Source organism: Calliphora vicina, chromosome 5 (genome assembly GCF_958450345.1).
Source record: "Calliphora vicina chromosome 5, idCalVici1.1, whole genome shotgun sequence".
NCBI lineage: Eukaryota > Metazoa > Arthropoda > Insecta > Diptera > Calliphoridae > Calliphora > Calliphora vicina.
Window position 1 is genome coordinate 49,370,546 of NC_088784.1, and position 240,421 is coordinate 49,610,966.

The following is a 240,421-nucleotide window of genomic DNA, read 5'->3' on the forward strand; positions in this document are numbered from 1 at the left end:
CAATATCACGCCGCTTGAATTCGTCTATCAGCCTCTTCTGCAATTCTGCTTTGTTACCTGCTGTTGGTAGCTCCAACTTACTCAATTCTTTCTTGAGTTGTTCAACTTTTAGTTCCTCAAACTTCATGCTTATTAATTTTCAATCCCACTTCTGACACCAATTGTTACGTTTTAACCTTTTCAAAACACTGGTTTATTTCCTTTAAATAAACTGGATACTTTTGATTGCAAATAAAAGCCGTTTAGTAGTTTGAAAATTGTAACAACTCTTTATTTCTTTAAAATGTACAACCACAACAGAATTAAATAGCCACTCAATGTTTTTTATACACGTTTATAAATTCTCAGAATTACAGACACAATTTATAATGTACACGAATTTACTTGAAAAACACAACACACTTTAAGGCACTAAGTTGATGTTTATTCGAACAGCGTCTCTGATAAACTCACTAACGACTGCAACCTCTGCCACTATTTATAACACTGCATTACCATCCAGAAAGCTCCCCAACTGTCAAAGTTCGAACATTCTAGATCACACGCCATCTGTGGTGCACCCCCCACAATGCTCTCCAACTGATTATTCGAAATCGAATACAGCGTAGCCAACTTACAATCAAATCAACTGAAAGCTTTTATTTAACAATGCCCACAGATATGTTACAGTTTTACAGCACTGTTACCGTGTGGAGTTCTCAGTCTCCCATCGGACGAGTCCCAGGTGGCGGATAGGGGGAGCAACCTAGTCTAGTGATACAGGTCATTAGCCTTGACAACTGCTCAAGCGATGTCAATATCTTAAGATACATTTTTAACAAATGGTCTAAACTTCTTGACATAGCTAGGTTAGTAAACGGAACTGCGCTAGCCGACTATCATAATACTGTGATGCATTTTATAACAAATCGTCACAGTAGGATGTAATTGGTGTTAGGATAATGTTATTACTGGTGATACATTTTTTGACAAATGGTTGCCTAGTGCTAACACATTCTTTCTCTCTTCTCAGTGTTACAACCCGCTGACCAAAACTGTTCTTTCCTCTCTCTACTCTTTCTTTCCAAACCAAATCCGTCAGGGTATGCTGGGGGTATACTGGAAGATTCTCAAGGAGAATCCCGGTCCATCCCCGCAAAACGATGATGCTGGCTGGTACCAAGGCCATGTAAAACTGCTAGCGTGTACCAATGACCGCTCAGCTTTATTGCTAAAGTTAGCAATCGCGTCCCTAGGGGAATTGTGGCCCGGCGCGAAACTGGACGTGATACCGGTAAGTGAGATACCTCGCAGACCGAGATCACTCGCAGTTATACCGGCGGAACCACATGAACCTGAGGAGATCCTTGCGTACATTCAGAGCGGGAATCCTGACCTACCGACCCATAATTGGAAAGTGGTAAAGGTTTCCGCTCCTGAAGGTGCGGATAGGAAGGTGGTCGTGGTTCTGAATAAGGAATCATTGGCGCCACTACGGGAGAAGCAAAGCCGAATATACTACGGTTTCGATAGTATAAGGCTGCGCGTCTATCGTGGTGACGACAAGATCGACCCCGAAACTTCTGAGGTTAAATCAGAAGCTCCGCAGGAGATGGATGCGAAACCCGGGGTTGATGACCCCGCTAACCCAGATGACGAAATGGAGACCCAATCAAACTCCGGTATGGTTGGGGATCTATTCCGTTGTATGGGTGAAGTGGAGGACGCTCTTCTGGACTCTGATCCAGAAGACGTGGACGTAACCGTCATCTACGACCCCGATCATGGTGAAGGTGATCCAGGTGAACCTTCATCACTCTAAGGCAGCTTCTGCTGCACTACTCCTCCACATTACTGAAAATGGGGAGGACATCGCGTTGGTCCAGGAGCCTTGGATTTGCAATGGCGAAATCAAGGGACTCAACGCAGAAGGATACAAGCTTTTGTACAAAAAAGGCACAGGTAAAATTAGATCTTGCATATTGGCTAAAAACTATCTTAATATCTTCATTCTAAATGATTATAGCGATGAGGATACAGTAACCGCTGTATGTGAGACGAGGTCATATAAAATATGGCTTCTCTCATGCTACATGGCCCATGATCAGGTCGACCCACCACCTAACAACTTGGTGAGGAAAATGATGAGTGCTGCAAATCGCTCCCGGACTCCTGTGGTCATAGGGGCTGATGCCAATGCCCATCACACTATCTGGGGAAGCTCGGATACAAACGCTCGAGGTGAGTTTCTATTAGACTTTATATTGGATTATAATCTAGTGATAACCAATAGAGGTTCAGAACCTACTTTTGTAGTTGCAAATAGACAAGAGGTTCTTGATATCACGCTTGTCAGTGCAAGCCATTCTTACATGATCAGAGACTGGAAGGTTTCAAATGACTGTTCCTTCTCGGATCATCGTTATTTAGTTTTCTCCATCAATAGGAAACCAGATAGGGTTGAACCCTTTTTAAATAGGAGGAGGACAAGATGGGATGAGCATCGACGTATTCTATCTGAACTCCTACCCCAATCTCCCACAATTAACGATATTGAGGACATTGCAAGGGCTGTAGATACACTTACGAATTCCATTAATGAGGCTACTAAGCACACTTGTGCATCCTCTGTACAAAGAGGAAAAAAGCGACCACCATGGTGGTCACCAGAAATAGCGGACACCAGGACGAGATGTCGCAAACTCTTCAATGATGCTAAAAGATCAGGAGACTGGTCAACTTATAAATCATCACTGAATAAATTCAAAAATCTGGTCAGAAATGCAAAACGGAAGACATGGAGGGACTTTTGTAGCGGCGTCGAAAGCTCCTCTGAAACTAGCAGTTTGCAGAAACAGGACGGTAAATGGACCACCAGTGGACAAGAGACTCTTGAAGTACTCATGGACACTCACTTTCCGGGAAGCCTGCCATTTAGCATGGCATATGAATCCCCACACCATGATAGAATCTCATCTTCAATTGAGATTAACGAGGATAAGCTACTCTGGGCCATTCGGAGCTTTGATCCATACAAATCTCCGGGTCCTGATGGTATCATACCTGCTGACCTGCAAAACAATGCAGAATTAGTTACACCATGGCTGATTACGATATTTCAAGCCTGTCTCTCATGGTCCTACATACCTAATCAATGGACCGAATGCAATGTGACTTTTATACCTAAGGGTGGAAAGGCTTCACATACCAAGGCAAAGGACTTTAGGCCAATAAGTCTATCATCCTTTTTGCTTAAAACCCTGGAAAGAATTATTGACATTCATATAAGAATGTCAGTTGGCCAGGGATTATTATCTCCCTCTCAACACGCCTATACAAAGGGGAAATCGGTTGAGACGGCACTTCACTCACTAGTAGGGTATATCGAGAAATCTATCGAATTCCGCCATTATCCTTTCTGGATATAGAAGGGGCATTTAACAATGTGAAATCTGCAACCATAATATCAGCCCCGGATTCACTAGGACTTGAACAATCAGTAGTTAGGTTCGTTAGGTACCTTCTGAATTACAGGATCATCCGTTCTAAAATTGGAACGACCACGATATCCAGATCTGCCAAAAGAGGCACCCCCAGGGGGGTGTGCTATCTCCACTTCTGTGGAACTTGGCCTTAAACTGTTTGCTCGGAAAACTAGATTCCCTTAACTACAAGACTGTTGCCTATACGGATGATGTAGCGGTGGCGGTCTCAGGGTTTCATCTGGGCACGATATCACCAAGACGGCACTCGAAATTTTAAATCGATGGTGCATCGATAGTGGTTTGAGTGTAAATCCCAGTAAAACTGAACTTGTACTGTTCTCTTTACGGAATAAGATTCCTAACTTTACGCTACCCCGACTAAGCGGCACTGAACTGTCGCTCTCGGATAGTGCAAAATACCTGGGTATTATACTTGACAGGAAATTATCCTGGAAACTCAACGTAGAGGCAAGAGCAGCTAAGGCCATGACGGCTATGTATATCTGCAAAAAGGCCATAGGCACGAAATGGGGTATTAGACCCTGGAACATGAATTGGCTAGTCGATACGGTTACTAAACCAATACTATTTTATGGGGTCTCTGTCTGGTGGAAGGCATTGGATAAGGCCTCCAATCGCATACTCTTTGAAATTGAGACGTATGGCAATCCTGATAACAGGGGCATTGCGAACTACCGCGACAAAATCGTTTTTTACTCTACTCAATTGGATTCCAGTAGATCTAATGGCCAGGCAATTGACATTAAACACGGCCTTTAGGCTCAAGGCCTGCAACGCATGGAAATTCAGGTCCTATGGACATGCTTGCATAATAGGAAACTTACGAAATCTTCCTGATCTTATTGATTACTGTACCCCCAAACCCTTCCTCCTGAGGAATTTCGGTTTCTCTATCCCATCCAGTATGGAGATTGTTGATGGTCTCCCTGTCGATGAAAGGAGGCTATCGATCTATACGGATGGGTCCAAAAAGGGGGATAGAGTGGGCGGGGGCATATACATTCCTGAATTCGGAATAAGAATATCCTTTAGGCTCCCAAATGGATGCAGCATCCTTCAGGCTGAAATATCGGCCATTAGAAGAGCAAACTGGCTCAGATATTACAGTGTATCTGGTCGAGATATCCGTATATGTACTGATAGTAAATCCGCAATTAAATCCCTGGTAGGTGTTTACACAACATCGAATATGGTCCAGGAATGCCGGACACCCTTCAATGAGATGGCGAGACATTCGACAGTTGTACTCACATGGGTACGTGGACACAGGGACAATGAGGGCAATTGTATTGCCGATTACTTGGCGGGAAGAGGAGCCTTGATGTCAGACGACGAAATAGACTTCCTCTGTGGAATCCCGTTATCAACCTGCAAGGAATTGATACAAAACGCGTATTACGAACTTGCCCAAGCAAGGTGGGGTAATGAACCCACTTGTACCAATACGAGGATGATATGGCCTGCGTTGGACTGTAAACGCACATCGTATCTACTTCGATTACAACGAATACGTCTGAGCAACTTGGTGGCGATGATCACCGGTCACTGCACTTTCGGGACTCATGCCGCAAGACTTGGGTTACCTCATCATGACTTCTGTAGAAGTTGTCAGAACGAGGAAGAGGAAGAAACCATCGTACACTTCTTTTGTAACTGCCCGGCACTGGGTGATCTACGTGCTAGGCTCTTAGGTGAGAGATTCGTCAGTACCCTTTCCGGGTTATCTGTAAAGGAACTAAGGTGTATAGACGCCTTTATCAGGGAAAGCGGATGGTTGATAAGACCGGTCACGCAAATGTTACCTTCTATGGATCCAGCAACCATCCCATGATGGTCTGCGTTTTTCGAATTCTTTGAATTCCTAACTCCTCTCCTCCTCGTCTTTTTCTTTACACTCTACTCTTGTTAACTTCACTATGACTCAAACTATAGATTTCCCTTTTCTTCCTTTCTGTTTTTATTTCTCCTTTCAGGTATCACAAAGGGAACGTTTATTGGACCCAATTGAGCTGAACAATACCTAAGGTTTTGGACGGCTGCCTGAATACCATACCATACTTGAAAGCATTATGCTACTTTTAAATCAGCCGTTAAAATCGTTATATTTGAATTCAAGTACAATTTCGTAACAATATTATAAACAAATAAATAAAATATGAATATGAATTCGGTATCTTGGGAACTATTGCAGAAATTGTTACGAAATTTCACATGTTTTGAGCTGAGGTGTTTTCGAGTTTGTTCAGCTTCCTACCGTTTCTGGGGGCCAGTGCGTAGCCCCTCAAAGTTGGTCACCTCAGGTCTAAATTTTTTTAAGAAAATCGCCAAAAATCCATTTATGATCCGAATGAGCTGAAATGACGTTATTTACCGTGTGATAGTAAAAACACTTAGTAAGTATTTAAGAAACATGGGGTTATACAAATATGGAGCATTTTCGTGGATCGGTGCTTTGCCTTTTTAGAATTATTTACTCAAACCGGTTTTTTTTTTAAATTGGCCAAGTTTGTATAGATCTGGGGGGTGATATGTCCGCTAAAGTAAGCCAAACACGCTTTTGCATTAAGTTATCTTTTCGCATCATATAAAAATTCTATATAGTCTCGAAGAAAATTTTTTTCTACAAAAGAAAAAAATATTTGGGCTTTTTGGGAAATAACGTAAAAAATACGGCCCTTTTTACAAGTTCCAAATTTGGATGCGTATAACATTTTATGGGGAGGAGATAACTGTTAGCAAGTTGCTCTTATTTAGAATTTTATCGCGAATATAGCTGATATTTTAGAAATAAATTTCGACCCTCCGTAGGCCCGCCATATCTAAAAAAACATAAAAAGATCGAGCAAAATTAAAAAAAATAAATCAATACACTTTTGTAGAATTTTTAATTCATGATGAATTCATTTATATTTTAATTCAATTCATTGTTTTGGTAAAATGAATGCCATAATACATAACGGCATATTTTTTTTCTTTAAATAGATACACTAGCATTGGTACATTGCTTCAAAAACAAGTAATTGCTACTTTGTTAAAAAATTAATATCTCAAGCGACATTTAACAGTGCAAGTGAAATTGTCGTCAAAAAATAATAAGAACAATTTAAAAAAAATTTGTTGGTGTAATTAATATAACAAAGGTAAGAGTAAAAATCACTCTTTAAATTTTTCATAAAATATGTTTTGTGTACAATTGCAATTGTGTACATGTGTGTTTTAAATGTGAAATTTTTGTTCAATGTCCAAATTCTATTAGAATTTCAAATGGTAATTAAACAGAGTTAAGCTTTAGTTATTATGTTGTCGTCATCTATATATATATGTAGCTTTTTAATGTGTAAAAAATTAGCTGCCACTTTTTGCCTTAACGATTTTTATTTCATTTAGAGTTTAACATGTCAATTACAAGGAAGGAGCTGTATCTTTATTTTTAAGGTTGGCGTGGCATTTCGCCCACTTAAAATTTTTTAATGAATGGTATCCTTTAATTCCTTCCACACATAAAAAGCTTCAGTCATTTGCTCAACATCTGTATAGTACGAAAATATATTGTACCAGTTTGTATTGTTAAGGAGTTCATTCAACATGTTATAATTGGTACGATTGAACGAAAAAACCTATTTACTTTCATCAGGTGAAGTCAAGAGCGATTTATATATTATTGACGTTCTTAGCTCAATTGTAGGATGGTAGCAATCTTCTGGAGTTGTAATTGGGGATGAGCGATTGGTGAATGAATTAGTCACATCGTTTACGAATATTAGGTCCAACATTTTTGAATATTTATTTGTAATGCCATTAATTTGAAATAGACTTGAGTCATATAATATATTAAAAAACTCATCAAACTTCGAATTTTGCCTTGTTTGGACAAAATATTTATCATCTGGCAAATAATTCCAAGCTACTGATGGCAGATTAAAGTCTCCAAAGACAAAAATAGCGTCGTTATTATGAAGGGAGCGGGCAATAGAACTAATAATTTCAGCATGTTTGATGTATGTTATTTGTGGAGAAGATGGCGGAATGTAGGAACATGTAATAAATATTTTATATCCATTTACTTTTACTGATACTGATATAAATTCTATGTCTTGCGGAAATTCGAAATCTACAAGTTCAGATAAAAAATTAGAAGAAACTGCGATAAGGACACCACCACCTGTGTACTTGCTGCCACGATCACGACGAAAAATATTAAATTTGTTACAAAGTATTTTGGTATTTAAAAAATGTTCATTGAGCCATGTTTCTGTTAATACTAAAATATGATGATAGTTTTGTTCTCAAACCACGAACATTTTGATAAACGATAGACATGAAGTCATTAGTTGGAATTAGTTTTTTGGAGCAACAAATTCACGTTGTGGAAGTACCGCGATATTTTGTGGCCTAGGTCTGTAAATATATTCACGAACAAGTGTATTTATAGGCCAGAAATTCGGATCAACTAAGGTTTTAAAAATATCAATGGAAACAGTAATTTTAAATGATAAGATAGATCTGGGTTGGGGAAAGTTAAACTTTTGTATTGAAATATCAGCTTCATTTCCAATTATATTTTTCACGTAGTAGTCAACAGATTCAGTTGTAGTATCGTTTGCCAAGCGGGAAATAAATATTTTTTAGGAGGTATTGCTCGTAGAGGAATACGGACGTTTTCATTATTTAGCAGTTGTGGAGGATTGTAAGAAGTATTATTGTTTATATTAGCAGTATTTAAAACAGCATCTGCATAACTTAATTGTAAATTATTACAATTTAATTTGGGAGCATTCGAGGATGGGAAATTGCAATCAGTTGGTACAGATGGATCAGAATTACTAGGTACAGATGGATCAGAATTACTAGGCGATCCAGAAACAGAAGTAGAAGGTTGCTCATCACGTTTTTCCTTATTTGCGTTTCTTGCGGTTTTGCGGCGTTTAGGAGAAGATTGAGGCGGAGACTTAAGATTATCTAATGATTTATAATCATCAAACAAATTGCCATATTATGATATACGATCATTTAACTTATTAGCATCGTCTTGAAGTTCCATAAATTTCATCTTAGTATCTTGGAAAAAACGGTAATAATTCACACCAAGTTTCCTACAGCTTTCGCAACACCAGTGTAGCCCATTATTTTTCATAATAGCTTCAGCAACTAGGCCAGATAATCCACTACATTTAAAGTGGCAAAATTCATGGCAGAGCTAACACACAATCATTCTTTCTTCTTCACTTTTAATATTGCAATTTTTACTAAACAGGCCATACTCAAAAAATGATTTTATATTATTTATTTTGCACAGTGTAAAAAAATATATATATATCTGGCAACCTTTAATTTGAGAATAAGGATGACACTTGTTTATTAATCACATTGTTGTTGTATTTATGTTGATGAGTGTAAGTAAACGATAATGATATTTGTTCTTGTAAAATTTGTTTATGTTTGATTCTTTTCTTTATTGCTTTATTCTTATAAGAATTTATGTATTTTAATTAGATAAAGAGTTTATAAAATTAAACAGTTATTAATAATGTAACTGAGTAAATGAAAATATCGAGATGTAGCAAATTTAACACAGATTTTTTCAATAACAGTCACTGAATTTAATTGTTTATAAGATTAATTAGAAAATTACGGAGCAGTTTTATTATGCGGTATATACGGTTTGATAGCGAAACTATCAAAAATTGTACTGGCTAATTAACACACGGTCTGCTCTAGGCTTGGAATACAAAATGCTTTTGTACAAAACAATTATAAAACCGATATGGCTATACGGCATTCAGATATGAGGAACAGCCTCATACATGGTACATTCGCAATAGTAATATCCATAGGATTCTCAATGTCAATACGCGAGGAGATCAAACTATCCAGTTTAAAATACCTTTCAAAACTAATGGATCATCCAAATCCCCTTGCCGACTGATGCGATTGGAAACACTGGATCTGGCCAGATAATCATTTAACGAGCACTCATGTTGGACATTGCAGCAGCAATAACAACTTTAGTTTTAGTTTAGGTTAAGATTTTAATACTTATTGTAAATTTCTCAAAAGAAAGATTCAATAAAAAAAAAAGATAAATAATGAAAAAAAAACAATCTTTTAGTTCAATTTTGACGATTTTATACCAAAATTATCTGGCAACAGTTGTAGAAAACGGGGTAGGAAAAGTTGCAAATTTTAATTCCTACGTACTGGCCCCCATTAGCGCTAGGAAGCTGAGCAAACGTAAATCGACTCGAAAACACCTCAATCCATATGAAATTTCGTAACAATATCTGCCACATTTCCCAAGATACCGAATTAAAAAGTTTCTAAACCACTGTGCGCTGTTAGAGTTAACTGCAACTGTCTTGTACATTATAAAGTGTGTCTGTATTTCTGCGAATTTATAAACGTGTATAAAAACACTGAGTGACTATTTAATTCTGTTGTTGTTGTACATTTTAAATAAATAAAGAGTTGTTACAATTTTTAATCTACTAAACAGCTTTTATTTGAAATCAAAAGTATCCGGTTTATTTAAAGAAAATAATAGTTGTTACAATTTTTAATCTACTAAACAGCTTTTATTTGAAATCAAAAGTATCCGGTTTATTTAAAGAAAATAAACCCCCGTTTTTAAAAAGGTAAAAACGTTACAATATTTTGAGCATACAAGAATTTTTAATTCATGATGAATTCATTTATATTTTAATTCAATTCATTGTTTTGGTAAAATGATGAATATTTTATATTTTCATATTTTATTTATAATTGCAAAAATTAATTACTATTTTCAAGCTCTGATCAGTATCGATAAGTTTTTTATGGTCTGCACAAGGTTTTATCGAAATTAAGACATGCGGTTGGTGCTAAAGGGGCTCATGCAATAAGCATGTGTTGGTAAATTTTAAATTTTTGTTTAAGTATGCGACACACAGAAAATGCCGTATGAAAAATCAAAATAGTTTTGATAATGAATTGAATTCATATTGCTGACATTGTACAAATGAACAATAATATACATTTTTCTGAAATATTTTGTTTTAAATTTGACGTTTTAGTTATTGAAGAAAATAAAAGAAACATAAAATATTTTTTGAAAACAAGAAAAATTGTTTAATTATGATTGATAGGTGTGTAGTAAAATATCAATCACACACGTATACGAAGGGTTCATTATCGGCAGTAGCTGTCAGCAGTATGTGTCTATGGGCCCCTTAACGACGTAACGATGCGAAACGATCCAAAAACACGATGTTTTTTTTATTTATTTGTGTTTTTACTATATCGGTCAAAGCTAAGATCAATAAAATACAAATTCTTAAAAATACATTCAATTTTCATTTTATTAAATTTTGTAAGGTTATACATGTACAATTAACGCAGCATTTCTTATATAAGACCCCTCTTCTTTTTGTAGTCTTCCAAGTTTAATGACCTTTTAGTTGCAGTTTCCGCTATTTTTGGCACTGGCTTTGGAAGATTGTTGACCGTGTTTACTAAAAACATGAAATAAAAAATACAAAATATATATTATAATCTTTTAATAGTACTCAAAGAAAAACAATCTTTTAAAATACATTCGTATTAAATTACTTAAATATTAAATTAATTAAATTACTTTTCAAGTAGTTATACAGGAATAGAAAATTAATATTATAGTAAGAATTGTGCTAAGTTTCCCAATTATTGATAAATTCACTGACATTTATTGTTGGGGTCTAAGCTAGTTCCTATGCGCATTTCACTGGTTGCTTAGGACAGATCATCAGGAAACCTTTTCCCAAAAGGCTTTAGAAAAACTAAAGATATACAAATCAAACTATAGAGTGAATGATAATTACAGACACTCAAGCTTTATTTGTAAAAATATTAAAGCTTAAACAAAACACCAACAATAAACAGTGAGTTTATCTTTTCTTACATTCCCTCTACAATTGGTTGGTTTTTTTCCGACTCGAACATTAGTTGTAAGTGGGTAAAGAAAAAACAAAGCAAAACCAACTTGCTTTATTAAATAAAGAGAGTTTCCAACAATTTTCAAAACTTTGAAATCGTTTTTTCAATATTTAGCTTTTGTTGCTTGTCGAGTTACTACATCCTTCAATTGTACATAAACAACAAATAGATGAGCATTAGAGTGTCCCTTAGAATTAAATTTTTTGAAATGTTGAAACGGTACCCGCTGAAAACTTTCGTAATTACCTAAAATACCACCAAAAAAAATTTTTTTTCCAAAAATGCCGGAAAAAAGTCATTTTTTTAAATGTTTCGAAAGCAAATTTTTTGTATGGTAATATGTTGACAAGTGTCCATAATACATAACGGCATATTTTTTTCTTTAAATAGCTACACTAGCATTGGTACATTGCTGCAAAAACAAGTAATTGCTACTTTGTTAAAAAATTAATATCTCAAGCGACATTTAACAGTGCAAGTGAAATTGTCGTCAAAAAATAATAAGAACAATTTAAAAAAAATTTGTTGGTGTAATTAATATAACAAAGGTAAGAGTAAAAATCACTCTTTAAATTTTTCATAAAATATGTTTTGTGTACAATTGCAATTGTGTACATGTGTGTTTTAAATGTGAAATTTTTGTTCAATGTCCAAATTCTATTAGAATTTCAAATGGTAATTAAACAGAGTTAAGCTTTAGTTATTATGTTGTCGTCATCTATATATATATGTAGCTTTTTAATGTGTAAAAAATTAGCTGCCACTTTTTGCCTTAACGATTTTTATTTCATTTAGAGTTTAACATGTCAATTACAAGGAAGGAGCTGTATCTTTATTTTTAAGGTTGGCGTGGCATTTCGCCCACTTAAAATTTTTTAATGAATGGTATCCTTTAATTCCTTCCACACATACAGAAAGACGGTGTGAAAATTTCAGGAAAATCGGTCCAGCAGCTTCGCCGTTTATAGGCTTCAAACAAACCCACAAAGAAAAAATGTACATACAAAAACACACATTCATGCCCAAAAATTTTTTTTCTCAGATTGTTTATACTGATGAAATATATAAACGTACAAAGTTTTATGTCGATACGGCTTTTCAAAAGATTTTGGACCACTCTGCGGGTTGCCCTTCTTAGAACAAGCTAAAATTTTTGGTGGTATTTTAGGTCATTACGAAAGTTTTCAGCGGGACACTCTAATGCGCATACTGCTAAAAATCCACAAAATTATTATATTTATTACTCGAGGTTATTTGGCCGTATAAGCCTTTTTATAAAGGTATGCAGTTGCTAGCATAAAACATGCAACGCTATGCTATGTGATTTTCAACAGCACTGATTTTGCACAAAAAGGTATCCAATTGTCCACATATGCTGTTTTTATATTCTTATTGATCATAGGCAATTATTGTATGACATTTTGTCCAATATTTTTGTACGTAAGGATAATTATACAATTTTTAGTAAAAACAGTGGTAAAATAGTGCGAGCAAAACACATGCAACTCTACGGAAATTTACTAAATTTTTAAAATATTGAAATAAATATTTATAAAAAATTGCTAAAAACTGTAACAATGTTGCATTACTATTTACTATTAATAAAAACCAATTTAGGGACATCAAAATTCAAAAGGATAAACTTTTTATCCAAAAACGCCATGCTCCTATTCCGTTATAAAAATTTAGATATAATTAAGAATTGTGTTATGATTAGAGTGCCGAAATAATTTTGATGGTGTAGTGATATGTAAAATGGCAACTCTACAAACTTTTATGCCTTTGTCAGATGGAATGCAACCTTGCCTTTTTTGCACATCCTTTTGAAGATTATTATTGTAAGTCATTCTAATTTGAAAGCAAGCAAATAGAGTAAATATAAGCATCCTTTACAACATCAGGTGTGGGGTGCATCGTAGAAAATATAAAAACGGAAATATCAAAGAGGCTAAATAATGGATCTTAGACCTAGTCGCCAGACACTAACTGATGCATTAGATGCTGCCGGCATTGAATTCCCTTCTTCAGCTACGCTGAGCCAACTACGAGGCTTATATAAAGTTCTAATGAAGGAACAAAATAACCACGCTATAAAACCAGCAAGTGAAGAGCATGCAGTGGAAGACATGAACCAGTATGCCGTCCAAGTAATTGATGATGCTGCAGAAAATACTGTCAAGACAGATGTTGTCCCAAATCCTGCTGCACTACAACAAGCACGTGCTCTAGATCAGTACGCCGAAGAAGTCCACGTGCAGGACGCCGCTGAAACTGAAGACAATGCAACTGATGTCCTGAGGTCTGCTGTAGTTGAGGCCGCTGCCAGAATGCACACAGAAAAAAATTATGATTTTCTTCCAGATGCTGCGTCTGCTACAGGTTCCGAAGAAATAAAAAACCTACAACTTCGGTTACAGATGTTGCAATTACAGCAACAAATACATGCCCTAGGAGAGGGCTTATCACACCAATCTCCTGTACGTAGAATGGACTGGATGGAATTGGACGCTGCTGTTCTTATGTTTAGCGGTGACGACAACCAAGACATAACCCGCTGGTTCCTAGCATTTGAAGATTATGCAGGGATGTTTTCTCAGAAGGAAAAATGTGTAGTCGTGCGCCGACGTTTGGAAGGGACGGCCAAACAGTATGTTACAAACTTATACCTTATAAAAATGTTCAAAAGAACAGTTTCCCGGCAAGAGATATACAGGCAACTACAACAAAGAAATTTAAAGCAAGAGCTGGTTGACATAATAATTGATGGTGTCCCAAAGAATGACAACGCAGTCAATATGCTCTACGGCGCCAGGATAAGTATGATTGCCGCCCTCAACAACGCCGCATCCAATCAAAGACTGTTACTGCAACTAAACCGATGCCTTCTGAGATAACTGGTGATAAGTCGACTCGCAATTTGGGCACTACCAAAGTCAGTGCCAGAAGCCCAGACGTCCCCGAATTCATGTTTCGTGTGCGCAGAGGTGGGACATTTCCACAAAGACTGTCCGAAGAAGAAGACTGCAGTAGTTGGAGCCATAAATATTAAGGATATTGATGCATTCCAATTGGTAAGTGTTGCCTTCAGACAACAAAATAAGCGAACCGGTGTTATTATTTTTTTTTTCTTTGTTTGATACGGGTAGCCCAATTAGTTGTATAAGTGAATCACTAGTACCGTTAGCAATCCCTAATAAAACTTCATTTCTCGGAGTTGGAAACAAAATCATAAGGATGGTCGTGTTGAATGTGACATATTCTTTCAAAATAAAACAGTATTGTGTTATTTGTTCTACCGGATTCCGAAGCCATAGTGCCACTTTTCGGTTTCGGTTTGTACAGCTGTCGCTGAGTTGACAATCTTTGGCCGAATATGATTCGGGTCGTTCCGGAACGGAGATCCAATTGTCGTGGGAACGAGTGTCACTTTTAATCGGGCGTGATGTAATTAATAAACTGAATATTCACTTATACAGTAAAAAAAATTCTTATAATAAAAATGAATTGATGAAAATGAATTTAAAAAATAAAAATGTTGACGGAAAAATACATCGAGTGCTTGTGTTGTTTAAAATGTGTAGGGGTCCTGAACTTCCACATGCAGTAGAGAATTTATTCGATGAACTTCCGTTTGCAACGTGCAATAAGAATGATTTTATTGAATCTACTAAACTTAGGACAATTATTTTACCTGAAGTAAATCATCTAGGGAATCGTGATAAAATTGCTTCTGAAAATGTACCACACTCAGTTGAAAACGTTAAAGATTTACAAATTATTGGTGAAGATTAAGGCCCTAATTTTATAAAACGCAACGCCTCCATTTTCTTTGCGTTGCATTAAATTACAGTTTGCAAATCACTGCGTTCAAGCAAGTGACTGCTCGCGTTGTAACATCTGATTCTTACGTTATTGTGATTGCAGTTGTTTGAAATTGTACATTTTATACAACGCAACGCTTACTTTTTTTGTCACTTTGATTGTCAAATTTAACGCTTCAATTTTCTTGGCGTTAGTTTAAAAAGTGGTCAAATATTCTTAAAAAAATAACAAATATTTAAACATTTTTAAATATAATTGTTTCTGAAATAAACATACTTATGTAACTACTTTAGGTTTGGACTAGCATCAAATGTCTGCCCAGTACCGCAATTCTGTAAGTTTTTATATATTCCTACCGATGTCGTTAAGTAACGAAAAATATCGGTTGCTCTAACGAATTTAATATTCAGTATTTGAAGTTAACGATTTCTCTCGGTAATAAATATTAACGACGAATATAGTTTAAAATATAAATTTCAATATTTTTAAAATTAAAAAAATCATTTTTATTTATTAAAATGTTCACTGTATTTAAAATCAAACACCAGCTCCCCCAAATACATATATTCGCGAAACCTACTGAAAACAGAAGAACAAGAGTTTTTTTTTCTAAAAATCAAAGTAACCCAGTGTAATCCATATGTCTATGCCACCACAAGTGATCATTGATTCAGAATTTAGATTTTTGTTGTTTAAGGACCGTCGAAAAATTCGGATGAATTTCCTTCTAAGAAAACGGTCTTAAAAACGATTTTTTAGCTTTTATATAAGTTTATACTCGTATCACATCGCTAAATAAATTGCTCACTAGGAAATTTGAATATAGGGATAAACATTATACACTCCAGAAATGTGTTAAATAAGGATATTATTCCCCATATAAAAGTTGCTCTTAAAATTCGAATATTATTTTTTAAAAGCAAATCAGTCTGTATCAAACGAACACAAAAAGGTTGACCAATCGTACTTTCAAAGAACGGCTTATTTCAAATATTTATGTTACAAAACTAACTTCTTAACAATTATCGTTATGGCTTAACTAGAACATTTTATTTGTTGTTAACCTGACAAATGTCGTTATTTACCGACTAGTTTTAACAAAAATAATCCGTATAATTCAATTCGGAGTATCTCTTAACGATAGGTATTGTTAACTTGTGAATTTTGATAACTTAACGACAAAATTTTGTCGTTAAAAAGTTACAGAATTCCGGTACTGAGCCTCACAAGTATCGTTCTCTACTCCAGCAGAAAACTTCACTTTTATGTTTTTAATATTTATTTTGTTATATTTTTGTGTCTTCTTTGAACAAATATTTTATGGATTCAAAAGTAAATAAACGCCATACAGCTGTTTGGCTTACAGCATTGCCAACACGATATAAGTACATCTTTTTGTATGTTTTTATTTTAAATTTTAGTATCAACTTATACAATGGCAACCACGGCTACGTAGAGATTGTACAATAGAAGTGACATCGTAATATTTCGGCGTTGACTAAACGCAATGCCGTAGTGATTTATAAAATTTTATATTTTTTGTTACGCGTTCACAACAGCGTTGGTGAAGCGTTTAACGCAAGTGATTTACACAATTAGGTCCTAAGATTGTGAGGAAAATATGGAAATAATTTTCAACGTTGAGGATAATACGAATGTGGACATTGCACTATAGTTCAAAGTATCTCTTTTTCCGTGCTAAATTCAAATTTCGAAGTTGTTATTATTCATTATTTTTTGTTGTCAATCTGTTACTAAAACTCCAATGCAATCAAATTCAAATGTAAAATACAAAAAACTGCTTGACAGCACGCCTCCAAAGTCAAAGTTTCGATACATTTTAAAAAAAATTGTGAATAGTATCAATATTGTATTGTAACTTTTAACCGTTAATTGTGGAAAGTGTGTGAATAATTTAAATAATGTTTAAAATGGAAAACAACGACTTTATTTCATACTGCGCATTTTTGCGCTTTCTGAGTAATTTAATTCTTTCTAGGTTACTGTGCTATAAAAAATGCACTTTTTGAAATTTGGCAAAAAGAACGCCCAAAAGACACAAAGTATGATGCTATTATTAAATATATTGTGAAGCAAATTTGTGCTCCTGTTATTCCTCCATTTTGTCTACAATTACTTAAAAGTAAAATGTCAAAAATGCAGAAGAAAGGAAGATAATTTTCGAAATGAAAACACTATTTGTATCTTTGGTTACCAATGACATCCACCGTACACAAGGTATTAATACATTCGAAGACACAGACGAAGAAATAGGATCGTTTTAAAAATTGAACATACCCTAATACATATGCTAATATGGGAACCCCAGGCCGCACCCCTGGTGGGCTCATGCGGTCAAAATTTAAACTCGTCAACACTTCTTCTTTGCGCATGTCAAATTTTATTCAAATCTAACTAAGGACTAAGGATTTAGAAATTACAGATTTATTTCCCTTTTTTTCTATACCACTGTGCGAAGTTTTATCTGATACTTCAATTAATATGTATTAAATCAAATGTGTTTACAAAATGAATTACTGATTCAAATAATTTGACTGAAAACTAATATGAAATAAATTTTTTCTAATCAAAAGCAATGAATTTACTTTATTTTTCTCCTGATGGGTTAATGGTCGACAGAGGGTTAATTTTTTTCTTAAATTTGTTGAAAATATAAGTATTTCTACCTATGGTCCAATTTTGGTATCAAAAAGTAGAATACTTTAATAGTTATTAATTTCGCACGGAAAAAGTGATACTTTGAACTATAGTGCATTGATGAGGGACTAGATTTGTCGAGTGCGTGTACATTAAGGTCAATATTAGAGAGGCAGTATTTTGATAGATTGGGATCTCCTACAAAGAGTGTAGATTATTGTATGGAAATTAGGGTATCTAATAGGGTGATCGATTCTTCGACATTTTTTAGAAACCGGTTTTCAGTTTCTTCGAAAAATTGCAATTTAATATAAACTGGTTTCGGTTTTTTAATAATAACCGGTTTTTATAGAAAAATGTTAAAACGCATAGATATAAGGAACAAAAAAAATTGATTTATTAAAATAATAGTTATTAAAACAAAAACAGTTCATGGAAAAACATAACACAACAAAAATGAGATCATATAATAAAAAATAAGCCTTTTTTATTATTTATTTATAAACCTTCACAAGGTCTTCGGATCAAATTTGAGCCATGCTGAAATTAAAAGATAGGTTTTTAGAAACACAAATTGGTCAAAAAAAATATCACGATTTTTTATTTTGTTTTTATAAAGGTATACAGTGGTGGCCACCAATTTAAGACAAATACTTGCATTTTTTTCATCAACTGAATTTTAAGTGCGATAGAGCCAAAATAAAAGGAAATGAAATTTATTATTAAATGGTATGAAATTTATTATTAATGTTTCTAGTTTCTGAAAAATGTTTGGAGAAATCGGTAAAACATATATGGACAAAGATATGTGGAAATACGTTGACCCACCTCAGCGAACATCCGCTGTTAATAACATGATATGACCGAAACTAATGGAACTAAAAATACGAAATTTGGTCCGAATATTTTATAATAATAAAATTATAATGATATAAATGTGAGAAAATATGTTTATTTAAAAAAAAATCAAGTTGTAGAAAAATTGTATGTGTTCATGGTGAATATGTATGAATTGACTCAGTCGAATAAAACACACTGGTGTGTTAAAACAGTCCTCATGCATACATATTTGTGGAGATATTTGAAAAAATAATTGACAATTACATGGAATTTAGCAAACAATTTTTGTCTTAATTTCCTGGCCACCACTGTACATTGAAAATTATCTTTCTCAGTGTCGCTTGTGACATTTATATAAATAAAAAAGTCTTCGAAAATAGTTGGCGTATTTGTTTTAAAAAGGTTTTTTGGATTTACAACTCATAAATACACACTTTTAAAAAAACCGGCTATTCGAGGAGAAAAACCCGGTTTCTTCGATATTCGAAATCTGAGCTTTTCAAAAAAACCGAAACCGACTTAACCAAAAAAACCGGTTATTAAAAACCGGGCCGATCACCCTAGTAACTAATGATGTACCGATTTATAGTGGCCCAATACGGCTTTCATACCGGGAAAAGACTGAGGTTAAATTGAAATTGAATTAACTCTTACAGATTATGCCTCGGTTTTTTTTCGTAAGACGGAAAAACGGGCAATTGAGAATGTGTGTAGACTACAGGGCCCTGAATAAAATTACACTGAAGGATAATTATCACTTGCCCATAATCGAGGACTGTTTGTACTACTTAGGTAATACACACTTTTTTTCGACCCTTGATTTAGAAAATAGTTTTCATCAGGTACCTATGCATGAGGTTTGGATAAAATATACAGCTTTTGTCAACCCTTTAGGGCAATACGAATATTGTTATATGCCTTTCGGGCTGAAAAATGCTGGTGCTGTATTTCAGCGGTTTATTAATAAAGTTTAAAGAGATTTTATAGAGTCAGGTAAGATTGTAGTTTACTTAGATGACATAAGTAAACTACAAGATTTAAGATTTACCGAGAGTATGGAGGAACATGCAGAGTTATTGTCGGACGTAGTAGGTGTTTAAGTGAAGTAGGATTGAGACTTAATATGAATAAGTGTAAATTCGCATATCTGGAAATATATTATCTAGGTTATCTTGTGAACGAGATGGGTATTAGGCCTAATGAAGATCACATCAGGTCTATAAAAGAGTATCCTATACCTACAGATTGTGAAGGGGTGGAGTGTTGTTTAGGATTGTTTTCCTATTTTCCGAAGATTTGTACAAGACTTTTCTCGAATATCAAGGTCTCTGAATATGTTGAAAAAAATGGAATTTTTAATTGGACTGACGAATGTAAAAACGCTTTTTTGACTCTGAAGGATCGACTGACGAATGCTCGTGTGCTGGCAGTATACGATCAGCAACGTGAAACAGAATTGCACACAGATACTAGTACTAAAGGCTATGGCTCTGTCCTCCTACAAAAACTAGGAGATGGTCAATTTCACCCAATAGCTTACTACTCTAAGTAGTTCTCCGGCAGAATCTAGTTTTGAATAAGAAACAATGGCCATAATATATGCATTAAGAAGGTTTCGTATATATTTGGAAGGAATCCCATTCACTATTGTGACCGACTGTAACTCCCGTACACTAACATTGAGTAAGAAATTAATAAACCCTAGAATCGCCAGGTGGGCTTTAGAATTGGAAAATTATAATTATAGCATAAGGCATAGAAGGGAAGAATTGATGACTCACGTCGAATGAAGTTGACGTAAATATTCAGATTACTCAATCAAGGGATCCGAAGATACAGGACATTAGGATAGCGATTGAGCATGATGAAAAAAAGGGGTTTTTATTGGACAATAGTTTAGTATTTAGAATAGGTAGTCGGGGGCAAAGACAAATATACGTGCCGGAGGAATTAGAAGAAAACATAATGTGATTAGTGCATGAGAAGTATAGTCATTGGGAAATGTATGGACAGGATAAGCAAATATTATTGGTTTCCTTATATGAAGGATAAATTAAATAAATTCATAAGAAACTGTCTTAAATGTATTTATGTGTGTGAAGATAAATTTAAATTTATTTAGCACAGACCTAACCCACATATTTTAGCTCAGCCCATTTTGCAGTTAACAGAGCACTGTTAATCACTTAACAGTGCTCTGTTACTTGAATTATAATAAACAAATTTATACCTACAATATCTGAAATAATTTCAGAATAAGAAAATAATTGAAAAAATTAAAAAAAACTATCCATCTGAAATAATAGATGGATATTTGAACCCATCGTAATATCAGGATTGCAATAAATTTGACTTTTTGAAAAAATAAATCTGGAGAGGATTTTTGGCCATTATGGAAATTAGGAAAAGGGCTTGGCTATGACACTATATAGAATTGGTAGTCCTAGGGTCACTGAATGGAACTGTGGTAGTGGGATATCTGAAATAATTTTGGGATTCCAATAAATTTGACTTTTTTGAAAAAATAAATCTGGAGAGGATTTTTGGCCATTATGGAAATTAGGAAAAGGGCTCGGATATGACACTATATAGAAATGGTAGTCCTAGGGTCACTGAATGGAACTGTGGTAGTGGGATATCTGAAATAATTTTGGGATTCCAATAAATTTGACTTTTTTGAAAAAATAAATCTGGAGGGGATTTTTGGCCATTATGGAAATAAGTAGGTGGTAAATCTATTATGTCGTTTGACGCGTTTGGGGAAAATGCATTCTTTAGATGACTAACAAACAGGTTTCCTTTTTCAGTATCGTTTCTCGCCCAGCCTCCACTAGAATTACGTAGAGGAGGTCTGCTCATAACAGGTCTTTTTAATTTTTTTGTAGCTCGCCATAGAGAGTAATTTGAGTACTGGGTGGCATCTAAGTTCTCCAGATATTTATTAATTGAGTCAGTTTTGCGTTTGTGAAGAAGCATACTGAGGCGTTTGCCGCATTTTCTAAGCTCCGTTTTAAGTTGAGGGGATCTGTAGAGTTGCCACTCTCGACGAACTCTTCTTTTTTCAGCTAATAACTGTTCAATGTCTGCAGAATAGAGTCTATTGTATCTTATTTATAGAGTAACGAAGGTGGGTGAGTGATCCGAGGATAATTCTAATGAATATTTAACATACATTAGTTCCATTGGTAAATTTTTTGTAACTGCATAATCAATGACATCGGGTATTTAGCTTGGGTCAGTAGGCCAGTTTGTTGGTTCTCCGCTCGACAGCACATTCAAATTCAATTTAGAAATTGTATTAAACAAAGCGCGACCTTTCGGGGTTACAAGTCTTGATCCCCAGTGAGTATGCTTAGCATTATAATCGCCAGCTGCCAGGAATCGGGGTCCTAGTGATTCGTAAAAATGTTCATATTTATTTTCAGTAATCGAAAACCTTGGAGGTGAATATATCGACGAAATTAATAGGTTGTCACGGCTTGAAGATAATCTTCACAAATATCACACATTGAATGGTGTTTGATACGGGTTTTAATTAAAATTCCAGAGCCTCCACATGCTCTATCTCTTGGATCATTTGTGCCATAAAAAACATATACATTTATCTTAAATAAACTTCTAGACGTCAAATGGGTTTCCGAAACTAACATTATATCAACTTCATAACTTTTAAGAAAATACTCGAGTTCGTTTATACGTTGGCGAATGCCGTTAGCGTTCCAAAAACATATTCTTAGGCAGTTCATGGTCTGTTAAGCACAGCCTGCAATAACATTGATTGCATCTTAAGCATTTCTTGCATCATGTTACTCATTGAGTTTGTAAAGTTATTTACCGATTGCACAAGAGCTTCTATTGTAGATTAGAGTCTGGTAAAATTGAAAATTGGTGTTTGCTCTCTTACCTCTGGGTTCATATTTTGGTTTTGTGGTTGACGGACTTGCGTCTGAGTTTGGTTGTTTCTTATTAGATTTGCATATGTGTCTTTGTTGTCATATGTTTGTTGCAACGGGGGGTAGTTAAAATTTATGTTATATAATGGCTGAGCGGGGAAAATCTTCGGGTTATGGCTTTGTGATTTTTTAACAATTGAGTAGACAGTACAACCCCTGTAGTTCGATGTGTGGTTACCTCCGCAATTGCTGCATTTTTTCATTTTAGGATCATCCTTGGATTTGTTACATTGGGATGTGTTATGCAACTCTCCACAAATAACACATACGGGTGGCAATTTTCAATATGCCTTGATATGTCCATATTCTTGGCAATTCATACATTGCACGGCGCCAAATCGTTTATGTGGTTCTTCTACCGTAATTTTACGATGCAATAAATACTTCAGGTTATATATGGGATGTGTTTCATTTTTTTCAGATTTATGACACCGGGTTCAAGTTCAACACGGAAGAGTGGTTGGGTTTTTTTTCGCGATTTCTAATGTTTATCACATTTTTTGTCTTAAAACCTTTATCTTCTAAGCGTTGCTTTATTTCGATTGGTTCAACATTACAGTCAATACCCTTTATTACAACTTGTAGACCCTTGCTTCCTTTCAGCTGCTAAGTGTAAAAACTTTTCTTTTGAGTTTCAAAATCTGTTACAACCTTTCTATAATCGTTTTCACTATTGACTTGTATTTTGTTTCATGAATCGTGCCTTTCTTGATTGGGATAACGTAAAAAGAGTTTTCTCCTATTAATGAAATCAGGCTCTGAACCAGTGAATTTGAATTATTTTCTCTCAAGTAAATAGGGGGTGGTTTTGTAGAGTTAATTTTATTTACTGGTTCATCTGTTTCACATTCCAGAATAGAAAAACGATTTTCGTTGTTTAGTCTAGCAGGTTCACTATCCTTATATAATTTAGCCAAGGGTGCCGCTTTCGAAGACTTGGGACTTCGTGCCCGTTTTAATACTGTAACATACCGGTCCATTCCAACCTGTATTTGGGATTTATTATTTTTATGGGTTAATTTTAATTGTAGTCGGTGTAGTGGATTTCGTTTCTGAAGCTGATATTGCTAGCATACTTTCAGGCGTAAATAAAGTATTTGTATTTTTTGGTAACTCCAGATTAACAGCTGTTGGGTTTTCTTTTGTTTGACAATCATTAGTTGTTGACAATGCGGGGGAACAAGAACGAGCTCGGTTAACAGGCTTGGCGGTTAAAAACAAGCTGTCATCTATTCTTCTGTTTGTTTTGTTTATATTTTTTTCATCTGCATTAACTGTAACGTATGCATTTCTGCCGTTTACACTTAACCTTCGCTCACTGTTTTCGTTAAAGAGACTCATTAAAGAGTAGTTGTAAATACTTTAGTTAACACTCTTGATCTATATTTAATAGTTAATGCACAAGGTTCAAAGAAAAAAATAAAGAATTTTCACTTATTTGTCTTTGGGCCGTTTTCTCATTAGGTGATTATCTTTTTTCCCAACGAAAAACTGCAGATTAAAGAAATTTGGTTTTCTCAATGTCTCATTTGCTTCTATTCTGTCGCAAAGCTAACCCGACCTCATCTGCCAATCAGCGTTGCCGTTTTGGGCTTTTCCTACCAAATTTGGTAGGATTTTTTTCATTTGGTAGGATGGTAGTTTAAATTGATTTTTGGTAGGTTGGATCAAAAAGTATTTATTTAAAAAAGTTTAGCAAGTTAAATAAAACACGCAATTAAATGAACACACTAAAACCAAAACACAAACTTTTAGTACAAAAATAAAAATAATCATATTGAAGTTCAAACATTTTTTATAGGCATAAAAGCAGAAATGTATATTGAAAACAATCTTAGCTCGGATGAAATATTTGAAGTTAAACATAATAGGTCTGTTCATTTACTTTCCCAGTAAATACTTGCAACGAGAGAATAAAATCAAAATTTACAAAATTACTCTTTTAAATTCTCAATAATAGTAAAAAGTAAATGGACCTTTTCCAGTAACAATTGTTTTATACACACAATTTTCTTATTTTATTCCTTTAAAATGTATAAATACTCACATTTTCTTCAATTTTATTGATAATTCTTTTTTTTACATTTTTTCACCTCAAAAATAAAATTGTAAATAAATAAACAATAATACAAAACATTTGAAGTATAAGCTGCTAACTATTACGAGTTCCAAATAGAACTTGTAATAGTTTGCAACGAGAGAACACTCTCTAAAATTTATACCCTCTTGATTTTTTCTCTACTTGTTTTTTGAGTTAATGAACGCTTTTCCAGTAACAATTGTTACTAACTAGTAACAACTTTTAGTTATTGAACAGAGCTAATATATTAAAATTTTATATCAAATTATTAAACCAAATAATTTGACTTTAAACGTGAAGATATCAAACTTTTACAAATAATTACTCCATCGAAAGTACTCTCTAAAGAAGATTTCCAATATTGTCCCTTGTTTTAAAATCTTCTAATCTTATAGATTGTGATCCTGATATTATTATCTCTCAGTTTAACTTGTTAAGATTATCGGACATAAAACTTTCATCTGATTTAAATATAGATTTATTTTGGGATCAATTAAATTCAATGAAAAATGGTTTAAATGAGAGAACTTATGTTAATTTGGATAACTTTGTTTTCAATTTACTTTCGTTGCCACATAGTTCTGCAGATGCTTTCTTTAATAAAAACTAAATTAAGAAACAAATTAGAAACTAGTACAATCAATAGCATTACGCTTTGTAAGAAACTTGTAAAAAATAATGATTCCCGATATGGCTGGTCAGGAGATAGAGATTTTTATAAAAATTAAATACAACAACAAAATTAATGTTAAATTTTTACTGAAAATACTTGCGTGGCGTATAGAAACTGACATGTATTTTTTCAGTTTAAGAATATTATTAGAAATGAATTTTTATATACCTTTTTTGTTATATTGTTATGTTTTGTTGCTTATTAATCATGTACAATTATATGTAAATACTTTTTTAATAAAAAAGTCATATTTTTCTCTAAAAAAAAATATATATATATGGGGGATTTCATGTCAAGTGAACCAACTTTTGAAATCGATGTCTTCCGATCGGGATGAAATTTGCACCAAGGTTAGCTCTATTGGATAGTAACTCAGACACAATTTTTCAACAACATCGGTCGAGAACTCTCTGAGTTATAGGGGGTAAAATTTTGACAATTTGGTCAAACAGGGGTTTTTTCTTATCCATGTAACTTATTACCTATTGTTCTTAGCAAAATGTGTCCCAAATAGTATAGATAGCTATTTCTTCGATCTTTCGAAAAAAAATATTTAAAAAAAAAAATAAAAAATTTTTAATATTTTTTTTCCGAAATCAAAAACTTTTTTGACTTTTTTTTAAAATACGCCCTTTTTTTTTTTTTTTTTTTTTTTTTTTTCTTAAAATAAAGTTTAGATATTTTCCTTGAACACCTACTTGGTCGCTTAGTGGGATGCGAGTGGGATATCTATCAAAATAAATATTTTGTAACTCAAAACATAAAATTTTTGATTTTTTTTGCAAAATCAAAAACTTTGTTGACTTTTTTTTTTCAAAATGGACCCTTTTTTAATCTTTTTTTTTAGGTCAAACAAAAGCTTAGATATTATCCTTGAAGACCTTTTTGGTCGCTTAGTGGGATGCGAGTGGGATATCTATCAAAATAAATATTTTTTAACTCAAGACTTACAATTTTTGACTTTTTTTTTTGCAAATACGATTTTTTTCCCAAATGGGCCCTTTTCTTAAAATTGTTTTTGTAGTCAAAAGAAAGCTTAGGTCCATTCCTTTAAGATATTTTTAGTCCCTTAGTGGGATGCGAGTAGGATATCTATCAAAATAAATATTTTGTAACGCAAGACATACAATTTTTTAATTTTTTTTTGCAAAATCAAAATTTTTTTCCAATTGCATTGACCTTAATTTTCCATTTTTCCAAATCGCCGATGTGAGACTGGAGTTGTTCAGAAGCTATTGCGGGGTTTTCATGTGTACTTAAAAAAGTGGTATCATCCGCAAATGTAGATGAGTGCGCTCGTAGGCATATCTGCAGTATATAAAATATATAGGAACGGCCCTTGAATAATTCCCTGTGGTGCACCAGCGGATCTGATTTGGAAAGATCTTTCTTGTATGTAATTTTTAAGCAGTTTATGTACGTTCGCAGGTAGTAATCTAGTAATATGTCAATAAATAATGCGGAGCAATACTGCTTGCTCTCGAAGGTTTTCCGAATAAGTATAGTTATCCGATGTACCTGTTCGTTAGTACTATGTTTCCGTCTGAAACCAAATTGATGGTCAGGAATAATGCAATTTTCGTCAAGGTGCACTATAAGTCTCTCAAGTAACAACTTTTCAAAAAGTTTTGAGAATATTGACAATAGGCTAATGGGACGATATGATGTCACTTGAGTGACATCTTTTCCCGGTTTTGATATCACAACTATATCAGATATTTTCCATGAGGATGGGAAATATCCAATACGTAGTATTGAGTTAAATATGAACCAAATAATTCTCAGTGCCCGTGGTAGTAATTTTATCTATACCAGGTGATTTTCCTTTGATTGTCGTCTTCACGGTAGAGAACTGGAATTTTAGTGGGGCTGGCACTACATTATTTATGACATCATCTCTAATATATGAATTTGTATCATTTGGGGTAAATACATTCTCCAAGTAATTGGTAAATGCTTCGATTTTTTCTAAAAGACTCAATGTTTTTAGGACATTTTAAATGTCTGTAATTCCCCAGGGTGACTGGGGACGTGGACACTTTATCGGCGTTTGTTAAAATGTCTGTAAATATATCGACAGCGGATTGTATTTCATATTCATTTTTCAATGAGATGTTCTGTGGCAAGTGTGAGCTAACATACATTTTATACTTTAACCAGTTCGTTTTCTTGTTAGAGAAACAAGAGTAAAAGTTTTCCAATTTACTTGGAACTTCTAATAACGTTAAAACTGTAGGCGAGTTTTCTGACGAGAGGTCCAGCGAAGGGATCACTGAAATAAATTCTCGTACAATAAGTAGGTTGGCCACTAGATATGGCATCTAGTCTGTTAGACGATATTACTTCTGACAATTGCCTCCCTTTTTTTTTGGTTTTTAATAAAAATAGCTGATGGCAAAGCAAAACACAAAAAGCCAGGGTATCCCACACGAAGGAAAAAAAAACACGGGAAAACGTTGGGCATTGAAAAATGCCTACTTCCTCTAGTATACGCTGTTAGTGACTAACGGTTGATTATTTCCTAAAACTTAAAAACGATCTCGTATGTTAGCTTCCTTAATGAAACAAATTAACTGAGAGTATATACCGATGTCATGAGAATTTAATAAGTCAAAAAGGTTAGTAAATTTACGAAATAATTGGTGTTTAATTCTAAAATCATTGAATTCAGAACAGTGAAAGATAAGATGCTCAGAATTGTCGATCATGTTAAAAAATCACAAACATCAGACGATCTCTTACATATCATGTGAAGGTAAACGCCACTATAACAGTGGCCACATAAGAGCTTACTAATAATCTTGATGTCAATTGGATCCCACACAACACCCCTGTGCCAAGGTCTTACAGGTATTTCATTGAAAAGAGAGAAGAAGAATCGTCCAGACACTTGAGATCTGGTCCTGTAAAAATCAAGCCACTCTTGATTAAGAGAATTTCTTATCCTCACAAGAGCATCCCCATACGGAAGTCTTACCTCTAAGGGAGCGCCAAGAGAAACGGCCTGTTTGGCCAGGTAATCTACCCTCTAATTGAACCAAACTCCAATATGGGCAGGAACCCATACTATATGTACCTCAAGGATATGAGAATCAACTATAGAATTAATAATATCCGATACTATAAAGTTCCTCGAACTAGCACGTCCCAACAAAATACACGCATTTCTACTATCAGTGTAAATAACAAGACGCGAGTTATTATCCTCAATGGCTATATCAACAGCCCTTTTAATGGCAATTAACCTTTAACTTATGAGGTGGTGGTAAATTTTACACCCCCTCTTCATTTTTTAAAAGTTTTATCAAAAAGGCTTGCGAAATAAAGTGCCTCGATTTTTGTTTCAAATAATAATTTGCTTTCTTTTTTTAATTTTTATAAATTAAAATTGTTGTATCTTATTTTTGAAAAGCAAATATTAACGAAAAAATGTTTTTTAAAATAAAATCGAGTCAAAAATATCCTTGTATTTCCCGTAGACAAAAGAATAACTGTTCTTTAGATATGAGGGTGCCGCTCTAATCAAATCCATAAGAGACGGGTTATAACACGCAACCTTTAAAAGCTCCTTGGACGCAAGATAGACCGATCTAAGATGAGATGGCAGTTCGTTGGCCAATACATAAATGGCCTGTATCGGCGTGGAGGGACACAGTCCTAGACAACGTCTTAGACTTGAGTTCTGAAAGGTCTGAATCTTCCTGTCAACATAACTTGGGGCGTGGGCAGAAGTAGATCTCGCATACTCAATCTTACTCCTTATAACAGCACGATAAAATCTCAATATAATCTGAGGCCTTAGACCTCCTCTGATGCCCGATAACTTCTTGAGAAGATTGGTAGCTGAAGAGGATTCCCTCAAAACACGATCATAATGATCATTAACAGTCAAAGTATTTCTTATGGTCAGACCAAGAAACTTAAGCGAATTCACCTGGGTAATAGAACAACCATCCACAGTGAGTCCCATATCAAAATTAGCCCGTCTGCCAAAAAACATACATTTGGTCTTTGATGGATTAATACGCAAATTAAGGGAGGAACAGATCGATCGAAATTGACCGACTTTTAGAATCCGCATACTGAAAAACCAGGGTCCTATTATCCTCAAGAGAGTGAATACCAGCAGTGTATAGGTTAAAAAGTATCGGACTGAGGCAACTTCCCTGAGGAAGTCCATTAAAAACACTGACGGACATGTTACCCATACACAGCTCCCTTTCAGAGAGAAAACATGATATCCAATCAATCAAATCCAACGAAATAGCCTGAGTAGAATGTTTCTTAGTATGGAAACATTCACACAGTCGTAGGCATTGCTGATATCGATAGATGCCAACACAACTCTCAAACCCGTTGACTTGAGATATGACACCCTGAAAAGAAACTCATTCAAACACGTTGTCGTCGACATTTTCCCTCTGTAAGCAAAAGAACGAGCGGGTAAGACTCCCAAAGCATCAACAGTCGTAGTCAACCTTTTCTTTACCATCATATTCAACAACTTCAAAAAAACTGAGATGAGAGCAATCGGCATAAAGTTCCTAAAATCATCTAGTGAAACATGCGTCTTGGGAATGGGAACAACCTTAATCTTCCTCCAATGTGGATTCAAAATACAATCAAGAAACAAATTATTGAAAACGTGTAAAAGAGACACCTTAGATGCAACAGACAAGGATTTAACCATATCATAAGTGACTCGATTCAGACCCCCGAATAGGCTCGTTTCCTTGAGTCAAGAACATCAGAGAACTCCTTAAATGAGAAAGGTGTAATATTCATATCCGATGGCCTAGAAGTAGAGAAAACAAAATGATCCCTAGATGAAACTTGATCCGCCAAATGCCTCAAGAAAGAACCATTAGCATCATCGTCCCACATCGAGGATCCATTGGAGTTGTAATCCTTCAAACTATTGACAAAACACCATGCATCAGCAGTATTTGGTTGATTATTCACTTCCTCTATTCTTTTTTTGTAATCATCACTTCTAGCTTTCCGAGCCGCCAATTTCCAGGCTTCCGAAGCATTTACAGAATCCTCCGGATTCTCCTGTGTTGGATACTTAAGAGCCTTACTCCTTCCTGCAATAAGTTTCCTGAAGAGACATGAAAGACTACCATTCCACCAAGCCTTGGGCACAAATTTACCGGACTTGAATTTTGCATTAGAAATTTCATTCCTAAGGGAGTTTATAATACAATCCATATCTGGTTCCAGTTCTATTGTCGACAGATTCTGCAAGAGTGCATTTAGAAAGAAATTTGGTCGGTGAAACCGCAACAGCACCAATCTCAATAATAATAGGAAAATGATGGGAACCGCCAGACCACATGGGACAAGTTCGCCATTGGACTGACAGAGAAGATAGTCTAGCAAATGTCAAATCTAAAACAGTCCCTCAGTCGCTATCTAAATGAGGTAGAAAAGTGATGGAACCATCATTCAAACATACAAAATCTGATCGACTGAAAATATCTCTAAAACAACATCCTCGGGAAGAGTCCAGTCTGTCACCCCAAAGGGAATGACGAGCGTTGAAATCTGCTCCCATTATAACATTGCGCATGCCCTAAAGAAAAGACAATAAACGCGACAATTCAGCTGCATGATACAAAAGTAAAGTTTGGGTCCAAATTAAGGGTTTTTACAATAATCACATCCAGATTGGTTGAAAAACCTATCCTTCTGGCACGTATAGATTTCCTGACGCATATGGCACAACCGCCATAATTATCAGGACGAGGTTTGGAAAAAATATTGTAATTTAAAAGTTTACAGTTGGGATCTGAATCGTCAACTTTAAAAATCTCAGAAAATAAACAAACATCAACGTTATAATTGTTGATTTAAAACTCAATGGAAGACTTGTTTGATCTTAAACTCTGGACATTGTGCTGTAAAATCTTCATTATTAATTAGAAGGAGAAGACGAAAAAAAGATTTTCTCAAAATCCGAAACCTTAGCTTTATTCTCCTGTAAATCACCGGCATAGAAGGGTCTGGTAAGAATCCTATTATCTTCCTGATCCCTATCCTTCACAGGGGTAGACTTAGAAACCGGTAGGGATGGGAAATTCCCATCATATTCATTAAATATATCAAACCGATTAGTCGAATATGATTTTATCACCTCAGTTCTAGAGAGGCGTTTAATGGTCATAATTTTCAAAATATCATCCTCCTCGCGCCATTTGGGACACAATTTCCTATCTCTGCTGGAATGAGATAGACCTCCACACAAAAGACACTTCTTAATGCAATTGCCATCAAAAATCTCATTAGAACAATTCAAACATATTTTCTTGGAACGACAACCTTTAGATGTGTGACCAAGGCGACCACAATTGTGGCATTGTCTGAGTGGGGGATAGTAAATATTAACTTTAATATGTGAAAAATCTAAAATAATGTGATCCGGAATTGCCTGAGCGAAAACCAATCTTCACAGAGTACGTTGGCGTTTCCTTACCACTGTCCTTATCCTTCTTAACAAACCTCTTAGCAGACACAATATCAACGTCAGAAGTTGCAGACTCACAAATATAATCTTCCGACAACTCCAAAGGAATGCCATGAATCACCCCATAAGAATAAACAAAGGTATCTGGAATAAAAGCCTTCAAACCAATCTGACTCAAATCCTTACCAACAAATTCATTAGCATTAGCAGCAGAATCAAACTTAATGCGGTACAAAGTTCTACCTACAGGAGTGATAAGACGAATGCCATTAACTCTTACCTTTCTAATCTTCTGATATAGAAGAAGAGAATTACGAATCTTCTCATTGCCAGGGTCAGCATTAGTGGAATCAACCAAAACTAAGAAATCACCCTCATGATCCCCCGGGTAAAAATTTTGTCTAGAAATTATAGTGTCACCCTGAAATACCCCACATTGTCCATTGGGTACAACCTCAACTTCATTACATACCTCCGGAACTACATCCATTCCAGCGCATCTTGAAGCCGCCATTTTAGATCTCAAATTACTCAAAAACTGAGGTACAGTGTCATCTAAATCCGTCAGGGAAGAACTGAGATCAGATGGAATTGACGTATTTAATAAGGTTACCTTGTTGTTCTTGGCCAAAGGTGCCGAGACATCAGGATTAGAATTTGTCCTCTTCACATTACCACGCGACTTTCTAAAATCTGTAATCAAATTCGATTGAAAGAAATTTTCGAAATCCGGCTGTGATGATGTGTGAGCAACAGGGGACGCAGCGTCGTCCCCCATCCTCGAGATTTTTTTAACACGCAACTAAGATATTAATAATCACGTAAAAATTAGAAAAAAAACACCAATTCAAATCGAAATTACAGATCTTTATTATTTTGTAGGAAAATTCCACAGTAAAAAGTAACTGTAAACACTAACACGCTTTTTTATTTTTTTTTAATTCTCTTAAAAGTCAACCGTACGCCACAAGCGAATAGAGAGTAATAAGGCGAGAGCCCGAAAATGTATGTTTTGAATTGTAATCACCAGCTGCTATAAATCTTGGACCTAGAGTCCTAAAATATTCGAGAAACTGCTCTCGATTAATATTATACCTAGGAGGACAATATATTGAAGATATTGTAACTCTACCATCAGGTATATTTATAGATGTGGCCTGGATGTGATCCGTTTTATATTCTGGCATTGGGAAATGCCTAATATCCTTTCTCACTAATATAGCTGTTCCACCACACGCTCTACCACTTGGATGTTTTGTATCATAAGTATAGTATCCGTTAATTCTGAAACAGTTCTTTATGGTAAAGTGTGTTTCAGAAACGAGTAGTACATCAATTTCCTAAAAGAATGTTGTACTTCATTCTTATGTTGGCTAAGGCCGTTAGCATTTCAAAAACAAATTCTTAGATAATTCATTTTTTATTTAGCAGGATCTGCATGAGCATGCTTTGATTCTGCATCAATTGTTGAAACATATTTTGCATGTTCGTCATGAAACTGTTCATGGTTTGAATTAGATTCTCAATAGAGCTTTGAGAGTTAGTGTCGGGTACTGGCACACCCTCTTTAATGCATGTGCATATGAAAATAATGGGGTATTATTTCCATTGCTTCTTTTCATTTGGGTAACTGAACCCTCATTTGTCGTATTGGCATACGATTTGTTTTGATAATTATCATTTATGATGCCTCTATATTGAGCACTAGAATCACCAGTGTTTGTTTTCATTTGGGTAACTGAACCCTCATTTGTCGTATGGGCATACGATTTGTTTTGATTATTGTTTTTTATGATACTTCTATATTGAGCACTAGAAGCATCAGGAAGGCTTGGAAAGTTAGAAGCATTATATTGAGCATATAAAGGTCTTCTTGCCTTCGTTGATTCCTGTATGCGTAGGAATACTGGGCATCCCCGGTAGTTTGCTGTGTAATTTAGACCACAGTTACTACATTTTCTTATATTATCTGTTTTTGAGTGGGGACATTCTTCACTTTTATGAATATCTCTACATCTTACACATACAGAAGGTAATTTGCAGAATGTTCGGGTGTGACCGAACTCTTGGTGAGGTGGACCTTTGTGCTTAATTGGTTCTTCTACAATTATTTTACGATTAAGAAAATATCTTAAACCGTATATCGGATGAGTGTCACCCTTTTTCTTTAATTGAGAAGAGTTGAATGTAATTTCAACTCTAAAAATTGGTTGAGGAATTTTCTATGCCTTTGATGACTACTGTCAAACCTTTAGCATTTTTTAGTTGATATGTATAGTAGTTTCTTTTCTCGGAATCGAAATTATCTACTATTCTGAAGTTTTTTTTCCGAGTAGGTTTGTATCTTTGTCTCTTGTATATTTACTTTACGCAGAGAGACCACGTGGAAATTATCCTTACCTACAAGTTGGGACAATTTGTTCACCAAAACATTTGTAGAGGGTTCGCGCAAATATAGGGGAGATGGCTTATAGTCTGTTACAGACTTTGCGGGTGTTTTTTCACTTTCTTGATTGACAAGAATTGCAAAACGATTGTCTGTTTTGGATTTGGTTCCAATTTTGATGTCCTAGGACTGGACTTGTGTTTAGTTATAGTGATGTAACGGTCCATACCTGTTAGGATTTTTCCCGTGTTTTTCACTATACTTTGATTATTTTTTGGTATGGCACCAGTATTCTTTGGTAAGGCGCCAGTATTTCTCAGCATTGAACTTAATTGGTTTTCATCACCGGTTCTTATAGAGTTAATATTATCAATACTACTATTTGTGACATTTGTTGTTGTTCTTACACTTAAATAGTTGTTGTGATCTTTTGGATCATATGTATTTTTATTGTTGTATGGAGAGCTCACAACAATGTATGCATTTTTCCCATTGCTGTTGAGCCTCCTTTCATTTGATGGAGAGTAAGAGAAACTCATACACAATAACACAAACACTACACTCTTTATTTAAGATTTTATTTATGTTGTTGTTTTTTTGTAATACTTTTTGCTTTAGGTTTTTTTTGTGATTGTTAATATTTGCATTAACAAAACGACAATTTATTTTTGGATGTAAAAATTAATTTTAAGTATTTGATTAGCGTCCATTCGCTGTTACTTATCTTTGTATATATATATTTTTTGTATTTATATTCACAATGTTATTTCCTTGTGAGAGCGATTTAAAATACGTCTATCCACTATGACAGCTATGTAAAATTCCAAATCAGTAATAAAATCTATCTTTCTTTCTTTTTCTCTTACTAGGCGGTTTGGGATTCTTTTTTCTTCACAATCACTCTTCACTGAAAACATAACTATTGAAGGGAATCACAATGGACCTCAAGGTCTCCGAGTCAAAGTGCACACCCCTTCCAAACTAAACTAAACATCAGCACTAACCCAATATACCCACCCTACTATGGGTGGGTATATTTATAAAGAGAAATTATAAATACTCAAACTGATTATTTTTGTTTTTCTTTTCTAAATTTCTCTTATAAATCACTCTCTCAATGTTATAAAAAGGGCAATAAATAATTAAATACGTACATAAAGTAAAAATTAATTTTATTTCAATCAAACATTTTGTACTTTGTAACCTGACTTTCCAATATAAAAACGAAATGATCTTTATTTGTTATATAATACGTCAAAAACTAATATATTGTAAAAAAATAAAAAAGAATATATTTCATTACAAAAAAACTTGATAATTTGTATAAATTATTACTGGATGTTATGAGATTCCGCTCGTTTACTTTTAAACACTTGTAACGAGACACCAAGAGAATGTTAAAAGTGACAGTTAAAGATAATAAATATTGTAATTGTTCAAATGAATAAATGTAAAACAGTATAAAACAAACACTTAAAATATATTTATGTTACAATAATCCAGTATATATTTGTTTTTAAATGTCAACTAAGTGTTTTTATACATGTCAGATGTAATTTATAGTTTTAAACAAAAATTTAGTTTCAATTACTATTAAATGTTATTTCTACTGTTTGTATGCGTTTGTTGATCAAAAGTCATTACTGATCAAATTGAAATAATAAATATATAAATAAATAAACAAAAAAATGTTTACAAACAGAAACTTACAAGGTTTTACAAATTGTATTCATTTAAATTTATTATTCATCTCTTTTTTTTTTTTTTTTTGGTTTTCAATAAAAAGAGCAAAGCAATACACAAAAAGCCAGGGTATCCCACACGAAGGAAAAAAAACACTGGGGAAAACGTTGGGCGTTGAAAAATGCCTACTTCCTCTAGTATAACGCTTTTAGTGACTAACGGTTGATTATTTCCTAAAACTTAAAAACGATCTCGTATGTTAGCTTCCTTAATGAAACTAATTAACTGAGAGTATATACCGATGTCATGAGAATTTAATAATTCAAAATGATTAGTAAATTTACGAAATAATTGGTGTTTAATTCTAATATCATTGAATTCAGAACAGTGAAAGAAAGTCGATCATGTTAAAAAATCACAAACATCAGACGATCTCTTACATATCATGTGAAGGTAAACGCCACTATAACAGTGGCCACATAAGAGCTTACTAATAATCTTGATGTCAATTGGATCCCACACAACACCCCTGTGCCAAGGTCTTACAGGTATTTCATTGAAAAGAGAGAAGAAGAATCGTCCAGACACTTGAGATCTGGTCCTGTAAAAATCAAGCCACTCTTGATTAAGAGAATTTCTTATCCTCACAAGAGCATCCCCATACGGAAGTCTTACCTCTAAGGGAGCGCCAAGAGAAACGGCCTGTTTGGCCAGGTAATCTACCCTCTAATTGAACCAAACTCCAATATGGGCAGGAACCCATACTATATGTACCTCAAGGATATGAGAATCAACTATAGAATTAATAATATCCGATACTATAAAGTTCCTCGAACTAGCACGTCCCAACAAAATACACGCATTTCTACTATCAGTGTAAATAACAAGACGCGAGTTATTATCCTCAATGGCTATATCAACAGCCCTTTTAATGGCAATTAACCTTTAACTTATGAGGTGGTGGTAAATTTTACACCCCCTCTTCATTTTTTAAAAGTTTTATCAAAAAGGCTTGCGAAATAAAGTGCCTCGATTTTTGTTTCAAATAATAATTTGCTTTCTTTTTTTAATTTTTATAAATTAAAATTGTTGTATCTTATTTTTGAAAAGCAAATATTAACGAAAAAATGTTTTTTAAAATAAAATCGAGTCAAAAATATCCTTGTATTTCCCGTAGACAAAAGAATAACTGTTCTTTAGATATGAGGGTGCCGCTCTAATCAAATCCATAAGAGACGGGTTATAACACGCAACCTTTAAAAGCTCCTTGGACGCAAGATAGACCGATCTAAGATGAGATGGCAGTTCGTTGGCCAATACATAAATGGCCTGTATCGGCGTGGAGGGACACAGTCCTAGACAACGTCTTAGACTTGAGTTCTGAAAGGTCTGAATCTTCCTGTCAACATAACTTGGGGCGTGGGCAGAAGTAGATCTCGCATACTCAATCTTACTCCTTATAACAGCACGATAAAATCTCAATATAATCTGAGGCCTTAGACCTCCTCTGATGCCCGATAACTTCTTGAGAAGATTGGTAGCTGAAGAGGATTCCCTCAAAACACGATCATAATGATCATTAACAGTCAAAGTATTTCTTATGGTCAGACCAAGAAACTTAAGCGAATTCACCTGGGTAATAGAACAACCATCCACAGTGAGTCCCATATCAAAATTAGCCCGTCTGCCAAAAAACATACATTTGGTCTTTGATGGATTAATACGCAAATTAAGGGAGGAACAGATCGATCGAAATTGACCGACTTTAGAATCAAGGTTAGATACCGCCTGGTCAAAAAAGGAATCAAAGGAGAGAATCAGAAAATCATCCGCATACTGAAAAACCAGGGTCCTATTATCCTCAAGAGAGTGAATACCAGCAGTGTATAGGTTAAAAAGTATCGGACTGAGGCAACTTCCCTGAGGAAGTCCATTAAAAATACTAACTCTGTAAGCAAAGGAACGAGCGGGTAAGACTCCCAAAGCATCGACAGCCGTAGTCAACATTTTCTTTACCATCATATTCAACAACTTAAAAAAAACTGAGATGAGAGCAATCGGCCTAAAGTTCCTAAAATCATCTAGTGAAACATGACTCTTGGGAATGGGAACAATCTTCCTCCAATGTGGATGCAAAATACAATCAAGAAACAAATTATTGAAAACGTGTAAACGAGACTCCTTAGATGCAACAGACAAGGATTTAACCATATCATAAGTGACTCGATTCAGACCCCCGCAGAGGCTCGTTTCTTGAGTCAAGAACATCAGAGAACTCCTTAAATGAGAAAGGTGTAATATTCATATCCGATGGCCTAGAAGTAGAGAAAACAAAATGATCCCTAGATGAAACTTGATCCGCCAAATGTCTCAAGAAAGAACCATTAGCATCATCGTCCCACATCGAGGATCCATTGGAGTTGTAATCCTTCAAACACCATGCAGCAGCAGTATTTGGTTGATTATTCACTTCCTTTATTCTTTTTTTGTAATCATCACTTCTAGCTTTCCGAGCCGCCAATTTCCAGGCTTCCGAAGCATTTACAGAATCCTCCGGATTCTCCTGTGTTGGATTCTTAAGAGCCTTACTCCTTGCTGCAATAAGTTTCCTGAAGAGACATGAAAGACTACCATTCCACCAAGCCTTGGGCACAAATTTACCGGACTTGAATTTTGCATTAGAAATTTCATTCCTAAGGGAGTTTATAATACAATCCATATCTGGTTCCAGTTCTATTGTCGACAGATTCTGCAAGAGTCTGCGTTTAGAAAGAAATTTGGTCGGTGAAACCGCAACAGCACCAATCTTAATAATAATAGGAAAATGATGGGAACCGCCAGACCACATGGGACAAGTTCGCCATTGGACTGACAGAGAAGATAGTCTAGCAAAGGTCAAATCTAAAACAGTCTCTCAGTCGATATCTAAATGAGGTAGAAAAGTGATGGAACCATCATTCAAACATACAAAATCTGATCGACTGAAAATATCTCTAAAACAACATCCTCGGGAAGAGTCCAGTCTGTCTTTTATTTTTATAAGAACAGAAGTTTAGTTTTTTCTTTTTCTAATCCAACATTTGGCGACCGTGACAGGACGGTTAAAATTATAAGAAAAATTAAGTTTTCGTGTTTCAATATAAAAAATATAGAAAAGAAATAAATAAAAACACTTTTTTGAAATTTTGTAAAAATAAACTTAGCCAAAGTGCAAAAGAAAATATAAATAAAATATATTAAATTCTTTAAGAAAAGAACATAAAAAGAAACATCATCATAGTCATTGGTTTCTATAAAGGGCTGCAGTTAACATCATTATCATCGTTGTATTGAAAGTACTGCGTATACAATATCATTATTATCGATAAATGAAGTTGTGCATCAGCTCAGTCACAGCGTTTCTAGCCACTAAAGGCCCAACTATAATATGCATAAACAAGCTTAAGTCAGCTTAAGCAACTGTGCGAATACATATAAAATGTATGTGACAAACTATAATGTACTTAAGAGAGTTTCGTCAAGTTTCGTCAAATTTTATTTGCTTAAGCAAAGTGCGAAGCTGGTCGCACATTCCGTACGGAATCAGCTGTTTGTTTATTTTATACAAAGAAAATAGAGAAATAAATGAAAAGGATGAAGAAAATTAATTTATTTTGATAAAATAATAAGAAATACGTATTTTTTTAATTGCATGTTGCACATAAATGTGCAAATGGAGCTAAATTGTTTTGAATTCACGTAAGTACATTATGGTCATCTAAAAGTTTCTTCGGATTTCCTTAAGCATTTGACAGACTTTTCGTTCGGTTATGACATTACCTTAAGCTAGCTTATGCATATTATAGTTCGGCCTTAACTCTTTTCATCGCTCATCGGCAACATTCTTCGTCAACATAATCAAATACATCTTCAACTCTCTTCATCAACATAATAAACAAAATCATCTTCGTCGTCGCTCTTAAACAAAGTTATCTACTCAAGTAAGTAAGAGAAATATTACTCTTCTTTTCATCGCTCATCGGCAACTTTCTTCGTCAACACAATCAACTACATTGTCAACTCTCTTCGTCAACATAATCAACTTCATCGTCAACTGGAACGTAAATCGTCATCAACTACAACTATAGTTAAAAACAGAGTTTAAAATTACTACTATATTAGTCAAAAAATTGCAAAAAAAATAATTTTACATGAAAACTGCAACAAATATTTAACAAGATAATATTTCATTGAATACATACTAAAAATATAAATACTATTTACGAATTCCATATATGCACAAGCTTCATGGTAGAAATATTTGTCGCAGTTTTTCCAAAAATATTTTGCCTTACAAAATATTTTACGTTGCAGCTAGAAGTCAAAATGAAAATTTTTCATTTTTAAAACTTTTGCTGCCTAAATATATGTATATTTTTGGTTAGCAAAAACAAATGAAATTGCTTGTGTATAATATACAAAAAATTTACTACAAAAACATCATACATGTAAACAAATTGCAGCGTGAAAACCATAAACTGCAAACGATATGCGCAGTGAAAAATTCAAACAATGAAAATATGAAGATGCTAAAAGTAGACTGCCAAACCATACGAAGTTGAAAAATGTAAAATACGAAATTGTGCAAAGTTAAAAATGTTTATTTTTAAAATATTTCCGCCACATATATGGTTTTGTTTTGCCGCATATAGTCATTGAGTAGAAAAATGTGAAAAAAAACTATGAAGTTGATTTGGGTGTACAAAATAAAAAATTGTATTGAAATGTGTGTTAATAAAGAATTTTAGTGCAATAAAATAGAAGTTTTATTTTTTGAGGTATGTAATTGTATGTATTGTGAAAGATAGCAATGCAGTGAAAATTAAATAAGATTCTGGACAAAGGATAGCTAGCGGAGGATATTATTATTGAATTTTTTGATTGATTGTTGGCTTTTTTAATACGAATTCAAATGTATTCATGCATTTCAGATTGCACAAGTTGTTGTTGACTTTTTAATTTTCTACATTAACAGTAAAGAAACAACAAAATGCAATTAATTGCAACGGTACTCCACCACATGTCTAGAAATTCCTTTGCTTTGTATTTGTTCCTATTTTTTGAATGTGTTGTTGTTGCTTTATGCAGCTAGAGGACACACATACAACAGTTGTATTTCAAAATTACTTGAGGTAGTAGTTAAGTAGTTGTTGTTGTATTTCCTTTTTCTCCTGCTGCACTCGAGCCTATGTAAAAAATGTGTTGTGCCTTCGTTGCATAATTTGTTCTCTATTGCTTATTTGTTCTTTTGTTCTCCTGTTAGAAATACTACGAATGGATACATATGAATGAGCATTTAAAAACACAAAGTCGATCATTTACGCTCTCACTTGATATTTGTATACAGTAAAATTTTCTTCAACTTTTTCAGGAACTTTCTTAAATTTCGTATCTCCTGTTATTTATAACCTCTTTGTATTCATTTGTAGTGATATATTATTCTTGCTTTCATGCATGTGTCCTTCCATAATCTGGTTGTTGCATTTTCTATCCCTTTTTAACTCTTTTCCTTCCTTTTGTTGATGCTTACATTTTCTATCATTTCTCTTTATCCTTTTTTCTCCTGCTACAAAATCACTCACGATCACGATTGAATCTATTTATGTATTTGTTTATGATGTTTGCATAAATTGTTGTTGTATGTACACACATACAGTAATTTTATATCATAATTACCTAGTTGTGTGTATAAGTTGATGTTGTTGCAGTTAATTTCCTTTTGCTCCTGTTGTACTTATACCTGTGCCTTTTTTGCATTTACATATATCTTACACATAAAATTGTTCTTGCACAATTATTTTCTATGCTGCTTATTTTGTTCTCCTGTTACAAATTTTACGAAAGGAAACATTTGAATGTATTTATATATACTTTATGATAGATTTTATTCATAAAATGAATGATCCTGTTATTTATGGTATTTGGCTGTTGTTGTCACATTTTGTTGTTGCATTATATATCCTTTTTTAACCGCTTTACATACAAAATTATTTTTTTTCTTACTAATTTTTCTGGACTCCTATTACCACCAGCATGAATACATTTGAATTCATATTAAAAAAGCCAACAATCAAAAAATTCAATAATAATATCCTCCGCTAGCTATCCTTTGTCCAGAATCTTATTTAATTTAATTTTCACTGCATTGCTATCTTTCACAATACATACAATTACATACCTCAAAAAATAAAACTTCTATTTTATTGCACTAAAATTCTTTATTAACACACATTTCAATACAATTTTTTATTTTGTACACCCAAATCAACTTCATAGTTTTTTTTCACATTTTTCTACTCAATGACTATATGCGGCAAAACAAAACCATATATGTGGCGGAAATATTTTAAAAATAAACATTTTCGCTTTAAACATTTTTAACTTTGCACAATTTCGTATTTTACATTTTTCAACTACGTATGGTTTGGCAGTCTACTTTTAGCATCTTCATATTTTCATTGTTTGAATTTTTCACTGCGCATATCGTTTGCAGTTTATGGTTTTCACGCTGCAATTTGTTTGCATGTATGATGTTTTTGTAGTAAATTTATTGTATATTATACACAAGCAATTTCATTTGTTTTTGCTAACCAAAAATATAAATATATTTAGGCAGCAAAAGTTTTATATTGTAATATTGCAACGTAAAATATTTTGTAAGGCAAAATATTTTTGGAAAAACTGCGACAAATATTTCTACCATGAAGCTTGTGCATATATGGCATTGGTTTATAGTTTGTATATTTTCAGTATTTGTGCACATTAATATGAAAACGATTCATATTTATTGCGCAGTCGGTAGTCAAATGTAAAAAACGTTTAACTAATTTTAAACCCTGGTTAAAACAAAATCATTTTCGTCGTCGCTCTTAAACAAAAAGGCAAGTTATCTATTCAAGTAAGTAAGAGAAATATTAACCTTCTTTTTATCGCTCATCGTTATTTCTTTTGTTTCCAAGATAATTCTACAAGCAAACATATACACACATAAATACGTACTTAAATATTATATTGCTTTACATATTGTACACACAATTCAATATTGTTGGACTAATTTTGCAACTAACCAGTGTTGGGTGTTTTTCGGCTTTTTTGGTATTATATGTTAATCTGTTTGCTGTAGTTTTAAACTTTTTGGTACCTTCGACATTGTATTTTTGAATAACATTTTAATATAAAACAAAATGGTTAGCGACGATGAAAATCCAACTAAATCAAAGAACGAATTATCGTTATTAAAAACTCAAAGAAGTACAATGAAACGTACAATTACTAAATTGAAGGGAAAGGTTGAAAAAGAGGGCTCATCTAGTGATTACACTATAATTGAATGCCGTCTACAAATGCTGGAATCGTATTTTAAACAAGTGAATCACATTCAAACTCAAATTGAACGTTTAGAACCGTCGGACGAGGGACGAACAGACTTAGAGGAACTTTTTATTTCAAGTAAGAGTTTTATGGTCGACTTACTGAATAAAAAACGGCGTTCTAGTGATTTGGACCAAAGTTTTTTGAATACTTCAACATTTTCTCATCAAAATCGTCTACCAAAATTGAAATTACCAACATTCGATGGAAAATATTCTGAATATTCCCGATTTATCACAACGTTTAAAATGTTAGTTCATGATGAGGTCTGCATTCCTACTATTGACAAATTTATTATTTACTAAATTGCCTTAAAGGCCAAGCCTTAGCCGTAGTGGAATCATTTCAAGTTGTAGACGAAAATTACCAAATTGCTTTAGACTCTCTAAACAAACGATACGACAAACAAATCTTTGATTTTTATCGATAACGTAAATGCTTTGTTTTCAATTGCTCCTATAAATAGACCAAATGCTGCATCCTTACGTCCAATTGTAGACAATGTGGCAGCTCTTCGAAGTTCATTTTATCCTTAGATTCGGAACAAGATGTTATGAACGCTATAATAATACATATTGTATTATCAAAAATCGATTCTGAATCTAAAGCGGTTTACGATGAAAAACAGGATTTCAGTAAACTGCCATCGTTGGACGAATGTTACTCAATCCTTAATCGTCGTTGCCAATTTCTTGAAAGCCGATCGGCAGAAACTGAATCATTTCAAAACCATGAATTGAAATTCAAGCCTAAGGGTAAGCGTCCAGGTTTAACGCTCTTCACCTCTAACACTTTGTGTGAGTATTGCCAAAGTAAAGAACATTTTGTCGGAAGTTGTACCAGTTATTTATCATTGCCCGTACCTCGTCGTTTTGAATTTGTCAAGTCCTCCAGACTTTGCATCAATTGTCTTCGTAAAGGTCACATGGTTGCAAAATGCCAGTCGAGATCTCGTTGCCGAACTTGACAAATTTCCCATCACTCTTCGTTACATAATCCGATATCGCAATCATCATCGAATAAACAACATTCATCAAATCAACATCAATCATCGTCGAATTTATCGTCTTTTCAACAACCATCATCGTCCTTTTATCTTTTATCGTTATCATTGCAGTCTTCGTCGTCTAATAAACCAACGCCTTCGTCTTCGAGTCAGTCAAGTTTAAATCAGCAACCATCGACATCAAATTTAACAAACAGAGCATCTAATGTTCATTTAACAACAAGTTCAGCACTTATTACCCACAATCGTCGTCGAGTTTTACTTCCTACAGCCATCGTTTTTATCAAAGATATTTTTGGAACCTTACAGCCCATGAGAGCACTTTTGGATTCGTGCTCAGAAATCAATTTGATCACTCAGGAAGCTGCAAAACGTCTTCGACTTCAACAAATCAATCCAGGAAATAGCTGGCGTATCAGATATTCGTTCCCAACTTAAATACAGAGTTACTGCAACTGTCAGTACAATCTCGTCTATCAGATTACGAATTCACTTCAACATTTGCTTTAACAAAGTCTATATCGTCGCAACAACCATCAGAGAACATAGATATTAGGGTATTCGAATTATTCGATTTTTCTCTTGTTTGACTAAAACGAATAATTCGAATAAGACATTTTAACTTGTTCGAATAATTCGATCACACGTTTAAAATTAATCGAATTATTCGAATAATTAAACTTTTTTTAAAAAAGTAAAGAATGAAGTTTTGATGTCGGTTTTTTAATATTTTATTGTTAAAAAAAAAAATACGTTAAAGTTAACAATTCAAGTGTTGATAATGTTAAAAAACATTCGAAAACAAAGTCCATCATTAAATTTTCAACAGAAATATTCTGATCAGATTAACTCCCGAACAATCTACAAAACAATTGACTATCAAACCCTTTAGTTTCCGTTTTGGAGCTATGCTTTAAAACATTTGAGCTAGTTGGACAGGATCCTGAATTCAAATACAATATAAACGTATTAAGAACTTTTTTATGTCGTTCATTAATTCGGATTTTAAATTGAGTAACTAATTCTTTAGTAAATTAATTATTCACAATTTCTAAATTATTTATAACAAATTGTATTATACATCAAGCTCTATCAACGTTACCGAATCTTTGCTTAATAAAGTGGTCTTAGGGAATTACACAATAAAGGGAATCTGTCCAAAGTTTGCTATCATTGTCAGTGAACGTGGCTAATTTGAAGTCAGGCAGTGAATGATTGATGCATTTACAAATACGCAAAAAGTTTATTACCATGTTAGACAAAGATGTTCAACGATGTTCAAAATCATGTAGAATACGAACTCCATGCTTTTCTTGCAACAAAACAATATTGCAATATTTGTGTTTATCATTTGATTTATTAAATATTTTGCAACTCTTATGTACGCGGTTAATAACGTCAGTTATATATATTTTAAGATCATGGCCTTTATCGATTTCAATGTAATCATTATAACTGTCATCTCAATATCACTTTCGACGACCGTTTCAAAATCACATTCTCTATCACATTCAACTCCACTTTTATCTAAGTTAATATTTTGATTACTAATTGCGATTCTTCTAATTTTCGTCAGCTAAATAACAAATATTTTATTCCGTACCTTTTATTTTCATTGTTTCAAGTCCTAAGTTAAAAATTTTGAAAGATTTGTTTTTAGAATTGTAGCTTCTTGTAGTAATATTTATATATTTATAGAAGGAGCTATCGGAACACTCATCTACAGTGATCGAAAGTCCCTTTGTCTTTAGTTATTTGTCGAATTTCAGAAACAATACTATTTTTGTGAGTCATTGTTACTATTTAAATTTGAAATTATGAAAAATTTTAAGCAATTTAATAAATTTAAATATATATGAACATTTATTCGTTTTATTCGATTATTCTACATAAAATTGTTCGAATTATTCGTTATTCGAAAATGGCCATTTTTAAATTGTTCGAATAATTATTCGTAAGAAATTATTCGATTAATCGAACGATCATTAGTCGAATGAATACCCTAATAGATATAAACAATTGGAACTTTCCGGCTGGACTAGAACTTGCAGATCCAAACTTTTACATAACTCAACGCATTGATCTACTTCTTAGTTCAGAAATATTCTTCGATTTGTTACTAGATGGAAAGTTTTACCTTGGTGATGGGTTGCCCTGTTAATTAATACAACTCTTGGATGGGTAGTAGGAGGTAAAATTAATTCTCGCCCAAATGTCATTACTTATCAGGAACTAGACAATATGTTAAAAGCCTTTTGGGAGATTGAGGAATTTGCTCAACATAAAACAATTATGTCTGAAGAAGAGGAACGATGTGAACAACATTTCGTTGAAAATACTATTTTTGAACCAAGCGGAAGAATTAAGGTGAGATTACCATTTAAACACTCAGTAAATCAACTTGGTAGTTCCTTCGATTCATCTCGTCGTCGATTTATTTTTCTTGAAAAACGTTTTATGAAGAACGAAATATTAAAAAATATGTATATCGAATTCATGAAAGAATACATTAAACTTGGGCACATGACAATAGTAAACTATGAAACATTAAATAGACCCCATTATGTGATACCACATCATGCAGTTTGGCGCCTTCAAAGTTCGTCAACAAAATTAAGGGTGGTATTTGATGCTTCGGCTCGTACTTCAACAAATACATCTCTAAACGATTTATTAATGGTAGGTCCAACTATCCAAAAGGATTTAATCCTTATAATTCTTTGTTTTCGTTTTCACAAATTCGTGTTATCAGCCGATATTTGCAAAATGTATCGGCAGTTTCTGGTAAATGAAGAAGATCGCAATTTTCAACTCGTTCTTTGGAGAGATTATATAAATAGCCCTATAGATATATACCAACTGAACACCGTGACTTACGGTACTTCCGCTGCGCCTTTCCTCGCTATTCGAAGTGTTTTCTTAATCGCAGACACGTATAAAGAACGGTTTCCAATTGGCTCCCAGGTTCTAAAACAAGACCTCTACGTAGACGATCTTCTTACCGGAGCAGATAACATCAATGATCTATTGATTAAAAGAGTTGAAATTACACAAATTTTGGAAATTGCTGGTTTGAAATTATCGAAATGGAGCTCCAATTGTCCACAATTAACCAATTCAAAAGAAGAATTGCTATTTAAAACCAACAACGAAAATATGACCAAAGCTTTGGGAATGTCATGGAAACCTGATAAAGATGTTTTTGTTTTCGATTTGAATTCATAATTGTTGAAATTCCAACAAAGCGATCAATCATATCTGTAGTCGCTCGAATTTTTGACGTACTCGGATTATTAAGCCCCATTATAACTTCATGTAAAATCTTGATCCAAGAAATGTGGAAGCAGCAAATCGATTGGGATTCTCCATTAAACGAACAACTACTAAACCGCTGGTTTCAAATCGAGAAGAAACTACCTCAAATTAACCATATAGAAATTCCGAGATTTGTGGGAATAAATCCAGATATAAACTTCGACATTCATGGTTTTGCGGATGCATCACAGTTGGCTTACGGTTGCTGTATATACATTCGAGTTGCTGGGCCAAATGGCATTCAAGTAAGTTTACTTATTGCCAAATCAAAAGTAGCACCTGTGATTCAACAATCATTACCGAGATTGGAATTATGTGCCGCGTTATTATTGAGTCGTACGTGGTCAAAAATAAAGGATCAGTTTACAAACATTTATACACATCGTAACTTCTTCTGGACAGACTCCAAAATAGTTTTAAATTGGATAAAAAATCATTCCTCATCGTACGTATGTTTTGTCGCCAATCGTGTTTCTGAAATTCAGAATATTACTAATAATATACCTTGGCGACATGTACCCTCAAAACAGAATCCAGCAGACGTCGTATCTCGAGGATGTTTAGCTGATGAATTATGTTCTACAATTTGGTTTACAGGCCCAGATTTTCTCGTACAAAATGAAATATATTGGCCACAAAGTTCCATCTCTAACACTGATCCACCTGCATCAGAACTTAGAAAATCATCGTTTAAAACAATAGTTGTTGCTAACTCCATCATTTCTCAAATCATAAATAAACAATCATCATACTTTCGAATACTGCATATTATAGTTTATATTCATCGTTTAATTTACAAACAGAAACGAAATTCGTACATAACAGCTGAAGAATTGCAGTTGGCCTTTTGGAAAGTCATATACGATATCCAACAAACGTCATTCAACGAAGAAATATGTCGTCTTCAGAAAGGTAAACTTTTACAACCAACTTTACAGAAATTATCGCCATTTTTACAGGACATCACAAGTTACAAAAAGTCATTATCGATACTCAGAGTTGGTGGCAGGCTAGCTAATTCAACTTTACCATACGAAACAAAGTTCCCGGCACTTATTCCTAAAAATCATCGTTTTACACAGCTATACGTTAGATATTTACACCTGAAACATCTTCATGCAGGCCCAAAGGCACTTATCGGAATTATGCGTCAACAAGTTTGGGTTATTAACGCTAGAGATATTGCGAGGAAAGTTGTTCGAAGATGCGTCCATTGTTTTAAATATAAGCTTCGCCTTTTACAACAGATCATGGGTGATCTTCCAGCCGATCGACTCAAAGCTAATCGCCATTTTCTAATTTGTGGTGTAGATTTTTGTGGGCCGTTTTATACGTCCTACAGAATCAGAGGAAAACCACCATATAAGACAGACGCAGCCATTTTTGTTTGTTTTGCTTCAAAGGCTATTCACATTGAACTGGTTTCTGATCTGTCGAGTAATGCATTTATTTTATGCTTGAAAAGATTTATTGGTAGACGTGGAATACCATAACGTTTGTATTGTGACAACGCTACTAATTTTGTTAGTGCTCACTCAAGGCTTAATGAATTCAAGCAACGTTTTTTCGAAACTGATAATACTAAAGCTCTAATGGACTACAGTGAAATAACCGGATTTCAATTATCTTTTATTCCACCCCGATCGCCCCATTTCGGTGGTCTTTGGGAATCGGCAGTGAAATCCACAAAAACGCTTTTAATAAAAAATATGTCTAACGCTGGCGTTACATATGAAGAATTACAGACAATTCTAGTAGAAGTTGAAGCTATTTTGAACTCGCGACCTTTAGCACCAAGATCGGACGATCCCAACGACGGAGAAGCTTTGACTCCTGCCCATTTAATCATTGGTTCATCCCTGCTTGCTCTGCCTGATGAAAACTTAGAAAATTACAAAACTATCAACTCCTTGAAACGTTGGCAACTTATCACTTACTTAAAACAACAATTTTCGTTACAATGGGTACGGGATTATGTCCTTAGTCTCCAACAGAAATCAAAGTGGTTCAACACCAGTACCAATATTAAAGAAGGAATGTTAGTTGTGGTCATGAAGACAATTTACCTCCACAGCAATGGCTCCTCGCTCGTGTTGTGAAAGCAATTCCTGGTGGTGACGGCAAGGTACGAGTCGTAGATGTCCAAACAGCCAAAGGAACTTTTCGAAGATCCATCCATAAAATTGCTCCCTTACCAAGTGACGAAACAAATTGAAAGAAGCCTTTCAATGGGGCGGAGTATGTTCGGTCACAATTGTATTTTATATTAAATATATTTTGAATTCATACATTTAAATCTTATTATCTATTTTATGTACCTTTTAATGAATACATTCATTTAAGTCACATTATTTATCATACATTTGTCTCTCCTCATATTTGTTTTTCTTTTAATACATAACTGTTCTTACTACTTGCTAAAAACATTTAACTAAATCTGTAACAAAATTTTGTACAGCATTCATTCCTATTGCAACTATTAAAGAGATCAAAAGCAAACCACACGTCTTTTATTTTTATAAGAACAGAAGTTTAGTTTTTTCTTTTTCAAATCCAACAGTTATAGTTGTTGATTTAAAACTCAATGGAAGACTTGTTTGATCTTAAACTCTGGACATTGTGCTGTAAAATCTTCATTATTAATTAGAAGGAGAAGACGATGGATCACCAGGTGTAAGTTAATCAGAAAGAGCAATAGATATTATATTGTTGAAATCATTAAGTACACGAAGGTGGGAACCACTGCACTCCTTGGTAAAGAAATCCTTAACAAAAGCAGTGTTTAAAACACTAGACAAGTAGCAGTAGCAACGAAAAAACACAAGTAGTCTAGTTAAAAAATTAATAAAAACTCGGAGTCAATCAATTACTACTACTACTGCTACCTACACATTTTGGTAGCAGTAGTTGTAGTAGTACCAATAAAAGAAAAATTTAAAAGTAGCAGAGTTATTTATTTTCTATTGCTACCTTAATAAAGAAAAAGTTTTGATGTAGCAGAGTCATTAGATTTTTTATTAATTCAGCTTTTAAAATTAGGAGTAATAGAAGTAGCAGTTGAGGTAGTAGAAGAAGTAGCAGTTAAGTAGCAGATAAAGTAGCAGTTGAGGTAGCAATAAAATAAGTCAAAAATAAAAATCTTCAGCCAAAAAAGTATATTGTGTGTTGTTGTTGTGAATGTATATTTGTGTAAGTTGGTCGTGTTGTAAACAAAAGTTCGGCTTTTTTGTTATACACAACACAACACCACCTTTCTGTTAGCAACACGAACAACTGAGACGAATAAAAACGAATAATTCTTTCAAACACTCTCAAAACAAAAACAACATACAGTGTTTAAATCTGTCAATTTTGGTGTTATGACTGAAGATTTTCTTTTTTGACTACTTTTAGTAGCAGTAGTTTAAAAAAAAAAACAAGAAAACGAAAAAAGACAAATACTACTGCTACCGCTACATACACTTTTTTGAAGCAGTAGTTGTAGCAACAGTTAAACATTTGTTAGTTATCGTTGCTTTTTAAACACTGAACAAAAGAAGAGAATTCAGCAAAGATTTTCTCAAAATCCGAAATCTTAGCTTCATTCAATGTTTTTATTTAATGGTCATAATTTTCAAAATATCATACTCCTCGCGCCATTTGGGACACAATTTCCTATCTCTGCTGGAATGAGATAGACCTCCACACAAAAAACACTTCTTAATGCAATTACCATCACAAATCTTATTAGAACAATTCAAACATCTCTTCTTGGAACGACAACCTTTAGATGTGTGGCCAAGGCGACCACAATTGTGGCAATGTCTGAGTGGGAGATAGTAAATATTAACTTTAATATGATAAAAATCTAAAATAATGTGCTCCGGAATGTTGCCTGAGCGAAAACCAATCTTCACAGAGTACGTTGGCGTTTGCTTACCACTGTCCTTATCCTTCTTAAGAAACCTCTTAGCAGACACAATATCAACGTCAGAAGTTGCAGACTCCCAAATATAATCTTCCGACAACTCCAAAGGAATGCCATGAATCACCCCATAAGAATAAACAAAGGTATCTGGAATAAAAGCCTTCAAACCAATCTGACCCAAATCCTTAACAACAAATTCATTAGCATTAACAGCAGAATCAAACTTAATGCGGTACAAAGTTCTACCTACAGGAATCTTCTGATATAGAAAAAGAGAATTACGAATCTTCTCATTGTCATGGTCAGCATTAGAGGAATCAACCAAAACTAAGAAATCACCCTCATGATCCCCCGGGTAAAAATTTTGTCTAGAAATTATAGTGTCACCCTGAGATAACCCAGATTGTCCATTGGGTACAACCTCAACTTCATTACATACCACCGGAACTACATCCATTCCAGCGCATCTTGAAGCCGACATTTTAGATCTCAAATTACTCAAAAACTGAGGTACAGTGTCATCTAAATCCGTCAGGGATGAACTGAGATCAGATGGAATTGACGATTTGAGGTTACCTTGTTGTTCTTGGCCAAAGGTGCCGAGACATCAGGATTAGAATTTGTCCTCTTCACATTACCACGCGACTTTCTAAAATCAGTAATCAAATTCGATTGAAAGAAATTTTCGAAATCCGGCTGTGATTATGTGTGAGCAAAAGGGGACGCAGCATCGTCACCCATCCTCGAGATTTTTTTTTAACACGCAACTAAGATATTAATAATCACGTAAAAATTGGGAAAATAAACACCAATTCAAATCGAAATTACAGATCTTTATTATTTTGTAGGAAAATTCCACAGTAAAAAGTAACTGTAAACACTAACACGCTTTTTTTTCTTACAAATTTTTCCAAATTAAAGTTACTGGATATTTTTACTGGAAAGTACGCAAACAAACCTAATATATAATTTTTTAAATAAAATATATCAAAGTAATATTTTATTTAAAAAATTATTGTGGAACTCAGCAATATGTACAGCAAAAAAATTAATATTTTATCAGAAAATTTATAAAAAATTGGTTTGATCACAAAAAAACAATAAAGACCTATTAATATAATTAAAAAATCATAACATACCTGGTACTGTTACGTCCAAATCGATGTCAAAGTCATGCAGTGAGTATAGATTGTAATTTTTGTTGTCACTATTTTTGTTTATTTTTTCGATTTGTTGAAATTTTTGTTTATCTTGTGATCCAGATGATGTCGTATCAATTACTTCATCCAAATCTTTCTTATCATTTGACTGTTTAAATCCCATACGTGGTTGAGTAATTCTTCGTGTAAAAGGGTCCGATATTCGTAATCCTTTATTTGCTCGTGCTTCTTCTAAAATAGCCTTTTCAGCATCCTCAACGTTACGCTTCCTGTTTCGATCATTTATATAAGAAATTAAACTTATGCTGCTTGATCTTCTTTTATCTAACTCCGATGCTCGACACTCAAGTTGTTCTATTTGTTGACTTAAATCTTGTGAAACTTCATATTCTCCGCGTAACATAGCAGCATCTCTCTCTTTCATTAAACACGTTTTTTTCATCGCATAGTTTGTAGGTCTGTTTCGAAATCTATTTTTTTCTTCTATTATCTTATCCACATCTTCATCTTTGAATTCATAATTTAAAGCTTCTTTAATATCTGCTAATTTTTTTTCAATTAGACTTGATGATGGCATTTGAACATTTTGCTGTGAGCAAATTTCACGCCATTTAGAAAATTCACTCTCTGTGAATTCTTGATTAGAAATGAATTCAAGGCGAAATACACGCTCCTGATTTCCATGTTTCAAACGTAAACCCTTATTGGTACGGGTTTTACCTAAGTTATATATTTTTGCAGTTTCAACAACGCCAACAACTTCAGCAACACGGTATACAGGTTTTTGTCCATTGTTTCCAATACTAATACGAACAAAGCAGTTGAGCACAGTTCGTTCAAAAATTGGTAAATTTATAAACTTTTCCATTTTAAATCGCGATAAGCGTAGCTTGTTTAATTCATCCCTAGTGTTAATAAATCTAGTCTGATGTTCCTCTAATTCTTCGTCCTCTGATTCACTAGAATATTTACTACTGTTAGATGGGGTTCGTTTTACGGATGGTTTCTCATCATCTTCCCAGTCACTACTTCCTGAATCATCGGAATAAATTTCTGATGCTTTAAGTTTTACAGATGATTTTCCACCTGTAACGCTTTCTAACTCATCTTTTTCATCCTCTCGTTCTTTTTGGGCTTGGCGTTTAGCTTCTTCTTCCTCTAAAATAAGTTAAAAATTAAATCGAATTAACATAAATAAAAGCATTAATATTCACTAAAAGAAAACTAAAAAATAGCTTTCTTTGACCTCCAGGGTATATCTAAGTAGAAAATCGTCGAGTAAAACAACAAAGAGTTGAGTTCAAGAATATGGGAAGCTTATGGGAAGTTGTAATGAAGTCAGCTTTTCTGTTGTAGCAGCAGTGATTGTATATATATAAGTTTTGAATTGGGCTTATAACACCAAGGGTGCTCCTAGCCACAATGCCCCAAAGCACCTCGGGTATATCAAAAATTAAAAATAATGCCAAATTTTAAAACATTGCTTTAGCCTCTTATAGTTTACGAGTTATTCGCACATGAAAAGTAAAATTTTATGTTTTTTACCTACCTTGGTCTGATTTTTTGCTAATAACGGATCCAAGTATCTTTTTTTGAATTAACAACAAATTTATTAATAATCGTAAAAACTGTTTAAAAAACTTCAATGAGTCAAACGTTATGTGTATTCAAACTTAAAATAAAAAAGTGGTTTTCTCGCCATTTTTTTCAACAATCTTTATTGTCAAGGTCTATTGTAAATTTCATCTATTTAACTTACTATTATTAGGAATTAGAATATGGGAAGCCAAATTCATATTTATATTATTTGTAAATTAGACAAATTTAAATTATTTTTATTATTTATGTGTATTCTTATTATTACAAATTTTATTATTGATTAGTGTGCTTGTTGCTGTAGTCAACCTTTGGTTGACAATATCAGCTATGTATGTTTTTTGCGATTTTTCCTTCTTACTCCTTTTTGTTGATTCGTTGAATCAAACTGGAGATTGGAAAATGATTTTTAGTTTAGTCTTTACTGTGCCATGTGTATTTTATTAGATTTTTGATAATTATTCGAACTTTTTATTTTATATAAATTTTTTTTTTTCAGTATCTTTTTTCTTTATTGAATCTTTCTTTTTAGAAATTTACAAAAAGTATTCAAATCTTAACCTAAACTAAAACTAAAGTTGTTATTGCCGCTGCAATATCCAACATGAGTGCTCGTTAAATGATTATCTGGCCAGATCCAGTGTTTCCAATCGCCTCAGTCGTCTATGACCCTCAAATGACAGCAACTCCTTGGCGAGGGGGTTTGGATGATCCATTAGTTTTGAAATGTATTTTAGACTGGAGAGTTTGATTTCCTCGCGTATTATGGGGACATTGAGATCCCTATGGATATTACTATTGCGAATGTACCATGGGGCACCTGTTATTGTCCTTAACAGTGCTGACTGCTTTCTTTGCAATTTTTCAACGTTAGATGAGGAGGCTGTTCCCCATAGCTGAATGCCGTATAGCCATATCGGTTTTATAATTGTTTTGTACAAAAGCACTTTGTATTCCAAGTCTAGAGCAGACCGTGGCCCAATTAACCAGTACAGTTGGACTGTCTTTAATTTTATTTGCGTAACCTTGGCTTCAATATGGTGGGACCATGTTAAACGGCGATTAAGATGGATACCGAGATATCGCACATGGCTCTGTTCTGGGATTTTGATATTATTTATCTGTATGGAAGGGCAACTTTCTCGTCTTAAAGTAAATGTAACGTGAATACATTTTGTTGCATTGACCTTAATTTTCCATTTGTCCAGCCATTTTTCCAAATCGCCGATGTGAGACTGGAGTTGTTCAGAAGCTATTACGGGGTTTTCATGTGTACCTAAAAAAGCGGTATCATCCGCAAATGTAGATGTGTGAGTCAGTGCACTCGTGGGCATATCTGCAGTATATAAAATATATAGGAACGGCCCTAGAATACTTCCCTGTGGTACACCAGCGGATATTTTTCGACGTGTTGAGATCACATCCTTTGATCTGATTTGAAAAGATCTTTCTTGTATGTCATTTTTAAGCAGTTTATGTACGTTCGCAGGTAGTAATCTAGTAATTTTGTGTATTAGTCCATCGTGCCAGACTTTATCGAAGGCTTGAGATATGTCAATAAATAATGCGGAACAATACTGCTTGCTCTCGAAGGTTTTCCGAATAAGTGTAGTTATCCGATGTACCTGTTCGATAGTACTACGTTTCCTTCTGAAATCAAATTGATGGTCAGGAATAATGCAATTTTCGTCAAGGTGCTCTATAAGTCTCTCAAGTAACAACTTTTCAAAAAGTTTTGAGAATATTGACAATAGGCACTTGAGTGACATCTTTTCCCGGTTTCGGTATCATAACTATATCAGATATTTTCCATGAGGATGGGAAATATCCAATACGTAGTATTGAGTTAAATATGAACAAAATAATTATCAGTGCTGAGTTGGGCAGATTACTTATCATCGTGGTAGTAATTTTATCTATACCAGGTGATTTTCCAGCCTTAAGACCTTTGACCGTCGTCCTCACAGCAGAGAACCGGAATTTTAGTGGGGCTGGCACCACATTATTTATGACATTATCTCTAATATATGAATTTGTATCATTTGGGGTAAATACATTCTCCAAGTGATTGGCAAATGCTTCGATTTTTTCTGAAGTATTTTTTGCCCATTCTCCGTTCTGAAGGCGTATGGGCGACTCATATACAATAGGGCATTGCATATTTTTCACAGCTTTCCAGAGACTATATTCTGTGTTCTTAGTAGGGTCTAAGTTTCTAAGATAATTTCTCAGGTTAGATTCTTTATTAATCTTTAAGGCGACGTGAAGTCTTCTTTGGCACTGATTAAGTTTAGCCTCTACGTTCGGAGATCGCGATTGTTGCCATTGACGTCTGAGTGTTCTCTTTTCTTTGATAAGAGACTCAATGTTTTTAGGACATTTTGAATGTCTGTAATTCCCCAGGGTGACTGGGGGCGTGGACACTTTAACGGCGTTTGTTAAAATGTCTGTAAATATATCGACAGCGACCTCTACGATGGGTAGTCATCTTGACGCGATGTAGAGGCTTAAGTGCGATGATTCGCGTTGGCCATGCTGGAGGGGACAGTTTAACTTGAGTTGGCTGTCTCTGGCAGGGTCTCCCATTCCAGAAGGGCACGCGTTGAGCATGATACTAAGAACTACCCTCCCTTTGTCTGATAGCGTCTGTTCTCCTCTGGGGCGGCTATCAGATGTTATTTCCATCGAACCATTTTCCCCTCATTGAGAGGGGTGGTTAAGGTGGATAGTCCGGCTGGTCCGTAAGGACTCTTTAATGTCCGTCCGAAATCCACCAGCGTCTGTTTCCCATATTGGGCGGCTGGTGGTCTGCGTCTGTTTCTCCAATGGGGCGGCAGTTATCTCAACACCTGGCAGCAGGTATAAAATGCAAGTAATTGTCCATCAGGACTCAATGGAAGAGGATAAGTCATGCCCCATGTACCCGGTCGGGGGCTTCATAATCTCCGGGGACCCTACTCCCACAGCGATGGTTTCGGGCTGTGGTGAGTCGAATGCTACTGCAACTCAGGCTAGTCAGGTGATCACACCGGGCCAGACTAGTCTGCATGCTACTGGTGTCGCAAGAGGTCAATCTGGCATACCCAGATTGGCTGATTGTAAAAAATCCAAGGCAATAGGTGGTAGTGACCTAAGCGGCGAGGTACCTCTGGACTTCTCTCCAAGTACCTCCAAAGCCGCGAAAGCCCAAGTCGTCAAGGCGGCTAAATCCCCTGTTTCGGGTGCCTCTAAGGGGGAAGCGACTAAGTCGCCCCTCACGGATGCTTCCCATATGCCAATTGTGCGCTCAGGTCTTGTGAAGGAATCCTCCTGTCCTGAAGACGCATCACCCCTGGCCAATCCCGGCTCTGAAACTAACCCCAGGCATAAAAACCCTGCTAGAAGGGCTGCTACCACCAGGCGTTCCGCTTACCGCTTTGTTGAGGCACTTGGCTCGAAAAAAGTCGAGGACCTCACTAAGGAGCAACAAGCTTCGCTTTCCTGGGCGAAAGCCTATATTGCTGGTCTCAAGACCGCTCCTCCTTCTGCTGAATTACCAGCGGGGCCTAAACGGCAACGTTCAGAGGAGGATACAGCGACCAAGAGCCAGCAACCGGGACCTAAACGTCCCAAAGCGGCACAAAGGTCGTTAGCTAAATCCTTTAGCGAGATTGTCAAAGACAGTCTTGTTAGGGCGGTTATCGACCGGAGTGCGAATGACGGATCCATATCTCAATTGAATTGGGATATGGTGAAGCAAAAACTGGTAGGGGTGTTTTGGAAAGTTCTCAAAGAGAACCCAGGCACTCCTCCACAATGCGATGACGCTGGTTGGTACCAGGGTCACGTAAAACTTATGTCTTGTGTAGATGAACGCTCAGCGTTGCTACTAAAGACTGCCGTCGCATCACTGGGTGAGGTTTGGCCGGGGTCTAGGCTTGAGGTGGTATCTGTGAGTGAGATACCCCGAAAGCCTAGATCCATAGCTAAAATACCAGCTGAGCCATCTAGCCCGGAGGAGATCTTGGAGATCCTTCAGTGCTGTAACCCACAGCTTCCAACTCAAGACTGGAAAGTTGTTAAGGTTACGGACGCTGAGGGCTCTTCAAGGAAAGCGATCGTTGTCCTGAATAAGGACTCTTTGGGGCCGCTAAGGAAGGCACAAGGGAAGGTCTACTATGGATTTGGTACGATCATCCTGCGTGTCTACCGTAGCGACAACAAAGGCGATACATCCTCAGGTGATGTAAAGCCCATGCTCTCGGAAGAGGGCATGGATTGCAATGACGCCACTGATCCAGCCGACACTGAAGATACCAACTCAGTCTCCGAACTAGTTGGTACATTCTTTGAACGGATGGATGAGGTGGTGGACGAGGACGCCCTCCTGAATTCTGACCAGGAGGACGCCGACGTCACTATTGTAAAAATGGAGCATGGTGAGGGTGACCCAGATAAACCTTCACCACTCTAAAGCAGCATCAGCTGCACTGCTCCTCCGAATTGCTCAGAACGGGGAGGAGCTAGTCATGGTCCAGGAACCTTGGGTCCATCAGGACCGTATCTGTGGACTATGTTTGAAGGGCTATAAGCTCTACTTCGCTAAAGGCGCAGGTAAAATTAGATCCTGTATATTGGCTAAAAGCTCTTTGAAAATCTTCATTCTGTCTGATTACAGTAATGAAGATACAGTAGCAGTCTCATGGGAAACTAATGAAGGCTGTTTGTTATGGCTGATATCCAGCTACATGGCGCATGACCACGGGGAGCATCCACCAAACGATGATATCCGTAGTGCTGTGAAAAAGGCGAATGAGTCCAGGATACCATTGGTTATCTGTGCTGACGCTAACTCGCACCACATTGTATGGGGTAGCAGCGACACCAACACAAGAGGTGAGAGTCTTTTCAGTTTCATACTTAATAGTAGTTTGGAAGTAGTTAATAGAGGTTCAGAACCTACCTTCATTGTTTCAAACAGAAGTGAGGTACTAGACTTAACACTTGTGAGTGCTGAGCACCACAGTATGATTAACAATTGGGCTGTCTCCGACGACTGCTCTTTTTCTGATCATCTATATATTGATTTCAATATCAGTGTAACTTATAGGAATGATAATACCATTCTAAATAGGAGGAAGACCAATTGGGAGTTGCAGAGTGATGTACTCTCCCGGTCTCTACCAAACCCGCCCACTATTGAAAATAGGGACGATATTGAGGTAGCAGTTGAGGCACTTACAGAAGCGTTCCAATCAGCTACTAATTTGGCCTGTAAGCCGAATATCTGCAGGGGTAGGAATAAGCCACCATGGTGGAACCCTGAGATTGCACACGCAAGAAGGGCGTGTCGTAAATTGTTCAACGAGGCAAAGAGGCTGGGTAACTGGCCGGAATATAAGTCCTCAGTGAACCACTTTAAGAACCTTACGAGGAATGCGAAAAGGAAAGCCTGGAGGGACTTCTGTAGCGGCGTGGAAGGATCCTCTGAGACTAACCGATTACGTAAAATTCTATCAACTTCACCGGTTGTACCAAGCTATATCCAGAAACCCTGTGGTAGATGGACTCTGAATAGTAAGGAAACACTTGAGGTCCTATTAGATACTCATTTTCCAGGTTGCCTTCCAGTCGATGATGAGACTATGAATGGGGCTGCCGATTCTGTTGCTCCGGGTGATAACTCTGTTCCGATAAACAGGGATAGAATCCAATGGGCAATCAAAAGCTTCGACCCGTTTAAATCTCCTGGGCCGGATGGCATTATTCCTGCTGATCTTCAAAAGAACGAAGAAATAGTTGTACCATGGCTCATTAGCATATACACAGCGTGTATTAGATGGACCTATATCCCCACATGGTGGACGAGATGCAGAGTAGTCTTCATTCCTAAAGGTGGTAAGGCGACTCACACTAAACCAAAGGATTATAGGCCAATTAGCCTTGCATCCTTCCTGCTGAAAACCCTAGAAAGGGTGATTGACGTATATCTGAGAATGACCATTCCGTCGGAACTCATCTCTAAATCCCAACATGCCTACACCAAAGGCAGATCTGTGGAAACAGCTCTACATTCGTTAGTTGGCTCCATTGAGGAGTCGCTAATACATAAGGAGTATTCACTTGTTGCCTTTCTCGATATTGAAGGAGCTTTTAATAATGTCAGGCCCGATGCCATCCTATCTGCGATGGATGAACTGGGAATTGATCTATGTGTTCGCCGACTAGTCGAAAAGATACTCGGTTATAGAGTCATTTGTGCTACTTTAGGTGGTGTAAGTGTTTTAAAAGTGGCCAATCGTGGAACCCCGCAGGGGGGTGTTTTATCACCACTTCTGTGGAATTTGGCTATGAATTCCCTGTTGATCAGGATGGACAACAGAAGGATCAAGACAGTCGCATATGCTGACGATGTTGCAGTTTTTATATCTGGTAAATTTCTGGACACAATATCCAGTTGTATGGAATCAGCATTAAGTACACTGAGTGAGTGGAGTATTTCATGTGGACTTAGTGTGAACCCACAAAAAACGGAACTGGTTCTCTTCACTAGGAGGTATAAGATCGATGACTTCAGACCACCTAGACAGAATGGAATCAGTCTTGAGATTAGAGATAATGCGAAGTATCTTGGCATCATTCTAGATAAAAGATTGTCCTGGAATTTGAATATTCAAAACAGGATTAACAAGGCTTATGTAGCCATCTACTCCTGTAAGAAGGCAATTGGTACAAACTGGGGTATTATGCCGAAGGGTATCAGTTGGATCTTCAAAGCAGTTGTTAAACCCATCTTGTTCTATGGAGTGTTGGTGTGGTGGCACGCCTTGGATAATGCTACTCACCGTAAGGCTGTGGAACGAGTTCTCAGGACTATTGCGATACTGATTACAGGCGCTATAAGGACTACCCCCTCTAAGGCACTTTTTACTATCCTGAACTGGTTACCAGTTGATTTGATGGTGATACAAATGGCTCTCAACTCTGCTGTGAGACTAAATGCTGGATGTTCGTGGTATGGTAAAGATCATGGGCACTCTAAGATACTGAACTACTATGGGTACTTACATAGTAATGTCGATTACTGCATCGCAAAACCATTTTTCGATATGCATTTCCATATTAAGATCCCGAATAGGGATTCATGGCAGCGCGGACTCTTACCCCCTGATGATGTCATAAGGGTATTCACTGATGGCTCAAAGAGGGGCAATAGGGTCGGTGGTGGTTTCTTTATTGAGAACTATGGGATTAAATCCTATTTCAGGCTACCTAACTTCTGTACGGCTCTTCAGGCGGAAATTACGGCCATTAAACGTGCATCCAACTGGCTGAGGTTTTATCAAATATCTGGTGATATATGTATATTTACCGATAGCAAGGCTGCCGTTAAAGGAATAGCGGGTGTCTTTACGACATCTAGGTTAACCGAGGAATGCCGGGTATCCCTTAATGAGATAGCGAGACATTCTAGGATAACGCTTATATGGGTCCCTGGCCACGATGGTAATCAGGGTAATTGTATAGCTGACGAACTGGCCAAAATGGGGGCGATGATGGATGATGATGAGATCGACCCCTTTTCTGGTATTTCCCTTGCTATATGCAAGATGGCTGTTCAGCGGACACTATATGAATCTGCACAAAGCAGGTGGACCAATGAGTCTTCCTGTGTTACAACGAGGTCTACTTGGCCCGTATATGATGCCAGCAGGACGAATCTACTTATGGAATTTCGTCGTGAGCAAATAAGGCTAATTGTCTCCTTCATTACAGGACACTGTATAATTGGGACACATGCTAGGAGATTGGGCCTACGGTATAATGACTACTGTAGGAGCTGCCATAATGAAGAAGAGGATGAGACGGTGTCACACCTATTCTGTCAATGCCCGGCTCTGATAAATCTGAGGGAACGTATCTTCGGAACACCATTCCTATCATGCTTAGATGAGCTATCAAGGATAAGTCTTAGACGAATCTACTCTTTCATCAGAGAATCTGGTTGGTTTAGCCTGGAAACAACGGACGTATAATTAATACCAAGATGTTTACCCCTTGGGTATCACAATGGGATCAGTTTTGAATGGACCCAAGTGAGCTGCTTGAAGAGTGGCTACCCATGGAACCTAACCTAACCTATCGACAGCGGATTGTATCTCATACTCATTTTTCAATGAGATGTTTTGTGGCAAGTGTGAGCTAACATACATTTTATACTTTAACCAGTTCGTTTTCTTGTTAGGGAAACAACAGTAAGAGTTTTCCAATTTACTTGGAACTAGGGTATTCAATCGATTAACCGTTAATCGGTTAACCGATTAATTTTTGACGGTTAACTGTTCGAATAATTTAAAATTGCCTATTTTCAAATAACAAATAAACCGATTAATTTGTGTCGATTAACCGATTAACCGAAATTCCTTTTTTTTGCACTTTAACATATTTTTTGGATTTATTTTTCCATTTGAATTCAAATACAAATTTCAAATTAAAATTTTATATTTTTTCGAACATCCAAAAAAAATTTTTAGTGAGAATAACAATTGGCATATTTAATTTACATATGTATATTTGAAACTTTGTTTGCATTTATATGTACAGAACTTAACGAAACTAAACGAAAATATCAAAAGTATTCAATATCTAAAACAATCCAAAAAGGACACCAATGGTATAACGAAAGACTTGATAATCGTAGAAAAAACTAAAAAAACTGAGATATTGGATATTCTTTATCATGCTTTCGATTTCTCCAACATCTACAATCAGCGAGAGAGTTTTTTCCAAGTAGTTTTATTAAATCCAGTGATGTTAACTTTTTAATTTCGATTACCGTACAGCCCTAAAAAAATTACCGTTTTTTAAGTAAAATTACCGTATGCAAAGTTTTGTACAAAAAATAATAATATTTTCTTATTGAAACAGGTTTATTACTTGAGTTATTAAAATTCGGTATGCTACAATTATGATTTTAAAGCAACTACTGAATCTCAAATATAATTCAATGTGTATGTATGAAAATGATAAGATAGATTGCATTTTAGAATTAAATTATTTTGATTTCATTTATGCCATCTGTCAGTTTTTAATGTGATTTATTTAGATAACGGCTAATAATACAACATAAGATAAAAAACACTTTAAAAGTAGATACTTTTTAAGCAAACTCCAACTTTAACCATTAATTGTTATGCCATGGAAATTATATTTTCCAAAAACAAAAAGGTAAAATATTTCCATGGTAATTCATTTTTTTAAATGATTGAAAAATGTAAAATTCATGTTCAGCATTCAAAAATTAGTAAGAACACATGAATTGCAAGAAGAAATTATTCCAAAAAAAATATTTGAAAATTAATTATTTGAAAAGATAGAGACTTTTGCATTCGGAAAAAATTAATTGTATAACATAGAGAAATAACAAAAATGCAAATAAAATAGCAAAAAACAATATGCTTGTAATAAATTCACATCATAGATGAGGGGTGTTTTACTGAACATTTTACCATCAAAAAGTAATTTTCATGAATATCAAAGATAGAGGGTTTTGAATATAGGACCAAGTTTGTAAAACAGCAGAATGCCATTTTTATCAACATCTTTTATTTGCCTTATATGCATAAATTCCTTATCAATTTCATTAAATTCATCCATTTGAACATTTTCTGGGAAATGCAAAACTAAAGGATATTTTAATATTACAGAAATATTGGTATCGAACAATTGGGGATTTATTATGTCAACGTTTTTAATGATTGCATTTGATTTGATTCAAAAAAATGTTTGCAATCAGTTTTTAATACTAATTTGTTTGTATTTGTATCCATACTTGAAAGACTTGCGGTAGTTGGTTATCATCATCCTCAAAATTGTATTATTATTTTAATGAGAAATATGTATATCATATGTAGACACATTATGGAAATATAACTTTTACGATATAATTCTTAAAAATTTTAACTTTTTAAAATTACCGTACAAATGTAGAAATTACCTGCCTACCGTACGGAGGACTAAATTACCGTACAATACGGTAATTACCGTACGGTTAACATCACTAATTAAATCTAAAGAAAAAAATCGTTTAAAAGGAAAAAAATAAATTATATTCTTTTTTTAAATGATTATTTCAGAAGATCTCACTAAAATCAAATGTGTTTACAAAAGGGATCTCCATATTTGATATTATTTTTTGGTTGAATTTTTATGTGTTGTTTGTTTTTTATGTTTTTGTACACAAAATTTGTGGTTTTATTTTAAATTTAAAATTAAAATAGACATTATTCGGTTAATCGAATAATTTAAAATTAACCGATTATTAACCGAATAAATCTAAACCCCGATTAATTATTTGCTCGATTAACCGATTAAACCAGAAACCCGATTAATTGAATACCCTACTTGGAACTGCTAATAACGTTAAAACTGTAGGCGAGTGGTCCAGCGAAGGGATCACTGAAATAAATTCTCGTTTTATATTCTTGATTACAGCGAAGTCAATTAGATCGGGAATCTTATTGAGGTCTGTAGGCCAATAAGTAGGTTGGCCACTAGATATGGCATCTAGTCTGTTAGACGATATTGCTTCTAACAGTTGCCTCCCTCTAGGAGTAATAAGGCGAGAGCCCCAAAATGTATATATTTTGAAGATATTGAAGATATTGTAACTCTACCATCAGGTATATTTATAGATGTGGCCTGGATGTGATCCGTTTTATATTCTGGCATTGGGAAATGCCTAATATCCTTTCTCACTAATATAGCTGTTCCACCACAAGCTCTACCACTTGGATGTTTTGTATCATAAGTAAAGTGTGTTTCAGAAACGAGTAGTACATCAATTTCCTAAAGGTGGAGAAATTGTTGTACTTCATTCTTATGTTGGCTAAGGCCGTTAGCATTTCAAAAACAAATTCTTAGATAATTCATTTTTTATTTAGCAGGATCTGCATGAGCATGCTTTGATTCTGCATCAATTGTTGAAACATATTTTGCATGTTCGTCATGAAACTGTTCATGGTTTGAATTAGATTCTCAATAGAGCTTTGAGAGTTAGTGTCGGGTACTGGCACACCCTCTTTTAATGCATGTGCATATGAAAATAATGGGGTATTATTTCCATTGCTTCTTTTCATTTGGGTAACTGAACCCTCATTTGTCGTATTGGCATACGATTTGTTTTGATAATTATCATTTATGATGCCTCTATATTGAGCACTAGAAGCACCAGTGTTTGTTTTCATTTGGGTAACTGAACCCTCATTTGTCGTATGGGCATACGATTTGTTTTGATTATTGTTTTTTATGATACTTCTATATTGAGCACTAGAAGCATCAGGAAGGCTTGGAAAGTTAGAAGCCGTATATTGAGCATATAAAGGTCTTCTTGTCTTCGTTGATTCCTGTATGCGTAGGAATACTGGGCATCCACGGTAGTTTGCGGTGTGATTTTGACCACAGTTACTACATTTTCTTATATTATCTGTTTTTGAGTGGGGACATTCTTGACTTTTGTGAATATCTCCACATCTTACACATACAGAAGGTAATTTGCAGAATGTTCGGGTGTGACCGAACTCTTGGCAATTAAGGCACTGAGGTGGACCTTTGCGCTTAATTGGTTCTTCTACAATTATTTTACGATTAAGAAGATATCTTAAACCGTAAATTGGATGAGTGTCACCCTTTTTCTTTAATTGAGAAGAGTTGAAAGTGATTTCAACTCTAAAAATTGGTTGATGAATTTTATTCTTATTTATTATGTTGTGAATGAACTTCACTTCAAAGCCTTCAGACTCTAGCCCCTTTTTAATATCATCAGTTGGCTCAGAACTATCTATACCTTTGATGACTGCTGTCAAACCTTTTGCACTTTTCAGTTGATATGTATAATAGTTTCTTTTCTCGGAATCGAAATTATCAACAATCATTCTGAAATTTTTTTCCGAATAAGTTTGTACCTTTGTCTCTTGAATATTTCCTTTACGTAGAGAGACCACGTGGAAATTCTCCTTACCTACAAGTTGGGACAATTTGTTCACCAAAACATTTGTAGTAGGTTCGCGCAAATATAGGGGAGGTGGCTTATAGTCTTTTACAGGCTTTGCGGGTTTTTCTTTACTTTCTTGATTGTCAAGAATTGCGAAACGATTTTGACTTACCGGATTTTTCTTCGCCTGTTTTAAGCAAGTAGTCAATGTATCCCTTAAAGACAGTAATTGTCACAAATATCTTATCACTTGGCTGACACCATTTTCTATATTTGGTCATTTGACACGTGTGTGCACTTTGTAGTGCAGAGAGAAGACAATTGGTTACTTTATACATCCCAAGTAATCTAGCGTGAAGACAATTGACACTTAAGTGTCTCTAAGTAATCTGGAGTGTAGTCACTTTAAATGTTTTGTGAGTAATTCGTACAAACTGGTTTTTTACAAATTGTGTTGATATAATTCTCATACAGTTTATTTTTGCTTAAGTATACTGATATCACATGTAACATATCATGAAGTCAATAGTCACTTTAGTGTCTCTTAGTAACCTATGGTGAAGTCACTTCAAACTTTTTTTTGTACTGCACTTTATTTTACCCACCAGAAGCGTTGACTATTTTCGATCAGCTATCAGATAGTCCCATTGTTGCCTACTTTGGACCAGCTATTAGACAGTCCCATTGTAATCAAAAAGAGACAATTGACCGCCTGCCTAGGACATGCCCGTGTTAAAATGACTAGTCACGTGGCTGTCTCCTAGAACTGCTGGGATATGTATTATTATTGTTGTATGGAGAGCTCACAACAATGTATGCATTATTTCCATTGCTGCTGAGCCTCCTTCCACTTGTTGGAGAGTAAGTAGTGTTTATAAACCGGATAACCGGTTAACCGAAAAACCGGGTTTTCTTTGAAATCTCGGTTTTTTGCGAACCGGTTAATTTAAAATGTTGATTTTCGGTTAACCGGTTTATCCGGTTTTTATCACTCGGTTAACCGGTTTTTAAAATTTGGGACTTAAATTAATAAATCTAATGTTTTTGTGCATTTTTTATATTCATTGTGTACACATTATATCAAACATTCGGTCTGACTTGAAACCTATACTGCTGATTCAGTCGTGTGTTTTGTTCTTAAAATTTTAATTTATTAATCATTTCGTTAGCTTAGTGTACAAAGTCCTTTTCGGAAATATTGAAATCCATGATTTGAAATCTGATAATGGAGTTTTATTAGTTATTTGGTATGATTTATAATAACAAATAATAACAGCTAAGAAGAAGCGCGTTTGCATCTTATAGGTCCTTTTTTGGGACTTGTAACATTTTCTGTTTCATATCAAAAATTCGAGGTGATAATAAATTTCAAATTTATAATTAATTTTCAGTTTTTGGTTGAAATTTAATGAAAAAAACAATAATTAAAACAAGTATTATATATTTAGTAACATATTTATACTCAATTCCATTTGACTGAGATAATAATTTTGAAATTTTTACAAAATAGAATGGACTTTGCACTTTTGTATATTTATAGTTATTTAATATTAACCATTATTCCTGGCTACTAAAAACTAAAAATTTCAAAGTTGTGTATACTTTATTGGACATTTTATGTTTTCTACATATATATGACGGTTAACCGGTTTAATCGGTTTTTTCGATGTCGGTTAACCGAAAAACCGGTTTTCTAAAAAAGGCCAATTTTCGGTTAACCGACAAACCGGTTTTTTAAAAAGTCGGTTTTTTATAAACACTAAGAGTAAGAGAAATTCATACACAAACACTACACTCTTTATTTAGGGTTTTATTTATGTTGTTGTTTTTTTTTATTACTTTTGCTTTGTTTTTTTCTGATTGTTAATATTTGCATTAATAAACAGTTTTTTTTTTTGGCTGTTTAATTCAATATTTAAATATATTTATAAGTAATTAATAAGCGTCCATTCGCTGTTAATTATCTTTGTATATATTTTTTTTTTTTTGTATTTATCTTCACAATTATTTTATTTATTTATTTGTGAGAGCGATGTAAAACACGTCTATCCACTGTAAACGACCGTTTCAAAAATTTCATATAAATTGAAAGTAAATTTTAATTAGGCTTAAGTTCATTTTTATTATAATTTATTTGTAATAATTCAAAGAATATCACTGAATACAAAAATTTTAGACAATTGGCAAATTGGAATGCATTTTCTACCCTGCCAAGGTCGTCATCAACAATCTTTATTGTCAAGGTCTATTGTAATAATAAGAATACACATAAATAATAAAAATAATTTAAATTTCGTCTAATTTACAAATAATAAAAATATGAATTTGGCTTCCCATATTCTAATTCCTAATAATAGTAATTAATTTTGAATTTAAAAAATTACTTTTGCAATTTAATTTAAAAGAATTAAAATGTGTACGTACGTAATTGTCGTTCTAATTAGATATAAAAGACAAAAATTGGTTAAAAAATGTTAAAGTTATTAAAAATTCGCCAGGCCATTAATGTGACTCAGGCCACTAAAACAACTACAGTAAAGGTTTATTTAATTATACCCTACACCACCATAGTGGGGAGGGTATTATGCGTTTGTGCAGATGTGTGTAACGCCCAAAAATATTGGTCTAACACCCACCTTAAAGTATACCGATCGACTTAGAATCACTCTCTGAGTCGATTAAACGATGTCCGTCCGTCTGTCTGGCTGGTTGGCTGTCCATGTAAACCTTGTGCGAAGAGTACAGGTCGCAATTTTGAAGATATTTCAATAAAATTTGGTACATATAATTTTTTCGGCCCAAGGACGAAGCCTATTGAAACTGGCTGAAATCAGTCAATTACTTCACCTAGCCCCCATACAAATGTACTCTCGAAATTGGACTTTATCGGTCATAAATGTTTAATTTATATATGTATCTACACAAATTTCGCTCCAAATAAGTTTTATATATACAAAATCATGTCACCAAATTTTGTTACGATCGGTCCATAATTAGTCATAGCTCCCATATAGACCCGCTTCCGAAAATCACTGTAACGTGCTTAAATCACTTAAAAATTTTGGTGTATACACAAAATTCAACATAAATAACTTTCATATAGACATAAATAAACGACCTAATTTTATGGTGATGGGTCCATAATTGGTCATAACTCACATTTTTATTTTTACTCATTTGCTTGGTGTAGGGTATTATATGGTCGGGCTTGACCGACCATACTTTCTTACTTGTTTTTCTATTGAATTTAGGTCGAGGGATTGACTTGGCTACCTAAAAATTCTGAAGTTCTTCATCCAAAACCAAGCACTCCCCAAATTCGATGAGTCCTAATGCATTAAGCACATTGAAGACGGCAGGCTTCCAACTTCAATCTGTCAAAAATAGAATACACACGTTTCTATGAAGACGATTCTTTTGACAACAGTACAACTTCAGTACAGCAGCAGCAGTTTGCTGCTGCTGCCCAATTAGGCTAATTTCTATTTTTGTCAACTTCAAAACAGAAATAGTGTTGCTAATATAATAAAAAATGTAAATCAAATTAGTGCTTAAAAAAAATATATTTTTTTTACTTAATTAAGAGAAGTTTCTGATAACCATATTGAACTAAATTATTACCACATATAGATATTTACTCAAAATAATTGTTTAAATATTAATTACTTTGGAATTTTGTACGGTTATTTTTTATTAAAGTAAAAAATTAAACTGACATCACTGAATTATAAATCAGCTGTTTACTTTGAAGCTGTCGTCTTTAAAAGAATTCAGCGGCTGCCGCACGACTGCAACTTCAGCCACCAGCATTTGTGTTCGTGAAGTTGTTGTTGTAGCAGCAGTGTTTGCTGAGTTGACAGCCCTTGGCCGAGTGAACTCGGGTCATTCCGGTGCGTAGAACCGGCTGTCGTGGGAATAACTCACATGTTCGTGAAGCCTGCTGTCTTCAATGTGTTTAATGCATTACAGTCATTATTTTGCTGAAGTCTACATTATGGAGGCATATTTTTTTTACACTATGCTTCAATCGTCAAACCAAACTATTACCTCATATTAAAATTTGCGTGAATAAGCAGGATAATGGTTTTAGCTATTCCAATCGATAATTTTACTTCGAGGAATCTTTTTTGGGCAATTAGGAATGATATTACCTTCCTAGTTACATTTAAAATCCTTTTAGAGTACTTGCTATGTCCTCATTTAGTTAAAGGACTATATGAACGGCATCTGGAGAGCTGTTATTTTCTCCACAACTCATAAAGTTCAGTTTTAGTTAAAATGCCTTTGTAACAAAGCTTTTTTTACCATTCAAAGGATTTGGTAATAATATTTTAAGTTTTTTCTTGTTCCCAGTGCTGAAGAACTACACAATTTTTCATTGAAATTGAGAAAATTCCAATTGAAATTGAGAACACTTTTACCATTGAGTCCCTATTCACCAATGCTTAACCCTATTGAAATAATTTGGTCCAAAATCAAAAGTATTGTGAAGTCAAGGATGAATATACCAATCGTAAATCCTCCTAATGTAGGAGAGCAGAGGATTTCAAGAATTAATTAACTATTCCAAGTCCTGTATAACTACTGGAGATTGCAGTAGAGCTATACAACATTCCACTAAACCGCTTTGGAATTGCAAGATATGCCTGTTGGTCAATAAGACTGTGTACTAGGGTTATAACTATTGACAATTTTTGCAAATATGCAAATTGGCATAGCATAGTCGAATAGAGCATTAAAAAATATGAAAAACCACGTTATTATTTTTTCGCGTTTGTTAAAAAAATTTCACGCACCAAACGCAATAAAGTTTTTCATTAAATATTTTCAATTATTTCAAAATACAATATATTTTATTATAATAATAACTGCGGACATACTTCAAGGGATAATTTTTAAATAAGGGAAGTATCCCTAACACTTTTATTTATATAATTTTTCAGAGAAAAAAAATTTTGGTTTATTTTAGAAATTGGTGTTGGTGCGTGATGTTTTTGATTCCTAATGACCTAAAAAAATGATTTTCTTTACTTATACAATATTGGCCATCACGTGGTGGTATGCCAAAAATTTCGCCAAAATTATTTATATGCCAACTGTGTACATATGTTTTTTGTTTAATGTATATTATAATACTTATTTATGTAGAGTAAAATAAAATTTTCACAATTTCATTTGGAATTTTTTTAATTTAAAATGGAAATTCTCAATTTCATTTGGAATTTTCTCAATTTAAAATGGAAATTCTCAATTTCAATTGGAATTTTCTCAATTTGAAATGGAAATTCTCAATTTCATTTGGAATTTTCTCAATTTAAAATGGAAATTCTCAATTTCATTTGGAATTTTCTCAATATCATGTATAATGTTCTCAATTTCAATGAAAAATTGTGTAGTTGCCGATCCTTGCCACTAAAAAGATATCTCCTTCAATAGAGTTTTTAATAATAAATGTATGTGTTTTATAATTATAATGTGTATATAATAATATAAAAAGAAAATAAAGCTTTAGTTTTATGTATGAACATGTGTAGAAAAAGTTTTTATGAAGAGTTCACAAATGAGCATACACAGCCCCAGTCTTGTAAAATGTGCAAATTTATCTGCATTTTGCAGTTTTTCTAAGCATTTGAAGTTCTTTGTTTAAAATAATAAATTTTTATGTAAATTGAGCAAATTTTGTAGTTTTTACATTTAAATTTTTTACTCTCAATTTTGTTATCTTAATTCCAATTTTGAAGCCATGATGTTAAATCATTAGCAAATATTTACAACAATAATAAAATAAACTATAAAACAAACTTAATGGGGTTTGCTGCTTAATAGTCCCAAACGAGTTGAATTATTTTCAGAATTACAATTGTTGCTGAAATATATTGCACCCAGAAAAATATTGCACCCTTCCCAAACACGTGGTTTAAAAACGTTTTTTTTTTTTTTGGAAATAATTTGGTATCTCGGGAACTATTAGAGATATTGATATTGCATCCTAGTGCTAATGGGGGCCAGTGCGTAGCCTATCAAAGTTGGTAACCTCGGGTCTCAAATTTTTTAAAAAAAATCCCCAAAAATCCATTTATAATCCGAATGAGCTGAAACTATTTTATTATTAAATATAAGTAGTCCTTGAGAAGATCTTCAAAAAAACTATTACATGTGTAGGTTATCTCAATTAGTTTTGCTCGAAATTTGTTTTGCTCCCATTTATATTTATACATACAAGTTTTGGATTTGAAACAACAATTATATAATTTGTATACTAAAATTCAATTACGTTGAGATATAACGTATGTTAAAACTTAAATTATTAAAGGCATTCAAGTAACCATTTTTCACGATTGCGAAAATGATGACATGAAATACCTAATTATAATAAAATCATTAAATACCTCTTTTTGCTTTTCCTTCACGCTTAGCTTTCAAAAGTGCCATTGCATTACTGCGTTTATCATCAGTTCTATTCATTTCCACATTTTTTTTTCTTTCCTTTGATCTTTCTTTATGATCAAAATATTCAGCTGAAGCACTGATGTGATCATCACTTGAGACAGGTCTTGTCAATGATTCATTGAGTAATGTTGTGCCAGTAACAGGGGTAATAAATTCTAAGGATTCCAAAGAATTTTGAGGTTTAGGAATCTCAATTTCCTTTTCTGGAGATTTTTCTTTCTCTCCGGAAATAGAAGTTTTGTCCTCTTTTTTCTTGGATTTAACTTTTCTTTTATTTTCATCTTTTGGCTTTATTTTGGCCTTTTCACATTTTCTTGCTAACTTAAGTTTTTTTTCTATTTCCCAACGAGTTCGCATAATATCTCTTTGTTCAATTCTTTTAAAGATTTCTGTCTCTCGTTCTTTTTCTGAAAGACATGAAAGTCTTTTGCGATCCGCTTCATCGCCCATTAAGTTTTCGTCGTAACCATCATCAAATTCAGAATCGGAACTACTCTCAGATGATGAACATTCATTCGAATTATTATCAGATAATTCTGAATTGTCATTTTTTGCACAATCTTCCTCGGAGTCTGATACTTCTCCATCTTCATGATCATTTGTCTGAAATAACACACTATCTTCTTTATTATCAGCATTTTTATTTCTCTCTTTTTCAGATTCATCAACTTTTTCTAAATCTGTATCCGTTTCGGTCTCCGACCCTGACAATGCCGATAAGATTTGGGTATTACTTATTTTTCTTTTTCTCTTTTTAACCATTGTCAAAAGTTCCTGCAATTGTAATGATAATAAATTTTAATTTGTTTTAAAATAATTAATTAGATCAAAGCGAATTTATACAATGTGAATTCGTTTATTTTGTATATGAAACAAAGAATAACATGAAGTGAAACGCTGTCAAAAGTAATAAGTCTACTGTCTGAAAAACCTAACTTTAAGCCCCATTGCTCAATCTCTGGTTATCGTTGATCGTAACGATATACTTCCAATTAATATAATTTATGTATGAAAACTGTCAGCAAATCTTCACTATAAAAAAACAGATATTCAGAAAATGGTGCTAAGAATAATTGGTAGCTTATTTTGGGCTCCTTGGATTTTATATAAATGACATTTTGCGGACGTGGGCCATACTGGAGCACAGTAGAACATTATGGGATGAAATATGGATTTAATAATATTTTTTTTCTATGTTAAGCTTATTACAATTAAATTCAAAATTCACACAATTCTCAAATTATTGAATGTATATTTGACCTGGAAAGATTTTATAAAGGATTTTGTAAAAATAATATATTTAAAAACCAAGCTCGAAAAAAATTAAAAAAAAGATTACAATAGGTACTATGTATTATATATCGGTATATACACTCCCTGCCATATGAATAGAACCCCCCTTTGTTTGTACTTTGTGCAACTGCAATCCTCTCCGATATTTGCAAATAATTAATGGTGGTTTGTTTTGTGTTTCAAAGGTGTTTATGTTTACTTGCTCTGAGATCAAATTTGTGTTCTGGAACAGTCCCGTTTTAATTTTTTTTATATTTTATTTTGTGATTGACCAAAATTGTTTTCGATCATAGCGATCATAATATAAATAAATAATAATCAGCTGTGTTCGTAACTTCACCTTATTTATTTATTGATTTCAATACATAAAAGCCTTCATGGCCAATTATACATGTATTGTTAGATTAATAACCATGTTTTACAATAATAACATCATAAATTCAAATTAAAATATAACAAACTAAAAATAATAGTGTACAAATGGATCCCTAGCCACACAAACCTGAAAACCAGATTACAATATAATTATTTTCAAATATTAACAGAAGAAAGATATTGTAAAACTATTAATTTATATGTAGAAATGGAAAATGAGAACAATTTAAGATCCGATGGCAATTGATTCCATATACGAAAGATCCTTATTTTAAATGAATGTTCGAAAATTGAAAGATGAATCCGAGGTACTTCAATTTGAATATTCCGAGGAGAACGAATAAATGAAAATAAACCAACAAGATAATTTGGTTGACCCGTTTTCATAATCTTGTAAAAATTTAAGAGTATACGGAGATGTAAGTAATTTGTAAAATTACAACGAAGAAAAATGGGAATATAATAATAATGCCAAGGCATTTGATAGAGTCAACATTTTCAATAGTCCTGCCATCAATGTAAATTGTTGGATTTAAGTCATGATTTGGGGAATGAAAATTAATGGCTTTTGTTTTATTTAAATTTACACTTAGCTCATTAGAGTTTATCCAATTAATGATAAAGTTTAAATGATAATTTATTCTAATCTGAAAATTATTTTCCATTAAGCCCGCACTGAAAAGAAGAAAAATATCAGCTGCAAAAACAAAGGATTTGCACATATCATTATCCATTAATGAAATACAATCATTCAAATACATTAAAAATAGAATTGGACAAAGAACTGAGCCTTGAGGAACACCAGAAGTAACAGTTCCAATACTAGAATTAATACCAAGTAGTGAAACAAATTGCGATCGATCAGTTATGTAAGAATAAATTAATCTACTAGCAGACTTAGAGAATTTAAATTTATCTATAAGTTTTCTTATAAGAATCATATGACTTGATCAAATGCCTTTCATGTTTACATATTTATTTATTTAAATTCAAAACCAAGCCCATTGGGCCAAATATGGCTTATATTCTACTCAACAATAATACATTTAAAATTATAAAAATGATTTTAATTATGACAAAATAATATATAAATATTTATACCCTACACCACCATAGTGGGGAGGGTATTATGCGTTTGTGCAGATGTTTGTAACGTCCAAAAATATTAGTCTAGCACCCACCTTAAAGTATACCGATCGACTTAGAATCACTTTCTGAGTCGATTAAACGATGTCCGTCCGTCCGTCCGTCCGTCTGGTTGGCTGGCTGGCTGTCCATGTAAACCTTGTGCGCAAAGTACAGGTCGCAATTTTGAATATATTTCGATAAAATTTGGTACATATAATTTTTTCGGCCCAAGGACGAACTCTATTGAAACTGGCTGAAATCGGTCCATTATTTCATATAGCCCCCATACAAATGTCCTCCCGAAATTGGACTTTATCGGTCATAAATGTTTATTTATATATGTATCTACACAAATTTCGCTCCAAATAACTTTTATACATACGAAATTCATGTCACCAAATTTTATTACGATCGGTGCATAATTCGTCATAGCTCCCATATAAGACCCGCTTCCGAAAATCACTTTAACGTGCATAAATCGCTTAAAAATGTTGGTATACACACAAAATTCAACATAGTTAACTTTAATATAGACATAAATCACACGACCTAATTTTATGGTGATCGGTCCATAATTGGTCATAGCTCCCATATAAGGCCCACTTCCAAAAATCACTCAAAAATATAAATTATTGATATTTTAAAAGAAAAATATTTTTACTCAATTACTTGGTGTAGGGTATTATATGGTCGGGCTTGACCGACCATACTTTCTTACTTGTTTTAATATAAATTAATACAAAATAATAATAATACTTTAAAAATGTAGCGATAACAAAGTTGTTAATGGAAAAGAATATATTTAAGAATTGCATAGTTAAGAATTATGTTCTTTCAAATAATTAATTAGTTTTTTCAGAAAGTTTCATCAGAATAAGAAAAAGATTTTAATTCCCTAGGAAGCGTACCCTAGATACCCTCACTTGAAATGATCTTTCATATACAGAAGAGGCAATCTGAGAAAATATTATCTGCGGATTCCTCAATGATCTAGAAAATTTAAAGTTATCAGCGATGTATTTCGGACAATTTCTCCTGATAATCTTGTAAAATAATAACAAAATTCTTGAATGAATCAAGTTTCCAAATGTAAAGCCAATAAATTTTAAAACAAATTCTGATACATGCTCCCTAACCCGCAATCTGTATACATATCTAACAATACGATTAAACGTTAGATGTAAACGCTTTAGTATCACAGAGTTAGTTCCACTACATAGCTCCATACCATACAACAAAATCGACATTAATAGAGAACTAGCAATACGTTTCCTTATACTAGTTGGTAAGTATAGGTCCAGAAACCACAAACGTCTTAAAGTAAAATTTACACGCGCACATACATAATCTATGTGTCGTGAAAAATTCAACATTTCATCAATATAAACTCCTAAACACTTCATCTCAGAAACATAGTTAAGCCTAACACTACCCACATTTATATTTAACTCATCGGAGTCAAACCCAAAACAAATTAAAAGAGAAGTAGCACTATAATTCTGTCGAAAACCCGATTGATTAACATGAAGAAATTCATTACGATTGATATAATTCATCATCTGATCCTTAATAATATATTCGAAAATCTTTGAAAGTATCGGAATCACTGAAATTGGACGTAAATTTTCCAACAAACTAGAATTGCCCTCCTTTTTTATCGGTACTACACGGGCACATTTCCAAGCAGCGGGAAACTCAGAGGTCATAATTGAGGTATTAATGATATGTGTAAGTGGTGTACAAATATAAGGATATATAATTTTAATGAACTTCAAATTCATACCATCATATCCTGCTGCATTAGATTTGATTTTGTGAAATGCCAAGAATATCAGATTCTTCCACCGAATGAAAAGAAAATGAGTTCACCCCAGCAAAATTCAAACTATTGATGGAGAAAGATGTAGGTTCTTTTGATTGATTGGAAATAAAGAAGTTGTTAATTTCATTAGGATCTATATCATCAACATCCTCTTCAGTCCCAACACACCCATTTCTTCTTAAAATATTCCACATTTGTTTGGTATTAAGACTCTCTAAAAGGTTTGCATGTGCCTTTCTCTTCGCATTTCTCACAATTGTCTTTTTTCTATTCCTTATCCTACAATAGATTACCCAATTCTCTGGGGTGCGATCTTCCATAAATGCTTTATATGCCAAGTTTCTAAGTGAGATAGAATGCATAATTTCCCTAGAGTTAAACCACGAATTATCATTGAAATTACAAATCCTTCTCCGAATAGTTGGCACCAGCTCATGTAATGTATTTATCTTAGATATCAAATTCTCAAGTTGAACATTCACATTGTTTGTCCGAAATAAACTGGAGTAGTCGAATAAGGAAACTACATGATTTAGTGTCATCATATCAATCGCATTATAATCTCGATATTCAATATATCGTTCATATTCTGGCGACGGTAGCTCCAAGACAATATAAATAAAAGCATGTCTAGAAATTCCAGGGCACTGCATCTGGTTAGACAAATTAACATTAATTCCAGGACTGAGTAAAAAATAGTCTATCAATGAGGTGGTATTATTTCTAACATCATAGTGAGTGGGCAAAACATTATGTCTATAAGCTATATTGAGTCTATTGCATAAGCTCAATATAGATGCAGATTTGGACGAACAAAATAAGTTGTGATTGAAATCTCCCATAATCACTACATGTTTATATTTGACCACTACATCACCCAACGCTTCTTCAAGAGCAACAATATCCGCATTAGGTAAATAAATCTCACCAACAAGCACCTTATCAGTACCCAAGTCGATTTCTATAAAAATATACTCACATGTACTAGAATCCGTTGAACGAGAGACTATTCTATGCTTAAGGCCATGCGATAAAAGTATAGCAACGCCTCCACCGCGACGTACACCTGGTCTATCATTTCTCAGAATCTTGTACCCTGGTATATTTATAGTACTAGAAAAAATATTAGCTTTTAGCCATGTTTCGCTAATACCTATAACGTTCAAAATTTTATCATATAAAATATTTCTAATTTCATTCAATTTGAAAGAAGAATCCTTAATTTTAAAGCTTTGGCAATTAAAGTGTCCAACTTTGAGGCCACTACAATGTTCGCCTATGCATCTACTTAAAAAGTTGTTATCGCTACGTATGGGACCTAAATTATTTATGAGATTCATTGAATATTAGTTTACAAAGTTTTTTATCAAAGTTATTCATATATATAAAAATAATAATTGTAGAGAATATTAATTCTATTACACATTGAATTTTTCGTTAAGCAAAAATAGAGAAAAAAAATTAAAAAATTTAAATTTTTAATATTATAAGTTAGAACTACTACGTTATTATAGAAAAAACAAATATTTTCCAAACAGTTTCAATCCAACCATATCTCAGGTATTCAACTGCACAAAAATAAAACTTTTCTTTTAAAATTTAGTATTGAATCTTGATAATTGAAAACCCGCCATTGATCAAACTTTAATAAAAAATGTTATTGAAAATACAGTCTTCACAACATAATCACATTATGTTATTTTTTATGTTTCAACTACAAAGACTGTATTTGCTGCAACTTCATCTACCAAAATCAATCAACAACAAAATATCAAAATTCTTTACAAAATACAAGGTAATCAAAAAATTCTGCACAATCACACGACTACTTTATTAAGTCACTAAACAATTGAATGAAACCAGTCTAATATCCGAAATCTGTGGAATTGGAACCATTTAAAAAATATCTGTATTTAAAAAAAAAAAAATGTGTATCTTAGTTATTTATGAATACATGTTGAAGTGGCATTATATATTACTGAAAGACTTTTTTTACGTTATTATTATCCTACATAAATCTACATCACAATTGTCCAGTTCTTCGAACTGGTAGTAGAAATCAGATGATGAAAATGTCACTCCAATACATATCACAAAAAAAGTACAAAAGCAGTTTACTGTACAAAAAAAATATTAAATTAATTTAACAAACTTTAACAAATAGAAATAAAATGATAATGAATTAGTAGTAATTAACTGAAATTTATGTATCTACTTAAATGTGATGTAAAGATATTTCTTGGGCACTAGATGCACTTAACATTACGGGATCCCAACCAATGTCACTCTGAATTTCATAAGAATTTACAGGAGTAGCACGTAAAACGCTATTCATAGCTAAAGCTTCATTAAGCATTGTAGAACATTGTTGTGAATTTAAAGTTTTTATATTGTTGTCTGGTAGGGTAACTCGGACTTTAGGTATATCTGCATTTATGAATTTATATTTGAGAATTTTATTTTCTATACGCTAGTCTCTGCAAATAGAAATAAGATTAGCTGCAGCTGGTGTTAAATGGTCGCTAAGAAAGACTTTTGACGCAATATCGCCACCAATGATATCTTTTAATACTAGATACTGCTTTTTAGAAAAATTCATCATTAATTTATCTCGGTGTTGTACAGAATTTAATTTTATTACAACAGCTCTACCGTTGTTGATATAGGTACAATGCTGTATTCCATCGTGTGAGATGGGCAATCCACAAAGCGACGCAATTTTAAGAACGGGAACTCTTAAGTTCTTAATGTTTTTTGGTAGACCTTTTACAATTATGTCCGCTCTATTTAGCCTCCTTTGTAGAATATTATTATGAATTTCCAAATCGCTAAGACGTCTGTCAACTGCTGAATAATTCTGGTCTATTGTACCAATATTATTATTACAAGATCCATCATTACAAAATTTTTGAAAACTTTCACGCTGCTCTTTACAGAATCTATTAAATAATTCTGTCATTTTATTTTCAAGGGCTGCAATGCTCGCATAAACTTGTTTTTCAAATATTCTATTGTGCTCTTCGAATTTAACTCCAATTTCCGTAAACAGGTCATGCAACTCCTGTTGTATTTCATATGTAGTCTTTGATGAGTTGTCAGCATGATTTTCCTTTGGAGAAGAACCACAGACTTCACAAATAAAATGAAAAACTTTTTTGTTCTGACAGAATAATTTATGTTGATCTATAGTGACATTTACACATTCTATATGAAAGTATCGGCCACAAAGAAAGCATCCCACCAATGCGTATTTAACAAGGTGACAGCAGTGGCGTATTGAAATAAATACAGGCGAATTTATTTATTTTTTATATATAGAGTTTGACATACGGGCGTACGGGCGAATATTTTTTATATATGAAGTTTGACATTTGTGCGTGCTATTTCTATAATCGGCTGTGCTGCCGATGGCACCTTATTAAATGCACCTTGCATCCCACACTGTTATGAGATTTTGTTACATTTTTATTACAGGTACACGGGAAATATTCCTTCTTTTTCGTTGGCATTTTTTTTTTTTTTTTAAATAATAACATCAGTAGAATAAAGTTTTATTTTCGTAGCAATATTGTGTTAAAATTATAGCGAATAATCAGCCAAAAGAAAATTCAAAATTCTGTAATATTTTGAAACGAAAACATTCCTGGACTTTCAATAATATTATCAAAATCAAAATTACCAAAGTGATTAGGATTGAAGATATTCAAAAATCCAGTTGCAATCAACATCATATTCCAATAACTCAGGTCGTTCAGTGCCTACACAACCAATCTCACGCACATTACGCCACATCTGGGCGCTGTCTAAATCCTTAAAAGCACTAACACCATAATTTTTACGCATTTTTCTAATAACAGATTTTGCTCTGTTTCTCAGTTTACAACAATTTTGCCAGCTATCCACCGTACGATCTCTAAGGTGAGCTTTATATGCCATATCCCTTAAAGATCTAGCACGGATGACCTCCCTAGAATTCATGAAATTAACGTATGTAATTTGATTTACGTAGGAACTAAGCAATGATGATTTTCTATCAAATTATTAAGAGAAGAAACTTGTTCATTCACATCATTAGTAAGAAAATGGACGAATTATCAAATTGATTAATGGATTGTGCAAGCTCATCAAAATTTATGTGATTATAATCCTTAAGGTAAATGTCATTAGCTAGCAGTTGTGGGCAAAATCTGTAAGAAATGAAAATTAAACTATGATCAGATAATAAGAATGGGAATTGCATTTGACCACTATATTCTACTACTGGAATTATCAAATTGATTAATGGATTGTGCAAGCTCATCAAAATTTATGTGATTATAATCCTTAAGGTAAATGTCATTAGCTAGCAGTTGTGGGCAAAATCTGTAAGAAATGAAAATTAAACTATGATCAGATAATAAGAATGGGAATTGCATTTGACCACTATATTCTACTAATGATGGTTGACTTAATACAAAATAATCGATTAGCGACGTGCTATTATTAGGTACAAACAAGTGTGTTGGTAAGCAGTTGTGTAAACATGTTAATCCACAGCGGTAAGCTAAAGAACGAAAATTGTTACGACTTAGAAACATTAAATAGGTCATAGTTAAAATCTCCTACTACCATAATGTTACTAGGAGCTAGTTTCTTACTTGTTAGTTAAACTCAGCTTAACACGCTGTTATATTAATCCTGAAACATATTTTGCCGGGATTTAACCAATGATTGTTTTTCTCACTAGTGGATTAATTGTGTTAGCATTGCCATACTTTTCAGTCAATCACATGTTTATTCCTCAAAATTATTTATATAAATATGACAATACTTTTTTGTAAAAGAAAAAGTGACATTGAAGTATATAAAATGTATATTATTGTATTAATTATATTGATGTTAATAAAGCAAATCAAAACAAAGAGCTGCTGTGCTGAATTGTTTATTTTATTTTTCATCTTTTTGTGCTTTGGTATTTTATACTTAGGTTTAACTCACCAATGATGCTGAGTTAAACCTAGATTGTATAGTAAATAAACAATAAGTGAGAAACACAATTTTTAGTTTAATTTAGGTTTAAACGAAGAATTAATCTACATTCTTATCCCAGAAACTAGCTCTAAATCTATAAATCACTATGCATTTGCTCAAACACATCAATCTGTCCATTGGGGAGATAAATTACGCCTACAACCACAGATGATTCATTACCATACATATTTCCTCGAAAAACAGTTTTATAATGTAATCTTTCAGAAATATAAATACATACACCACCACCTCTAACACTATCAGGTCGATCATTCCTAACTAGATTATAACCGGGCAGTGCTACTGATTGGGAGAAAACATTCGACTTAAACCACGTTTCCGTTAAGGCAATAATATCAAGACCAGAATTTTTAAATAAGAACTCAAATTCTTCAAGTTTCACATTATAAGTTGAAGGACTTAAACTTTGGACATGAATATGACCATTATTTAAGTTACCAGGAAATGTAGAAAGTTTGGTTCGCAAAGAACCATCTCTGGACCAAGATTTAAATTATGGGACATTCCAAGAAAAGCTAAGTTTGTGTTTTAGGGGGAGCCAAAATTTCACTAATGATATAAACATGAAAAAAAAAAATTTATAAGTGAATAGGATTACAAATTTCAAATAATTCCTCATTGGCTGATAAATAATATATGTAGCTAACAAAAAAGAAAAAATATATAAAAAATAAATTTAGTTAAAGTGATAAACCGTTTTCCATTATAGCGAAAACAGTACACCAGTTAGGATCATACACTACTTTCACATGCACGTAATGTAATTTTACATTTTGGAACTTCACGATTTATAATGCTATATATTTTTTTTCTTTAGAAAGTTTCCAGCACATCCTTAAAAGCTAAGTTGCTAGAGGAGAATAGTTGTCATTTAGGAATATACGGGTTGCTGTAGAGCCAACCTGAACATCAGAACGCTTTAACGACTTAATTTTAAAGTATGAAGACATTTTATTATCTCGAATGCAAACATGACGAAATTTTACAAGAACTGCTGTTTTCTTCTAGATGTAAATAGCATTAATAACATCTTCCGAGGTAATTTCAACTTTCAGATATACACACAAGGCCACAATAGTTTCATTAAGGTTTATAAGGTCATCTGATAATATCAGATTATCAATATCAGATCTATTTTGCTGTAGCTGAAGTAAGTGATTTTGTAATTCCAGTTCATGAATTTTTTTGTTAATGCTTATTTTGTTTAAATCTATTTGGCTTTTTCCTTAGACACACCGGCGAAGTCTGTATGTATTAAATCTTTGATGTTATAAGGAGTGTTCGCGTACTTTCCAGTAAAAAATATCAAATAACTTTAATTTAGAGAATAAAAATAAATTACCCTCAATCTGAAAAATTACAAAAAAAGTAAGCGAACAACAATTTGTAAAAATAAGTTGTATTTTATTATAAATCAATTAAAAACGTTTGTATTGTGTTATTTTACATCTTTACTTTGCAAACTTGTAAATTGTATTAATTTTCAACTTTTTAGTTTTGTTTATATTTGCAACCATATGTTTTAAACATATTTTTATGTTGATATTTTTACTGGACAAAAAATGTCCAGTAAAAAATATCATGTTCTCTATCTATGAACTGTCACTTTTAACACTCTCTTGCTCTGTCGTTACAAGTTTTTAAAAGTAAACGAACAGAATCCAGTAACTTCCAGTGATAATTTGTACAAATTATTACAAATTATCAAGTACGCGAACACTACTATAATGTTTGTGTGTACATAACCAGCGTTACCGTTGTGTACCTTTCCTAAAATGAACCAAATCTGCCACTTTTTCAGCCTTTTTCACCTTTTTTGGTTTGTCTACAATAACAAAAATTTATTCAAACTATGAACAAATTAAATACAAATTTTCAAAGCGAATCATCGCAAATAATATATCTCGTTCATCTGGCATCTCCGACTCATACTGTAAACATCGTTTCACATTTTACTCTTACGTTTTCTTTCAATTTATTTAAAAAACTATTAAATAAATTATTTTTTTATTATTCCTGTAATGAAAAATAATAAAAGAACACTTTACTGGGGCAATTGCCCCAAATTCAAGATGCCTAAAACCTCTGATGAGGCTAGCACCAGCGCAAATAGATTTCATCTACTGACTGATGAAACAGAAGAAGAATTCTCTTTTAAAGAGAAAATCCCACCTATAATAGTGAATACTAATCACAGTTTCTCATCTGTATACGGTTGATTGGAGGTAATCATACGTTCAAGAAAATGTCGGTAAGAACAAAAATAATGTCAAAGACGTTGGCGCAATATGAAGAAGCTATCAAGGTACTTAAGGACAGGAAGTTTAATTTTTACACGCATGAGATTAAAGATTCAAAAAGCTTTAAAATGGTGCTATTTGGCCTTCCTCAGTTTTATATAGGTATCATTAATGATGAATTTAACAACTCACATAATATAAAACCTGTGTAGTGTACCACACATGTCTACCATACACACATATAGTAGTGTACCTCACATGTGCACTATGCACATACATTTGGGCAATCATAAATGAATGCAAGTATCGAACATAATTGGGTGGTGTCAAATATACAATGCATACTTGACACTGTATGACACATATAAAAATGCACTCAATTATGAGTGACTTATATTTGAGTAATATTAAATGATCTTGATACATTCTGATTGGCCAAATGAAATAAAGTAAAATAAAGTAAAACTATCCATGGAACCGAAAGAAAAGACCATATAATTGTAATAAGTTAGAATAAGTTAGAAGGGTTAAGATTTATTTTCATAATTAGTATATAAGCTCTTGTAAAAATAAAGACATTGATTCAGAATTCTAGATAAGCCAACACTGGTCTATTGTTATTCGGAATCAAACAAAAAGGGCATTTTAATGCTCGGTAGAATCGGCAGGAGTGCTCAGATAATACTCAAGCCCTATTATAAACATTACATGGCGATCCTGCCAGGAGTCGAACCTGGAATCTTCTGATGATGCACTTTATATGATCGAGTTCGACCGGCAACAGGTAACTAAAAGTGAAGTTTTAAAAATTAGATATTTTTGTAATGTAGCTGTACACTGGAAAAGACCACTTAAGGGTAGCAGAGGCCCAACTCAATGTTTAAAATGCTGAATGTATGGACATGGGGCTAATAATTGTAGCAGAGTAGCTGTATGCCCAGCATGTGCGGGTAATCATATTTATGCTGACTGCACTTTAAACAAAGGCAAGCATGACGAGAGTATAGTATACAAATGTTATAACTGCACGCAGAAAAATCTCAGAAATGTGAATCACAGAGCCGATGACCTTAAATGTCCTTGCAGACAAGGATATTTAGAAATTCGTCAACGGATTACAACCAAATCTAGAGAAACCAGTAATAGAACTAATTTTTCGTTCCTTAACGCAGATAATAGTAGTTTTCCACAACTACCAACTCGTGAACAACCATGTCCTTCAAGTGATATGAACTCAAATAATAAAAAATTGTTCTCAGAAGTAGCAAGAAACAATAGTCATACTATCAATGATGATGATATTTCTAACGATCAACTATTGGAAATATTTTTCAATGCTGTCGATGCTCTTCAAAGGTGTCAAAATAAATATGAGAAGCTAAAAGTCTTAGGTATGATGCTTAAACATGCCATATAATACTACAAATTTGCAAGATGTTCATGTTATGCACTGGAATGCTCAGGGCATAACGACTGAGCCAGCAGTTTCACAATTGGAACAAATTTTACACAACAAAAATATTGATATTCTTCTTCTTAATGAAATATTTTTAAAACCTTATCACAAATTGAAATTGGGTGGCTACAAGATATATAGAGAGGATAGTCCTACGCATGGTTGATGAGTACTCATCGCAATAAAAACCAACATAAGACATCATTACTTCCAAAGACTAATACGCGAGCAATAGAAAATATTTCCATTCAAGTATTGATTAATAGATGTCCAGTTATTTTTACTGCTGCCTATAATCCGTCTCACTCTATACATTTTAAATCGGATCTGGATTTACTAACTACGACTTCAAAGGACTTCTTCATGTTTGGGGATCTGAACGCACAACATATACATTGGAATTGTAGAACTAACAATGCAACTGGAAATGAACTTTACAATCATTGCATTCAATCGAATTACTATATATATTATACAAATACTTTCACCTGTTTTGGGCAAAACATATCCCCGGTCCAACCATCTACAGTGGATATTCTTCTGTCTAACTCGTGTCTTCAGTTCTCAACCCTAGAAACACTGCCAAACTTATTGCAGTCTGACCATGTCCCAATTTCTTGTTTTATCTTTGAACAAGTTGAAAATATAATACAAACGATTCCCCTGTATAATCATGTAGACTGGGAAACAATTAGAAATTGGGTGGAGGATGAAATTATTTCCCAAAACATTGATTTAACAGTAACCAATTCTGACAACCTTGATTTGTCTAATTAATAACTATTGTAAAGGAAGCTTTTAAAAAAATACCAGTTGCCAGAAAAAATGCATGGCATAGAGAAATATCGGATACGAGTAAAATGCTAATTACTCAGAGAAACAAATTTAGACGGAAAATGCAAAGGTGTTATGATCCGAACCATAGAATTCAAATAAGATGTATTTTAAAACAGTTAAATCGGTTAATCGATTTCCACCTAAACAAGGACAGAAATGATTATTGCTCCAAATTTATTTCTAAACTGCCTCCTGGCTCTAAAAAGTTTTGGAAATTAACCAAAGTCTTGAAGGGTAAAAACTCTACTATCTGTGATCTTCATGTAAATGGTAAGGTAATGAAAACTGCAGGGTTTAATATTCAGCACCAAAATAAATAGTCTCATGTAACGACTGAACTGAAAAAAGTTTAAGGGTCTAATTGTGTAAATCACTTGCGTTAAACGCTTCACCAACGCTGTTGTGAACGCGTAACAAAAAATATAAAATTTTATAAATCACTACGGCATTGCGTTTAGTCAACGCCGAAATATTACGATGTCTTCTATTGTCAAATCTCTACGTAGCCGTGGTTGCCATTGTATAAGTTGATACTAAAATTTAAAATAAAAACATACAAAAAGATGTACTTATATCGTGTTGGCAATGCTGTAAGCCAAACAGCTGTATGGATGGCGTTTATTTACTTTTGAATCCATAAAATATTTGTTCAAAGAAGACACAAAAATATAACAAAATAAATATTAAAAACATAAAAGTGAAGTTTTCTGCTGGGGTAGAGAACGATACTTGTGGAAGCTCAGTACCGGAATTCTGTAACTTTTTAACGACAAAATTTTGTCGTTAAGTTATCAAAATTCATATGTTAACAATACTTATCGTTAAGATATACTCCAAATTGAATTATACGGATTATTTTTGTTAAAAATAGTCTGTAAATAACGACATTTGTCAGGTTAACAACAAATAAAACGTTCTAGTTAAGCCATAACGATAATTGTTAAGAAGTTAGTTTTGTAACATAAATATTTGAAATAAGCAGTTATTTGAAAGTACGATTGTGTTCTTTGTGTTCGTTAGATACAGACTGATTTGAGTTTTAAATATACAAATTAACTTGCCTTAATCATCATTTGCTTTTAAAAAATAGTATTCGAATTTTAAGAGCAACTTTTATATGGGGCATAATATCCTTATTTAACACATTTCTGGAGTGTATAATGTTTATACCTATATTCAAATTTCCTAGTGAGCAATTTATTTAGCGATGTGATACGAGTATAAACTTATATAAAAGCTAAAAAATCGTTTTAAGACCGTTTTCTTAGAAGGAAATTCATCCGAATTTTTCGACGGTCCTTATAACAACAAATATCTAAATTCTGAATCAATGATCACTTGTGGTGGCATAGACATATGGATTACACTGGGTTACTTAGAATTTTAGAAAAAAAACTCTTGTTCTTCTGTTTTCAGTAGGTTTCGCGAATATATGTATTTGGGGGAGCTGGTGTTTGATTTTTAAATATAAATGCGATTATTTATTCACACGACTACAATTGTATCTACCAACACGAAAATACAGTGAACATTTTAATAAATAAAAATGATATTTTAAATTTTAAAAATATTGAAATTTATATTTTTAACTATATTCGTCGTTAATATGTATTACCGAGAGAAATCGTTAACTTCAAATACTGAATATTAAATTCGTTAGAGCAACCGATATTTTTCGTTACTTAACGACATCGGTAGGAATATATAAAAACTTACAGAATTGCGGTACTGGGCAGACATTTGATTAGTCCAAACCTAAAGTAGTTACATAAGTATGTTTATTTCAGAAACAATTATATTTAAAAAATTTTAAATATTTGTTATTTTTTAAGAATATTTGACCACTTTTTAAACTAACGCCAAGAAAATTGAAGCGTTAAATTTGACAATCAAAGTGACAAAAAAAGTAAGCGTTGCGTTGTATAAAATGTACAATTTCAAACAACTGCAATCACAATAACGTAAGAATCAGATGTTACAACGCGTGCAGTCACTTGTTTGAACGCAGTCAAGGCGAATTTATACAAGGTGGAGTCAGTCAAACAGCTGATAATTTTTTTTTTTTTTGGTTCTAACAGTTGTCAAAGCTAGTTTTTATATTTAAATATCTACATATTCTAATCGTATTAACAAAATATTTATTTTTTAAATAAAAAAGTAAAGCCCTCACTATACAATTATCTACACTACATTAAGTTTTAATACTTATTTGTTTAATTTTTCATTTTTGTTTTTTGACGTTTGTTTAGACCAATTGTTGTATTTGTAGAACTGATAGCACCTTGTATGAATTCGCCTTGAACGCAGTGATTTGCAAACTGTAATTTAATGCAACGCAAAGAAAATGGAGGCGTTGCGTTTTATAAAATTAGGGCCTAAGGTAGGATTACACGATTGCCGCAATGCACCAATTATTGGTGTACTTTATGCGCCAATCGTGTAATTTCACAATTTATTGGTTCATACGGCAACCATCGACAATATTTTTCTTATTTGCCCCAATCAAATGCAACCCTGGTACGGCAACCGTGTAACCACTCGATAGACAATAATGAGGCAATAAAATGTTTTAATTGCGCCAATATTTATTGGTTTCATGAGCGGCAATCAAAGTGGACAATAAGCGCCAATATTTATTTTTTCTTAAGTCGTGGAATAGTATATCTGTAAGTAAAATTAATTTTAACTGTAGTAAATATATTAATTATTATATACTTACACCCATACACAGAAAAAAGTTTCAACATAAATATTATGATTTGATTTCATTGATTTCAATTCATAACATTTATAAATAATTTCTTAAATAGTATGATTTATTTCATATCTTATATTTTCAAAAAAATCTAGAAGGCTTGAAAAATATTATTTCAATTTTATTTATATTTTTATGTTGTTCAAAAATGTTAGAAATTTTCCTTTAAAATTTTTTTATTTTTTTACAAAAATGAGAAAATATGCGCGAAATTAACTAAATTTTGTTAAAAGGGTGAAATGCTTTAATGTTTATTGATGTTTTATTATGATTAATGATAGTTTTTAAGTTTCAGATATTTATAATTCATCTTAATATATTGGAAAATATATGGTTATTATGCAAAAAATTTTGAAATAATTCATTAGATAATACAATTATAATGTAATTTATTATAAAATAGCATACTATTTATGTAAAAAAGCAAAAATTTCCGTCATGTACAATTTTATAATATTTATGAACATGTTCTTATTCTGAATGAAAATAGTTTGGGAAAAAAAAGTCAAGTTCGATTAATAATATTTATTACAAAATTCATTCCAATTATGAATTTCTTTTTTCTGTGTATGCATAAACAGTTTATAAATTTATCAAAGGTTTATAAAACAAAATTTCCATACAAAATCTGTTTCATAAACCTTTGATAAATTTATAAACTGTTTATGCATATGGGGGTTATAGTGTAAATATGGAGTTTGATGACTGCATAATAGAATTAAATGATTCACTGGACACGGAATTTGTTTACTCCCCCGACCAGCAATCACAAACTCCTTTGCCCAAAAGGAAAAAAACCAAGTGTTAGTTCATCTTGGGCCTACAATACCATAAATGATTTGATAATGGCTGTAGAAGAGCACCCATGTGTTTGGGAGTACTCTTGCTCACACTTTTTCTTTTTCTTTTGAGAAGAAATCATTTTCACTACAATTAATAAATTTTTTACAGATTTATAAGTATTTATTGTATTCTGTGGTATTTATGTTAGCAAAACAAAAAATCCAATTAAACACAACAGCTGTTTCTCAGTGTTGCCGCATTCAGTAACAATCGTGTAACTGGGAGACGGCAATTATTGCCCCTTAATCGTTGTGCGCCAATTTACGGCAACCAAATTTATGAAATTTGAGGCAATCGTGTAACTGCAGAGAATTTGATTGCGACAATCGTTTTATTGTCCTCCAAATTAGCACAATAAAAATTGGTACAAATTGGTGCATTGCGGCAATCGTGTAACCCTAGCTTAAGTCTTCAATTTCAACAATTTGCTTACTGAAAACAGTTGACTGTGCACACACATTACAACAGCAAGCAGCAATCGATTTTTTTTTCCAGCAGCCAAACGAATCAGCAGCCGCCATATTTCATTTTTCAACTCTACCGAACTGATTACACGCAGCAAAAACATTTCTGTGTGTGCTGCTTACGCATTGTCAGTTTCGAGTTTTGTTTTTCGTACTACGCAGCGTAACAAAAACTGCTAGCTCGACTGAATAGTACGACTGGCTAGTTTGGCTGGTTGTTTAAAATGTGTGTACAACAACACACACTTTATGAAGCTAGTTTGAATCGTATGATTTTTTGTGTTTACATATCACAGAGGAAATTTAAATGTTATTATTGTTAATAGAAATAAATAGGAAATTCTTATATTTATTATATCTTAATTAAAAATACTACTTATTAAAAAATATATTTAATAAAATTATTAATTAATAAATTTAGAATAAAAAATTATTGATATTTTTTTTTATTATATTTTGAATAATGATCACTTGCTTTATGATTTTTGGAATATATTTATTAATAAAATGAAATTTCTTAAACTTACATTAAAGTTAGCAAAAAAAAAATAATTTGCGAATTTGGGATTGCAAAAACATGTTCTAAAAAATATAAAGCCGCAATGTCTTCTTTTTTGGAGGGGAAAATTTGTATTTTTTCCGTTTTAGCAAACATTTCTTCATTAAATAAGTATGTTTTTATTTTAATGTAAAGTAATCGTAATGTAAACGCAATTTTCGTTCTAAAGAAATATAAAACACCAAACTCAATAAAATAAATTGTAAAGTTATTACATATTCCCTAGGCCACTTAAATAATAAAGGTAGGAACAAATTAACTTATTTTGTGAAATATTCTGGAACCGGTTAACCGTTTTTTTATCTATTTTAAAAACCTATCACTTTCAAATATATACATATTTTATATTTTCAATAATTCGACAGACCAACAAATAAAAACTTTTTCTAACCTTTGTTTACTTTTTAACAATATTTCCTTATTTTCGTATCAAAAAACTTTAGCGATGTACATTGGGTTCAAATGGTATCAAAGTGGCGTTTATTGAAATTTAGAAATAAAGTTTTTATAATAAATTTATAGGGTATATGGTAAAAGTAGATAAAATTCTGCATGCCTAGCTGTAAAAATCAATCAACTAAGTTGTTTACTTTCTTTACAGTGAGTAATTTTTTATACCCTACCCCACCATAGTGGGGAGGGTATTATGCGTTTGTGCAGATGTTTGTAACGCCCAAAAATATTAGTCTAACACCCAACTTAAAGTATACCGATAGACTTAGAATCACTTTCTGAGTCCGTCCGTCTGGCTGTCCATGCAATTTTGAAGATATTTCGATCAAATTTGGTACATATTATTTTTTCAAGGACCAAGCCTATTGAAACTGGCTGAATTCGGTCCATTATTTCACCTAGCCCCCATACAAATGTCCTTCCGAAATTGGACTTTATCGGTCATAAATGTTTAATTTATAAATGTATCTCCACAAATTGCACTCCAAATAAGTTTTATATATACAAAATTCATGTCACCAAATTTTGTTACGATCGGTCCATAATTAGTCATAACTCCCATATAGACCCGCTTCCGAAAATCACTTTAACGTGCATAAATCGCTTAAAAATGTTGGTATACTCACAAAATTCAACATAGTAAACTTTCATATAGTTTACTATGTTGATCGGTCCATAATTGGTCATAGCCCCCATATAAGGCCCACTTCCGAAAATCACTCAAAAATATAAATTATTGAAATTTTAAAAGAAAAATGTTTTTGCTCTTTTACTTAGTGTAGGGTATTATTTTACTTAGTGTAGGTATTATATTATGGTATATTTTTAATAATTTTCTTAAAAAAGGCCTAAAATTGGGATAATTTCCGCATTCAGTGGGCCACAAGTATTAAGTTAGTAAAAGTTGGAATTAGTTTTATGGATTTTAGAAAAGTATAGGATATCAACTTATATTTAAAAAAAAGTCCAGTCAATGCCCAGCCCTTTTTTATTTTAATTTTTGTGTAAAAACTGTGGTTGTCATTTATTGAACCAAACCAGTAAATGACAAAAACTAAAATATCAGAAAATAGTGGTAAATATTAATTCAAATAAAATCTCATTTTGTATCTAAAAATCATAAACCAATAAAAATTTGTGCAAGGAGACTTTAAGAAATTTATTAACGACATGTGGCGACATGAAAATATACATATCGATGGCTTAATATAAAAAGGTGTAACTAATTGTTTTTTTTTTTAAATATCAATGTAAAAAGGGTATATTTTAAATGAGAAATAAAATGTGAAGTCTCTTCTTATTCAAAATTGCATTAAAAGTTTTCTTGTGTCTAAAATTTTATGGATTTTATTAAGTATTTTCCTTCTCCAGTATGTAACAAAAAATCGAGTTACGCCTTTTTATATTAAGCCATCGATATGTATGTAATTTTATTAATTAATTTATTTTTATAATGAAAAATTATGAAATTTATAAATATAATGAAATCAAATTTAATGTTAATCGAATATATATATGTATATTAAATTTTTTTCTGAAAAAATAAGAATTTTTCATTTATCTCTATTAACAATAACAACACTTAAATTTTCTCTGTGAAATGTAAACACAAAAACCATACGATACAACTTAGCTTCACAAAGTGTGTAAACAACAAATTCTAACCAAACAGCCATACTAGCTAATCCCATTCCCACGACAGCCGGTTCTACGCACCGAAATGACCCGAGCTCACTCGGCCAAGGGCTGTCAACCCAGCAACAACAACTTTACAATTTTTAATCACGGAGCTGCACCTTCCGGCATTGCTGCTCCGCATCCTACTGGTCCGTGCCGGAATTGAAGTAAATCCCGGACCATGGTTCTGCACGGTTTGCCAGAACCGACTGCACCACATGTAAACACAATTAAGGTGCAACTCTTGTTTGGGCTGGTGTCACCTTAGGAATTGTTCCGGACTAAATCATGAAAGGGAGTGGTCGGAGAATTACGTTGCCCCATGCTGCCAGGGACGTAGTTCATCGGCGTCTTCGGCATCATCGTCGTCATCCTACGCCACACCTCCACCCTCCCCACCGCAATCACAACAACAGCAGCAAATACAACAACAGCAGCAGCAACAACCATCGCCGCTCACACCATCGATTGCAGTCCGTAGACCTGGGGTGATATCCATATTGCAGTTCAACTGCAATGGCCTCCAAGGGAAAATAACTGAGATAACCAGATTTATGCGCCAACACAACATCGTGGTCGCTGCGGTCCAGGAGACAAAACTTACGAGTAATTCCAGTCTGCAAAGTTGCAACGGATACAACGTTCTCCGAAAAGACCGCACCAGAGGCAACGGTGGAGGCATCGCGTTTATTATACACAATACCGTGCAGTATAGGGCTCTTTCTCTCGATCTGAATTCTAGAGACCAATATCTTGAAGTTCAGGGTATTGCGGTCAGATCGGGAGATACGGAGTTGGAGCTCTATAATGTCTACATTCCGCCAGTAGCCAGTTGTCCAACAGGCTACCATCCCGACATTAGGACCTTATTAGATGGTGATACTCGTTTGGTCCTAGGGGATTTTAACGCTCACCATCAGCTCTGGCACTCAAGTCTTGGGGAAGACCAGAGAGGAGCGTCACTGGCGGAACAGATTGACGAATCCACCTTCTGCACACTAAATGATGATGCCCCCACACGGATTATGGGTAATTGCGCAAGTTCGCCAGACATCACCATAGCGAGTCCTGGTCTGATTAACTGCACAACCTGGCGTGCAGTTATTTCTCTAGGATCAGACCATTTACCCATAATCGTTTGTCTGGATAGACCCAACGATTTCATCGTCTCTGAATGCCGAACTTACATCAACCAAAAGAAAGCAGACTGGCACGGCTTCAGAGAATTTACCGACCGCATCTTCAATGGTCTACCGATTCCCTCCAACGTACACAAAGCAGAGAGGAAGTTTCGCGAAACCATCACAGCAGCAGCCGCTCGCTTCATTCCCGCTGGTAGAATATCCGTAGTGCGACCGCACTTCCCAGCAGAAGCAGCGGGACTCGCAGATGAGCGTGATGACATCCGAAGTACCAACCCTGACGACCCTAGGATCGCCCAGCTGAACCGCGATATCAGCAGGTTGGTAAATGAGGACAAGCGAAACAAATGGTTGGATCATTTGAAGAACTGCAACTTAAGTTCTGGAGTTGGCAAGTTGTGGTCCACAGTTCGGTCTCTCTCCAATCCGACTAAGAAGGATGATAGGGTCGCGATTAAGTTTGCAGATACCACCATATCCGACCCTAAACGGTGCGCGCGAGCTTTTTGCCGACAATTCATTGAGCACCCCGAGAGAGACAAGGCGAAAAGAAGTATTGTCCGCAAACTACACGATCTTCCAGTCTCGGACACACCACAACTTTACACGCCAACTGAAGTTGCAGAAGCCATCAACACAGCTAAGCCTTCAAAGGCAATAGGACCTGATGGGATATCCATGCTGATGCTAAAACACCTAGGCGAGCGGGGAGTCGAGTACCTGACAATGGTTTTTAATCTGTCAGTGAGGAGCTTAACAATACCCGATGTCTGGAAAATGGGTCGAGTGATCCCATTGCTAAAACCTGGGAAAATCGCGAGTGAGGGACAATCGTACAGGCCGATTTCCCTCCTGTCACCTGTAGCGAAGACACTCGAAGCTCTTCTCCTCCCCCAGCTGACCCGTCAACTACCAGCTGCTCGTCACCAGCATGGATTCCGTAAAATGCACAGTACCACCACAGCATTATCCGCCATAGTCACTCAGATCTCACAGGGCTTAAACCAGCAGAGGCCTTGTGAACGAACTATCCTAGTGGCACTTGACCTGTCGAAAGCCTTCGACACTGTCAGTCACGCCACACTCTTCCAGGACATCCTGCAGTCCACAATGCCCAACAACACGAAGAGATGGATAGTGAACTATCTGAGTGGCAGGCAGTCGTTCGTGGAGTTTAGAGACAAATGCTCAAAACCCCGTAGAGTTAAACAGGAGTCCCTCAGGGCGGGGTCCTGTCGCCGCTCCTGTTTAACTTCTACCTCTCTAAACTCCCAGTGCCCCCACAGGGCGTAGAGATAATCTCGTATGCGGACGACTGCACTATATTGGCAACAGGTCACAACGTTGATGAGCTTTGCGGTATGGTAAATGGTTATCTCAATGAAATCCACAATTTCTTCACTGCACGTAACCTGCAGTTATCACCAACGAAGTCATCAGCAACACTCTTCACCACCTGGACGAAGGAGGTAAAACTGAATTTAGGCATCATGGTCGACGGCGTACAAATTCCGACAGTGAACCACCCGAAAATCTTGGGTGTCACTTTTGATAGCCTTTTTACCTCCTCAGCACACGCCACTGCAATCACGCATAAACTGCGAAATAGGAACAAGGTCCTCAAAGCACTAGCCGGCAGTACTTGGGGTATGGACAAAGAAACCTTGCTTGCTACCTACAAGACGATTGGCCGGTCAGTGGTCAACTATGCTGCTCCAGTGTGGTCGCCTTCGTTAAGTGATACTCAGTGGAGAAATATTCAAAGCTGTCAAAACGCAGCCTTAACGACCGTCACAGGCTGCCTTCAAATAACCTCCGAACACCACCTTCACGAGGAAACCAAGGTTCTACCGGTCAAGGAACACAATGTCATGTTGACGCAACAGTTCCTTCTGGGATGTCATCGGAGGAGTCATCCAAACTTCAACATCACACAGTTGGAATCTCCCCCGAGGCATGTCAGACAGGACCTTCGGAAATACGAGGAGAACATACAGAGGTATGTGCAGGATCCATTTGATCGCCGCTCGTATATGACAGCTTTGAACGACATTCACAGAGACGCCATCAATTCCGCGGTAGCAGGATACCGTATGAATGTCGTACTTGGAGGTCGCCCACCACCGATAGCAGACGCCGAGAAGATTCTGCCGCGTGGAACAAGAGTCGTTCTGGCACAACTTAGATCAGGATGGAGCAACAGGCTTAATGCCTTTTGGTCTCGCATAGACCGTGCCGTCCTTAACTTATGCCCAGCATGTGGTCAGGGTCCTCATGACACCCTCCACAGTCCAATGGATTTATGGACTCATCCTGTTGAAGTAGCTCAATTTCTTGGACTTGAACAACATGCAGAACCACCAGAACATCCAGATTGATTATTGTAAATTGTTCATGCTGCTACAACAACAACAACAACTAGCTAATCCTACTATTCAGTCGAGCTAGCATTTTTTGTTACGCTGCGTAGTACGAAAAACAAAACTCGAAACTGACAATGCGTAAGCAGCACACACAGAAATGTTTTTGCTGCTGAAGTCGTGTAATCAGTTCGGTAGAGTTGAAAACTGAAACATGGCGGCTGCTGATTTGTTTGACTGCTGAAAAAAAACAAAATCGATTGCTGCTTGTTGTTGTAATGTGTGTGCACAGTCAACTGTTTTCAGTAACCATGTGATCAAAAACTGAAACTAGTTACTTTTTTTTAAGCATGAGACTAAAAAGTTAACTATTCAGTAAAATGCGACTACAACAAAAAACAGACAAGTGGAAACGTTGAACAGCTGACATAAAAAATTAAAAAAAATCCAAAAAACGTAAACAATAAAAGTAACCGGGACCAGAGTACGGAAATAAACAAATCGAAACGTTTGCTATCGTTTTGTTTTGTTCTTTTCAGTGAGTAAAACAAAAACCAAACACATACAATGATAATGATTGTCCCATTATGTTTTGTATTGTTTTTGCTCATGAGCGCAAACAGTACATTAATATAAACGTACGCAACTAGAAAAGAAAAAAGTAAGAACAATATTGAAACATTATGATAAAAAACGTTTAACAAACGTTTGGTAATTGATTTACTCATTATATAGAGAACACAGTACAAAAAAAAACAAATCGAATAAAAAATACGTTTCTCTATATGTTTTGTACTCAAATGTACGATTGTAACGGTAAATTAAATAATGCAGATGAGTGAAAAGCTAATCGTTTCGTTTTCTCTCTTTGTCACTTGAAAAGTTTTTGTTTTTGCTCATGTACAATAAAATATAAAAATTTTGATTTGTTTTGTACATTTTGCAAACGTTTGCGAAATGTTTTGTTTGTTTTCATACTCTGACCCGGACATCTAAAGAAAGAAAGTTGTTTGTTGTGGAAAACTGGAAAAGATAAGATTAATATAATTACGATATTTTGGTACTAATTTTATTGATAACTGTTCAATAATTGCAAAATATCTACCAATATCTTGTAACTTAAACATTTTTTACTTTGTGACGAACTTTTTTACTCGGCGAAGAACAGCAGATGCTGTTGTTAAACGAGTTAAAAACAACTTCAGCTAGTTTTATATTTAGAGTCGACTTCAGCGTCTGAAGTATACTTTAACTTGTCTATGATAGACCTAAAGTCCACTCTTAAGTAAAGTCGAGTTTAATTCTCTTAAAATGTACTTTATTTTTGACTATGATTATGGTCCATTGTGTTTATATTAAAAACAAAAAAACATGAATATTTTTCAAATTAATTTCAGTTTCAAATTACACAAACATTTAAAAAATCTTCAAGTGTTTTTTTATTATTATACAATGTATTGATTTACTAATCTTATATATAAATAGGCCACACGTTTTTTTGTGGTACACTTTTAAGTATGTTATTGTCCACCAATATTGATGAAATATATATGGTTTAAAAGGTTTTTTTCTCTAGATGTGCACAATATAAAAAATATTTTAAAATTCTTTCCATAAAAGTGGAAAAAAGCGTTTAAAAAGTGATCGAGTTTCGGCCACCAGGCGATCCTAGTAACCATAAAACTAGCAATAGCCGACCACACAAAATCTCTGACAATTTTGTCTTAAGAAATTGCTTACAATGCATTTCTAATATTTTTTGTTTATATGTAAAGTTTTTGAACTTTCTTATAAAAATTATTGTTAAGTATGGTCATGGATAACATAAAAATATTTGCTTAACAAATTCTGTAAGTATGAATTCTTAAATTTCGATAATCTAATTCATTTCAAAAATGGAAGCTCAAAGCCTAAGTTGTGAGTTTTGTCAAAACATATCGAGACCTTAGCGCCAAATTATCGTAAGCGACATTTTTAAAATTTGGCATAATGGTCTAGTGTTCAAACTTAACAAATTCGGATTTCCAAAATACCTGCAGAAAATTATTAGAAGTTTTTTAAATAACCGCGCTTTTGTCGTATGTGTTGACAGCATGTACTCTAGAGAAAGACAAATTCCAGCCGGATTACCGCAAGGGTCCGTACTATCTCCTACCCTTTACTCAATTTACACCTCCGATATTACTATCCTTAGTAACTATGAAGCAGCGTTTTATGCTGATGACAGCGCTTTCATTTGTCGCGTCAAAGTCTCAAATGCAATAATAAAGAGAATGCATGATAACCTTAAAGTAACCCAAACATTGTTTGATAACTGGAAAATTAAAGTTAATAATAGTAAAACTCAAGCTATTATTTATTCGTATAACAAATCTCCAAAGCGTGTGCCTACAATAAATTTAAGTTCTAGAGGAATAGACATTCCTTTAAAAAACGAAATTAAGTACCTTGGAGTGATTCTAGATAAAAAGCTTACGTTTAAACAGCATATAAATTACACTTGTAAGAAAGCAATAAGATGCGGATGCGCTCTTTACCCCCTACTAAACAAAAGGTCGAAACTTAATCTGTCAAATCTGGTTTCATAAAGCTGCCAAAACTTACAACAATAAGCTACAGATTATTCAAAATAAAAACCTGAAGATAATTCATAACTTACCCCAAGATTTCCCACTGACCGGCTACATAAGAATTATAGATATAAGTTACTCAGTACACTCATCAAGGAACTGACTGTCATTTAACGAAAAATGCAGAGCTTCTAATTTTGAATCCATAAGAATTTTGTTAAACAATCACTAACTTATATTTCATAAAGAAAGATTTTGTTAGTGTTTGTTGCTAAAAATTCTTATAACTGCGTTAGATTGTTAAAGGGTTTTTTTGAACTACTTTCCCTAAATTCTGTGATATTTGTTATTAGTATCTTTATTCAATTATTTAGATTTTTAATTGTTGTATTACTCTTAAGTAAAATCTCATAACTCTGTACATAATAACTCAAATAGTATCATCATTAATAAATAGAAAAAAAATATATATCTCGTTTCTAGAACAAAAGAAAGAAATATTTAAAAACTTTGTAAAAATAAATATAGAAGAAAAACTACTAAAAATATATATTGGACATGAGGCAGAAACGGAGATACAGTTTGTCAACTAATTGTTTTCAAAACAAAAATATTGTAAAGCAGTTAATTTGAATGAAGACAAACACTAACAAATATTAAGTTTTTTTATTATTCATCTTAGTACGATTATTAATTTATTTATCTTAAGTATAAATATGCGAAAAAAAATAAATTATTATCAAAACGATGCAGTAAGAAAAAAGATATATAGGAAAAAACAATAATATGGTGTCAAACAATTGTTTTAAAATTTTTACACTGACAATTTTAATTAGAATTTTTTTTCTTATTTTGACAATACTGATTACGCCAGTTGACACACATTAACCTTGAACTACAGCAATCAATATAACGAAGTTTTGTAACAAAAAAAGAAAATATAAAGATGCGAACCTTTTTGAAAGCGAACCTTTTTGAAAATTATTCAATTAGTTTATTATTGATATTATAAGAAAAATCTCCTAAAAAAACTTTAGAAAATGTTTTATTTGTAACATTATAAACCGTGCTGGGAAGGAAGAATAATTGGATTTAAATAAATAAACTTGCAGAAAAAAGGCTCTTAGAAAACTAACTGAAAGAAAATAATAATAACTATTGAAACAAATCCACAAAGAGGCATGCAAAGGATCTTAAAAATGAATGTGGACTATCAGTTTCGCACGAAACAGTTCAAAAATGTCTAAATAAAACAAATGCTCGTCGCGAGTAACTATAAAGATGACGTTACTTTCGGGCAAAATGTAGATTAAAAACTACACTTTGCTATTGATCACATTTTTCTGTCAATAGAGTATTAGGATGACGTTAATTATTGCGATGAAACAAAAATAATGCTCTACAGCCCCGGTGGACCAAACATGGTTTAGAGAAAACCACTGACTGCCCTTGAAAACAAAAATATAATACCCACGATCAAATTTAGAAAATTGTCTGTAATGGTGTGGGGTTGTATTTCAAGTAAACAAGTGGGATAAATTAGAATTTTAGAAGACTTATGGTGTTTTCTTTTCTGGCATATATGATACATTTATGCTGCCTTTAACACTTCTTTGTGTTCTTTTCTGAAAAAAATGTAGTTTGGTCGTGTTCTTTTCTAATAATGTTACCCTAAAACCCTGAATATATGCTACATTAGGCATATAACTAATTTTGGCAAAATTTTTGGCATTCCACCACGTGATGGCCAATGTTGTATAAGTAATGAAAATCTTTTTTTTAGGTCATTTGGAATCAAAAACATCACGCACCAACACCAATTTCTAAAATAAACCAAACTTTTTTTTTTCTGAAAAATTATATAAATAATTTCATAATTTTTTTTGCAAGTGTGAGGGATACTTCCCTTATTTAAAAATTATCTTTTGAAGTATGTCCGCAGTTATTATTAAAATAAAATATATTGTATTTCAAAATAATTGAAAATATTTAATGCAAAACTTTATTGCGTTTGCTGCGTGAACTTTTTTAACAACAGCGAAAAAATAATACCGTGAATTTTTATATTTTTTAATGCTCTATTCGACTATGCTATGCCAATTTGCATATTTGCAAAAATTGTCAATAGTTATATCCCTAATGCTACATGTTTCACCCTCAATTTTATCAAAGGGTTAGAAATGCACCACTTTTTATGTAAGCAAAAGGTATAGTTTCATAATATTTTGAAGCTACATAAAAGAAAATTGCATAAATGGTAATGATTTTTGTTCTTTGTGATCGTTAAAAATGCAACACATTATGAGGGTATGGGTAACATTTAATAAATGGTACAAAATATATAGGCTACATTTTGTGTCAGAAAAGAAAACACCATTAATGACCATTAAAAGGTTTACTGACTATTAGTGCTCAAAAATTCGGTTTCTTTACCGTGAAAATTACGAAAAATTTAAATAAAAACTATTCCATGACAACGAACCAAAACATAAATCATATTTATGACGACCGTGGTTTCTTTATAACTGCAAAAAGGTTATTGATACACCTCCCCCAAGTACAGATTTTATTCCCAAACATGAAATTTTCTGAATAAAATGGTGGCAAAAAAGCCTTTGGAATAAAAATGAGTTAATTAGATTTATTAATGAAGAATGGTTAAAAATTTCCCTTGTATACGATATTCTAAAACTGATGCCGAGCAGATTGGCATCTGCGATGGTAAAGGTGTACGCACAAAATATTAGAAGATTACGTTACCAAATCGCTAAAAATATATATATAATTCCATAGTACTTTATTTTGAAAACAATTATTTGACACTCTTGAATACTGTCTTATTTTCTTTTTTTTAGTATTGATATAAAAACCAATATACCTATTAAATTGTTATCACAAACTCTGTAAATAAATAATTTCAAGGATTAAAATAAATAATAAAGACCTTTCAGTTTTAATTCATTCCAATAAGGAAATAAACTATATTGGATTGATTTCATTTATTTTTATTTAATCGAGCCCAAATGGGCCATATACGATTAATATAGTATAAATTGCAATATTCATGTAAATACAAATAAATTATAAATATAATACTATTTTGTAACTATGTATATAATAAATCTATTGTGGAAAAAATAGCTCATTGCTTAAAATTATCCAAAAATTTTCGTTTAATGACTGAAATAGTAAAACTGAAATTTCTCAATTCAATTGGAAGTGAGTTCCATAATCTGCACGTCCTTATTAAAAATGATCTCCCAAATGTCGAATTAGATATCCTGGGCAGCATTAAACAAGGATTCCGAGTAGAATGAAATAACCTAAATAAACTGAAAATACATGTTGGTGATCCAGTCCTCATTATACGATACATAACAATCAAATTATGAACACTTATGAAATCCCGAAAAGAACAAGATAAAAACTGTAATGAGTATCCGGATACATGATCCCTGAAATTTACATTAAACACATACAGTGAATGTCACTTAAAATCGTACACCATCGTAGTAAAATTCATTAGTTTTAGAAAGTTGATGTTTTGGAAATATTTTAAAATACTATTTTTATATTGTGTGTACTATTACATATCAGAAAATATGGTATAATTTTAATTGCCCTTATCTACAAATAAAAAAATTGGGTAACACCGTCAGTGCCCAGAATATTAACTCTTCACTTAAAATCGTACAGGCACTAAAAAATAGCAAAGGATACCCTACAAAGTATTAGGATTATTTAATATTAACATTTTTTTTAATTTTTAAAGTTTTAATTAAAATTTAATATAAGTGTTATATAAAATTTAATATAAGAAGTGAAATATGAATTTTGTGATATTTTTTAATTTTCATCAATATTTTTTTCAGGAATTGAGGTTTTGTTATATTTTTTGTTGAAATACATATTTTTTGTTCCAATTAAAAAAATTACTTTTAATTTTTTATATAATCACCTACTATTGCCTGTATAATTTCATAATATTTAAAAAAAATATGTTATACGATTTTGAGTGACATTGTTGTTGTTGTTGTAGCAGCATGAACAATTTACAATAATCAATCTGGATGTTCTGGTGGTTCTGCATGTTGTTCAAGTCCAAGAAATTGAGCTACTTCAACAGGATGAGTCCATAAATCCATTGGACTGAGTGAAGTAGGGTTGGCTGAACAGTTAAATATGTGGAGGGTGTCATGAGGACCCTGACCACATGCTGGGCATAAGTTAAGGACGGCACGGTCTATGCGGGACCAAAAGGCATTAAGCCTGTTGCTCCATCCTGATCTAAGTTGTGCCAGAACGACTCTTGTTCCACGCGGCAGAATCTTCTCGGCGTCTGCTATCGGTGGTGGGCGACCTCCAAGTACGACATTCATACGGTATCCTGCTACCGCGGAATTGATGGCGTCTCTGTGAATGTCGTTCAAAGCTGTCATATACGAGCGGCGATCAAATGGATCCTGCACATACCTCTGTATGTTCTCCTCGTATTTCCGAAGGTCCTGTCTGACATGCCTCGGGGGAGATTCCAACTGTGTGATGTTGAAGTTTGGATGACTCCTCCGATGACATCCCAGAAGGAACTGTTGCGTCAACATGACATTGTGTTCCTTGACCGGTAGAACCTTGGTTTCCTCGTGAAGGTGGTGTTCGGAGGTTATTTGAAGGCAGCCTGTGACGGTCGTTAAGGCTGCGTTTTGACAGCTTTGAATATTTCTCCACTGAGTATCACTTAACGAAGGCGACCACACTGGAGCAGCATAGTTGACCACTGACCGGCCAATCGTCTTGTAGGTAGCAAGCAAGGTTTCTTTGTCCATACCCCAAGTACTGCCGGCTAGTGCTTTGAGGACCTTGTTCCTATTTCGCAGTTTATGCGTGATTGCAGTGGCGTGTGCTGAGGAGGTAAAAAGGCTATCAAAAGTGACACCCAAGATTTTCGGGTGGTTCACTGTCGGAATTTGTACGCCGTCGACCATGATGCCTAAATTCAGTTTTACCTCCTTCGTCCAGGTGGTGAAGAGTGTTTCTGATGACTTCGTTGGTGATTACTGCAGGTTACGTGCAATGAAGAAATTGTGAATTTCATTGAGATAACCATTTACCATACCGCAAAGCTCATCAACGTTGTGACCTGTTGCCAATATAGTGCAGTCGTCCGCATACGAGATTATCTCTACGCCCTGTGGGGGCACTGGGAGTTTAGAGAGGTAGAAGTTAAACAGGAGCGGCGACAGGACCCCGCCCTGAGGGACTCCTGTTTAACTCTACGGGGTTTTGAGCATTTGTCTCTAAACTCCACGAACGACTGCCTGCCACTCAGATAGTTCACTATCCATCTCTTCGTGTTGTTGGGCATTGTGGACTGCAGGATGTCCTGGAAGAGTGTGGCGTGACTGACAGTGTCGAAGGCTTTCGACAGGTCAAGTGCCACTAGGATAGTTCGTTCACAAGGCATCGGCTGGTTTAAGCCCTGTGAGATCTGAGTGACTATGGCGGATAATGCTGTGGTGGTACTGTGCATTTTACGGAATCCATGCTGGTGACGAGCAGCTGGTAGTTGACGGGTCAGCTGGGGGAGGAGAAGAGCTTCGAGTGTCTTCGCTACAGGTGACAGGAGGGAAATCGGCCTGTACGATTGTCCCTCACTCGCGATTTTCCCAGGTTTTAGCAATGGGATCACTCGACCCATTTTCCAGACATCGGGTATTGTTAAGCTCCTCACTGACAGATTAAAAACTGTCGCTCGGCTAGGTGTTTTAGCATCAGCATGGATATCCCATCAGGTCCTATTGCCTTTGAAGGCTTAGCTGTGTTGATTGCTTCTGCAACTTCAGTTGGCGTGTAAAGTTGTGGTGTGTCCGAGACTGGAAGATCGAGTAGTTTGCGGACAATACTTCTTTTCGCCTTGTCTCTCTCGAGGTGCTCAATGAATTGTCGGCAAAAAGCTCGCGCGCACCGTTTAGGGTCGGATATGGTGGTATCTGCAAACTTAATCGCGACCCTATCATCCTTCTTAGTCGGATTGGAGAGAGACCGAACTGTGGACCACAACTTGCCAACTCCAGAACTTAAGTTGCAGTTCTTCAAATGATCCAACCATTTGTTTCGCTTGTCCTCATTTACCAACCTGCTGATATCGCGGTTCAGCTGGGCGATCCTAGGGTCGTCAGGGTTGGTACTTCGGATGTCATCACGCTCATCTGCGAGTCCCGCTGCTTCTGCTGGGAAGTGCGGTCGCACTACGGATATTCTACCAGCGGGAATGAAGCGAGCGGCTGCTGCTGTGATGGTTTCGCGAAACTTCCTCTCTGCTTTGTGTACGTTGGAGGGAATCGGTAGACCATTGAAGATGCGGTCGGTAAATTCTCTTAAGCCGTGCCAGTCTGCTTTCTTTTGGTTGATGTAAGTTCGGCATTCAGAGACGATGAAATCATTGGGTCTATCCAGACAAACGATTATGGGTAAATGGTCTGATCCTAGAGAAATAACTGCACGCCAGGTTGTGCAGTTAATCAGACCAGGACTCGCTATGGTGATGTCTGGCGAACTTGCGCAATTACCCATAATCCGTGTGGGGGCATCATCATTTAGTGTGCAGAAGGTGGATTCGTCAATCTGTTCCGCCAGTGACGCTCCTCTCTGGTCTTCCCCAAGACTTGAGTGCCAGAGCTGATGGTGAGCGTTAAAATCCCCTAGGACCAAACGAGTATCACCATCTAGTAAGGTCCTAATGTCGGGATGGTAGCCTGTTGGACAACTGGCTACTGGCGGAATGTAGACATTATAGAGCTCCAACTCCGTATCTCCCGATCTGACCGCAATACCCTGAACTTCAAGATATTGGTCTCTAGAATTCAGATCGAGAAAAAGAGCCCTATACTGCACGGTGTTGTGTATAATAAATGCGATGCCTCCACCGTTGCCTCTGGTGCGGTCTTTTCGGAGTGACATTCACTGTATCTGATTATTCTGTTGAATACTTAACGTAACCGCCTTAGTTGATTCCCCGTTGTTCCGCAGTATATCTCTAAACAGTACCGAATATGCGGCATCAAAAGTGAATGCGACAAGTTGATCCTTACCCTGAGCGGTAGGTAGCATCATAAATTGTACAAAGCTCAAAGTTTATAACACACTTTAGCCGAAATCTCAGATATATGCTGTCCAAAATTTAAACTCCCATCCAATGTTACTCCTAAGCAATTCAATTTGTCAACAAATTCTACGTTCACTCCATCAAAGGAAATACGTAAATTGTTTCGGTACCCATTACCCAATCCAAAAGTCAATGCCTTTGTCTTCCCCGGATTAAATTTAAGTTTATTAATGGTGGCCCAAATAACGGTCTGGTTAAATACATAATTAATTGTAAATCAATGAACTCCCTATCCCTACTAAACAATAAATTAATGTCGTCAGCGTACATGAATGTTCGACATCGGGATATACCTATAAATCTAGTATAATCATTGACATAAAATATAAATAACAAGCCTTGGGGTAAGCCACTAGTACATTCTAGAGATGATGATTCAGTTCCCTGTAGTCCAACGAATTGCTTCCTGTCAATAAGGTAAGAATACATGAGAAGACATGCGATGGAGGAAAATCCAAATTGTGAATGTAACTTACCTACCAGTATATTGTAATTAATAGTGTCAAATGCCCTACTCAAAGCGAACGTTCTCCGTCAGAGACAGCAATAGAGTGGAAGTACTACCACCAGCACGAAAACCAAAATGACTATCATCCAATAAATTCGTTGATTCAATATGATTTATAATTTGATTCTTGAGTATCGCCTCAAATACTTTTGATAGGGTATTTAAAATGATAATTGGTCTGAAGTTTTCCAATAAATTCGACCCTTTTTTTCTTAACAGGTACAATACGGGAAATCTTTCAATCTCGTGGATACGTTGAGGTTGTTAAAATAGTATTGAAGATAAAAATCAAATAACGTTCAATGAATGGATATATCTTTCTCAAAAATTTCAAAGGAATCTTATCGGGACCTACAGCGTTAGACTTTATAAGAGCAAAATTATATTGAAGTTCCTCCCTATCAATGCTTCTGAAAGAAAATCCAATATTCGAAAATGTCGAGAAATCTGGGGATGGATCAGTGCTATTTAAATATGATGTAAAGTAATTATTGAATGTATCAGGATCATAGTGATGTATTCTTCACCTTATTTCTGTACCTACAATAGGTCCTCCAAGAGTTTGAATTCAAGTTTTCCCTGTATGCTTTGTATGCCAGATCCCTCATATTCCTAGCATTCTTAACGTCCCATAAATTACAGAAATTTTTATCATCCCGAATCCTCTTCAGTCTAGTAGGAGCGACATCATGAACAGTATTTAGTAGTTCGTAGAATACCTCGAGCTGATCGTTAATATTATTAGTGCTATATATATCATTCCAAATATCCGATGACACAATATTTGAAATCCTTTCCAAATCCATAGCCTCGTAATCCCTATATTCTACAAAACTGTTACTAATCCCATTGTCCACATCCAAGCATAAGTATATGAAGGCATGGTCCGAAAGCGAGGTCATAAACTGGCCCGAGCTAATAACTGAATCCAAATTACTAATAAATGTAAAATCAATCAATGATGTCGTATTATACCGACTATTAAAATGAGTAGGTATCCGATTATGTAAATATGACATGTTGATGCCGTGACAAATGTCTCTAATCAAGTTAACTCTAGCTGTATTAAATAGATCATTATTGAAATCACCCAAAATAACGGAACTTTCATATCGACTACATAACTCACCCAAGATACCCTCCAAACCATCTAAATTTCTATGTGGCGAATAAACAACATCCTCAAGCACATCCATATTACCACACCTTACCTCTAAAAATAGACCTTCGAAACATTCAGGATCAGAAATCCGGTATACTTCCCTAACGTGCAAACCCACTTTAACATAGAAAGCTACGCCTCCACCTCTCACACTATCATCATTTCGGAATACAATGATATAATAAATGACAAATATACTAATTTGGAAGAATACACGAAGAATTTTTCACGGAAATTTCTAAAATAGGCTTAATAATAATTTAAATTAATTATATGCATTTGCTACGTACGTAGTGCATCCACTGAAAGAGTATTTTCAAAATTAACTTAATTAATTAAAAATTAACAAAATTAATGAAAAATAAATAGGCTAAAAGTGGACACATGTGAGTCCATGTTTCAGAACAAAATTTGTTGAATGAAGATTTGGAAAACTGGGTACCAAGTAGGGTTGCCAGCCTGGCTGGACTTGGCTGGATTGTCCAGATTTTTTATGCCTGTCCAGTTTCAAGCTAAATTTTCATTTGTCCAGCTAAATAGAAATTTTCGACAATAATATTTACAATGTAGATTCTACATATATTATTTATTACATCAAATTTACTTACTACTAAGAAGAAAGGAAAAAATAAATGCCAAAAAGTTTTAGGGGAATACGTGCTAAATAGAAATTTTCGACAATAATATTTACAATGTAGATTCTACATATATTATTTATTACATCAAATTTACTTACTACTAAAAAGAAAGGAAAAAATAAATGCCAAAAAGTTTTAGGGGAATAAAGTTTTAGGGGAATAAAAAATTACAAATTTTTTGGCACCAAAATTAACAGAATTTTGAAAAAAATTTCACCTAATGAACATAAAACTTTAAGTAGAAGACTTATTAAAACAGCGGTCAGCTATTTAGAAAATCGTTTTTTTTTTTAAATAGCATTTTTAAATATAAAAAAAACATAGGACCTAATTTTGTAAATCACGACACCAAAGTGAATTTGGAAAGCAAAAACAAAATTTCAAACATTTTAAAAATTTGTTTGTGTTTTATATACAAAATTTTCAAATTATGAAAGGCTAATCAACGCTTGAATTTTGGTGCGTTTGTTCTGTTAAGAATTTGTATATAAAACAAAAACAAATTTTTAAAATTTTTGAAATTTTGTTTTTGCTTTCCATATAAATATCACTTTGTGATGTGATTTACAAAATTAGGGCCATATTTTCTTGGGTACATTTACAAAAACTTCGGCAAAACCTTCAAATATCTGAAGAAATAGATAACGATAAACTATACATTTATTGATTACTGCAGCCTTCGTGAAGTTTATAAACAAATACCAAGAGATTTGTCAAATGATATGGTCCTATTTTTTACCAAAGGTGAAAGGAATGAATTCGTGATTTTAAGAAAAGTTGTATGTTTCGTATTTTCAATACCAGTAAGCAAAGCTTTTTGTGAAAGAGTTTTTACTATTTTAAACAATCTTTATACTAAAGAAATAAACCGAATGTCATTCGACCTGATTAGAGCTGAAATATTAATACGAACAAATTCAAAGGAAGTTTGTAAAGATTTTCAAAATGGTTTACAAAATCCGTAAGTTCAAAAACGAAATAAAGTGGCAATGTTTTTAGTATTTAATAATATAAATATGTATATGACGGACTGAACAAATTTAGGCATAGTTAAATAAACTTTAAGGAATGAAATGAAATGTGATTCTAAATTTTTAAATAACTGCTAAAAAACCATTTTTGTAAAAACTTGAAAAGCGACAAAGTAGGGGTTGTAGACCACCGTTTCAAAGATTTTGAAACGCCCTCAAAATTTTTAGTTATTTTGAAAAAACTGTTTTACGATAGGTCGTAGTTCTTTAGTACCTCAAACTCACACATTTTTAGAACGAAAAAAACAGTTATGGTTATGGAAAGGCAAAGATAAAGCTTTCATAAAATGTATGCATAAAATGTATTTTCTATGAAAACCTATTTTTTCTCACTGTAGCACCGTGTAATACAAATATATGTTGATTACAATGGATAAAAATACAGTGTAAGACAAAAATGTGTAAATGATGGTCATATATTTACACTTTGTGACACCATTTTTAAAGTGCAATGTTTATAAAGAAACGTTTTGTGTTTTTTTAAACAATATTTATTAAGGATATTTTAGGACTAAATAAATAAAATATTTCCTTAATTATACTCCAGTAATCTAAAAAAAATAACTGCAACCCATTTACACACTTTTGGCGCAGATTACTAAAGTAACTTTTTTAGTACTTCGAATAACCTGCTTTCGCGTCAATGGCAGCCTGAATTCTGGAGGGCATACTCTCCACCAGTTTGCGACACTCTTCTTGCATTATAGATCCCTAGATATCATGGGAGCGCTCCTAGAGCTGAGTTGTGTTTCTAAATGCATTTTGATAATTATAAACGCGACGTTTTAGAATTCGCACCAAATTCTCAATCGGATTTAAATTCTGAGATTGTGGGAGTCAATCTAGCAATGTAATTTTGGCGGTTTTTAAAAAATTAAGCGTCTTTTTAGACTTATGTTTGTTGTCGTTATCTTGTAGTATCACAGTGTTTTCAATTTGTCCACGCCAATCATTCAGACTATCCACATCTGTTGTCTTGATAATGTCTATATACATTTCTGCATTCATATTACTACCAATTTTATGGAGTTTTCCTACACCTTTCGCAGAAAAACAACCACAAAATGGCAATATTCCACCACCATATTTCATAGTCGTCATAAAATCACGGTCTTTTAATGGAGCATTTCGTTTTTGGTAGTCATATTTTGGTCCATCAGTTCTAAAATGGTTAATTTTCGATTCATCTGTACAGATAACTTTTTCCCAATCATCAAAGGTCCATTTCTTAAAAAAAATTACAAATGTTAGTCGAAGAGACTTGTGTCTTTCAGTTAAACGAGGTTTTTTAACAATCTTTATTACATAAAAACCACATCTTTTGATTTCTCTAAGAGATGCACGTTTTGAAATCTTAATTTGGTAGCATGAAGATAGTTTTGGTTGTACCTCACGGGGACTATTTTCTTCTCCTGATGCAACTAGACGTTATACAGTGAGACCATCTTTTAACAATAGAATTGAATTCCGTCCACAAATTGGTGCTGGAAAAGCCAAACCACATATATTCGCTATGTTCTCAACAGATTAAAAGAAATATTGAATTTGGTGGATATTTTTCGATGGGAGATACCATTTTTCAGCTGCTCGGTAACAGAATTTGCAACTTCGGTGATAATCTTCTTCATTTAAATTTAACTAACTGTCATTAATGAAATTGATTAAAATTGTTCTTTTTCTAAATAATAATAACAAGTTTATTTAACTTTAAAGAAAATGCGACAAAATTGTGTAATTCAGTTATTAACTTTTTGATATCCTGGTATTTAAATGCCATTACTTGAAATTAATTTTTTTGTATTGCTATACTTCACTAATCATGATCTTCATATTGTGTAAAAAATATTGTCAGATTGGTAAATGTTGAGCATAAAAATTCAAATTATAGATATTTCCTAATTTATTTACACATTTGTGTCTCGTACTGTATATTTTAATAAAAATTATTTACACAAAACCAAAATTAACATTTTCTCAGTAATTTTTTTAATGTCCAGTTTTTTTTTTTTGATTTGTCCAGCTTTTTAGACCCCAATGTCCAGCTTTTTGCAAATCTGAATCTGGCAACTCTATCTAGGATGTTTTTCTTCAAACAGAATTTATAGCTTTATCCATTATAAAGTAACTAAAGATTTATTGAAATGCTTTATATTGTTTTTTTTTTAATAAAGAAATTGAAAGGATTATTATTTACTTAATTTTCTTCTTCTAATATCAGAAATTAATTTTTCAAAAAATCTATTGGCGGACAATACTGTTCACATGTAACTTCGTTCAGATGTGATTCAAAAAACCTATAAAAGTTCCGTTAATTTCGGTGTGAATTACGAGATAATATTAAATAGAGTGCTTAACAATTAACAAAAGGAAAATATTATCAGACCAGTTATTATGTGTGAGGTTAGGTTAAAAAAATTGACAAAAGTTTGAGCTCAATCAGTTAAAAATTGGCGTGCCGCACGAGGGTAAAGTGCGTGGGAACATATACAGGGGGAAAAATGCTATTTTTCAAGTTTTTGTAAAAATGTTGCCATTAAATAATTACTTTTGCAATTTAATATAAAAGAATCGAAATGTGTACGTAATTGTCGTTGTAATGAGATATAAAATACAAAAATTAGTTATAATTTGTTATAGTTATTAAAAATTAACCAGACCATTAACGTTTCTCAGGCCACTACACCATTTCCAATTGTATTTCAGAAGTTTCTAATTGTATTTCAGAAATTTCCAATTGAATTTCAGAAATTTCTAATTATATTTCAGAAAATTCCAATTCAATTTCAGAAATTTCCATTTATATTTCAGAAATTTCCAATTTATTTCAGAAATTTCTAATTATATTTCAGAATTTTCCAATTATATTTCAGAATTTTCCATTTATATTTCAGAAATTTCTAATTGTATTTCAGAAATTTCCAATTGTATTTCAGAATTTTCCAATTGTATTTCAGAAATTTCCATTTGTATTTCAGAATTTTTATTTTATACTTAAAAAGTTTCCATTTGTATTTCAGAATTTTCCAATTGTATTTCAAAAATATCCATTTGTATTTCAGAAAATTCTAATAGCAATACCAATGGGTATTTCTGAAATTACAATTAGAAACATTTTAAATATAAATTAAAAATTCTGAAATACAAATGGAAATTTCTGAAATACAATTGGAAAATTCTGAAATACAATTAGAAAATTCTGAAATACAATTAGAAAGTTCTGAAATATAATTGGAATATTCTGAAATATAATTAGAAAATTCTGAAATATAATTAGAAATTTCTGAAATATAATTGGAAATTTCTGAAATATAAATGGAAATTTCTGAAATATAAATGGACATTTCAGAAATTGAATTGGAATTTTCTGAAATATAATTAGAAATTTCTGAAATTCAATTGGAAATTTCTGAAATACAATTAGAAACTTCTGAAATGCAATTAGAAATGGTGTAGAACAAGAAATGTAGGAACAAAATTAACATATTTTGAGAAATATTAAAGTAAAAGCTTTTTATACCCTTCACCATGAGTGGCAAGGGTATATATAAGTTTGTCATTCCGATTGTAATTTCTACATTTTTCATTTGCGACCCCACAAAGTATATATGTATATTCTGAATCGTTATAGATAGCGGAGTCGATATAGCCATGTCCGTCTGTGTGTTGAAATCAACTTTCTGAAGCCCCCAAATAACTTACATACACGAATGATACATCAATATCTCCGAAATTCTTCCGGCTCGGAAGAGAGATATAAAGAAAAAACCAAGGACCCATATCTGGATTACTAAATCATTAATATAGTCAATATGGATATCTAATGATAGATATTTCAAAGACCTGTGCAACGACGTATATAAGACCATAAGTTGGACCTACAATGGGTCAAAATCGGAAAAAATATTTTTTAACCCGAATTTTTTTGACCAAAATTTTTTTTCACTAAATATTAAAAAAAAAAATAAAAAAAAAATTTTAAAATTAAGAAAAAAAATTTTCAAATTTAAAAAAAAAAAATTTAAAAAACAATTTCGAAAAAACAACTGGAAAAAAAATTAAATTTTGTTTACCTAAAAATATTTAAAATTTTTATTTTAAAGTATAATTTGGTGAAGGGTTTATAAGATTCGGCACAGCTGAATATAGCTCTCTTACTTGTTTTACTTAAAATATATCCATAGTTACTTGTATATGATTGTTTGTCTTCGTAGGATAACCTTTACCTATTCACAGGTATGACCAAAAAATTAAATTTTTTTAACGGTTGTTTCAAAATTCCATTTTTTTGATCATCGCACAGGGATTTATTGAGAACATAATCTATATATCGATGGCTTAATATAAAAAAGGCGTAACTCGAATTTTTGTTACTTTACAAGAGAAGGAAAAAACTTAATAAAATCCATAAAATTTTAGACACAAAATAAGTTTTAATGCAATTTTTAATAAGAAAAGACATCATATTTTATTTCTCATTTAAAATTTATTTTTTATTTTAATGAAGTTATTTAATATCAGCCTTATTTCGTTGATATTTTTGAAAAAAAGAAAAATTAGTTACGCCTTTTTTATATTAAGCCAACGATATATAAAAATGAAATGGTCCATGTATGTAATGGCATCACGTGAGAACGGCTGGAGCGATTTGGCTGATTTTTTTTAATTCGATTCGAAATTTTCAGATGGTTTGTAAAAAAAAAACTAAAAATTCCGGGAAAAACTCGGTAATTTTTTTTTGACTCCAGTCAACTGTAATAAAAAAGGCCCCTAAAGTATGCAGTACAAATTTAGATATTTTATTTGCAAAATAAATAAGAACAGGCAGGTGTATGTGGGTTGGAGATTAACTCTTAAGAACACTTTGGGTCCAAAGGACCCTCAACTTTTAAAATCAGTCAAATTGAGGTTAATTTTGACCCCTACTACTCCTAAGGGTTAATCTCCATTTTTGCACTGTTATTGTAAATCTAAGACCATAATTAATATTTCATTAAAATCGGCACAAAAATCTGTAATATTCGCTATAGAATTAGCTGATCTATATTATTCTATATAGGTTTTATTTAAAATTCACAACAGTAAGGAAATTTGTATCATTCGCCAAAATACGACCAACAAAAATGTTTTTTTTTTGAAAATCGCAAAACTGTAGGAGGTATTGACATATTTTTTTCACATTTTTATTCCCTATTATACTCTCAATAAATCCCTGTGTGATGATCAAAAAATTATGATATTAACAAAATTTTTAAAAATTTTAAAATGGAATTTAAAAAAATTTATGAATGTCACAAAGTATTGCTTTGCCTTGTAATTGCTTTGCATTACTACGTTTATGAAACCGACCTTTATTTTAATACTAGTTGACCGCCCGGCTTCGCCCGGTAGCATTTACTAAGTTCGTTAGTTCGTCAAGTTTCTCCAACTCTTCCTGTTCTTATTTATTTGCAAATAAAATATCAAAATTTGTACTGCATACTTTAGGGGCTTTTTTATTATAGTTGACTGGACTCAAAAAAGCCAGTTTTAGCCGTATTTTTTTATTTTCTTTACAAACCATCTCCTGAAAATTTCGATACGAATAAAAAAAATCAGCCAAATCCCTCCAGCCTTTCTCACGTGATGACATTACATACATGGACCAGTACATTTCTTGTTCTAGTGACCTGAGACACGTTAATGGTCTGGGAAATTTTTAATAACTTCAACAATGAGGAAACGTAGCTACAGGGCTATACTCAATAAAGCTCAAAGGTGTACATGTCTGGGCATCACAGGTGCCTTAGGTAGCACCCCGCAGGCGGCCTTGGATATAATCCTAAACCTACTACCTATTGAGACTATGAGTGTGGCAGCAAGGAACCTACTCAGACTATCAGAGTCTTCTTTAGTAAAACCCTTGCGGATAGGTCACACTATGATATTGTATGAGGCAGGTCTTATTGGTCAGGACATTATTCCATCTGGAATCTCTGACTATAATATCGCGACATTTAGCTTCGGTGCATCACCCCCAGTAGAGTTCCCCACTAGGAATAAGTGGGTTGGATCCGATCAACTGTTTGATGGATGCGCAGTTTTCACTGACGGTTCCAAGATGGACTCTGGTACAGGGGCCGGGGTTTATTTGGTCGACTATGATCAAGCGCTTATATAGACTCTCTAACGAGTGTAGCGTCTTCCAGGCAGAGATCTTCGCGATCTGGAAAGCCACAGAGTTGATAAAGGCACACGTCAATAGAGGGGCTGCAGAGAGAATATACGTAGTCAGGCGGCACTAAAGGCTCTGAAGTGTCATCTAATACACTCCAACTTAGTAGAAGACTGTAGGAGAGCTCTAGAGGAGCTATTGGTACACTACTCAGTAAGATTGTGTTGGGTACCAGGGCACTGTGATATACAGGGAAATGAGGTAGCAGATGAACTGGCTAGACATGTTTCTGATCTGGATCATGATACTAGGGAACGGGATGTTAAACCACCCATTTGTTACTACTATAGGTTAATTTACGAAAGATTCCGCGACTATATAAATCAATCCTGGGCAGTAGGTCAGATTGCAAAGTGTCCAGGGTCTTATGGCCAAAACTGAATGCAAACGCGACTGGAACACTGATAGAGTTGGATAGGTATAATCTCAGGATTCTAGTAGGAGTGATAACCGGCCATTGATCAATTGGAGCCTTTAAGGGTAAATGGGATAATGGCACACAGGACTTCTGTAGAGTGTGTTAGGGATGCAGAGGAGGTAGAGACAGTAGAGCCCATTATTTGCAACTGCCCTAGGTTACAGGGTCAGAGACTTAGATGGCTAGGAAATAGATTTCTGGACGAACTTGGTAGTGTTGCTGGCTGCAAACTAAGTAACATACTAGGTTTCATTAAGGGTGGCTATTTAAGGGACGTTCTACAGAAGGGAATCACAATGGACCTCAAGGTCTCCGAGTGGAAGTGCACATAGTGTACACCCCTTCCTATCCTAACCTAATACATATAAACATTTCATGATTATGTACGTCCTTATAAAGCCGTGATAGGGTGAGAATCTGAATTTACATACATACAGTGCCGAACTTAAGTATTGGCACAGGATGCTCATTGTACTTTAAGGTCGATTTAAAGGCCATATTGTTGACATTTTTAATAAAAAAATATATTTATCAGATAGATTGATGAATTTCCTACAAAATACCACCAACTTTATTTCAACAATTTTGCAATATTATTTAAAAATAATAAAAAGACGAAAAATTACCCAATTCCGTCGAACAAAACTATTGGCACACTTAACCAGATTCTTCAAATTTTATCAATCTATCCACTTTTTGTTCATAGAAAATGCCATTTTATCTTCTTTTATTTAACAGTTTTCGTTTCTAAAACTGTTAATGTCAATTTGTAAAAAATTTGCACAATAATTATCAATTTTGCTGAAAATAGCTAACAAAAAAAAGGAAACAACAGAATCTGAGCGCAAAATCATTTTTCACTTGCACAATCAAGGAAAATCGTATGCTGAGATTGTAGAGATTATGGAAAGGAGCCGTTTTACAATTCGGAGTATCGTGCAACGTTTTAAGGGAGCATCAACAATTGAAAGTGCTAAACATACAAGTCGTCTAGATCCTTAAATGAGCGTAAATGCAGCCATATAATCAAAAAGGTCAAGTTATGTTCAAAAATATCTTTAGCAAAGGTTGCTGCAGAGATTAAAGAAGAGTTTGGGAAAGAAGTTCACGCAGCAATAGCCAGAAGAGTGCTATAGAAGACAAACTATAGTTGTCGTATTGCTAGACATAAACCATTTATTTCATCTGTGAACCAAAAGAAGCGTTTAGAATATGCCGTTTAGGAATTTACGTAAGCCACATGATTTTTAGCACCAAGTGCTACTCTCTGATGAAAGCAAAATTAATAATTTTCGCTCTGATGGCCGTCAAACAGTATGGAGAAAACCCAATAAAGAGCTGGAAAAACAAAATATTGCTTCAACAGTAAAACATGGTGCTGGAGAGGTAATTGTGTGGGGTTGTATGTCCGCTGCAGTGATTGGAGAGCTGGTGTTCATTGACGAAATAATGGACAAAGTGAAATATATGGAAACACCTCAGAAAAAGTGCAGAAATGTTAATTTTACCATTTTCTTTCACTTTTCAAAATGACAATGACCCCAAAAATTCGGCCTATACTGGACATATGTGGCTTTCATACAATATTTCGCATGACCTACCTCACCCTCCACAATCTCCGGATCTCAACCCAATGGAGCATCTGTGGGAAGAGCTAGATAAGCGAGTGAAAAAGGAATTAGTTGAAGAATGTCAAAGTATTGGGTCAGATATCACAAACAAGTTGGTGGATTCATGCCTAAGCTACTCGAGGCAGTTATAAAGCAAAAATCACTTGCAACTATATACTAAATTTTGCAATGTTGCTTCCTAAATCAAATGTTTTTTTTAGCTTTTAATGAAGTGTGCCAATAATTTTGTTCATTGAAATGAAGTATTTTTTATGTTGTTTTGTTATTAATAAATAGTGGTATTTAATTGTTGAAATGAATTTGGTTATATTTTATAGGAAATTCAACAGTCTATCCGGTAAATATATTTTTTTATTAAAAATCTCTACAATACTGCCTCTAAATAAACCTTAAAGTACAATGAGCATCCTGTGCCAATACTTAAGTTCGGCACTGTATGTAATAATGAAAATAGAAAAATATTATTTTATTCGTCCTGCTAATGTCACTTTAATTTTCTGTAATTAAGCAATTTTTTGCTTTATACTAACAATTCCGTTAACGACGTAACGGGTGAATTGGTAGTCTGAAATATCTGCTATTAGGTCATATTGCCATAATGTCCTAATATATTATGATAGTTTAATAAAATTTCTGTTGCGTTTCTATTTGCTATCACATTAATATCACTTTGGTGACGTGATATACAAAATTAGGCCCAATACTTTTTTGTTTGAAGAACAACAATTTGTTTAAACTATCATAATATATTAGAACATTATGACTTTATAGCAGACCGTTTGAATCCCCCAATTATTTAATTGTAAAAATATTATATTAATCGTATATGGCCCAATGGGCTCGATTATTTAAATAAATAATGAAATGAAATCGGTTTGAATTTTCAACCTTAAAAACAACTGCGATTTTACATATTTTCACACTTAACCTTAATGTCTGGATCCAAAAATTTATACATTAACATACAGCCAACATACCCGGATATGTCACATACATATTTTGAATGGTCTTACTTTTTATGTTGGTAATATTTTTATAGATAGATTATTTATAAAAACACATTCATACATGTGTTTTTAAGGAATGGAGAGTCTAAATCTGCTTCACATAAACATTTTTTCAGCAATAAACAGCCTTCGTCCGAAATATTTTAAAGATGCGAGTGGAAAATTCTTTTAATTGGGCGAGAACTAGAAAAATCTTCGCTGAGTAAAAGATTTCAATTTATATCAAATATTGTACATATTAAGACATTATTTGTAATATTCAGTAATGCTTCAATAAATGATGATTTTACAGTACACCACATTTTCAATTAATGTATTTTATTAATACATACAGATATAGAAAAACATATTCATTATAAAAGACATCAGCTTAAACATAAATACAAAAAAGTTATACATAACATTAACAAAATATATTCATACTGATTCTATATTTGATGTTGATTCACTTTCACTTGAATCCAAATCCACTAAAGCGTTTTTTCGCCTTTTACCCATTTTATATATTTTCTTTAATAAAATGGTTTAGACTTGTTAGTATTTCAACAATTATAAAACAACAATAAAAAAGACATGAAATTGAGTTGCCAATCAAAAGTATTGCGTGTAAAGAAAACAAATTTCCAAAAACTATTTTACGTTTATACATGATAAATTTTGTTGATGATATACTTCAAATTTGTTGCAAAGAAAAAAAATTATTAGCCACCCCGTCCAAACATACCATAAATTTGTTCACACAACGTACAATTTCTTGTCCCCACACATGAACAAAAACTTGACATTACAGTAATTAATGAACTGAATAACACGCATAACTAAACAAAAGCATTTTCTAGTTGTCAAAACTTCTCATACCCATACAATTTGTATGCAGCATACCGAAATAACGCGGAAAATCCGATTTTGACAGCGCGTTTAAAGTAAAGTTAGTTGCAAAACACAATAAATGTCAATTATAATGTACTTTATTGTTTAAATAATCCGGGTTGTTATATTTATTTTTTTGATAACTTTATTTTTGTTGTTTTACGTAGCGGTGACGCTTTTATTAAGGTATGACATTTCAGCGTTAAAGCTAAGCGGAAAAAAACGTTCCGCCTTAAGGCTCCATTAGTCTTTGCGTTCTGTAACGTTTCTGTTCTGTGCCGTTCTGAATGCTGTTATATTGTAGTTAGTTTTTCCGTAAGATCGTATCAGCTGTTTTTAAAATAATAACCAAAAACCCATCTTGGTGATTTTTAGTGTTTTTTGTATTTAGACCTTCAACATATTATTGTGAAAATTTTTATAAATACATACATATATTTTTTGTTAATGATTCAATTTAAACTAATTTTTTTTACATACATAGTACACACATTAAAAGAAATTTATACTTATTTTATTAAATTTCAATGTTTTTTGGAAAATATTATATTTGTTATTCTTTTGTTAATAATAAATATTTCCCTTTCAAAAATGTTGGCACAACTGCTTTCATATTTTGGCATTTTTGTGTATATATGATATCAGCTGTTTTAGCTGTCACTTAACGTTGCGGACAAAATTCTGTTTTCAACAGATTCATCCGCAACAGAACGGCAACGTTACAGAAAAACTAACGACATACACAACTTTCCCTATGCTAAAAACAAAACAGCTGATTCGGAACGGAACGTACAAACTAACTAGGCCTTTACGCTTTTGTTTAGGTAGGCCTGTAAGTTTTAATCATGTAAAACTGCGGAGAATAAAAACAACAACAACACCACAACTGATTTGATTTTGTTCTCTGAGATGAAAACAAAGCAACAAACACATGATCATTATAACACAACACACAAGTAAGCTTATAGTGTATCCCCCATTTTCTCTGGTTATTTTTTTTATCGTGACGATAAACTGACAGTTCTCATACAAAAAAAATGTTAAATGGAGGTCTATCGTTAAAAAACGATAACCAGATATTGAGAAAATGGGGTATGTGTATCAAAGTAACGTCAGCAGAATTTGCTTGACCTATCACGCGTGCTAGGGAATTGTGATATTGAGCGACACTGATTTAAAGGGATCAAGAAATCATTTCAATCACGTTTTAACTTTGCAACTTGTTACAGTTTTTTTGCCACAACGTGTAAGATTCTAGTATTTTTCTATTTGTTCTAAATTTTTATGTGATCATGTAAATTATTGATGTTAACATTAACAAATTTTAATTAGACTTTCCAACCGTCCAGTTTTTGTCGGGACAGATCAGTTTTAGAGTCGAATGTCCGTCCTGGTGATGCACTGAGCGGGACGCAATTTGTCCCATTTTGGAAAAAAAACATAACTTTTTCATTAATTACCATAACAAATACAAAACAAGTAAGAAAGTATGGTCGGTCAAGCCCGACCATATAATACCCTACACTAAGTAAAAGAGTAAAAAAACATTTTTCTTTTAAAATTTCAATAATTTGTATTTTTGAGTGATTTTCGGAAGTGGGGCTTATATGGGGGCTATGACCAGTTATGGACCGATCACCATGAAATTACTTCGTGTGATTTGTGTCTATGTAAAAGTTTACTATTGTTACGAAATTGTACTTGAATTCAAATATAACGATTTCAACGGTGATTTAAAAGTAGCATAATGCTTTCAAATAACAGTGCTGTAAAACTGTAACATATCTGTGGGCATTATTAAATAAAAGCTTTCAGTTGATTTGATCGTAAGTTGGCAACGCTGTATTCGATTTCGAATATTCAGTTAAAGAACATTGTAGAAAGTACACCACAGATGGCGTATGTATTAGAAACCTCTAGACCATTGGTAGACAAAGAGACATTTAATTTGTGTGCTCTTTTGGGTAAAAAACAACAACATCAAGAAACTGAATGAATTGTGTGTATTTTTACGCTCTATTACGCTATTTTGTTCACATTCGGGTTGTTTGACGAAAATCATCGTAACCTGAACAATATGAACGCCTACCAAGGCTCTAGACAGTTAAAGAGAAATCTAGAGTGCAGATGGCAGTGTTATAAATAGTAGCAGAGGTTGCAGTCATTAGTGAGTTGATCAGAGACGCTTTTCGAATAAACATCATCTGAGTGCCTTAAAGTGTGTTGTGTTTTTCAAGTAAATTCGTGTACATTATAAATTGTGTCTGTAATTCTTAGAATTTATAAACGTGTATAAATTCTATTTATTTCTGTTGTTGTACATTTTAAAGAAATAAAGAGTTGTTACAATTTTCAAACTACTAAACGGCTTTTATTTACAATCAAAAGTATCCGGTTTATTAAAGCGTAACACTATGTTGAATTTTGTGAGTATATCAACATTTTTAAGCGATTTATGCACGTTAAAGTGATTTTCGGAAGCGGGTCTATATGGGAGCTATGAGTAATTATGGACCGATCGTAACAAAATTTGGTGACATGAATTTTGTATATATAAAACTTATTTGGAGCTGAATTTGTGGAGATACATATATAAATTAAACATTTATGACCGATAAAGTCCAATTTCGGAAGGACATTTGTATGGGGGCTAGGTGAAATAATGGACCGATTTCAGCCAGTTTCAATAGGCTTGGTCCTTGTACCAAATTTGATCGAAATATCTTCAAATTTGCGACCTGTACTCTGCGCACAAGGTTTACATGGACAGCCAGCCAGCCGACCAGACGGACGGACGGACATCGACTCAGAAAGTGATTCTAAGTCGATCGGTATACTTTAAGGTGGTTGTTAGACTAATATTTTTGGGCGTTACAAACATCTGCACAAACGCATAATACCCTCCCCACTATGGTGGTGCAGGGTATAAAAATTGGAAATACCCAAATATAGACAACGATTTTCTGAAATATAGAATTTTCTCATAACTGAATATCGCTATTTAACAATTCCGAAAAAACTCATTCAATTATATATCAAGAAATTTTTACAGTATACTGTAAACATTTATTACTTCAAATAATGATTTAATAAAGCTGAAAAAAACTGATTAAAAATATAAATTTAAAATTAAGGACTGAATAATAAACGCTCTCCTCCAAAATTTGGTTTTTGTAACATACGATAATTTCGCGCAAAGGGGTCTATATGTCACGTCCATTTCGCGCAAAGGGGTCTATATGTCACGATACAATGATACCTAAGTAAATTCTGCGAAGCTTTACGGCTCTCACAGTTATAGTTCACCAGATATTCCATAATAACTTTTTACTTTGTATGGGAAGAGCGACGCCCACTTGAAATTTCAAAATAGCCTATTTGTCCATCCAGATATAGGGGAACATACAGAACAAAAAATACACTTACGGCCATTTTCACAATGTACGATTATTAAATTTTTAACGAAAAATTAACTGTCAGTTTGTTTAACGGGGACCATTTAACCAACGGTTACCGATTTACGTTTCACCATCATTTGATTACTTAACAATAGCATTCAGTAGAAAGTATGGCAATACTGCATGCATTGTTTACGAAAAATAGTGTAATGAAAGATTGAAATATAAAAATTTTATAAAAAGGCGGCATCAAAAAATAATAATTTGTTTTATTAGTTCTATAATAATAAAAAGCTTATAAAACTCAAAAATATAACTGTGAAATTTAAAGTATACATTTATAGCAAGAAACAAACTGAACAACAATTACTGAAAACCAACAAGGAAAAGTGCATATTTGTTGTTTGGTTTGTATTCTTTTCTGAAGTGCATTATCCGGGTGGTACCAGGATCACGCCGTACAAAATTTCTTTTTCTGCGCTTTACATTTTTAAAAATTATAAATATTACAAAAATATAAATGTTGTTTTCCATGTTCTTTTATTATATTTCTTACAATTAAGATGCTAACCGGCGAAATTTTTTCGGTTATATTTAACAGCAACTTTGTTGTTAAATAGTGTCAGTTAAGAATTAATCGTACATTGTGAAAATCAGATTAGCCTAACTTGTGGTTAAAGTTCACGTTAACTTTTAATCGTACATTTTGAAAATGGCCGGTAAATTTACAAACATAGAGAATTATACATAGAGACGAGACACTCCGAATTGTCAAACAAAAATACAACAAATCATATGTCTGATACAACAACAAAATACATTGACTAGCATGTATTTTGTTGTTGCCAGATATATGTTTTTGACAACAGACTTAGGTTTTTGATAATTACGTCTCGTCTCTTGTTACCCTATGGTTACAAACGTAAACAAAAATTAACAACAAACTAAATTTACACACATTTAAAATAAACAAAAAACATAAAAACTAATAAGTGCAATAAGAAACAACGTCAAACAAAATTTCAAAAAGTGCACGAACAAAATTTTTTAAATATTGTCAATAAATAAAAACAAAAACCATACACTAAATACCATCTTAAAATATAAAATAAACTATCCTAAAAGAAAATAAATTAAATTATCAAATTATAAAAACAATATACAAAATAAAATTGTAGACAAACAATAAAAGCACACAGAATATTTACAAAAACAAATTTTTACAAAATTAAAAAACATTGGCCGATAATCATAGTCAGAAATAAAGTATATTTTAAAAGAAATAAAGTCGTCTTTACTTAAGAGTGGACTTTAGGTCTACCATAGACAAGATAAAATATAATTTTGACGTTAAAGTTGACTATAAATAAAAAACCAGCTGAAGCTGTTTTTAACTCATTTAACAACACGCCCGTGAACAAAACAACCCGGAGAAAACAAACCGGAAACAGCTGATTGTTTTTTGTTGCTGTATATGTTGTACACACCATATTATTTGTTTTGATGCAGTGAATATAAAAAAATAAAATTTGTTATTGTAATAATTTGTTTAAATGTCAAAATGAATTTTGTTACATATGAACAAACCGCAAAATAACTTTAAAATAAAATAATCATTAGAAAAATTGCAATAACTTTGATATATACAGAAAAAAATTGCCAAATTTATATACAGTGAGCCGCAAAAGTGAGTATACACCAAAAATTATTGGATATTTTTTAAGATAATGAAAATTCTAAAATTTATCCATGATTAAAATTTTAAAGTTTCGGTTTGATAGAGATTGGCTTGAATAATATCTTTGGTTGTGAAAAATATAGATTTAAGTCGGACTATAATGATTTTCATGATCTTAAAAAATCAAAAAATTCGCTGCTGTTTACTCACTTTTGAGGCTCACTGTATATACGATGGGCATCATATCGGGAAACAGAAATGATAAGTGGACACTCATAGCAATCAAATAGCATACTAACTTCTTTTAGAAAAATTTCAACGTAGGGGGTAGGCCCATTCAAACTTTGATGCCATGAAACAATTTTTTAAATTGGAAAAAATATTGCCACAATTATATAAGGCCTTGGGCATCATATCTGCGAAAGGGAATGATAAGTGGACACTCATAGGAATCGAATGGCATATAAAATGGATATTAATGACGATGGAATGTAGTTAAATTTTTAATAGTGAAATATTCAATAAAAATTATGGTAATAAGAAATTACATAAAAAACTTTCATAACCTAAAAATCAGTGATTTTAACTTTTTATAAAAAAAAATAGTATATAACATATAATTTCAACCGATTTCAACCAACCAAAAACGCACAAAATTACAGTGATATTTTGTGCTTAGGAATCATCCATAACTTTCTGCTAGTTTTTGCTTATTTTTAAGAAGTCAATTTTTGTTTCAGGATACTTTTACTTCAAAAATTGTGATTTACTCAGAATTTGGCAGAGTGGAAGTAAAAAACAAAAAAAAATTAAATTATTAAAAACTTAAAAAAAATTATGTTTTTTGTTATTAATTGTATCATTTGTATGAATTTATGTATATAAGTGAATATTTTAGTTTTGGCCAAAAAAAGTGGGTCGCCAGACCTATGTGGGTTGGTTGGATGGTTTACGTGGTAGTTCACTACGTGCGAACAATCAAGTAGAGTCGAAGGGACCACGTTTTGATGAGACCACACCACTCGTCAGATGTAATGTTGTTTACATCGCAATGTAACTAAAATGTGATAGCTAGACCCAACCTGTAGCTGTGAGATATCTCAGTAGGTCATTGAGTTTAGACCCGGCTACCTCACCAAGGTTAGTCAATGTATAGTTGCCCATGAATTTATGTCTCTTGACACTCAGGGCATTCGCAGAGAATGTGGAAAATCGTTTCCTCTTTTTCCCTATCCTTACAACTACGACAGTGGTCGTTAAAAGAGAGTCCCAGGCGATTTGCGTGCTTGCCTAACGCCCAGTGTCCCGTTAATACTGGCACCAACCTTGATATATCCCTTCTATTTCGGGTTATCGTTGCATTGTACGTTTTTCGTTAAAAGATGGCCACATCAACTTGGGGACCCTACATGTGTCTAAATTATTCCATCTATTCTCAGCCTTTGTAAGAAAATGTCTGAAGATGATACCTTTGATAGTCCCAGCCTTTGTAAGAAAATGTCTGAAGATGATACCTTTGATAGTCCCCAGTGGAATTGCTACTGAGACCGCATTGGAGATATCTAAGGCAGATCCCATTCTGGCTAGTTCGTCTGCTTGTTCGTTACCGTAGTGGTCCCTGTGCGCAGGTAACCAAACCAAAGTAATGTCAGATAGACAACCTAGCCTTGACAGAGAGTTCCTACATTGCCTAACTAGTGAAGATGAAATTGTGTAGGCATTCAGTCAGAGAAGTGCCGCCTGACTGTCGACAAAAATACCTATATTGCCGCGGGTATTATGATCATGTAGTGTATTGCAAGCTGCCATGATTGCAAAAATTTCCGCCTGGAAAACACTACACTCATTCGGAAGACGATACGAAGAGCATACCTCAGGTTCGTCACAGATGACGCCAGAACCAATACCACAGCTCATTTTTGATCCGTCTGTATATATCCTAGTGTCATATTTGTACACGAGATTACCCCTACCCCACTCACTCCTGGAGGGAATTAAGACCTTGAATACCCTATCAAATTCTGTGTATGAAGTAATATAGTCAGATGGTTGGAGAACGATCGAAGGCAACTGGCTCAAGATCCCCGCGAGTAATGTTGATTAAACAACTGAGTTGTTTGGTTGGTTTTTAAAAACTGAGAAAACTTTATTTAAAATCTTAAAAATAACTTAAAGCTAAGAATTGCAGCTAATCTGCAATTCAGCATAAACTTATGTCTACATTATTATATGTATATTTATGTGTATGTAGAGCATTCCCACAGTACTGATATTGCGACTATCCACAATAACAAAACTATCAGGTTGCTCTGACATACAAACAAATAACGAAGTGTATGGTTGTATATATACAACCAGACAGTCTGTATATTTGGTTATATGTAACTCCTCCAACCTTTGTTTAAAAAAAAAAATTCTCCTGAATTTGGAGGCTTAACAGAAGTATGAAAAAACATTACTCATTTTCCCCATACCTCTGCATCACCTCCATTATCTGGGGAGGGGCTTCATTAATTTTAATTAAAATTCTATTTTTCCTTATTACAAATATAAGAAATGATAATGTAATCACAATTAGAACCATCATCGATACACTTATACCATAGGAACTATTTTTGTGCATTTTCAATTCTTTTATTTCATTTAAGTTGTGAAAACTATTATTTTTTAATCTCTTAAAGTTTAAAAATGTGCCTTCAGTAAAATTGTATGTATCATTATTATCGTATATAAACTTATCAACTAGAATTTCATTTTTGTTTATAAATAAATTATAATTTATTTCAATTTGGCAATCATAAAAAGACAGTAAATAATTACCATTCAACACGATTTCGCTGTCATCACAATTTTGAATAATTTTTTTATTTACCGCGTTTTTCACAACAACGGTTTCTTCATCAACGACTACAATGCCAAACACATCATTATGTCTCAGTTTGCAATTTAAATGTAGAGTACAGCTTGAGCTCCTCTCTAGATATTTTAATGATTTATTTTCCTCGAATTTATATGAGACATTATCAATAATTACAAAATATTCTCTATTTGAATCTATTTCTAAAAATTTTGAGTTAGGCATAGGTAGCGTTAGTCTCAAATCAGTTGTAAAAAAATTTAATGGTATTTTAATTGCAATAACTAGTAGATCATTCTTGTAGTATAAAACGTCTAATTTTGTTAATTGAAGTTTATGGAAATCGATATCATAATCGATAATTTCGTCTGATGTCAATATACTGGGGTGTAGTATGTGATTTTTTGCGGAGGCAATACTATCTTGAATCTGATTCACTCTGTCTTCAACAAATTTCAATTTGAATAGTATGTCAGAATAAAATAGTTGTCTTGCAATTTTACTGTTTTGCGATTTCAACTCCTGAAAAGCAATTTTAGTCACATTTCTGTCCGATCGAATAGTAGCTTTTAGTAAATTAATGCTGTCCTGAAAATGTTCGTTTACTACAATTTGTTTGTTTAAACCTTCGATAGCATTGTGACCATTTGCCGTTATTGTTTCTAGATGATTAAGAATGTCAACTCTATCTTCACTGTCCATTGTCCCAAATAGCCATTTTTGTGCAGAACCCACAATATTTAGTAAACCTCTTTTTTTTCTAAAATTTTTATTAGAAGGAATTATTGATTTAATTCGTGATTTTAGTATTTGGATTTGTTTTTCTATTAAACCGTTCGGGGGAATTTGCATTGTTCTCATATTTGACTCTATATCCGTTATAATATTGGTGAAATCGTTAGGGTTTATCATATGAAGTACGGTTATAGTTTGGTTCGCAATTCTAACAGGTCTTATTTTCATATTAATGAACCCGGTTTCACTAGTTATTGGGTTCGATAATAGCAGGCTCTGGGCTGGGGATATTTGTGATATGATCATCAATATTGTTATGAGAATCTGCAAATTTAAAAGGACGTTTGATGTTATTAGTATTTTTCAAATTTGGGCCGTTTCAATTTCTAAAGTGTCCTTTTAGATTTTCTAAGCGTTTGGACAAATATTCAAAATCAATATCATCCTCATCATTAATAGGATTCGTCTTAGTGTTGTCGATATTGGTATGAAGCCCTAAAAATTTAAAAGGTCTTTTAATATTAGACACATGGACATTTTCCAATTTTTGTTTTCTGAATTTTGGTTGTTCTTTATGTCGTACACTTCTATAATTTTTAATGTATCCCTCTTGTCTATGTTCTATATAATTTTCTGGGTTCTTATTTTGCTTTTCCAATGACCTACATTTCATAGCTTCAATGCGCTTTTTTATAGTATTGTGATCAACATGATGTTGTTCAACTTCGAAAGGAGTACATTTAATTGTAGAATGGAAAGTATTGTTGTAAAATTTAATGGCTTTAGCCATTTGGGTAATTATTGGCACGTTTTCTTCGAGGTTTAAGACTCTAATTTTTTCGGAAATTGTATTGTTCAATCTTTCAATATCCGAGTTGCCCGTATGGCTATTGGGCTTTGTGGCATGAAACTCTATGTTTTCTTCATTTAAAAATCTGCGAACATTTACGGTATTAAATTCATTATCAAAAACAAACTTATCTATTTTTCCTTTTATTGCTAAAAATTCTCTTAATTTCTGAATAACAGTTTGATTATTTCTATCAGGAAGGTGAAAGTGTATCGCATACTTGGAGAATTTATCTATAAAGATTATGAACGATTGTCGACTATTAACATATGTATCTACATGAATTATCTTATTTGTGGAAGATGGAGTTTCAGTATGATGAAATTTGGGTTTAATCGGATTTCTGTCATATTTTGCAGATGAACAAAAATCACAATTATTTACAATCCTATGAATTGCCGTTTTTAACTCAGGATTGTAAATTTTGTATTTGATTCCTTCATAAGTCGGAACAATTCCCGAATGACCTGTTTCGTTTTTATGATATAAAGCTGTTTGTCTATTCAATTCCTCCTGATCCACTATATCCTTCGCAAAATGAGAGCATTTTACAAACTTCAAATCAGGCCTGTTTTGAAAAGTTTCCATGATTGCATTCTGGAACTGATAATAAGTTCTTTCGTCAACCTCCGAGAAGATTGCTACTCGACCCCTTATTGAGTGATTATACAGTATATTACCGATATTTCGAGAATTCAAATCTGCCCTATCTATATATATTCTGTTTTTACCGAACAATTGTACCACTTCCTGAGTCTTATTGTCTGTTATTATTATCTGTGTTTTAAATCTATTAACAACTGTGTTCAAAATAGAGAAGTCATCACCCAAATCCTCCTCTTGAGAGTGTCTTGTCTCTACCGCCAATGAAGAAGAGTCGTCATCATGTGACAGATCTTCCCCTGCATTAACGCTTTCGGCGTCCCCAAAATTGTTTTCTTTTCCATTAACATCGATACGACTCAAAAAATCTGCGATATGATTTTCCTTGCCCTTAATGTATTCGATTTTAGCGTCATAATCCATTAAATGGACTAACCAACGCTGTAATCTTGGGCTAATATCCTTTCCATTATTCTTAGCTTGTAACCACTTAAGTGGTTGGTGATCTGTATTAAGATCAAATTCTATACCATAAAGGTAGGGTCTAAAGTATTTTACACCCCAGACTATAGCTAATAGTTCCTTTTCTATAGTCGAATAATTTTTCTCATGAACGTTGAGTGTCCTTGAGGCGTAGCATATGGGATGTCCATCCTGTGTCAAGACAGCACCAAGTGCAAAGTTACTGGCATCTGTTATTAGTTTAAACCTTTTATTAAAATTTAGGAATTTTAAAATAGGAGGATTTATCAGAATATCCTTTAATTTTTCAAAGGCCGCTATAAAATTTGGGTCATTCGTGTTGACCTTTGTATTCTTCTTCAAATATTTTGACATTGGGTATGCAATCTTTGCATAGTCCTTTATAAACTTCCTATAGAAACCAGTCATTCCTATAAATGATTTGATCTTCTTCTGTGTATTGGGATGTTTGAGGTTTTGGATAATTTCCACCTTTTTTGGATTGGGTTTGACACCCTCAGGTGTAAGAATGTGACCTAAAAAGTCGGTTTGTCTCTGTAAAAAGTTACATTTATTAATTTGGATTTTCAATTTTGTTTCTCGAAGTCGTTTCAAGATTTTCTCCAAATTTACCAAATGCTCATCTAATGATGTGCTAAAAATTAAGATATCGTCCAGATAAACGATACAAATCTTATTTATGTATTCCTTTAATATGGAATTCATAAGTCTTTGGAAGGTAGAGGGGGCATTTTTTAAGCCAAAGGGCATTCGAATGAATTCGTAATGCCCAAATGGGGTTGAAAAGGCCGTTTTCTCCCTGTCCTCTTCTTTTACCAAAATTTGATGGAATCCCTTTGCGAGGTCAAGGGTTGAAAAATATTGGGCTTTTCCCAGTTTATCCAAAATTCCTTCCATATTAGGAATTGGAAATTTATCAGCTCTAGTGAATTCATTAAGCTTCCTATAATCCACAACTAACCTCCATTTTTTAATACCAGAATTATCTATTGTTTTCGGTACAATACAGAGGGGACTATTATATGGAGAGTTACTCTCCTGAATTATATTCTGTTCAAGCATTTCGCTTATTTGTCTTTGTATTTCTTTTTCGTGAACTCGTGGATACCGATATATTTTCGAATATAATGGTCTATTGATAGATGTTGGAATTTCATGCTGTACTTCCCTTGTGGATGTTAGTTCATCGCCGTCCTTATAAAACAAGTCTTGAAATTTGTTTAGAATTTTTCTCAATCTTAAATCCTCATCGCGGTTTAAGTGATTTAAGTCAAATTGATTTATTTCTTCGAATTCAGTATCCTGAATAGTTTGAATTGTATTAATATGATAAGGGGACTCTTCTTCGAAAATAATTTTTCTTCCGAATATGTCCAAAAACCTATTTCCTAAATCTATCTTTGCTTTAAGCGGAACCAAAAAGTTTTGGCCAATAATAGCGTCGTAGTTACGTCCCCCGATACCAATAACTTTCCAGAAAAGTGTGCCCTGTATATTAAATTCCTTGGGTATTGGTGTAATTAGGCCCGTTTTTGTTGTATTTGTACCATTTAAGGTACGGAATCTAAAAGGTTTATTTAATACCGTTTCAAAAAATTCGCCCTCAAAAAGGTTAGGCCTTATTATACTAGTTTCCGCCCCGGTATCAATGAGACATTTTACTACTTTGCTCCCTATAGTTATCGCTATTAGGGGTAATCGCGACTTGAAGGAGCCCTGAGAAAATTTACTTCCTCATGTTCCGATTCGTTCTCCAAATTTCCAATATCCATAGGAACGGTTGTATCTTTAGACTGTGTTCTTGGAACATATTTAGTTTGAGCACTATTTGTGGAAAATTTATTAAAATTTTGTTTGTTGTTAAAATTGCTTGAATTCGGTTTATTGGTAAAATTATTTTGGCTTTCGACACTTTCGTTTCGTTTCCCATTAAATTTTTTATTAGTTTGTATTTTGTTGGTCTTCTTTCTGTGTCTAAAGTCTATTGCTCTGGTGTCGTCTAGTAGTTTCAATTGTAAAAATTTATTAAACAATGATTCAATATTAGGAGTTTGTTCCGTGATACAAGTTCTAAATTGTCCGTCGATTTTTGTAATTAGTATTTCAGTTAGATCCCTATCAACATTGTTTGGTGAGTATAATTCGGGTTTTTGTTCGTCATGTATATATATCTCATTAATTTCAAATTTAGATTCAATAAATACATTAAAAAGTTCTCTAAGATTACTTATTTTTACATTTCTGCAATTATTAAATACCTCGGGGTAGAATTTTCTTGGAGAGAAGTCCTTCTTGAGTTGTTGTTTTATCTCCGCCCAGCTACTATCATCTGGTAACATAGAGATTGATTTTGCTGCCTTTTCGATTAACTTCTCATTTTTAACTATTGTTATTCCATATTTAATGAGGTCTTGATTTTGGCCGCATAGGCTTAATGCATTTTCCACTGATTTGAGAAAGGAAGAGAGGTAATGACCTTTTCCAAAGGGTCTTAATTGATGGAACTGGTTGAGGACTTGATGTGGGCTTAGTCCTAAAGCATATTGCTGGTTTTGCTCTTGTTGAACCAGTTGCTGAATTTGCTGTTGTTGTTGATATTGATGCTGTTGTTGTTGATATTGATGCTGTTGTTGATGTATAACAGCTTCCGCTTGTTGGGATCTTTCTTGGATTTGTGCCATTTCGGTTTGGAGCAGCAACTGTTGTTGTTGTTGGTCCTTAATAATGGCCTCCTGCTTCAGGTCGAGGCATTCCAGCTGCTCGATCCTGTGCTGAATTTGCTCTGGATTCATATTTTTATTTAGGCTCGGTTCACAATATATCTTTAGATATATTGTCCAGTGACTGCGCCAGTAATGTTGATGAGTTGTTTGGTTGGTTTTTAAAAACTGAGAAAACTTTATTTAAAATCTTAAAAATAACTTAAAGCTAAGAATTGCAGCTAATCTGCAATTCAGCATAAACTTATGTCTACATTATTATATGTATATTTATGTGTATGTAGAGCATTCCCACAGTACTGATATTGCGACTATCCACAATAACAAAACTATCAGGTTGCTCTGACATACAAACAAATAACAAAGTGTATGGTTGTATATATACAACCAGACAGTCTGTATATTTGGTTATATGTAACTCGCGTGGCCATATGTTCTCGATCTCCAACAACCAGATGCTTGAAGCCTTGCTGCGCTATAGGCAGAGGTAGCCATTATGTGAAGGTCTATTGGCACAAGGTGCAATATAGTGTTCAGTGCCTCTGAAGGACTAGTTCTTAGTGCGCCGGTTATACCAATGCAGGCTGATCTCTGGACTTTGTATAGTTGGTCTACAACATACTTCCTTCTAGTTGCAATCCACCATACAAGGGATCCGTAAGTAAGAATTGGACGTACTATAGGCGTATACATCCATTTAACTATGCTGGGACTAAGTCCCCATTTTCTACCAAACATCTTACGACAGGTATAATATGCCACCGTAGCCTTTTTTACCCTATGTTGAGTATTTAGCTTCCATGACAATTTAGAGTCCAGTATAATACCTAGATATTTTTTCTTGTTGTCAAATTCAAACTATTTTGTAGTTTCTGCGAAATGAAACTAGTTTGAGAGCCTGGATCTATAACTGCCCTTGTCGAAAAAACATCACCACGAGATATGATATTGTTACGAAATTGTACTTGAATTCAAATATAACGATTTTAACGGCTGATTTAAAAGTAGCATAATGCTTTCAAGTAACAGTGCTGTAAAACTGTAACATATCTGTGGGCATTGTTAAATAAAAGCTTTCAGTTGATTTGATTGTAAGTTGGCAACGCTGTATTCGAGTTCGAATAATCAGTTAAAGAACATTGTAGAAAGTACACCACAGATGGCGTATGATCTAGAATATTCGAACTTTGACAGTTAAAGAGCTTTCTAGATGGTAATGCAATGTTATAAATAGTGGCAGAGGTTGCAGTCGTTAGTGAGTTTATCAGAGACGCTTTTCGAATAAACATCATCTGAGTGCCTTAAAGTGTGTTGTGTTTTCCAAGTAAATTCGTGTACATTATAAATTGTGTTTGTAATTCTGAGAATTGATAAACCTGTATAAAAAACATTGAGTGGCTATTTAATTCTGTGATTGTTGAACATTTTTAATAAACGGCTTTTATTTGCAATCAAAAGTATCCGGTTTATTTAAAGGAAATAAACCAGCGTTTTGAAAAGGTTAAAACGTAACAATTGGTGTCAGAAGTGGGATTGCAAATTAATAAGCATGAAGTTTGAAGAACTAAAAGTTGAACAACTCAAGAAAGAACTGAGTAAGTTGGAGTTACCAACAGCAGGTAATAAGGCGGAATTGCAGAAGAGGCTCATAGATGAATTTAAGCGCCGTGATATTGACATCGGTGCTTACGAATTCGAGTATAAGGAAGAAATGGAAGTTTCTACACGTTCAACAACAAGCAGCTTGGATTTAAGCACAATGTTCGCGGCTATGATGGAAAAAATGGAAACAGCCAACGAGAAACTTCTGTCTGAAGTTAAAGAAGTTCAAGAAACTTCTAAAGTAAACAACGAGAAACTTCTTGCCGACAATGAGAAACTTCGTGCTGAGGTTAAAGCTGAAGTCAAAGAAACTATCAAACACTTAGCTGAAATGGAAGCGAAACCTCTAGAGCTGCAGACGAAAAAAATTCAGGAAATGTCTGAGGTTATTAACAGCAGAGTGGATGTCGTTGACAAAAAGGTGTCCGAATTAGAGAGCGGCCTAGAAAAACAATCCCAAGATGTTGATAATAAATTTCTCGATCTGGAAATGAAAATTAATAATCTTCAATGCCAAGATGGACCGGTGCGAATTATTTCAGAAACATCGAGTAGAATAAAGGCTCCTAGTTTTGATGGCAGCACACCATTTAATGTTTTCAAGTTCCAGTTTGATACAGTTGCCAAGAGAAATGTATGGAGTAATGAAGAAAGAGCTATAGAATTGATTTTGGCCTTGAAAGGGAACGCAGCAATAGTTCTTGAAAGCGTACCAGTAAGTAACAGAAATAGCTATGATGACATAATGGATGCTCTACAACGTAAGTATGGTGGAGAACACATGAAAGAAATATACCGAATGGAATTGCGTGGTAGAGTACAAAAACCTAATGAGACGCTACAAGACTTTGCGGCAGAAATCGAACGTTTGATGCAGCTTACATATCCAGACGAAAACCATCCGTTATTGGACCATTTCAAGATTGAGGCATTTGTGAATGGGCTTCGTGACCCTGATGTAAAACATGCGGTTTATGCCACACGGAAGTCAACATTTGCGGAAACCGTTTCATTCGCGTTGGCACAAGAAACAGCAAAATTAATGTCTAAGCCGCAAATATGCAAGGTACGGAATATCGAGGTTATAGATGAAAATTAAAGAAATATAGGCAGTGAAATAAAAGAGGCAGTTTTAGAGGCTTTAAATGATAAGCAAGGTAAAGCTAAAATCAAATGCTATAACTGCGGAAAAACTGGTCATATTCAGCGAAACTGCAAAGCATCGAGAAAACGAGCCAGATCTGTTTCACCAAGAAACGAGCAGCAGGCGAATCGTAGTTCATCACAAGAGTCACCTTTAAACTAAAACGAGCTAGCGCTAGGGGGCAAAAACTATCTCCCACATCTGAGGGCCCCACAATCTCCATATCCGTAATTCAGCAGAAAAATAGCAACCTTACTGCTTGTGGGTACATAAACGGTCAGAAGCACGTTTTTACTATAGACACTGGGGCATCACAGTCTATCGTCAAGCCCGATTTAGTCAAAAACACAATTGAACCCTTACGTGGGGTAAGTCTGCGCACAGCTACTGGGGAGCCAGCCACTGTCTATGGTAAAGTAAATGTGAAAGTAACCATTGCCAATGTTAGCGTTAATCATGTATTTATTGTTGCCGATATTGTGGACGAAGTAATCATTGGTGCTGATTTCATGATTAGTCATGGCATTACTTTGGATATGGGACAAAAGGTTATGATTTGGCGAAATGTGGAAATACACCTTGACGTCGGATATGAAAATAGGACTCAAGTGAGAAGGCTAGTTACCGTCGATCATCAGAAACTGCCACCACAGTCAGAAACTTTAGTGTGGGCTCGTATGGAGGGAGATTGTGAGGACAACAGTTTGTGGGTGGTAGAACCAATGGAAATAAAATGTGATCATATAACAGCAAAAGCCCTCGTTAAGCCCTGCAACAACAGAATAGTTCCGGTAAGAGTGCTTAACCTGCCTAGCTCTGAAAAAGTCGTTAAGCCAAATTCCGAAATAGGTCGATGCACTTCAGCAGAGGCAGTAATCAATTGCGAGAAAACCCGGAACCTGCCAATAAATCCACCAAGGAACACGAGCTGTGGGGAAATAGGTAGGAGGATTAGCGCCGCCTGATAGAAATAAGGCCAAACAGCTTCTGAAGAAACATACCTCGGTCTTCTCCTTAAAAAGTCAAAGCCAAGGTAGAACGGCAATTGTAAAGCATCAAATAAATACTGGCGAAGCGAGGCCCATAAAGCAGGCACCCAGAAGCATTCCTCTAGCAAAACGAAGTGAGGTGAGGGAGTTGGTTAACGAAATCGAGCGGGATGGAGTAATCGAACCATCTTCAAGTCCTTGGAGCTCGCCTGTTGTGTTAGTTAAAAAGAAAGACGGCAGCACTAGGTTTTACGTCGATTATAGAAAGCTGAACGTCGTTACCAAAAAAGACAGCTACCCGCTACCAAGAATTGACGACACCCTGGACACATTAGCTGGAACAAAATGGTTCTCCACATTGGACTTGCAAAGTGGTTATTGGCAGGTAGAGATTGCAGAAAAAGACAAAGAGAAAACTGCGTTTAGTGCCAGTGATGGATTATGGCAGTTTAGTGTGATGCCCTTTGGACTCTGCAATGCTCCAGCCACATTCGAGCGTTTAATGGAACATGTGTTGAAAGGACTTCATTGGAAGACATGCTTGGTGTACCTCGATGACATAATTGTCATGGGGAAGTCTTTCGATGAACACTTGAAAAACCTTGAAGAAGTCCTTAAACGTATAGCAGCGGCTGCACTAAAACTTAGCGTAAAGAAATGTGCATTGTTCCAGAAAGAAGTTAAGTATTTAGGGCATCGCGTAACAGCAGACGGCATATTAACAGATGAGGATAAAATACGAGCCGTAAAGGACTGGCCTCGTCCGAGAAATCTTCACGAATTGCGCAGTTTTATAGGCCTTTGCACGTACTACCGACGATTTGTACCGAATTTTGCCAGTGTTGCCACAAGCCTACATGAGCTAACGCAGAAGTCGCGAGCGTTCCTGTGGAGTGAATCTCAAGAACAGGCATTCCTTCAGTTAAGGGAATTGTTGTGTACAGCACCAATTTTGGCATATCCCATCCCAGGGGCGAAGTTTGTGCTAGACAGCGATGCGAGTGGATACGGAATAGGCGGTGTGCTTTCGCAGGTGATCAACGGGACGGAAAATGTCATAGGCTACTACAGCCGAATACTTTCCAAGCCTGAGAGAAATTACTGCGTAACACGACGTGAACTCTTGGCAGTATTAGAGTGTGTGAAGCATTTCCACAAGTATTTGTATGGTCAGCACTTCCAACTGAGAACCGATCATTCTGCCCTCAGGTGGTTGTTACAATTTAAACAACCTGAAGGGCAACTGGCTCGTTGGATTGAGCGGCTTCAGAGCTATGACTTTAGCATCGAGCACCGGAAGGGTTTGAAACACGGCAATGCGGACGCGCTCTCAAGACGGCCTTGCAACGTGGAATGCAAGCATTGCGCAAAAGCCGAGAGAAAGGAATGTGTCATTGACGTTAGACTAATGCATATAGAGTCCAGTGCAGATTGGTCTGTATCGCAGAGAAATGACCCCATAATGTCAAAAATAATATCGGCAAAAGAAGAAGGCAGAAGGCCAGCCCGCAATGAAATATCGGCCGAAAGTCCTCTGATGAAATCATATTGGGCCCTATGGAATAGTTTACAATTGTTAAATGGCTGCTTATACTGCATATGGGAAAGTGCTGACGGTAAAACAGTGACAAATCTAATTGTTGTACCATCCTCTAAAATAAACGAAGTAATGAAAGAGTTTCATGACAAGACTAGTGGTGGTCATCTTGGTGTGACAAAAACCTTAGAGAAGCTAAAACAACGTTTTTATTGGGTGGGTTGTCAGCAAGCAGTAGCCGATAGGGTAGCCAATTGTCCACAATGCATAGCAGCGAAGGGCCCAGTAAGAAGAAGTCGTGGACAACTTCAGCAGTATAACTCAGGTGCGCCATTCGAGCGGATTGCAATGGATGTAGCAGGCCCTTTCCCTGTCAGTGATGCTGGAAACCGTTATGTTTTAGTGGTTTTGGATTATTTCAGCAAATGGCCAGAGGTACTATATATGCAATATCCAATCAGGAAGCTAAAACGGTTATAAGCGTATTTGTGAACAACTGGGTGTGTCGCTATGGTGTTCCACAGGAGTTGCACTCGGATCAGGGTAGAAATTTTGAATCCGCCGTATTCAAGGAAATGTGCGATTTATACGGAATAAGAAAAACCAGGACAACGCCACTGCATCCTCAATCTGATGGCGTGGTCGAAAGATTCAATCGCACCCTGGAGGAATATTTAAGAAAAGTGGTCAGTGCACCCCAGAAGGACTGGGATGAACACATACCAAAATTTCTATTGGCATACAGGTCAGCTGTTCATGACTCGACCTCTCGAACACCTGCAAAAATTGTCTTCGGGACAGAACTCAAGTTGCCTGGTGATTTAGAATTCGGTATTAAGCCCTCATCAAATAATGAAAACACTTCCCAAGAGCAAGGTGACCTTTACGAAATTCACGAATTCGTACGCAGACGAATAAAAATGACCAGCGACAAAATGAAAGCCAGATACGATCGAGCAGCGAATTCTGAGGGATTTAATGAAGGCCAACTTGTACTGCTGTATAACCCACAACGCAAGAAAGGACTGTCTCCCAAACTACAAACCCAATGGGATGGACCATACAAGGTGATTAAGAAATTAAATGACGTGGTGTACAGAATACAGAAAGAAAAGAGCCTGAGATCTAAAATGAAGGTCGTACATCTAGAACGACTAGCTGCATATGGGAGAAGTGAATCTATGCCTATTCGGGACGAACAGACTTAAGCGGGGGGCAGTGTTACGAAATTGTACTTGAATTCAAATATAACGATTTTAACGGCTGATTTAAAAGTAGCATAATGCTTTCAAGTAACAGTGCTGTAAAACTGTAACATATCTGTGGGCATTGTTAAATAAAAGCTTTCAGTTGATTTGATTGTAAGTTGGCAACGCTGTATTCGAGTTCGAATAATCAGTTAAAGAACATTGTAGAAAGTACACCACAGATGGCGTATGATCTAGAATATTCGAACTTTGACAGTTAAAGAGCTTTCTAGATGGTAATGCAGTGTTATAAATAGTGGCAGAGGTTGCAGTCGTTAGTGAGTTTATCAGAGACGCTTTTCGAATAAACATCATCTGAGTGCCTTAAAGTGTGTTGTGTTTTCCAAGTAAATTTGTGTACATTATAAATTGTGTTTGTAATTCTGAGAATTGATAAACCTGTATAAAAAAACATTGAGTGGCTATTTAATTCTGTGATTGTTGAACATTTTTAATAAATAAAGAGTTGTTACAATTTTTAAACTACTAAACGGCTTTTATTTGCAATCAAAAGTATCCGGTTTATTTAAAGGAAATAAACCAGCGTTTTGAAAAGGTTAAAACGTAACAATATTTATCATAGCAGTACCCAACAATATATTTTTTGAAGTCGTAGCAAAACAACTTTGTACCGTAGTTTTATTCCCTGATACAGAAGGAATATCATCATTATTTCTATTGGTGATTTCTGGTACAGATGTATTAACTTCCTTGTGAAGAAGAGTATGGTGTTTAAGATAACACTTTGAACAACTAGAATTACTCTTACACTCACTCAACATATGGCCTTCATTCAAGCAGTTAATGCAAAGTTTTCGGGTTTTAACAAATAAAAATCTTCCTGTCTGGTCCTTATTCAGAAACTTTCGACAATTAGTTAAAATATGATTTTTCGAACAAATCGGGCAAGATTTTTCGGATGCTTGGATTTGGTAAACTCTAACAGCTGTATTCCTTTTTATAGAAGAATTCTCAGAATTCACCAAATCTGTCTTTATTTGACCACCATTTCTTATGTCTTAAAGACAGTTTCCAAAGACTGAAATCGAGAAGTCAACAAATTTTCTAAGTCACACCATTTGGGAATATCCTTCTTATTTTGCACGCTCTGTTCCCACAACGACAAAGTTAATACGGGCAAATTAATAGAGCAAAGGTATACAAAAATAGGATCCCATGTAGATATATCGATCTCATGTAATTTCAATACAGAAATGCAATTATTGATGTCCCTTTGAAGCCTTTTTATATCCTTAGCTGATTCAGTTTTAACGGGGGAAAGGTTGAATAAAATCTTAAGTTGGCTGTTGACCTTTTATTTTCATAAGCCTCACTTAGATTATTCCAGGCATTTTGAAATCCTTGATTTGTCAAAGGCGAATCCTTAACAATTTCCAAAGCATCGTCAGATGTGAATTGTCTTAAATAAAACAATTTCTCAACTCCCGACAAATCATCACAGTTAATATAAACGGCTGTGAACATATCGCAAAAAGAGGGCCAAGATCCATAATCGCCCTTAAATATTTCCATCGTGCAAGGTGGCAACTTCATGTGATGGCTAGAAGTGCGATTCACCACAGTAGCTGAGTCTCCACTGTTCCCAGATGCACAATAAGTTGAACTCAAAACTGGCTTGTTTATAAAAGATTGAGACAGTTCACCCATTCAATCCTCATCTGAATCCTCAACGTGGTTGCTAGTAACAAAAGTCTCGTAACTTGCCTTAACCTTTTCCCACAAATCTTTAAATTCATCTTTTTGAAGGTCAATGCTAAACGAATTTTGACTTTCTTGTGTCATTTCATTATAATCATTTTCAAATTCAAGAAATAAAGCTGCCAGCTTTTCAAATTTTACTAAAATGTCCGATTTCATCTTAGCTGCCGAAATGAGAAATAAAAATTCGAAAATGTAACTGGCAGAAAATTTTTAAACGACCGAAGCAAATACTAATATCCTCAAACTTATAGATTTGAAGCACTATAAATAATATAAAAAACTTGAAAATTGCCAGATGAATTCAAATAAACTAAAAATCTTAAAATTCGAAAAATGCCAAATGTTATTAAAACCAATAAAAGGTCTCAAAATTAAAAAAAAGTTTGTCCAACAGAAACTCGATTGTTTCTCAAAAATACCAAAAAACGTAAAATGAAACACTATTGTTTCATCAAAGATCCAAAAATTTTTGAAATTTATAGAAAGTTATACTAAATTCAAAAAACAAAAGAAATTTTAATAGAAAAAAGTAAAATTCTTAAAGTTTCACAATAAGTCTTAAAACTCGATAAATCGTAGTGAAAACACAAAAAGTTTCACACGAACAAAAAACAAGGTTTAAAAAACGAAATTTCCAAAAAAAAGCTTATAAATGTATTCAAGGTAAATTCCCAAAAAATCTACTTTATAAATAAAAATATCAACCAGTTTCAAAACAATCTAAAAAGGCTCGTGAAAATCCAATTAGTTTCACAACAATATCAAAAAATAAAAGCTGCAGTTTCACAAAATGTTCAAATATCTACTAAATACTTGTTATCCAAAAATTACGTTGTAACTTGCTAAAACTAATTGAAAAACTCAAGAAAACTGAATCAATATTCCTATCACACCAAGAAAAAACACTTGTAATTTTACAATGTTATGAAACAAATTCGGAGGAGTATGAAACAAATTCAAATATTGTTATATTGGAACTTATTTCCCTGCGTAGTTAAAATTATGTTTAGTAATTGCAATAGTATTATATATTATTCCGAATTTATAAAAATATATCTTTAAAGTCCCTTTTTGCAAGAAAAAGGCAAAAAGAATGCTTCAAATTCGGTTCAACTTTAAATTCGAACACTTAAAACTTGTGTATTAAATGTATTTTAAGCTATTAAACTTTTATAAATTAACTTAACTGAATATTCGAATTCAAACAGCGTTGCCAACTTACGATCAATGGTCAACTGAAAGCTTTTATTTAATAATGCCCACAGATATGTTACAGTTTACTATTACAGCACTGTTATTTGAAAGCATTATGCTACTTTTAAATCAGCCCTTAAAATCGTTATATTTGAATTCATGTACAATTTCGTAACACTGCCCCCCGCTTAAGCCTGTTCGTCCCGAATAGGCATAGATTCACTTCTCTCATAGGCAGCTAGTCGTTCTAGATGTTCAACCTTAATTCCCGATATCGGTCTTCCACATTTCCGTATTCTATAAACCATGTCGTCCAATTTCTTAACTACCCTATGTGGTCCTTTGCAGTGATTCGTTAATTTGGATGACAAACCCTTATTACGTTGTGAGCTATATATGGTTTTCATTTGGTCATTTTAATTCGTCTCCGAACGAGTTCATGCATTTCTTTTTCTGCTGAAGCACCTTCACCCTTCTTTTCTCTGCGGGACAGACCTAGCACTCCAACATGAACCATTCTGTCGTTGCACTGTTCAACGAGGGCCTCCATTGTTATATGGCCATTTCTCACATCCGCTGGTTCCAATTTGAATTCAAGTACAATTTCGTAACAATATTATTCTTTCTACTAGTTTCAGTTACGAAAAACTGGTAATTCAATCGGTTGTCCATTCAACACAGAAAACAATTCAAAGCAACAATATATAAGTCTCAATATGTAGTGTTTACTGGTAGATAATTTATATGTACATGCTCTACTTTCTAATCTAACGTTATGCAGAGTTCACAAATTTCATGCAAATCATTAAAATAAATTAAAAACAAAATAAATTCTTACCCAGCTACTACCATGAAAGACAAAACATGTCGTTTTGCAAGGCAACCACCACAAAAATAAATTGCGAGTGTCTATGTTTCTTTAAAACACACTGGATGCAAATATGTACACTCCACAAATCTTTATCTGCTCAATCTCCTCTTTATTTGCACAATTTTTATTCTTTTAAGTATTAATTTGCATCTGCAACTGGGTGTCTCACTGCAGAACAATTATTAGGCCTTGTTGTTTCCTCAGTTTGTCTTCCAATATACTGTACGAACTTGCCACAGAACTGCACACACGAATTATATGATTTTAATTATCTTAATAATTTGACAGATCACTCGCAATATAGAAAATTGTTATAAATAACAATTAAAATGAAAATTTTTCTTATTATTTGTTTGTTTGTTGAGTTTTAAGTTACTCTGCAAAAAAACAGAATTATTTGGCCGAAAAGAAAACGCCAACACCAATTATGGACAACTTCTTGTCCCATGTTCAAGGTTTAACCGTCAATATATGATGAAAATGATGATGATTGAGTGATGAATTTGATGGATGAATAATGCTTTGATTGAAGAATAATGAATTGATTGATGAATAAAAAGTCAATATAGTTTGCCATCAATGGATTTAATAAAATCAGTTAATATGAAAATTTTCTCAATTTTGCCGTCCTCTAGGAAATTTTCCAACGAGTTAAAATCAAGTTTTCCAACGAGTTAAAATCAAATAATATTCTTGGTATTATATACGCAGCACAATTAAAAATTATATGTGATATGTCCTCCATCTCATCACATACTTCACATAGATTTGATTGAATAATGTTCATCTTGGCAAGTGTTTCACCACAAAAAGCATGCCCGGACAAAATTCGATTAGCAAGTTTCAAATTAGCCAGTCCAATCTTGTCCAAGTCAATGTCCATAAACCAAGGCGATTTCCGTATTAAAGGAAACAGCCGCCCATACCCAATACCCTTAGTCCTTCGTACAATGTCATATTCATTCTGCCAGTCCACTCTAAGCATTGACCCAATAACACATATAGCGTCCGTGTACGTCCACTCCACCGTCACGCACGAACCATCCCGCAGTGCCTTTGGCCTTCCGATCAACTAATTCATTGCCGGCAATGCCAACATGACCAGGTATAAAATGGAATTTCACAAAAGAAATGCCGGAGTCTCGAATTCTCTAGCGAATATTCGATGCAATATAATTTGAGTTATCCGTGTCAGCAATTGAAAATAGAGCAGCCTTAGAATCGGTCATAATACACTAATCTTCTAAGGACATCGTTTATATATACACTAGTCTTATGTAAAGCCTTCTTAGATAGATTAGAAAAGGACGAAACTGCATATTCAATTTTTGATCTTACATAAACTTTATATAATTGTAGCTCCCTTGCAGGAGAGATACCAAAACGACAACTGCTCAGGATGTTAATAAAACTGCAAGATCTCTTAGTGCTGTTAATAATGTGGCCCGCATGTTCAACTGAGGAATTATTGGCAGCAATAATTCTGCCCAAATACTTAATTGATGAAACCTCCGGAATTAAAACACCATTTAACGACATATTCAATGTTCTTGGTCTCCTGTTGATGTGAATCGCATTGGTCTTCTCCGGGTTGAAAAACAGCTTGATATCCTTGCACATATTAAAGAGACAAGTAAGATTGTCCAGAAGAAATTTCCTGCCCTATCAAAATCAGGGTCCGCACATATAAGAAAGAAATCATCAGCGAATTGAAATAGGAATAGATTATCAGATGCAATCTTATGTAACTCCGCAGTAAACACATTAAATAGCAGTGGTGACAGAGAACTGCCCTGAGCCAATCCATTACTAGTGGCTACCGACTGATCTCCCATTACCAGGGTCCTGTCAGCCAAAAATGAGTCCAACCAGCGTACCACGTGCCCATTGAGGCCAATCCTCGAGAGTAGTTGACACAAAATAACTCGATCAGTCCTATCATACGCCTTCTCGATATCAAGGCACACACCAACAGTTTGATACCCCTTCTTCTTCATAAATTGCACCGTGTTGATTACATCATTTATACAGTGAGTCGTTGATCGCTTTTTTCTAAATGCATAGGATCTGTTGGGTAGTAGCCCTATCTGATTAATATACTCCTCGATATTCATTTTAACCAAATACTCCAAAGCCTTGAGCGTCACCGACATAAGACAAATAGGTCTGTGATTAATGAGCAAAACGGGATCCTTATTTTTCTTAGGAACAGGACAAACTCGAATATCAGGAAAAAAAGATTGTTCAAAACAATTGACAATAAAATCAAAAACTAATCTTAGATTATGAACCGATAAGTTCAATAAAATTCGATAAGACATGCCATCAGGACCAGCTGCAGAATCTGGATTCCTAGATCTCAGGAACTTAACAAAATCATCGTATTCCAAAACTGGTTTATCGTCATTATGGGCTTGAATCGATTGAGTATCAGTGTCCGAATTTGCTTGATCCGAATTAGACGTAATTACAAGATCGTGCAGGAAACATTTGATTTCATCAGGATTCCAAGCATTATTAAATTTCTTGTCACACTTATATTTCTTAATATTAGCCATCTTTTTCCATAGCGATTTCATATCTGTTGGTCTGGATATATCCTGCAGCAATGGATTAAACGATTGTTTCCTTTTCCCCGCAATATGTGACCTTAAATCATCATCAGCCCTCATAAAAATCTCACAATCGGATATCCTCTTAGTAAAATAATATTTTTTCCTAGCAGCATTACGTAGTCGAAAAAGTCTCGAAAATTCAGCATCCCACCAATGTTTAGCATTATATTTATTCATATCGTCAGTTAAAATTGCGTTCCTCCTACGGGTTTCTTTTATTCGCTCATTAAGATCATTTAGGTTACATCCCACATTAAGATTATAATTCTCGTCATAAAATTTATTCTTGGCCAACAGCTTCCTGCGACCCTTAGCATCAAACGACCCCTTTAGGGATATCACTATCGGGCGATGGTTACTGTTAGTGATCCTAGTGTCAATCGCTGACCAAGTGTAATCACACTGGAGGTTCTTGGCAAAGGTGACATCCAAAGTCGATGGTGTACATTATGCCGTTGAAAAAGTAGGGCTCCATCATTTAGACACAGCAGACCATGATCATTTATAGTGGATTCAAGAATCATACCTTTAGGGTTCTCCATTCCAATCCGCCACAGAGGCGATTTGGCATTAAAATCTCCACAAACAATCGTTAGTCCTCCCAATTGACTTATGTAAGAAAAAAGCTTACCCATCTCACCATTAAAATCTTCATCTGTCATATTTGGAAGGCAATAAACAGCAAAAATCCTAACGTTCTGTTTGAGGTTCAAAGTTGCAATGGCCAAAATATCATTTGATGTCGAGTAATTCAATATGTTGTATTTAATCTCCTTGTTGATGTAAAACCCAACTCCATTGAAATTTGCCAGGCTAGTAGAAGAATTGTCTACCAGCCAGGTTTCCATCAGAGCCGCAATCTTAATATTGTTGTTTATGAGAAAAACCCTAATAATTCCTTATTTCCTTGATGCCTCAGGCTTTGAATATTATACTGAAGGATATCCATTTTGATTCACGTAAGATTAGTATTGGCTGCCCATAAAAGGCATCCTATTTATCTTGTCCGCATCCAAATAATTCATACTGCTGTTAACCTTTTCCCTTAAAGAGTATAAAAACTTTTTAACTGAATTCATATTCAGTTCGTCGTTAGATTTGTCTGTTAGAAAAGCCGTAGCTTCCTGAGATGTTCTTAGTAAAAAATCCATGGCCATGTTATGGTTGTCAGAATTACCATAATGCAAGGTAGAATCCTGCGAACCCTGATTAATATTTAATTCGCCCAATTTAGGGAAGTTATAGGACATGGAAAACTCGTGGTCCCTTAATATCTCTCGGTGTTTAAGATTTTGCTGACGTGCCTTAAAATTCTCCCTCTCTATATTAACATTAGCTTTTACTACCTTTGAATAAGGTAAAACTTTGTGTATATCCCTTACCGCATCTTGGTTGTTATCACGCGTTCTCGCCTCAGAATTCCTATTTAATGGTGGAAGTTGTTCCCCCTCATCATCCAATATAGAGAATCTGTTGCTGAAGGTGCTGGCGAAAATGTTTCACCGGAATCTTGATATAACCATACAGGATTTCCCTTGGTATTTCTGTTCCTTTAAAAATCACCTTCATATTTCTCGTGTTTACCGTGGTTTCCTGGTTATCCGCATCCATAGTTCTTCTCGTCATTCTGATGCATCTTATTATCTCGATTGGCGAGGTTACGTCCCTTAGGAATTCCTCCTCACCTAACTCACTTGATATATCGAAAATAATTGCCACCTTTGAAACGAAATGAGCGAATATTTTTGACACAAGACCGTTTTCTCGTATCCTCAAATCATCAGCGAACACATTCGCTGCCTTAAAGTTCTTAAACGTAACTTTGCTCCGACCAAAACCAATTTTAACAACCTCCAATACGTCCCTAACCTCCAATTTATTCAACAAATGACAGACAGTGATTCCATTTAGATACCTGCGGATACCAGAATAGTCCATCGCATCAATGTACACCATAAACGGGCTCTTGTGGTTCCCGTCGTATCTATAAATCGAATAGACCGCACGCGAACGGTCATTGTTCACCTGAACTACGTCATTACCCTTAGGCGTCATGTTAGGCTGATTTGACTTACCTTGCGATGCATCCGTCTCCATCACCAGACTCTCGACAATCTTTACCTTCTTTGGTTTCTTAGCTCCAGGATTATCACGGTTCCGTGCCGGAGGTCATCCACCTCCGGCATCATCCATCTTCCTTTTATTCACAAAAGCACACTTCTTAAACTTCAGCACTGGTATCCAATTTACCCCGTTCTTATCCAAAAATTGCTTAAATTCCAATTGTCACGCTTGAATTTCGTAGAATATTGTTAGTTGTAATCATCCAGTTGTATTGTAACAAAAATTTTACAATTCCATATAGGAATTTTACAAAAGCACGTTTTTACACAAAACGGCGGTTACAAAATGGCTCACAACACAAAAAACGCACAAAACATACAGAAAATTGCGACTGCACTCCACAAAAGACGACAATCGTGTGGTGTTTCTTATTATTAAAAACAAATGTCCAAATCAGAGATCAGCAATGAATCACTTTTTTGGTATTCATACGCACTTATGAAATTATAAGTATAGAGTAACTTCAGGTAATGTGGACTACCGTTTTGTTTCTTCTAAATTTTGGCCACAATATATATGGATATTAAAAAAGTTGTGAAGCAATATATTAGCTGATATATTCCCTAATTGTTTTTGCAGTTGAACATTTTTTCCGTCAAAGGATAAAAAAATTATGTGAAAATATTGTAAGGAACCCAAAAACCAGCATTAAAAAAATTGGAGGGTAATATGGACCACTATATGAGGGTAATGTGGACTAATATTTAATACATAAAATTCATGAACCAGCTAATCATGAATGATTAAAAAATTTAATTTCAATATATTTTTATTAATACAAACTAAAAAGTCGCGTTCTTGGCTTAGATAGATTGCTTACAAAGTACATAGTTATTGTCGGGTAATATGGACCAGTAGTACATAATCAAGTAATTTAAGTGTTCCACATTACACGAACTTGGGTTACAGTGGTAAAAAAATATTTTTACCTAATAATCTAAATGTGCTTAAATTCTTATCAAATATATGCTACGTGTCCACTTTAACTATATAAAACAACCAAACATTAAATTCTACAAAGTAACTGTACCAAATTTTGTTTCTTACTTGAGCAGAAAAAAATGTTGAGCACGCGCATTAATTTCAATACAAGAATAAATAGCCAACATATCAATTACTCATGAAAGCAAATGTGCAATTGTGGTTTCAAACAAATTGTAAAATGTACGACAAATCAGTTTTATCACACCTTCAATAGTTTCTGAAAAAAGACACTGGTCCACATTAGACGCATAGTCCACAATACCCGAAGTTACTCTAAGTGAGTAGACTTCATTGAAATTAAACTACTCTGACGTACTCATACTCACAATAAAATTGATTTATAAGTATGCGTAGCATTGAATATGAATCCGACGTCGACATCATACTCATACGAACTCATATCTGTTTGATTCATAAATAACCTCAGTCTGACTTATAATTTTTTGGAAAATACTCATAATACTTACTTTGATTTAGCTCATTCGAATCATTCATGTGTGATTTTAGTATTTATAAAGGTTGCAAACAGTGCTACCATAACTCTTGAAAATAAAGAAAAATATCATTTCAACTCATTCATGTATTTTTAAAAGTTTAGTCATTAAACAGTTTGCAACTAGTATAAACTGTATAGAAATATACAAAAGCATAAAATTATAAATTTATACAGAAACATTTCGGGTAAATCTTGGCAGTATCAACCAGGTACAATTTTTAGGGAGAGTTATCAATATTTACATCTACAACGTCAAACTCTGGATGTTATCACTTTATGTTTTCGTTTGATTTGTGCGCGTTTTTAGAAAATTTTTGCGTTAAACTTTAATTTTTCACATTTTTATTTCGTAAAATTAATTTTTTTCAGAAATAAACTTTTCAAATGTATTTTTTTTCAACGAAACTGGAATTAATTTTTTTAGACATTTTATTTTGATATTTTTAATTTTCTTTTGTTTGACATTTTAGGGAAATTATAATTGAGAACATACTTTCTAATAATTGTCCTGCTCATTTTTATGAGCAGGTTGTGAAATGTATAGCAATAGTGAGATTGAGGAAAAAATAAATAGCGGAGTTTTTCAATTAGTGCAAAAACAAGGGTAAAAGCGCAAAAAGGAAATGTTTGCTCAAATTCTAAAGGATTTGGAAATAATTCTAGACGGGTTTGTACGCTGCCGCTCATGTAAACATATATTTAAGTATAATGGACGGAAGTCATCCAATCTGAATCGTCATAAATGACACATTTTGATTTCAAAAAAGTGAGTAAAATATGAACAAAAAGAAGAAACCTGTAGCTGGCTCTGTGTGCTGAGAAAATAAATTGGAAACAATCTAAAAAGCTAATTAAGACAAAAAATCTATTTGAATAATGTATTTTCAAGTCACTTAAATCTTCCTAAGCACTGGAATGATCCATTTTTTTATGTTTTCCTACACACCTTTTTATCAGCTATTTGTACTTTCCGATTTACTGCAGATATTAATCCGCAAATATTGGACACTTAAACTGGCAAATAAAAAAAAATAATCATTCTAGTCAGAACCCCGCATGAGGCCACCATAATTACATTATGCCATTTGCAAATAAGTTTATAGCACATGACGCAGTATGTTTCAATTAAATTACCACTACTTTTTAACAAATTGTATAAAAAATTTTGTCAAAAAGAGATATAAATTCGGTTTATTTTGTGAATAGTAGTTTTGGAACTATTGAACCCATTTTGGCACAATTTATACATCAATTTGGCACTAAATATAAATGTTCAAATCCCACCACTGCCTCGTAATGAGTATTTTAATGTTCGTAATTTGGCAACACTGATCAAAAGCAAAGATGTTGACTTAAACAATATGGTATTGCCAACAACAATTTCACATAATTGGTTTATGTATCAACTAAATTTATCAACTTCACACACCTTTCATTCACAATATCGATCTATTGTGAGAAATTTGTACTAAGACCGATAATACAGTGTGTATTAATACTTATCTAATTCACAAAACAAAATTTTGTACAAGACAAATAAATAAAATTACAATAAAACAAATTTCACCTTTTACCAAAAGAAAAAAACAAAATACGCAAGGCAATGAAACCAACACACAACCAAACATACGTTTAGTTGCATAAAAAAACAACAACGACAAAAGAAACAAAACACAAACAAAAACAAAATACGCAAAGCAATGAACCAATACACATCCAAACATATTGTTACGAAATTGTACTTGAATTCAAATATAACGATTTTAAGGGCTGATTTAAAAGTAGCATAATGCTTTCAAATAACAGTGCTGTAATGGCAGACTGTAACATATCTGTGGGCATTGTTAAATAAAAGCTTTCAGTTTATTTGATCGTAAGTTGGCAACGCTGTATTCGAATATTCAGTTAAAGAACATTGTAGAAAGTACACCACAGATTGCGTATGATCTAGAATATTCGAACTTTGACAGTTAAAGAGCTTTCTAGATGGTAATGCAGTGTTATAAATAGTGGCAGAGGTTGCAGTCGTGAGTGAGTTTATCAGAGACGCTTTTCGAATAAACATCATCTGAGTGCCTTAAAGTGTGTTGTGTTTTTCCAGTTTTGTTGCTTTTTTGTCAAAGCATGCAATAAATTGTGCTTTTTTTGATGAAATTTTCAGAGGTTGTCTCGGATTTTTGCTCATATCTCCGTTATTTATGGACGGATTTTGCTGATTTTAAATAGCAAAATTCTCGAAAGCAGAATTGTCTGACAGAATTATTGAATATTTGGATCCCGGAGATATCTGATTTCAACAGACAGACAGACGGACATGGCTTAATCGACTCCGCTATCTATGAGGATCCAGAATATATATACTTTACCATCAAACTTTTACAATAACATATATAAAAAATTTTTGTCAACACTGCGGTTTTTTAAAAACCAGCATACTTTTACAATAACAAATATAGTGTAGCATAAACCATATGTCAACTATACCGACAGAATATTGAAATGCAAAAGATTAATATCATATTACAGAAACGACAAAACAGTAAACACTTTGTGTGTTGTACTAATCGTTACTTAATTTTTATGTGATTCTTGCGTTCAATGTTCTGTCCAACTGCTACATTCTCCACTTTAGGTTAAAATGCAATGTAAGCATTAATTTAGTATATAATCAATAAAATTTTAATAAATGGACACACTTTGCATTACCAACTCTGAGCTGTAATTTAGCTCGAGCAAAGTGGTATAAAAATAAAACAACTTTTGATTTTCTTCTCTTATATGGCGATCCTGCCAGTCTTTTGGAGTGCTAGAAAATAAAAAAAGCACCCAAAAGCATATTGGCATATTTTTGATCCTGCCTGTCCTTGCTCTAATATTAAGCACACCTAATATTAGAGCACCCAAGGAAAAATATTGTTTACAAATTGTAATATTTTATTTACACCAGTCTTTTGGAGTGCTTAACAAACAAAAAAAAAGAGCACCCAAAAGTAATCTTGTGGTTCCTGGCGGACAGCCAAGTCTCTGCCAGAGGTTCTGTACGGCCAAAGTACAGAATGAGATCGCCTGGCCCAAAGGCGATCACTATAGAAGAAGTCCTAAACCAAAGGAAGATCCTGCCATGTGGTTAAAAATCGACCGGATCGATATCCTTCTAAAAGCCTCATCAAAATAAAATGTATATAAAAAGAAATATAGAAAAAAATATGTATATAATAAATTTAAAAAAAAAACTACTGTGCATCCATTTGCACGTATAGGGTCAGTAGGCGTTAACCGCCATTTGACAAAAATTTAACCATAAAAATATAGAAAAAATAAAATGTAAACTATAATATATAATAAATAATTTTTAAGAAATAGAAATTAATTACATAGTTCTTATTAAGTCTAATTAAGTAAAAAAAAAAAATTTTTAAGGTCCTTTGAAATAGATTAGAAAGGATAAAAAAATGCATATTTGCACAGAAATAGTAAATCTTACAAGATCATTAGAAAATGCATACATATCGGACGGTTTGTCATGCGAATTGGCAAGTAAATATTCTACACAGGTTGCCGTAAAGGCACTTGCTAAAAACTGCACCATTGATAAAGTTAAACTTATCATGGAAGCAGGACAGTTTAACAGCATGAATGAAGCTGTCAGTAAGTTTGTAAATAGCTGTACCGAGGCAACAGGTCAGCAGAATGCCATACTATACTATGGCCAAAGACAGAATAATTATGATAGGAGAAGAGACTATAACAGAAATAACAATAACTTTTATGCCAACAATGACTTTAAAAATCCGAATAGAAACGGAAATAATACTAATAACAGCAACAGAAATAGATGGCGACGTGGTAACAGCAGCGGAAGTTATGTAAGAGCAGCCAATCTATCTGATAGCGATTCGGAAAACCCGAACGCTCCCTAGGATCAGAATAGTGTACAATCTTAACCTCAACTTTAGCATTTTCATAAGACTACAGATTAATCAAACTAAAGAATTATTAACATTGCTAGTGCAGACATATCCTTGCTAAAACACCAATATGACTTTAAAAAATTAAATACTAAATATATAACAAAATTAAGTGGAATAGGTGAAGGCAAAATTAGATCTCTGGTACGATGTTTTTTTTTTATCTAAGATACAAGTAGTTTTTAATACCTCATAACTTTCACGTTGTGAGAGATGAATTCACCATACCATGCGACGATATTATAGAAATGGATTTCATTAAAAAATATAACTGCGTTCTTGAATTCAGCCAAGACCAGGATGTTTTATTTTAAGACCTGAAAATTTTCCACAGCAGATAGAAGTACCAATTATAAGTGCTTACAGCGGTATTACGTTGCCTGCCAGAGCAAAGGTGATTCGTCAAGTAAGATTCACTCATGCTGAACAAGAAATAAATTGTTCCAAATCAGGAGCCCCAAGAAGGTGTATTTAAAGCTAACACGTTGGTTAAATCTGACAAAGCCTTTATTAGGATTTTAAATACCAATGAAAAGATAATTATGTTGCTGATGCTTTATCACGTATATCCATAAATGACTTGAAAAAAATAAACAATGAAAATAACAATATATACAAAATAAACACACGATCAATGGCAAAAGAGTCACTTAAAAAGTCTCCAGTTACAATAGACAAACGGCATTTAGAAAATGAAAATGAGAAGCCCAATATATTTGTACCAATTATGAATTCTGACGTCAGAAAATTTTGTAAGCTAAAGATTACCCCACAAAAGTTTTATATTAAACGTGGCAAATCTACATTAGCATGTATACAAATGAATGAATTGTTTATTAATGGGAAATTTGACTTTGGACAATTTTTCCCAAGGCTCGAAGAAGTGGCCGGTAAACTAAACATTAATAAATTACAAGTGGCACCTAGTGAGAAAATTTTCGAATTTATCTCTATTAATGAATTTAAAGAAATGGGCAATAAATTATTAAAATTATTAAAAGTAGCGCTACTTAATGAGGTGATTCACGTAACAAGTGCCAAATTAATAACAGAGATAATGAAACGTTACCACGATGATCCAGCAGAAGGAGGACATTCTGGTGTTTCAAGAACTCTTAATAAAATAAAAAGATATTATTTCTGGAAGAATATGACTCGTGATATTACGAAATATGTTAAAATGTGTCAAAAATGCCAGTCGGCTAAAATTACAAAACACACAAAAATGCCATTGACTTTGACAAACACACCGACTAAACCATTTGATACGGTAATAGTGGATACTATAGGTCCACTACCAAAATCTTATAACGGAAATTCTTATGCTGTCACAATAATATGTGACATGACAAAATATCTTGTAACGGTACCCATACAAGATAAAAGCGCAAAATCAGTTGCGAAAGCTATATTTGAACATTTTATTCTTACTTATGGTCCGATGAAGACGTTCATTACGGACATGGGTACAGAGTACAAAAACTCAGTACTTAATGAATTGTGTAACCTTTTAAAAATAGAGAATATTACATCGACTGCTTATCATCATCAGACACTAGGAACTGGAAAGAAGTCATAGAACCTTCAACGAATATGTAAGATCATACATATCCGTTGACAAAAGCGATTGGGATGAATGGCTCAAGTATTTCACTTATTGTTTTAATACTACGCCATCTACGGTACATGACTACTGCCCTTATGAGTTAGTTTTTGGTAAGCTTCCTAATGGGTTTCAACAATTTAATGAGATTCAATCAATAGCTCCTGTATATAATGTAGAAGATTATGCTAAGGAAGTTAGATATAGATTAGAAGTGGCACATAAGAGGGCCCGAGAACTAATTGATAGGTATAAGTTAAAACAGAAATTAAATTATGATAAGACATTGTTAGATTATACATTTAAAATAGGAGATTTAGTTTTAGTTAAAAATGAAGCAGGTCATAAATTAGATCCACAATATAAAGGACCTTTTGAAATTAAAAATATAGATTTAAGAAATAATGTAACAATAATAGATAAGAAAAATAACAAAGAGCAAATAGTTCATAAGAATAGACTTAAGATTTTTAACAATGAATAGAATTAAAATTTTCCATTATAAAGTCTACGTAGACATATTTTAAATTACTTATAAGATATATATTTTGTAATAAAATTTAATATTAAGGTTATTGTAATCATTTGTTAAAGAATGTCCATACACTTAAAAACTGTATGAACATTCTTCCGTAAAAGGGAGGTGTAGCATAAACCATATGTCAACTATACCGACAGAATATTGAAATGCAAAAGATTAATATCATATTACAGAAACGACAAAACAGTAAACACTTTGTGTGTTGTACTAATCGTTACTTAATTTTTATGTGATTCTTGCGTTCAATGTTCTGTCCAACTGCTACATTCTCCACTTTAGGTTAAAATGCAATGTAAGCATTAATTTAGTATATAATCAATAAAATTTTAATAAATGGACACACTTTGCATTACCAACTCTGAGCTGTAATTTAGCTCGAGCAAAGTGGTATAAAAATAAAACAACTTTTGATTTTCTTCTCTTATAATAGAGTGTTATATTCACCACACAACAAATAAAGTTGTTGTGTACAACATCAACAACATACGTATAATCAGCTGTTTCCGGTTTGTTTTCTTTTACTTCCATATTGTTTTGTTCACGCCGATATTAACAACAGCATCAGCTGTTCTTCACCAAGTATAAAAGTTCGACAAAAAGTAAAAATGTTTATTTTATAAGATATTAGCAGAGATTTTGCAATTATTGAACAGTTATCAATAAAATTAGAACCAAAATATCCTAATTATGATATTAATCTTATTTTTTCCATTTTCCACCACAATTTGCTTTTTTCTTTAGATTTCGCTGTTACTTTTATTGTTTACCTTTTTTTTAAATCTTTATGTCAGCTGTACAGCAGTGCCATTTGTCTATATTTTGTTTTATGAAAACATTTTCTACATTTGAGGTGGCACCCAGTTAAAGCAGGGACCGTAACAATTATGACATTTATAATAAATATCACAACATAATTGTTATTTTCTGAGTTTTATTTTTTTGTCAGAAATAATTGTTATTTTCAGATTTTTATTTTTTTTTCTCAGAAATAATTGTTATTTTTGATTTTTATTTTTTCTTTTGTCAGGCTGTATGTTGAAATCAAAGTTGATTTCAACATACATCCTGACAAAAAAAAATAACTTACAAACATGATTGATACACCAATATATCGGGAATTCTTCCGGCTCGGTTGCCATTTAAAATCGAGAAAATCGTCCCACAAATGGCTGAGATAACGGGACAACCTCGATCTTTGGCATATTTTTGATCTATATCTGGATAACTAAGACATTAATATAGGCATTATGGATAGCTAATGATAGATATTTCAAAGTCCATTAAAAATAAGTTTTTTCCAAAATTTGTTGAAAAAAATGTATGACAAAAAAAAAATTTTAATGAAAAAAAAATTCAGGTTAAAAATATTTTTCGCGATTTTGACCCATTGTAGGTCAAATCGTTGTAATGGACTTTGAAATATCTATCATTAGATATCCATAATGCCTATATTAATGACTTAGTTATCCAGATATAGATCAAAAATAAGCCAAAGATCGAGGTTGTCCCGTTATCTCAGCCATTTGTGGGCCGATTTTCTCGATTTTAAATGGCAACCGAGCCGGAAGAATTCCCGATATATTGATGTATCAATCATGTTTGTAAGTAATTTGGGGGCTACGGAAAGTTGATTTCAACATACAGCCGAATAGACGGACAGATGGACATGGCTTAATCGACTTCGCTATCTATAACGATCCAGAATATATTTACTTTGTGGGGTCGCAAATGAAAAATATAGAAATTACAAACGGAATGACAAACTTATATATATCCTTGCTAAAAATAAAAATCAAAAAATAACAATTAATTCTGAAATTTTAATTTTATGAAAATATTGTTGAAAACAATCAAAATGGTATGCTTGACTTGACTCTCCGATATTATCCTGTGATGGCTTTTTTCCTTAGAAATTTCAAGAATAATTATTATTTTTGGTCCCTGAGTAAAAGCCTGTTCAATTTAAAACAGACTTTAATTTTGACTATAGTTGCAAACTAATTAAAAGCAGGGTTTTTTTTAAAGTTGTTTCTAAAAAGAACCGACTTTAGTGTTTGACTATGATTATGGGCCATTATTACACAAAAATAAACGAAAACTAGTAAGAAAGTATGGTCCGTCAAGCCCGACCATATAATATCCAACACCAAGTAAATGAGTAAAAATATTCTTTTAAAATATCAATAACTTATATTCGTGAGTGATTTTCGGAAATTTGTGTAGATACATATATAAATTAAACATTTATGACCGATAAAGTCCAATTTCGAGAGGTCATTTGTATGGGGGCTAGGTGAAATAATGGACCGATTTCTGCCAGTTTCAATAGGCTTCGTCCAAATTTTATCGAAATATCTTCAAAATTGCGACATGTACTCTGCGCACAAGGTTTACATGGACAGCCAACCAGCCAGCCAGACGGACATCGTTTAAACGACTCAGAAAGTGATTAGACCAATATTTTTGGGCGTTACACACATCTGCACAAACGCATAATACCCTCTCCACTATGGTGGTGAAGGGTATATGTTGAACGGAGTTCAACCACTCATGAATACCATTATTGGTTCATTTGATATATTTGATTTTTTTTATTCTTTTATATATAACGAACTTAAAATTGATTTTGTCTCTTATATTTGAATATTTTTTTTTTGGTTTATCACTCTATCTCTCTCTCTCAATAATGTAAATATATTCCGCTAGAATTTCAATTTTTATACATAATTGTTTGTTAGTTTTAAGTTTTTTCATAATAAGTTTTTAATAAATAGCCAAAGAAGGCAGTTCGTTTTTGTTTAATCGGAATATCAACGTAGTTTTATTTTAAACCCAACTTCCTTCGAGGAGTCCTGGACGTATCCTGGACTGGATAGAATCATAGATCACATAAGCAGGTGGTCTTTTGAAAATACTGGCAGTAATAATCCCTATTAACTCCACTTATAACAAACATCAGACATAGGGTCTGAATAATTTTTTTTAACTACACAAGTTATTATTCCGAACGAAGTAATAATATCAAGAAGATGCTGATGAGCATCCCGTGCTTTTGCAGCTATCATATCATTTGTGGTCAAATAGTGATCATCGTATTAAAAAAAAAAGTTGTGCCGCAACAAAATCTACAAAGTCAAGGCAACCACTTGAAGGTATATGAAGAGGAAAAAGTCTGGTGTGTATTGTGATTTATAGTATTTTTTGTGGCAATTTAATTTAAAAAAAAAACGAAGAAATATAGAAAAGGTAAAAGTTACCAACATTGTAAAACCCGAATATTGCATAATAATTTACATAGAAAAAAAACAACAATCAACTGCATCTACTTTTGATCAAAAAATTCGCAAAAAAAAATTAAACCAAAATCGAAGAACTATAAAATAAGAAGAAAAATAAAAATTCCCCTAGAAATCTCAAACGGGAACAATTTGCAAAACAGCAATAACAACATTTATTTAAAGTTCTTTATACACATAGTGGTGGTCAAAAAGCAAAAACAAAATAATTGGAAGTTATTGTATAGGCAGCCGAGTAATATATTTTGGTAATCGAATTTTAAGTCGATAATTTCATTCGAATATAATCAACACTTTTTTGGGAAAGGTGTTCACAGCGAGTAGATCGTTCATTCGAATATAATCAACACTTTTTTGGAAAAGGTGTTCACAGCGAGTAGATCGTTAAACTATTTTATTCAAAACAAGGTTTTACAATATTCCTGAAAAATTAAAAATCTAGTGGATTATTTAATTTGTTACGCAGAAGTTTTATTCCATTTTAATAGTCATAAGGATTAAGTTTCAGTGGGTAGAAAATGTTAAAAAATAAATGTAAATTTTATATAAACCATATGACTGGGTTTTGTAAATCTTTTGAAAAAATGAATGCAGAGAATCTTACTGAGACTTTACTAGAGGTAAAACAAAATGAAATAGAACGTCGATGTTTTAAGCTGGTTGAATCATTTGAACAGTATATAGCAGAAAATGAAAGCTTTCAAGAGGAAGACTACAAAGATGATATTTCACTAAAATATGAAGCTAGCGAAGTTTATCAAAATACAAAAGCGAGAATTATTAGCAAATTAAAGCCTCTCAAGAGATAATCAGCATACATTAATGGAATCATCAATGGTACAAAACCATGCCCCGGCTCCGTTTAAAGTGTCCCCATGCGATACACCTATTTTTGAGGGAGGGTATTCGAAATGGCCAGCCTTTTAAGCAGTTATTATAAATTATCCTAATCTGTCCTCGACACAGAAACTTTATCATTTGCGAAGCAAAACAAGGGGGAGGCATACCATATCGTTACACGGTTCGATTTGATTGACGATAATTTTGCTCTAGCTTGGGAAGCACTAAAAAGTAGATATGAAAATCCTAGAATCGTTGCTCATCAGCAAATGAAAACTATGTTTGGTCTTCATGCAGTTCAACATGAAACATCAAAGTCTATACGGCAAATTCAGATTATTCTCAACGAAAGTCTTCAGATTTTCGATTCTTTGGATTTAACCAAATCGTGGGATTCAATCCTAATTAATCTCTGCACAACAAGGCTTCCAGAGGAAACCACGCGTGCATGGGAAGATCAACTAAAAAACCACAAGCAATGGCCCACTTGGCAACAATTAAATGAGTTTCTGTCAAATAGAATTGAAATGTTAGAAACAGTAGCCGATCTTCGAAAACCTTTTGGAAAGGAAAATCAAAACATGAAAAGTCAATCATTTCATACTCAGGCTTCATTCGAAAAAAATAAATTTTCTTGCAAGCAATGCAAACAGAATCACCCATTAAGGACATGCAAATATTTCAAAGCTTTACCTGTCAGGGATAGGATTAAATATGTCTTCTCCAACAAGTATTGTGTAAATTGTTTATCACCAAATCACTTCAAATCTAAATGTGAAAGTACCCATCTTTGCACCCGATGCAATCAAAAACATCATACTATGGTACACTTGGAAGAAGGAGATAAATATAAAAGCAATGCAAATATAATTGAAAATAATAAGCAACAATCACTTGATGATGAAACCCCTTCAACATCTGGTGTTAAGTCCAATAATACAACACTCGTCAATTTAACAACATCCAATGACAATAGTACTGAAAAAGTCAATTCGTATCTAACACAAAATTATAAAGCAGCAACCATTTTGCCTACGGAACTTGTTTATATCGAGAAGGGAGGAGAATTATTCAGTATAAGAGCCCTACTAGTTACTTGCTCAGAAAAATCATTACCGATGAAAAGTTGTAATTCTCAAATTTCTGGCTTAGAGGGAGCTATAGTTAGTACTTCAAAGGGTTGGAGTTCTGTCCCATTGAAATCTAAAAAATCAAACTTTCGAATATGTATAAATGCTTTTGTGGTCAAAAAACTTACTAATCTTTTACCTTCCCGATCTATACAGAAATATAACGTTGATGAACTTAAAAAGTTCGATCTGGCAGATCCGCATTTCTACAAGCCTGGTAATATTGACATTATCATTGGTAGCAACTATTTGCCTTCGATAAATCTAAAGGGAGTCGAACTCAATGTCCTAGGTAGTTTAGAGGCCCGAGAATCAAAATTTGGTTGGTATTTGTATGGTCCTGAACTTGTTGACAATATACAAGTTTTCTCCACTAGAGTCTCAATTTCGGAAGATTTTTCACTCAGCGAACAAATTTTTCGCTGATCGAATTTTATCTGAAAATGATGTTAAATGCGAAGATTTTTACCAAAAAACCACAGAAAGACAATCTGATGGTAGATATATTGTACGATTGCCTTTCAAAGAAGAATTTCCAAACGACATATTTTTGGGTCCATCTAGAAAATCAGCTCAGGCGCAATGTTATCGAATGGAACAGACGCTTAATAAATCCCCTGATTTAAAACATGAATACATAGAAGTTCTTCAAGAATATATAAAAATAAATCACATGGAACCTATTTTCCACATATAAGATAAAAGCGAAAAACAGTTCTCGTTCTATTTGACGCATCATGCGGTCGTTAGGCCTGAAAGCAAATCAAAAAAAGTGAGAGTAGTTTTTAACGCCTCAAAAAAAGTGGAAGTGGATTTTCGTTAAACGATGTTTTGCGTCAAGCGCCAACTCTCCAGTCAGATTTAATACAAGTTCTTTTGGGTTGGAGAAAATACAAATATGTATTCACAGGCGACATTGAGAAGATGTACCGCCAAATATTAATTCATGAAGAAGACCGTTCTTATCAGTACATTTTGTTTCGCAGTGAGGAAGACGAACCCTTAAAAACATACCAACTTAAAACTGTCACGTTTGGCATGAATTGCGCCCCCTACTTGGCGATAAGAATTCTCCAAGAATTAAGTAAAGATTGTAAAAACACGTTTCCACTAGCTTCAGATATTTTAAAATATGAAATTTATGTAGATGATATTTTGTCTGGCGGACATTCTCTAGAAGAGACTAAAATTACTTGATGCATTAAAATCAGCAAGTTTTCCTATGAAAAATATAACTGCCAATGTGCCCCGGGAAGATCTTCTTGATGAAGAATTTTTGAAAATCGATACCTCCAGTACAATAAAAACATTAGGAATGCAATGACGGACACATTATACTATGTTGTAAATCCCATAAAAACTTCAACATCCACTACCAAAAGGCAAATTTTGTAAATAATTGCTAAATTATTTGATCCCATAGCCTGGTTGGGACCAATTGTTATAATGGCAAAACTTTTAATGCAAGAGTTGTGGGAAGACAAAGTAGATTGGGATGAAGAGGTAGTACCGCATTTATTAATACGATGGAATACTTTTCTGAAAAATCTTCCAGATATTGCATTAATAAACATACCAAGATTGATAAATTTTTCTCCGCAATACTTGATACAACTTCACGGATTTTGTGATTCATCTGAAAAGGCATACTGTGGCTCCGTATATATGCGTACGATATCACTCAATGAACAAATTTATTGTAATTTGCTAGTGGCAAAAACAAAAGTCGCTCCGCTCAAAAAAATAACCATCCCCAAGTTGGAATTATGTGGAGCAGTGTTATTGATAAAAATATTTAAAAATCTTATCGCTAACTTTTAATTTGAGTATGAAATATTCATGTGGACTGATTCTTCGATTGTTATTGGCTGGCTTCAAAAATCACCGGAAACTTTAAAAACATTTGTCTCTAATCGTGTAAAGGAAATTGTATGCACAGTCAGTCCCATGCATTGGAAGCACATCAAATCTGAGGAAAATCCTGCAGACCTTGGTAGTCGCGGTTTCTCCCCCCAGGAACTAATCGATAGCAAATTGTGGTGGCACGGTCCATCTTGGCTAATTCAGCCTATCGAAAACTGGCCCAAACCTAGAACTTACGGTCCAACTAATGATGAAGTAAAAAAAGGCTTCATATCTCACCTAGAAAATAGTAAAAGAAACACACAATCTGAAGTAACTGCAAATTTTCATTTGCAGGAGAATCAAGAGGAATCAAAACAAAACCATACTAATAAATCAGATTTACTGCCAGTAGATATTCTAGAAGAATTTTCAACATTAGATAAAGCTGTACCAGTTATTAGCTATCGATTTCGTTTTATAAACCGAATTTTAAAACGACCATTCTGCACCGAGAACTTCATTACTGCACCAGAAATAAGCTTTGTAAAGGTCAGATTGATTTTGATAGCACAAAAAATACACTTTCCAAAAGAATATGTACATCTGCAAGAAAATATACCGCTAAATCGGAAAAGTAGACTTCTCACACTTAACCCTTTTTATTGACCAAAAAGGCTTACTACGTGTCGGAGGTAGATTAGCCAATGCAGAGTTAAGCTATGACGAAAAGCATCCTATCATAATACCGGATAAATCTAGATTTGCGAATATTTTTGTTGAATATTCTCATCGCATTCTGCTCCATGCTGAACATCACATAATGCTGCGTGCTGTAAGGCAAGGCTTTCACATACCAAGGGTCTCAAATTATACGTAAATGTATTAGAAATTGTAAAACTTGCACCATCTATAAACACAAGACACAACAACAAATTATGGCTTCTCTTCCCCCAGAACGAGTTAAATTTTCGTTGCCATTTACATACACTGGTGTGGACTTCGCGGGTCCTTTCTTAATAAAATCATCTATTTTGCGCAATGCGAAACTCATAAAAGGATATGCTGCGGTATTCATATGTTTCTCCACCAGAGCAGTTCATTTGGAAACATGTTCCGACCTCTCAACAGAAGCGTTTCTGGCATGTTTCGCTAGATTTTTTAAAAATATAGCATACATGGATTTAACTGGTCATTTATTCCACCATATGCACCCCACATGGGTGGGCTCTGGGAGGCCGCAGTTAAAAGCATGAAAAGCCATTTAAAAAAGCTCGCAAGTAACCTCAATTTCACTTTTGAAGAATTTACAACACTTCTAGTCTAAATAGAAGCCATTTTGAATTCAAGACCCATGTCACCAATGACTCAAAATCCCACTGAACTGCTCCCTTTGACTCCAGCACACTTTCTTCGTGCCGCATCACTCATCGCTCCTCCAGAGGTACTGGAAGAACTACCGCTAAAAAATATAAACCAGATAAAGCACTGGGAGCGTTTGAAATTTGTCCAGCACATGTTTGCACGTAGATGGAAAAATGAATTCATCACTTAATGATTTTGTCGTCGTGAAAGATGATATGTTACCACCCACCGAGTGGCGTCTTGGTCGAATTATCGAATTAATTTATGGAAGTGACAATAAAGAACCGTTCAATAATAAAATTATGCGTATTACCAATACCAAATCATCAACGCGACTCAATACCAACAACAAATCCACAATCATCTACCAGATTAAGAAAAACCCAAAAAATAACTTTGCCACAATAAATGCTGATTTCACTTTACATATATCATTCTTTTCTTTCTTTTATCCTTTAGCTTCATCATGATCAGAAAGCCACGTTGTCAACTATGTTTCAACAATCATCCAGTGAAGTACTGTCGGATATTCATGAACATGACACCTACAGAACGAAACGGGTTCATTCTTCGAAAAGGGTATTGTTTGAATTGTTTGGTCATATCACACGATATTTATAGGTGTGAATCAAAAAATCGATGCGGAAAATGCAATGAAAATCATCACACCCTTCTGCACGAAGCAAATCACGTAAATGATGAACAAATTCTACCAGTAGTTGATCACCATATCACACGTTGTAATCATCAACAACCGCCTTCTTTTGGCGAACCCCCAGTTCAAAAACCATCCAAAAATCTACATAATGAAGTGTCCCACGAATCCGAACAGACCGAATCTGAATTACCAATATATGAACTGGAAAAACCTGTGTTTTTCAGAAATGAAAAATCGGAAATCACCACTTGTACAAATAAATTTAGTACATCGTGGCGCTCCAATGTATGCTACTTTTTTGCTTGATCCAACTTTAACTGAATCGTTCCTGTTGCGAAAGGTAGCTCAAACTTTCCCAAATTTCAAGAAAGTGATGACCATGGACGGATATGATTTTGCAATTTTTGATGTCAGTGTCACTTACATTTCCGACAAGCTTCATCCAATTGTTGGAATATGGAAACTAAAAATTGTAGACTATTTTCTATTCAACCTGCCTGTACCCGTTGATGATCCATTGTTACGAGAACACTTCCGAACCAAGCCGCTAGCGCACCCGTTCTTTAATACATGCCGTGTAGTAGATGGAGTTCTAGGAAAATCTACAATAGAAACCATATTAGAAAATGAAATAATTCAGCCCTATCCAGATATACCTAGAGCACAGAGAACTATATTTGGATACGTCATTCAAGGTAGTTGGAATGGTTGTCGGTGTAAAACTCATTCTGCCCCGGGAGTATGTTGAACGGAGTTCAACCACTCATGAATACCATTTTTGGTTCATTTGATATATTTGATTTTTTTATTCTTATATATAACGAACTTAAAATTGATTTTGTCTCTTATATTTGAATATTTTTTTTGGTTTATCACTATATCTCTCTCTCTCAATAATGTAAATATATTCCGCTAGAATTTCAATTTTTATACATAATTGTTTGTTAGTTTTAAGTTTTTTCATATCATTTATTTTTCAAATAAGTTTTTAATAAACAGCCGAAGAAGGCAGTTCGTTTTTGTTTAATCGGAACATCAACGTAGTTTTATTTTAAACCCAACTTTAATTGTTTTGGGAGTTACCCAAAGCAACAGTATAAATAAACAAAAGCTTAAACATACATACCAGACCCAGCTTACAATAATACAGCAACAACACTACACACAAGATCATCACACATCATAGCCGGGAAGAAGGTGTAAAGAAGAATAGACAACACAAGAGATTTTATTTTTTTTACTAAAAAATTTCTAATTTTTTGTTTTGCATTAAATTAGTTTAATTTATCAAGCAATATCATATAAAAATATTTTCTACTCAACCGCCCACCCTATTCCCAGTTTTTTTCGAAATGTTTTTACATATAGCTTGAGATAAACTAATATTGCCACCCAAATCATAGTTAATAGACATAGAGCGGAAACTCTCCTGCCAAAGACCTAACTCAGTTCTCAAAAACCTAAGTGGTGAAAATGTATTAGTAGAAAAAACTATGTGAAAACAAAAACAACACTCGTATGTGTGATTATTTTGAGTAATTTTTTGTTTGAGTTTTTTTCTAGTTTCCGCTCTATGTCTCTCTATGACCCAAATTGTGTAACATACACATATACGCATAAAATATCATGTAGGAAATTTTTGTTTGCTGGTGCAATTTTTTTGCTAAAAGGTTAAAAACTTTAAAGTTTACGTAAAACCTAAAATAAAAGTAATTTTATAAAAATAAATTAATTTTAACACAAATTCTAAAAAATATACACAAAATGTCGATTTAAGATCTTTGGCCGCCGATTGAATGCGATATATCCAAATGCAAATTAAAGCCTATAGTACACGGAATGTAAAAAGCCACATGTGCATGCGGTTCTGACGTAATTTCGACGTCATCATGAAGTGTTGATCGTGATTGAAACTGGACGTGTTTTATTTTTACTCCGAGTTAATTCGTTATCTTAATGTATCTATCGGAAAATAAATATAAATATCACCTGTTTATTATTTACGAGAACGGACGCTTTTATTTTAATATTATTAAATAAAAAAATCAAAACAACAACTAAAAGACAAATAAGTAAAGAAAATTCTTTATATTTTTTTTGAACCTTTTTTGTGCATTGACTATTAAATAAAGATCAAGAGTGTTAGCGAAAGTAATTACAAATACTCTTTAATGAGTCTCTTTAACGAAAACAGTGAGCGAAGGCTAAGTGTAAACGGCAGAAATGCATACGTTACAGTTAATGTAGATGAAAAAAATATAAACAAAACAAACAGAAGAATAGATGACAACTTGTTTTTAACCGCCAAGCCTGTTAACCGTGCTCGTTCTTTTTCCCCCGCATTGTCAAACAAAAGAAAACCCAACAGCTGTTAATCTGGAGTTACCAAAAAATACAAATACTTTACGCCTGAAAGTATGCTAGCAATGTCAGCTTTAGAAATGAAATCCACCACACCGACAACAATTAAAATTAACCCATTAGACGGCGCTATACCCAAGATTAGTCAACCATTAAATAAACGAATTTGGACACTCAAATTATAATTATTTGAATTTTAAATTATAATTTTTATATTAATTATATAAAACAATTAATATAAGTTTTTTTCTCGGTGTAAGTTTTCAAAACATAGCCAATCATATGGCAGCACTAAAATTCAATTTTTCGCTGTAAAAGATAAAGTAGAGTCTCGTTAAGATCCCACGAGTATCTTAAATTTCGCGATTATATTAAAACCTTAAGATTAATATAATTTGAGATGCGAACCAACCAACAAGCCGTTGTGTCATAATCTAAACACCCAAAATATTTAAATAAATTGAATTTATAAACTGAATTTACACACTGATTACACTCATTCTTTCTTAAAGAAAGCCCTAAATAAAAGGTAAGTTCTTGATGCCAAAGGAACCAGTGTTAAAGAAACAATTAACCCCCTTTTTTCTTATATCCTCAACCCTACAATTATAATTACCTCAACTCGAGTAATTATAATTAACCCTTTTCTTATAGATTCTCACATTTGGAGCTCATCAAACATACCAACTATAAGAAAAGCGTAAAAACCAGTATTGCATAACCAAGTACCCAGCCAGTAAGGTAATTGTCACATTATTGCAACACTACTGTGTTCATGGTCCTCTCCCCGTAAAAGGCATCAAGAAACATCAACTAAAGGAAAATGAGGTAGATCAGCAAAATTATAACAAAAGCACATCAGTACAAAAAGAACATGTAAAGAGTGAGTACCAAATCAACATAATTCGTGCAAAAAGACAAAAAAAAGAAAACAATAGCATAAACCGTGGTAATTTTAAAATCGTTAAAATATAAAACTAACGAAAGAAAAACCAGTGTTATTGCTAAAATATTTTAAACATAAAATTTAGCGAAACATTTAATAAGAAACTTAAAATTTGCGTACATACATATATGTATGTATGTATAATAAATCAAAAAAGAATAACGGGATCGGTAATTTTTTTTTAAAAAAACACAAACACAAATTGTCACATTATTGCAACACTACTGTGTTCATGGTCCTCTCCCCGTAAAAGGCATCAAGAAACATCAACTAAAGGAAAATGAGGTAGATCAGCAAAATTATAACAAAAGCACATCAGTACAAAAAGAACATGTAAAGAGTGAGTACCAAATCAACATAATTCGTACAAAAAGACAAAAAAAAGAAAACAATAGCATAAACCGTGGTAATTTTAAAATCGTTAAAATATAAAACTAACGAAAGAAAAAACAGTGTTACTGCTAAAATATTTTAAACATTTAATAAGAAACTTAAAATTTGCGTACATATTTATGTACATACATATATGTATGTATGTATAATAAATCAAAAAAGAAGTAACGGGATCGGTAATTTTTTTAAAAAAAACACAAACCCCTACAAACACAAAATTTTCCCCTAAAAACTGTTTTATTATTAACCACCTGAAACCATAACTTTTTTCAAAACTGTTTAAATAAAATTAAAATCCGAAAACATCAGTTTGCATTCTTCAACAGAATGTGATATTATAAAGAAAGGTCTCATTGGAAAATGCGGAAACTGTGGCGGCGATCACTCTACTAACTATCGCGGGTGCCCAGTTTACAAAGTATTGTTGAAAAGATTAAGAGAAAAAAGGGGTTAAGAGGCGAAATAGTTGAACCAGTAAATCTGAACTGCAGTTCCTATCCGCCCATTTCTGGAGTTCCCACTCCAAATAAAAATAATAAGGAGGTTCCAGTTCAGTCTGCAACCGTCTCATATGCAAATATTTTAAAATCTGATATTAAACAACCTAGTTTTCCCCAAAATTCGGGAGGGTTAAAAAATTTATTAAATACTCTTGCAAGTAACATAACCTCACTTAACCAAAACATGTCTAATTTCATGACATCCATGCAAAATACCATACAAGAGCTTTTGAGAGCCCAGAACCAAATGATACAAATACTCTTAACAAGAAAATGAGTTTTTTAAAAATTTGTTTCTGGAACGCAAATGGCTTGAACCAGCACAAAGCTAAGGTGTCACACTTTATCAACGAAAACAATATATTGTTAATCTCGGAGACTCATTTAACAAATAAATATAATTTTCATATTCCAGGTTTTATATTTCATCCCACGAATCATCCTGATGGTAAGGCACACGGCGGTACTGGTATTTTAATTAGAAATAGGATAAAACATTATACCCTAGAAAAATTTTCCAAAAACTATTTGCAAGCAACATTCATTTGCTTAGAATGTGGAGTTGGAGATTTGACTCTAAGTTCAATATATTGCCCCCCACGATTTTCTGTGATTAAGGAACAATTTGAAGAATTTTTTAATACACTAGGAGATCGTTTCCTGGCTTGTGGTGACTACAACGCTAAGCATACATATTGGGGATCCAGATTAATAAATCCCAAAGGCAGACAGCTGTACAGGACTCTAGTTGATCGAAAAAATTGCTTAGATTTTATATCACCGGGTCAGCCCACTTATTGGCCTTCTGATCCAAGAAAAATACCTGATCTAATAGATTTTGCCATATCAAGGAATATATTCTCCCGTTATACTACACTACTACGGCCAATATCAATCGTCTCATACGGAAGCTTCATTATTCAAGACTGATTGGTTAAAATATAGAAAATACATCAGCAGCCACATCCACACTGAATGTAACATACATATCATATGATATCAATGATTGTATCAGAGACTTCAAGTCTCTAATCTTTTCGGCCTTGGATCACTCTAAGTGCCAAATTCCCCCTAATCCTAAAGTGTGTATTTCTAATGCAGAAATTAATAGTCTCCTCCTCGAAAAGAGGAGATGTAGAAGATATTGGCAACCCCTGCTGCTAAGCAGAGGCTGTCCATTGCAAGCTAGAAATTAAAAAGAGCCCTTCAGTCTGAAGAGGATCGCAGAAATCGAAACTATATTGAAAGTTTAACCAGTACTAAGCACACAAACTTCTCCCTTTGGAAGGCAGCTAGGAATATTAAGCCACCGGTAGAGGGTCAAAGTCCGATAAGAAAATCTGATGGTTCCTGGGCACGTAGTGCAAAGGATAAAGCCGTAGTTTTCGCTGAACACTTAAGTAATGTGTTCCAACCAAACCCCCCATCAAATAATTTTGTATTGGGGGATTTACCTGTTCGGATAGGAACAGACTCCGAACTAATCAATGTTAGTATAGAAGATGTTCAGAGGATCATAAAGGACAATCTTAAACTAAGAAAATCTCCAGGTTATGCTTTAATTACACCTTCCATGATTGGAAACCTACCAGATGTGGCAATTATTGTGCTCACAGTATTATTCAATGCGATCTTGTCTCTAGGAGTATTTCCGAATGATTGGAAAATCTCCCAAATTATAATGATACCCAAGCCAGGAAAGGATCTGACATTGGCATCATCCTACAGACCTATTAGCCTATTGCCTTGCTTGTCTAAACTATTTGAGAGAATAATCCAAGGGAAAATTTTAACACTCTTAAATAGTCAAAAAATTATCCCAGATCATCAATTCGGATTCCGTAAACATCACGGAACAATTGAGCAAGTTAACCGTCTAACTGGAGAGATACGAAAATCTTTCGAACTAAAAAAGTACTGTTCGGCAATATTTCTAGATGTTGCCCAGGCTTTTGACAAGGTATGGCATAAAGGTCTAATACACAAGATTAAATGCCTACTGCCTTCTAGTACTCACAAAATACTAGAGTCTTACCTATCGGATCGCTTGTTTAGGATAAAATGCGGCGATTATGTGACAAGCGACTATGCGATCAATGCTGGTGTACCTCAGGGAAGTGTTCTAGGACCAACCCTGTACTTATTATACACCTCAGACTTGCCCCAGTCCGAAGAATTAACCATTTCCACCTTTGCAGATGACACTGCAATTCTTAGTTCTCATGTGGACTTAAATGTAGCATCTAGAAACCTTGATAATTATCTCAGGCACGTGGAGACGTGGTTAAAAAATTGGAGAATACAAGTGAACGAAATTAAAAGCAAGCACATAACGTTTTCACTTAGGAGAGGAAATTGTCCACCAGTGACACTAAACAGTGTGAACATCCCACAGTCTGACCACGTTACATACCTTGGCTTCTTACTTGGCGTCGGCACATAGAAGCCAAGCGGCTCCACATGAAACTAAAAGCTTCTAATTTACACTGGCTAATCCACCACCAATCGAAATTAAGCCTTAACTGCAAAGTCACCCTGTATAAGACAGTCTTAAAACCAATTTGGACATACGGAATCCAATTATGGGGAACAGCAAGCAATACCAGTAGATCTTATACAGAGGGCACAATCCAAAATTCTTAGAACCATGACGGGAGCTCCATGGTACATAAGAAACGAGAACATCCACAGAGACTTAGATGTACCCTTGGTCAAAGATGAATTCAGAAAAACTCGTGAAGCTTATTTATCAAAATTACATCATCATCCGAACCCGCTCGCAATTCTACTTACAGTAACTCAAGACAGCTCGAGGCTGCGTAGAACTGATTTACCACTCATCTAATTTTTCCAAATATGATTCTCCACTGAGAGAACAATAATTGTTTAGTTTTAAGATTTAATTACATATTGTAAGGCCTAGAAATTAAAGGCAGGAATAATATTATAATAAACGTATAAAAAAAAAAAATATTTGAAAGAAACCGTTTAATTTCCCCTTATTCAATAATATTTATATATTTCATTATATATATACATACATATATAAATACCCAAACGTATATACATACAATACAGTTCACTACAAAATCACAAAATTATTATATGTATGTAAAAATATAAATACCCAAACATACATATTGCGAATTCAAGAAAAAGTTAAGAATTTAAAATCAAACAAAAAATATAAAGTACAAGTGTGCAAAAAATAAAGAAAAAAGAGAACAACTAAAACACCATACAGTTTAAAAGCAACTTGAAAATAACATCTTTAAAGAGATTTTCAAACATCAAATTTATAAGCAACTTAAAATATCATCTGTAAAGAGAGTTTCAACCACCAAATTGATAAGCAACTTGAAAACATAATTTTTAAAGAGAAATTTCAAGCACCAAATATAAACAAGTCTCTTTATCGTTCAATTAGTAAGTAAATCTCTTTTGTTAATGTGAACCACATCAACTCTAAATAGTGCTCTAAAAACATTTATTTTTTATTGAACTAAAACAAAATAAAGAATTAGTTGTGTTGTGAATTTTATAAAAGTAAAAGTAATTGCACAAAATTATTGTCATTCTCTCACTCTTAAAATTTACAGTCCATTCCAATTAAAAGAGAAAATAATTTTGTTAAAGTGCTTTAAGATAAATAACAAAGAGAAAATACTAAAGTTTTTCATACAAATTTCAAGATGAAAGGAAAGGAATAAAAAACTTAAAACATACTGCACAAAACCACTCAGAGAAGGAAAGTTTAATACGTTATACTTTAATTTATTCGCAAACAAAACTGAAATAAAATTTTAAAATATTTGCAAACATTATGAGAAATAAAAATCATTAATATTATTGGATTATATGTATGTTAGTCTGTGTCGCAATCACACCCAAACTAATAACCAATTAAATTGAAATTTTTAGAATTAATCCACAGTAGACAAAAAGATATAAAATCAGATTTTTGTCCAAAAGTGGAAATATTTAATGGTTTTACCCATATAATTTAGTTCAATAATTAGTGAGCAGTTAAATTTTTATATTTCAAAAAGAAAAAATATAATATACAAATTTGTGATCTCACAACAGTTCAATTTAAAAATTGTCCATCCCTGACACTTACATTTATGTGCATAAATAATAACCAAGGCGTATTTAACAAGGTGACGGCAGTGGCGAATTGAAATAAATACAGGCGAATTCACTTATTTTTTATATATAGAGTTTGACATACGGACGTACGGGCGAATATTTTTTATATATGTAGTTTGACATTTGTGCGTGCTATTTCTATAATCAGCTGTGCTGCCGATGGCACCTTATTAAATGCACCTTGATAATAACATTGCAGTATACATAATTATTATTAGTGTTACCATTGCGATATTTTATTTATTGTACGGCCGTGAACAAAACAAACCGGAAACAGCTGATTGTTTATTGTTGCTGTAGATGTTGTACACACCATATTATTTGTTTTGTTGTGAATATAAAAAATAAAATTTGTTATTGTAATACTTTGTTAAAATGTCAAAATGAAGTTTGTTACATATGAACAAACCGCAACATAACCTTAAAATAAAATAATCATTAAAAAAATTGCAATAACTTTGATATAAGTATATAGAAAAAAAAATTGACAAATTTATACAAGACGATGGGTATCATATCGGGAAACAGGAATGATAAGTGGACACTCATATCAATCGAATGACATACTAACTTCTTTTAGAAAAACTTAAACGGGCCTACTCCCTACGTTCAAGTTTTTCCAAACATTCTTTATATGCCATTCGATTCCTATGGGTGTCCACTTATCGTTCTCGTTCCCAGATATGATGCCCAACGCCTTGTATAATTGTGGCAATATTTTTTCTAATTTAAAATTTTTCATGAAAAATGTTTATGACATCAAAGTTTGAATGGCCCTACTCCCTACGTTCAACTTTTTCCAAACATTCTTTCTATGCCATTCGATTTTTATGAGTGTCCACTTATCGTGCCCGTTCCCAGATATGATGCCCAACGCCTTGTATAATTGTGGCAATATATTTTATAATTTTAAATTTTTCATGATAAATTTGTTCATGACATCAATGTTTGAATGGACCTACCCCCACGTTCAAGTTTTTCCAAACATTCTTTCTATGCCATTCGATTCCTATGGGTGTCCACTTATCGTGCCCGTTCCCAGATATGATGCCCAACGCCTTGTATAATTGTGGCAATGTTTTTTTTAATTTAAAATTTTGATTTCAAACTTTGATGTCATGACCAAATTTTTCATGAAAAATTGTAAATTAGAAAAAAAATTGCCACAATTATACAATGCGTTGGGCATCATATCTGGGAACGGGCACGATAAGTGGACACCCGTAGGAATCTAATGGCATACAGAGAATGTTTGGAAAAACTTGAACGTGGGGGGTAGGTCCATTCAAACTTTGATGTCATAAACATATTTCATAAAAAATTTTAAATTAGAAAAAAAAAATTGCCACAATTATACAAGGCGTTGGGCATCATATCTGGGAACGGGCACGATAAGTGGACACTTGTAGGAATCGAATGGCATAATACCTTCTGTTGCATTCATTTATTAATTTGATTAATTCATGTATTAAAATTCAATCTTTTAAGAAAAATTATCAATGTGTGTTTTACAAGAAACATGAAGATAGAGATGTACAATCAAGTAAGTATTCAGATTAATAGTAATCATATGTAATTACTTGGTACATTATACATATCAAATGCTTTTGGAAAAACGTAAACGTAGGGGGATGGCAAAATTGGTACAATTGTACTTTTTTTTGGTACAATTTGATCTTAAAAACAACAATGGTACACCAATGACTCATTTGGTACAATTTGAAAATAAAATTTTTAAAATTATACTTATCAGTTTTTGAAATAAAGAAGAAATAGCGACATTTGACTAGTCTTGTCACACTCGTAATTTTAAGTGTTTTTCAAACCAAAAAGTATATAAACAAATTTAAGCCAATATTATTGCCATTTTTCTGCTGTGGTTAAAAAATGTTAGATGGGTGACAAAAATTCGATAATTTTAACTACGATGCTGTATTATCAACTGAATATCTGTTGCTAGAACCAAAAGAATGAATGGATGTAATGGAATCAATCCAAATTTACTCATTGCCACTGTTCATTGTAACATTAAAAAAATCCCGAAATTTCACTGGAATTTAAAAAAAAATAAAATACATCTTTTTAATAATCAACATCATCACCGGGCCTCAAAACGATTTTAATGAAATACTCATGGGGCAAATTGTCCCACTCGTAATCGAAATAAATTTCGAACGCAATCATTATAATTTTCTATACATTTTATTCGATATCAAATGAGAGAATACCAAAAATTAAAAAACGCACGTTCGAATAAGTATCTGATCGTGTTCGACTGCGGTAATTAGCCCCCAGATCTTTTATAAGTTGGATTTGTTACAAAATCACATGGTTTTAACAAAAAGCACCAAAAGCGCCACAAAATATGGAAAAAGCGTCAAAAAATACCCTTTTTTAAAAAAGGGTATTTGGAAAAAATAAAAGGGTAACGAGACCAAAAAAGCGTCATAAAATACCCGAAAAGCGTCAAAATGGCAACACTGACGAGTACTAATTCGCACATATGTATCAGGGATGGCAAATGGAATTTAAAAATTGTATCAATCAGCATCTGAATTGGACTCTTTCGACTGTAATTGCACCAAAACTAGGGTTCCTCCACGAAAAATTTTTTCGAGAGAATTTTTTTTTAAATTCCAGTGAAATTTCGGGATTTTTTTAATGTTACAATGAACAGTGGCAATGAATAAATTTGGATTGATTCCATTACAATATTGGCTTAAATTTGTTTATATACTTTTTGGTTTGAAAAACACTCTAAAACTAATAAGTATAATTTTAAAAATTTTATTTTCAAATTGTACCAAATGAGTCATTGGTGTACCATTGTTCTTTTTAAGATCAAATTGTACCAAAAAAAAGTACAATTGTACCAATTTTGCCATCCCCCTACGTTTACGTTTTTCCAAAAGCATTTGATATGTATAATGTACCAAGTACTTACATATGATTACTATTAATCTGAATACTTACTTGATTGTACATCTCTATCTTCATGTTTCTTGTAAAACACACATTCTTAAAAGATTGAATTTTAATACATGAATTAATCAAATTAATAAATGAATGCAACAGAAGGTATTATGCCATTCGATTCCTACAAGTGTCCACTTATCGTGCCCGTTCCCAGATATGATGCCCAACGCCTTGTATAATTGTGGCAATTTATTTTCTAATTTAAAATTTTTTATGAAAAATGTTTATGACATCAAAGTTTGAATGGACCTTCCCCCCAAGTTCAAGTTTTTCCAAACATTCTCTGTATGCCATTCGATTCCTACGGGTGTCCACTTATCGTGCCCGTTCCCAGATATGATGCCCAACGCCTTGTATAATTGTGGCAATTTTTTTTCTAATTTAAAATTTTTTATGAAATATGTTTATGACATCAAAGTTTGAATGGACCTACCCCCCACGTTCAAGTTTTTCAAACATTCTTTGTATGCCATTAAATTCCTATGAGTGTCCGCTTATCGTGCCCGTTCCCAAATATGATGCCCAACGCCTTGTATAATTGTGGCAATTTTTTTCTAATTTAAAATTTTTTATGAAATTTGTTCATGACATCAAAGTTTGAATGGACCTAACCCCCACGTTCTAGTTTTTCCAAACATTCTTTGTATGCCATTAGATTCCTATGAGTGTCCGCTTATCGTGTCCGTTCCCAGATATGATGCCCAACGCCTTGTATAATTGTGGCAATATATTTTCTAATTTTAAATTTTTCATGAAAAATTTGTTCATGACATCAATGTTTGAATGGACCTGTCCCCTAATTAAAAGATTTTCAAATTGAAGTTAATATGGCATTCGATTCCTACGACAGTCTATATCCCGTTTCTGTTTCCCGGTATGATGCCCATTGTCTTATATAAATTTGGCAATTCTTTTCTAAATTAATATTTCCATAACCCTAAACTCTACTCATGAACATCCTAGTTACATTCTTATTTAACTATGTGGTACGTATGACTTGATATAATTTTTGTAAATGCATTTAAAAATTATAATTTGTCATTGTTTGTTTTTTTAGTTTATTTTAAGGTATATGTATATTTGTTATTTTACAATAACAAATATACAGAATTTTTGTCACCACTGCGGTTTGTTAAAAACCAACAAACTATTACAATAACAACTATACAGAGTCCCAGCAAAAACTTTACTTACCTAGTAAGCCAGCAAGTATAATTGGAGCAAAGCGATAACTACTTATTATTTGACTGAACACTACTTACCGTTGTTCGAGATTTTTAAAAAATTCAGGGGTCAAGCTTACAAATGTACTTACAATCAGTTGAGAAATAAGTGGTAAATTCACAACAAGAATATGTAGGAAAAAAAAAACATACAAAAAATATTGCCTAGTGTGGGAATCGAACAGTCACATTATTTGCTTGTGTTTGATAGTCAAGCTGCTAACTCACTGCTCCATGTACGAGTTATTTTATTGTAAGTTAACAATAGTTTTAACATCAACATATAAATGAATATGATATGAACAAAAAAATTAATGGCTTTGACAGGTGGCGAACCACTACCCTCCCGTTTTCCAGTCAAACACACTAGATAGCTGTGGTAAATGCAAAAGTTCATTACCAGCCTGTATAAAAATAAGTACTTATTCTAGTAAATAAAATAATGTGCTGGGTAACCACCACTCCTTACAAAATAATGCATGAAATAACTAGTTGTCATTACAAAAATTCACAACATTTTTGCTGGGGTGTTATATTCACCACACAACAAATAAAGTTGTTGTGTACAACATCAACAAGATACGTATAATCAGCTGTTTCCGGTTTGTTTTCAATTACTTCCAGGTTGTTTTGTTGACGCCGATACAAAATCTATTTGATTACTATCCTGCATAAAATACTACCAATAAAATTAAAAACCTTTAAACAAAAGAGAAAATTTCAACAAAAAGTAAAAAATTCAACAAACATTTTAAACAATTTTTTCAACTAAGATTTACATTCTGTTGAAAAATATTCACACAATATAAATTCTTTTTATCAAATTTAAGAATATTTATCGCTAAAATTAAAAATTTTTTAAAAACAAATTTCAAAGATTCGACAAACTTTAAGATTTACACAAAATTCTCTAAATTTCAGCAAGTATTTACATTCTGTTGAAAGGTTTTCTCTGAAATAAAAACTTTTATAGAAAATAAAATTTTAATTACAAAATTTATTTCGATCAACTCTGTTTTAAATATCAAAAAACCTTAAGGAAACGGAATTCTTGAAAATAAATCATTATAATTTAGTTTATAAAAGTTTTTACTGAATAAAAATTTTCAATTGATTTTCCAAGAAAATAGTTCTTATATTTCGCAAACTATCGATCTTTTTAATACAAATTTCGAAAATTAACGAATCAAAACTTTTATCAGCATCTGAAATTTTGCATATTATTCTTGAAAAGAGAAGACATTTTTTGTTTAATTTGGATTAATGCTAGTCAATTAACCCATAAAGGAACAATTTAGCCTTTGCAAAGTAATTTTAAATATTCGAGTCCCTACATGAAATGAGAAATTGGTAAACTTTTAAATTGCGTTACATTTGGGAAATAAATGCAAATTTAAAACATATATATTCACTATTCGTATGTGTTGATTCACTAGATAACAGGTATCTAGTCACCTTTAACCCCTAAATCACTACAAAAAGGTGAATTTTCTAAATTTGGCAACTTAATATACTCAGTTTGGAACTAGATAAATAATATCTAGTACGCTTATAAATTTACCTATACTACAACAAACTGAGTACTGTATTGTACTTCTCACTAAATAGTGCTACAGTTTTTTAACCCTATACCTAAAAATTGCCTTATTAATCTAAAATTTGCATTTAACATTGTATCACACACTACCTTACTATCCAAAAAAGTAATTAAATACCATTCATTTTCTACAAACCTAATCTCATTTCACTTTGCAATATGACATCAACCAATACATCTTCTACTTCCAATAATTTATCGGGACCTTCCCCTAATGATCGTTTTCTATTCGATTGCGAACATTTACTCCAATTTTGCGACATACTCAATAAACCCGAAGTAGAAGAACATACTGAATCCATTCTAGAAGTCAAACTCAAGGATTTAGAGACAAGATGGGCTAGATTAGATATTTCATACCAAGAGGTAATGTTATCTCAAAATTACTCAATTGACCCCGAAATTAAAAGCCAAGCAAAAAACGAATATGATGCTAATCATATTATCACTGTTCGTCCCAAATTATGGACTTGATAAAGGTTTCTCGCTTAGAAGCCTCAAATATGCCAGGTTTTCAGTCAACAACCAGGTATTCTGTCCCATCTCAAGCTTTAATGGAAAACATACTACCTGATAACTCAAATGATTGTATAAAACTCCCTCCCTGTGACACAGAAATATTCAAAGGTAGTTACGAACAGTGGCCCTCATTTCGTGATATGTTCACGGCAGTGTACATTAATCACTCAAAGCTCACTCCCGTCATAAAGTTGTATAACCTTCGCATAACAATTTCGAACTGGCATGGAATGCATTGAAATCCCGCTACGAGAATAAGCGCGTTCTCGTAGATAATCAAATCAAAATTCTATTCGACATTCCCCCTGCCACTAATGAAGACAGTGAATCCATTAGGAAGGTTCAATCGTTCGTCAATGACTCCTTAGCAACCCTTAGAACACTTGGAGTTGCAGTGGAAAGTTGGGATCCAATTCTCATTCGACTAGTATCCACAAAACTACCAGACTTAACTCTATCTTTATGGGAACAATCGCTTATATCCCCCCGTGATCCCAAATGTCACAGTTTCTCGTAGATAGATACGAAGCTGTTGAACGCCTTATAAGCATTAGAAACTCAAAAGATTCCATGTCTCTTTCTAAATCTCCAAAAATACAAACATTTGTATCCCAAGAAGACTTAAACTCGGCTTGCAAATTGTGTAACGAAGGGCATACGCTCAGAACATGTCCACAATTTCGTTCATTCTCGGTTCAAGAGAGTGGATTTTGTATTCAAAAACAGATATTGCAATAATTGTTGAGGACAAAACCATGTTAAAGCAAATTGTAAAAGTAAACGCACATGTCTCTATTGCAAAAAATCCCACCACACTCTTCTGCACATGTCTAAAGGAGCCCAAAATATCACAAAAAATATAGAAATTTCTCAAAATGCTTCAAATAAAACCACTAATTCTCAAACCTCGTACCCAAATAGTAATAAAATCAAGACACAAAGTGAGCAGCCCAGTACCTCAAAACATATTCAAGCCAATTGCTCTACGAGCAACGAGAACATTCTATTACGGACTGCAATAATGCAAATAGAATATAGAGGCGAGCTATTCACTATAAGAGATTTAATCGACCCAGGTTCTCAGCGAACTTTCTTAGCTCAAAGAATTAGAAATCGTCTCCAGCTCCCTTACCAAAAATCTCACTTTGAAATTGCGGGTATTGGTGGTCATAAACAAATAGCAAGTAAAGAATGTGAGCTCATACTATATGCTAGAAGATCAAATACGAGAATCCCAATAAAAGCTATAGTCTTGCCTAACGTAACCAAACAACTCCCAGCGTATTCGTTTGAAATCTCTAACGCACAAGAACTAAAAGAATTAGATATAGCCGATCCCACTTTTAATAAATCATCCCAGATAGATTTAATTCTAGGCAACAACTACGAACACTTTATTAATCTTAATGGCATAAAAAGGAACATTTGTGGCAAAATATCGGCATATAACACAATTTTACTTAGTGGTCCCATACAAATTGAACCCATTCAAGCCTTTACAACTGAAGTTAGCACGTATGAAAGCGAACTCAATACACCTTTAAAAAAGTTTTGGGAAGATGAAGAAATTCCATCAGTATACCCAAACTCAACTGATGATGAATTCTGTGAAAATTTCTATGTCCACACAACCACTCGTCATACAGACGGTAGGTATATAGTTAGATTACCTTTCAGGACAGAATTTCCCAAAGAAATTTTCCTAGGATCTTCTCGATTTGTAGCCCTTGCACAATATTCTAGAATGGAAAAAACATTGTCAAAAGATCCTGAATTACACACACGGTAAAATGCAGTTTTAGAAGAATATTTAGCTCTAGATCATATGGAACAATCTTGTTCCCAAGAAATTGTGTCTCATGGTAAATACTATTCATATTATTTACCCCATCACGCTGTTGTGCGACCAGAGCACAAAACCACCAAAGTTAGGGTAGTATTCAACGCTTCAAGAAAAACTAAATCCCAACTATCACTGAACGATGTTCTGTACACAGGCCCCATCCTTCAAAGTGATTTAATCACAATAATACTTAACTGGAGAAAATATCGTTTTGTATTTAGTGGCGACATACAAAAAATGTATCGCCAAATACTCGTACACCCAGATGATAGACCCTATCAGAAAATTCTGTTCCAAACTCAACCAGACAGCCCTATTAAGGATTTTGAATTAAAAACAGTTGCATTTGGTGTAAACTGTGCACCTTTTCTCGCAATTCGTACCCTTCTACAACTTGCTTCAGTTGTAGAATCTCAATACCCAAAAGCATCGTATATTCTTCGCATAGAAACATACGTAGATGATATTCTGTCTGGCGGCTATACAATAGAAGAAACTCTGATTGCCCAAACTCAGCTTAGAGAAGCATTAAACTTAGCGGGTTTCCCATTGAAAAAGATTACCGCGAATGATCCAAAACTTCTCTCAAACATCCCAAGGGAAGATCTTTATGATCTAGACTTTCTTCGATTCCATGAGACGAGTACTACTAAGACTCTAGGTATTAAATGGAATGCGCTCAATGACACATTCACTTATAAGTTTGCTGAAATCAATCAAACATCAAAAATCACAAAACGCCAAATTCTCTCGGCAATTGCAAAACTGTTTGACCCTGCAGGGTGGTTGGCTCCAATAGCCATCAGAGCAAAAATTTTGACGCAACAATTGTGGTTGGAAAAACTACAGTGGGACGAAGAAGTTTCTCATGATTGCGTTCAAAATTGGAGCAATCTAGTACAAGATCTAAAAATGGTAAAAACTATCTCTATACCCCTTTGGCTACAATATACCCCTTCCGATACTATTCAAATTCACGGGTTTTCAGATGCATCACAAGCAGCATATTGTGCAGTGCTATATGTAAGGTGTCAAACTCAAACCCACACAACCTTTGCGAATTTATTAGTAGCCAAAAGTAAAGTTGCTCCAATTCAGACAGTTTGTCTTCCTAGACTTGAACTTAATGGAGCCCTACTCTTAGCAAAACTCCTCAAGTATGTTAACTCTACATTGAATTTTAATGCTAAAGAGATATATTTATGGACTGATTCATCCATAGTCCTTGGATGGCTTTCTAAACCTCCTTCAACATGGGAAACATACGTGACCAACAGAATTTCTCAAATAAATCTCCTTACTCCAGATGCACTATGGCGACACGTGCCAACACAGCTGATCTGGGAACACGTGGCTGTAAACCGCGAGAACTTTCTCAGAATTCCCTCTGGTGGCATGGACCTCTATGGTTAACTAATCCCTCTGCTGCATGGCCAAAAAGAAATCCTCTTCACTCTATCCCAAAATGTACAGAATCTCAATCCCTACACACGGAAGTTGAAAGAGATGATATTTTGGAGAAATATTCATCATACTCCAAAGCTTTACGTGTTATTTGTTACATTTTTAGATTCTTTAACCAATCTATAAAAAAGCGAGAACAAAATGCAAATAGTAACGCTCATGATCATTTGTCTCAAAATGAAATGAAATTCACAAAATCTAGACTAATTATTTTAGCCCAAAAAAGTTTTTATCCAGAAGAATATAGTTGCCTAGAGAACTCTAAGTCTATTTCTAACCAATTTCTATGTCACGCTGAATGCAGTCAAATGTACAGAGCAGTACAAACTGAATTCTTTATATTCAGGCTTAAACCGCGTATTAAAAAGATAATACGTAACTGCAAATCTTGTGTAGTATACAAACAGCAGCCATGTTCACAAATAATGGCACCCCTACCTCCGGAAAGATGTAACCTGTCTTTACCCTTTCAAATAACGTGTATTGATTTTGCTGGACCGTTTGAATTGAAGACATCCTCGTTAAGAAAATCACCCTATGTTAAAGGTTACGTCAGTGTTTTCGTTTGTTTCAGCACGAAAGTCATACATCTAGAACCCTGCTCAGATCTTTCCTCTGCTGCTTTTGAGGCCGCATTTAGTCGTTTCGTTGGGAGGCGAGGCCTACCCCAAAGAGTAGTAACAGATAATGGCAGAAATTTTCTCGGTTGCAGTAGAGCACTTGAACTCGAATTTTCAGCTTTCGTTGAACAGGCAGCTCACGACATAGCTCAGAAATATATTACTCACGTGTTCGAGTGGAAATTTATAACACCGCACGCTCCACACATGGGCGGTTTATGGGAAGCCGCCGTAAAAAGCTTCAAATTTCACTTTAAACGAGTTGCGGGGCCCCATAAATTCACTTATGAAGAATTAGCTACTGTGTTAGCTCGAATTGAAGGAGTACTTAACTCACGTCCCATATCTGCACTATCTGAAGATCCCACGGATCTGACAGCTTTGACCCCAGGTCACTTTTTAAGAGGCGCTCCCATAATAGCGTTCCCAGAAATGGAAGAACGCTGCACCAAACATTCATGTTGGTGACCTAGTGGTTGTAATAGATGATTTATTACCACCCCATGAATGGCGTTTAGGAAGGATTGATAAAACATTTCCTGGATCAGATAACAATATACGTACAGCTAACGTACGGATAGCAACAGGAATTATTACTCGCCCTATTGTTAAACTGTGCCTTCTCCCTTTCGCAAAGGAAACCGAAAATCTTAAATCATTATGCTACAACTAAAGTCATGAAATATAGTTCTGAATAAATCCCTAACATTTCTTGTAGATACAATTGACGCATATTACATAATCATATCTCTTAGAATTATATCACTACACATATTCACATTTCTCAATTGTATCTCCTAATATTATCTACTCATAACTACACTATCACCATCACCATCATTTACCCATACCCATTTAAAATTTAACCTAATAATAATGTTTTTATCTCTAGGATCAACCGAAGGCTCGAAACCACCCGTCCAACTCCAAACCGTCGAAGTCAAGCGAGCAACAGTGCCAGGAGGCGTGATCCAGAGATCTATAAATGTGCGTTGTGCAACCGTTTTCACGCGCTGCGATTCTGCCGTAAGTTCCTGACCATGAGCCCAAGGAAGAGGGAAGATGTAGTTGAACGCTACCACTACTGCCTTAATTGCTTGGCAAAAAGCCACGATTTGAGGGCCTGTCCATCAATGGACACCTGTAAAAAATGCGACAGTTTCCATCATACGTTGTTGCATCCACGCCAGCGACGTGTACAACGCCAACAACAAGGTCATCAACAACAAGGCCGTAGTCAACCAACGAGTAGTCAACCAAGTCATCGGCCAAATTAACAGCAACATAGTCGCACAACCAAAACGTCAACAGCACCATCATCTTCAACAGCAATGCCAGATACCAAATTAATTATTGAGGCTATCTATTCGTTGGCTCATGTGTTATGCGCCCAAGAAACTCCAGCAAAGGTTGTCTAGTGCCGTGTGGAGTTCTCAGTCTCCCATCGGACGCGTCCCAGGTGGCGGATAGGGGGAGCAACTGCCTAGTCTAGTGATACTGTTTTGACAACAGGTCACTAGCCTTGACAAATGCTCAAGCGATGTCAATATCTTAAGATGCATTTTTAACAAATGGTCTGAACTTCTTGACATAGCTAGGTCGGTAAACGGAAATGTGTCAGCCGACTATCATAATACTGTGATGCATTTTATAACAAATGGTCACAGTAGGATGTAATTGGTGTTAGGATACTGTTATTACTGGTGATACATTTTTGACAAATGGTTACCTAGTGCTAACACATTCTCTCTCTCTTCTAGTGTTACTACCCGCGGACCAAAACTGTTCTTTCTCTCTCTACTCTTTCTTTCCCCCCCACTTGTAAGGTCAAGGTGATGGTAGCAGTGCCGAAGACCTGAATGGCTAGTAAGTGGTTAAAGATAACTAGTCGCTAACAGCTCCCCTCCGACGCCAGGGCACGGGTCGGTTGTAATACAGTTTTCGCCTAATCCATGTACGCCGTCCCTGCATGGAGTGTCCATCCCCTTACGCGCTCACTCGTGGGAACAAAAATGAATAACACAATACAAAACAATAATAATAACAAAAAACAAACAGCAAAAGGCCAGCAGGGGAAACCTATGCTGGCTGATTGCAAACAGTCGACTGTCCAACCTTCTGGTGACAGTTTGACTAAAAGCAGCGAGGTAGCCTTGGACTTTAAGCCAAGCACCTCAAAAGCTGCATTAGCCCTCGCTGGTAATATACCAGCAACAGCCCCTGCATTGGACACTGTCGAGAAGACAGCTGTCCCTGCGAAAATGCTACAGGTTGGATCGTCGAACCAGAAGTCGGGTCCAACCACCGTAGCCCCACCCGCCACTACGGCAGAACCGAACGCCCCCATTCGCAAAGAACCATCCAGGAGGGCTTTCGTGCAAAGGCGTGCCGCCATGCGCATTATCGACCGGCTTGGATCCAAGTCGGCCGATGCGCTTAACATCGACGAATTGTCGAAACTAAGTTGGGCTAAGGCTCAACTGGCTGAGCTGGACAGCTCAAACACTCCTCCAAGCGCAGATGCAGCGAACCAAGGCGCATCTGCTGGGCCCAAACGGCAACGCTCAGAGGAGGAGCTGCTCCAGCAGCAAAACACACAGCCGAAGACTAAACGTCCGAAGCAAGAGGCTCGTGTGATAAGAAGGCCTTACAGTGAAGTTGCTCGCAATCCACTTGTAAGGGCTATTATCGACAGGAGTGTTGATGACGGAGCTATCTCCCAGGAGAAATGGCTGAAAATCCGTCAGGGTATGCTGGGGGTATACTGGAAGATTCTCAAGGAGAATCCCGGTCCATCCCCGCAAAACGACGATGCTGGCTGGTATCAAGGCCATGTAAAACTGCTAGCGTGTACCAATGACCGCTCAGCTCTACTGCTAAAATTAGCAATTGCGTCCCTAGGGGAATTGTGGCCTGGCGCGAAACTGGACGTGATCCCGGTAAACGAGATACCTCGTAGACCGAGATCAGTCACAGTTATTCCGGCGGAGCCACATGAACCTGAGGAGATTCTGGCATACATTCAGAGCGGTAATCCCGATCTACCAACCCATAACTGGAAGGTGGTTAAGGTTTCCGCTCCTGAAGGTGCGCATAGAAAGGTGGTCGTAGTCCTTAACAAGGAATCCTTGGCGCCACTACGTGAGAGGCAAAGCAAGATTTACTATGGTTTCGATAGTATCAAGCTGCGCATCTACCGTGGTGACGACAAGCTCGACCCCGAAACTTCTGGTGTTAAACTGGAAGCTCCGCAGGATATGGACTGCAAAATTAAACTGGACGACCCCGCAAGCTCTGAGGACAAAATGGAGACCCAATCACACTCCAGTATGGTTGGGGACCTATTCTGCGCTCTGGGTGATGTGGAGGATGAAGATGTTCTTCTGGAATCAGACCCAGAAGACATCGACGTTACGGTCATATATGATCCAGACCATGGTGAAGGCGATCCAAGTGAACCTTCACCACTCTAAGGCAGCTTCGGCTGCCCTGCTCCTCCACATTGCTAAATATGGGGAGGACATTGCGTTGGTCCAGGAGCCGTGGATACACAATGGCGAAATTCGTGGACTCAACGCCAAAAAGTACAAACTTTTGTACATAAGACGCACAGGTAAAATAAGATCTTGCATTTTGGTTAAGAACCATCTTAATATCTTCATTCTTCCTGATTACAGCGATGAAGATACAGTAGCTGCTGCTTGGGAGACAGGTGCAGGTAAGGTGTGGCTGCTCTCGAGCTATATGGCGCACGACCAGGTTGAACCACCACCGAATAACCTGGTATCTAATATGATGCGTGCCGCAAATAGGGCCAGAACTCCTGTAATTATCGGAGCTGATGCAAATGCTCACCACACAATCTGGGGTAGCTCAGATAGAAACGAACGAGGTGAGTACATTCTAGACTTCATATTAGACTTTAATCTGGTAGTTGTCAATCGAGGTTCAGAACCTACTTTTGTGGTAGCAAATAGGCAAGAAGTTCTGGACATTACGCTTGTCAGTGCAAGCCACTCGCAACTCATAAGGAATTGGAAGGTTTCAGATGATTGCTCTCTGTCTGATCACAGGTATCTGACATTCTTAATAGAATTGGAAGTTGAGAAGGAAAAGCCTTTTCTAAACAGGAGGAAAACCAATTGGGATGATCACAGGCGGATCCTTGATGGTTTACTTCCCTCACCCCCTCTCATAGGTGACACTAGGGACATTGAAAGCGCTGTGGAAAAGCTCACACTTTCTCTCAGTGAGGCCACAAGACGTACATGCACTCCCTCTGCTCGCAGAGGAAAGGTAAGACCTCCATGGTGGTCTTTAGACATAGCGAACACTAGGCGTAATTGTCGTAAACTATTCAACGAGGCGAAAAGATCAGGCAACTGGTCAATGTATAAGTCTATGTTGAACAAATTTAAGAATATGGTCAGGAGCGCGAAACGTAAGTCCTGGAGGAATTTCTGCAGCGGCGTCGAAAGTTCCTCTGAAACAAATCGTCTGCGCAAGATCTTATCGAAAACACCAACTGTTCAAGGTTATATTCAGAAACAGGATGGTAGGTGGACTACTGATGGACGTGAGACACTAGAAGTACTCATGGACACTCATTTTCCGGGGAACTTGCCTCCGGATATTGCTAGTGCATCCCAACCGAACAATCGGACAACTTCGTCAATTATACTTGACGAACATTTGATAAAATGGGCCATACGGAGTTTTGACTCTTACAAGTCTCCGGGCCCAGATGGTATAATACCCGCTGATCTACAGAATAATATAGATCTAGTCACTCCTTGGCTGATAACTATCTATCATGCCTGTCTTGCATGGTCCTACATACCAAAACGGTGGACCGAATGCACTGTGACATTCATTCCGAAAGGGGGGAAAGCGTCACACACCAAAGCAAAAGATTTCAGACCGATAAGTCTATCATCATTCTTGCTGAAAACCCTTGAAAGAATCATCGACATCCACATACGAGTGTCTTTGAAACAAGGATCAGTATCTCCCTCTCAACACGCCTACATGAAAGGCAAATCCGTTGAGACAGCACTTCACTCCTTAGTGGGATATATTGAGAAATCCCTTGAATTTGGTAATTTCTCGTTAGTGGCCTTTCTGGATATAGAAGGAGCCTTCAATAACGTAGAATCTGCAACTATCGTTTCAGCTCTACAGGATCTTGGTTTAGACCAATCAACTGTAAGGTTCATCACAAACCTTCTACGATACAGGATCATTCGCTCCGAAAAGGGAACGGCAGTGATCACGAGAATGGCCACTAGGGGTACACCTCAGGGAGGTGTCTTATCGCCACTTCTGTGGAATTTGGCCATAAATTGTCTGCTCAGGAAATTGGATCTCTTAGGTTATAAAACTGTCGCCTACGCGGATGACGTCGCGGTGGCAGTCTCTGGGATCCACTTGGACACGATATCACAACGCCTGGAACATGCACTCAGTATACTGAGTCGGTGGAGTACGGACAGTGGATTGAGTGTAAACCCAGGCAAAACTGAACTTGTACTGTTCACAAGGAGGTACAAGATTCCTCATTTCTCGCTTCCCCGATTAAATGGTGTTGAACTAACACTATCGGACAGTGCGAAATACTTAGGAGTTATTCTGGATAGTAAACTATCCTGGAAACCCAATACCCTTTCAAGGACGTCAAAAGCCTTGACGGCTATGTATGTCTGTAAGAGGGCGATAGGTACGCAATGGGGTATTAGACCCCAGTTTGTCAACTGGCTATGTGATGCGGTCATTAAGCCGACACTATTTTATGGAGTTTCTGTCTGGTGGAAGGCACTAGACAGTGGCTCGACGTGTATGCTATTCGAGAGAGTGTTAAGGAGAATGGCAATCCTGATAACAGGAGCTTTAAGAACGACCGCAACAAAGTCGCTCTTTACTATATTGAACTGGATCCCTGTGGATCTTATGGCAAGAAAAATGGCATTTACTTCTGCCTTTAGGCTAAACGCGATTGGTGCGTGGAAACACGCTCCATATGGTCACGCCAGCATAATAGGTAGTATTCAGACTCTTCCGGAGAATATCGATTACTGCATTTCTAGGCCCTTCTTAGCGAGGAATTTCGATTTCTCAATTCCGTGTGGTACGGAAGCAATGAACGGGCCCTTACATGACACAACGGGTCTCTCAGTCTATACGGACGGTTCTGTGAAGGGAGATCGAGTTGGCGTAGGTGTCTATATTCGGGAACTCGATATTAGGTTATCTTTCAGACTTCCGAATGAATGTAGCATTATTCAGGCTGAATTATCGGCCATCAAAAGGGCGGCTAACTGGCTTAGTTATAACAAGATATCTGACAGGGATATTTGTATATATACTGACAGTCAGGCAGCTATAAAATCCCTGACAGGTGTATACACAACATCTAACTTAGTCCAGGAATGCCGGGCATCCTTAAACAGGATGGCGAGACATTCAATAGTCGTACTCAAGTGGGTACGGGGACACGGGGATATTACTATTACGGGCAACTGTGTTGCCGATGATCTGGCGAGAAAAGGCGCCATGTTACCTGACGGAGACATAGATTTCCTATGTGGGATTCCGTTATCCAAATGCAAGCTACAAATTAGTAACTTCTACTATGAGCTCGCTCAGGCAAGATGGGACTGTGAACCCACATGCACTATGACCAGGACGATATGGCCCCGACTAAATCGGGGACGGACAATTCATCTTCTTGGCTTTACACGCTCACAATTGAGTGGTGTAGTGGCGGTCATAACTGGACACTGCACCTTTGGTAACCACGCTAGGAGACTTGGTTTGCCGTACCACGACTTCTGCAGAAGTTGTCAAAATGAGGAGGAGGATGAAACTATTTTTCATCTTCTTTGTCATTGTCCGGCATTAGGAGATCTACGCCTAAGGTTTCTGGGGCATCGTTCCCTTGATAGTCTCTCTGAGCTCTCGAATATGAGGCTTGAGGGCATTAGTGCCTTTATAGGTAGAAGTAATTGGTTGAAAAGACCAGACACGGGGATCACTTTAGAGTGACCCAATGATCGCCGACTCATTGGCACGTAAATTCTCCAAGATCTCCTCCCTCCTCCCTCTCTTTTTCTTCTTACATCTCCTCCTTAACTTCTTCAATCTTCTTCTTCTCCCTTTTCACTTATATCTGTCCCTCTTTCTTCTTCTTTCTTCTACTTTCAGGTAACACAAAAGGACCATTGATGGACCCATGTGAGCTGCTCTTTCTATCTTCCTTATTTCGTGGCTGCCTGGAAAACCTAACCTAACCTTGTCTAGTGCCGAGGCCGGTGCCATGTCCAAACGAATTTGGACACTCAAATTGTAATTATTTGAATTTTAAATTATTATTTTTATATTAATTATAAAAAACAACAAATTTTTCTCGGTGTAAGTTTTCAAAACATTGCCAATCATATGGCAGCACTAAAATTTAATCTTTCGCTGTAAAAGATAAAGTAGAGTTTCGTTAAGATCCCACGAGTAACTTAAATTTCGCGATTATATTAAAACCTTCAGATTAATATAATTTGAGATGCGAACCAACCAACAAATAAATTGAATTTATAAACTGAATTTACACACTGATTACACTCATTCTTTCTTAAAGAAAACCCTAAAGAAAAGGTAAGTTCTTGATGCCAAAGGAACCAGTGCACAGTGGGGGATCTGAAAAAAAGTGGAAATAAATCTGTAACTTCTAAACGAATAGCCCGATTTTAATAAAATTTCCCATGGCTATAGAGGACGTGTCGGTAAGTTTAAGTTTTGAATTTGGGCTTAAACAACCAAGGGGACGCCGAGTCACAATGCCCCAAAGTGGGGCACCTCGGGTATATCAAAAATTAAAAATGATGCCAAATTTTTGTTTGCCATCCGAATTGAAAGATTTTTATATATATATGGAATGTACTAGACGAGATCTACAAAAAACATTGCCATATATTATCTCTTATAGTTTACGAGTTATTCGCATTTGAAAAGTAAAATTTTATTTTTTTTGCCTACCTTGGTCTGCCATTTTGCTAATAACGGATCCAATTCTTTCCCGATTTTTAAGTATCTTTTTTTGAATTAACAACAAATTTATTAATAATCTTAAGAAAGAATTGTTAAAAAATATCTACTGAGTCAAAAGTTATGTGCATTCAAACTTAAAAAAAATAAAAAAGTCGTTTTTTCGCCATTTTTTTCGAAAAAAGTACATACATTAATTTTAAATTATACAGAAAATGAGAAAAAAATAAATAATGTGTTTATATTTTTCTGAAAGATAACATTTCGGGAAATATTACTAAAGCAAAATAATATCAAAATTCGTATTATTGCGTGGTCCAGAGCCTTCCGAAGTAGACCTATTTTTTATGTAAATTTCAACTTTAGACAACATATTCTAAAATCGCATAGCTGCTTTCAAAAAATTAAGACCAGTTTTGTATGTCGCAATCTGTTCTTCAATATCATGCAAAGGGATTTCATAGCCCCGAGCTTGGTACCTTCAATAGATCCAAAAATCAAAAAAATCCCAATTTTGGGATTTTTGAAAAGTTTTTTGGGAATTGTGGGATTCTCAATAACAAATCTAAATCCAAATTTTCACTTTTGCATTCCGACAAAAAATGTCTATATAATTGTAAAATTTAATTAAAAAATATTCATAAACCAAAAAGTTATAGCAGTTTAAAAATTTAAATTTTCAACAAAAAATAAAAAAAAAAAATTTATCTTTTTTTTTGCAAAAACTCTTCTATGAAGTTTTTAATTTTCAATATATTTAAACATTTTTGAAAAGAAGATGCAATTTCCAAAATATTGATGTATAATATGTCTACCTTATTTTGTCCACGTGTCACAGTAATGAACGAATGATTAGCATGTCTAGTGAAATTTCATCACCAAGTTATTTTCTTCCATAACAACTTCAATGTTAGGTACTTGTATAATACATAGGTACAAACATTAAGCGATTGCAACTCTTTTTTAACAATGAATCCCAGGTATAATATGAAATACCTGGGATATCCCTAAAACATATTTCATACATAATACTATTTTTTTACTACAGGTAATAGAACAAATAAATTTCCAAATATACCTTCACCTATATAAAAGTTGACTACAGGTAACCTATTATATGAAACTCATGAAGAATAATTAATATATAATCATACTCAATCCACAATTGACATTAGTTATAATTAGCTAAAGATGACGATCACATTAAAAAAAAAACTTTGTCCTCCATTTTACTTAAACATAAAACTGATCAATTTCAAGATAAAGTCAACCTCATATTGAAATTTATCGAAAGTACGCATAATAATAAAGTGGATAAAACGGAATTATGTAAAATCGAAAAGTTTGTTAAATCCTTTGACATAATTTTCTGCTACGAAATTTGAATCCAAATATTGTGATTGGTTGGATGAAAATATAGAATTTTATGTGTCCACGTCTGCCATTGGTGCTCCCCGTAAGGAATACATGGAATTGTGCCCAAAATCCAAGAAAACGCGGTTATCGGATTCACTATCAACCCTGTCTACTGAGGAAGTTTCGGATACATTTAAGGCTATGTTAAAGCAAGAAAAACAGCCTTTGGAAGCTGTTAAAATCGAATTCCGAATGCATCGCCTAGACGATTAAAACGAATTGTTAAGAGCATACCTACACTATCATCTAATACTGCTTTTACCGAAGAAGAGGCTATTGCGCTTATGTTGCAGCTGGGACTAAGCCGTGATAATTATATAACTTTAAGAAAGGCATTGTTGGGAAAAGGAGTTGAAGTGTTACCATCATATGGCTCAATTCAGGAAAAGAAAAAGAGTATTATACCATCACCTATTGAAGTTACTGATCGGAAAGCTAGAATTGGACTCTCCACTCTACTCGAAAATACAGCATTAAGGATTGCTTGCGACTTTTCTACAGAACAGCTAAACAAAATAAATACTTATGATCTGCAACTAATCTGTAAGTGGGGATGTGATGGCTTATCATCACTTTCGGAATATAAGCAAACTACATCGAGTCAAACATCATCAGATTATAAAAGAGTATTTATGTCATCATTGGTTCCATTAAGAATTCGGAAGTATGCTGCCAGTGATTCTCCATCAACTAGTTTTGAGGATATATGGATTAATTCAACTCCTGGATCGAAAGCCTTTTGTAGGCCAATATGTTTCGAATATACAAAAGAAACAAAGATTACGACACAAGATTTGATCAACTTAATTGAATCTGAAATTAAAGACTTGGTACCGGTTACAATCCAAATAGCTCAATATTCCTTTAACGTTTCTTTTAATATGAAACTAACGATGATCGATGGAAAAGTCAGCAACGCCATAACAGGAACATCATCTACTTGGAACTGTTCCATATGTGCTGAAAAAAAATTCGAATTTTCGAATATATCCAAGGAAAGAACAATTAACGAGGAAGTGCTCAAATTCGGAATATCTCCTCTACATGCCCGTATAAGATTTTCTATATCTGGCATATGATTTAAAATATAGAAGCATACCAGAAAATATCAATAAATCAGTAAATAAAAATGAAGAACTGATGGAAATGAAGAAAAGAAGAATTCAAAAAGCAGATTGGATTAAACATTGATAAACCACTCGTAGGATATGGAGGTACAAAAGATGGAAACACAGCTAGACGATTTTTCAAAGATTTTGAAACAACCTCAGATATAACGGGAATTAATATGGAATTACTGAAAAAAGTCAATATTATTTTAATGGCAATAAATAGTAAGCACAACGTGAATGCAACAAAATTTGGCGAGTATTCCACAGAAATTTCAAAACTTCTATTATCGTTGTACCCTTGGAAAGAAATGACACCAACAGTACATAAAGTATTATGTCATGGAAAAATCATAATTGAACATAATATTTTGCCCTTAGGAGAACTTACAGAAGAACCCCAAGAATCGAGAAATAGGGACTTCAAGTATGTTCAGCAGTTTAGCTCCAGAATGTGTTCCCGACAATCTCAAAATGAAGACATTTTGAATAATCTAATTTTATCATCAGATCCAGTCTTATCATCTATGAGGAAACGATGGATTTGCTACAGAAGTTTGACGTTTGAAAATAGTCATGACTTTAAAGATTTGCTTTATCTTTTAGATATGGATTGCGCTGTTTCTGATTATTTTACTAAATTAAGCTAATTATAAATTTAAAAATAAAAAATATTTTCCCAAAAAAACATTACTTGTTTCTTTAGTTTTTTGTTTATTTATCAAATATTTCACATGAAATGTATGCTATGAAATCTACCTGTTCTATTACCTGTAGTAAAAAAATAGTATTATGTATGAAATATGTTTTAGGGATATCCCAGGTATTTCATATTATAACTGGGATTCATTGTTAAAAAAGAGTTGCAATCGCTTAATGTTTGTACCTATGTATTATACAAGTACCTAACATTGAAGTTGTTATGGAAGAAAATAACTTGGTGATGAAATTTCACTAGACATGTTAATCATTCGTTCATTACTGTGACACGTGGACAAAATAAGGTAGACATATTATACATCAATATTTTGGAAATTGCATCTTCTTTTCAAAAATGTTTAAATATATTGAAAATTAAAAACTTCATAGAAGAGTTTTTGCAAAAAAAAAAGATAAATTTTTTTTTTATTTTTTGTTGAAAATTTAAATTTTTAAACTGCTATAACTTTTTGGTTTATGAATATTTTTTAATTAAATTTTACAATTATATAGACATTTTTTGTCGGAATGCAAAAGTGAAAATTTGGATTTAGATTTGTTATTGAGAATCCCACAATTCCCAAAAAACTTTTCAAAAATCCCAAAATTGGGATTTTTTTGATTTTTGGATCTATTGAAGGTACCAAGCTCGGGGCTATGAAATCCCTTTGCATAATATTGAAGAACAGATTGCGACATACAAAACTGGTCTTAATTTTTTGAAAGCAGCTATGCGATTTTAGAATATGTTGTCTAAAGTTGAAATTTACATAAAAAATAGGTCTACTTCGGAAGGCTCTGGACCACGCAATAATACGAATTTTGATATTATTTTGCTTTTATAATATTTCCCGAAATGTTATCTTTCAGAAAAATATAAACACATTATTTATTTTTTTCTCATTTTCTGTATAATTTAAAATTAATGTAGGTACTTTTTTCGGAAAAAAAATGGCGAAAAAACGACTTTTTTTATTTTTTTTAAGTTTGAATGCACATAACTTTTGACTCAGTAGATATTTCGGGAAAGAATTGGATCCGTTATTAGCAAAATGGCAGACCAAGGTAGGCAAAAAAAATAAAATTTTACTTTTCAAATGCGAATAACTCGTAAACTGTAAGAGATAATATATGGCTAAAGCAATGTTTTTTGTAGATCTCGTCTAGTACATTCCATATATATAAAAATCTTTCATATCGGATCGGAAATTTTTTTGCTATTCGTTTAGAAGTTACAGATTTATTTCCACTTTTTTTTCAGATCCTCCACTGTGCGTTGTTGCAGCAAATGATGTGTGAGGTTTTTAGGGTTTTAGTGAGATCTTCTGAAATAATCTTTTATAAAAAGAATATAATTTAAACGATTTTTTTCTTTAGATTTAATAAAACTTTTCTTGGAAAAGAATTCTCTGACTGATTGTATACATATGTTTCTGAAATCAAAAGCATGATAAAGAATACTCCTTTTCGGATTGTTTAGATTTTGATTAATTTAATATGTAGTTTCGTTTATTTATGATAAAAGACTCATTTCAAAAAAAAAGTTTCGTCTATACATGTAAATACAAACAAAGTTTCAAAGACATGTAAATTAAATATGTCAGTTGTTATATATACTCACTAATCATGTTTATTGGATTTTCAAAAAATATCTAACTTCAATTAGAAATTTGTATTTGAATTGAAAGGCAAAAATAAATACAAAAATTTTTTTTTAAAGTGCAAAAAGTAGGAATTTCGGTTAATCGACACAAATTAATCGGTTTATTTGTTATTTGAAAATCGGCAATTTTAAATTATTCGAACAGTTAACCGTCCAAAATTAATCGGTTAACCGATTAACAATTAATCGAATGAATACCCTATTATGTAGGCAACATGCTTTTTTATGAATTTCTATGTTAGGTAAATTCTCTGCGAGTTGTTTAGTTTTCCCTAATTTATTTGACACGAAAAAAACACAAGGTAGACATGTTATATATCAATGGATAGAGGATTTTGTCTACTTTTCAAAAATGTATATAACTTTTGACAATTAAAAAATTCATGGAATACTTTTTTGAAAAATATGACAAAAAATGCTTTTTATTGAATTTAGCATAGATGCAAATTTTTCAAATTGAAATAAAATTTTTATTTATGAAATTTTACAGTTATGTAGATTTTTCTATTTAAAATACAAAAATAAAAACAAATTTTGAAATTTGTTATCAAGTATCCCGCAATTCCTAAAAAATACTTGAAAAATCCCAAAAATGTGATTTTTTTGTTTTTTGGCTATAATATCAATCCTTTACAAAATAATTAAGAACTTATTGGCCCATCTGAAATAGGTTTCTATGTTTTGATATCGAGTATGCGATTTGAGAATTTTTGCCCTAAAGTTGAATTTTTCATAAAAATTAGGCATTTTTTGAATGGACCTGATCCCGTCGGTATCAAAAATTATAAATGGTTTTTTCATTTCAAATATTTGGCGTAAAGTTAGCTTTTCAAAAATTACAAATTCATTATACATCCTCTTCGAAATTTTTTAGATAACTTAAAAAGAATAAAAGTACTTTTTTCCCAAAAAATTGCGAAAAATCGCATTTTTTAATTTTTTTAAATTCAAATGCATGTAACTTTGGACTCAGTCATGATTTTTAAACACTTCTTTCTTTATTTGATATATAGATCTATTGTTAATCCTATAAAAGAAAAATGGATAAAATCGGGGAATATTTAGAACCGCGGTCACCAAAAAACTGGAGAAGGGTGGGTAAAAATGTTGAAAATTAAATTTTCAAATGCGAATATAGGTTTTATGTAGTGCTCGACGAGGAGATTTTATATGTGTAATTTTTTTTAAATCGGAACACAAACGAAGAAATAGGATCATTTTAAAAATTGAACATACCCGAGGTGTCCTAATTTGGGAACCCCTGGTCCCGCTCCTTGTGGGCTCATGAGGTCCAAATTCAAAACTTAAACTCGACTACACTTCCTCTTTGCGCATGTGAAATTTCATTCAAATCGGCGTAAGGTTTAGAAGTTACAGATTTATTTCCCTCTTTTTTTATTCTCATACCACTGTCCGTCGCTCTTATCCCGCATTTGTTTCCTAATACACATCAAACCATGTTCATCTTCTGACTCCGACTAAGATAAATATGAAAGCATCAATATTTGTTGATCCATTTTCTATAAAATTCATAGTTTTTATTTAAAATTACAAAACTTCTAATTTCTACTTACATTACTTGTATTTTGTTTTGTTTTTATTTTATGTAAACATATGTTGCCACTCTTTTACAAATTTAATAAAATCGTTTACAATTAATATTAAAGCTCGATTTGATATCAATCGAATGCCATCATGCGGCAACTCGATAGGTATCGTATTTTATTTTTGGTCGATAGTTCATTCGATATTCGATATTAACGGATAATATACTTATGATACAAAACATCCAAGTGGTAGAGCTTGTGGTGGAACAGCTATATTAGTGAGAAAGGATATTAGGCATTTCCCAATGCTAGAATATAAAACGTATCAAATCCAGGACACATCTATAAATATACCTGATGGTAGAGTTACAATATCTTCAATATATTGTCCTCCTAGGTATAATATTAATCGAGAGCATTTTCTCGAATATTTTAGGACTCTAGGTCCAATATTTATAGCAGCTGGTGATTACAATGCAAAACATACATTTTGGGGCTCTCGCCTTATAACTCATAGAAGGAGGCAACTGTTAGAAGCAATATCGTCTAACAGACTAGATGCCATATCTAGTAGCCAACCTACTTATTGGCTTACAGACCTCAATAAGATTCCCGATCTAATTGACTTCGCTGTAATCAAGAATATAAAACGAGAATCAGAACACTCGCCTACAGTTTTAACGTTATTAGCAGTTCCAAGTAAATTGGAAAACAATTACTCTTGTTTCCCTAACAAGAAAACGAACTGGTTAAAGTATAAAATGTATGTTAGCTCACACTTGCCACAAAACATCTCATTGAAAAATGAATATGAGATACAATCCGCTGTCGATATATTTATAGACATTTTAACAAACGCCGTTAAAGTGTCCACGCCCCCAAAAAACGTCCTAAAAACATTGAGTCTATTATCAAAGAAAAGAGAACACTCAGACGTCAATGGCAACAGAGCCATGTGAGATATCTCGGTATCCATCTTTGGGTCAGGAAAACTTTTTTTCCGGAATTTTTTTTTTATAAAAAAATCGTTATAACCGGTGTACGTTATAAACGAACTACACTGTATCTAGCAAACTTGTAGTGTCGTTTTTATATATAGTCGTAGCATATTTATATATGTGTCGAATTTAAGGATAGCGAAATATAATCATGAAAATAACTACTTTTCAAAACTTTGAAGATCGGTAGAGCCCTAAAGATATAGTTTAATTTTATTTTTAAAATAATTTTGGTAATCTACGATCAATTACACAAATTTTAGGACAACCTACTGCTCAAGGCTGTGTAGAGCTGATTATCCACTGAGAGAACAATAATTGTTTAGTTTTAAGATTTAATTACATATTGTAAGGCCTAGAAATTAACCTTCGCTTTACCAAAGGTTTTTTATGTACATGGTTTACCAATACCCACCCGGGTGACACTACACTTCTATAAATATATGCGACGAACGAAATTTTAAAAAATTGAAAAAACCGTATAAAAAGTTTAAAATGGTTCTATTAAATTCTATAGAACTCTAGAATTTGTTCAGTGAGTACAAATTTCATTTAAATCGAAACAATATTAAACCAATAAAATCGATGTGGTCACCCGGTGGGTATTGGTAAAGCGAAGGTTAAAGGCAGGAATAATATTATAATAAACGTATATAAAAAAAAATTGCCAACCAGAAAACGCAACTGAAGTTCGGTTGCCATCCATAATCTACCCATTATTATCAACATCTTGGGATTGTTTTTCTAGACCGCTCTCTAACTCGGGCAATTTTCTATTGACGTCTATGGCTTGTATTTCTAAGCATATTTTTGTCATTTTCAGTCGGATTTTTCAATTGATATGATCTATTCACATTGCTATCATACATCATATGAAAAAGCGAAAAATGGTACAAGTAGGGTCGCTTGTTTCTAAAATGGCACAAAAACGGCTGAATAGTTTTGCTCGAAATTTTACACACTGGTCAAGAACTTCAATATCTAAAATTTCTCCATTCCGCATAACAATACAATACTTTCTGAGATATTTATAGCGAAATGTCGAAAAAACTAAGAATTTGTAATTTTTTCAGTTTTTTTAGATTTTTTCAATTTATGTCCGAACAAAACTTTCTATCGTCAAGCGGTTCGGAGGAATTTTAGATATTGAAGTTCCAAACTAGAACGAATAATTTTTCCATGCTGTTTATAACCACACAAATTTCTTGTAGCTTTCCAACTTTCCTGAAATTTCGCATCCATTTCAACTAATAGTTTCTCGATGTTGGCTTCTTTAAATTTCACCATCATATCAGCAAACACTGTGATTAAAACCATGCTTCTTTTGTTGCGAATGGTCGGAAGATAAGTCAAAAGATATTTCCGTAGATATTGAATTTCGATCTACATTTCCGGATATAGCAAAATCTATAAGGTAAGGAATTTTTCTAGGATCAGTAGGCCAGTATATAGGTTGACCAGGGGATACGACATCCAGGCTATTTTTAATGTCAACTAGAGCTTTGTAAAGCTGTCTTCCTCTAGGTTTAATTAACCTTGAACCCCAGTATGTGTGTTTCGCATTGTAATCACCACATGCCAGGAAACGATCTCCTAGAGATTCAAAGAATTCTTCAAACTTGTCCTTAGTCATCGGGAATCGTAGAGGACAATATATTGAACTAACTGTCAAACTTCCAAATAAATAATCCAATCGAATGGATGTTGTTTGCATATATTCTTTTGAAAATTCGACTCTAAGTATAAAAAAAAGCTGAAGATGTTTTTAACTCGTTTAACAACAGCATCAGCTGTTCTTCGCCAATTAAACAACTTCGGTAAATAGTATTTTGCGAACAGTTATCAATAAAATTAGTACCAAAATATCCTAAATATGATATTAATCTTATCTTTTCCATTTACCACCACAAACAACTTTTTTTCTTTAGTTTTCCCGGTTACTTTTTTTGTTTACCTTTTTTTAATTTTCTATGTCAGCTGTGGCACCGCTGACCACTTGTCTGTATTTTTTTGTATATTGCGTGAAAACATTTTCTACATTTAAGGGGTCAAAATTATGTATTTTGACAATAGTTGCAAAATGATTAAAAGCAGGTTTTTATTTTAAAGTTGTTTTTAAAAAGATCCGACTTACGGCCATTTTCACAATGTACGATTAAAAGTTAACGTGAACTTTAACCGCAAGTTAGGCTAATATGAATTTCACAATGTACAATTAATTCTTAACTGACACTATTTAACAACAAAGTTGCTGTTAAATATAACCGAATAAATTTCGCCGGTTAGCATCTTAATTGTAAGAAATATAATAAAAGAACATGGAAAAACATTTATATTTTTGTAATATTTATAATTTTTAAAAGTGTAAAGCGAAGAAAAGTAAATTTTGCACGGGGTGATCCATATACCACCCGGATATTGCACTTACAAACCAAACAACAAATGTGCACTTTTCCTTGTTGGTTTTCAGTAATTGTTGTTCAGTTTGTTCTGTAAATTTTACAGTTAGGAACCTTAATATTTTTGAGTTTTATACGTTTTTTTTATTATACCACTAAGAAAACACAAATTATTGTTTTTTATGCCGTCTTTTAGAAAATTTTTTATATTTCAATCTTTCATTACACTATTTTTCGTAAACAAATGTAGGCATTATTGCCATACTTTCTACTGAATGCTTTGGTTAAGTAATCAAATGATGGTGAAACGTAAATCGGTAACCGTTGGTTAAATGGTCCCCGTTAAACAAACCGACAGTTAGTTAATTTTCCGGTTAAAATGAAATAATCGTACATTGTGAAAATGGCCGTTAAGTGTTTGACTATGATTATGGGCCATTGCTATTTCCAAGTGGTTTGATTTGTTCTTAGAACACTAGCGTATCAACCTTTATTATTTGTGGGATGCGAGATTAGGGGGTAAGGAATATCTACTAGGTTCGTTGATAGCATGGGATAAATACTAGATTTCTTTGTTAAAGTTCGTTTAACAATGGAATATACTGGGCATCCTCCATAATTTGCTGTGTGATTTCCGCCACAATTGCTGCATTTTTTACATTTGAGAAGTTCTTGGATTTATCGCATTGCACAGTGGGTTCGATGACAGCGAAAGTGGCGATTAATTCATGGGATCCGTAATTTAATTTTTTTGGATTTTTTTTTCAAATCGTTAAATATACATAAAAAGGCATATTCTGATAAAAAGATACACTGAAACAAATTTTTTTTACGATTTTATAGACATTTTTATTTTTCGGAAAATTATAGTTTGTTTAAGAATTTTCGCCGTAATTTTAAAATGAAGTGATTTTTTAAAAAATGAGAAGCAAACGAAAGTTTATATTGTCTTCTTTCTAAAAAATAAAAAATAAATATATATTTTGCATAAATATGAACATAAGTTTAATTTAAAGTCTGAATTTGGGTTTTGAAGGATTTCGAAAATTTTACAACTTTTTTAAAAAAGTAACGAAATAAATTTTTATATTATTATATTTGTATAAAATGTCAATAAAAAACAATATTTTAATTTTTTATGCATTTTGTTTGTATTAAAAAAAAATTATATATTATACACTAATTGTTTTAACAATCTGCATCATAATCTTCCTCATCTGTATCATTATGTTCATCCTCACCTTCATCATCATAATCTTTACTCGCATTACTCTCACTATCATGAATTTCTTGAGAAATAATAGGCGATAGCAAAAGCTGTAGTTCGGAATTTGATAATTGTTGCTTTTCTCTCTGCACATTTTGTTTATTTATACTAGATATGAATGGATCTGAACTGAGAAAAAATCTATTTAGAATATCTTCATTCGACTTTTCTCGGCTGCATTTGCGAGCAAAGTGTTTCCTATAATTTTTAAATCCTTATTTCTGGCTTCCTGAGCTTCTTCTGAAAGTTCTTTTCTATTTTATGATTTCGGGACCATGAATTAAAAAATTATGTATTGTAGGAGTCATACAAAACCATGGATATTTTTCAACAAAGTACTTTGCAGTGTTATGAGCAAAATTGCGAAAAATCTCTAGGTGGATTTCGTGACCACAGGAAATAACAACTAATATTGTCCGCATTTTTTTTATTACGGCCAAATCAACTTTCGTTATTTCTGCTGATATTTCTGCATTTTGAAAAAAACGTCTTGCTGTATTTCCGTCGCACAGTGTGTAACTTCTAAACCCTTACGCCGATTTGAATGAAATTTCACATGCGCAAAGAGGAAGTGTAGTCGAGTTTAAGTTTTGAATTTGGAGGAGACCAGGGGTTCCCAAAGTAGGACACCTCGGGTATGTTCAATTTTTAAAATGATCCTATTTCTTCGTTTGTGTTCCGATTTACATCGAGCGAGCACTACATAAAACCTCGTCGTAGCTATCAATTATCCCTTATAGCTTAGGAGATATTCGCATTTGAAAATTTAATTTTCAACATTTTTACCCACCCTACACCAGTTTTTTGGTTACCGCGGTTCCAAATATTCTCCGATTTTATCCATTTGCATGAATATAAAAAAATTAAAAAAGGCGATTTTTCGCAATTTTTTTTGGGAAAAAAGTACTTTTATTCTTTTCAAGTTATCTAAACATTTTCTAAGAGGATTTATAATGAATTTGTACGTTTTGAAAAGCTAACTTTACGCCAAATATTTCAAATGAAAAAAACATTTATAATTTTTGATACCGACGGGAAAAATGCCTATTTTTTATGTAAAATTCAACTTTAGGGCAAAAATTCTCAAATCGTATACTCGATATCAAAATATAGTAACCTATTTTAGATGACCCAATGAGTTCTTAATTATTTTGTAAAGGGTTCCGATAACCCCGCCCCTGGTAGCCAAAAAACGAAAAAATCCCATTTTTGGGATTTTTAAAGATTTTTTTGGGAATTGCGGGATACTTGATTACAAATTTCAAAATTTGATTTTATGTTTCATCTTGGGATTGTTTTTCTAGACCGCTCTCTAACTCGGGCAATTTTCTATTGACGTCTATGTCTTGTATTTCTAAGCATATTTTTGTCATTTTCAGTCGGATTTTTCAATTGATATGATCTATTCACATTGCTATCATACATCATATGAAAAAACGAAAAATGATACAAGTAGGGTCGCTTGTTTCTAAAATGGCACAAAAACGGCTGAATAGTTTTGCTCGAAATTTTACACACTGGTCAAGAACTTCAATATCTAAAATTTCTCCATTCCGCATAACAATACAATACTTTCTGAGATATTTATAGCGAAATGTCGAAAAAACTAAGAATTTGGCATTTTTTCAGTTTTTTTAGATTTTTTCAATTTATGTCCGAACAAAACTTTCTATCGTCAAGCGGTTGTCTTTGCGCATGTGAAATTTCATTCAAATCGGCGTAAGGGTTTAGAAGTTACAGATTTATTTCCCTCTTTTTTTATTCTCATACCACTGTCCGTCGCTCTTATCCCGCATTTGTTTCCTAATACACATCAAACCATGTTCATCTTCTGACTCCGACTAAGATAAATATGAAAGCATCAATATTTGTTGATCCATTTTCTATAAAATTCATAGTTTTTATTTAAAATTACAAAACTTCTAATTTCTACTTACATTACTTGTATTTTGTTTTGTTTTTATTTTATGTAAACATATGTTGCCACTCTTTTACAAATTTAATAAAATCGTTTACAATTAATATTAAAGCTCGATTTGATATCAATCGAATGCCATCATGCGGCAACTCGATAGGTATCGTATTTTATTTTTGGTCGATAGTTCATTCGATATTCGATATTAACGGATAATATACTTATGATACAAAACATCCAAGTGGTAGAGCTTGTGGTGGAACAGCTATATTAGTGAGAAAGGATATTAGGCATTTCCCAATGCTAGAATATAAAACGTATCAAATCCAGGACACATCTATAAATATACCTGATGGTAGAGTTACAATATCTTCAATATATTGTCCTCCTAGGTATAATATTAATCGAGAGCATTTTCTCGAATATTTTAGGACTCTAGGTCCAATATTTATAGCAGCTGGTGATTACAATGCAAAACATACATTTTGGGGCTCTCGCCTTATAACTCATAGAAGGAGGCAACTGTTAGAAGCAATATCGTCTAACAGACTAGATGCCATATCTAGTAGCCAACCTACTTATTGGCTTACAGACCTCAATAAGATTCCCGATCTAATTGACTTCGCTGTAATCAAGAATATAAAACGAGAATCAGAACACTCGCCTACAGTTTTAACGTTATTAGCAGTTCCAAGTAAATTGGAAAACAATTACTCTTGTTTCCCTAACAAGAAAACGAACTGGTTAAAGTATAAAATGTATGTTAGCTCACACTTGCCACAAAACATCTCATTGAAAAATGAATATGAGATACAATCCGCTGTCGATATATTTATAGACATTTTAACAAACGCCGTTAAAGTGTCCACGCCCCCAAAAAACGTCCTAAAAACATTGAGTCTATTATCAAAGAAAAGAGAACACTCAGACGTCAATGGCAACAGAGCCATGTGAGATATCTCGGTATCCATCTTTGGGTCAGGAAAACTTTTTTTCCGGAATTTTTTTTTTATAAAAAAATCGTTATAACCGGTGTACGTTATAAACGAACTACACTGTATCTAGCAAACTTGTAGTGTCGTTTTTATATATAGTCGTAGCATATTTATATATGTGTCGAATTTAAGGATAGCGAAATATAATCATGAAAATAACTACTTTTCAAAACTTTGAAGATCGGTAGAGCCCTAAAGATATAGTTTAATTTTATTTTTAAAATAATTTTGGTAATCTACGATCAATTACACAAATTTTAGGACAACCTACTGCTCAAGGCTGTGTAGAGCTGATTATCCACTGAGAGAACAATAATTGTTTAGTTTTAAGATTTAATTACATATTGTAAGGCCTAGAAATTAACCTTCGCTTTACCAAAGGTTTTTTATGTACATGGTTTACCAATACCCACCCGGGTGACACTACACTTCTATAAATATATGCGACGAACGAAATTTTAAAAAATTGAAAAAACCGTATAAAAAGTTTAAAATGGTTCTATTAAATTCTATAGAACTCTAGAATTTGTTCAGTGAGTACAAATTTCATTTAAATCGAAACAATATTAAACCAATAAAATCGATGTGGTCACCCGGTGGGTATTGGTAAAGCGAAGGTTAAAGGCAGGAATAATATTATAATAAACGTATATAAAAAAAAATTGCCAACCAGAAAACGCAACTGAAGTTCGGTTGCCATCCATAATCTACCCATTATTATCAACATCTTGGGATTGTTTTTCTAGACCGCTCTCTAACTCGGGCAATTTTCTATTGACGTCTATGGCTTGTATTTCTAAGCATATTTTTGTCATTTTCAGTCGGATTTTTCAATTGATATGATCTATTCACATTGCTATCATACATCATATGAAAAAGCGAAAAATGGTACAAGTAGGGTCGCTTGTTTCTAAAATGGCACAAAAACGGCTGAATAGTTTTGCTCGAAATTTTACACACTGGTCAAGAACTTCAATATCTAAAATTTCTCCATTCCGCATAACAATACAATACATTCTGAGATATTTATAGCGAAATGTCGAAAAAACTAAGAATTTGGCATTATTTCAGTTTTTTTAGATTTTTTCAATTTATGTCCGAACAAAACTTTCTATCGTCAAGCGGTTCGGAGGAATTTTAGATATTGAAGTTCCAAACTAGAACGAATAATTTTTCCATGCTGTTTATAACCACACAAATTTCTTGTAGCTTTCCAACTTTCCTGAAATTTCGCATCCATTTCAACTAATAGTTTCTCGATGTTGGCTTCTTTAAATTTCACCATCATATCAGCAAACACTGTGATTAAAACCATGCTTCTTTTGTTGCGAATGGTCGGAAGATAAGTCAAAAGATATTTCCGTAGATATTGAATTTCGATCTACATTTCCGGATATAGCAAAATCTATAAGGTCAGGAATTTTTCTAGGATCAGTAGGCCAGTATATAGGTTGACCAGGGGATACGACATCCAGGCTATTTTTAATGTCAACTAGAGCTTTGTAAAGCTGTCTTCCTCTAGGTTTAATTAACCTTGAACCCCAGTATGTGTGTTTCGCATTGTAATCACCACATGCCAGGAAACGATCTCCTAGAGATTCAAAGAATTCTTCAAACTTGTCCTTAGTCATCGGGAATCGTAGAGGACAATATATTGAACTAACTGTCAAACTTCCAAATAAATAATCCAATCGAATGGATGTTGTTTGCATATATTCTTTTGAAAATTCGACTCTAAGTATAAAAAAAGCTGAAGATGTTTTTAACTCGTTTAACAACAGCATCAGCTGTTCTTCGCCAAGTAAACAACTTCGGTAAATAGTATTTTGCGAACAGTTATCAATAAAATTAGTACCAAAATATCCTAAATATGATATTAATCTTATCTTTTCCATTTACCACCACAAACAACTTTTTTTCTTTAGTTTTCCCGGTTACTTTTTTTGTTTACCTTTTTTTAATTTTCTATGTCAGCTGTGGCACCGCTGACCACTTGTCTGTATTTTTTTGTATATTGCATGAAAACATTTTCTTGTTTCTAAAATGGCACAAAAACGGCTGAATAGTTTTGCTCGAAATTTTACACACTGGTCAAGAACTTCAATATCTAAAATTTCTCCATTCCGCATAACAATACAATACTTTCTGAGATATTTATAGCGAAATGTCGAAAAAACTAAGAATTTGGCATTTTTTCAGTTTTTTTAGATTTTTTCAATTTATGTCCGAACAAAACTTTCTATCGTCAAGCGGTTGTCTTTGCGCATGTGAAATTTCATTCAAATCGGCGTAAGGGTTTAGAAGTTACAGATTTATTTCCCTCTTTTTTTATTCTCATACCACTGTCCGTCGCTCTTATCCCGCATTTGTTTCCTAATACACATCAAACCATGTTCATCTTCTGACTCCGACTAAGATAAATATGAAAGCATCAATATTTGTTGATCCATTTTCTATAAAATTCATAGTTTTTATTTAAAATTACAAAACTTCTAATTTCTACTTACATTACTTGTATTTTGTTTTGTTTTTATTTTATGTAAACATATGTTGCCACTCTTTTACAAATTTAATAAAATCGTTTACAATTAATATTAAAGCTCGATTTGATATCAATCGAATGCCATCATGCGGCAACTCGATAGGTATCGTATTTTATTTTTGGTCGATAGTTCATTCGATATTCGATATTAACGGATAATATACTTATGATACAAAACATCCAAGTGGTAGAGCTTGTGGTGGAACAGCTATATTAGTGAGAAAGGATATTAGGCATTTCCCAATGCTAGAATATAAAACGTATCAAATCCAGGACACATCTATAAATATACCTGATGGTAGAGTTACAATATCTTCAATATATTGTCCTCCTAGGTATAATATTAATCGAGAGCATTTTCTCGAATATTTTAGGACTCTAGGTCCAATATTTATAGCAGCTGGTGATTACAATGCAAAACATACATTTTGGGGCTCTCGCCTTATAACTCATAGAAGGAGGCAACTGTTAGAAGCAATATCGTCTAACAGACTAGATGCCATATCTAGTAGCCAACCTACTTATTGGCTTACAGACCTCAATAAGATTCCCGATCTAATTGACTTCGCTGTAATCAAGAATATAAAACGAGAATCAGAACACTCGCCTACAGTTTTAACGTTATTAGCAGTTCCAAGTAAATTGGAAAACAATTACTCTTGTTTCCCTAACAAGAAAACGAACTGGTTAAAGTATAAAATGTATGTTAGCTCACACTTGCCACAAAACATCTCATTGAAAAATGAATATGAGATACAATCCGCTGTCGATATATTTATAGACATTTTAACAAACGCCGTTAAAGTGTCCACGCCCCCAAAAAACGTCCTAAAAACATTGAGTCTATTATCAAAGAAAAGAGAACACTCAGACGTCAATGGCAACAGAGCCATGTGAGATATCTCGGTATCCATCTTTGGGTCAGGAAAACTTTTTTTCCGGAATTTTTTTTTTATAAAAAAATCGTTATAACCGGTGTACGTTATAAACGAACTACACTGTATCTAGCAAACTTGTAGTGTCGTTTTTATATATAGTCGTAGCATATTTATATATGTGTCGAATTTAAGGATAGCGAAATATAATCATGAAAATAACTACTTTTCAAAACTTTGAAGATCGGTAGAGCCCTAAAGATATAGTTTAATTTTATTTTTAAAATAATTTTGGTAATCTACGATCAATTACACAAATTTTAGGACAACCTACTGCTCAAGGCTGTGTAGAGCTGATTATCCACTGAGAGAACAATAATTGTTTAGTTTTAAGATTTAATTACATATTGTAAGGCCTAGAAATTAACCTTCGCTTTACCAAAGGTTTTTTATGTACATGGTTTACCAATACCCACCCGGGTGACACTACACTTCTATAAATATATGCGACGAACGAAATTTTAAAAAATTGAAAAAACCGTATAAAAAGTTTAAAATGGTTCTATTAAATTCTATAGAACTCTAGAATTTGTTCAGTGAGTACAAATTTCATTTAAATCGAAACAATATTAAACCAATAAAATCGATGTGGTCACCCGGTGGGTATTGGTAAAGCGAAGGTTAAAGGCAGGAATAATATTATAATAAACGTATATAAAAAAAAATTGCCAACCAGAAAACGCAACTGAAGTTCGGTTGCCATCCATAATCTACCCATTATTATCAACATCTTGGGATTGTTTTTCTAGACCGCTCTCTAACTCGGGCAATTTTCTATTGACGTCTATGGCTTGTATTTCTAAGCATATTTTTGTCATTTTCAGTCGGATTTTTCAATTGATATAATCTATTCACATTGCTATCATACATCATATGAAAAAGCGAAAAATGGTACAAGTAGGGTCGCTTGTTTCTAAAATGGCACAAAAACGGCTGAATAGTTTTGCTCGAAATTTTACACACTGGTCAAGAACTTCAATATCTAAAATTTCTCCATTCCGCATAACAATACAATACATTCTGAGATATTTATAGCGAAATGTCGAAAAAACTAAGAATTTGGCATTATTTCAGTTTTTTTAGATTTTTTCAATTTATGTCCGAACAAAACTTTCTATCGTCAAGCGGTTCGGAGGAATTTTAGATATTGAAGTTCCAAACTAGAACGAATAATTTTTCCATGCTGTTTATAACCACACAAATTTCTTGTAGCTTTCCAACTTTCCTGAAATTTCGCATCCATTTCAACTAATAGTTTCTCGATGTTGGCTTCTTTAAATTTCACCATCATATCAGCAAACACTGTGATTAAAACCATGCTTCTTTTGTTGCGAATGGTCGGAAGATAAGTCAAAAGATATTTCCGTAGATATTGAATTTCGATCTACATTTCCGGATATAGCAAAATCTATAAGGTCAGGAATTTTTCTAGGATCAGTAGGCCAGTATATAGGTTGACCAGGGGATACGACATCCAGGCTATTTTTAATGTCAACTAGAGCTTTGTAAAGCTGTCTTCCTCTAGGTTTAATTAACCTTGAACCCCAGTATGTGTGTTTCGCATTGTAATCACCACATGCCAGGAAACGATCTCCTAGAGATTCAAAGAATTCTTCAAACTTGTCCTTAGTCATCGGGAATCGTAGAGGACAATATATTGAACTAACTGTCAAACTTCCAAATAAATAATCCAATCGAATGGATGTTGTTTGCATATATTCTTTTGAAAATTCGACTCTAAGTATAAAAAAAGCTGAAGATGTTTTTAACTCGTTTAACAACAGCATCAGCTGTTCTTCGCCAAGTAAACAACTTCGGTAAATAGTATTTTGCGAACAGTTATCAATAAAATTAGTACCAAAATATCCTAAATATGATATTAATCTTATCTTTTCCATTTACCACCACAAACAACTTTTTTTCTTTAGTTTTCCCGGTTACTTTTTTTGTTTACCTTTTTTTAATTTTCTATGTCAGCTGTGGCACCGCTGACCACTTGTCTGTATTTTTTTGTATATTGCATGAAAACATTTTCTACATTTAAGGGGTCAAAATTATGTATTTTGACAATAGTTGCAAAATGATTAAAAGCAGGTTTTTATTTTAAAGTTGTTTTTAAAAAGATCCGACTTAAGTGTTTGACTATGATTATGGGCCATTGCTATTTCCAAGTGGTTTGATTTGTTCTTAGAACACTAGCGTATCAACCTTTATTATTTGTGGGATGCGAGATTAGGGGGTAAGGAATATCTACTAGGTTCGTTGATAGCATGGGATAAATACTAGATTTCTTTGTTAAAGTTCGTTGAACAATGGAATATACTGGGCATCCTCCATAATTTGCTGTGTGATTTCCGCCACAATTGCTGCATTTTTTACATTTGAGAAGTTCTTGGATTTATCGCATTGCACAGTGGGTTCGATGACAGCGAAAGTGGCGATTAATTCATGGGATCCGTAATTTAAATTTTTTGGATTTTTTTTTTCAAATCGTTAAATATACATAAAAAGGCATATTCTGATAAAAAGATACACTGAAACAAATTTTTTTTACGATTTTATAGACATTTTTATTTTTCGGAAAATTATAGTTTGTTTTAGAATTTTCGCCGTAATTTTAAAATGAAGTGATTTTGTAAAAAATGAGAAGCAAACGAAAGTTTATATTGTCTTCTTTCTAAAAAATAAAAAATAAATATATATTTTGCATAAATATGAACATAAGTTTAATTTAAAGTCTGAATTTGGGTTTTGAAGGATTTCGAAAATTTTACAACTTTTTTAAAAAAGTAACGAAATAAATTTTTATATTTGTATAAAATGTCAATAAAAAACAATATTTTAATTTTTTATGCATTTTGTTTGTATTAAAAAAAAATTATATATTATACACTAATTGTTTTAACAATCTGCATCATAATCTTCCTCATCTGTATCATTATGTTCATCTTCATCATCATAATCTTTACTCGCATTACTCTCACTATCATGAATTTCTTGAGAAATAATAGGCGATAGCAAAAGCTGTAGTTTGGAATTTGATAATTGTTGCTTTTCTCTCTGCACATTTTGTTTATTTATACTAGATATGAATGGATCTGAACTGAGAAAAAATCTATTTAGAATATCTTCATTCGACTTTTCTCGGCTGCATTTGCGAGCAAAGTGTTTCCTATAATTTTTAAATCCTTATTTCTGGCTTCCTGAGCTTCTTCTGAAAGTTCTTTTCTATTTTATGATTTCGGGACCATGAATTAAAAAATTATGTATTGTAGGAGTCATACAAAACCATGGATATTTTTCAACAAAGTACTTTGCAGTGTTATGAGCAAAATTGCGAAAAATCTCTAGGTGGATTTCGTGACCACAGGAAATAACAACTAATATTGTCCGCATTTTTTTTATTACGGCCAAATCAACTTTCGTTATTTCTGCTGATATTTCTGCATTTTGAAAAAAACGTCTTGCTGTATTTCCGTCGCACAGTGGTATGAGAATAAAAAAAGAGGGAAATAAATGTGTAACTTCTAAACCCTTACGCCGATTTGAATGAAATTTCACATGCGCAAAGAGGAACTGTAGTCGAGTTTAAGTTTTGAATTTGGAGGAGACCAGGGGTTCCCAAAGTAGGACACCTCGGGTATGTTCAATTTTTAAAATGATCCTATTTCTTCGTTTGTGTTCCGATTTACATCGAGCGAGCACTACATAAAACCTCGTCGTAGCTATCAATTATCCCTTATAGCTTAGGAGATATTCGCATTTGAAAATTTAATTTTCAACATTTTTACCCACCCTACACCAGTTTTTTGGTTACCGCGGTTCCAAATATTCTCCGATTTTATCCATTTGCATGAATATAAAAAAATTAAAAAAGGCGATTTTTCGCAATTTTTTTTGGGAAAAAAGTACTTTTATTCTTTTCAAGTTATCTAAAAATTTTCTAAGAGGATTTATAATGAATTTGTACGTTTTGAAAAGCTAACTTTACGCCAAATATTTCAAATGAAAAAAACATTTATAATTTTTGATACCGACGGGAAAAATGCCTATTTTTTATGTAAAATTCAACTTTAGGGCAAAAATTCTCAAATCGTATACTCGATATCAAAATATAGTAACCTATTTTAGATGGCCCAATGAGTTCTTAATTATTTTGTAAAGGGTTCCGATAACCCCGCCCCTGGTAGCCAAAAAACGAAAAAATCCCATTTTTGGGATTTTTAAAGATTTTTTTGGGAATTGCGGGATACTTGATTACAAATTTCAAAATTTGATTTTATTTTTCCATTTTAAATAGAAAAATCTACATAACTGTGAAATTTCATTAAAAAATATTAATAAATAAAAATTTTATTTCAATTTGAAAAATGTGTATCTATGCAAAATTCAATAAAAAGCTTTTTTTGTCATATTTTTCATAAAAGTATTCCATGAATTTTTTAATTGTCAAAAGTTATATACATTTTTGAAAAGTAGACAAAATCCTCTATCCATTGATATATAACATGTCTACCTTATGTGTTTTACGTGTCAAATAAATTAGGGAATACTAAACAACTCGCTGAGAATTAAAATATTTGGCGTAGCTTTTCAAAAAGTACAAATTCATTATACATCCTCTTAGACAATTTTTAGATAACTTAAAAAGAATAAAAGTACTTTTTTCCCAAAAAAATTGCGAAAAATCGCCTTTTTTAATTTTTATATATTCAAATGCATGTCATGATTTTTAAACACTTCTTTTTTTATTTGATATATAGATCTATTATTAATCCTATAGAAGAAAAATGGATAAAATCGGAGAATATTTGGAACCGCGGTCACCAAAAACTAATGTAGGGTGGGTAAAAATGTTGAAAATTAAATTTTCAAATGCGAATATCTCCTAAGCTATAAGATAATTGATAGCTACGAGGTTTTATGTAGTGCTCGACGAGGAGATTCTGTATGTGTAGTTTTTTTTAAATCGGAACACAAACGAAGAAATAGGATCATTTTAAAAATTGAACATACCCGAGGTGTCCTACTTTGGGAACCCCTGGTAACGCTCCTGGTGGGGTCATGAGGTCCAAATTCAAAACTCGACTACACTTCCTCTTTGCGCATGTGAAATTTCATTCAAATCAGCGTAAGGGTTTAGAAGTTACAGATTTATTTCCCTTTTTCTTTATTCTCATACCACTGTGCGTCGTTAAAATTTCCGGAACCTGGCTTTGGCTGATCCACAATTAATCCAGTTCTTTCCCGAAATTCTTTTTGAATTCGTGATTTTGTTTCTGCAACTACTTTCTTATCCTCATCCGACCTTGCTTGCCACGTTTTTATTAGTATTTGATAGGATAAGTGGAGGAGACACTCAAAAAATCGTATCCACCCGAGTATTGAAAGCCCAAACTCCAAAATATCACTGTTTACTTCCCTAACAATCATTGTGTCAATTGAGTTAAACACCTTACTCTTAGCGCCACACTTCTGTGTAGAGCGCGTGTCTGTAATCGCATTACACACTTTTCCATCTATCATTAGTAAAGATAATTCATGGTGAACTTTTATAGAATTTTCTCCGACCGAAACTAATGAGTCTATAAGATTTTGTTTTTATCCTCAACCCTTTACTTTTCTAATTTTGAAACACTTGTTGTTTCCTTAATATACTCAATTTTTAAAGGTTGGAAAAATCTCGTTGATGAAGGACGAGGATTTTTCCAAATTGTTATATTATTATTAGCCAGTTTGAGAGGTACAATGGACGTTATAAAAACTGCAGAGTCGCTTGAACTTGAATCTAAAAAAGCCTGTTTATAGGAACTATGTCCAGAACTTCCATCAAAACCCCACTTTGAATGCAATGTTACATCAGATAGTTTTTCTTTTCTTATAATATCAACGCATTTTGGAATTTTAAATATTCGTTCAACCGTGTTATTTAAAAGTCCCTGAAGAGTAACTTGTGCGGAAGTTTCACATATTTTTACTTCTTCCTTCGTATACGAAGGAAATCTTTCCGGAGCAACTCTTCTTATAACATTATAGCTATGTTGAGAAAGTTTCGCTTCTATTAATACACATAAAGCTTCTTCCGGGCTTAATTGATGTGGCTTGTATTTCTTAAGTTTTCTGTATTTCCTATATTTTGCAGCTCTTGTAGGTGTTGATGTTGTGATTTCCTTAAGTAGCTTTGATTCTTCAATTTTTCCAGAATCTCTTAAAGCCATTTGTGTAGCATAAGTCAAAACAGCTAAAGGAGTACTTTCTCTAATGCTTTTACTTTTCTTCGCTTTTGATTTTTCACAACTCTCTTCAAATGAAACTTTTACGACCTCGTTTATTTGTTGGTGGGACAAATGATATAGAAGTATCTAGCCATTCCTTATTTAAGTTCAAAAAACGTTCATTGTTCCTTTGACTTTTGCTATAACGGATCTTGAAGTCGGAAGCAAAGTTTTTAAATCTTTGTTCAAAATCAGTCATATTGGTGGGGTTTATTCGTTTAAATTTTCATTTTTAATATGCTGATTTTACCTTTCCAGTCATGTACTTCAATATTTTTCATAAAATGTAAAGCTCAAGGCAAGGAATAAAAGTAGTATTGGGGCTTGTCCCTAAAATAGATTAAATTATTTTAAATAATTTAACTGTTTTATTTGTTTAGCCTTTTACCCAATACCGATTACTTTATTTGAAGTAAAACACTATAAACATTTCTTTTAAAACAACAAATATTAATATTAAAACACAACATAATAACAATCATAATAGAGATGAGCTCGTGAACCGGGATTTATTTTTGTGAATTCTTCATGGCTATTTAATATATAATACTGATTTTAATCCAAAACAATCAGTTTCATTTGTTAAAATTATTAGCAAGCCATTTTTTTTTTAATTTAACACTCTCGTGAATGAAGATGACTGAAACTTGTTCTCTATTGAAATTAAAATTCTCCGACAACAATAACAACAATAGTAAACATTGAACGAATGACTATAGCAAAACAAAATACACATTAGTTTTGTTAAATACATGACTTTGAAAAAACACGACTTCAAACAGAAAAATGGAGCAAAAACCCCCAAATTTTCTTTCTTGTATTATCAAGCTAAGATTCCATACTTTTAGAAAATATATTCAAAACCCAACCTTAACTAACTTAGAAGTTATGGTCCACGAAACATCAAAAATAGGCCAATTTTAGACATTTTTTAAAAAAATCGTCAAAAATATTTTCACACATATTTTCAAAAACACTACACCATTCTTAAAATAACACTTTATTAACGTTAAATTTGGAAATTACGGACTCGTTTAAAGCTAAATTTTACTTTTTTCACTTTTTAAAAAAATTGGAGATAGATGCTTGAAAATTTACATAGTTATGTATAGGGGGCGGATTTTCATTCATTTATTATTGGAAAATATACGCCTAAAATATGCTTCAAAAAAATCAAAATATGACCTCAAAATTTAAAAAATATGCACTTATATTTTTGTGCAGAAACATAAAATAATTAAGTATGGAATTCGAAATGTCCAAAAAATACACAACACTGTTGCCAGCAGTTAGAACTCTTTAAATTATACCAGGAATTAAACAAATAAAGTTCTAAAACTATTTTTAAAATAATTTTTCTTCTGAAAAAACGATGGACGATATATTAATTGTAATATCTTGGTATGAATACTTGTTTAAATCCATAATCTTTAGAGCTTCTCTATTTTGATCGTGCTGTAAAGTGGCATCCAACCTTAATATTTATCTCGTAATAACCAAGCAATTAAGCAATTAGTAAATGTATCCCTTATAGAGGGAAATAATATCTGATCACTTGGCTGACTCCAATTTATATATTTTGGGTCATTTGACGTGCTATTTGTAATGCAGAGAGAAGTCAATTGGTTACTTTATACATCCCATGGAATCTAGCATAAAGACAATTATCACTTACATAAGTGTCTCTATGTAATCTATAGTGTCTCTAAGTTATCCAAAATCACTAGTTTACGACAGTCTCGTAGAAATTACTGTCAGGAGCGGTAACTGTGTATGTGAATCTTTCGATAACGAAATCTCTTATAAATCGAATTTGCAATTAAAACAAATATGAATGTTTTTCGATACATTTAATGATTTTTTGATACTTAAAAAAACTAAACTTTTTTGAAGAAAAGTGTTTTGAAATGATAATTTTCAATTACTGTTAAAGAAATGAAGAACTTAATGCCAGTTTCTCGATGTCGAAAGAAGTTAGTTAGTAAATGTTATCTACTGCTATTTCTATAATAAATTCGACAAAAAAAATTTCGAAATAATGTATTGCCCATTAATGACAAAAAATTATATTTTTATTAAAAATTGGCATAATATGCATATAAAATGCATTTTGAAGTAAAATATAACAAAATATGCATTATCAATAAAATATGCAAAAATATGCACTAACAAATCGATGCCATTTTGCATCAAAATGTGCGATTCAGATAGATAATTGGTCTACATTGTATTTGGACGTTCGAGAAAAAACATGCATTTGCATATAAATCCGCCCCCTAGTTATGTAGAATTTTATCTAGTTTTATCCAGTACCAAATATTAATATAAAAACTTAATTTTAAAAATTCAATTAAGCGTCATTTCGACCCATTTCAACCCAACGTACACTGGGTAGAATCATGTAATTCGCCACACACCACACAAACGGGTGTTAGTTTACAATATGCCCTACTATGACCATATTCTTGACAATTTAAACACTGGACGGGTCCCGATCTCTTATATGGCTATTCTACTGTAATTTTACGATGCAATAAATATTTAAAATTATAAATTGGGTGTGGTTCATTTTTCTTCAGTTTAACGTCACCTTGTTCTAGTTCAACTCGAAGCAGTGGTTGGGGAACTTTCTCTCGATTTCTAATGTTGATGGCACTTTTTATTTTATACCCATTATTTTTCAAAGCAGTCCTTATTTCCTCAGGATCTACACAAGAGTTAATACCTTTAATTTCGATTTGGAGACCCTTGCTACTCTTTAATTGGTATGTGTAGAAACTTTTCTTATTGGTCTCAAGTTCGGTAACTACTTTACGGTATTCGTTTTCATGATTTACTTGAATTTTAGTCTCGTTTATATTACGTCGTTGAAATGGCTCAACGTAAAAAGAATTTTCTCCGACCAACGAATTTTGCACTCAAAAAATAAATAGGAGGGGGTTTGAGCGACTTGGGTAATATTAGGAGATCATCCGTTTATTCTTGCTTGGTTTGGCGGTCAAATATAAGCTGTCATCAACTCTTGTATTTGTGTTATCTTTAGAATTTTCTTCCACATTCACAGACACATACGCATTTCTGCCGTTTAAATTACGCCTCCGCTCACTATAATTTGTACTTGAGAAACTCATAAAAATAATCTCGGTTTATCTTATTGCACTTGTGCTCTTTATATGAAGGGTGTGAAGTTAAATACGTCCCACATTTATGTTAAATACGTTCCAAACACTGTTAATCGGTAAAATTATATTTTTTCAACAAATATTATAAAATTATTGAATTAATTATATAATTTTTTGGTGAAAAATTGGTTTTTCATCAAAAATGTGTAATTTTCAAGTGAATTTTTGGGAAATTTAGAGAAGACATGAATCGCCAGAGTGGAAGTAGCCTGAGACTAGTAGATTCAAAACTATATCGTATATGTCGGCAACCAGCCCTCTATTTGAGCTAAAATTTTTTGAAATAATTGGTTTTTCACCAAAAATTTATCAAAAATATGCAAATTTCAAGTGAATTTTTTGATAAATTTAGAAAAGCATGAATCGTCTCAAAGCCACAGTAGATGTACCCTGGAACTAGTAGATTCAAAAACTATATGTATATGTTTTTAAAAAATAGTTTTTTTCACAAAAAATACATTTAATTCATAAATAATACATTATAACTGCACTCAAGAGTTGAATTTTGAATTTACAGCCTGACGTGAAAAATGTGTGAAAAGTAAAAAAAAAAAATTATTTTTTATGAAAACAGGCATTTTATGAATGAAAAAGATCGTATTTTGTTTTGTGTATAAGTGAAGTAATAAAAATGTTCAGGTAGAACTGTCAGATGATGTTGAATGAAAATTGTATCAAAAAAATACTTTTGTGAGGTACATTTTTTTATCATTTATTTATTCTATCGTCATTATTTAATTAACTAACAATAAGTGGTTCAAATCTTATATCTAATAATTATTATTTAATTAGTCCAGCCAGTGCCGGACGAAAAAATTTTGTATTCATGGTTGTTTTGGTTAAATTGGCATTCTTCCTTCTAGATTAGGTCTGCTGTGTCCCTCCTTCTTAATCGAGTGTGGCCACGGTTATCTAATATGTTGCGGTATAGCGGGTTTGGGTGAACTTCAAGTTTTTTTTAAAATATTTTTGTACATTTTTCGAGATTTCGGTTTTTACAATGGGCACCTTTAGATCTTTGTGTATATTCGCGTTTTTGATATACCATTCTAAGAAACTTGTTTTGGCGGCTTTGGATCTTTTCTACATTTGACGCTGAGGCCATAACACCATATCGGTTTTATGATCATGTTATAAAGTAGAAGTTTACAATCTAAACTAAGCGTAGAGTTTCTGCCAATAAGCCAATTAATTTCAATTTCATTTGAGTCAACTTTGCATCTATATGACTTTTCCATGTAAGGCGACGATCGAGATGTATTCCGTGGTATTTCACTTCCGATTGTTGAATTATTGTTTGGTTATTGATATGAATAGGGGGGCATGATTCTCTACGTAATGTAAATGTTATGTGTGTACATTTTTGATCGTTGACTTTAATTTTCCATTGTTTTAACCATTTTTCTAATTCAAATATGTGGTTTTGTAAGTAACGAGACGCTTCTTGAGGGTTTTCATGAATGCTTAGAATAGCAGTATCATCAGCAAATGTTGATGTATGAGTGCGATTGTTAGTTGGCATATCAAATATAAAAAAGGTCCCAGGATACAGCCTTGGGGGACTCCAGCTTCAATGGGTTGTGCTGTACTTAAAATGTTTCCCTCTTTAACCTTAAATGTTCGACCAGTTAAATAGCTTTCCAACAGCTTATGTGTGTTTGCGGGTAATTTTTGACTCAATTTGTATATTAATCCAGCATGCCATACCTTATCAAACGCTTGAGAGATGTCGATGAAGAGTGCGGAACAGTATTTCTTTTCTTCAAACGCTTTTCTCACCATATTTACAAGTCTATGGGTTTGTTCGATAGTACTGTGTTTTCTTCTAAATCCAAATTGATGATTCGGAATACAATTGTTTTCAGTTAACATCGGGTACAACTTGTTCATAAGTATCTTCTCAAATAGCTTTGATATATTAGACAATAGGCTGATGGGTCTGTATGATTCTACTTTTGTGTGATCTTTTCCCGGCTTGGGTATCATGGTAACCAGTGAAACCTTCCATTCTGGAGGATAATATTCAAGTCGTAATATAGCATTAAAAATAAAAAGAATTATTTTTATTGCTATCCGGGGTAGCTCCATAAGCATCTTGTTGCTGATCTTGTCCATACCAGGCGCTTTCTTGGGATTTAAATCAACAATAGCATTTTCGATCTCTCGAATCCCAAAACATAGGGGTACGGCTGCTCCAAAATGGGGTGCAACAGGTGGCAACTCAATTGCTTCGTTTGATGTGTTCGATGTAAATACTTTTTTTAAATGATTAACAAACAGATTCGCTTTTTCAGTATTATTTCTTGCCCAACCACCACTTGAATTTCGCAAGGGGGACTTACATATAACGGGTCTTTTAAGACTTTTTGTTGCTCGCCATAATGAGTAATCCGATTGAGGGGTTGCGTCCAGGCTATCTAAATATTTATTCAATGATTCCATTTTTCGAAATTCCAAGAGCTTTTTAAGTCTTTTTATACAATCTTTAAGCTTCGATTTTAGTTGGGGGATCTGTGCAATTGCCACTCTCTGCGAAATCTTCTTTTTTCATTTAAGAGCCGTTCGACATCTGCAGAATTAATTCTATTATATCTGATTTGTCGGGGGGTTTGGGTAGCATGTTGAGCAGCCAGTTTGAGAGTGATCGATGTTTTCTGGTGTTCTTAGCGGTATGTTTTCCGAGCAATGTGTACTGAGGTATTTTATATTTGAGCCAATTTATTCTTGTGCCTGTCATCGCTAAATTACCAGTCGGGGATACAATTTCTAGGGGGCTCAATAAAGTAACAATAGTGGGTGAGTGATCTGAAGATTGTTCCAGCGAGGATTCAATTTGAATCATTTCTCTAGGGATATTTTTCATCACGCTAAAATCAATAACATCCGGTATTTTTCGTGGGTCAGTAGGCCAGTAAGTAGGTTGGCCGCTCGAAAGCACATGCAAACCCATTTTAGAAATTGAGTCGAACAAAACACGACCTTTAGGGGTAATCAGTCGTGATCCCCAGAATGTGTGCTTAGCATTATAATCGCCAGCAGCCAGGAAACGGGGGCCTAGTGATTTAAAAAATCTATTATATTGACTTTCTGTAATTGAGAATCTTGGGGGTGAGTATATCGATGAAATCACTAAGTTTCGATGAAAATCTTCAAGACAGATTGTAGTAGCTTGAAGATAATCTTCGCAAAAATCACACATTAAGTAGTGTTTTATTCGAGCTTTTATTAAAATTGCCGAGCCTCCGCATGCTCTACCTCTGGGATCTTTGGTGTCATATATTACATATCCATTTATTCGAAAGGAACTTCTGGACGTCAAATGAGTTTCAGAAACCAGCATTACATCAATTTGTTGGTTTCTTAAAAAATATTCGAGTTCGTTTTTGTGTTGGCGTATGCCGTTTGCATTCCAAAAACATATTCTTAGGCAGTTCATGGTCTGTTAAGCACAGCCTGCAATAACATGGATTGCATCTTAAGCATTTCTTGCATCATGTTACTCATTGATTTTGTAAAGTTATTTACCGATTGCACAAGAGTTTCTATTGTAGATTCTAGTCGGGTAAAATTGAAAATTGGCGTTTGCTCTCTTACCTCTGGGTTCATATTTTCGTTTTGGGGTTGACGGACTTGCGGCTGAGTTTGGTTGTTTCTAAGTACATTTGCATATGTTACTTTGTTGTCATATGTCTGTTGCAACGGGGGGTAGTTCAAATTGATGTTATTTAATGGCTGAGCGGGGAAAATCTTTGGTTTCTGGCTTTGTGATTTTTTAACAATTGAGTAGACAGGACAACCCCTGTAGTTTGCTGTGTGGTTACCTCCGTAATTGCTGCATTTTTTATTTCAGGATCATCTTTAGATTTGTTACATTGGGACGTGTTATGCAACTCCCCGCAAATGACACATACTGGTGGCAATTTGCAATATGCCTTGGTGTGTCCATATTCTTGGCAATTCATACATTGAACGGGGCCAAATCTTTTGTGTGGTTCTTCTACCGTAATTTTACGATGCAATAAGTACTTCAAGTTATATATGGGATGTTTCATTTTTTTAAGGTTTATGTCACCGGGTTCAAGTTCAACACGGAAGAGTGGTTGGGGTATTTTTTTCGCGATTTCTAATATTTATCACATTTTTTGTCTTATAGCCTTTATCTTCTAAGCTTTGCTTTATTTCGAGTGGTTCAACATTACAGTCAATACCCTTTATTACAACTTGTAGACCCTTGCTTCCTTTCAGCTGATAAGTGTAAAAACTTTTCTTTTGAGTTTCAAAATATGTTACAACCTTTCTATAATCGTTTTCACTATTGACATGTATTTTAGTTTCATGAATCGTGCCTTTCTTGATTGGGATTACGTAAAAAGAGTTCTCTCCTATTAATGAGATCAGGCTCTGAACCAGTGGATTCGAATTATTTTCTCTCAAGTAAATGGGGGGTGGTTTTGTAGAATGGATTTTATTTACTGGTTCATTAGTTTCACATTCCAGAATAGAAAAACGATTTTCATTGTTTAGTCTATGAGGTTCACTATCCTTATATAATTTGGCCAAGGGTGCCGCTTTCGAGGACTTGGGACTTCGTGCCCGTTTTAATACTGTAATATACCGGTCCATTCCAACCTGTATTTGGGATTTATTTTCATTATTTAATTGTTACTAATCTTGGGTACAGCGCCGCTTAATGGGTTAATTTTATTTGTAGTTAGTGTGGTGGATTTCGTATCTGAAGCTGATATAGCTAGCATACTTTCAGGCATAGATAAAATATTTTTATTTTCTGATTGAGTTGAATTTACTTTTGTTTGACAATCATTAGTTGTTGTCAATGCGGGGGAACAAGAACGAGCGCGGTTAACAGGTTTGGCGGTTAAAAACAAGTTGTCATCTATTCTTCTGTTTGTTTTGTTTATATTTTTTTCGTCTACATTAACTGTAACGTATGCATTTCTGTCGTTTACACTTAACCTTCGCTCACTGTTTTCGTTGAAGAGACTCATTTAAGAGTATTTGTAATTACTTTCGTTAACACTCTTGATCTTTATTTAATAGTCAATGCACAAAAAAGGTTCAAAAAAAGAAAAAAAATATAAAGAATTTTTTTTTTACTTATTTGTCTTTTAGTTGTTGTTTTGATTTTTTTATTTAATTATATTATTAAAAAAAAGCGTCCTTTCGCGTAAATAATAAACAGGTGATATTTATATTAATGAAGTGATTAAGATTTAATCATGTCAATTTGAAGTGATTAACAAATCATTTAAATGTATGGATAATCATCTCGATTTTGAAGTGATTAGAGCTTAATCACGTTTGAGATGATTAACTCTGCAAATGTGAACATAGTATAAGTAATATACTGATACAGTGTTTTTTTTCTTATTTTTTTATTTTGTAATTTATGATATTAAAAGTTTGGAGTAATTTTGACTTTTTTAGTTTTTGGCTAGGGGTTTATTTCGATTTTTGGGTAGTTTGTAAATTTTTAAATATATTTACAGATGTGTATATTTTGCTTAGTTGACAAAATATGGCAATCAATTGAGTTTTGTGGGGGTATTGATATATTTTTTTTATATTTGTATTCCTAATTTGTATTTATTCTAAAATTTGTTTAACAAAATTTATAAAGAATTTAAATACAATTAGTTAACGTCATGCTACCAGAATTCATATACAAGTAAATTCGGATATTTTTAAAGTAAAAATATGCTTTTATTGTAATATTTCTAAAAATATGTTACGATTTTCAACATTTCATATTTATATGACCTGAGCAGTGTTGCCAATTTAGCCCTTTTTGAGCTAAATTTAGCCCTTTTCAATCTTGTTTAGCCACAAAAAAAATAATTTAGCCTTTAGCCATTTTTTTAGCCTTTTTTATTTTCATTTAGCCATATATATTTACTCTAATGAAAATTATATATTTACTCTAATGATCTGTAATTTTTCCAGTTGAAAATGAGTAAAATCAGTTAAAAAAATTGGCAGGGATATTATGACAAAAATTAACTAAAAATGTTGAACCAGTAAACAATTTAAGCACATACAAATTGTTGGACCTTCCATACATTAAAAAAATGCCATAACTAATGTAGAGAAAATGGACGTTATTTGAATAAAAATTGTTAATAAATATGTTAATGTTTTACGCGCGGGTCCCAGCGTTTTTAAAATCATATATAGGGTTAAAGTGAATACTTTTAACTTTATCTGGGCGATGTATTGACGTAAATATAGTACTTTAACAAATATTTTATAACACATATAGTATACCGTTTGGCAGGGATATTATGACAAAAATTAACTAAAAATGTTGAACCAGTAAACAATTTAAGCACATACAAATTGTTGGACCTTCCATACATTAAAAAAAATGCCATAACTAATATAGAGAAAATGGACGTTATTTGAATAAAAATTGTTAATAAATATGTTAATGTTTTACGCGCGGGTTTTTAAAATCATATATAGGGTTAAAGAGTATACTTTTAACTTTATCTGGGCGATGTATTGACGTAAATATAGTACTTTAACAAATATTTTATAACACATATAGTATACCGTTTTCAAAGACTACAATCCAACCAATTTAGAAAGAAAAATTCAGTTCATTATCGATAATAATTTAGCTATGATCATTTTTATCTGATCAAATATAGAAAATTAACTTTTTTCCAAATTTAAATTAAATATTTATGTTCACATATTTTGGCTACCTTAGTTTTGATATGTTTACTAACTAATGGCAAAATTTATGTTTTTGCCAATGAAAATCAATTCAAAGAAATATTTTTTTATCTGCATTACATGAGAGGCATATTTGCCATATATTCACTTATAAAAATATTCTCCATCGAAGTTATCACAAAGGATTACTTTATACATAATTTGTCTTTCATATAAAAAAAATTTGCCTAGGAGCATTTTGCAGGCCAGGTGATAAATACGAGGCTTTAAAAACATCGGCATATGATATACGTGTGGCCATTAGGGTGGCCCTTAATAAACGAAAGTTGGATTTTGGCCATTCTCACCCCCCAGTTTGGTGAACATTAGTAAAAAAATCATCCTGAAAAAATTTTAGGTAAATCGGTTGGGGTTAAGACGTGCCGCAAGCCCTCTGAAGTTTTGAGATGCATTTACAAGGGGAAAAAATGCATTTTTTTCAGTTTTTGTAAAAATTTTGCCATTAAAAAATTACTTTTGTAATTTAATTTAAAAGAATCGAAATGTGTACGTAATTGTCGTTCTAATGAGACATAAAAAACAGAAATCGGTCAAAAAATGTTAAAGTTATTAAAAATTCGCCAGGCCATTAACGTGTCTCAGGCCACTAGAACAAGAAATGTTGGAACAAAATTAACATATTTTGAGAAATATTAAAATAAAAGCTCATTTTTACTTAAAATATGTCCATATTTACTTGTATATGAGTTTTTGTCTTCGTAGGATACCGTTAACCTATTCTTAGGTATGAACAAAAAAAAATAATTTTTTTAACGGCAGTTTCAAAACTCCATTTTCAAATTTTTAAAAATTTTGTTAAACAAATTTCAGAATTTTTTGATCATCTCATTGGGATTTATTAAGAGTATAATAGGGAATTAAATCGTGAAAAAATTATGAAAATATCTCTTATAGTTTTTCCGTACCTGCGATTTAAATTTTGAAATTTTCGAGAAAAACCAATTATTTTGGCAATTTTTAGGCCAATGAGCTCTATTTTCTTACTCTTATGAATTTTAAGCAAAACTTAATTAGAATATTATAGTCCAGATAATTCTAAATATACTCTGAAACTTTTACTAAAATCAAAAAACGTTAACCCTTAAATCGTGAAAGTCAAAGGTCAAATTTTTCAATATTTGGAATTTCTCTTGGAAAGATTTTGAAATGTTCGAAATGTTGTATATTTTTGGGCCGATTTTGATGAAATTTAACAAAAATATAACACAAAGCCTAGTATTTACAAAAGCAGCAGAAAAATTAAAATTAACCCTATATAGCACTTGGTGTTAAAATGACCCCAAACTTCTAAAACCATAAAAAATTATGATTTTAAAAGTTTGGTGTCATTTTAACCCCAAGTGCCATTAAGCGTTAATTTCCATTCTTGTGCTGTTATTATAAACCCTAGAGTTTATGTTATATTTTTGTTAAATTTCATCAAAATCGGCCCAAAAATATACAACATTTCGATCATTTCGAAATCATTCCAAGAGAAATTCCAAATATTGAAAAATTTTACCTTTGACCTTCACGATTTAAGGGTTAACGTCTTCCGATTTTAGTAGAAGTTTCAGAGTATATTTTGAATTATCTGGACTATAATATTCTGAATAGGTTTTACTTAAAATTCATAAGAGTAAGGAAATAGAGCTCATTGGCCTAAAAATTGCCAAATAATTGGTTTTTCTCGAAAATTTCAAAATTTAAATCGCAGGTACGGAAAAACTATAAGAGATATTTTCATAATTTTTTCACATTTTTATTCCCTATTATACTCTTAATAAATCCCAATGAGATGATCAAAAAATTCTGAAATTTGTTTAACAAAATTTTTAAAAATTTGAAAATGGAGTTTTGAAACTGCCGTTAAAAAAATTAAATTTTTTTGTTCATACCTAAGAATAGGTTAACGGTATCCTACGATGACAAAAACTCATATACAAGTAAATATGGACATATTTTAAGTAAAAATGAGCTTTTATTTTAATATTTCTCAAAATATGTTAATTTTGTTCCTACATTTCATGTTCTAGTGGCCTGAGACACGTTAATGGCCTGGCGAATTTTTAATAACTTTAACATTTTTTGACCGATTTCTGTTTTTTATGTCTCATTAGAACGACAATTACGTACACATTTCGATTCTTTTAAATTAAATTACAAAAGTAATTTTTTAATGGCAAAATTTTTACAAAAACTGAAAAAATGCATTTTTTCCCCTTGTAAATGCATCTCAAAACTTCAGAGGGCTTGCGGCACGTCTTAACCCCAACCGATTTACCTAAAATTTTTTCAGGATGATTTTTTTGCTAATGTTCACCAAACTGGAGGGTGAGAATGGCCAAAATCCAACTTTCGTTTATTAAGGGCCACCCTAGTGGCCATATATTACGTTATTTTAAAGTTAAGGATGAACATACAGGTGTTAAAGGTGAACGTGTGTTATATTCATACATTTTTGTTTGTCTATTCGGTATAGCCAAATGTTGTTACATTTGGCTTCTATGTTGTTTTTTGTGTCAAATGTATGTATTTTTTAATTAAAAATGTTAGCCCTTTCACAGAAGAAAATTACGACAAATCAATTGTCATATTAATTACCATTTTCGTCAATACAATTATTTTTTTAATTGAAAAGGCACCAACAACCGATTTTGTAGATACAAAAAATATTTTTGTTACTTAATATACAACAATATGTTTTAACAACGAGTTTGTCAAATTAAACAAAAAAATTGTTAATAGTCAACAGTAAAATTGTAACAATAGAGTTTGTAACATTGAATAATTATATTGTTACTAGTTAATTATAGATTTTTCTTATATTAATTAAAAATGCATTTGATGGTTTTAATTGTTGTTTTTATTATTATAAACAAATTTACAATTTATTATAATAATGACATACATATATAAATTTAAAATATAAAGTTAAAGCTTTATGTCCATTACCTCACCTTTTGAACTGGTACAAAGTACAGGTCAGTATCAGCTTCCATGAACGGTTATACAGATTGTTCCTCTAGAATTGGTCTTAAATGCATTCCTTCTACATTCGACGCATTTTATGTTGAAAAGAGTCCACTAAAAAAAAAGTTTTGTATATAAAATCGATGTCCATTTTTTCCTATTGCAGTATTATATTTACCATCTGGAATACACCAATTTCTTTATAATCTTATATAATTTTAACAACTGAAATTGTAAATAAATATCTAAAAGAAATTGCTGAATGAGTATTAAAAAAACATATTCAATTAAAAAATTATTGAAAATTAAAATCACATTTCAAACAAATTTTTTTAATTGCTTAATAACTGTTACCATTTTTTTCTGTGTTTTTAGCCACTTTTGAGCCTTTTTTCTAAGTATTTTGCCCTTTTTGTTCACCATGAATTGGCAACACTGGACCTAAGGCACGTTAATGGCCTGTGGAATTACATACATTTTTTATACCAAATTGTCTTTTATATCTCATTATAATGATAATTACATACAAATATATATTATTTTACATTGAAATGCAAAAATAATTATTTAATGGGAAAATTTTTGCAAAAACAGAAATTTTGGCAAAAACAAATGAAAACATTTTTTATAAATTTTTTGGTGAAAAACCAATATTTTTAAAAAAAGATATCTCCAATACAGGGCTGGTTCCAGATATATACGATATAGTTTTGGAATCTATTGGTCCCAGGCTACTTCCACTCTGACGGTGACCCGATTCATGTCTTCTCCAAATTTCTCAAAAATTCACTTGAAATTTTCATATTTTTGATAAATTTTTGGTGAAAAAACTATTTTTTCAAAAAATTCTATCTCGAATACAGGGCTGGTTCCAGACATATACGATATAGTTTTGGAATCTACTAGTCTCAGGCTACTTCCACTCTGGCGGTGACCCGATTCATGTCTTCTCTAAATTTCCCAAAAATTCACTTGAAAATTACACATTTTTGATAAATTGTTGATGAAAAACCAATTTTTTTCACCAAAAAATGGGAAAAAACTCCCGCGGAATTTTTTATTCATAATTGGGCTGTATATAATTAATTAATTTTTTAAAATTAAATTTGTTTATGGTTTTTTTGATTTCTTTCCATAAAATTCAATAATTTTATAATATTTATTGAAAAAATCTATTTTTACCGATTTAAAAACTAGTTTAACAGTATTTGGAATGTATTTAAAATAAATGTGGGACGTATTTAACTGAAGTATTTAACTTCACACCCTCCGATTGAAAAATACTTACAAATAATCTTACAAACATAAATCTGAAGATTTCTGGAACGTAATACTATTCTCAGACGAAAGAAAGTTTAATATTTTTCGATCGGACGGCATCTGATATGGCTGCATCTGATGTAGGAAACTTAGTTTTCATCGACGGTTCAATGGACAAAACTGTGTACCTTAATATTTTAAAAGAAAAACTACTACAGTGCGCTCTAAAGTTAAAGTTTGGGAACATTTCTATGTTCAACAGTAAAATGACCCCAAACACACAGCCCATGACGTCCGAATATGGATAGTACATCATGTTCCCCACATTCTCCAGACTCCTCCGAAATCACCTGACATGAATCCCATAGAACATCTGTGGGATACATTTTGCGGACGTGTAGGAAAGGACCATATTATTAGTAAGACTCAATTAAAAGAAGTCCTGTTACAAGAATCGAAAAATATTGGAGCTGACGTCACCAAAAAATTGGTCGATTCAATGTCAAGACGATTAAAAGTAGTCGTTAAAAAGATAGGCTACTCCACAAAATATTAAACTATTTAAAAAAACTATTTTCCTATTAAAAATTAGAAAGTGTGAATATTTGTGTCCCCCTTAAAATCGAACTTCGAAACATTAGATAATTATTTTTCTGAAATGTTCCACCTTATGTTTAGTTTTTCCATATATTTCCATAAGTTATATGTAAATAAATATTTTTGTTGAAACCCGTAATAATGTTGGGGCCTTCGTTTAAAAAATATGGACGATTAAAGATAAATCTGTATGCTGTGTGAATATTTAAGTCCGGCACTGTATGTGGAGAAAAATAAAAACAAACACCAGCACGGAAGAAAAAGAAGAATTTTAATCGCACTTCAATATTTTTATTTTATTTATTTAAATATAATTTCGCATCCATTCGCGTTAGAGATATATATTTTTATACCCTTCACCTTCGTGAGAAGGGTATATATAAGTTTGTCATTACGCACTGTGGTTCCAAATCAAAATCTAGGTGGACAAAATTATGAAAATCGGTATCTTCAGAATTTGGAAAAACTAAGGCCCTAATTTTGTAAATCACGTCACCAAAGTGATGTTTATGTGCAAAGCAAAAACAACATTTCACACATTTTAAAAATTTGTTTTTGTTTTGTGTACACAATTTTCAAATTATGAAAGGCAAATCAACGCTTGAATTTTTGTGCGTTTGTTTGGTTCACAATTTGTACATAAAACAAAAACAAATTTTTGAAATGTGTGAATTGTTCTTTTTGCTTTGCACATAAATATCACTTTGGTGACGTGATTTACAAAATTAGGGCCTAAGTTTTTTCGGAAGCTGACAATCTGCTCTCCTCCAATACAAATGGGTTTTTCAATTGGACATTTCGTTTTCTCGACAGAAGCACCAGAAGTTCAACAAATTTTTAATCATATTTTCGTTAATTTTTTTTAATATTTTACTGCTTTACTAAATTAGATATATCTCAATTGTTTTACCATATAGAAATTCATACTTCAAAACATAGATAAACATTGATATAGGCTTTTATTAAGTGTATATCTTATATTTATGGGCCTCTCCATTTTCATGTTATAGTCCTTTAAACTTGGGTCTCAAATATATTGATATATTTTTTTCTAAGAATGTTATATAGCTTGCCAAAAAAAAGATCGTCGAAGTCCAATGACTATATACATCATTTGAAGAAACTTCTGGGTAATGTCTTTGTAATAAAATTGTAGCCGCCAGCACCCGCCGAAATACTTTTTTTTTAATTTTTACGGAATGGAATTTTTAGAAATATTTCTTTATTATACCCTTCACCTTCGTGAGAAGGGTATATCGTCACCTAACATGCAAAACAACGTATCATCAAAAAATTCGAAATTGATTTTATTATTGATTACGATTCACTACATCATATTATATATGTGTACAAAATTTTAAACTTTTACTATCAAAAATAACCAAGTTATAACCAAAATTAAAACTAAAGTATCATCAAGTATATGATTTTCTGAAACAAAATAACGTATACGCTTTGAGTAATTAATTAATAAATTATTTTTACCTTAGTTTAGGTAGTATCCTAATTTTTTTTAATAAATTTGCAATTTAATATTTTTTGCAGTCTTAATGAAAATTTAATGAAGAAACTTTTTTAGTTTAAAAAAGTAGTTGTTTGTAATTGAAATAAAAAAACGTAATAAAATTAAAAATGTATATATAAACTGCTTTTATTTAAAATAAAAAAAATATTTTTATTTAAGTTTTTATTTTTTCTTAAAAATTTATATTGATGATACGTTTTTTTGTTTCAGAAAATAACAATTCAAAAAAACGTAAGCCACATATCTTAAAGTGTGTTTGAAAAAAAATAATTTTTTTTCATAAAATATATTTCTAGAGTCATTGTAATTCAGATTTGAAAATTTTGTTTCAATATCTCCAGTAGTTTTCATTTTATATCGTTTTTTGCTTCTCCTATAAACTTACACAGTACAACATTTTTCAGTTCATTGCTTTGGGACTCAATTCTGACAATTGCACGTGAAAGTAGCCCCAAAAATAAGAACTTCTGCATCATTAGTTTTGTCAAGTTGGCTGCCGTGTTAATTTAATGGCCATACGAATTTTTTTTCCTCAAGGTGGATTTTTATCACTTTTTCTATATTTTAGCACGCAAAAATGCCCATTGTTTTAATTTTTTTTACCAATTTTTCACCTTTTTTGCTCAATAGCTGGATTACAAATCCAATTATATCTACAACTTTGCTTCAGCCACAAAAGAGATATTCCGTACGGTATACGAGATATAACCGTGCTAAAATATAGAAAAAGTGATAAAAATCCACCTTGAGGAAAAAAAATTCGTATGGCCATTAAATTAATACGGCAGCCAACTTGACAAAACTAATGATGCAAAAGTTCTTATTTTTGGGGCTACTTTCACTTGTAATTCTCAGAATTGATTCCCAAAATCACAAAGTATACAGAGGCGTCACGAGACAGAAAATAATATAGTTCTATATTTGTTTCATTTTTAGTAACTGCCCTTTTCATTTTGTTTTAGTCTTAATTTTCTGCCGCAATAATTCAATTTCTTTTCGATTTAGTTTGATGCAAACATTTATTTTTGTAATATTTCACTTTTAATTGCCATTGTACATGTGGAGTTTTATTTTGCAAATGTAAAAAACAACCAAGAATTTTGTTTCATTTAAATTTACACGTAAACAATACAAACATTTTTATAATTATCCATTTTAAAAAATTTTGTGCCACAGACTACGAACAAATTGTCTTACAAATTTATTTGTTTGTTTTGTTCACATTTCTTTGTCTACCAAATTCGTGTTGTATATAGCGTTTTGCTTTAACACATCACTGATATTGTAGTACAAAATATATTGCTATCTCTTTTTATGAGAACTGCCCTAACATCTGATTTGGCGTTTTTAAACGTCAAATTTGACACTTCTGTATATTCTGTGCCAAAATCATGTGTTGTACTGTGTTATGAAAAGTGATGTTACGTTATTTTGCATTTTAGGTGACGATATATAAGTTTGTCATTCCGTTTGTAATTTCTACATTTTTCATTTCCGACCCTATAAAGTATATATATTCTGGATCCAGATAGAAAGCGGAGTCGATTAAGCCATGTCCGTCTGTCTGTCTGTTGAAATCAATTTTCTGAAGACCCCAGATATCTTCGGGATCCAAATCTTCAATAATTCTGTCAGACATGCTTTCGAGAATTTTGCTATTTAAAATCAGCAAAATCGGTCCACAAATGGCTGAGATATGAGGAAAAAACCAAGAAAACCTCGATTTTTGACCTATATCTGGATTACTAAGACATTAATATAGACAATATGGATATCTAATCTATATATATAAAAGTGAATGTGTGTCTGTATGTATGTATGTTTATTATTATTAGTTTGGGATCTATAGACGGCTAAACGGCTGAACCGATTTGCTTGAAATTTTTACAGTATATTTATGTATGTCTGGAAGGAGCTATAGGCTACTTTTTGTTTTGAAATTTTAAGTGGACGTGGTACCTCCCATACAAAGTTAATTTTAAAAATCAAATATTTAGGAAACTATAATAGCTATAGTCCTCAAATTTTGCATGAGCAATTCCACTGTTTGTTTAAATATTTGCGGCAAAATGGGAGTAGTAGCCACAGAGGGCGTGGCACCTCCCATATGATGATTATTTAAAAAATCTAATATATGGGATACAATAAGAGATAGAATCCATACATTTTGTACGGATATTCTACCATAAATTTTAATACTTAGGACAAGAATGGGCGGACTAAAATAGTGGGCGTGGCACCTCCCAAACAATCTAAATACTAAAATTCATATCTATCTGTAGAATTGTAGTATGTAAAACGTTCAAATTTTGTATGAACTACTTATTTAGGCCAAAAATGGTCAAAAAGCAATAGTGGGCGTGGCACCTCCCATAGATGTGATGAAAAATTATATATAGGGACAGCTATAGCAGCTATTCATATTAATATTTAGTACAGAAATGCGCGGACTACCAAAAGTATTAAGTAAATGTTAAAATTGGTATGTATACATTTGAAACCCTTATATATATATAAAAGTCAATGTGTGTTTCTTTAGCACGCTAGGAGGTCGCTTTCTGGCATGTGGCGACTATAATGCCAAACACACTTACTGGGGCTCTCGACTAATGAATCCCAGAGGTAGACAGCTTTATAAAGCATTAGTTGATCGCAACAATGGCCTGGATATTGTGTCCCCTGGACAACCAACATACTGGCCTGCTGATCCTAAAAAAATTCCTGATCTCATAGACTTTGCCATAACAAAAAATATTAATCGAAATTCAATATCTACAGAAATGTCATATGATTTATCTTCTGATCATTCCCCAATTATAGTATCTTATTACGGGAGGACTAACATTTCAAAATTTCATACTGAAACATATTACTTTAAGACAAATTGGCTTAAATATAAAAAATATATAAGCAGTCATATCCACACAGATCTTTGTATTCAGTGTGAGGAAGATGTAGATAAAAGTGTCAATGACTTTACGTCATTAATTGTATCGGCTCTAAATCATTCAAAGAGTCAAATATTTCCTAAAACTGATATGCACATTTCCAACTCGGATATTGAACGACTTCTTTTAGAAAAGAGAAAACTCAGAAGAGAATGGCAACAAAGTAGATCACCTGCTGCAAAGCAAAGGCTGTCTGCTGCTAGTAAAAATCTGAAAAAAGCCCTTCAATTAGAGGAGGATCGCAGAAATAGAAATTACATTCAAAGTTTAACAAATACCAAACACACAAATTTTTCCCTTTGGAAGGCAACGAAAAATATCAAGCCACCGGTAGAGGAAAGCTGACGGTACCTGGGCTCGAAGCACGGAAGAAAAGGCTAAAATATTTGCCGATCACTTAAGTACAGTCTTTCAACCAAACTCGCCAACTACTGTTTTTGAACTTGTAGAGCCACCTGTGTCAACATTATCTAATGATGACAAATTAGATATAAGCCCAGAAGACATTAACGAAGTAATCAAGGATAATATAATATTAAAAAAATCACCTGGAAATGATTCTGTTACACCTACTATGATTAGAAACCTACCGAGTGTGGCAATAATTGTGTTGTCTACAATATTTAATGCGATCTTTAAACATGGAGTTTTTCCGACAAATTGGAAAACTTCTCAGATAATAATGATACCAAAGCCAGGTAAGGACTTGACCGTACCATCCTCCTATAGACCAATAAGCTTGCTTCCTTGCTTATCGAAACTGTTCGAAAAAGTGTTCCAAAAGAAAATCATACCATTTTTAAATGAGAAAAATATAATCCCAGTTCATCAATTTGGTTTCCGGGAACGCCACGGAACAATCGAACAAGTTAATCGTATAACCGGAGAGATAAGAAAATCCTTTGAATTAAAGAAATATTGTTCAGCTATATTTTTGGATGTCGCTCAAGCCTTCGACAAAGTATGGCACAAAGGCCTGGTATATAAAATAAAATGTTTGCTGCCACCATCTACTCATAAACTATTGGAATCTTATCTATCGGACCGTATATTTACAGTTAAGTACAATGATTACGTGACAAGAGAATATAGGATTGGAGCAGGAGTACCACAAGGAAGTGTTCTTGGACCTACCCTCTATTTGATTTACACCTCTGATTTGCCTACGAGCGGTGAATTGACTATTTCTACATTTGCTGATGACACCGCAATTATTAGCTCGCATGAAAACCCATATATAGCATCTAGTATACTAGATGGCTACTTAAGATGTGTGGAAACATGGTTAAACAAATGGAGAATACGTGTAAATGAGTTAAAAAGCAAACATGTTACGTTCACACTGAGGAGGGGATGCTGTCCACCTGTCACACTTAACAATGTAAATATACCTCAGTCCGATTATGTTACATACCTTGGTATTCACTTAGAAGACTTACATGGCGCCGTCATATAGAAACCAAGAGACTTCACATGAAGTTAAAAGCATCTAGCCTTCACTGGTTAATAAGTGACCAATCAAAGTTAAGCCTGGACTATAAAGTCACCCTGTATAAAATCATTTTAAAACCAATTTGGACATATGGAATCCAATTGTGGGGAACGGCCAGTAATTCCAGTATTGAGCTTATACAGAGGGCCCAGCCGAAAATTCTTAGGACCATGACGGGTGCACCATGGTACATAAGAAATGAAAACATCCACAGGAACTTGGAAGTGCCACTAGTGAAGGATGAGTTTAAGAAAGTCCGCGATAAATATATACTGAAACTGCAACCACACCCAAATCCGTTTGCACGGCTTCTCGCACAGAGCCAAACCAGATCAAGGCTTTGTAGAGGAGATCTACCACCCCGCTAAGATGAGGTCCATCCATCAAACAATGCTCTCTTTAGAGAGCAATTAGTTTTAATTTTAGTTATAAGATTTAATCACTTATTGTTAGGCCTAATGATATAGGCAGATTCAATAAATAAATAAAAAGTTAAAAAAAAAAAAAATGTGTGTTTGTTTGTTTGTATGATTGTTTGCGTATTTTTAATGGCACTCGACTTACAGTAAGGCAATTAATGAACAATCTAATCGGAGCGACCTTTATAACTGGGAATTATAACTTCGGAAATGCAATTTGATTTTATTCGATTGCAGTTTCCTATTTTCTTAGTATTTGCAATGATAATTGATAAAGCTCAACGTCGTCAGTCTTTGCAAGTTTGCGGACTAAATCTAGAAAATCCATGTTTTTCACATGAACATAAACTAATTTCAGATAGACTAAATTATTGTAAATCTTTACGGTACGGGTAGCGAAGCACACCGGGTTTTAGCTAGTGATAGATATTTCAAAGACATTTGCAACGACGTATATAAGACCATAGTAAGTTGGACCTACAATGGGTCAAAATCGGAAAAAACATTTTTAACCCGAATTTTTTTTTACAAAAAATTAATAAAACAACTGGAAAAAAAATAAATTTTGTTTACCTAAAAATATTTAAAATTTTGAAGTATAATTTGGTGAAGGGTATATAAGATTCGGCACAGCCGAATATAGCACTCTTACTTGTTTATTATTGATTTTTATATATCTAGACCCTACTGTAACTTGAAATATAGTAAATACAGATCTTTTGAAAAATTTAGTTTCAGAAACACATGAAAACGTATTTTTTTAATTTTTTATTAATGATTTTTATATGTATGTATATCTAGACTAGGGTGGACCTTAATAAACGAAAGTTGGATTTTGGCCATTCTCACTCCCCAGTTTGGTGAACATTAGTAAAAAAATCATCCTGAAAATTTTTTAGGTAAATCGGTTGGAGTGCCGCAATCCCTCTGAAGTTTTGAGATGCATTTACAAGGGGAAAATGCATTTTTTTCAGTTTTTGTAAAAATTTTGCCATTAAAAAATTACATTTGCAATTTAATTTAAAAGACAAGAAATGTGTACGTAATTGTCGTTCTAATGAGACATAAAAAACAGAAATTGGTCAAAAAATGTTAAAATTATTAAAAATTCGCCAAGCCATTAACGTGTCTCAGGCAACTAGAACAAGAAATGTAGGAACAAAATTAACATATTTTGATAAATATTAAAATAAAAGCTCATTTTTACTTAAAATATATCCATATTTACTTGTATGTGAGTTTTTTTCTTCGTAGGATACCGTTAACCTATTTGCAGGTATGATCAAAAAAATAAATTTTTTTTTACGGCAGTTTCAAAAATCCTTTTTTAAAATTTTAAAAATTTTGTTAATCTAATTTCAGAATTTTTTGATCATCTCATTGGAATTTATTGACAACATAATAGGGAATAAAAATGTGAAAAAGTATGTCAATACCTCCTATAGTTTTCCGTACCTGCGAAATAAATTTTCCGATTTTCGAGAATATATCTTTAAATTAGAAATTCCAAATTTTGAAAAATTTGACATTTGACCTTCACGATTTAAGGTTTAATGTTTTCCAATTTTAGTAAAACTTTCAGAGTTTATTTATAATTATCTGGATTATAATATACTGAATAGGTTTTACTTATAATACAGTAAGGAAATAGAGCTCGCTCATTCGAAAAAAATGGCCAAATTATTGTCGCAGGTACGGAAAAATATAAGAGATATTTTCATAATTTTTTCACATTTTTATTCCCTATTATATTCTCAATAAATCCCAATGAGATGATAAAAAAATTCTGACATTTGTTTAAACAAATTTTTAAAAATTTGAAAAAGTAGTTTTGAAATTGCCGTTAACAAATTTTTATTTTCTTGGTCATACCTGCGAATAGGTTAACGGTATCCTATGAAGACATAAACTCATATACAAGTAAATATGGATATATTTTAAGTAAAAATGAGCTTTTATTTTAATATTTCTCAAAATATGTTAATTTTGTTCGTACATTTCTTGTTCTAGTAGCCTGAGACACGGACAATGTCCTGCCAAATATTTAATAACTTTAACATTTTTTGACCAATTTTTGTTTTTTATGTCTCATGCATTTTTTCCCCTTGCGGCACGTCTTAACCCCAACCGATTTACCTAAAAAATTTTCAGGATGATTTTTTTACTAATGTTCACCAAACTGGGGGTGGGAATGGCCAAAATCCAACTTTCGTTTATTAAGGGCCACCCTAATCTAGACCATACTGTAACTTCAAAAAAAGTTTATATTGATCTTTTAAACATTTTTTTTTGGAATCGGAGATACCAATTCTATATAAAAAAAAGCGCCAAATAATTTTGTCCACCTAGATTATGATTTGGAACCACAGTGTTACGTTTGTAATTTCCACAATATAATTTTCTATACCATATATATTCTGGATCCTTATAGATAGCGGAGTCGATTAAGCCATGTCCGTCTGTCTGTTGAAATCAATTTTCTGAAGACTCCAGATATCTTTGGGATCCAAATCTTCAATAATTCTGTCAGACATGCTTTCGAGAAGTTTCCTATTTAAAATCAGCAAAATCGGTCCACAAATGGCTGAGACATGAGGAAAAACCAGGACAACCTAGATTTTTGACCTGTATCTGGATTAGTAAATCATTAATATAGACAACTAGCCCTTAAAAAACATCTGTTTTATATTGCATCTCGATTTTAATATACAGTTTCGGACAAAGTCGGTGATCCAATGAATTCAAAAATTCAGTAGCATAATCGACGGCTTGTTCTTCGTGCATTACTGTGACAATATATTTTTATTTTTTTTTCCAGGCAGTTTCAATTGTATTTGCTTATTGACCTTGTTAATATCATAATTTGTTGGTGCAAAATTGCATGTTCCCACAGACAATCCGAATTGTTGTAGTTCGTTGTAAGACTTGGAAATACTCATTTGCATTTGGCAGAAGTCCGGAAATGAAATCTCATTTGTGGAGGGATAAATTGGAATTTTTCGTATCGTCATTGGGAAGCGTGAGCAGTGATCCAAATCTGTGGTACATTTGGCCTTGAACTTTAAAGGTGGTCATGAATCCGACGTCATTTGAAAGCATGTGTTGTACTTTTGGATATTTTGAAGGAAGTGTTTGGAAATAGGATTGGCGCCGGAAATGTAACTTAGTAGCAGCTCAGACGGCTCAATAACTGGTGGCAGAATAACTTTACCGTTCGAACAGCACATTCCCGGGGATTCCTAAGGGAACTTCAAAATGCCGCAATGTAAGTAATGTTTGTTCATTGCGCCAATTAGTACATCCTTGTGATTCCTGTAGTCATCATACTTATTGTAATAAAATCCGGGCAACTTTAAATCGAT

At 33.6% G+C, this 240,421-nt stretch overlaps 5 protein-coding genes across 5 annotated transcripts; 4 read left to right on the top strand and 1 right to left on the bottom strand.

Annotated features, from left to right (window-relative positions):
• Positions 1-10,791: 10,791 nt before the first annotated feature.
• On the bottom strand, positions 10,792-120,157 carry Rtf1. The gene is made up of 4 exons (XM_065511242.1): positions 120,005-120,157; positions 72,748-73,582; positions 52,771-53,949; positions 10,792-10,972 (listed from the first exon to the last, which is right to left on the bottom strand). The coding sequence occupies exons 1-4, from the start codon at positions 120,077-120,079 to the stop codon at positions 10,866-10,868; spliced, it is 2,196 nt and encodes a 731-aa protein (XP_065367314.1). The 5' UTR covers positions 120,080-120,157; the 3' UTR covers positions 10,792-10,865.
• On the top strand, positions 56,876-59,551 carry LOC135961566 (uncharacterized). Its single transcript, XM_065513072.1, has 2 exons — positions 56,876-58,980; positions 59,045-59,551. Exon 1 carries the CDS (start codon positions 57,143-57,145, stop codon positions 58,838-58,840), a length of 1,698 nt encoding a protein of 565 aa, XP_065369144.1. The 5' UTR covers positions 56,876-57,142; the 3' UTR covers positions 58,841-58,980; positions 59,045-59,551.
• A 33,595-nt stretch (positions 120,158-153,752) lies between the features above and the next one.
• On the top strand, positions 153,753-154,220 carry LOC135961234 (probable serine/threonine-protein kinase clkA). The gene has a single exon (XM_065512726.1). The coding sequence runs from the start codon at positions 153,753-153,755 to the stop codon at positions 154,218-154,220; it is 468 nt and encodes a 155-aa protein (XP_065368798.1).
• Positions 154,221-181,033: 26,813 nt separating this feature from the next.
• On the top strand, positions 181,034-185,172 carry LOC135961235 (uncharacterized). Its single transcript, XM_065512728.1, has 3 exons — positions 181,034-181,856; positions 183,524-184,525; positions 185,027-185,172. Exons 1-3 carry the CDS (start codon positions 181,034-181,036, stop codon positions 185,170-185,172), a joined length of 1,971 nt encoding a protein of 656 aa, XP_065368800.1.
• A 399-nt stretch (positions 185,173-185,571) lies between these two features.
• LOC135960778 (uncharacterized) lies at positions 185,572-188,022 on the top strand. The gene is made up of 2 exons (XM_065512163.1): positions 185,572-187,747; positions 187,812-188,022. Exon 1 carries the CDS (start codon positions 186,087-186,089, stop codon positions 187,605-187,607), a length of 1,521 nt encoding a protein of 506 aa, XP_065368235.1. The 5' UTR covers positions 185,572-186,086; the 3' UTR covers positions 187,608-187,747; positions 187,812-188,022.
• Positions 188,023-240,421: the final 52,399 nt, after the last annotated feature.

Coding starts and splice junctions, on each gene's coding strand:
- LOC135961566 (XM_065513072.1), top strand. CDS start 57,143: ATGTCCGTCCGAAATCCACCAGCGTCTGTTTCCCATATTGGGCGGCTG.
- Rtf1 (XM_065511242.1), bottom strand. CDS start 120,079: ATGGGTAAAAGGCGAAAAAACGCTTTAGTGGATTTGGATTCAAGTGAA. Junction 73,583..120,004: donor CAACATCAAATATAGAATCA/GTATGAATATAT, acceptor TTACAATTGCAG/GAACTTTTGACAATGGTTAA. Junction 10,973..52,770: donor TTTGGACGTAACAGTACCAG/GTATGTTATGAT, acceptor TCATGTTTTTAG/TAAACACGGTCAACAATCTT.
- LOC135961234 (XM_065512726.1), top strand. CDS start 153,753: ATGCATATTTGCACAGAAATAGTAAATCTTACAAGATCATTAGAAAAT.
- LOC135961235 (XM_065512728.1), top strand. CDS start 181,034: ATGTCTAAAGGAGCCCAAAATATCACAAAAAATATAGAAATTTCTCAA. Junction 181,857..183,523: donor AACCACTCGTCATACAGACG/GTAGGTATATAG, acceptor CAAAATGTACAG/AATCTCAATCCCTACACACG. Junction 184,526..185,026: donor TCTGACAGCTTTGACCCCAG/GTCACTTTTTAA, acceptor TTTTATCTCTAG/GATCAACCGAAGGCTCGAAA.
- LOC135960778 (XM_065512163.1), top strand. CDS start 186,087: ATGTACGCCGTCCCTGCATGGAGTGTCCATCCCCTTACGCGCTCACTC.